General features: G+C 41.4%; 14 protein-coding genes, 3 non-coding genes and 1 pseudogene across 19 annotated transcripts in view; 12 read left to right on the top strand and 6 right to left on the bottom strand.

Moving 5' to 3' along the window:
* The window catches only part of nkap (NFKB activating protein), a 5,059-nt gene extending 2,757 nt beyond the window's left edge, over positions 1-2,302 (top strand). The window contains exons 4-8 of the mRNA XM_034181775.1: positions 48-140; positions 246-285; positions 362-550; positions 787-936; positions 1,840-2,302. Coding sequence (XP_034037666.1) covers positions 48-140; positions 246-285; positions 362-550; positions 787-936; positions 1,840-2,014 — 647 coding nt within the window. The 3' untranslated portion in view covers positions 2,015-2,302. The remainder of the gene's footprint in view (positions 1-47; positions 141-245; positions 286-361; positions 551-786; positions 937-1,839) is intronic.
* Positions 2,303-7,992: 5,690 nt separating this feature from the next.
* Positions 7,993-28,352, bottom strand: ndufa1 (NADH:ubiquinone oxidoreductase subunit A1). The gene is made up of 3 exons (XM_034181282.1): positions 28,109-28,352; positions 27,946-28,035; positions 7,993-8,073 (listed from the first exon to the last, which is right to left on the bottom strand). The coding sequence occupies exons 1-3, from the start codon at positions 28,208-28,210 to the stop codon at positions 8,053-8,055; spliced, it is 213 nt and encodes a 70-aa protein (XP_034037173.1). The 5' UTR covers positions 28,211-28,352; the 3' UTR covers positions 7,993-8,052.
* Positions 28,353-40,540: 12,188 nt separating this feature from the next.
* On the top strand, positions 40,541-47,133 carry LOC117520432 (regulator of nonsense transcripts 3B-like). The gene is given in 11 exon segments (XM_034181779.1): positions 40,541-40,776; positions 40,906-41,012; positions 42,396-42,502; positions 42,590-42,688; positions 43,769-43,879; positions 43,961-44,004; positions 44,087-44,275; positions 45,536-45,684; positions 45,762-45,958; positions 45,961-46,073; positions 46,161-47,133. Coding segments are annotated over 11 exon segments (1,368 nt in total). The 5' UTR covers positions 40,541-40,665; the 3' UTR covers positions 46,302-47,133.
* Positions 47,134-51,163: 4,030 nt separating this feature from the next.
* On the top strand, positions 51,164-60,117 carry rpl39 (ribosomal protein L39). The gene is made up of 3 exons (XM_034181856.1): positions 51,164-51,273; positions 51,549-51,652; positions 59,929-60,117. The coding sequence occupies exons 1-3, from the start codon at positions 51,271-51,273 to the stop codon at positions 59,975-59,977; spliced, it is 156 nt and encodes a 51-aa protein (XP_034037747.1). The 5' UTR covers positions 51,164-51,270; the 3' UTR covers positions 59,978-60,117.
* On the top strand, positions 57,787-57,918 carry LOC117521028. The gene has a single exon (XR_004563860.1). It is a non-coding gene; the product is annotated as a small nucleolar RNA SNORA69 (small nucleolar RNA).
* On the bottom strand, positions 59,755-61,389 carry LOC117519685 (annotated as a pseudogene).
* A 433-nt stretch (positions 61,390-61,822) lies between these two features.
* On the bottom strand, positions 61,823-65,776 carry LOC117520111 (securin-like). 2 transcript variants are annotated; one of them, XM_034181409.1, is made up of 5 exons: positions 65,695-65,776; positions 65,412-65,545; positions 65,244-65,325; positions 64,686-64,847; positions 61,823-61,965 (listed from the first exon to the last, which is right to left on the bottom strand). In XM_034181409.1, the coding sequence occupies exons 1-5, from the start codon at positions 65,774-65,776 to the stop codon at positions 61,883-61,885; spliced, it is 543 nt and encodes a 180-aa protein (XP_034037300.1). In that variant the 3' UTR covers positions 61,823-61,882. The 2 variants fall into 2 exon arrangements, with proteins under 2 accessions (XP_034037300.1, XP_034037301.1); XM_034181410.1 differs by having other exon boundaries at positions 65,418-65,545; positions 65,695-65,741.
* Positions 65,777-72,141: 6,365 nt separating this feature from the next.
* Positions 72,142-77,538, top strand: LOC117520569 (regulator of nonsense transcripts 3B-like). Its single transcript, XM_034181882.1, is given in 10 exon segments — positions 72,142-72,312; positions 72,441-72,547; positions 73,926-74,032; positions 74,120-74,218; positions 75,274-75,384; positions 75,465-75,508; positions 75,591-75,615; positions 75,618-75,777; positions 77,029-77,175; positions 77,251-77,538. Coding segments are annotated over 9 exon segments (870 nt in total). The 5' UTR covers positions 72,142-72,201; the 3' UTR covers positions 77,135-77,175; positions 77,251-77,538.
* Positions 77,539-82,677: 5,139 nt separating this feature from the next.
* On the top strand, positions 82,678-91,480 carry LOC117520570 (60S ribosomal protein L39). Its single transcript, XM_034181883.1, has 3 exons — positions 82,678-82,756; positions 83,032-83,135; positions 91,393-91,480. The coding sequence occupies exons 1-3, from the start codon at positions 82,754-82,756 to the stop codon at positions 91,439-91,441; spliced, it is 156 nt and encodes a 51-aa protein (XP_034037774.1). The 5' UTR covers positions 82,678-82,753; the 3' UTR covers positions 91,442-91,480.
* Positions 89,262-89,393, top strand: LOC117521030. Its single transcript, XR_004563861.1, has one exon. It is a non-coding gene; the product is annotated as a small nucleolar RNA SNORA69 (small nucleolar RNA).
* A 421-nt stretch (positions 91,481-91,901) lies between the features above and the next one.
* On the bottom strand, positions 91,902-93,239 carry LOC117519686 (ankyrin repeat domain-containing protein SOWAHC-like). Its single transcript, XM_034180949.1, is given in 5 exon segments — positions 91,902-92,227; positions 92,230-92,350; positions 92,352-92,408; positions 92,410-92,577; positions 92,580-93,239. Coding segments are annotated over 5 exon segments (921 nt in total). The 5' UTR covers positions 92,829-93,239.
* Positions 93,240-93,314: 75 nt separating this feature from the next.
* LOC117520435 (securin-like) lies at positions 93,315-98,866 on the bottom strand. The gene is made up of 6 exons (XM_034181781.1): positions 98,743-98,866; positions 97,161-97,253; positions 96,878-97,011; positions 96,710-96,791; positions 96,154-96,315; positions 93,315-93,433 (listed from the first exon to the last, which is right to left on the bottom strand). The coding sequence occupies exons 2-6, from the start codon at positions 97,246-97,248 to the stop codon at positions 93,351-93,353; spliced, it is 549 nt and encodes a 182-aa protein (XP_034037672.1). The 5' UTR covers positions 97,249-97,253; positions 98,743-98,866; the 3' UTR covers positions 93,315-93,350.
* Positions 98,737-134,908, top strand: sept6 (septin 6). Its single transcript, XM_034181780.1, is given in 13 exon segments — positions 98,737-98,838; positions 102,724-102,838; positions 106,617-106,754; positions 106,757-106,811; positions 112,552-112,570; positions 112,572-112,653; positions 112,656-112,738; positions 120,311-120,472; positions 122,201-122,297; positions 127,796-127,964; positions 129,554-129,686; positions 129,846-130,036; positions 134,633-134,908. Coding segments are annotated over 13 exon segments (1,284 nt in total). The 5' UTR covers positions 98,737-98,808; the 3' UTR covers positions 134,643-134,908.
* A 2,949-nt stretch (positions 134,909-137,857) lies between these two features.
* On the top strand, positions 137,858-152,061 carry LOC117520437 (NF-kappa-B-repressing factor-like). The gene is made up of 3 exons (XM_034181784.1): positions 137,858-138,155; positions 141,588-141,719; positions 149,749-152,061. The coding sequence occupies exons 2-3, from the start codon at positions 141,629-141,631 to the stop codon at positions 151,959-151,961; spliced, it is 2,304 nt and encodes a 767-aa protein (XP_034037675.1). The 5' UTR covers positions 137,858-138,155; positions 141,588-141,628; the 3' UTR covers positions 151,962-152,061.
* A 3,864-nt stretch (positions 152,062-155,925) lies between these two features.
* LOC117520436 (NF-kappa-B-repressing factor-like) lies at positions 155,926-160,908 on the top strand. 2 transcript variants are annotated; one of them, XM_034181782.1, is made up of 3 exons: positions 155,926-156,221; positions 157,293-157,424; positions 158,342-160,908. In XM_034181782.1, exons 2-3 carry the CDS (start codon positions 157,334-157,336, stop codon positions 160,555-160,557), a joined length of 2,307 nt encoding a protein of 768 aa, XP_034037673.1. In that variant the 5' UTR covers positions 155,926-156,221; positions 157,293-157,333; the 3' UTR covers positions 160,558-160,908. The 2 variants fall into 2 exon arrangements, with proteins under 2 accessions (XP_034037673.1, XP_034037674.1); XM_034181783.1 differs by having other exon boundaries at positions 155,926-156,039.
* Positions 160,909-170,215: 9,307 nt separating this feature from the next.
* Positions 170,216-180,521, bottom strand: LOC117520438 (ubiquitin-conjugating enzyme E2 A). The gene is made up of 6 exons (XM_034181785.1): positions 180,310-180,521; positions 177,956-178,036; positions 177,736-177,761; positions 176,831-176,920; positions 175,910-175,998; positions 170,216-170,817 (listed from the first exon to the last, which is right to left on the bottom strand). Exons 1-6 carry the CDS (start codon positions 180,351-180,353, stop codon positions 170,689-170,691), a joined length of 459 nt encoding a protein of 152 aa, XP_034037676.1. The 5' UTR covers positions 180,354-180,521; the 3' UTR covers positions 170,216-170,688.
* A 587-nt stretch (positions 180,522-181,108) lies between these two features.
* On the top strand, positions 181,109-181,180 carry trnae-uuc. Its single transcript has one exon. It is a non-coding gene; the product is annotated as a tRNA-Glu (tRNA).
* A 30,824-nt stretch (positions 181,181-212,004) lies between these two features.
* Positions 212,005-283,959, top strand: elf1 (E74-like ETS transcription factor 1). The gene is given in 10 exon segments (XM_034181786.1): positions 212,005-212,314; positions 256,658-257,003; positions 265,175-265,349; positions 274,957-275,078; positions 275,937-275,975; positions 275,977-276,112; positions 276,238-276,321; positions 277,001-277,193; positions 277,344-277,700; positions 281,124-283,959. Coding segments are annotated over 9 exon segments (1,989 nt in total). The 5' UTR covers positions 212,005-212,314; positions 256,658-256,931; the 3' UTR covers positions 281,935-283,959.
* The last annotated feature ends 4,203 nt before the right edge of the window (positions 283,960-288,162 follow it).

Consider the following 288,162-nt stretch of genomic DNA (forward strand, 5'->3'; position numbering starts at 1 on the left):
GTCATACTGTATCATTGAATTACAATGTATTTTTATCTGGAATTCAGAAGAAAAGAAGAAGAAAAAGAAGAAAAAGAAATCCAAGAAAAAGAGGAACAAAAAACTCTCAGAGGACAGCGAGTTAGAGTCAGACTCCAGTGGTAAAACAGTGATTCTTTACATTCTGTAAAACACACACACACATATCATCATGCTATAGAGTCTTTTCCTACAGGTTCACAGACTGAATTATGTTTTTGTTTCAGAGGAAGAAATAAAAAAGAAGAAGAAAAGGAAGAGTAAAAAGTAAGATTCAAGACACAATGAACAAGTTATTTTACACAGCACGTGTGATTATTAACACAATCTTGTTTCCTGCCAGGTCCAAGAAATCTAAGAAGAAGAAGAAAAAGATCCACAAGGAGTCCAGTGACTCCAGCAGTGGAGAGTCTGAGGAGGAAGAGGAGGACGTCAGTGGTGTGATGTGGGTGGAGAAAACCTGCGTAGATGAGAACCTGGTTGGCCCTGAGGCACCGCTGACCCATCTGTCCCAGGACGACAGGCCTTTGAAGTGAGCCACAGCATGTGCTTGCATGTGATTTTCTGTTACTCAGGCATATCTGAGACCATGCCCATTTTGTTATTGCATCAAGCTATTTCAGTTAAAAAAAAACTAGCAGTTCACCACTCAGATTTGTATCTGTTAGTATTCTCTGACTGGCATGTGTCACTTTTAATGGTATTTTGTTAGACATTGACCAGTGCTGAGTAAATGTATTTGAATGCTCTTTCTTTCCTCCCTTCCAGCTTCGGTCATGCGCTGTTGCCAGGTGAAGGTGCAGCTATGGCTGAGTATGTGAAAGCAGGGAAACGTATTCCCAGAAGAGGAGAGATTGGTCTCACCAGTGAGGAGATCGCAAACTTTGAGAAGTCTGGTTATGTGATGAGCGGCAGCAGGTACATGATGTTCAGCAAACTCTGACATTTGGTTTGTCTTATGTGCACAAGACATGTTGTTGTTAATAATAATAACAACAAAAGATGAGTGATATAAATGTAGCTGGTGGAGAAGGAGGAAACACAAGGGTTTATACCGTGTCCTTCTGCCAAGAAATTAAAAATGCTGGGTAGTAGTACCTGTGGGCATGAAGATGGTAAAGGCTACGGCAGTCTGGCATTTGACCCCAAAGACTTTGACTTCGCCCGATCTTGTCAGGCCAGTTCTTGAATCTAGAGTCTGTGTCACCAGTGATTGCCCTTCGGCAAATTTGACTTGACCTGTGCAGTCTCAGAACGTGTTGCCATATGTGTGTCAGGTTTTGTGCAAAAAATTTACAATTTTAACATTTGACCATAGTGATTGTTGACAGATTTGACGTCACTGGTCAATTCCACAATCCACCTCCATTTGTGTGCTACTTTTGGAGGACATCAAAGTGAATGATATCAATTTTGACCTTTGACGCCAGTTACCATAATCCCCAATGATTGGCCTTTGGTTTATTTAATGTCACCTGGTAAATTGCAGAACCCACCTAAATTTTGACCTTTGTCCCAAAGACCTTGACCTTTGCCAAAGTACACAATCTTAAATGAAATTCTGGGGCTGACCTTCATCCACATACCAAGATTAGCGGAATTTGGACAAAGTGCCTGGGAGGAGTAGAGGAGCAGGCAGATGTTGCTCAAATGATGGTATGACACAATGAAAATGACTAAATGCAAAAAATAATAAATATGTAGCAGAAAAGTAAATAACTAGTGGAAGAGTGCAGTGAGTTGAACGAGCTCAGGTGTCGTAATCTCTTGTATTGATGTCAGTGATCCGATTCCAACAAAATCACTTGTGTAACCCTTCAGACATCGACGAATGGAGGCTGTCCGTTTGAGAAAAGAGAACCAGATCTACAGTGCCGATGAGAAGAGAGCTCTGGCATCCTTCGGACAGGAAGAAAGGAGGAAAAGGGAAGCAAAGATCCTGTCAAGCTTCAGAGAAATGGTTTCGAGAAAAACAAAAGGCAAGGAAGAGAAGTAACAGGCACATTTCTACTGCATTTGGAATGTTGGAGATCTTTTGATCCGCATTTCCTTTTTTCACTCAGAGTATTTGCAGCTTTTGGATAGGTTTTATGCTTTAGAATTTTTGGGAAGAAATATTAAGTTGCTTGTGTAATGTTTTGAGGAATCGGTGTGTATCATTGTGTCAAATGTGTACATAAAGTTCTAATGACCACACAGTTTCTTTTAACTGTAAAAAGTTAACTGTATGAAGCACCTCACCTTGTCCTTTTAGTTTGAATTTGTTGTACATTTGAAAATTAAACATTACCAGGTGTTAAACATTACCAAGTGTTAATGAATTTTTTAGGAAGTCATTGTTTAATTGGGGGTGGGGTTGTGGGGGGTATTAACCTTCAATGGGACAGTGTCACAAAACCTTTTCCACTCTATACTTGGTTGGGACTCCTTTCCTATGAATTACTGCATCAGTGCAGCGTGGCAAGAAGGCGATCAGCCTGCAGCACTGCTGAGGTGTTATGAAGTCCAGATTGCTTTGATGGGGGGCCTTCAGCTTGTTTGTGTTGTTGAGTCTGGTCTCTCTTATCCTTCTCTTGACAGCACCCCATAGATTCTCTGGGGTTTAGGTCAAGTGAGTTGGCTAGCCAATCAAGTACACCAGTACTATGGTCAGCAAACCAGTTAATAGGTCTGGCACTGTGGGCAGATAGCAACACCAACAGATGACATGTCATGCCAAATAACCAGCGACACTGGAAATGTCACACCAGATGTCAAGCAACTTGGATTCTAGGCTTCTCATCTCTTTTTCCAGTCTGAGGGACCTGGATGTCCAAGTGAAATGCAAAATTTAATTTTATCTGAAAAGAGTACTGTAGACCACTGAGCAGCAGTCCAGTTCTTTTTCTCCTTCGTCCAGGTAGGACACTTCTGATATGGTTTCTGGTTCAGGAGTGGTGTGACATTAGGAATGCAATGCTTGGAACCCATTTCTTGGATGTGTCTATGCAGCTCTTGATGCACTGACTCCAGCCTTAGTCCACTCCTTGTGAAGCTCCCTGAAGTTCAGTCTTGTCAAAGCTGCAGCCTTCTGTTACTTGTGCATCTTTTCATGACCACACTTTCCCTTTCAGTCACCTTTGTGTGAATATGACTTGATACAACACTCAGAACAGTAAACCTTTTCAGCAATGACATTCTGTGGCTTACCCTTTTTGCACAGCCTTTTAACTGAAGTAAATCAAATCAATTTGAGATAGGACCAAGTCCATGCTCGGCAGAGGTCCCCACCTATTATGCTAATATGTACAGATAATTGTGGTCACTGAAAACATGAGTTTCTGTAGAATTATATTCCAGACAGAGGCAGTCGCAGTGAAGAGCACAAATCACTGCTGAAACTGAGGTGCATGTGTACTGTTAAGTGAAATTATTACTTCAGGCCAAAATGTATAAAAGTGAAATTAACCATTTCTGGAGTCAAACGGTGCCTTTTTTTCATGAATTGTCATGTTTGACCTTGAAGTCCAAGGTCAAATACAGTCATGTCAATGGAGTCAGTACGCATGATTTCCTATTGGTGTTCAATACAAGTGTACGAGGGGGGTTCATTAAAGATTTCCCCTGACCAACTTCCCGTGGACAGAAGAATGAAACTTGGCACGTTTATTAGTCTTTCTCTACATAGGTACCACCAAGGGTGACACACTTCTCCCATTGCTTTATGCAGCTCTGAAGGCCTCACCTGTCGGAGTCCCCAGATTGCGTCCAAAGCCACGACTTGACCTTGAAAATAAGCTTCTCATCACCTGAGAAGTGCTTTTCCTTCAAAAAGGACTTCATTGTTGGAAAGAGGTGAAAGTCCGATGGTGTGAGGTCAGGAGAGTAAGGTGGGTGAGGTAGGATTTCACAGCCGCAGGACACTGCGTTCTTCTGGGCAACATGCGAGTTGTGAACTGGGGCATTGTCTTGCAGGAGGTGGATTCCTTTGGTCAGCATGCCGCGCCTCTCGGTTTTGATGGCCACCTGCAGTTTCTGCAACAGCGAAGCATAGTATGCTCCGTTAATTGTGGTACCCCTTTCCAGGAAATCCATCATTACTACTCCGCGCTGGTCCCAAAAGACTGAGCATGATGTTGCCGGCCGAGGGTTGAACTTGTGCTTTCTTGGAGGTGGCGAGTCAAAATGCTTCCATTGCTTCGACTGGGCTTTAGTTTCTGGATCATAGTGATGGACCCATGTTTCATCTTGCGTGATTAGTCTGTTGAAGAAATCCTCCTGGTTGCTTTTACACGTCCAAAATGGCCTGGGAGCACTTGATGCGTTCCTGCACCTGGAAAGGTGTGAGCATCCTGGGAACCCACCGTGCAGACACCTTTTGCATGTGCAAATGGTCACCGACCCCACACTGATCTTGACATCTTGGGCTAATTGGTGAATGGTTGTGCGGTGATCCTCCAAAATGGTGGCCTCAACTTGCCGAATAGTGCCTTCATCAATGGCGGAATGTGGTCACCCGGGAATGGGAGCCGTTTCCACAGATGTCCGACCACACTTGACGATGCCAGTGTTTAACAGCATCATAAGATGGGGCATCCTGGCCATAAATTTCTTTCATCGAAAGTCTCTGTCGGTGTGCGGCCTTTTAAATACAAGAACCTGATGCCTGCCCTACACTCAACTCCATGATCTAACTTTGCTTTACTTGAGCACCTGCAGCAAAGGAACGAATGAGTTCTGAGCTGAAAATTGTCATGTGTCTGTGTACAATACAGTATGGGTGTGTACTATGTGCGTAAGAGGGAAATCTAGAACCCTCAAAATGTGACGGACAGATGTAGTCCATTCCAATGGTCCCTCTTATTTCATAGCAGGGGATAAAAACTTATGGTCATGGCAGTACATCTATATGTATGTGTGTTGAGTATGTGTGTGTGTGTGTGTATATATGTGTGTCCAGAATAATAGTAGTGCTATGTGACTGAAAAGATTAATCCAGGTTTTGAGTTTCTTATTGTTACATGGGAAACAAGGTACCAGTAGATTCAGTAGATTCTCACAAATCCAACAAGACCAAGCATTCATGATATGCACACTCTTAAGGCTATGAAATTGGGCTATTAGTAAAAAAAAAAGTAGAAAAGGGGGTGTTCACAATAATAGTAGCATCTGCTGTTGACGCTACAAACTCAAAACTATTATGTTTAAACTGCTTTTTTAGCAATCCTGTGAATCACTAAACTAGTATTTAGTTGTATAACCAGTTTTTCATGATTTCTTCACATCTGCGAGGCATTCATTTTGTTGGTTTGGAACCAAGATTTTGTTTATTTACTCGTGTGCTTGGGGTCATTGTCTTGTTGAAACACCCATTTCAAGGGCATGTCCTCTTCAGCATAAGGCAACATGACCTCTTCAAGTATTTTGACATATCCAAACTGATCCATGATACCTGGTATGCAATATATAGGCCCAACACCATAGTAGGAGAAACATGCCCATATCATGATGCTTGCACCACCATGCTTCACGGTCTTCACTGTGAACTGTGGCTTGAATTCAGAGTTTGGGGGTCATCTCACAAACTGTCTGCGGCCCTTGGACCCAAAAAGAACAATTTTACTTTCATCAGTCCACAAAATATTCCTCCATTTCTCTTTAGGCCAGTTGATGTGTTCTTTGGCAAATTGTAACCTCTTCTGCACGTCTTTTATTTAACAGAGGGACTTTGCGGGCGATTCTTGCAAATAAATTAGCTTCACACAGGCGTCTTCTGTCACAGCACTTACAGGTAACTCCAGACTGTCTTTGATCATCCTGGAGCTGATCAATGGGTGAGCCTTTGCCATTCTGGTTATTATTCTATCCATTATGATGGTTGTTTTCCATTTTCTTCCACGCGTCTCTGGGGTTTTTTGTGCATTTTAAAGCATTGGAGATCATTGTAGATGAACAGCCTATAATTTTTTGCACCTGCGTACGTTTTCCCCTCTCCAATAAACTTTTTAATCAAACTACGCTGTTCTTCTGTACAATGTCCTGACACCCTTGCTTGTGTGCCTGGAAGACGTCAAGGCTTGGTTGGCTCAAAATTTTTCTTAGCTTAAATGAGAACAAAACCGAGGTGATTGTGTTTGGGCCCAGTGTTGGTTCCACAGCTCGATTAGACCTGGGCCCTCTCAGTCAATACATGAAGCCCACAGCCACCAACCTTGGCGTCATTATGGACTCTGATCTTAAACTGGACAGGCAGGTCAAGGCGGTTGTTAAATCCAGCTTTTATCAGCTTCGCCTTTTAACCAAAATTAAATTAATTTTATCCTTTTCTGACTTGGAGTGCGTCATGCATGCTTTTATTTCTTCACGCCTGGACTACTGCAATTCACTTTTTTTGGAATGAATCAAAATACACTTCACAGGTTGCAGTTAGTCCAGAACGCTGCTGCACGCCTCTTAACTGGGAGCAAAAAACATGAACATATTACACCCATTCTTGCGTCTTTGCACTGGCTCCCTGTTAATTTTATTTGTTTTTAAAGCTTTAAATGGACTGGCCCCACAATATATTGTAGAACTCCTCCAAATTTACTCCCCAGCGTGTGCTCTGAGGTCTGAGGGCCAGCTCCAGCTTGTGGTGCCTAGGACGAGACTTAAGACCAGGGGGAACAGGGCCTTCACTGTGGCTGGGCCCAGACTCTGGAACGCTCTGCCTCTCCACGTTCGAACAGCCCCCACAGTGGAGTGTTTTAAGTCTCGTCTGAAGACCCACTTTTATTCTCTGGCTTTTAGCTCTGCATGAGTTGTATGGTCCTCTGTTGTCTTTGGCCCAGTGTTTTATTTATTTATTGTTTCTATGTTTATTTATTTATTAGTATCTGAGTGGGTTTATTGTTTTGTATAGTTGTTTAATCATTTTTATGTGCAGCACTTTGGAAACTGTTCTGTTTAAATGTGCTATATAAATAAAGTGGATTGGAATGTCTTGAACGTCCCATTTTCCTCAGGCTTTCAGAGAAAAGCATGTTCAACAGGCGCTGGCTTCATCCTTAAATAGGGGACACCTGATTCACACCTGTTTGTTACACAAAATTGACGAACTCACTGACTGAATGCCACACTACTATTATTGTGAACACCCCTTTTCTTTTTTTTTCTTTTTTTTACTAATAGCCCAATTTCATAGCCTTAAGTGTGCATATCATGAATGCTTGGTCTTGTTGGATTTGTGAGACTCGACTGAATCTACTGGTACCTTGCTTCCCATGTAACAATAAGAAATATACTCAAAACCTGGATTAATCTTTTTAGTCACATAGCACTACTATTATTCTGAACACTATTGTATGTATATATATATATATATATATATATATATATATATATATATATCCCTCTTCTGTCCAAACAGCACCTCGGAATTGAGCCAGACTTGGAGCACATATACTGACATACAAGGAGTGTGTATCAAAGTATAGCACTACTTGCTATTTGAGACTTTAGTAGCAGTTAAGGGGAGAGACACTTGTGTGCTGCATCATCATCAGCAAGCATGCTAAAAGGTCGGTGTCATCCTTTTCTATTCTCATTTTTCCTCTGAACTTTTTACCTCTTCATTTTTTAAAGTAGCGTAGTAGTAATAATAATAGCAGCAGCAGCTGTCTCTTCTTGAGGCTTTACTTGTACCCTAACAGTTTTCTGGGATAGGTGGGAGGTGATAGCTTTTTTTGGTGCAGATTAAAATTCATTTCAGTCTGTGAATCAAACCCACCCTGGGGCTGCTAACCTGCTAGTAGATAAATATTATGGTCAAACACTGCTTGTTACTTTAATTGGTGTAGATCAATTATAATATAGCCTGTACTCCAACAAGTTTTCAGAAATTCACTGAGACATATTGAGTAGTATCACACCAGACAAATATACAGACACGTTTACAACCACATCACCACAATATTTCCAGCAAGGTGTTGTAAATAACGACACAACTGCATGTTCAATGTAATCATTTATTATAGATAAAACAACTTTCTTTTTTAGAGAAGCTTCTGTATCCCATCAGCGGATGCTTTCCAGTCCCTGTGGGAAAAAATACAGAACATAGATTGTAATTTCTACTTCACCTCTTGACTCCCCCCATCCTATGAGCAGATCACTGACTTTTGGAATGAAAATGATCTGACATGGACATTAGTAGGCTTCCCTGACACAGCACAGCAGTGATAGTGCTACTGACTGAGCCACATCGTCCCATATGCCACCCCTACTGTTGCAACTTTTTCTACTCTGTCAGTTGACAAAAGAGTTACAACGAGAGCTAAGAAAACAATTACAACTGGAAAAGAAATGGGGCAATGCACCTGTGACCTCTACGTGGACTGACCATATACCATCTCTGACTTTCTGTTGATTTGCACACGTGCACAGCAGCGGCATTGTTCCAATACGAACAATGATATTTTAGTATTCATATTTTGACAACTTTATATTCTTTAGTGTTTATACAAATAAAAGCACACAATTTGGATGGATTGGTAGGTTTATCTCCAAATTCCCTTAATGATCATCAGCCTGATAAAGTATTTATTTATTTTTATTTTTTTTTGAAAATCTACCCTGTGGCCTACCAATGGACCTAACATTAAATAATCAAAAGGTACATTACTTAGATAATCAAGATTTTGGAGTAGTTGGGCCAAAAAGATCAAGGAAAACATGGTCTGAAGAAAAAAAAGCAAAGCTTTTTTTGTATATCACCACAACTAAGAAGCCTTGATGGATGATCTAAAGCATAAACTGATGAGCAAAATTTTTTGATTGATTGGTATGAATGAGGGCAATACAGTGGCTTAGTGGTTAGCACTGTTGCCTCACAGCCAGAAGGTCATGTGATGGATTTCCTACGTGGAGTTTGCATGTTCTGCCCGTGTTTGCGAACGTTCTCTCCGGGTGCTCTGGTTTCCTCCCACATCCAAAGACATGCAGGTTAGGTGAACTGTAAACTTTAAATTGTCTGTAGGTGTACGTGTGTGGGTATGAAGGCATTTGTTTATCTATATGTGGGCCTGCGACAGACTGGCGTCCTGTCCAGGGTGTACTCTGCTTCATACCCTATGACTGCTCGGACAGATTCCTGCAACTCACCCCGTGACCGTTAACTGGAGTAAGCGGTGGAAGATGAGTGAGTGGTATGAATGCCTTCATAATGAAGTCATACATAGTAAAAAAAGACTGTTGCAGACATATGTATATTTACGGTACTTGTACATTTCTGTTGCGTGTAGAAGATGCAGGGTATGCATTAATTCTCTGATGACTTTCATTTAGGATGGCGCATTAAGTGATAACGGTGTATTTCATCATCTCAGACATTACACGACTCTAGACATTTTATACTTGCCCAGTTCAATTTTTTGGGTGCCCAATTTAGTTTCCACACACCCTGCGATTTTGCAAGTTCTCCCACTTAGAAATCATGGAGGGGTCTGAAATTTTCATCTTAGGTGCATGTCCATTATGAGAGACATAATCTTAAAAAAAAAAAAAAAAAAAAAAAAAATCCGGAAATCACAATGTATGATTTTTTTTAATAATTTATTCATATGTTACTGCTGCAAATAAGTATTTGAACACCTGTGAAAATCAATGTTAATATTTGGTACAGTAGCCTTTGTTTGCAATTACAGAGGTCAAACGTTTTGTAGAAGAATTTTTAGGTCCATATTTGAACTGTGATGAACTATCAAGTGTCCTGATCCGAACTGTATGTCCACTGGTTGAACTAGCAGGTGTTCAACCCAAAAAAAGGGCTCTATTAGTCATTTAGTCTGTCAGGGGCTTTCCAAGGCCTTTTAGGTGCTTTCCCGCAGGCCACGTGCGGGGGCCTCAGGCCAGCTGCACGTGTGGCTGAGGCCACGTGCGGAGGGGGCCTCAGGCCAGCTGCACCTGTGGCTGAAGGTCTTTTAAAAAAATCAGTTGTAAATCCTTCATGTTTTAATGGGAGCATTTGTCACATTGAAATAATGGCCTAACACCTGCTTAGGGTTCACTAGAGGACGCTTCCAATAGAAAACCATGTCTTGGGAATGAAATAAATAAAAAAGTCGAAGGAGGAGCGATGCCCGCGGGTCTCCAATAAATAGATGAGCGCGGTTGTCATATTCAGTCTCTCTAGAGGACTCAGTTTGTCTAAGCTTTGTGTCGAAGGCTTAAATAAACTTAAAAACTCTGTGCATTTTATCTTGCTTAAGGCTGAATTATTCTAAAGTGTTGTGTCCTCTTTCTAGCATATCACTTGCAATTAGTTTGTGTTATCTAAAAGACGACATCCTGAGAAGACCAAAAAGACGAGCCGCGACAGAACTTGGCGAGCCAGCTTCAGGAGGGTCCAGGGGCATTCCGGCAGCCTGGGGCAGTCCAGCTCATCCCTCCAGACCGTAAATAACAGTGATCACGACTAAAAGGTAAGCAGAAACCTTTTATAATTTCTGCACGATCTGGAGGAGTGAGTCGGGATTTCCGCCCAAGTTGACAGGTGATATTTTTTAATTGCCTCTTACCCAAAAGAACCTGGACTAAGAAAATTGATAAGAGACTAAAAAAAGATAAGATTGAAAATTATCAGGCCTTGTAGATAAAATGCTCAGAAGGTGTGTGTGTTCCCGGGAAAAAGAATGTCTGTATGAGTGAAAGGTCAGGAATGTTCATGAACGCTGGTGCGGAAAAAGAGTGCGTGAAGAACTAACCTGAATGCTTGGAGAATAATTGGTGTTGAAATTTGTTACTAACGTGCCGGCTGATAGCATGCGCTGTAGGGGTTAATTTAGGGGAGTATACTGACAAATAGATACAAGGTAATACAAGGTTATTTAAAGAGTTTAACAGAGACTGAAGTGAAATAAGTGAGAAAAAAGAGTTTAACAAGAGAATACGTGCAGAGAAAGCACAAGATAAGCGCCTGAGGGGGCGCAGTAGAAATACCGTACATGATAAAGAGATTTAAAGAGGAAAGTGCAAAGTGGCACCGCTGACAGTAAGTAAAAGAGCTCAATAAAGGACGTCATTTTTTAAGAAAAGAGAAAAACTATAAAAAATTAATAAAATAAATAGAGTTAGTGCAGAATACATGAGAATTAATGAAGCAGAAAATAGTGCAGTAAGGCACCAAATACACGCTTGTGGGGCGTGGGAGAAGAATAAGTAATTAAGTACACAGTAATATGAGTTTTTTTATAAGAAAAGAAAAAGAGAATATTTTCAGTGCAAAGGCACATTAAGCTCACGAGGAGCTCAGTAAGTGAAAAAAGGTAGAAGAAAGTGCAGAAAGGCACAGGATACGCACGCGAGGCGCGGTAAGGCGTAGAAATAAATGAAATATTGTATGCTCAGAAAGGAGCTTGTGAAAATAATATATTAAGCACAGGATACGCACGCGAGGCGCGGTAAGGCGTAGAAGTAAATGAAATATTGTACGCTCAAAGAGGGCTTGAAAAAAGTAATATATGAAGTTGCTGACAGCGCCGGAGAAGCTGTCTAACGTGAAGAAGAGATACATGCTTAAACAGAACACATTGGTGTTAAGTGAATAAAAAGGTTGTTTAAAGCCGCGGAGTGAAAAGTGGCAGAAGTCTAGATAGAGATATATAGAAAGTTGTTTTTAATAATTTTTGTGTATAAAGCTTTTGAAGATTGGTGTGTGGGAGAGTGGAGAGTAATCTGTGTAAAGCTGTGAGAACTTGCAGGCTGGCTGACATACAAGATTAATGTGAAAGAGTACGAGGGGGAGGTATTTAGACCCAACAGGAGGACTTGGGAGGTGCATGACAGGCAGAGAGGAAAGTGTGAAACAGAGGCAGTGAAGAAAAAGACAGGAGAAGAGTGCTATGTAAATACAGAGAAGGTAGATATTATTTCAAAGAGAGAAAACTAATAAACAAACATAGCAGAAAAAGACGAGAAGCAGAAAGTAAAAAAAAAATAAAATAAAATAAAAATTAGAAGGGAAATAGAAAGTCGGGAGCAAAGACATTAGGAGGTGTTAGGGTTGTAAGAGGATTAAATAAATAAAGTTGGTTATAAATCAAAAGAGTTAAAGCTTAGATTATAGTGAAAAAGCTGACAGACTGATCAATGCTTGGGACAGTCTTTGATGGGAGACTTAAGTGATGATGAAATAATACTCCCAGAACATTACTTGACTGACGGAGACATCGAAACCCAGGGAATCAGGACACATTTTTGGCTGGAAAGGACCTATTTTGACAGGGTAGGAGCAGAACATTGGCAGGACGAACAAGAGATCAATCAGAAATTATGGCAGATTACTAAGGTAATCAATCTGAAGCAAAAGAAAGAACAATTCCCTCTAATTAATTGGGAGCTGCTGATAAGACGTCTGTGGCATCAGGGTTTAACCCCGTGGCTGGAGCTGCTTTGTGCTGACCCTAATAAAGAACTTAGCATACCATTAAATCATTTAGTAACACTACCAACCGATCCAGGTGAAGAACTGTTTCCTAGGTTGACTCTGACTGTGGTCCCAAGGAAGGTTCGGTGGGAAACAGGTAAATTTTCATATTTAGTTAAAGAAAAAGAAGACGGGCATAGCAGTTGGAAATTTAATCCTTTTAAGGGTTTAAAATACAAAACAGGTGTTACAGCCACCAAGTTATTGGTCTGGATCAGGACAGCCCCTGAGGGACTACCAGAACACCATAGAAACACCTCACATAGCGTTTGTCAGGGTTACATGGGTAACTCTCAAGGTCAAGGTCGGGAAAGTACCCCACTAGACTTAGTACTAAGAAAATATCCAGGAAAACGCACTAAGGCCAACCAATGTATGAGAAAGTGGCACAAAAGGTCACATGGGGGCAGGCAATGGCCTTTGGTGGGATCATTTGATCCGGTGATGTGTGAAGCAGTTGCGGTAGAAATACAGATAAAAGAAATTAAAGATCAGCAGAAGAACGTAAAAAACAACAAAAAACGCACTGAAGAAAAAGAAGTTTTGGCCTTGTTCAAGCAGGAAGCACAGAGGCTACAGCAGAAAAGAGAAAAAATGACAGAGGAAAGATCCAAAGAGACTAAAGCCAGTGCACCGAGCTGGGAATCAGAGCCACCCCCATATAAACGTCATGATATGGGAAAGACAGCTGGACAATTTGTATTAGGAACTCGTGAAGAGGACCAAGGCATGGATGTGGAGGGCAAATTCACACTGACACTAAAAGCTCGAGAGCCACAAGGGGACAGGTCCTCAGTCTGTCAAATGGATCATACAAGGTCTCCAAGTCCGAAAGTAAGTGGTCGCACACCACGACCAGCAGGGGGGGCCACAAATAACAGTGACACGGAGGCAGACGAGGATAAAGAGAGAGACCTGAAGGCTCCGCCTGCACATCGAGGTCCACTGAAAACCGTCCCCTCCCACCATAAGTCAGCCGACTGGACCTTCACAGGCTATAGAGGCTCCGAAGAGTGGCACAAGAGCTTCTGTGACACACTGGATCTGGCCAGAAGAGATAATGAAGAACTAGCTGAGCAACTTCGGCTAGCGAAGGAAAGAATACAAAGACATAGGGACACCGAGGAAAGAAGAATATTACAACAGTCGACGCCCAATCAAGGGAATCACATTATACAGCCACCCACCCTAAAGATTTCTGGTGAGATCATCATTGAGAGTGCAAAAGAGGCCCGACTCAGGCAAAGACAACGATGTGTAGCCAAAGACATAGCGGCTTTAGAACAGAATATAACCGACTGGATGGACTGCCTGGAACCAGTCAGTCGCACTCGATCTGGAAGACAGTATGGAGTCCGCACAGAAGAAGAGGAGGACGAAGACCTCATATGCCCATTGGTGGTTAGAAATGGTCATCATGTGTATACCCCATGGAGCTGGACAGACATGGTGGGGCTGGCCAACAGACTGCCAGACATCACCCAAGGAGCTGGGAGATGGATAACTGCCTTAGAAGAAGGCACTGCAGGGGTAACCTTGTCTTTAGGTGACATAAAAGCCTTGCTAATGCATGTCATGGGAAAACATGACACTGAAGAATTAGCAGGAAAGGTTGGACTAACACAAATGATGGGCACAAATCAACATGATGAAGTCCCCTTTAATCGCTATAGAAACTCCATGTGGGAAGGACTGAGAAGAAAGTACCCTGAGGAGTGGACACCTGAAGAGTGCCCAAAGAAGTTCCTGCACCGATTCCAGAAGAGATGGGCGGAGGAAACAGGAAATGCATGGAACCATTCTCCAGCAACTGAAATCCTGTTTAAAATAACTGTAAAAAAGGCTCTACCAGATGAGGTTCAGAAAGCCCTAGATGGAGTTGTGGGACTATCAAAAATGAATTGGGCTTTATACTCTGAGCATATTTGTCACCATCTTGAAATCTACAAGAAAGAAAAACAAAAAGAAGAAGATGCAGCAAAATCCCTGACGAAAAAATTGGTGCAGATGCAGTTGGGAGAGCTAACCAAAGTCAAGAAAGAAAAAAACAAAGACCCAGGCACCAATGATGACCCCTGTTCCTTCTGAGTCGGCAAGCACAGGCCCTACGGCAAACACTGCTGCCACCTTACAGGCACCTGTGGTAACAGCCACACAGAGCCCCCAAGGAGCAGCAGGGAGCACTGCTGCAGGAGAAGTCTCAGCACCAGTGGAGCATCACTATCACTACCATAGCACTGGCACACCCGGAAATGGACCCACCTACAGTCATGGGTGGAGAGGAGAGTCACGGAACTTTCAAGGTCAAAGAGGAGGGTGGCGAAGAGGATCTCGCCAACCTTCATTTGGAAGCAGATTCCAGAACTCAGCTCCCAGGAACAGTCAAGCGGGACCGCCTATGGGACCAACACCCCCAATAGGGGATCAACCCTCTAATGAGTGTTGGAGCTGTGGACAACCTGGACATCGAATGAGAAATTGTCCGGCCCGACCTTGGGTTGGACCCTCTGCCTATTGGCAATAGGGAGGCCTAGAGAAGACAGAGGGGGAAACGGTGGCATTGGCTATTTCGATGATACCTAAGGAAGAGCCAACCGTCACTGTTAATATACAAAACAGAGATTTCCCTTTCATGGTGGATACAGGGGCAACATACTCTTGCATAGGGAAAATGGGCGCTCATCTCCCCCTCTCTGGGTCTGTAATTAAGACCATCGGCTTCTCTGGGAAAACTCAAATAATACCTTTTACATGCCCACTTCCTGTAACGATTGCAGGAAAAACAATTGAAGCACCCCTGTTATACTCACAAAATACACCTGTGAATTTGCTGGGAAGAGACATTTTATGTAAGCTACAAACCCAGATAGTGTGTACCCATCAAGGACTGCAAATACACTTTCCTGACGAAGCACTCGCCAACATTATGGTGCTTATGGACATGGAAAACAAGGTCCGACCTGTGCAACCCATGGTATACTGGCTGAAGTTACAACCAGAAAATTCAAATCTTCAACTGCAATGGGAAAAATAGAAGCCCTGGGCCGAACAACACTATGAAGCAGTATATACACCTAGTTTACCTTTACATGTCACCCTGATGTTCGATGCCAAACAAGAACAAACTGACTATGCATGCTGCTGGGATGCATTGATGAATCAACGGCTGTTTCACATAACCACCACAGAAATTTATTTAGGCCCCCAAGGGGCCGCAGCTTCTGTCAAGCTAACTTCAGCTGAACAACAATGGTATCAAGTGCCGAATGCCATGTCTCATGTGACCCTTTTAGTCTCAGAAAAGTACGAATCCCATGACCTAGGTCCAATGGTAAAGACAGCCTCAGAAGTTGAAGAATGGCAAAACATGGAAAGTCCACAAGTACATCTGTCAAAAGACCAGCAGTTTATACGAATTAATTTAAAAGTAAATGATGAGGCTATAGCTCAAAAAGTGGAGCTCAATCCTAGACCAGAGGGACAGATGGTGTTATCGGCCCAACAAGAGAAATTGTTAGAGCAAATACCACCAGTGGTGTGGTCCAAAAGCAAAACGGATGTAGGACTAGTAAAAACAGCCTTACCAGTAAAAATAAAAGTAAAACCGGGAGCAAAACTGCCTCACCAAAGGCAGTATCCATTAAAACCTCAGGCTATTGAAGGCATAAAACCAGTAATCAAGGGACTAATGGCAGCTGGAGTTTTAATAAAAACTGCAAGCCCATGCAATACTCCTATCTACCCTATCCCTAAAAACAATACCAAAGAGTATCGGCTGGTACATGATCTGCGTCCTATCAATGCAATTATAGAAATGGATGCACCTATAGTACCTGATCCGCATACTATACTATCAAGCATCCCTGCTGGAGCAAAATGGTACACAGTAATCGATCTGTGTTCAGCCTATTTCAGTGTGCCTGTGCACCCAGACTCACAACATTTGTTTGCATTCACATTTCTGGGACAACAGCTAACGTATACACGGCTACCTCAGGGACTGAACCTGTCCCCAGCCATCTTTAACAAAGTCCTGGCTGAAGATTTACAACACCTTGACATACCCAGTACATTGGTGCAATATATGGATGATCTCCTTATTGCATCAGAGACTCAAGAACAGTGTGAAAAAGATTCATTAATTGTATTGCATGCATTGGCAGATGGAGGTCATAAAGTAAGTAAGGACAAATTGCAGTTCTGCAAACAACAAGTAGAATACTTGGGAAGACAGTTGTGTGGGACCACGCGATGTATAGCCCCAAGCCAAGTGGAGGCTATAATCAAGGCTCCCAAACCCCAAACAGTGGGACAGATGCTTTCATTCCTTGGGATGGCAGGGTACAGTCGGCCGTGGATTTGTGATTATGCTATAAAAACTGCACCTTTGCGTGCCATGATTAGAGCAGTGGGGCAAACAAGCAATGCAGCTCTCCTCGTCTGGACAGATGAGGCAACGGGAGCTTTTGAGGCCCTAAAAACAGACATGCAATCTGCTCCCGCGTTAGGTAACCCAGATTATGGGAAACCTTTCCATTTGTATGTTACTGAAAAAGCTGGTTATGCTTGTGCTGTACTAATGCAGGAAACAAATGAAGGAAAACAACCATTGGCCTATTATAGTACAAAGCTTGACAACATTGAAACAGGATTGCCACCATGCTATCAGGGTCTAGCAGCAGCTGCCTTTGCATTTCAAAAAGCATCATCCATAATCATGGGACATGCAGTAACGTTGTACACGTCGCATCAGTTACATGCCCTGCTAACCAGTCAACGTTTTGTCTTAACACAAGCTAGACGCACTGGATATGAAGTTGTGTTGTCCGCTCCAGAAATAACAATACAACGTTGTCACACGGTGAATCCCGCCACCAAATTGACCACACCGTTAGATGGTACTCCACATAACTGTGTGGCAGAGACAGAGAAATTTTTGAGAGCCAGAGAACATTTGTATAATCACGCCATAGATGCAGATCTAACCCTGTTCGTGGATGGCTCATGCTTTCGGGATGCCGCGGGATTGCATGCGGGTATGGGGATTGTTAAACTAAACACGGATGGCGAGACCTTTGAATTACTGGAGTCCCAAGGAATTGATCAGCCTTGTTCAGCCCAACTGGCAGAAATTAAAGCCTTAACTATGGCTTGCCAGATAGCTAAAGATCAACGTGTTAATATCTACACAGACTCAGCCTACGCTTATGGCGTATGTCATGTACATGCAAACATTTGGAAACAAAGGGGATTCCTGAGAGCAGATGGCACCCCTGTCACTCATGGAGAAGCGATTTCCCAACTGTTACAAGCTCTCCAATTACCGTCTGAGGTAGCCATCATTAAATGTGCAGGTCATCAAAAGAATAATAACATCATAGCTCAAGGTAACAACCTAGCAGATGACGCAGCGCGCAAAGGAGCACAAGGAGAAAATATGTTTCCCCTGCTAACCATCCAAGATTGTGCCCCACTGGTTTCACTTGACGCACTGATAGTGGCTCAAAGTAGGGCCAGTGGAGAAGAAAAACGAATGTGGGTTAAACGAGGCGCTATTGAGACACGCAGTCAGGGGCCAGCGGACAAGCTGTGGCGCAGTAGTCATGGACATTTTGTGTTACCCACCAATTTATTACGACATGCAATCATTTGGGCCCACGGACCCGATCATTGTTCGCGAGTCCAAATTATGAACAAACTAAAAGCTGTCTGGTGGTCACCATATATGGCAGCTACAGTGGACCGTTTGTTGAATGAGTGTGAGGTATGTGCACAGTACAATGTCCGGAAATCATTCACAGCCCCTTTAGCCCACATTCCGGTCCCTGATGGGCCATTCAGACATCTTATGATGGATTTCATAGACATGGGAGCTGAAAATCGAGTTAAACGAATGAGATATGTTTTGGTAGTGATATGCAGATTCAGCCGATGGATTGAGGCAGTAGCCTCTGCAAATCAAGACCATAAAACGGTAGCCAAATTCTTGTGCCGAGATGTCTTTCCAAGATTTGGCATTCCAGATACTATCTCATCTGACAACGGTAGGGCTTTTGTAGCCAAGGTTACACAAGAAACATTCAAACAATTGGGTATCAAACAGAAGTTTGGGTGTGTTTATCACCCTCAATCAAATGGGGCAGTGGAACGGGCTAATGGCATTTTAAAGAACAAACTAGCAAAAATCATAGCAGACAGCAATGGCAAACTAACCTGGCTGGATGCGTTGCCGCTTGCTTTATTGTCAATGCGCTCACAAACTAACCGACTAACCCATTTGACACCATTTGAAGCTCTTACAGGTCGGCCGATGCCTATTCCATACCTGAGAGGACCCTACGAAGGACCATCGCTGGAGCAGCTACAAGACGAATGGCATAATTATCTGAGACAGTTAACCCAAATACACAAAACTATCTTTTTGCAGGTCAAAGGTGCTACAGAAGACAGAGAAGCAGAGATTCCACTCGAAAATCAGAGCATCCAGCCTGGTGATCTGGTTTACGTCAAGGTGTTCAAAAAGAAGTGGGACAGGCCCCGCCGGGAAGGTCCTTTTAAAGTTATTCTTGCCTCACGTACAGCAGTCAAAGTAGACGGTAAGGACACTTGGTTTCATTTAAACCACTGCTGTAGGGTTGGTGGCCCAGCGCCCCTGCGGCCTCGGCAAGCTCGTCTTGGCAGAGCCGCCGGGCCAAGGGGGGAAGCAGGAGAAGCCAGAGACCCTACAGCAGCACCGAGGGACGGCCACGCCTCCCTGCAGCCAGAAGAAGCACCGAGGGAAGGCCACGCCTCCCTGCAGCCAGGCGAACACTGGCCAAGGCGCTCACAGAGACTGATTGAACAAAGACGACGCACAGCTTCAGAGAGTAGTGGATCCCTGCCAGATAGAGCAGCGACAGACTCAGATGCAGACTCAGAAACAACTGGAGACGCAGGCCAACAGACAGACAGAAATACAGACCGACAGATAGACAGGCCACAGGAGACATCAGACTCGGACAGCAACTCAGTAGATTTACCGACAGAAGAACCGCAGGAAGTACAACCCAGACAAAGCACAGATACACCACACATCCCTAGTGACAGCTCATCTAGTGACGGCTCACTTAGTAGCACATCTAGTAGCACATCTCAACAGTCATCAGAGCAATGATTAAGGAATTATTCAAGGGATTGACAATACTACTGGTGGTCAGTATGGGAGAAAATAGACATCCAAAACATACAACGGACTGTGCCGTGGCCATGGCCGCAATAGCAGCTAAACAAGGCATTCTAAACACAGGAAAAACATATAATTTGGTATACATTAAATCAAAAGCCTACAAGAACATAGGAATACAGGGAAAGCTGGGGGATTACATATTAGGCGAAGCCATTAGCATCAAATGTGAAGAGGAGGGAACACTCAACATAGAGGTAATTTGTGATAAAAGAGGATGCAGGGAAACCAAGCAAGACGTAACTGTTACAGTACATGAAGCCACAAAATGGGTAAAAATCAAACCAAGGAAAAAGAGGACAATTAGAAGCCTAGAAACAAGCAGTCACTTAGGGAGATGGGATCCCAGTACAGACCTAGCCTGCACACAAGGGTTGAAGACCAATTTATTTTACCAATGGTTGAAATTTTCGGCTAGGCAGATCAGTGAAAAGCCTTGCATAGCCTGTCACCGGAAAGGTGTGATACCTCAGGCTAAACCCCTACCTGATATCAACAACTGTTATAGGAGTCCCCAACATAACTCAGACCAAGCAGAATGCTATACACAATGTGTTATGAAAATGGCAGTAGGTGATGAAAAATATGCTGCCGACAGTAAACTTTGTCCAGTGCCCCTAAGTACAGAAGGAACCGTTCCACCTATGATTAAAATAGAGAAAGGGATGATACACCCACACATAAGCGATTGGCAGGTAGGGACGACCCAGCCAAAACACCACATACAGTGTATGCAAAAGCAGCAAGAATACAAACCGGCCAAAACAGCATGGAACATTACCGTCTGTCACACCCTGCTAGCAGCAGGCATACAGTGTGAACAAATAGTACCGGCCACAGGGGGGTCTGTAATTGGACTGAATCTCACCCATGCTTCATGGGTATCTACTCCAAATTTAGCTAAGGGAACGGTACCCTTAGCTGACATCTTTTGGATATGCGGACAAAAAAGGAAACTCCTGTCATCGCTGTCCCCGAATTGGAAAGGCCTTTGTGCTCCTGTGATGCTCACAGGAGCAATAACAGTAATTGAAATGCCGAACTCAATACAACCCATGCCACAGAAACTTCATAAGAAAAGAGGAATAATGACGTTTAAAACAGACTACAACATCACAGTAAGAAACGGGATACCAGAAGGGATACCCCGACAGTTAGAAGCCATAGACAGTAGCAGAGTTAAAGCAGATGAAGATGCGGATAAATGGGGATGGGCATTGGCTCTGTTCGGGGTTACTCCAAAAATCCGTTCTAGGTTCCAGGAGGTGCAGTGGATTAATTACTTGTGGTATAATCAGCAAAGATACCTGAACTGGACATTGGCAGCTGTAGGAGCCTTAACCGAACAACTGCACGCCACCTCGCTAATGACAATGCAAAATAGATTAGCTATTGAGATGATGATGGCTGATGAACAAGGAGTTTGTATTATGATCAAAGCCACCGAATGTTGCACAGCTATTCCCATGCGTACAGGGGAAGACGGAAATTTGACAGAGCTCTTAATCACACTTGAGGAGATGCAACAGGAACTGTTAAGTAACTCCATAGGAGGGAGAAATGAAACTGACGATTCTGGATACATTGTAGGGAATGGAATGAATATTGGCCCACTGTTTTCACTGTTTGGGACTCTAAGGAGAGGGTGGATATCATGGAAAGACTGGTTGTACCAGATAGGTGTAATCTTGGCACTAACAGGGGTGGCGGTCTTGCTGGTAATATGTTGTGGTATTCCCTTGATAAAATTTCTGGTCAATAAATTGATTTCATCCACAGTAGGACAGCTCCCACTGCTAGCCATCCAAGCCCTAGAAGAAAGCACAAACGAAACAGACAGAGAACCAGAATATATGGAAATGGATGAAATACCAATTATCCTCCCCGACAGCCCCCAGCTCCCTAATATTGTGGCGTACACCCCAGATAGGGAGGACTGGGATGGACCGTGCTTGGTGATATTGTAGACGAGGAAGAAGACATGCACGCACATTTACATTCACACACATGCACCCACAAAAATGAGGGATAGGATAGACAATATCTGAAAGAATGACATGGAGCTGTAATAATGAACGTATATGTATATTACTAGGACACAGGAGTATGGCTGAGAGACCAGACTCCCCTGATCAGGGACCTATGCCTGATCTGCCTCTATCAAGTCTGATTGGACTCTCAGAACTGTTTGGAGAAGAGGATATGCAGGAGGGATGGTCGAGACATGATTGGTCGCCACAGCCGCCTTCCATCCAGCAGCTAAACCAGTTGGCAACAGAAGGATCTTCATCGTTCCAGCACCTGGCGATGACGGCTTCACAGAATCTGCCTGCAGCAAGAGTCGGCCCGAGGACTCCACCATCACCTGAAGGACCCTTTGGACTCAGGAACACACCCCTTCCGCAGATGCCATGGAGACAGTCACATGTGCCAGGGGCAACGATACCCTCCAGGGGAGGCAGCCAAGGTCGGCCATATGCAGCAACCGCCCGAGTGCATCCTAGACCCAATTCACTGCTAGGACCTGTCCCCAGCTTTCCACCCCCAAGGCAGGAGAGATATTCTGATCAGCCCAGTACCTCTGGAGGAGGATCAGCAGGGGTAGACCTTAGCCAAACTCACCCACCAGGACAGAGGGGAGCTTTGTACAGGCTACTAAATGCCCAGAGTGTCCCAACCACTTGCCTGTGCGACATCAACAATACTCCCCCCACACACGAAATGCCTTCCCCCTTGTACTTCCTGTCCCCTGGACTGCACAACCTTAATCTGGTCATGGTCACCCCACAGGACATGGCAATCTTGGTTCGAGAGCTTCGTCTTCCACAAGAGTCTGTTCCAAAAACCTTGGAGCAGCTCCTGCCCCTCACAAATCACATTCCCCATGAGCTATTTGAGGAAATCATGCCACAACTAAGTCAGACAGCTGCATACCTGTTCAGGATACACCGTGACAATGCCAACATCTCTTGTGCTCAGGAGGGCCTCCATACTCAACTGTGTGGTCTTCAGTCTAGTATGGACATGCTAGCCTGCATGATGGAGCATATGGAAAGGGAACAGCTAGGGCTGGCCACCACCACCCTGAATGTGGGCAAGAATTCTCTGGGGGCCCTGTACAACCTGGCCAAGCAGCACAAGGAGCTGGAAAGATCCATCAGAGAACTGCACGACTGTCTGAAAGCCAGAATTCCTGATCCTTCCCCCACTACCCCTGAAAGGCCAACCTCCCCATGTTCCCCAACTTCTCCCAAAACTTCAGATGCTGAGTAAATGCTGAGGAGCGCGGACTGACGTAATGGCACTGAACACGGACTATGATCTTGGTTCTTGAGTTTGAATTGCGGACTGGTTTCAGAAATCTGAGTGTAAATAAAACAAAGAAGGATATATGTTAGTAACGAAGGTTGGGTAAATGTCTGTCCTTACCATCATCTGCGTAACACAGATAAAGCTAAATGCATACACATAGATATCACATTGCAAAGTTATAAAAAGGGGACCCTTACACGGCGTGTTTGTAGATTTAGTAGTAAAGATGCACCATAGGGACCCCTTTTTTCTTAAATTATAGCATGCCTCAAGAGACATGCATTGCCTAAATTTGGTGTCTGGCCAAAACGGGCATTAGAAAACAAGCTGAAAAAGAAGAAAAACAAAGTGGAGAATGTTGAGAAATGGCCTGTAATGAAAACCATTATATGATTGACTAAGGCAAATGACTTAAGGACGGACATGAAGGGAAACCATTTATTGTGTTTATCATTTAACTAGACATAGCTGCGCTAACCTTAGAATAGTTTCTTGATTGGTTGACTAAATAGTGGTAACGTAGGGGTTATTTGATGCATTTAAATAATAAATGTGTGACGCTTTAACAAAATAATATGTAGAACCAAGTATAATGGGTTGGAGCCTCTGGTTGAGTGAGTCAATAGATGCCAGAAGATGATTGGTTGCACTGATGTCAATGTAAAGCCTTTACTTTGCCATGATTAAGAAGTTGCTGTAACTTGTTTTATGTGGCCATTTTAAGTGCCTTGAATTACACCAAAACTCAATGTTTGAATGTCACCTTGTGTTGATATAATCCAGCTAATTGCTCACCTTGTGCCTTAGTATGTAGGTTCACCTGCACTGCAATATATTTACCGTGTGAAGTATCACTGATATTCATATCCGCACCAGAGTTATCAGTAAGTCGAGTGCTGTGTTTTTCTTTTTTATTGCAATGCACAAATGAGGATGTCTTGTCAGTAAACAACCCAAGAGTATAGTTGATGTAATGGGACTCTTTCGAGTCCCAGAGGAGGGACTGTAGAAGAATTTTTAGGTCCATATTTGAACTGTGATGAACTATCAAGTGTCCTGATCCGAACTGTATGTCCTCTGGTTGAACTAGCATGTGTTCAACCCAAAAAAAGGGCTCTATTAGTCATTTAGTCTGTCAGGGGCTTTCCAAGGCCTTTTAGGTGCTTTCCCGCAGGCCACGTGCGGGGGCCTCAGGCCAGCTGCACGTGTGGCTGAGGCCACGTGCGGAGGGGGCCTCAGGCCAGCTGCACCTGTGGCTGAAGGTCTTTTAAAAAAATCAGTTGTAAATCCTTCATGTTTTAATGGGAGCATTTGTCACATTGAAATAATGGCCTAACACCTGCTTAGGGTTCACTAGAGGACGCTTCCAATAGAAAACCATGTCTTGGGAATGAAATAAATAAAAAAGTCGAAGGAGGAGCGATGTCCGCGGGTCTCCAATAAATAGACGAGCGCGGTTGTCATATTCAGTCTCTCTAGAGGACTCAGTTTGTCTAAGCTTTGTGTCGAAGGCTTAAATAAACTTAAAAACTCTGTGCATTTTATCTTGCTTAAGGCTGAATTATTCTAAAGTGTTGTGTCCTCTTTCTAGCATATCACTTGCAATTAGTTTGTGTTATCTAAAAGACGACATCCTGAGAAGACCAAAAAGACGAGCCGCGACAGTTTCCTGTAGTTTTTCACCAGGTTTGCACACACTGCAGCAGGGATTTTGGTCCACTCATCCATACAGATCTTCTCCAAATCTTTCAGGTTTGGAGTTTCAGCTCCCTCCAAAGATTTTCTATTGCGTTCAGGTCTGGAGACTGGCCAGGCCACTCCAGGACCTTGAAATGCTTCTTACGGAGCCCCTCCTTAGTTGCCCTGGCTGTATGTTTGGGGTCATTGTCATTAATACAGGTAAAGAGTGCAGAATAAGAGAGCTTCTTAAAGAAAAATTAACAGGTCTGTGTGAACCAGAATTCTTGCTGGTTGGTAGGTGGTCAAATACTTATTTGCAGCAGTAACGTACAAATAAATTTTTTTTTTTTTTAAATCATACATTGTGATTATCTCTCACAGTGGACATGCACCTAAGATGAAAATTTCAGACCCCTCCATGATTTCTAAGTGGGAGAACTTGCAAAACCGCAGGGTGTTCAAATACGTATTTTCTTCACTGTGTGTGTCTGTGTGTATATATATATATATATATATACACACACACACACACACACACAGTGAAGAAAATAATTTAAATTGGAAGTGATGCATGTAAGGTAGTGGGTCATTCCATGTCAATTCAAAGAATATTTGAGGGGCCTCACGCACTTTGTCTCAGATTTTCTTTAAATTTTAATCAAATATTCCCAGACTATTCAGAACAACAAATCTGAAGTTTGAGGCCTGTAGGCCAAGCATACTCAACAAAAATATAAACGCAACACTTTTGGTTTTGCTCCCATTTTGTATGAGATGAACTCAAAGATCTAAAACTTTTTCCACATACACAATATCACCATTTCCCTCAAATGTTGTTCACAAACCAGTCTAAATCTGTGATAGTGAGCACTTCTCCTTTGCTGAGATAATCCATCCCACCTCACAGGTGTGCCATACCAAGATGCTGATTAGTGCACAGGTGTGCCTTAGACTGCCCACAATAAAAGGCCACTCTGAAAGGTGCAGTTTTGTTTTATTGGGGGGGATACCAGTCAGTATCTGGTGTGACCACCATTTGCCTCATGCAGTGCAACACATCTCCTTCGCATCATCCGTAAAGAGAACACCTCTCCAACGTGCCAAATGCCAGCGAATGTGAGCATTTGCCCACTCAAGTCGGTTACGACGACGAACTGGAGTCAGGTCGAGACCCCGATGAGGACGACGAGCATGCAGATGAGCTTCCCTGAGACGGTTTCTGACAGTTTGTGCAGAAATTCTTTGGTTATGCAAACCGATTGTTTCAGCAGCTGTCTGAGTGGCTGGTCTCAGACGATCTTGGAGGTGAACATGCTGGATGTGGAGGTCCTGGGCTGGTGTGGTTACACGTGGTCTGCGGTTGTGAGGGTGGTTGGATGTACTGCCAAATTCTCTGAAACGCCTTTGGAGACGGCTTATGGTAGAGAAATGAACATTCAATACACGAGCAACAGCTCTGGTTGACATTCCTGCTGTCAGCATGCCAATTGCACGCTCCCTCAAATCTTGCGACATCTGTGGCATTGTGCTGTGTGATAAAACTGCACCTTTCAGAGTGGCCTTTTATTGTGGACAGTCTAAGGCACACCTGTGCACTAATCATGGTGTCTAATCAGCATCTTGATATGGCACACCTGTGAGGTGGGATGGATTATCTCAGCAAAGGAGAAGTGCTCACTATCACAGATTTAGACTGGTTTGTGAACAATATTTGAGGGAAATGGTGATATTGTGTATGTGGAAAAAGTTTTAGATCTTTGAGTTCATCTCATACAAAATGGGAGCAAAACCAAAAGTGTTGCGTTTATATTTTTGTTGAGTGTAGTTTCTGAGATATGGCCAATTTAGTGTGCATGGGGTCTGCTGTTTTTTAGGCAAAAATGATGGCCATCATTTCTGGAGTCATGTTCAAGTCTGGGTGTCCATGACAACTGCCACAAAAAATTTCAGGCCTCTAAGTCCATTATTTGCTGAGATATTCTACCTTGAAAATGGCTCCAGAAATGACGGCCATAATTTTTGCCTAAAAAAAAAAAAAAAAAAAAAAAAAAAAAAAAAAGGCACACCCCATGCACACTAAATTGGCCATATCTCAGAAACTACTTGGCCTACAGGCCTCAAACTTCAGATTTGTTGTTCTGAATAGTCTGCGAATATTTGATTAAAATGCGAAGAAAATCTGAGACAAAGTGCGTGAGGCCCTCATTGAAATTGAATTGACATGGAATGACCCTAGTGTGTGTGTGTGTGTATATATATATATATATATATATATATCATTATCGGCCGATCACACCTTGATCGGTTTAATCGGTGATCAGCAAAATGCGCAGATCAAAAGGACCGATCACAACAGTGCAGGCAGTAGCGCAGGGAGTGTTTGGTCTTGTCCTGACACGCTTTCCTCTGTGACGTAAAGTCATTTTGACTTCTGATATGAGCTGGACGGACAAGGAGAGGAGAGCAGTCGCCATCATCTAATGTAGTCCATGTCTGTCCAGCTCATATCAGAAGTCAAAATGAGTCAAATGGCTCTGAGAGCTCTAAATAGACTGCTGTGTAATGAATGGAACCACACTGCCATCTAGTGGATATCCAGTGTGCATGAGTGTGTATTTGTGAATCAGTAGGCATTTTGATTTTGTTTATTTTTTCATATGAGTGTAGAGGTACAGAGAGTACAAAGAAGCATTGTTCATTTGATTTGCTTATATTGTGAACTGCCATGATACTGGAATTGACAACTCAGTTTGAAATAAATAAAAAAAATTGATTGAATTGACTGATTAATTTGTTTGTGGATCTGTGGATTTCGCGAAAAGAATGTCTCAAAATTACATCACAGAGGAAAGCAATAAATGCATGTAATTGGTGATCCACAAATGCTGAAACTCAATCAATTGATTGTTGTTTTCATCATAAAATAGTCCTATACATTAGACCTATATTCTTATTTTGGGCATGATCCAAATATGTACTTGATCGGTATCGGCAGATCAAAATTTCAGTGATCGGCCTAAAAAATCCTGATCGGTGCACCTCATATATATATATATATATATATATATATATATATATATATATATATATATATATATATATATATATATATATATATATACACACACACACACACACACACACACACACACACACACACACACACACACACACACACAGTAGGAGTAGGCAGAGAGAAAGACGAATGATTTACGGAAGGAAAACGCTAACAAAAGGTAACGGTCGGGAATTGAAGTTTTAACACACTCACCTTTGAATCATAGTACCTTCCAGTCCCTGACACTCTCTTGTCTCTCTCCTTCAAATACCAGTCCCAATGAACTTTCACTGCTCTCTTTTCCTAAATAGAAAAACACAGTAATAAGTATTTTAGAGTAACAGTACGGGCTAGCTCCCAGGCAGAACCTGCTCACCTTTCCGCCGTTCGTCCATCTATGTATCCGTGTCGTCGCCATGCCGGGAATCACCAAACACACCCACATGATGCCGATGGCTGGAAGTATTTCATACCACATAATGTCAGCGTTTAACAGCTGACGACCACAACAAACGTAGGAAATAAAAAGTGCTCGAAAACTACATCAGCCGATTTGTTTTGCTAGAAGGCTAACAAAATGTCGCCTGAAGTGACCTCTTCTTCTTCGTTACTGACCTTTGCCAAACAGCTTTTAGGTGCATTACCGCCACCTTCTGGATTCGACCGGAGAGAAAACTACAGAATGCATTTTATTTAAGTCAAAAATCGTACACCAGCCGGATGGATATATCAAACGTTATACGGGTGACACGTGGTGCACATGATATATAAATGATAACTTACACAAATTCAAAGTTGTATTTTAAAATGTTGAAAACTGATGGTAATAAACGACAGACTGCTTCATTGAAAATAGTCGTGACAATCCCTCCGTGGCGAGGAAGATTGTCTCTTGATCGATTCTCGGACAGGATGGTGGACGTGGAGGTGAGTGAGCAGGCCCAGTTTTGATGCACACTATTTCTGACAGACGCTGCATGCAATCCTGCCCCCGTCACTCTTTGCTGATCGCCGAAAGACTCGTGGGTGTGCAGCACAGCGTAGAAAATCTGAACACAGGGTCAATCTAATGACGCCTGTGTGTGGGTATGTTTAACGTAGGAATGACACGGCATGCCAACAAACACATCAATCAATTCAATCAATTTTATTTATATAGCGCCAAATCATACCAAACAGTTGCCCCACATGGTCCTTGATAGATCCTTAGCCTGGTCCAATGGCTGGGAAATCAAAGACGATCAAGGTCTGAGTTCCTACTGCAGCCTTCATCTGCCTTCACATTCGCTGGGTTACAAGTTGTCACCTCCTCCAGCTGATCCACCTTTGAGTACTTCTTGTTTCACCAGAGCCCTGTTAGCCATCTTGTGTTCAGGTTTCCTGTTGGGCCTTCATGGTTTCATAGTTTGACACAGAAATTCACATTGTACTACAGCATCAGAAACCACAATAACATGCAACACAATGACACTCAAAAGCATTTATGGATGTTGATAAAATGTTTTAACGTTCAATCTTGAATATTCTATTACACCTGTATTCAAGGTGCTTTAAATGGAGCTACATCTCCACCTGGTGGACATTTAGGATTAATGCAGGTACAATACAATTTTGCCAAGAGCTCCAGCTTAATATTTCTGTGTAGGCTCTCAGTTGTCCAGGTGGTTTCCATAGTAGAGAATTTTGAATCTTCGACTGGACTGGGTTGCTCGACGTGAGGATGTTTCGCTTCAAATCACAGAAGCGTCCTCAGCTAAAATTCTTGCTCTGGTAGTCTGACTTCTGTCTTGACTCTTGTAGAGAAGAATAAACCAGAAGCCAACAAAAGCTGGAGTTTTTAACATAACCAGACCCCTCCTACCGAGAGGCCGACTGCTATAGGCTAGTGACTAAACAATAGCTCTAATTAGCACCTATTGTGCTCTAGTTAGCACTCTCCTAATGATGGGATGGAAGCCTCCCCTGATGGCTCCCTTGACGACTCTCCTGATGACGTGAATGACTCATTACCATGAACAAAAGACTGAAACTGCTTTGACCTGAGTACCCCATTGTAAACAGGGGACAAAGCGTGTCTGAGACCCGCCCCCCAGTTAAGACTGGGTTTCAACTGTTTTACAAAGAATGCTTCCTTGACACCTCTCTCAAACCATTTCTAGAAATGGTTTGAGAGAGGTGTCAAGGAAGGATTTCTTCTCTAGAAGAAATGGTTTGAGAGAGGTGTCAAGGAAGGATTTCTTCTCTAGAAGAAATGGTTTGAGAGAGGTGTCAAGTAAGCATTCTTCTCTAGAAGAAATGGTTTGAGAGAGGTGTCAAGGAAGCATTCTTCTCTAGAAGAAATGGTTTGAGAGAGGTGTCAAGGAAGCATTCTTTGTAAAACAGTTGAAACCCAGCCTTAACCGGGGGGCGGGTCTCAGACATGTTTTGTCCCCTGTTTATAATGGGGTACTCAGGTCAAAGCAGTTTCAGTCTTTTGTTCATGGTAATGAGTCATTCACGTCATCAGGAGAGTTGTCAAGGGAGCCATCAGGGGAGGCTTCCATCCCATCATTAGGAGAGTGCTAACTAGAGCACAATAGGTGCTAATTAGAGTTATTGTTTAGTCACTAGCCTATAGCAGTCGGCCTCTCGGTAGAAGGGGTCTGGTTAGGTTAAAAACTCCAGCTTTTGTTGGCTTCTGGTTTATTCTTCTCTACAAGAGTCAAGACAGAAGTCAGACTACCAGAGCAAGAATTTTAGCTGAGGAAGCTTCTGTGATTTGAAGCGAAACGTCCTCACGTCGAGCAACCCAGTCCAGTCGAAGATTCAAACTTCTCTACTCCAGCTTAATACTAAGTCCCTTCAGCTGCTCCCTTGTTTGTATTCGGGGTCGCACCAGCAAATGTGAGGTTTATCTGCATGTTGAATTGGCAGAAGTTTTACACCGGATGCCCTTCCTGACACAACTCCACATAGGATGGAGAAATGTATCGGGGGGGGAGGGGAGGGGGCTTGAACTGGGAATCTTCCACACTGAAATCAAGTACACTAACCACTTGGTCACCACCCCTGCCAAGGGCTCTAGCTTTATATAACGCCAAAAATGATTTTTTATGAATGTACGATACGATATGATACACTTTATTATCCCCTTAGGGAAATTTGTCTTGGACTCATGCTAAGTGCCTTTACAAAAGGAAAACAAACAAATACAAATAGAAACACAGCCACATCTATAACAAATTAACATGACAGGAAATCAAGAGAAACACCATAAGTGTTGCACAATTCCAGTGTTAGACATTATTGTTTAGCATTTTAATAGACATGGGGACAAATGAGTTTTTGAGTCGATTCAGTCTGCTCCGAGGGACTCTATACCTTCTCCCAGAGGGAAGGAGAGTGTACTGTTGTTAAAGTGTAGTGACACGGACCCACAACAGGGGGCGCAAATGAACGGTCAATAGATGAGCCAAAAAGTAACAATTTAATGTTGTGAAGGTGCACAACGAATACACAGACAATCTCAGAATATGATTACAGTCAATCCACAAAGGTGACGTGTGGGCAGGCTCGAGGATAGAAGACGTCTGTCCTGAGAAGAGCCGGAACCACACGATTTCCGCCGCCACCGAACCTGGTGAATACTGGAGCCGCCAAGTCCCGAATTCCCAGGTGATCACCGTCCCCGACTGTCAGATCTGGTACTGCCGGCAAAGAACAAAGACAGTCAAGTGTGGGTGTGCGTACACCCAGTAACAACAACGGTGGGAATGCCACCTCCACCTCTCACTCAATATGCTGATGAGTTTGCACTGATCCCTCAGAGGAAAAGAGTGCCGTCCTGCACTCACTCAGTCTCCACAAAACAAGGGACCGGTACGCCTGCAAACACTCACAATGTACAGATTATAGGTAAACACAAATGGCTGAGGATATTACCTCCATTGAAGTACGATATCTCGGCGATGAGGTGGAGATGACGTCTGGGTTTTATGGAGTGACATGATGAAGAACGAGTGACAGCTGTCAGGAAATAATGAGCAACAGCTGTCACTCCCGGCTGTGTCCGTGGCGGCAGCGCCCTCTCGTGCCTGAAGCCCGCAATTCAGGCAGGGCGCCCTCTGGTGGTGGGCCAGCAGTACCTCCTCTTCTGGCGGCCCACACAACAGGACCCCCCCCCTCAACGGGCGCCTCCTGGTGCCCGACCAGGTTTATCGGGGTGTTGGCGGTAGAAATCGGCCAGGAGGGCCGGATCCAGGATGAAGCTCCTCTTCACCCAGGTTCTTCGGGTCCATACCCCTCCCAGTCCACCAGATATTGGAACCCCCGGCCCATTCGACGGACGTCCAGGAGCCGGCGCACTGTCCAAGCCGGCTCCCCGTCAATGATCCGGACAGGAGGCGGCGCCAGACCGGGAGCACAGAGGGGTGAGGTGTGGTACGGTTTGAGTTTGGAGACGTGGAACACCGAGTGGATCCGCAGTGAAGCTGGGAGCTGGAGCTTCACTGCGGCAAGGCTGAGGACCTTGAGGATACGAAATGGGCCGATGAACCTGTCCATCAGTTTTGGTGACTGTACTTGTAGTGGGATGTCCTTCGTCGACAACCACACCTCCTGCCCGGGCTGGTATGCAGGGGCCGGGGACCGCCGGTGGTCTGCATGGGTCTTGGCCCTCGTCCGGGCCTTCAACAAGGCAGAACGGGCGGTGTGCCACACCCGACGGCACCTCCGAAGGTGGGCCCGGACCGAGGGCACACTGACCTCTCCCTCCACCACGGGAAATAATGGGGGCTGGTACCCCAAACACACCTCAAATGGGGAGAGGCCGGTGGCAGAAGACACCTGGCTGTTATGCGCATACTCGATCCAGGCCAGATGGTTACTCCAGGCCATCGGGTGCGCGGATGTTACACAGCGGAGGGTCTGTTCCAGCTCCTGGTTGGCCCGCTCTGCCTGTCCGTTCGTCTGTGGATGGTACCCGGACGAGAGGCTCACGGTGGCCCCCAGTTCCCTGCAGAAACTCCTCCAGACGTGAGAGGAAAACTGGGGACCACGATCCGAGACTACGTCAGTGGGAATCCCATGCAGACGGACGACGTGGTGGACCAGGAGGTCCGCTGTCTCCTGGGCCGTTGGGAGCTTCGGGAGGGCCACGAAGTGGGCCGCCTTGGAGAATCGGTCCACTATCGTGAGGATGGTGGTGTTGCCCTGGGACGGTGGGAGACCCGTGACAAAATCCAGGCCGATGTGGGACCAGGGGCGATGAGGCACAGGAAGCGGTTGGAGCTGACCTTGGGACTTCCTATGGTCAGCCTTGCCCCTGGCACAGGTGGTACAGGCCTGGATGTACTCCCGGATGTCGGCCTCCACCAGAAGCGCTGCCGGACAACTGCCACGGTCCTTCGCACCCCTGGATGACAGGAGAGCTTGGAACCGTGACAGAAGTCAAGGACTGCAGCCCTGGCCTCTGGTGGGACGTATAGTTTGTCTTTTGGTCCAGTTCCCGGGTCCGGGCTTCGTGCCAGGGCCTCCCGGACAATCTTCTCCACGTCCCAGGTGAGGGTGGCCACGATAGTGGACTCAGGCAGGATGGGCTCCGGTGGATCCGACAGTGCAGTTTTGACCTCCTCTTCGTGTACCCGGGACAAGGCATCCGACCTCTGGTTCTTGGTCCTGGGGCGATAGGTGATCCGGAAGTCAAAACGCCCGAAGAACAGTGACCAGCGGGCTTGCCTGGGGTTCAGCCGCTTGGCGGTCCTGATATACTCCAGGTTCCGATGGTCAGTGAAAACCGTGAACGGCACAGACGCTCCCTCCAACAGGTGTCTCCACTCCTCAAGAGCCTCTTTCACCGCAAGGAGTTCTCGATTGCCGACGTCATAGTTCCGTTCAGCCTGGGTCATCCTGCGTGAAAAGTAGGCACACGGGTGAAGAACCTTATCAGTCTCTCCGCTCTGAGATAGCACGGCTCCTATCCCTGAGTCAGAGGCGTCCACTTCAACCACGAACTGGCGGCTAGGGTCGGGCTGCACCAAAACTGGCGCAGTAGAGAACCGTCGTTTCAACTCCTTGAACGCGGCTTCGCACCGATCCGACCAGGTGAAGGGGACTTTTGGAGAGGTCAGGGCTGTCAGGGGGCTAACTACCTGACTGTAGCCCTTAATGAACCTCCTATAGAAATTAGCAAAGCCGAGGAATTGTTGCAGCTTCCTACGGCTTGTTGGTTGGGGCCAATCTCTCACCGCCGCAACCTTGGCCGACGGAGTTAGAGGAGATAATAAACCCCAGGAAGGACAAAGACGTGCGGTGAAACTTGCACTTCTCGCCCTTCACAAACAGTCGGTTCTCTAACAACCACTGCAGGACCTGACGTACATGCTGGACATGGGTCTCAGGATCCGGAGAAAAGATGAGAATATCGTCCAGATATACGAAGACGAATCAGTGCAGGAAGTCCCGCAAGACGTCATTAACCAAGGCTTGGAACGTCGCGGGGGCGTTGGTGAGGCCGAACGGCATGACCAGGTACTCAAAGTGACCTAACGGGGTGTTAAATGCCGTCTTCCATTCGTCTCCCTTCCGGATCCGAACCAGGTGATACGCATTTCTAAGATCCAGCTTAGTAAAGATTTTGGCTCCATGCAGGGGGGTGAACACGGAATCCAACAACGGCAACGGGTATCGGTTGCGAACCGTAATCTCATTCAGCCCCCTGTAATCAATGCATGGACGGAGTCCGCCATCTTTCTTGCCCACAAAAAAGAAACCTGCCCCCATCGGGGAGGTGGAGTTCCGGATCAGCCCGGCAGCTAATGAGTCCCGGATGTAGGTCTCCATTGATTCGCGCTCAGGTCGTGAGAGGTTGTACAGCCTGCTGGACAGGAACTCAGCGCCTGGAACCAAATCAATGGCACAATCGTACGGACGGTGCGGGGGAAGGGTGAGTGCCAGATCCTTGCTGAAGACGTCAGATTGGGAGGGACTTTGACCTCCTCCTTAGCTTGTAAACCGGGAGGAACCGAGGATCCTAAACACACCCGATGGCAGGTTTCGCTCCACTGAACCACCACCCCAGACGGCCAATCAATCCGGGGATTGTGCTTCAACATCCATGGGAAGCCCAAAATCACGCGGGAGGTAGAAGGAGTTACAAAAAACTCAATCTCCTCCAGATGGTTTCCAGACACCACCAGAGTTACTGGTTGTGTCTTGTGTGTGATTAAAGGGAGGAGGGTGCCATCTAGTGCCCGCACCTGCAATGGCGAAGGAAGCGCCACCAGAGGGAGCCCTACCTCCCTTGCCCATCTGCTGTCTAGCAGATTCCCTTCTGACCCCGTGTCCACCAGTGCTGGGGCTTGAAGGGTTAAATCCCCACTCAGGATTGTAACTGGGAGTCGTGTGGCAATCTGTGTGTGTCCCACGTGAATGTTTTGACCCCCCCTTAGCCCAGTCTCTGAGGGTGGTTGTTGTTGTGGCCGTTTGGGGCAGTTTTTCTGTATGTGCTCCTTCGAGCTACAGAGAAAGCACTCCCCGTGGACCAGCCTCCTCATTTTGGCCCTGTGCATTTCCCTAACAATGTCAACAGGGGGAGCTGTTGCCCCACGGAGCGCTGCGGCTGTGGAGCGTGGGGAGGGCGGCCCCTTTTCGAACCCGGAAGGGAGAGGGACGGCGCGTATCCGGCCACGTCCTTCGCCTCGCTCCCGACGGCGTTCCTCCAACCAATTGTCTAACTGTATAACGAGATTGATAAGCCCATCTAAATCCCGAGGTTCCTCCTTAGCTACCAGATGCTCCTTCAGGACCGATGACAGTCTGTTTATGAAGGCGGCGTGGAGCGCAACGTCATTCCAGCCGGACCTCGCAGCCGCGATGCGGAAGTCGACTGCATATTCGGCTGCGCACCGGCGCCCCTGTCGCATTGACAGCAGCATTGTTGAAGCGGTCTCTCCTCTGTTAGGGTGATCAAATACTGTTCTGAACTCCCCCACAAACCCAGTGTATGCTGATAACAACCGTGAGTTCTGTTCCCAGAGTGCCGTAGCCCAGGCCCGTCCCTTACCCCGAAGCAAAGCAATAACATAAGCCACCTTGCTGGCGTCAGACGCGTACATCACGGGTCGTTGTGCAAAGACGAGCGAACACTGCATCAGAAAGTCCGCACACGTCTCCACACAACCCCCGTATGGCTCAGGGGGACTTATGTATGCTTCAGGGGATGGTGGGGGGGTTTGTTGAATGACCAGTGGAATGCTAATACCCGGCACCGGGTCGGCAGGAGGAGGAGCCGCAGCAGCGCTCTGATCGCGCGCTTCCACCTGTGCGTTGAGAGCCTCCATCCTGCGATTAAGGATGATGTTTTGCTCGGACATCAAATCCAGCCGAGCGGTAAAGGCGGTGAGGATTTGCTGCAACTCACCGAGCACGCCTCCTGCAGACGCCTGTGCACCCTGCTCTTCCATTGGCTGTCCAACAGATGGATGACGCCCCTCGGGATCCATGACGCTGGCCGAGATATCCTGTTGTGAAAGTGTAGTGACATGGACCCACAACAGGGGGCGCAAATGAACGGTCAATAGATGAGCCAAAAAGTAACAATTTAATGTTGTGAAGGTGCACAACGAATACACAGACAATCTCAGAATATGATTACAGTCAATCCACAAAGGTGACGTGTGGGCAGGCTCGAGGATAGAAGACGTCTGTCCTGAGAAGAGCCGGAACCACACGATTTCTGCCACCACCGAACCTGGTGAATACTGGAGCCACCAAGTCCCGAATTCCCAGGTGATCACCGTCCCCGACTGTCGGATCTGGTACTGCCGGCAAAGAACAAAGACAGTCAAGTGTGGGTGTGTGTACACCCAGTAACAACAACGGTGGGAATGCCACCTCCACCTCTCACTCAATATGCTGATGAGTTTGCAGTGATCCCTCAGAGGAAAAGAGTGCCGTCCTGCACTCACTCAGCCTCCACAAAACAAGGGACCGGTACGCCTGCAAACACTCACAATGTACAGATTATAGGTAAACACAAATGGCTGAGGATATTACCTCCATTGAAGTACGATATCTTGGCGATGAGGTGGAGATGACGTCTGGGTTTTATGGAGTGAGATGATGAAGAATGAGTGACAGCTGTCAGGAAATAATGAGTAACAGCTGTCACTCCCGGCTGTGTCCGTGGCAGCAGCGCCCTCCCGTGCCTGAAGCCCGCACTTCAGGCAGGGCGCCCTCTGGTGGTGGGCCAGCAGTACCTCCTCTTCTGGCGGCCCACACAACATGTACTCTGTATGGAGGACATGAGCTGAATCCGTCAGTATCCTCTGAGCTGCTTTCAGAACAGACTCTTCGTAGAGTGAACTGAGGGACTGATATTGTTTCTTTCCAATTATCTTCATTGCATTGTCAATTTGTCTGTTAAGTTTTGTTTTAAGTTGTACAGAGAGTTTGCCGTACCAGGCAGTCATGCCATATCTGACTAGGCTCTCTAGAACTGCCTGGTAAAACAACAACATTATTTTTTGATTGACTCCATACAAACAAAGTCTGCGGAGGAAGTAGAGTCTCTGATGGAGTCGAGAACACAGACTATCCACATGTACAGTCCAGCTGAGAGTGTTGTCTATGTGCAGCCCCAAGTACTTGTATGAGCTGACCTGGTCAATAGGAGTACCATGTATGACCACAGGAGTATGGTCCCCAACAGTCCTTGGATCCAGAACCATTTCCTTGGTTTTGTTAGCATTTAAAACCAAGCGGTTGTCATCACACCACTGCACAAAGTGTTTCACTTCAGAGAAATACTTTGTTGGACTTGAATCTTTGTGCAGTAGGCACAAAATGGCTGTGTCATCAGAAAATTTAAAAACAAAGTTATTACAATAGTTATTTGTACAGTTATTGGTATAGAGAGTGAAGAGGACAGGAGAACTAACACAGCCTTGTGGTACACCTGTGCTTGATGGTTTGAGTACCGAAAGAGTTCGGTTAACTCTGACTTGTTGTAATCTATTAGTTAAAAAAGAATGATACCATCTAATTAAAAATGGGTTGACATTCATTTTTTTTTAGCTTAGACAGCAACAGGTATGGTTGTAATGTATTAAAGGCTGAACTGAAATCAACCAGTAAAATCCGTGCATACGAGGTCTGTCCATAAAGTATAGGTCCTTTTTATTTTTTTCAAAAACTATATGGATTTCATTCATATGTTTTTACGTCAGACATGCTTGAACCCTCGTGCGCATGCGTGAGTTTTTCCACGCCTGTCGGTGACGTCATTCGCCTGTGAGCACTCCTTGTGGGAGGAGTCGTCCAGCCCCTCGTCGGAATTCCTTTGTCTGAGAAGTTGCTGAGAGACTGGCGCTTTGTTTGATCAAAATTTTTTCTAAACCTGTGAGACACATCGAAGTGGACATGGTTCGAAAAATTAAGCTGGTTTTCAGTGAAAATTTTAACAGCTGATGAGAGATTTTGAGGTGATTCTGTCGCTTTAAGGACTTTTCACGGTGCGAGACGTCGCGCAGCGCTCTCAGGCAGCGTCATCAGCCTGTTTCAAGCTTAAAACCTCCACATTTCAGGCTCTGTTGATCCAGGACGTCGTGAGAGAACAGAGAAGTTTCAGAAGAAGTCGGTTTCAGCATTTTATCCGGATATTCCACTGTTAAAGGAGATTTTTTTAATGAAAGACGTGCGGACGGATTGCAGCGTCAGCTCGCAGCCGCCGCGATGCTTCGTCACAGGAAAAACACCTCTGCTGGAAGCCTTAAGGACAATTTGGAACATGTCCAGCTGTTAAACAATTTCTCATATACTCACTCCACTGAAAGCCATCAAAAGCCAACTGGATTTTAACAAATGGTTATCAACACGGAGGTGTTTTTCCTGTGCCGCCGCGCCGCGTCGGCTGCGTCCCGACGCGCGGACCCGTCCGCACGTCTTTCATTAAAAAAAGCTCCTTCAACAGTGGAATATCCGGATAAAATGCTGAAACCGACTTCTTCTGAAACGTCTCTGTTCTCTCACGACGTCCTGGATCAATAGAGCCTGAAATGTGGAGGTTTTAAGCTTGAAACAGGCTGATGACGCTGCCTGAGAGCGCTGCACGACGTCTCACACCGTGAAAAGTCCTTAAAGCGACAGAATCACCTCAAAATCTCTCATCAGCTGTTAAAATTTTCACTGAAAACCAGCTTAATTTTTCGAACCATGTCCACTTCGATCTGTCTCACAGGTTTAGAAAAAATTTTGATCAAACAAAGCGCCAGTCTCTCAGCAACTTCTCAGACAAAGGAATTCCGACGAGGGGCTGGACGACTCCTCCCACAAGGAGTGCTCACAGACGAATGACGTCACTGACAGGCGTGGAATAACTCACGCATGCGCACGAGGGTTCAAGCATGTCTGACGTAAAAACATATGAATGAAATCCATATAGTTTTTGAAAAAAATAAAAAGGACCTATACTTTACGGACAGCCCTCGTATGCAGTAGGATCTTCCAAGTGCTTAAGTGGAACGTGGGTGAGAAGGTTCATTTAATCATTCCCAAAAGCTCGATTTGCTTTTGTTGTCTCTTAGCCTGTGTGTTCAGAAAATATCACATTGAAGGCTCTTTGTAAGAATTCACTGTACAAAAACACAGACATGAAGACATGAAGATATGTGAAACTGAATGGAACGAAGCATGTTTAAGAGCACAGAAACAAACAATAAATACAAGACTTAAACTACTTCAATACAAATGGCTAACAAGGACATATATAACTCCTGAAACACTTCACCATAAATTGTGGGAACCATATTTGAATATTATATCTATGAAATAGGAAATACAGAAGTCATCTCTACATTATTATTATTATGCATTTTCCTTTTTGTTACTGCTGAATAGTGATATTTGAGTGGATTGTGATAAATTGCGCAATGTAAGGTTTATATGTGCACAAGTATGGATGTGTATATGTGTGTGTGTGTGTGTGTGTGAAATGTACTGTTCTTCTTGTATATTGACATGTTTATATTGTCAATTATTCATATTGTTATATCTTTGCAAGAAAATTTAATAAAAATACTGGAAAAAAAAAAGTTGACACACAGACACAAACGTATTCACATTGTGCAGTTACTTTTCCACTTTCCATTTCAGGTAACTTGTATGTCCTTGGAAGTGAGAGGAAACAGGAGCACCTCCAGGGAACCCAACCCATGCAAACACCAGGATAACATGCAAACTCCACACAGAAAGGGCCAGGTCGAGTATCAACCCAGAACCTTCTGCTAACCACTAACTATTGCCAATATAATATATAATATAATATAGTCTGTCTATATGTGGCCCTGATAGACTGGCATCCTGTCCAGTGTGTACACCACCTCACGCCCTATGACTGCTGGGATAGACTCCAGCCCCCCGTGACCCTTATTTGGAGTAAGCGGGTATATAAATGGATGGATAATATAATATAATATAATATAATATAATATAAATTTACGCATTTTATGTACTTGTATCTTGGATCTGTCCCTCAGCAAATTTTGTTTTCTTTGTTGATCATTATATGCAATTGTTTGTTGTTTTTTTCCCCCTCTTTTTCTGGTATTTATATTTGTATTTACATTTTACAATTTGGTTTTCTTTCACTTTTGATACGTTTCTTACCCTGTGTGCTGCTATACAATGCTGCTGGAATTTCAATTTCCCTGAGGGAGTCTTCCCAACGGATTAATACAGTTCTATCTAATCCATTTTAATCTGATTTGATCTAATATAATTTAATAAAACCTGGGGGGTGGAGTTCAAAGTAGCCGTTAGCGCCCCGCCCTCTTCCGGATATGACGCGATGCTACAAAGGATGTTAGCCTTGGTTAGCTTGCTAACTTACTAAAAAGTAAACAAGTGTGGAAGAAAATGAGATGAAATTAATCCGCGCGGAAAACTAGCATTTCAGCTATGAAGGAAGATAAGGAAAACACTCGACCGAAGGAGAAAAGGATGGAAATAAAATGTGAAGATGGAGATAAGTCGGAAAAGTGCAAGGAAAAGAAAGAGGCCATGACAAAGGTGCTAGTTTGCTGTTTGCTTGCCTTTTACTTATTGACACTTGGTTTGCTTACAAGTGCAATAGAAGTGACTTCGCGGACCTTACTTTGTGTTTCACGCAGTGTTACTAACTGAAGTGTATTATTTTAGATTGTGATCAGACGTTTACCCCCCAGTCTAACCAAAGAAGAGCTGGAGGAGCAGCTACAGCCGCTTCCGGAAGTGGACTACCTGGAGTTTTTCTCCAACGACACCAGGTTTAGTTGGACTAAATTCCTTTTAGTCAGTGACTGTCAAAACAATCTTACAGAGCTCTGGTTTTCAGACGCTGGTTACTTAACGTCATACAGATTTAACGGAATAACGCTGTGCTGACAGCGCACAAACACGGCTTTCTAATCGCTTTGATTATGTTCATGGCATATTGGCACTTGGAACTTATTGTTAGTTGTAACCCCTGCAAATAAAAACTGGAAACTCGGAATCACCCTATCTGTGCATCCATCTGTTCATGAGTCTTGTAAGTGCAGATCCTCCTAATTTTCTCTGTGCTGTTTCCAAATCTTTATACTTTCCCTGCCAGCTAACTAATGTAATTCCCCAGATTTGTTATATTAACAACTAGATCATCTGTGTTATCACCATGGACCAATGTTGAAGTGTGCTGTTGGGAAATCTAAAAATCACAGTTACATAGTATACAAATAATGAATGTTTTTACATTCTTTCAATGGAACAAATATTTAAATCGACGAAAGCTGGAATGGAACATTCCATTCATTATTTGCTTTATGTAATGGCTAAAATAGATCCTTGTCATCTGATATTTTATTAATTTATAAACAACAAAAAGGGGAATTGCATTTTTGTGTGTATCACTGGTGCTTTGACATCAACAGTCCAACATGAACTTTAAGTAGGAGTCCAAAATAGTTCAGTCAATTTGGAAAAAAACAGTTAAAAAGTTCATAAATAATTCTGATGATGTAGTTTGTGATGCTGTGCACTGACTTTGTGTACTTACAAAAAAAAAAAAGAAGAAGACTTCAGTCGAAAAACCCCGTCAGAAATTTGTCCAACTCTTCATCCTAACTTCATCCTCTTCATCCTTACAGCTCTTCATGCCTCCACATGGCTTACGGCATAGTGGATTTGTTTTTTGTGTGTGTGTTAGAAGAATTAGTGCCGTCAATTAGCTCCTTCAAATTGTTGTCTGTCAGCAAAACAAACTCCGCCATGTTTAGCTAAACACCACCTCCACTAGTGGGCGGTGGTCGCAGCGTGCAATGGTACAAAATGTATGGCACCAAATTTGCACAGTAAATAGAACGGTAAATGCAATGCAACACAAATGGGCCGAATAATCCATGTCACATGACATACAAAGCAGCAATCAAATGACAAGGATCCACTTAGCCGTTATATAATATGGGTTTCCAGTGTTCTGACTTTTTAAAGTCAAATGAAATGTAGACAGTCAATAACTGATAATGTTAAACATAGCTGCATATACTAAGTGCATGAGAAGGATCTTGATGTTTCCCTGTTTCTGACGATCTGAGGCAGGCATTATAGGCAAACAAAAATGATATTGACATTTTGGTTTGAATATAATGTGCATTTTTATTCTATTCATTCAGCCTTTATCCCCATCTCTTCGCAAGGGCTTACATTAATTTTAAAAAGCAGGAGGATATCGTTCTCTTCAGAGATCGATTTGATGGATACGTATTCATTGACAACAGAGGTAAGAACAACATACATTTCCAGTTATGTTGACATACGGGTGGATTTTAAGCTTAATTTATGCTCACATGTTGATTTCCTTGAACAGGACAGGAATATCCTGCTATTGTTGAATTTGCGCCTTTTCAAAAGACTGCCAAGAAAAGAACTAAGAAAAAGGATGCAAAATGCGGCACAATTACTGAAGGTAAGAATATTTACTGACACAAATAAGTATGGCTGCAGTGAATAAATAGTATTATTGATCAGTGTGTTTATTTGATTTATTTTTATTCACATGTAATCAATTATATAGATATATATATATATATATATAGATATATATATATATATATATATATAGATAGATAGATAGATAGATAGATATGTGTGTGTATATATACAAAAAAGAAAAGCAACAAACAAAAAACATTTAATTTTGATCTCCTAAAGTTGTTTAATGCTTCAAATTGTTTTGTGTGTCCATCAGTCAAATTTGAAAATATACCCAATTTGCAATTATTTTTAAAAAAGAAATGCAAGGGAGCAAATGTTCATATTTAAAAGGTTAAAGTTTAGTGTTTCCCCTTGATGAATGCCTTCCAGCATTAATTATTAAATTATTTTTCTGTGAGTGGACTAATGTAATGTAGGTGTGTTTTGCTCAGTTACAATAAAGAAATTAAAGTTGTTTAACAGGACTTTTTTTTAACTGTTGTAAGTCTGTCACTCTTTACAGCAGTTGTTCTTGTTAATCTTGTGCCAGAAAACAACAGTTCTTATATTTATTAGGGGTGATACGTACATGTCTGTCATGGTTTTATACATATCCCAGTTTCAAAGTCACGGTATATTCAAATCACGGTACATTCCTGTCACATTTCTTTGTACATGTTTAGTGAAGTCGACTTGCACAAAATTAAAAACATGGAGAAAAAAAAAGTTACTTGAAATGTTCAACAATTGGCTTGAGGATCTATATTTTCCACATCCTGAACGTTATGGCGGAATGTTTTAAATCGGATTTTGCCCAGGCACATTCAGAACAAACATATGAACATGACAACATAATTCATATTCAATGTTGCAGATTGATGGTACACAGCCCATGGTTTGGTCCATGCAAATTATTGCACATATTGTAGTGAGGTTGTTTTTTTTTTTTTAACCACTAATATTGATTTTTTTTTTTTTTTTTTTTTTTGATAAATTAAAAAAATGTTGCTCCAATTAAGTGTAGTTTACATGAGATCTTCTATACACCCTATTTATGTTTGGCTTGTTTCAGATCCTGATTACAAAAAGTTCCTGGAATATTATAATGGAGATGAAGAAAAAATGGCCTCAACACCCGAGACAATGTTAGAAGAGATTGAGGCAAAATCTAAGGAATTTGTAGGTATGTAAATAGTACTTTGAGGTTAGAAAAATATTTGTAAAGTATTGAACAGAAGTTCAGACTTATTTTTCTTCACACAAGCCAAAAGAACAACTCCTCTGCTGGACTTCCTGAAGAATAAGCAGGTAAATGCATAGTGTGGAACAAATGATGGTCTGTGTTAAATACGCAAACACCAGCCTCATGTCCTGGTTTAACTTCATTCAGAGAATTAGGGAAGAAAAGAAAGAAGAGAGAAGAAGAAGGGAGTTGGAGCGGAAGCGTCTGCGCGATGAGGAGCGTCGCAAGTGGAGGGAGGAGGAACGACGCAAGCGTAAAGAGGCAGAGAGGCTGAAGAGACTTGAGAAGCCGCTGGAGAAAGAGAAGGACCAGGCTAAAGAAGAACCAAAAATTAAGGTGTGTAGTGTCACGGAGAGCAAGATTTTCATTGAGGATTTTCAACAAGTACCGGTGGCTTTAGTAGTTACCAGACCTTGGGCTTGGAAAATGGAAGACACCGATAAATGTAATTTTAGTCTCCATGTAATTTGAAAACTGCATGCATGTTGACAGAGATGGGAGAAAAAAGTGTCTACTTCAGCTACATTCACACACAGTCCTTTTTGCAGGGTTGTGTGGACATGTTATGCTACCTTCTCATGTTGACGGTAGACAAACAGTCATGGTTGTAGTTATAGCTGATTTCCAGTTGTCTGCAGCGGCAGGTGGTAATATAATTTTTCACTATTAAACGACACAGGCAGTTTACTTCTCTGAAACATACAACAGGTTTTTACCATTTTGCACAGTGTCACATTAAAACATGGAGCTGTGGCACTGATGGTTGCTTTAAAAGTTAATTTATTTTGAGGTTATGGATTCATTTCTCTGTGTAATATCACAATAAATAGTCCATCACTTGCTGCCCATCTTTTTTCCTTGTTAAAGATAAATTAACATCTAATTTGTCCATGTACTAGTGGCAGGTGTTGTGTTGTTACAGTGTTCACAGCCTGTGGTGGCAGAAATTTCTGTTATCCTCTTACTGAAAACAGTGGAACATCTGGTTTACCGTCTGTCACTTACACCTAACGTTCGTGTTTTGGAATGTAACAGCTGTTATTCAGAAAATATTTTATTTTTCTGATTTAGTACATTTCTGTGGTAAATCTCTCTCTGTCCCTCACTGATTCCATTCACTGTACCACGCTGGACCATCTCACTCACTTTATTTTTCTTTAGCACCTAATGTCATACAAAACCCTTTCTGCTGGGTTATTTGTTTGTTAGAACACAATTGTTGTGAAACTGTTGAGAAGCAGTGGTTGTCGCTCTGGCAACCATGCCGCCTCCTAATTTCCATCATCCATCCAACAGGTGGCAGATACTGTATGTCTGTGGGATATTACACAAGCAAAACAAAGTTGTTGTTATTTATTTATTTATTTTTAATATCTTGTGCTTCATGAGTTCATTTGAGTTGAGTGAGTTTATCCTCATTTCACGACTTTTTAATTTGGAGACATAAAAGATGACTGCATTTATTAATTCTGAGTTCTCATACTGAAAAACTGAAGCAATGGAATCATTTATCAATGTATTCACTGATGGCATTTTACAGGGAACATGTAAAACTTTTGCAGAGCCATGGATCATTTCATTACAATCATTTTACAGCTTCTTAGGAAGCCAGACAGGGCTGAAGATGCTGACTGTGAGAAACCCAAGGAAAAGGCCAAGAAACCAAATAAAGACGAGAGGTCCGTGGGCGGTGCTGACCTGAAGAGGCGTCAGAACAATGAAAATAAGGATGATCGAGGGCGGCGGTGAGACTAAACACTGTTTACTGTCTGTAGAAAGACTTGAACAGAATGCTTAAACGAGATTTGTGCCTGACATGCAGACCGGATGAAGACGGGCGGAAGGATTTCCGAGATCGCGACGGTGATCGCGACAGGGAGCGGGAAAAGGAGCGACGGCAGAGAGAGAAGGAGCGCCTCAGGCGACAGGATGAAGATCGGCGAAGAAGGAGAGAGCGGCAGGATGGAGAGAATGCCTGTAGGAAGCGGGAGGAGGAAGTGAAAAAAGAAAAGGAGCGAGTTTGGAGAAGAAAAAAGCAGAAAGCGCAGCCAACTCTGCTCACAGTGAGAAGACGGAGAAGCCCGCAAAAGAGAAAAAGGAGGAGAGCTTTAAAAGAGAGCGGCTTCGAAACAAGGTAATGAACCCCTGACCTTTAAATCAACAAATTGGTGTGTGCGATGTTTTTAGTGTCTGTGAACAGCATCATTTGTTTGTGCTTCAGGATCGTCCTGCAATTCAGCTGTACCAGCCAGGGGCCAGGAGCCGCAATCGAGCAACCGCAACAGGAGGCGATGAGTCCTGCGCCGCTGAAAAGAAAGCAAACGCCGAGACGACAAAAGTAGCTGACAAGGGAGAAGACTGAGCAGAGTTTCTCTACACAGCATTTTATGTTTGGCGAGGAGAAGAAGGTAACGACTGTGAGGTGCAGAGCGGCGGCGTCTCACAGGGTCAGCTCGCTGCTGAAGTGCAGCTGCGTTACCTCAGGCAGAGGTGGGATGCAACGTCACAACCTCTCAGTGCCTCAGTGGGACCAGTTTTAGCTGTTAGGACAGGGAAGGACAACATTTGTTCATGTTGTCAGAGTCTCATTGTTGGGCACGATAGGTGAAGTCGAAGCTCTGTTTTGTTCTTTTGGACCACAAATATCAAAAGTGACCTTATTTCCTGTGTTGTTATATCCACTGCATCTTTCAGTTTGTGACAGTCCTCCTGCATCATTGCACTGCCTTTGGTTTTCCTGCACTTGGAGTTTACAAAAAGAAATGTTTGTTGCCTTTTCACCTCATCTATGCAGAAATTTCTTGACTCTAGCTGCTAATCTCAGATGGTCCAAATTCAAGTTGCCTTTTACATACATAATGATTAAAACTGTTGTCTGTAACTAAAATAGTTGTAGTCTTGTCGACACAACTGTTGTGTTATGCCTGATTACCTGTGACCAGGCAATTGTGTGTGTTCATTCATTCACACATGCAGTCTGAGGAGAAACATCCTTTGCCGTCTGACTTCCATGTGACATTCACAGCTGCATCCAGGCTTCTGTCAATGATCAAACTGTGACCTTCTTTCCTCAGCACCAACACATCTCCCCTCAGAACTTTCTGATGCACTTAGCTGGATACAGTGTGAAAACCTCACTGTTGGTGATGCTAACATAGTTAATTTGGACTGTAAATAAAGTTTTTGGAAGTGTACATTTCTTTTTATCTCTGAAAATGTGCTCATGTTGGCCATCAGACAGATGTCAGCTTTGGAAATTAAAGAAACTGACAAGTTCATTTCAGCCTACATCTAACGTCAAAGTCACATGTATCTTAAGAGCAGATGTGTCCACATTCTTTCCTTGGAAGTGGCATCAATTAATGTAGAATAGGTCAAAAGTAAACATTAATTACATACAGTTTCAAGTAAATGCATTATATTTCTTAGAAAGTTAACATTCTAAATTCTTTAAGTAATTAAATATAGTACTGTTTAATCTGCTTAGCAGGGATCTATTAATTTGTGGAGAGTTTGTGTCAAAAACAAAGTGTCTGTCTACCTGACTGATGAGCACAGCTGCAGTTTTAATAAATCATTCATCCAGCATCCACTTATCGTCCTGCGGGTGGCAGACACGTCTATGGGATATTACTTAAGCCAAACAAAGCTGCTTTTCTGATTAATCTCGTGTATCATAACTGATCAGATGCAAAAGGGTTTGTTCTCATCCTGCAAGATGACAGCATCTGTTGTTTGCGACTCGTGCTTATTCCTTGCATTTATAGAAGTATATTATAGAAGTAATTCAATTATGTCCACAACATTGGTGCAATGGTTGGGTGTGGCCTAATATGAAAACTTAGATTTGGGGTATATCAGGAAAAAAATAGTGTGCCCCGAAAGTATTCACAGCTCTTCACTTTATCAACATTTTTTGTTACAGCCTTATTCCAGTATGGAGTAAGTTGTTATTTTTCCCCCTCAAAATTCTACTGGCAACACAATATAATGACCACATGAAAAAATATATATATTTTTTTTTTTAATTTTTGAACATTTATTAAAAATAAGAAACTAATAAATCACACGTACATAAGTATTCACACCCTTTTCTCATTACTTTGTTGATGCACCTTTGGCAACGATTACAGCCTCAACTCTTCTTGAATATGATGCCAGAAGCTTGGTGCACCTATCTTTGGGCAGTTTTGCCCATTCCTCTTTGCAGCACCTCTCAAACTCCATCAGGTTGGATGGGGAGCATTGGTGCACAGCCATTTTCAGATCTCTCCAGAGATGTTCAATCAGATTCAGGTCTGGGCTCTGGCTGGGCCACTCAAGGACATTCACAGAGTTGTCCTTAAGCCACTCCTTTGATATCTTGACTGGGTGCTGAGGGTCATTGTCCTTCTGAAAGATGAACCGTCACCCCAGTCTGAGGTCAAAAGAGCTCTGGAGCAGGTTTTCATCCAGGATGTCTCTGTACATTGCTGCATTCATCTTTCCCTCAATTCTGACTAGTCTCCCAGTTCCTGCCACTGAAAAACATCACCACAGCATGATGCTGCCACCACCATGCTTCACTGTAGGGATGGTGCCTGGTTTCCTCCAAAAATGATGCCTGGCATTTACACCAATGAGTTCAATCTTTGTCTCATCAGACCAGAAAATTTTGTTTCTCATGGTCTGAGAGAACGTCAGGTGCCTTTTGGCAAACTCCAGGCAGGCTGCCATGTGCCTTTTTTCTAAGGAGTGGCTTCCGTCTGGCACGCTACCATACAGGCCTGATTGGTGGATTGCTGCAGAGATGGTTGTCCTTCTGGAAGGTTCTCCTCTCTCCACAGAGGAATGCTGGAGCTCTGACAGAGTGACCATCACATTCTTGGTTACCTCCCTGACTAAGGTCTTTCTCTCCCGATTGCTCAGATTGGACTGGTGGTCAGCTCGAGGAAGAGTCAACTTCTTCCATTTATAGATGATGGAGGCCACAATGGGACCTTCAAAGCAGCAGAAATATTTCTGTACCCTTCCCCAGCTGATACTGCTCACACAGTAAACACTTCTTTGTTACCAAAGTCCGTTTTTATATATAAAAAAGTACATGTCCTGCAAGTTCGCTTTGTAAAAAGTTGCAATTTGAATTACTGGATTTATCCAACTTTGATTTGGGTTGATATTTGTTTATCTGTTTTACTTACGTTTCTGTCAAAAAGATCCATCTTACATTTTACAGTCTTTTGAGGATTATACAACTCCTGGCAAAAATTATGGAATCACTGGCCTCGGAGGATGTTCATTCAGTTGTTTAATTTTGTAGAAAAAAAGCAGATAACAGACATGACACAAAACTAAAGTCATTTCAAATGGCAACTTTCTGGCTTTAAGAAACACTATAAGAAATCAAGAAAAATAATTGTGGTAGTCAGTAACGGTTACTTTGTTAGACCAAGCAGAGGGAAAAAAATATGGAATCACTCAATTCTGAGGAATAAATTATGGAATCACCCTGTAAATTTTCATCCCCAAAACTAACACCTACATCAATCAGATCTGCTCGTTAGTCTGCATCTAAAAAGGAGTGATCACACCTTGGAGAGCTGTTGCACCAAGTGGACTGACATGAATCATGGCTCCAACACGAGAGATGTCAACTGAAACAAAGGAGAGGATTATCAAACTCTTAAAAGAGAGTAAATCATCACGCAATGTTGCAAAAGATGTTGGTTGTTCAGAGTCAGCTGTGTCTAAACTCTGGACCAAATACAAACAACATGGGAAGGTTGTTAAAGGCAAACGTACTGGTAGACCAAGGAAGACATCAAAGCGTCAAGACAGAAAACTTAAAGCAATATGTCTCAAAAATCGAAAAATGTACAACAAAACAAATGAGGAACGAATGGGAGGAAACTGGAGTCAACGTCTGTGACCGAACTGTAAGAAACCGCCTAAAGGAACTGGGATTTACATATAGAAAAGCTAAACAAAAGGCATCATTAACACCTAAACAGAAAAAAACAAGGTTACAATGGGCTAAGGAAAAGCAATTGTGGACTGTGGATGACTGGATGAAAGTCACATTCAGTGATGAATCTCGAATCTGCATTGGGCAAGATGATGATGCTGGAACTTTTGTTTGGTGCCTTTCCAGTGAGATTTATAAAGATGACTGCCTGAAGAGAACATGTAAATTTCCACAGTCATTGATGATATGGGGCTGCATGTCAGGTAAAGGCACTGGGGAGATGGCTGTCATTACATCATCAATAAATGCACAAGTTTATGTTGATATTTTGGACAATTGAAAGGATGTTTGGGGATGATGAAATCATTTTTCAAGATGATAATGCATCTTGCCATAGAGCAAAAACTGCAAAAACATTCCTTGCAAAAAGACACATAGGGTCAATGTCATGGCATAGGGTCAATGTCAATGAGCAGATCTGATTTGATGCAGGTGTTAATTTGGGGGATGAAAATTTACAGGGTGATAGGGTTAGGGTTAGTTTATGTTGATATTTTGGACACTTTTCTTATCCCATCAATTGAAAGGACGTTTGGGGATGATGAAATCATTTTTCAAGATGATAATGCATCTTGCCATAGAGCAAAAACTGTGAAAACATTCCTGGCAAAAAGACACATAGGGTCAATGTCATGGCCTGCAAATAGTCCGGATCTTAATCCAATTGAAAATCTTTGGTGGAAGTTGAAGAAAATGGTCCATGACAAGGCTCCAACCTGCAAAGCTGATCTGGCAACAGCAATCAGAGAAAGTTGGAGCCAGATTGATGAAGAGTACTGTTTGTCACTCATTAAGTCCATGCCTCAGAGACTGCAAGCTGTTATAAAAGCCAGAGGTGGTGCAACAAAATACTAGTGATGTGTTGGAGCGTTCTTTTGTTTTTCATGATTCCATAATTTTTTCCTCAGAATTGAGTCCATATTTTTTTCCCTTTGCTTGGTCTAAAAAAGTAACCGTTACTGACTGCCACAATTTTTTTTTCCTTGATTTCTTATAGTGTTTCTTAAAGCCAGAAAGTTGCCATTTGAAATGACTTTAGTTTTGTGTCATGTCTATGATCTGCTTTTTTTCTACAAAATTAAACAACTGAATGAACATCCTCTGAGGCCGGTGATTCCATAATTTTTGCCAGGGGTTGTATTGTTATAATGAGATTTTAAAAAACGTTCCTGACAGGTAATGATGGTAAAGCACAAAATCACCACTGGGTGGCACCATTTGCAGTCTGCAGAGCAGTTTGGTTTCACGCTCATTGGATAAAGTCTTTGACGTCACTTCCTTCTTTCTCTTGACCCACCGCCATAGTAGCGAGAGGACTGTGGATAAAATGGTAAATAGAAAATCCTTAACCATCTGAGTCACCAGCGTCTATTAACTTGTATTGACATGAGCGGTGTTAAGTAAACATATCAGCTGTACTTTATAATTAGGTATGATGTGTTACATGATGGATAAGAGAGAACATTAAAGCGCTGCTGCTAGTCCGTAATCCATCAGCAGGGCTGTGCGTTTTATTATCTTATTCCCCCCCCCCTCAGTCTGTGTGGCTGAAAACTCTTTCGTGGACAGAAATGTTATTATCTTAATGTGTTCTGTTGTTGCCAGTCGTCCCACAAGACTTTCAGGATCAAGCGTTTCCTCGCTAAGAAACAGAAACAGAACAGACCGATTCCTCAGTGGATCAGAATGAAGACTGGCAACAAGATCAGGTAATCTTATTTATTGATTTAAACGCTGACGTTTGTGTAAACTCTCCAGTGATGTTAATCGCTTCCTGTAAACATCTGCACACCTACAAAGTCTGTTTATGAAAAAGCTCTTTGCCTACGCTAACGTCACATACCCAGAATTTTGTGCACAGCACACGCGCCATAGTCTAAAAGGTGTCAACACCGCTGAAGGAATACTCAAATTTGCAGGTAGGGCAGTAGCTATCCATTATTTTATTCATTTATCGAGTAATCAGATATAAAGTACTTTTGTGTTTTTAAGTAGCAGTATCAATAGTGCAAAGGCTCTCCTGCAGTGATGGCACAATGTTGCTGTGTCATGGTGTTGATTTTCAAATTTGGAGTGGCTATACGCCCAACCATTGCTTTAATAATATAAATACGTGAGCATATACGCCCAACCACAACCGACCAATGAGCGCGCTTGTAAGTTCACTTCCAGCAGGGCTGTGAAAATTCTGCGGATTTCATCACGGGGAGGGGGGGGATAGTGTTTTATTCTGTAATCATGATTGTCACTGAGTTTTTAAAATGTCTATTGCAAAGTGTTCTTTTTTAAGACATCGTGCAAGTTTTATTGGTCTGCGGACGCTGATCTGTTTGTTACAGATACAAATCGGTGTCCACGAATCCACGGAGTTTCGAGGAGAAAAAAACCCCTCTCTCAAAGGCTGGCTATTGCAACAGTTGTCATTCTTCAAGCTTTAGCTGTGGTTTTTGAAATGCTTTAACAGTCTTTTCAGTTTTCATGAATTTCATGTTGTTTAATTGTTCTGAGTTAATGCATTATTTGGTTTACAATTAAAAGGAAAATCATTCCAGGTCTACTTCTACGTCATATTCTGTTATTTCAACATGATCATTGACTGTTCAAATGAAAGGTTGAATACAGGGTCATTTAAATATGTACTCATTTGAGATTTTTTGTTTCAGGAGATGCTGAAAATGTATCATTAGATAAAAAATGAATTTGGTTTCCTGGATCCCACGGGGCCCAAGACCCCGGCTCCTGGGGGCCTATGCCCCCAAGACCCCCTGCAAATTTTCCTCGGATTTCACAATTTTCATTTCACAGCCCTGTTCCGGTTTCAACGTGGGAGGAAAAAAGGCGGCTATTTTCTCGCCGGCTGCGGGGGGGGGGGGGGGGGTGTCGCCGCGGCCCGGGGAGAGGCTGTGATTTAAAGCGGTTCTGTTTTCCTCATCACACCCAGGGAGCAGTGTCAAACTAACACCATCTTACAGGCAACAAGAAGCATTTTGTTGAAAAACTGTTTTGTCGTTGTTAACAGGCTTCTGTTCAAAATGCTTATGAAGTTTGTCTGCTTTCACCCATTGCGGTGTTTCTTTTCGCAGTGATTAAAGACGGCACCGTTAAATGTGTCATCCGCACGTCGTTTTTCACGCCACAATAAAGCCTTAAAAAAAGTGGTGTAAAAATGTAGTTTAGATGCACAAAACATGTCAAATACACAGTCATGGTTGGGGAATAAGGTAAGACATTATATTTATCTGCCCAATGGTTGGGCGAATAGCCTTTGCCTTTCAAATTTAAGCTGGGCTTACACTGTGCGAGTTTTGGCCCTTTTTCAGCCAATTTTTCACTTGTGTAAGAATTTTTTAGATCGCACAGAGTTTCAGCTTAATTGTGCTGCGCCCTGCATCGTGTAGTATACATGGAGTAATGAGCTGCGTTTAACCTCTCATGACCACCTCCCGATCGGCAGTCGTATGGTCGGATGAAAATCAAACCTGTTTGATATTCTGGTCAGCCGTCGTGAGGGTTCTGCGCTGTTGAAGCAGTGCTACAAGCATCTCTCGCACTGTGCATGTGCAAACACCGGAGAGAGCATAAACTGATCATCTCTTTGGGAGAGCAGCTTCTGTTTCTTTTTTCCCCCATTATTCTTCAACTAATTTCTATTTTAATTTTTTAAACTTTGATGTCTCCCATCGAGTTTTTGTAAAAATAATAAATGTACATAATGTTTGAAAAAAAAAAAAGCTTCTGTTTACATTTTGCTTCTGGAGACACGAGTCTGACGTGTGGTTTTTGAACGTACAATGTGTTGTTTAGTCACTAGCCAATAGCAGTCTGCCTCTCAGTAGGAGGGGTCTGGTTAGGTTTTAAAACTCCACCTTTTGTGGCTTCTGTTTGTTCTTCTCTACAAGAGTCAAGACAGAAGTCAGACTACCAGAGCAAGAATTTTAGCTGAGGAAGCTTCTGCGATTTGAAGCGAAACCTCCTCGCGTCAGGCAACCCAGTCCAGTCGAAGATTCAAGCTTCTCTACTATACAGCGTACAATGTGAGCAGTCAGATCGCATCAGCGCATCGGGCCGTACAGTGTGAGAACATTAATCGTGCACTTTTACACCGGTTTTGTCGTACAGTTTGAGCTGGAGCTGAGTACAACGATTGAAAATATCACACAGTGTCTGCCCAGCTTTAGGGTGTTCCCTCTCTTTTTCCATGTAATTCTATATTTTTTTCACGTTGTTATGAGTTTTGGAGCTTTCCTGGACCCCAAGCTCAGGCGGTCAGCGAAATCTTCAGTCAGTGAACAGGCTGTGCATGAATGTGAAAGCAAGCTGTGAAAAAAAATCTGAGCTGTGGAGTGCAGCTTTTCTGCAGCAGTTGAATTTATAAATCCTCAGTTCACCCTGTTGGTGAAAACTGGGTGCATCAGATTCAAGCCTTTTTTTTTTTTTTTGGAATAATTAAACCTGATTTTCACAAACATGGTAACTTAAATAAAATAATAATAAAAAAAAACCTGACTGCGAGGCTTGCATGTTCAACTTCCAGCTGAGATGCATCTGCTGAATCGCAGAGAAGGGGATTTTAAAAAAAATCATGCGGGGAACCAGTCCACCAACTTAAAAAAAAGAAAAAAAAAAGGTTAAATTTTACAAGTTAGGGAAAAGAAAATACAGAAAGCCACCTTCCATCGTGATTTCAGCAAAGTGTCAAGAATTTGGCCCGACTTTGGCTGAGCTCCTGACACCCGGAAAGATCCAAAATTTGTAAAGACATGAAAAAATAATTACCCAGGAAAACAGAAAGGGATACATTAAATTTGACAATCAATAGAATACTAGATTACTAAAATAATTGATAGCTGCAGCCCTAATTCTAATTGTTGAGATAAGTGAGAGAAAGGTGGGTTTCTGTAGACCTTTGCAACACACGGTGGATTTCCAATGGTAAAATATATAAACTGACATCTATATCAACTCTACAAATTAATAAAGGGAACCTCGGGCTGCAAGAAACATTGATTTTTCATAATCGAGGGAAACTTTGAGTCAGGGTGAGGAGCTTGAATATCCAGGAGGGACTCTTGAGTAAAATCGGTAATCCTTCACATCTAAAGGAGCCTTTAACTTTTCATGATTTTGACAGAATTTATTATATATATCTTTTTTACAGCTTTCAGAAAGTGCAGCTGTGCTTTATTTTTTCATTTTTTTATAGTAGCATGGTAATTCAGCTGGTCATGTCTGTGAGGGAACACTGAAAACTGTCCTCAAACCCTGGAATTTGACTGTGATTTTCTCTTTACTGCACCCCTTTTGCTCGGAATCATCACAGTGGTCCACTGTGCTGCACTTCACTATGTGTAGTGGTAAATACAGGGATGAAAAATCTCCGCTTTTTGGCGGATTTCTGCTTTTTTTTGCCAGTTACCTGGGTCATTTTTGAGATTAGTGATCAGTAGGGAGCGTTCAGTACTGAATTCAGTTTTTTTTACATTGGGCAGCTGAAGGGCCCTCTGGGTTTTCGAGCTGTGAGCATGCTCCTCATTCTCTTAATTTTTCCCTGCTAAACCTTACGACGGCTGAGACCAAGCTTTACTCAATTATAAATAACTTTTAATGATATGAGCTAGAAACGTTTTTTTTTTTTTTTTTTTTTTTTTTGCTGAAAAGTTAACCCGTAGACTTTCGAGCCTGCCGTCAGCCATCTTTGTACTCCTAGAAGCTGTGTGATGATGTGCGCAATGTGGGTGTACAATTGGAATTGGTTTGCTGTCACATGGTTTTCCAAAATCCAGTCCTAGGGTAGATTTACCTCATGTGATAAACCAAAGATCGTTTTTAGCAGTGATGTGTTACTAGTTGGCCCGTTGAATAGCCATCTGGCTGCTTGCTCCAATGTGCCCTGCGCCGTTACACACAGTGATCAGTGAAAGTGAGCAGAGGGAGCAGATGGAGAGCCTCTGATGACAATCTCACGTGTTTTAGAGATGCTCCACTCCTCATTACCTGTGAATGTTATTGAATAAGCCTGTGGCAAGCTCTCTCCAAAATGAAAATGAAGCTGGCTTCTCCAAATGGGCTTTAGCATACCTCAAGCGACTCTGTTTGTGGCGTGTACGCAGAAAAGGCTACATCTGCATTACGGCATCATACAGCATCTCTGTGCAAAGTACGCTGTATAGTTGAATGATGCACAGAGACACTATCTGCAGTAAGATCACGTTGTAGGTCTTTGGAGCAGGTCTGTGGGTTGACTGTTCTCACCATCCTTCACTTCAGCTTATAAGATTTTTCTTGGCCTGCCACTTCGGCCTTAACTAGTACTGTGCCTGCTGTCTTCCATTTCCTCACTATGTTCCTCACAGTGGAAACTGACAGCTGAAATCTCTGAGATAGCTTTTTGTATCCTTCCCTTAAACCAGGGGTGGGCAACGAGGGCCGAGACACTGCATGTTTTCCTTGCAACCAATCACCTCAGCAGGTGGGTTGCTGATGAGCTTCTCCCTTGAACATAAACACCTGGTTGTCAATGAAATCACCTGCTGAAACACCTGAACATTAATGAAATCACCTGCTGAGATGATTGGTAGCAAGGAAAACCTGCAGTGCTTCAGCCCTTCATGGCACATGATTGCCCACCCCTGCCTTAAACCATGATGTTGAGCAATCTTTGTTTTCAGGCCATTTGAAAGTTGTTTCGAGTCTCCCATGTTTCCATTCAGCTGAAATCTGTGCAATAGCTTTTTGTATCCTTCCCTAGGCTTAAACCATGATGTTGAACAATCTTTGTTTTCAAGTAATTTGAGAGGTGTTCAGAGGCTCCCATGTTCCCACTCATTAGAAGAGATGCAAAGAGGGGAAACATTTGCAAATGGCCACCTTAAATACCCTTTTTCATGATTGGATTCACCTGTGTAAGGAGGCTAAAAGTCAGTGAGCTTACCAAACCAATTTTGTGTTCCAATAGTTAGTGCGAAATGTATTCAAATCAATAAAATGACAAGGGTGCCCAAATTTATGTACCAGCCTAATTTTGTTTAAATAATTACTGCACGCTTTCTGTAAATACTAGAAACTTCATTTCACTTCTCAAATATCAGTGTGTTCGTCTGCTGTATGATATATTTAACTGAAATTTCTGATCCAGACAACCAATGATTTATAAAGGAAAATCATGAAAATTATCAGGGGTGCCCAAACTTTTGCATACAACTCTGTGTGTGTGTGTCTATATATATATATATATATATATATATATATATATATATATATATATCATCTTCTGCTTCACCACATCGTCCGAAACATGCAGTCTGCACTTAAACACAACTTCCACTCCCAGTGTGAAGGAGACATCAACAAACTCATCAACCTGAAACTTCATGCGTCTAAAAAAGCGGAGACATATATCAGCCAATTGATCCCATAACTCCCTTCTATCAATTGTCAGTTATAACAAGCAATTTTAATGATTTACAGTGAATAATGTTCAAAAGTAACATTTTTTATTATCTAATGACTATCACTTCCATTCCAGTCCTATTTTTTTTGCTTTGAAGTTTTTTCTCTTTGTAGATTGACATATCTTAACAAAGGTTGCTAGTAGATTTGGGACTGTACAAAAATGCAAAAATGAAAAGTCGAAGACAGAAAATTTTGTCCTTTTTACTGACTATATTGTAATTGAATATAAGGGTTTACAAGGTTGTCAGCTCAATCCTTTGTTTTTTTTAACTTGAAACAGGTGGTTGTGAGTTTTATTTTCAAATGTTTTAATGGGTTGACTAATTTGGCATACAGGCGGTAGTGTGGAACTGCTTGATTCAGGAAGCAAACTGTCTTTCACATGTTGTGCAAAGCAGGTCTGCAATTGCAGCACTTCCTTTCTGTGGAGTGCTGTCATTAAGCCTGCTGAGAGCATCTGTCTGCTACAGAGCTTTCACTCCTCCTCTGTTTGTGATGAGGACGCTGTGTAGCTGGAACATATGTGGATCTGTTTTGTCTGGAACACATGATAGTGTTCACTACATTTACTCTTTCTGTGATATTTACTGGTACTGGATAGTCGTCTGCAAGTTTATTATTTCCATGTATCATGATGGAAAGTGAACAGCTCTGTCTGACTACCATGACATAATAGTTTTAAAAAAAATCAGTCAACCACATTGTCTTAAACATTTTTATTGTAATTAAAATAATTTTATTGAACAAATTGAGATTTGTGGGTTTAAATCATTGATTTGTGGTTCCTTAATTTAAAAATAATAAACAAGGTTAGTAAAGATTCATGGCCCCAATTGGACCGTTAAGAGATTCCATAATTCTGGCACAGTGTCCATAATTGCCGCAGTGGCATGCTGCCAGTCGAAAATGGTTATATCGTTTCTCCAAGAGGAGCACTTCAAAACTGCTGAAGCTTTTTGCAGTCACTTAAAAAAAAAAAAAAATCTGACATAGATTACTGTTCTTGGCAAAAGTACAGGAACATCAACTACCTCTTTATGCTTTCAAATGAACTCCCATATTCACCCATAATTTTACCCTTTTAAATATACCAGCCATTCTCAAAGTTTGAAATCTGAGAATCTTATGCACCTCACCAAAACATTTTGTTTGAATGACAAGAGAGACCAAGATAGAAAGATTGTGTGTTTCCATATGTTCACCAAGGTCAGATAAACAATAACATGTCATTTAAATCTTTTTGTTTTATTGCTTATTCCATTTTAAAAATAATCAAATACTTTGGGTAAGTTTTAAAAAAATGGAAAATCACTGGAATATATTATGGATGTGTGGGGAATGATTTAAGGTGCACTTTTTGAGATAAACATGCAAATCTGTTGAGTTAAGCAGAAAAAGCTTATACAAAATAGAAAAGCTGCATGCTTATTTGACTTGCACATGGTACAAGATGCTTATTTCAGTTTGCAACAGTATAAACTGGCTTTTGTCTAAATCAAATTTGTACTATGAGACTTCTCGAAATGTGCAAAGCCATTGTACAGTTTCAGAAGTATTGATGCAATTTCCAGTCACTTTATGCATTTCAGAGAGAACAAATCATGAAGCTAAATAATTTAAGAGGAAGGAATTTGCTTCATTGCTAAGTGGTTCAGATGTCTGCTTAGAGCAGGGGTGGGCAATCATGAGCCATGAAGGGCCGAAGCACTGCAGGTTTTCCTTGCTACCAATCATCTCAGCAGGTGATTTCATTAATGTTCAGGTGTTTCAGCAGGTGATTTCATTGACAACCAGGTGTTTATGTTCAAGGGAGAAGCTCATCAGCAACCCACCTGCTGAGGTGATTGGTTGCAAGGAAAACATGCAGTGTCTCGGCCCTCGTTGCCCACCCCTGGCTTAGAGTCTCATACTCAAACCAGAAATAAGTGCACAATGTCCTTTCAGAAGTGGTCAGTTTCAGGAGTGCAGAATCTTCACAGTTGTCCACATTTTCATATCAGAATGCATATAGAGTCAGAACTGTAGGAGTTTAAAGATATTTAACAAGAAATCCAACTTTGTGTAACTGTAAAAGGAAAAAAATTACATTGATTTTACATTTGTCTTATTGCTCAATGATTTAGATCTGTATCAAATTAGTTTCACTATGAGACACATGAGCTCATCTGAAATATGAATCCATTAGTTTGTTGGAGCTAATGTCATCTTCATGGTACCTTTAAGCAAACTGTCAAAAACCAGATATTCAGGTTACTTTTAATGATTGCAGTGTTTGATTAACCACTTGTAACGTACCTGATGAAAACCAAGCTTTGTGTATCCATCTAAAACGTGCGCGCACAAAAATCCATTTGATCTCGATTATTCTGAATGTCTCTCTGAAATTAGAGTCTGACAGCACAAGCATGTCACTTTATATACTGACAGCTGTCCTGTAGCATGTCTACACTTATTTTCTTAAATTATTTTAATGTAATTTCAGTTGGTATGACAAATATTGTAGTGTCTAATGCGCTGCCTCATTTACTTTCAGGTACAACTCTAAGAGGAGACACTGGCGTAGGACTAAGCTTGGCCTGTAAACATGAGGTGTTTGATCCCATCAACCAACATCTGCTGGGACCTGACCTGTGGCTGGAGCAGTTATCTAAAACACCAGTTTTTTTGTTTTTGTACAGATATTCTGCTTTGCTCACGTTTGACAATAAAAACTGATCAGACTGCATATACAGTTTTGTGTTCCTTTTGTGTTCCACTGTCTCCTTTACAAGGAAACCAGTTATTACACAATGCTGACGCAGCTCTGCAGAAAGTATCTGGAATCCATCAAGTTGCACATGTAAGATTGTGCAGTGACTTGGCTGGAACAGAGACCGGTTTGTGCCAAAGACACCACAGGGGTTCATGAAGTCAAATCCAGCAGAAAGATGTTTACTTATGTTGCTCAAACTGGAAAATCTGAACACATCAGCAATTACGTACAAAGCTGATAAAATATCTAAACACTTCAGAAAGTCTACATGACTACTTAAACTGGGTCACTCTTTAACAATCCAGTTTTTGTGTCCACGCAAAGACAGGGAGAAGAGTTTTCGAAAAGGCTCAAACCTCCAACTGCCACGCCCGACAGTCAAGTCTAAGGTCTCGCAATCCATATCCTCACTGTCCTCGTTTGTGGTCACACTCAGCGACCCTACACTGTTATTATTGGCGTTGGAATTTTGCGTAATAGCGCAGTTGTGCGCGTCATCGCCGAGGAGCTCCCTGAGCTCCGGCGGGGCGTCTCCCTTCAGATACTGCCAGGCTCTCCTCCCGTTATAATCCATGACGTCGACGTCTGCGCCGAAAGCGCCGACCAGCAGTTTGACCACCATGTACTGGCTGTGCATGCTGGCGACGTGCAGCGGCGTCAGGCCCCCGCTGCCCCGCGCGTTCACGTTGACCGGAATCCCCACGTTATCTGCGTAGCGCAGAACTTGAACCAAAGTTTCGTCATGTCCGCGCTTGGCCAGCCAGTGCAGAACCGAGTACCCGCTGATGAAGTCCTTCCTGCACAGCAGATGTGGATCCTCGGAGATGAACTCCAGGATGGTCTGGAAGTTCCCTTCCATCGACGATAACATCCACGCGTGCTCCATCGGATCCAAAGCCCAGTTAATTCCGGAGACGTCCTGCTCGTCTCGTGAGGACGACGCGCTGGAGAACACGCTGCTGGAAAAACCGCTGTTCGACGCGCTGAGTAGCAGCTCCTCAGGTAGAGTTTACGCACGGAGGCTGTGAGTGACGCCCTCAGCGGGGCACTCCCTCTCGCGGAGCCCGCTGGTACGCGTCTCCTGCTGCCTTTGCAGCCTTGACCCCGCTGAGAAGCGCTGCTGGGGGCGATCTGCGTGCCGTGGCGCGACGCTCGCTCCGCGGCACTGCGCGCCCTGCCGTGGGCGTCGGTCCCGCTGACAGCTGGTTGACATCCAGCGTCAGGCGGTCTGATGTCAGACATGCTGCTGGCTCACACACACCGGAGGACGTTAGCGACAAATCTTGGCAGTTTTCGCGGAAAGAATCGCAAACGCTAATGGATCAAGTTCCTCATTTGCCGATGCGCCGAACAGTCCTGGATCCTCCGTGCCAGTTACCTGTTCGCACCACATGCGCACAGAAGATCTCGCCTTTAAGGTGACACAGTAACCTGAAATAACGACATTACGTTCAAACTGTTCACGCCAAACAATCTTTACGTCAGAGTACAGCTTCCCCTTTTCTTGAGAGGAACAACAAGTTCATTAATCCTAAAACCAACGGCGGAGCCCTCACGTGACCACTGGTGGACTTCAGACAGAGCAGGAAGTCGCGCAGTCAACACCTCGCTGATAGTGTCACTGTACTTCAGATAAGTTACACCCGTAATCAGACTGACCCCAAAACACCACAGGCACCATTAAACAAACTTTATTTCAGCAAGGTAAAAGTTAACATTGTAATCCGAACCAGATTCAGTCTGTCTCTGATTCTGGAGGGAGCTCCACAGTCAGTTCACTTAATGTTTGAAGGAAGGCGTCCAGTTCCAGGCAATAATCTGGGGGGAACAAACAAAAAAACAAACAAAACAAAACTAATTTCAAGGTGTGTCAGATGAAATCCTCCAGTTTCAGTGAACATTTTGAATGGAAACTGTGCAACAAACTCAAAACAAGAAAATTTGTAACCAACGTGCAATACGCACTGCTTAACCTGTAATTGCTCAGCCATAACAATATGTCATAGACGACCCACTACAGAGTGCATATACATTGTTGAATTTGTCGTGTCCACGCGTGTATTCAGTTCTACATTTTCAGGATTTTTTTTATCCTGTATTGTAATTTCATAAAGCAAATTTGGGTCACTGACTACTATAATTATAGTCTGTATGTCCATTTGCAGATGGTTTTTACAGGCAATAAAATTTTGCAGAATTTCTGAATTAAAACCATATTACAGTGAATCTGACTCAATATGCTCAGTTGACTAAACTTTACATACCAAGGCCATGACTTAAGATGGCATGGCTCATGTGAGAGTCTTGTTTCCAATTTTGAGAAGTCACTACTGAGTTTGTTCCAGAAGTGTTGGTATGTGAGCATGTCTAGGATGCCATTTCCACATCAGTCCACCCGGAAAGTATTCAGTGCTTCACTTTCCACATTTTATGTTACAGCCTTATTCCAAAATGGATGAAATTCATTTTTCCCTCAAAATTCTACATGCAATACCCATATAATAACAATGGAAAAAATTAGATTTTTACAAATTCATAAAAAAAAGACCCCCACAACTAAAATCACATGCTCGTCCAGTATACACAGCTTTTGCACTGAAGCTCAAAAGTAAGCTCAGCTGCCTCCCATTTCCACTGCTCATCTTGAGATGTTTGTAGTTTAACTGGAATCCACCTGGAATAAATTTGTGTTGATTGGGACATGATTTGGAAAAGCATGCATGCATGTCAGAGCACAAACCAAGCATGAAGTTAAAAGATTTGTCTGTATACCTGAGACAGGATTGTCTTAAGGTACAAACCGCCCGTCTAAACTGAGCGACTGGGGTAGAAGGGCCTTAGTCTGGTTGGTGGACCAAGAACCCAACTGTCACCTCTGTTAGAGCTCCACCATTCCTCTGAAGAGAGGAGAACCTTCCAGAAGGACAACCATCTCTGCAGCAATTCACCAATCAGACATGTATGGTAGAGTGGTCAAATGGAAGTCACTCTTTCGTAAAGGGAACATGGCAGCCCACCTGAAGTTTGCCAAAAAGGCACCTGAAGGAGACAGACCATGAGAAACAAAATTCTCTGATCTGACGACAACTGAAGTCTTTGGTGTGAATGCCAGGTGTCATGTTTGGAGGAAACCAGCCACCATCCCTACAATAAACAATGTTTCATTGAAACATTGCGGCAGCATCATGCTATGGGGATGTTTTTCAGCGAGAGAACTGGGAGACCAGTCAGTATTGAGGGGAAAAAATGAATGCAGCAATGTACAGAGACATCCGGGATGAAAACTTGCCCCAGAGCGCTCTTGACCTCAGACTGGGGTGACGGGTCATCTTTCAGCAGGACAATGACCCTAAGCACACAGCCAAGATATCAAAGGAGTGGCTTCAGGACAACTCTGAATGTCCTTGAGTGGCCCAGCCAGAGTTCAGACCTGAATCCGTTTTGAACATCTCTGGAGAGATCTGAAAATGGCTGTGCACCAGACACTCCCCATCCAACCTAATGGAGCTGAGGTGTTGCAAGAGGAATGGGCAAAGCTGACAAAAAAAACTGGTGCACCAAGCTCAGACTGAGGCTGTATTTGCTGCCGAAGGTGCATCAACAAAGTAATGAGCAAAGGGTGTGAATACTTACGTACACGTGATTCCTCAGTTTTGTGTATTTCTATACACACACGTGGAGGAAAAAAAAAGTTTTCACGTTACGTGGTGTGTAAGTAGAATTGGGGAGGGGGGTGGAATTAATTTACTCCATTTTGGAATAAGGCTGTAACCATAGCATGTTGAAGTGAGGTCTGTGCTTCAACTTATCTAAATCTGGGATCCGTTAGGGAAGTTAGGGGTAGTGGTCAGCGATCACCTTAGTATTTTCTCTGCTTTCATGTTGATTTAATGTTAATGAATATACCTTAGGTGTGGTTTTTCTACCTGACGGAGTCTGCTTTTTTTCCCCTCATTGTCCGAGGTGCAGAGGGAAACTACGCAGGAATGGGCATCTGTGGACAGCGGGATGCTGGACTGATGTTTTAAATTAGTGCAGCTGAAGTTTTGGTTTATTTTTTTTTAATACAAACTTTATAAAAACCTGTAACTGTTAAAACGGCCTAAGCAGTGGGCCACCCCTTTAAGTCTGGCCTGCTTGAGGTTTCTTCCTCAAGCAGTTGTGATTTAGCACTATATAGATGTAAATGTAATAAGTGAAGCATTGAATACTTTCCAGATGCATTGTATGTGCCATCTTCAAATTTGTTGGAGAAGTGAAATTGAGACTTAGAAAGAACACAACAAAACATTAAGAAAACATTTTACATGGTGAAATAGTGGAGGCTGAAATATATACATATAAAACTCTTTAAAATGAGGTCTGCCCCAAGGAAATGAAAAGGACAGTAGTGTTCCAAAATGTACTTCCATAACATTGAACATTTATTAAGAAACTAACTCCAATTAGTAACTGAGAAACACTGTAAACTTTACTCATACAATGTGTGATTAGGAACAACAAAGTGACATTTTGAATACAGTCTTGAAAGTCAGTACCTGGATGTTTTGTCATCTTTACAGGTGATGGAAATGGCAGTGGACTGACCACTTCTAGGTCCTTCTCACCAAGACAGGGAAGTTGTGGAATACATGCCAGTCCTGGTAGACCAAGACTACCAAGACGAATCAAATCCTCAGGTATGCTGTATTTTTCGAACTCTAGAAAGATTCAAATCCATGACTTTTTTTTTTTTTAAAGAGACATCCTAGACTACATTTCTACAATAAATATTTGATGTGTAAGCCATCTTTCAGACATTTTTCTAGGTCTTGGGGATATAATTACTGGTTCACTTAATGCAAACAGAAGGCAATATGCAACAGCTTGTTTACAATACCCCAAAGGTTTAGTTGTACATATACCAGTGTTGGTACTATGGTATAAATTTAGACTTATGAATGGTTAAACAAATCCAGCTCCAACAGAGTACATATCTGTCTGTAATAAAGTCAAGACCACTGGGCTGTGTCCAAGTTGTTATTTATAAGCTCTAATATGGCTGCTCAGTTAGAAAAAAAAATAGGTGTTAACTGTTACTAAAAGTGATCTGGTACCTAGTGGGTCATAAGGTATAAACTTTTCAATATCTGGGTATTCCTCCACTTTCGTCTGAGGAGCACATTTGACTTTGGCTTCCTGTGGGAAAATAACAGTGTAAGTGTAACCTTATAAAATATAGTCCAGCAAAACAGAATGTCATTTTTCATTTGAATTATTCCAACCTGTACTTTTTGGAGTTTCTTCTCTTGTGCATTTGGAGCAGGGGTTGAAATTTTGTTGACAGTCCCTAAAACTTTACGACCAGATGGCAGTGGAGTATTGATGTTTTTGGTAGTTGGAGTTTTTAAGAGTTTATCTGGAGAAGAAAACAGATTATGTACAGAGATTTATACCACATATTTTATACAAGAGAGAAATATAAGATTTTCTTCCAGACATTCACATTATCTCAAGTAGTTAAAAATGTGCATCTATACCAGTGTGTATGTAAATGAATTTTCACACCTGGCGCAGACTGAAGACGTTGTCGCATCTTCAGTGAAGGTGTTTGGAGGAATTTTTCCTGCTCAAAGTTTACAGTTGACATTTTACCTGAGGGAACAAAACAGACAAGCTGAAATTTGGTACTATTGGTACGGTATCAGGTCAACTCATATCACCTTCCAACTCATAACACATGCTTGGTCAACTCATCAAATGGCTCTGTTACACTTCACTTTTATTTATATTTACCAACCTGCCAGCTAACTTTTGGAATCGCGTGCTAGTTGACCAAGTAGGTGCTACGAGTTGGTAGGTGATTCGAGTTGATTAAACCATAGTACACAGATCATGATACGCCATCTTTCTTGCCACAAAAAAGAAACCTGCCCCATCGGGGAGGTGGATTCCGGATCAGCCCCAGCTAATGAGTCCCGGTGGTCGCTCACATTGATTCGCGCTCAGGTCGTGAGAGGTGTACAGCCGCTGGACAGGAACTCAGCGCCTGGAACCAAATCAATGGCACATCGTACGGACGGTGCGGGGGAGTCCAATCCTTGCTGAAGACGTCGCAAGATCGTGGTACTCAGGCACTGCCGTCAGATTGGGAGGGACTTTGACCTCTCCTTAGCTTGTAAACCGGGAGGAACCGAGGATCCTAAACACACCCGATGGCAGGTTTCGCTCCACTGAACCACCACCCCAGACGGCCAATCAATCCGGGGATTGTGCTTCAACATCCATGGGAAGCCCAAAATCACGCGGGAGGTAGAAGGAGTTACAAAAACTCAATCTCCTCCAGATGGTTTCCAGACACCACCAGAGTTACTGGTTGTGTCTTGTGTGTGATTAAAGGGAGGAGGGTGCCATCTAGTGCCCCACCTGCAATGGCGAAGGAAGCGCCACCAGAGGGAGCCCTACCTCCCTTGCCCATCTGCTGTCTAGCAGATTCCCTTCTGACCCGTGTCCACCATGCTGGGGCTTGAAGGGTTAAATCCCCACTCAGGATTAACTGGGAGTCGTGTGGCAATCTGTGTGTGTCCCACGTGAATGTTTTGACCCCCCTTAGCCCAGTCTCTGAGGGTGGTTGTTGTTGTGGCCGTTTGGGGCAGTTTTTCTGTATGTGCTCCTTCGAGCTACAGAGAAAGCACTCCCGTGGACCAGCCTCCTCATTTTGGCCCTGTGCATTTCCCTAACAATGTCAACAGGGGGAGCTGTTGCCCACGGAGCGCTGCGGCTGTGGAGCGTGGGGAGGGCGGCCCCTTTTCGAACCCGGAAGGGAGAGGGACGGCGCGTATCCGGCCACGTCCTTCGCCTCGCTCCCGACGGCGTTCCTCCAACCAATTGTCTAACTGTATAACGAGATTGATAAGCCCATCTAAATCCCGAGGTTCCTCCTTAGCTACCAGATGCTCCTTCAGGACCGATGACAGTCTGTTTATGAAGGCGGCGTGGAGCGCAACGTCATTCCAGCCGGACCTCGCAGCCGCGATGCGGAAGTCGACTGCATATTCGGCTGCGCACCGGCGCCCCTGTCGCATTGACAGCAGCATTGTTGAAGCGGTCTCTCCTCTGTTAGGGTGATCAAATACTGTTCTGAACTCCCCCACAAACCCAGTGTATGCTGATAACAACCGTGAGTTCTGTTCCCAGAGTGCCGTAGCCCAGGCCCGTCCCTTACCCCGAAGCAAGCAATAACATAAGCCACCTTGCTGGCGTCAGACGCGTACATCACGGGTCGTTGTGCAAAGACGAGCGAACACTGCATCAGAAAGTCCGCACACGTCTCCACACAACCCCGTATGGCTCAGGGGGACTTATGTATGCTTCAGGGGATGGTGGGGGGTTTGTTGAATGACCAGTGGAATGCTAATACCCGGCACCGGGTCGGCAGGAGGAGGAGCCGCAGCAGCGCTCTGATCGCGCGCTTCCACCTGTGCGTTGAGAGCCTCCATCCTGCGATTAAGGATGATGTTTTGCTCGGACATCAAATCCAGCCGAGCGGTAAAGGCGGTGAGGATTTGCTGCAACTCACCGAGCACGCCTCCTGCAGACGCCTGTGCACCCTGCTCTTCCATTGGCTGTCCAACAGATGGATGACGCCCCTCGGGATCCATGACGCTGGCCGAGATATCCTGTTGTGAAAGTGTAGTGACATGGACCCACAACAGGGGGCGCAAATGAACGGTCAATAGATGAGCCAAAAAGTAACAATTTAATGTTGTGAAGGTGCACAACGAATACACAGACAATCTCAGAATATGATTACAGTCATCCACAAAGGTGACGTGTGGGCAGGCTCGAGGATAGAAGACGTCTGTCCTGAGAAGAGCCGGAACCACACGATTCTGCCACCACCGAACCTGTGAATCTGGAGCCCAAGTCCCGAATTCCCAGGTGATCACCGTCCCGACTGTCGGATCTGGTACTGGGCCGCAAAGAACAAAGACAGTCAAGTGTGGGTGTGTGTACACCCAGTAACAACAACGGTGGGGAATGCCACTCCACCTCTCCCAATATGCTGATGATTTGCAGTGATCCCTCGAGGAAAAGAGTGCCATCCTGCACTCACTCAGCCTCCACAAAACAAGGACCGGTACGCCTGCAAACAACTCACAATGTACAGATTATAGGTAAACACAAATGGCGAGGATATTACCTCCATTGAGTACGATATCTTGGCGATGAGTTGGAGATGACGTCTGGGTTTTATGGAGTGAGATGATGAGAAATGAGTGACAGCTGTCGGAAATAATGAGTAACAGCTCACTCCCGGCTGTGTCCTGGCAGCAGCGCCTCCCGTGCCTGAAGCCCGCACTTCAGGCAGGGCGCCCTCTGGTGTGGGCCAGCAGTACCTCCTCTTCTGGCGGCCCACACAACATGTCTCTGTATGGAGGACATGAGCTGAATCCGTCAGTATCCTCTGAGCTGCTTTCAGAACAGACTCTTCGTAGAGTGAACTGAGGGACGATATGTTTCTTTCCAATTATCTTCATTGCATTGTCCAATTTGTCTGTTAAGTTTTGTTTTAAGTTGTACAGAGATTTGCCGTCCAGGCAGTCATGCCATATCTGACTAGGCTCTCTAGAACTGCTGGTAAAACAACAACATTATTTTTGATTGACTCCATACAAACAAAGTCTGCGGAGGAAGTAGAGTCTCTGATGGAGTCGAGAACACAGACTATCCACTGTACAGTCCAGCTGAGAGTGTTGTCTATGTGCAGCCCCAGTACTTGTATGAGCTGACCTGGTCAATAGGAGTACCATGTATGACCACAGAGTATGGTCCCCAACAGTCCTTGGATCCAGAACCTTTCCTGGTTTTGTTAGCATTTAAAACCAAGCGGTTGTCATCACCCACTGCACAAAGTGTTTCACTTCAGAGAATACTTTGTTGGACTTGAATCTTTGTGCAGTAGGCACAAAATGGCTGTGTCATCAGAAATTTAAAAACAAAGTTATTACAATAGTTATTTGTACAGTTATTGGTATAGAGATGAAGAGGACAGGAGAACTAACACAGCCTTGTGGTACACCTGTGCTTGATGGTTTGAGTACCGAAAGAGTTCGGTTAACTCTGAATTGTTTTGTAACTATTAGTTAAAAAAGAATGATACCTCTAATTAAAATGGTTGACATTCATTTTTTTTAGCTTAGACACGCAACAGGTATGGTTGTAATGTATTAAAGGCTGAACTGAAATCAACCAGTAAATCCGTGCATACGAGGTCTGTCCATAAGTATAGGTCCTTTTTATTTTTTCAAAAACTATATGGATTTCATTCATATGTTTTTACGTCAGACATGCTTGAACCCTCGTGCGCATGCGTGAGTTTTTCCACGCCTGTCGTGACGTCATTCGCCTGTGAGCACTCCTTGTGGGAGGAGTCGTCCCCCCTCGTCGGAATTCCTTTGTCTGAGAAGTTGCTGAGAGACTGGCGCTTTGTTTGATCAAAATTTTTTCTAAACCTGTGAGACACATCGAAGTGGACAGGTTCGAAAAATTAAGCTGGTTTCAGTGAAAATTTTAACAGCTGATAGAGATTTGAGTGATTCTGTCGCTTTAAGGACTTTTCACGGTGCGAGACGTCGCCAGCGCTCTCAGGCAGCGTCATCAGCCTGTTTCAAGCTTAAACCTCCACATTTCAGGCTCTGTTGATCCAGGACGTCGTGAGAGAACAGAGAAGTTTCAGAAGAAGTCGGTTTCAGCATTTTCCGGATATTCCACTGTTAAAGGAGATTTTTTTAATGAAAGACGTGCGGACGGATTGCAGCGTCGCTCGCAGCCGCCGCGAGCTCCGCACAGGAAAAACACCTCTGCTTGGAAGCCTTAAGGACAAGTTGGAACATGTCCAGCTGTAAACAATTTCTCATATACTCACTCCACTGAAAGCCATCAAAAGCCAACTGGATTTTACAAATGGTTATCAACACGGAGGTGTTTTTCCTGTGCCGCCGCGCCGCTCGTGCGTCCCGACGCGCGGACCCGTCGCACGTCTTTCATTAAAAAAATCTCCTTTAACAGTGGAATATCCGGATAAAATGCTGAAACCGACTTCTTCTGAAACCTCTGTTCTCTCACGACGTCCTGGATCAATGAGCCTGAAATGTGGAGGTTTTCAAGCTTGAAACAGGCTGATGACGCTGCCTGAGAGCGCTGCACGACGTCTCACCGTGAAAAGTCCTTAAGCGACAGAATCACCTCAAAATCTCACCCCCCCCCCCCCCCAAACCCCCCCCCCCCCAAAAAAATCAGCTGTTAAAATTTTCACTGAAAACCAGCTTAATTTTTCGAACCATGTCCACTTCGATCTGTCTCACAGGTTTAGAAAAAATTTGATCAAACAAAGCGCCAGTCTCTCAGCAACTTCTCAGACAAAGGAATTCCGACGAGGGGCTGGACGACTCCTCCCACAAGGAGTGCTCACAGACGAATGACGTCACTGACAGGCGTGGAATAACTCACGCATGCGCACGAGGGTTCAAGCATGTCTGACGTAAAAACATATGAATGAAATCCATATAGTTTTTGAAAAAAATAAAAAGGACCTATACTTTACGGACAGCCCTCGTATGCAGTAGGATCTTCCAAGTGCTTAAGTGGAACGTGGGTGAGAAGGTTCATTTAATCATTCCCAAAAGCTCGATTTGCTTTTGTTGTCTCTTAGCCTGTGTGTTCAGAAAATATCACATTGAAGGCTCTTTGTAAGAATTCACTGTACAAAAACACAGACATGAAGACATGAAGATATGTGAAACTGAATGGAACGAAGCATGTTTAAGAGCACAGAAACAAACAATAATACAAGACTTAAACTACTTCAATACAAATGGCTAACAAGGACATATATAACTCCTGAAACACTTCACCATAAATTGTGGGAACCATATTTGAATATTATATCTATGAAATAGGAAATACAGAAGTCATCTCTACATTATTATTTATGCATTTTCCTTTTTGTTACTGCTGAATAGTGATATTTGAGTGGATTGTGATAAATTGCGCAATGTAAGGTTTATATGTGCACAAGTATGGATGTGTATATGTGTGTGTGTGTGTGTGTGTGAAATGTACTGTTCTTCTTGTATATTGACATGTTTATATTGTCAATTATTCATATTTATATCTTTGCAAGAAAATTTAATAAAAACTGGAAAAAAAAAGTTGACACACAGACACAAACGTATTCACATTGTGCAGTTACTTTTCCACTTTCCATTTCAGGTAACTTGTATGTCCTTGGAAGTGAGAGGAAACAGGAGCACCTCCAGGGAACCCAACCCATGCAAACACCAGGATAACATGCAAACTCCACACAGAAAGGGCCAGGTCGAGTATCAACCCAGAACCTTCTGCTAACCACTAACTATTGCCAATATAATATATAATATAATATAGTCTGTCTATATGTGGCCCTGATAGACTGGCATCCTGTCCAGTGTGTACACCACCTCACGCCCTATGACTGCTGGGATAGACTCCAGCCCCCCGTGACCCTTATTTGGAGTAAGCGGGTATATAAATGGATGGATAATATAATATAAAATATAATATAATATAATATAAATTTACGCATTTTATGTACTTGTATCTTGGATCTGTCCCTCAGCAAATTTGTTTTCTTTGTTGATCATTATATGCAATTGTTTGTTGTTTTTTCCCCCTCTTTTCTGGTATTTATATTGTATTTACATTTTACAATTTGGTTTTCTTTCACTTTTGATACGTTTCTTACCCTGTGTGCTGCTATACAATGCTGCTGGAATTTCAATTTCCCTGAGGGAGTCTTCCCAACGGATTAATACAGTTCTATCTAATCCATTTTAATCTGATTTGATCTAATATAATTTAATAAAACCTGGGGGGTGGAGTTCAAAGTAGCCGTTAGCGCCCCGCCCTCTTCCGGATATGACGCGATGCTACAAAGGATGTTAGCCTTGGTTAGCTTGCTAACTTACTAAAAGTAAACAAGTGTGGAAGAAAATGAGATGAAATTAATCCGCGCGGAAAACTAGCATTTCAGCTATGAAGGAAGATAAGGAAAACACTCGACCGAAGGAGAAAAGGATGGAAATAAAATGTGAAGATGGAGATAAGTCGGAAAAGTGCAAGGAAAAGAAAGAGGCCATGACAAAGGTGCTAGTTTGCTGTTTGCTTGCCTTTTACTTATTGACACTTGGTTTGCTTACAAGTGCAATAGAAGTGACTTCGCGGACCTTACTTTGTTTTCACGCAGTGTTACTAACTGAAGTGTATTATTTTAGATTGTGATCAGACGTTTACCCCCCAGTCTAACCAAAGAAGAGCTGGAGGAGCAGCTACAGCCGCTTCCGGAAGTGGACTACCTGGAGTTTTTCTCCAACGACACCAGGTTTAGTTGGACTAAATTCCTTTTAGTCAGTGACTGTCAAAACAATCTTACAGAGCTCTGGTTTTCAGACGCTGGTTACTTAACGTCATACAGATTTAACGGAATAACGCTGTGCTGACAGCGCACAAACACGGCTTTCTAATCGCTTTGATTATGTTCATGGCATATTGGCACTTGGAACTTATTGTTAGTTGTAACCCCTGCAAATAAAAACTGGAAACTCGGAATCACCCTATCTGTGCATCCATCTGTTCATGAGTCTTGTAAGTGCAGATCCTCCTAATTTTCTCTGTGCTGTTTCCAAATCTTTATACTTTCCCTGCCAGCTAACTAATGTAATTCCCCAGATTTGTTATATTAACAACTAGATCATCTGTGTTATCACCATGGACCAATGTTGAAGTGTGCTGTTGGGAAATCTAAAAATCACAGTTACATAGTATACAAATAATGAATGTTTTTACATTCTTTCAATGGAACAAATATTTAAATCGACGAAAGCTGGAATGGAACATTCCATTCATTATTTGCTTTATGTAATGGCTAAAATAGATCCTTGTCATCTGATATTTATTAATTTATAAACAACAAAAAGGGGAATTGCATTTTGTGTGTATCACTGGTGCTTTGACATCAACAGTCCAACATGAACTTTAAGTAGGAGTCCAAAATAGTTCAGTCAATTTGGAAAAAAACAGTTAAAAAGTTCATAAATAATTCTGATGATGTAGTTTGTGATGCTGTGCACTGACTTTGTGTACTTACAAAAAAAAAAAAGAAGACTTCAGTCGAAAAACCCCGTCAGAAATTTGTCCAACTCTTCATCCTAACTTCATCCTCTTCATCCTTACAGCTCTTCATGCCTCCACATGGCTTACGGCATAGTGGATTTGTTTTTTGTGTGTGTGTTAGAAGAATTAGTGCCGTCAATTAGCTCCTTCAAATTGTTGTCTGTCAGCAAAACAAACTCCGCCATGTTTAGCTAAACACCACCTCCACTAGTGGGCGGTGGTCGCAGCGTGCAATGGTACAAAATGTATGGCACCAAATTTGCACAGTAAATAGAACGGTAAATGCAATGCAACACAAATGGGCCGAATAATCCATGTCACATGACATACAAAGCAGCAATCAAATGACAAGGATCCACTTAGCCGTTATATAATATGGGTTTCCAGTGTTCTGACTTTTTAAAGTCAAATGAAATGTAGACAGTCAATAACTGATAATGTTAAACATAGCTGCATATACTAAGTGCATGAGAAGGATCTTGATGTTTCCCTGTTTCTGACGATCTGAGGCAGGCATTATAGGCAAACAAAAATGATATTGACATTTTGGTTTGAATATAATGTGCATTTTTATTCTATTCATTCAGCCTTTATCCCCATCTCTTCGCAAGGGCTTACATTAATTTTAAAAAGCAGGAGGATATCGTTCTCTTCAGAGATCGATTTGATGGATACGTATTCATTGACAACAGAGGTAAGAACAACATACATTTCCAGTTATGTTGACATACGGGTGGATTTTAAGCTTAATTTATGCTCACATGTTGATTTCCTTGAACAGGACAGGAATATCCTGCTATTGTTGAATTTGCGCCTTTTCAAAAGACTGCCAAGAAAAGAACTAAGAAAAAGGATGCAAAATGCGGCACAATTACTGAAGGTAAGAATATTTACTGACACAAATAAGTATGGCTGCAGTGAATAAATAGTATTATGATCAGTGTGTTTATTTGATTTATTTTTATTCACATGTAATCAATTATATAGATATATATATATATAGATATATATATATAGATATATAGATAGATAGATAGATATGATGTGTGTATATATACAAAAAAGAAAAGCAACAAACAAAAAACATTTAATTTTGATCTCCTAAAGTTGTTTAATGCTTCAAATTGTTTTGTGTGTCCATCAGTCAAATTTGAAAATATACCCAATTTGCAATTATTTTTAAAAAAGAATGCAAGGGAGCAAATGTTCATATTTAAAAGGTTAAAGTTTAGTGTTTCCCCTTGATGAATGCCTTCCAGCATTAATTATTAAATTATTTTTCTGTGAGTGGACTAATGTAATGTAGGTGTGTTTTGCTCAGTTACAATAAAGAAATTAAAGTTGTTTAACAGGACTTTTTTTTAACTGTTGTAAGTCTGTCACTCTTTACAGCAGTTGTTCTTGTTATCTTGTGCCAGAAAACAACAGTTCTTATATTTATTAGTGGTGATACGTACATGTCTGTCATGGTTTTATACATATCCCAGTTTCAAAGTCACGGTATATTCAAATCACGGTACATTCCTGTCACATTTCTTTGTACATGTTTAGTGAAGTCGACTTGCACAAATTAAAACATGGAGAAAAAAAAAGTTACTTGAAATGTTCAACAATTGGCTTGAGGATCTATATTTTCCACATCCTGAACGTTATGGCGGAATGTTTTAAATCGGATTTTGCCCAGGCACATTCAGAACAAACATATGAACATGACAACATAATTCATATTCAATGTTGCAGATTGATGGTACACAGCCCATGGTTTGGTCCATGCAAATTATTGCACATATTGTAGTGAGGTTGTTTTTTTTTTTTTAACCACTAATATTGATTTTTTTTTTTTTTTTTTTTTGATAAATTAAAAAAAGTTGCTCCAATTAAGTGTAGTTTACATGAGATCTTCTATACACCCTATTTATGTTTGGCTTGTTTCAGATCCTGATTACAAAAAGTTCCTGGAATATTATAATGGAGATGAAGAAAAAATGGCCTCAACACCCGAGACAATGTTAGAAGAGATTGAGGCAAAATCTAAGGAATTTGTAGGTATGTAAATAGTACTTTGAGGTTAGAAAATATTTGTAAAGTATTGAACAGAAGTTCAGACTTATTTTTCTTCACACAAGCCAAAAGAACAACTCCTCTGCTGGACTTCCTGAAGAATAAGCAGGTAAATGCATAGTGTGGAACAAATGATGGTCTGTGTTAAATACGCAAACACCAGCCTCATGTCCTGGTTTAACTTCATTCAGAGAATTAGGGAAGAAAAGAAAGAAGAGAGAGAAGAAGGGAGTTGGAGCGGAAGCGTCTGCGCGATGAGGAGCGTCGCAAGTGGAGGGAGGAGGAACGACGCAAGCGTAAAGAGGCAGAGAGGCTGAAGAGACTTGAGAAGCCGCTGGAGAAAGAGAAGGACCAGGCTAAAGAAAACCAAAAATTAAGGTGTAGTGTCACGGAGAGCAAGATTTTCATTGAGGATTTTCAACAAGTACCGGTGGCTTTAGTAGTTACCAGACCTTGGGCTTGGAAAATGGAAGACACCGATAAATGTAATTTTAGTCTCCATGTAATTTGAAAACTGCATGCATGTTGACAGAGATGGAGAAAAATGTCTACTTCAGCTACATTCACACACAGTCCTTTTTGCAGGGTTGTGTGGACATGTTATGCTACCTTCTCATGTTGACGGTAGACAAACAGTCATGGTTGTAGTTATAGCTGATTTCCAGTTGTCTGCAGCGGCAGGTGGTAATAAATTTTTCACTATTAAACGACACAGGCAGTTTACTTCTCTGAAACATACAACAGGTTTTTACCATTTTGCACAGTGTCACATTAAAACATGGAGCTGTGGCACTGATGGTTGCTTTAAAAGTTAATTTATTTTGAGGTTATGGATTCATTTCTCTGTGTAATATCACAATAAATAGTCCATCACTTGCTGCCCATCTTTTTTCCTTGTTAAAGATAAAAACATCTAATTTGTCCATGTACTAGTGGCAGGTGTTGTGTTGTTACAGTGTTCACAGCCTGTGGTGGCAGAAATTTCTGTTATCCTCTTACTGAAAACAGTGGAACATCTGGTTTACCGTCTGTCACTTACACCTAACGTTCGTGTTTTGGAATGTAACAGCTGTTATTCAGAAAATATTTTATTTTTCTGATTTAGTACATTTCTGTGGTAAATCTCTCTCTGTCCCTCACTGATTCCATTCACTGTACCACGCTGGACCATCTCACTCACTTTATTTTTCTTTAGCACCTAATGTCATACAAAACCCTTTCTGCTGGGTTATTTGTTGTTAGAACACAATTGTTGTGAAACTGTTGAGAAGCAGTGGTTGTCGCTCTGGCAACCATGCCGCCTCCTAATTTCCATCATCCATCCAACAGGTGGCAGATACTGTATGTCTGTGGGATATTACACAAGCAAAACAAAGTTGTTGTTATTTATTTATTTATTTTTAATATCTTGTGCTTCATGAGTTCATTTGAGTTGAGTGAGTTTATCCTCATTTCACGACTTTTTAATTTGGAGACATAAAAGATGACTGCATTTATTAATTCTGAGTTCTCATACTGAAAAACTGAAGCAATGGAATCATTTATCAATGTATTCACTGATGGCATTTTACAGGGAACATGTAAAACTTTTGCAGAGCCATGGATCATTTCATTACAATCATTTTACAGCTTCTTAGGAAGCCAGACAGGGCTGAAGATGCTGACTGTGAGAAACCCAAGGAAAAGGCCAAGAAACCAAATAAAGACGAGAGGTCCGTGGGCGGTGCTGACCTGAAGAGGCGTCAGAACAATGAAAATAAGGATGATCGAGGGCGGGTGAGACTAAACACTGTTTACTGTCTGTAGAAAGACTTGAACAGAATGCTTAAACGAGATTTGTGCCTGACATGCAGACCGGATGAAGACGGGCGGAAGGATTTCCGAGATCGCGACGGTGATCGCGACAGGGAGCGGGAAAAGGAGCGACGGCAGAGAGAGAAGGAGCGCCTCAGGCGACAGGATGAAAGATCGGCGAAGAAGGAGAGAGCGCAGGATGGAGAGATGCCTGTAGGAAGCGGGAGGAGGAAGTGAAAAAAGAAAAGGAGCGAGTTTTGGAGAAAAAAAAGCAGAAAGCGCAGCCAACTCTGCTCACAGTGAGAAGACGGAGAAGCCCGCAAAAGAGAAAAAGGAGGAGAGCTTTAAAGAGAGGCGGCTTCGAAACAAGGTAATGAACCCCTGACCTTAAATCAACAAATGGTGTGTGCGATGTTTTAGGTGGTCTGTGAACAGCATCATTTGTTTGTGCTCAGGATCGTCCTGCAATTCAGCTGTACCAGCCAGGGGCCCAGGAGCCGCAATCGAGCAACCGCCACGGAGGCGATGAGTCCTGCGCCGCTGAAAAGAAAGCAAACCGCCGAGACGCAAAAGTAGCTGACAAGGGAGAAGACTGAGCAGAGTTTCTCTACACAGCATTTATGTTTGGCGAGGAGAAGAAGGGTAACGACTGTGAGGTGCAGAGCGGCGGCGTCTCACAGGGTCAGCTCGCTGCTGAAGTGCAGCTGCGTTACCTCAGGCAGAGGGGGGATGCAACGTCACAACCTCTCAGTGCCTCAGTGGGACCAGTTTTAGCTGGTTAGGACAGGGAAGGACAACATTTGTTCATGTTGTCAGAGTCTCATTGTTGGGCACGATAGGTGAAGTCGAAGCTCTGTTTTGTTCTTTTGGACCACAAATATCAAAAGTGACCTTATTTCCTGTTTGTTATATCCACTGCAATCTTTCAGTTGTGACAGTCCTCCTGCATCATTGCACTGCCTTTGGTTTTCCCTGCACTTGGAGTTTACAAAAAGAAATGTTTGTTGCCTTTTCACCTCATCTATGCAGAAATTTCTTTTGACTCTAGCTGCTAATCTCAGATGGTCCAAATTCAAGTTGCCTTTTACATACATAATGATTAAAACTGTGTCTGTAACTAAAATAGTTGTAGTCTTGTCGACACAACTGTTGTGTTATGCCTGATTACCTGTGACCAGGCAATTGTGTGTGGTTCATTCATTCACACATGCGTCTGAGGAGAAACATCCTTTGCCGTCTGACTTCCATGTGACATTCACAGCTGCATCCAGGCTTCTGTCCAATGATCAAACTGTGACCTTCTTTCCTCAGCACCAACACATCTCCCCTCAGAACTTTCTGATGCACTTAGCTGGATACAGTGTGAAAAACCTCACTGTTGTGATGCTAACATAGTTAATTTGACTGTAAAATAAGTTTTTGGAAGTGTACATTTCTTTTTATCTCTGAAAATGTGCTCATGTTGGCCATCAGACAGATGTCAGCTTTGGAAATTAAAGAAACTGACAAGTTCATTTCAGCCTACATCAACGTCAAAGTCACATGTATCTTAAGAGCAGATGTGTCCACATTCTTTCCTTGGAAGTGGCATCAATTAATGTAGAATAGGTCAAAAGTAAACATTAATTACATACAGTTTCAGTAAATGCATTATATTTCTTAGAAAGTTAACATTCTAAATCTTTAAGTAAATTAAATATAGTACTGTTTAATCTGCTTAGGCAGGGATCTATTAATTTGTGGAGAGTTTGTGTCAAAAACAAAGTGTCTGTCTACCTGACGGATGAGCACAGCTGCAGTTTTAATAAATCATTCATCCAGCATCCACTTATCGTCCTGCGGGTGGCAGACACGTCTATGGAGATTACGTAAGCCAACAAAGCTGCTTTTCTGATTAATCTCGTGTATCATAACTGATCAGATGCAAAAGGTTTGTTCTCATCCTGCAAGATGACAGCATCTGTTGTTTGCGACTCGTGCTTATTCCTTGCATTTATAGAAGTATATTATAGAAGTAATTCATTATGTCCACAACATTGGTGCAATGGTTGGGTGTGGCCTAATATGAAAACTTAGATTGGGGTATATCAGGAAAAAAATAGTGTGCCCCGAAAGTATTCACAGCTCTTCACTTTATCAACATTTTTTGTTACAGCCTTATTCCAGTATGGAGTAGTTGTTATTTTTCCCCCTCAAAATTCTACTGGCAACACAATATAATGACCACATGAAAAAATATATATATTTTTTTTTTTAATTTTTGAACATTTATTAAAAATAAGAAAACTAATAAATCACACGTACATAAGATTCACACCCTTTTCCTCATTACTTTGTTGATGCACCTTTGGCAACGATTACAGCCTCAACTCTTCTTGAATATATGCCAGAAGCTTGGTGCACCTATCTTTGGGCAGTTTTGCCCATTCCTCTTTGCAGCCCCTCTCAAACTCCATCAGGTTGGATGGGGAGCATTGGTGCACAGCCATTTTCAGATCTCTCCAGAGATGTTCAATCAGATTCAGGTCTGGGCTCTGGCTGGGCCACTCAAGGACATTCACAGAGTTGTCCTTAAGGCCACTCCTTTGATATCTTGACTGGGTGCTGAGGGTCATTGTCCTTCTGAAAGATGAACCGTCACCCCAGTCTGAGGTCAAAAGAGCTCTGGAGCAGGTTTTCATCCAGGATGTCTCTGTACATTGCTGCATTCATCTTTCCCTCAATTCTGACTAGTCTCCCAGTTCCTGCCACTGAAAAAAACATCACCACAGCATGATGCTGCCACCACCATGCTTCACTGTAGGGATGGTGCCTGGTTTCCTCCAAAAATGATGCCTGGCATTTACACCAATGAGTTCAATCTTTGTCTCATCAGACCAGAAAATTTTGTTTCTCATGGTCTGAGAGAACGTCAGGTGCCTTTTGGCAAACTCCAGGCAGGCTGCCATGTGCCTTTTTTCTAAGGAGTGGCTTCCGTCTGGCACGCTACCATACAGGCCTGATTGGGTGGATGCTGCAGAGATGGTTGTCCTTCTGGAAGGTTTCTCCTCTCTCCACAGAGGAATGCTGGAGCTCTGACAGAGTGACCATCACATTCTTGGTTACCCTCCCTGACTAAGGTCTTTCTCTCCCGATTGCTCAGATTGGACTGGTGGTCAGCTCGAGGAGAGTCAACTTCTTCCATTTATAGATGATGGAGGCCACAATGGGACCTTCAAAGCAGCAGAAATATTTCTGTACCCTTCCCCAGCTGATACTGCTCACACAGTAAACACTTCTTTGTTACCAAAGTCCGTTTTTATATATAAAAAAGTACATGTCCTGCAAGGTTCGCTTTGGTAAAAAGTTGCAATTTGAATTACTGGATTTATCCAACTTTGATTGGGTTGATATTTGTTTATCTGTTTTACTTACGTTTCTGTCAAAAGATCCATCTTACATTTACAGTCTTTTGAGGATTATACAACTCCTGGCAAAAATTATGAATCACTGGCCTCGGAGGATGTTCATTCAGTTGTTTAATTTTGTAGAAAAAAAGCAATAACAGACTGACACAAAACTAAAGTCATTTCAAATGCAACTTTCTGGCTTTAAGAAACACTATAAGAAATCAAGAAAAATAATTGTGGTATCATAACGTTACTTTGTAGACCAAGCAGAGGTAAAAAAATATGGAATCACTCAATTCTGAGGAATAAATTATGGAATCACCCTGTAAATTTTCATCCCAAAACTAACACCTACATCAATCAGATCTGCTCGTTAGTCTGCATCTAAAAAAGGAGTGATCACACCTTGGAGAGCTGGGTGGCACCAAGTGGACTGACATGAATCATGGCTCCAACACGAGAGATGTCAACTGAAACAAGGAGAGGATTATCAAGACCTTAAAAGAGAGTAAATCAGCACGCAGATGTTGCAAAAGGATGTTGGTTGTTCAGAGTCAGCTGTGTCTAAACGCTGGACCAAATACAAACAACATGGGAAGGGTTGTTAAAGGGCAAACGTACTGGTAGACCAAGGAAGACATCAAAGCGTCAAGACAGAAAACTTAAAGTCAATAGTTCTCAAAAATCGAAAAATGTACAACAAAACAAATGAGGGAACTAATGGGAGGAAACTGGAGTCAACGTCTGTGACCGAACTGTAAGAAACCGCCTAAAGGAACTGGGATTTACATAGTAGAAAAGCTAAACAAAAGGCATCATTACACCTAAACAGAAAAAAACAAGTTACAATGGGCTAAGGGAAAAGCAATTGTGGACTGTGGATGACTGGATGAAAGTCACATTCAGTTGATGAATCTCGAATCTGCATTGGGCAAGAGGATGATGCTGAACTTTTGTTTGGGTGCCTTTCCAGTGAGATTGATAAAGATGACTGCCTGAAGAGAACATGTAAATTTGCCACAGTCAGTGATGATATGGGGCTGCTGTCAGGTAAAGGCACGGGGAGATGGCTGTCCATGTACATCATCAATAAATGCACAAGTTTATGTTGATATTTTGGACAATTGAAGGATGTTTGGGGATGATGAAATCATTTTTCAAGGATGATAATGCATCTTGCCATAGAGCAAAAACTGCAAAAACATTCCTTGCAAAAAGGACACATAGGGTCAATGGTCATGGCATAGGGGTCAATGTCAATGAGCAGATCTGATTTGATGCAGGTGTTAAGTTTGGGGGATGAAAATTTACAGGTGATAGGGTAGGGTTAGTTTATGTTGATATTTTGGACACTTTTCTTATCCCATCAATTGAAAGGACGTTGGTGATGATGAAATCATTTTCAAGATATATGCATCTTGCCATAAGGAGCAAAAAACTGTGAAAACATTCCTGGCAAAAAGACACATAGGGTCAATGTCATGGCACTGCAAATAGTCCGGATCTTAATCCAGTTGAAAATCTTTGGTGGAAGTGGAAGAAAAGTGTCCATGACAAGGCTCCAACCTGCAAAGCTGATCTGGCAACAGCAATCAGAGAAAGTTGGAGCCAGATTGATGAAGAGTACTGTTTGGCACTCATTAAGTCCATGCCTCAGAGACTGCAAGCTGTTATAAAGCCAGAGGTGGGGCAACAAAATACTAGTGATGTGTTGGAGCGTTCTTTTGTTTTTCAGATTCCATAATTTTTTTCCTCAGAATTGAGTCCATATTTTTTTCCCTTTGCTTGGTCTAAAAAAGTAACCGTACTGACTGCCACAATTTTTTTTTCCTTGATTTCTTATAGTGTTTCTTAAAGCCAGAAGTTGCCAGTTTGAAATGACTTTAGTTTTGTGTCATGTCTATGATCTGCTTTTTTCTACAAAAGTAAACAACTGAATGAACATCCTCTGAGGCCGTGATTCCATAATTTTTGCCAGGGGTTGTATTGTTGATAAGAGATTTTAAAAAACGTTCCTGACAGGTAATGATGGTAAAGCACAAAATCACCACTGGTGGCACCATTTGCAGTCTGCAGAGCATTTTGTTTCACGCTCATTGGATAAAGTCTTTGACGTCACTTCCTTCTTTCTCTTGACCCACCGCCATAGTAGCGAGAGGACTGTGGATAAAATGGTAAATAGAAAATCCTTAACCATCTGAGTCACCAGCGTCTATTAACTTGTATTGACATGAGCGGTGGTTAAGTAAACATATCAGCTGTACTTTATAATTAGGTAGATGTGTTACATGATGGATAGAGAGAGAACATTAAAGCGCTGCTGCTATCCGTAATCCATCAGCAGGGCTGTGCGTTTTATTATCTTATTCCCCCCCCCCCTCAGTCTGTGTGGCTGAAAACTCTTCGTGGACAGAAATGTTATTATCTTAATGTGTTCTGTTGTTGCCAGTCGTCCCACAAGACTTTCAGGATCAAGCGTTTCCTCGCTAAGAAACAGAAACAGAACAGACCGATTCCTCAGTGGATCAGAATGAAGACTGGCAACAAGATCAGGTAATCTTATTTATTGATTTAAACGCTGACGTTTGTGTAAACTCTCCAGTGATGTTAATCGCTTCCTGTAAACATCTGCACACCTACAAAGTCTGTTTATGAAAAGCTCTTTGCCTACGCTAACGTCACATACCCAGAATTTTGTGCACAGCACACGCGCCATAGTCTAAAAGGTGTCAACACCGCTGAAGGAATACTCAAATTTGCAGGTAGGGCAGTAGCTATCCATTATTTATTCATTTATCGAGTAATCAGATATAAAGTACTTTTGTGTTTTAAGTAGCAGTATCAATAGTGCAAAGGCTCTCCTGCAGTGATGGCACAATGTTGCTGTGTCATGGTGTTGATTTTCAAATTTGGAGTGGCTATACGCCCAACCATTGCTTTAATAATATAAATACGTGAGCATATACGCCCAACCACAACCGACCAATGAGCGCGCTTGTAAGTTCACTTCCAGCAGGGCTGTGAAAATTCTGCGGATTTCATCACGGGGGAGGGGGGGGATAGTGTTTTATTCTGTAATCATGATTGTCACTGAGTTTTTAAAATGTCTATTGCAAAGTGTTCTTTTTTAAGACATCGTGCAAGTTTTATTGGTCTGCGGACGCTGATCTGTTTGTTACAGATACAAATCGTGTCCACGAATCCACGGAGTTTCGAGGAGAAAAAAACCCCTCTCTCAAAGGCTGGCTATTGCAACAGTTGTCATTCTTCAAGCTTTAGCTGTGGTTTTTGAAATGCTTTAACAGTCTTTCAGTTTTCATGAATTTCATGTTGTTTAATTGTTCTGAGTTAATGCATTATTTGGTTTACAATTAAAAGGAAAATCATTCCAGGTCTACTTCTACGTCATATTCTGTTATTTCAACATGATCATTGACTGTTCAAATGAAAGGTTGAATACAGGGTCATTTAAATATGTACTCATTTTGAGATTTTTTGTTTCAGGAGATGCTGAAAATGTATCATTAGATAAAAAATGAATTTGGTTTCCTGGATCCCACGGGGCCCAAGACCCCGGCTCCTGGGGGCCTATGCCCCCAAGACCCCCTGCAAATTTTCCTCGGATTTCACAATTTTCATTTCACAGCCCTGTTCCGGTTTCAACGTGGGAGGAAAAAAGGCGGCTATTTTCTCGCCGGCTGCGGGGGGGGGGGGGGGGGGTGTCGCCGCGGCCCGGGGAGAGGCTGTGATTTAAAGCGGTTCTGTTTTCCTCATCACACCCAGGGAGCAGTGTCAAACTAACACCATCTTACAGGCACAAGAAGCATTTTGTTGAAAAACTGTTTTGTCGTTGTTAACAGGCTTCTGTTCAAAATGCTTATGAAGTTTGGTCTGCTTTCACCCATTGCGGTGTTTCTTTTCGCAGTGATTAAGACGGCACCGTTAAATGTGTCATCCGCACGTCGTTTTTCACGCCACAATAAAGCCTTAAAAAAAGTGGTGTAAAAATGTAGTTTAGATGCACAAAACATGTCAAATACACAGTCATGGTTGGGGAATAAGGTAAGACATTATATTTATCTGCCCAATGGTTGGGCGAATAGCCTTTGCCTTTCAAATTTAAGCTGGGCTTACACTGTGCGAGTTGTGGCCCTTTTCAGCCAATTTTTCACTTGTGTAAGAATTTTTTAGATCGCACAGAGTTTCAGCTTAATTGTGCTGCGCCCTGCATCGTGTAGTATACATGGAGTAATGAGCTGCGTTTAACCTCTCATGACCACCTCCCGATCGGCAGTCGTATGGTCGGATGAAAATCAAACCTGTTTGATATTCTGGTCAGCCGTCGTGAGGGTTCTGCGCTGTTGAAGCAGTGCTACAAGCATCTCGCGCACTGTGCATGTGCAAACACCGGAGAGAGCATAAACTGATCATCTCTTTGGGAGAGCAGCTTCTGTTTCTTTTTTCCCCCATTATTCTTCAACTAATTTCTATTTTAATTTTTTAAACTTTGATGTCTCCCATCGAGTTTTTGTAAAAATAATAAATGTACATAATGTTTGAAAAAAAAAAAAAGCTTCTGTTTACATTTTGCTTCTGGAGACACGAGTCTGACGTGTGGTTTTTGAAGCGTACAATGTGTTGTTTAGTCACTAGCCAATAGCAGTCTGCCTCTCAGTAGGAGGGGTCTGGTTAGGTTTAAAACTCCACCTTTTGTGGCTTCTGTTTGTTCTTCTCTACAAGAGTCAAGACAGAAGTCAGACTACCAGAGCAAGAATTTTAGCTGAGGAAGCTTCTGCGATTGAAGCGAAACCTCCTCGCGTCAGGCAACCCAGTCCAGTCGAAGAGTCAAGCTTCTCTACTATACAGCGTACAATGTGAGCAGTCAGATCGCATCAGCGCATCGGGCCGTACAGTGTGAGAACATTAATCGTGCACTTTTACACCGGTTTGTCGTACAGTTTGAGCTTGGAGCTGAGTACAACGATTGAAAATATCACACAGTGTCTGCCCAGCTTTAGGGTGTTCCTCTCTTTTCCATGTAATTCTATATTTTTTTCACGTTGTTATGAGTTTTGGAGCTTTCCTGGACCCCAAGCTCAGGCGGTCAGCGAAATCTTCAGTCAGTGAACAGGCTGTGCATGAATGTGAAAGCAAGCTGTGAAAAAAAAATCTGAGCTGTGGAGTGCAGCTTTTCTGCAGCAGTTGAATTTATAAATCCTCAGTTCACCCTGTTGGTGAAAACTGGGTGCATCAGATTCAAGCCTTTTTTTTTTTTTGGAATAATTAAACCTGATTTTCACAAACATGGTAACTTAAATAAAATAATAATAAAAAAAAAACCTGACTGCGAGGCTTGCATGTTCAACTTCCAGCTGAGATGCATCTGCTGAATCGCAGAGAAGGGGATTTTAAAAAAAATCATGCGGGGAACCAGTCCACCAACTTAAAAAAAAGAAAAAAAAAAGGTTAAATTTTACAAGTTAGGGAAAAGAAAATACAGAAAGCCACCTTCCATCGTGATTTCAGCAAAGTGTCAAGAATTTGGCCCGACTTTGGCTGAGCTCCTGACACCCGGAAAGATCCAAAATTTGTAAAGACATGAAAAAATAATTACCCAGGAAAACAGAAAGGGATACATTAAATTTGACAATCAATAGAATACTAGATTACTAAAATAATTGATAGCTGCAGCCCTAATTCTAATTGTTGAGATAAGTGAGAGAAAGGGTGGGTTTCTGTAGACCTTTGCAACACACGGTGGATTTCCAATGGTAAAATATATAAACTGACATCTATATCAACTCTACAAATTAATAAAGGGAACCTCGGGCTGCAAGAAACATTGATTTTTCATAATCGAGGGAAACTTTGAGTCAGGGTGAGGAGCTTGAATATCCAGGAGGGACTCTTGAGTAAAATCGGTAATCCTTCACATCTAAAGGAGCCTTTAACTTTTCATGATTTTGACAGAATTTATTATATATATCTTTTTTACAGCTTTCAGAAAGTGCAGCTGTGCTTTATTTTTTCTTCATTTTTTTATAGTAGCATGGTAATTCAGCTGGTCATGTCTGTGAGGGAACACTGAAAACTGTCCTCAAACCCTGGAATTTGACTGTGATTTTCTCTTTACTGCACCCCTTTTGCTCGGAATCATCACAGTGGTCCACTGTGCTGCACTTCACTATGTGTAGTGGTAAATACAGGGATGAAAAATCTCCGCTTTTTGGCGGATTTCTGCTTTTTTTGCCAGTTACCTGGGTCATTTTTGAGATTAGTGATCAGTAGGGAGCGTTCAGTACTGAATTCAGTTTTTTTTACATTGGGCAGCTGAAGGGCCCTCTGGGTTTTCGAGCTGTGAGCATGCTCCTCATTCTCTTAATTTTTCCCTGCTAAACCTTACGACGGCTGAGACCAAGCTTTACTAAATTATAAATAACTTTTTAATGATATGAGCTAGAAACGTTTTTTTTTTTTTTTTTTTTTTGCTGAAAAGTTAACCCCGTAGACTTTCGAGCCTGCCGTCAGCCATCTTTGTACTCCTAGAAGCTGTGTGATGATGTGCGCAATGTGGGTGTACAATTGGAATTGGTTTGCTGTCACATGGTTTTCCAAAATCCAGTCCTAGGGTAGATTTACCTCATGTGATAAACCAAAGATCGTTTTTAGCAGTGATGTGTTACTAGTTGGCCCGTTTGAATAGCCATCTGGCTGCTTGCTCCAATGTGCCCTGCGCCGTTACACACAGTGATCAGTGAAAGTGAGCAGAGGGAGCAGATGGAGAGCCTCTGATGACAATCTCACGTGTTTTAGAGATGCTCCACTCCTCATTACCTGTGAATGTTATTGAATAAGCCTGTGGCAAGCTCTCTCCAAAATGAAAATGAAGCTGGCTTCTCCCAAATGGGCTTTAGCATACCTCAAGCGACTCTGTTTGTGGCGTGTACGCAGAAAAGGCTACATCTGCATTACGGCATCATACAGCATCTCTGTGCAAAGTACGCTGTATAGTTGAATGATGCACAGAGACACTATCTGCAGTAAGATCACGTTGTAGGTCTTTGGAGCAGGTCTGTGGGTTGACTGTTCTCACCATCCTTCACTTCAGCTTATAAGATTTTTCTTGGCCTGCCACTTCGGCCTTAACTAGTACTGTGCCTGCTGTCTTCCATTTCCTCACTATGTTCCTCACAGTGGAAACTGACAGCTGAAATCTCTGAGATAGCTTTTTGTATCCTCCCTTAAAACCAGGGGTGGGCAACGAGGGCCGAGACACTGCATGTTTTCCTTGCAACCATCACCTAGCAGGTGGGTTGCTGATGAGCTTCTCCCTTGAACATAAACACCTGGTTGTCAATGAATCACTGCTGAAACCCACCCTGGAAATTAATGAAATCACCTGCTGAGATGAGTGGTAGCAAGGAAAACCTGCAGTGCTTCAGCCCTTCATTGGCACATGATTGCCCACCCTGCCTTAAACCATGATGTTGAGCAATCTTTGTTTCAGGCCATTTGAAATGTTTGTTTCGAGGTCTCCCATGTTTCCATTCCGCTGAAATCTGTGCAATAGCTTTTTTGTATCCTTCCTAGGCTTAAACCATGATGTTGAACAATCTTTGTTTTTCAAGTAATTTGAGAGGTGTTCAGAGGCTCCCATGTTCCCACTCCTGTAGAAGAGATGCAAAGAGGGGAAACATTTGCAAATGGCCACCTTAAATACCCTTTTTCATGCTTGGATTCACCTGTGTAAGGGGAGGCTAAAAGTCAGTGAGCTTACCAAACCAATTTTGTGTTCCAATAGTTAGTGCGAATGTATCAAATCAATAAAAGACAAGGGTGCCCAAATTTATGTACAGCCTAATTTTGTTTAAATAATTACTGCACGCTTTCTGTAAATACTAGAAACTTCATTTCACTTCTCAAATATCAGTGTGTTCGTCTGCTGTATGATATATTTAACTGAAATTCTGATCCAGACAACCAATGATTTATAAAGGAAAATCATGAAAATTATCAGGGGTTGCCCAAACTTTTGCATACAACTCTGTTGTGTGTGTCTATATATATATATATATATATATATATATATATATATATTATATCATCTTCTGCTTCACCACATCGTCCGAAACATGCAGTCTGCACTTAAACACAACTCCACTCCCAGTGTGAAGGAGACATCAACAAAACTCATCAACCTGAAACTTCATGCGTCTAAAAAAGCGGAGACATATATCAGCCAATTGATCCCATAACTCCCTTCTATCAATTGTCAGTTATAACAAGCAATTTTAATGATTTACAGTGAATAATGTTCAAAAGTAAACATTTTTTATTATCTAATGACTATCACTTCCATTCCAGTCCTATTTTTTTTGCTTTGAAGTTTTTTCTCTTTGTAGATTGACATATCTTACAAAGGTTGCTAGTAGATTTGGGACTGTACAAAAATGCAAAAATGAAAAGTCGAAGACAGAAAATTTTGTCCTTTTTACTGACTATATTGTAATTGAATATAAGGGTTTACAAGGTTGTAGCTCAATCCTTTTGTTTTTTTAAATTGAAACAGGTGGTTGTGAGTTTTATTTTCAAATGTTTTAATGGGTTGACTACTTTGCATACAGGCGGTAGTGGGGAACTGCTTGATTCAGGAAGCAAACTGTCTTTCACATGTTGTGCAAAGCAGGTCTGCAATTGCAGCACTTCCTTTCTGTGGAGTGCTGTCATTAAGCCTGCTGAGAGCATCTGTCTGCTACAGAGCTTTCACATCCTCCTCTGTTTGTGATGAGGAGCTGTGTAGCTGGAACATATGTGGATCTGTTTGTCTGGAACACATGATAGTGTTCACTACTTTACTCTTTCTGTGATATTTACTGGTACTGGATAGTCGTCTGCAAGTTATTATTTCCATGTATCATGAGGAAAGTGAACAGCTCTGTCTGACTACCATGACATAATAGTTTTAAAACAAATCAGTCAACCACATTGTCTTAAACATTTTTATTGTAATAAAATAATTTTATTGAACAAATTGAGATTTGTGGGTTTAAATCATTGATTGTGGTTCCTTAATTTAAAAATAATAAACAAGGTTAGTAAAGATTCATGGCCCCAATTGGACCGTTAAGAGATTCCATAATTCTGGCACAGTGTCCATAATTGCCGCAGTGGCATGCTGCCAGTCGAAAATGGTTATATCGTTTCTCCAAGAGGAGCACTTCAAAACTGCTGAAGCTTTTTGCAGTCACTTAAAAAAAAAAAAATCTGACATAGATTACTGTTCTTGGCAAAAGTACAGGAACATCAACTACCTCTTTATGCTTTCAAATGAACTCCCATATTCACCCATAATTTTACCCTTTTAAATATACCAGCCATTCTCAAAGTTTGAAATCTGAGAATCTTATGCACCTCACCAAAACATTTTGTTTTGAATGACAAGAGAGACCAAGATAGAAAGATTGTGTGTTTCCATATGTTCACCAAGGTCAGATAAACAATAACATGTCATTTAAATCTTTTTGTTTTATTGCTTATTCCATTTAAAAATAATCAAATACTTTTGGGTAAGTTTAAAAAATGGAAAATCACTGGAATATATTATGGATGTGTGGGGAATGATTTAAGGTGCACTTTTTGAGATAAACATGCAAATCTGTTGAGTTAAGCAGAAAAAGCTTATACAAAATAGAAAAGCTGCATGCTTATTTGACTTGCACATGGTACAAGATGCTTATTTTCAGTTTGCAACAAGTATAAACTGGCTTTTGTCTAAATCAAATTTGTACTATGAGACTTCTCGAAATGTGCAAAGCCATTGTACAGTTTCAGAAGTATTGATGCAATTTCCAGTCACTTATGCATTTCAGAGAGAACAAATCATGAAGCTAAATAATTTAAGAGGAGGAATTGCTTCATTGCTAAGTGGTTCAAGATGTCTGCTTAGAGCAGGGGTGGGCAAGCAGAGCCATGAAGGGCCGAAGCACTGCAGGTTTTCCATTGCTACCAATCATCTCAGCAGGTGATTTCATTAATGTTCAGGTGTTTCAGCAGGTGATTTCATTGACACCAGGTGTTTTATGTTCAAGGAGAAGAGCTCATCAGCAACCCACCTGCTGAGGTGATGGTTGCAAGGAAAACATGCAGTGTCTCGGCCCTCGTTGCCCACCCCTGGCTTAGAGTCTCATACTCAAACCAGAAATAAGTGCACAATGTCCTTTCAGAAGTGGTCAGTTTCAGGAGTGCGGAATCTTCACAGTTGTCCACCATTTCATATCAGAATGCATTATGAGTCAGAACTGTAGGAGTTTAAAGATATTTAACAAGAAATCCAACTTTGTGTAACTGTAAAAGGAAAAAAATTACATTGATTTTTACATTTGTCTTATTGCTCAATGATTGTAGATCTGTATAAATAGTTTCACTATGAGACACATGAGCTCATCTGAATATGAATCCCTTAGTTTGTTGGAGCTAATGTCATCTTCATGGTACCTTTAAGCAAACTGTCAAAAACCAGATATTCAGGTTACTTTTTAATGATTGCAGTGTTTGATTAACCACTGTAACGTACCTGATGAAAACCAAGCTTTGTGTATCCATCTAAAACGTGCGCGCACAAAAATCCATTTGATCTCGATTATTCTGAATGTCTCTCTGAATTAGAGTCTGACAGCACAAGCATGTCACTTGATATACTGACAGCTGTCTGTAGCATGTCTACACTTATTTTCTTAAAATTATTTAATGTAATTTTCAGTTGGTATGACAATATTGTAGTGTCTAATTGCGCTGCCTCATTTACTTTCAGGTACAACTCTAAGAGGAGACACTGGCGTAGGACTAAGCTTGGCCTGTAAACATGAGGTGTTTGATCCCATCAACCAACATCTGCTGGGGACCTGACCTGTGGCTGGAGCAGTTATCTAAAACACCAGTTTTTTTGTTTTGTACAGATATTCTGCTTTGCTCACGTTTGACAATAAAAAACTGATCAGACTGCATATACAGTTTTGTGTTCCTTTTGTGTTCCACTGTCTCCTTTTACAAGGAAAACCAGTTATTACACAATGCTGACGCAGCTCTGCAGAAAGTATCTGGAATCCATCAAGTTGCACATGTAAGATTGTGCAGTGACTTGGCTGGAACAGAGACCGGGTTTGTGCCAAAGAACACCACAGGGGTTCATGAAGTCAAATCCAGCAGAAAGATGTTTACTTATGTTGCTCAACTGGAAAATCTGAACACATCAGCAATTACGTACAAAGCTGATAAAATATCTAAACACTTCAGAAAGTCTACATGACTACTTAACCTGGGTCACTCTTTAACAATCCAGTTTTTGTGTCCACGCAAAGACAGGGAGAAGAGTTTTCGAAAAGGCTCAAACCTCCACTGCCACGCCCGACAGTCAAGGTCTAAGGTCTCGCAATCCATCTCCTCACTGTCCTCGTTTGTGGTCACACTCAGCGACCCTACACTGTTATTATTGGCGTTGGAATTTTGCGTAATAGCGCAGTTGTGCGCGTCATCGCCGAGGAGCTCCCTGAGCTCCGGCGGGGCGTCTCCCTTCAGATACTGCCAGGCTCTCCTCCCGTTATAATCCATGACGTCGACGTCTGCGCCGAAAGCGCCGACCAGCAGTTGACCACCATGTACTGGCTGTGCATGCTGGCGACGTGCAGCGGCGTCAGGCCCCCGCTGCCCCGCGCGTTCACGTTGACCGGAATCCCCACGTTATCTGCGTAGCGCAGAACTTGAACCAAAGTTTTCGTCATGTCCGCGCTTGGCCAGCCAGTGCAGAACCGAGTACCCGCTGATGAAGTCCCTTCCTGCACAGCAGATGTGGATCCTCGGAGATGAACTCCAGGATGGTCTGGAAGTTCCCTCCATCGACGATAACATCCACGCGTGCTTCCATCGGATCCAAAGCCCAGTTAATTCCGGAGACGTCCTGCTCGTCTCGTGAGGACGACGCGCTGGAGAACACGCTGCTGGAAAACCGCTGTTCGACGCGCTGAGTAGCAGCTCCTTCAGGTAGAGTTTACGCACGGAGGCTGTGAGTGACGCCCTCAGCGGGGCCTCCCTCTCGCGGAGCCCGCTGGTACGCGTCTCCTGCTGCCTTTGCAGCCTTGACCTCCGCTGAGAAGCGCTGCTGGGGCGATCTGCGTGCCGTGGCGCGACGCTCGCTCCGCGGCACTGCGCGCCCTGCCGTGGGCGTCGGTCCCGCTGACAGCTGGTTGACATCCAGCGTCAGGCGGTCTGATGTCAGACATGCTGCTGGCTCACACACCCGGAGGACGTTAGCGACAAATCTTGGCAGTTTTCGCGGAAAGAATCGCAAACGCTAATGGATCAAGTTCCTCATTTTGCCGATGCGCCGAAACAGTCCTGGATCCTCCGGTGCCAGTTACCTGTTCGCACCACATGCGCACAGAAGATCTCGCCTTTAAGGTGACACAGTAACCTGAAATAACGACATTACGTTCAAACTGTTCACGCCAAACAATCTTTACGTCAGAGTACAGCTTCCCCTTTTCTTGAGAGGAACAAAGTTCATTAATCCTAAAACCAACGGCGGAGCCCTCACGTGACCACTGGTGGACTTCAGACAGAGCAGGAAGTCGCGCAGTCAACACCTCGCTGATAGTGTCACTGTACTTCAGATAAGTTACACCCGTAATCAGACTGACCCCAAAACACCACAGGCACCATTAAAACAAACTTTATTTCAGCAAGTAAAAGTTAACATTGTAATCCGAACCAGATTCAGTCTGTCTCTGATTCTGGAGGGAGCTCCACAGTCAGTTCACTTAATGTTTGAAGGAAGGCGTCCAGTTCCAGGCAATAATCTGGGGGGAACAAACAAAAAAACAAACAAAACAAAACTAATTTCAAGGTGTGTCAGATGAAATCCTCCAGTTTCAGTGAACATTTTGAATGGAAACTGTGCAACAAACTCAAAACAAGAAAATTTGTAACCAACGTGCAATACGCACTGCTTAACCTGTAATTGCTCAGCCATAACAATATGTCATAGACGACCCACTACAGAGTGCATATACATTGTTGAATTGTCGTGTCCACGCGTGTATTCAGTTCTACATTTTCAGGATTTTTTTTATCCTGTATTTGTAATTTCATAAAGCAAATTTGGGTCACTGACTACTATAATTATAGTCTGTATGTCCATTTGCAGATGGGTTTTTACAGGCAATAAAATTTTGCAGAATTTCTGAATTAAAACCATATTACAGTGAATCTGACTCAATATGCTCAGTTGACTAAACTTTACATACCAAGGCCATGACTTAAGATGGCATGGCTCATGTGAGAGTCTTGTTTCCAATTTGAGAAGTCACTACTGAGTTTGTTTCCAGAAGTGTTGGTATGTGAGCATGTCTAGGATGCCATTTCCACATCAGTCCACCCGGAAAGTATTCAGTGCTTCACTTTCCACATTTTATGTTACAGCCTTATTCCAAAATGGATGAAATTCATTTTTCCCTCAAAATTCTACATGCAATACCCTATAATAACAATGGAAAAAATTAGATTTTTACAAATTCATAAAAAAAAGACCCCCACAACTAAAATCACATGCGCGTCCAGTATACACAGCTTTTGCCATGAAGCTCAAAAGTAAGCTCAGCTGCCTCCCATTTCCACTGCTCATCCTTGAGATGTTTGTAGTTTAACTGGAATCCACCTGGAATAAATTTGGTTGATTGGACATGATTTGGAAAAGCATGCATGCATGTCAGAGCACAAACCAAGCATGAAGTTAAAAGATTTGTCTGTATACCTGAGACAGGATTGTCTTAAGGTACAACCGCCCGTCTAAAACTGAGCGACTGGGGTAGAAGGGCCTTAGTCTGGTTGGTGACCAAGAACCCAACTGTCACTCTGTTAGAGCTCCACCATTCCTCTGAAGAGAGGAGAACCTTCCAGAAGGACAACCATCTCTGCAGCAATTCACCAATCAGAACATGTATGGTAGAGTGGTTCAAATGGAAGTCACTCTTTCGTAAAGGGAACATGGCAGCCCACCTGAAGTTGCCAAAAGGCACCTGAAGGAGACAGACCATGAGAAACAAAATTCTCTGATCTGACGACAACTGAAGTCTTTGGTGTGAAGCCAGGTGTCATGTTTGGACGGAAACCAGCCACCATCCCTAGCAATAAACAATGTTTCATTGAAACATTGCGGCAGCATCATGCTATGGGGATGTTTTTCAGCGAGAGAACTGGGAGACCAGTCAGTATTGAGGGGAAAAAATGAATGCAGCAATGTACAGAGACATCCGGGATGAAAACTTGCCCAGAGCGCTCTTGACCTCAGACTGGGGTGACGGGTCATCTTTCAGCAGGACAATGACCCTAAGCACACAGCCAAGATATCAAAGGAGTGGCTTCAGGACAACTCTGAATGTCCTTGAGTGGCCCAGCCAGAGTTCAGACCTGAATCCGTTTGAACATCTCTGGAGAGATCTGAAAATGGCTGTGCACAGACACTCCCCATCCAACCTAATGGAGCTTGAGGTGTTGCAAAGAGGAATGGGCAAAGCTGACAAAAAAAAAACTGGTGCACCAAGCTTCAGACTTGAGGCTGTATTTGCTGCCGAAGGTGCATCAACAAAGTAATGAGCAAAGGGTGTGAATACTTACGTACACGTGATTCCTCAGTTTTGTGTATTTCTATACACACACGTGGAGGAAAAAAAAAGTTTCACGTTACGTGGTGTTGTAAGTAGAATTTGGGAGGGGGGGTGGAATTAATTTACTCCATTTTGGAATAAGGCTGTAACATAGAATGTTGAAGTGAGGTCTGTGCTTCAACTTTATCTAAATCTGGGATCCGTTAGGGAAGTTAGGGGTAGTGGTCAGCGATCACCTTAGTATTTTCTCTGCTTTCATGTTGATTTAATGTTAATGAATTATACCTTAGGTGTGGTTTTCTACCTGACGGAGTCTGCTTTTTTTCCCCTCATTGTCCGAGGTGCAGAGGGAAATACGCAGGAATGGCATCTGTGGACAGCGGGATGCTGGACTGATGTTTTAAATTATTGCAGCTGAAGTTTTGTTTATTTTTTTTTTTAATACAAACTTTATAAAACCTTGTAACTGTTAAAACGGCCTAAGCAGTGGGCCACCCCTTTAAGTCTGGCCTGCTTGAGGTTTCTTCCTCAAGCAGTTGTGATTTAGCACTATATAGATGTAAATGTAATAAGTGAAGCATTGAATACTTTCCAGATGCATTGTATGTGCCATCTTCAAATTTGTTGGAGAGTGAAATTGAGACTTAGAAAGAACACAACAAAACATAAGAAAACCATTTTACCATGGTGAACTAGTGGAGGCTGAAATATATACATATAAAACTCTTTAAAATGAGGTCTGCCCCAAGGAAATGAAAAGGACAGTAGTGTTCCAAATGTACTTCCATAACATTGAACATTTATTAAGAAACTAACTCCAATTAGTAACTGAGAAACACTGTAAACTTTACTCATACAATGTGTGATTAGGAACAACAAAGTGACATTTTGAATACAGTCTTGAAAGTCAGTACCTGGATGTTTTGTCATCTTTACAGGTGATGGAAATGGCAGTGGACTGACCACTTCTAGGTCCCTCTCACCAAGACAGGGAAGTTGTGGAATACATGCCAGTCCTGGTAGACCAAGACTACCAAGACGAATCAAATCCTCAGGTATGCTGTATTTTTCGAACTCTAGAAAGATTCAAATCCATGACTTTTTTTTTTTTTTTAAAGAGACATCCTAGACTACATTTCTACAATAAATATTTGATGTGTAAGCCATCTTTCAGACATTTTTCTAGGTCTTGGGGATATAATTACTGGTTCACTTAATGCAACAGAAGGCAATATGCAACAGCTTGTTTACAATACCCCAAAGGTTTAGTTGTACATCTACCAGTGTGGTACTATGGTATAAATTTAGACTTATGAATGGTTAAACAAATCCAGCTCCACAGAGTACATATCTGTCTGTAATAAAGTCAAGACCACTGGGCTGTGTCCAAGTGTTATTTATAAGCTCTAATATGGCTGCTCAGTTAGAAAAAAAAAATAGGTGTTAACTGTTACTAAAGTGATCTGGTACCTATGGGGTCATAAGGTATAAACTTTTCAATATCTGGGTATTCCTCCACTTTCGTCTGAGGAGCACATTTGACTTTGGCTTCCTGTGGGAAAATAACAGTGTAAGTGTAACCTTATAAAATATAGTCCAGCAAAACAGAATGTCATTTTTCATTTGAATTATTCCAACCTGTACTTTTTGGAGTTTCTTCTCTTGTGCATTTGGAGCAGGGGTTGAAATTTTGTTGACAGTCCCTAAAACTTTACGACCAGATGGCAGTGGAGTATTGATGTTTTTGGTAGTTGGAGTTTTTAAGAGTTTATCTGGAGAAGAAAACAGATTATGTACAGAGATTTATACCACATATTTTATACAAGAGAGAAATATAAGATTTTCTTCCAGACATTCACATTATCTCAAGTAGTTAAAAATGTGCATCTATACCAGTGTGTATGTAAATGAATTTTCACACCTGGCGCAGACTGAAGACGTTGTCGCATCTTCAGTGAAGGTGTTTGGAGGAAAGTATTTTCCTGCTCTGCAAAGTTTACAGTTGACATTTTACCTGAGGGAACAAAAACAGACAAGCTGAAATTTGGTACTATTGGTACGGTATCAGGTCAACTCATATCACCTTCCAACTCATAACACATGCTTGGTCAACTCATCAAATGGACTCTGTTACACTTCACTTTTATTTATATTTACCAGACCTGCCAGCTAACTTTTGGAATCGCGTGCTAGTTGACCAAGTAGGTGCTACGAGTTGGTAGGTGATTCGAGTTGATTAAACCATAGGTACACAGATCATGATACCGTCACAGACTACATTTTTATGTAGTTTGGGCATTTCTAGAGTACATGCATGTATGGGTTAGGGTTTGGTCATTCTTTTTTCCAAATGCAAAGAGCATGTTTCCCTACTAATGCTTCCAAGTATATCTTAGTAGCATTCATAAAAAAAAAATTAATACTTTTGTCCATGTTTATTAGCTTCTTGAAATAACTTTCACAAGGCAGTTTGCCTTGGCAGTACAGTTGACCAGTCTGTCTAAAACATACAGGTAATTTCACTTATTTTTAGTTAGTATTAAGAATGAGCCCCAGTTTGTTCGGCAACATACATTTCAATTGGTATGTCCTGACATAAGACCGTCTTGCCTCGTGTTTAATATTGATTGTAACTTGTAAGAGATTTATGTTAAACTGTACAGCACATCGGTTTTCAGGCAGACGGCATAAGCGAGCCAGTCAATGACATAGCTAATACAAGCTAGTCGCTAGTTGTGGTTTTGACGAGCGTATAATTACTACAAACACTATTAACAGTAGTTTTTGATAATTAATATCAAATAAGCGTAAAAGAGCGCCCTTAACGTTACCTGAGCCTCAACAATTATCGTCGCTTAGGATCAGATCGCGGTTAGGATACAAAATGCTAACTGCTGTCGCGGCTGTTTTTAAATAATCTGCCTTCATCCTATTGGTCGACGTAGCACCGTGTGACTTGAATGGGCGTAACCAAGTTAACTGAGCACACATAATTTTACAGGACATATGTACATTTTTCCATGCATAAAAATAGGCTCCAGCCCCCCCCCCCCCGTGACCCGGGTATAGAAAATGGATGGATGGGTATGTACTTAAAAAAGAAAACGTCAAAACCCTGACAGCTTAAAAATAAATTTTAATTTTTAGTCAATAGAAGTGAGAAACATTTGTTCACAGATACAGTTCTAATTATTAAATCGATGTCCTACCAATCAAAAAACAAAAACACCAACAACAGAGCAGAAAAAAATCTATGGTTCCTGCCACAGAATATATGGTCCTTGGAGCGAAACGCTCTTTTTTTCAGTGGGCGAAACCATTTAGGCCGACCATGGGGTTAAGATGTGGGTAACGTTCCTTTTTTTAGTGTCAGTAATTTAAGAAACATACTAATATAAATGTCTGGTAATTTGTATTTTTTTCCTGCTAAATTTACAGTCCGTATGGATGGCGCAGTCGGCGTTCGTTAGTGAAAGTATCATTTTAAACAGAGTGGTACATGCCTGGTGGGCCCTCTTTCAGTGGGTGCAGCTGCAGCTCACGAGCAGCAGAGGTTTCCTCCTCGAGCGATGGCGTCAACTGAGATAGCACGGCAAGCGGTCAGTATTATTTATTCCTCCCCTGTGTATTTCTGTCACTATCACCACGTGCCTTTTGAAATGCGTATTGTCTATACAAAGTTTAAAAATTACACTTTATCTTCACGTTATTATGCAATTTATAATAAATTAGCGCCAACCAGTACCTGCTCTCCGGTGGCTAACGTTGCATTACACCCTAGCTAGCTCATAGTTAACGTAATTACGGTAATATGTGCGTATAATAACGCTTTTAAAAGAAGCGTTTATAAATTGACAGTTTTGCGACTGTTAGGCCTAAAGCTGCTCTGTTGGAATATAGCCCTTTGATTCAAATATTAAATTTTTTTTTTTTTTACCTCCGCCTGCATGAATGTGCTGTAACCTCGATAACGATAGCGCATTTGTGTAATTCACTGTTGTAAGCAGTGTACCAGACTCTGTTCAAGCTAAAATGATACACCAATAAGAATATGCAACCAAAGGTAGGCCATTTATTCTTACCTCCATTCTGCATAGTTCATTTCCGTTATATTGTTTCATATCAGTCCCGTTAACTTTCAGTCGGGCGTTGTCTCCAAAACATTTTCATAGAAAGTATGAAAATATAATCATGATTTGGTTAATGGGGATCATGTGGCCCTAAGGTTACATGTAGACATTTTCATCTGCAATTTGCAACGTGTACAAAGTTTACCTGCAGTCAAACCCATAAGTGGTTGAACAGTTACTTTTTTCAAATTTAGCTTTTGTACATGTTGAAATGAGATAATCAACGTAGTGTAAACTTTCTGCTTTAATTCAAGGGGTTTACAAAAAAGTATGTAAACAAAGTGGGGGCATGGGGGGGGGGGGGTTAGTGTTGGTGTTGGCGCTAGTGGGAAGGGAGAGTGACAAGGGAGGGTTAGGGGAAGGGGTAAATATGGTATGGTAAATATGCATTTATATAGCGAACGCTCAAAGCGCTTTTACAAATAATGCCCAGAAGTAAGGGTGCTACCATACAAGGTACTCACTACACACCGGGAGCATCTAGGGGATTAGGAACCTTGCTCAAGGGCCCATGGTGATTTTCCAGTCAGGTTAGGGTTAGATTTGAACCGATGATCCTCTGGTCTCAAGCCCAACGCTTTAACCACTAGACCATTACCTCCCCTAAAAGGGTAAGGTTAGAAACACCAAAAAAAAAAGAAAAAAAAAGAACAATGAGTCATGACAGTATTTAAAAAAAAACCTGCTAAAGGTGGTCATGTGATGATGTCCTCATGCTAGACTAATCACAGCGTATTCTGTACCAATCACAGCCAAAGAAAGTCCTCTTCTGGTCATGGAAGAATATCCACTGCCTATGGTAAATGTCAGTGACAATGCAAGAAGGAGACTAATGGGGGAAGCCACCAAGACACACATGACAACTCTGGAGGAGTTTCATGGCTTCTATAGCTGTGATTGGCAAAGGTCTACTTAGTGCAACCTTTGTCTATTCTATCACAAGACAGTGGAACAGAAGATTTTCTTCTAAAGATAACATGAGATTTCAGATACAGTTTGCCATAAGGCATTCGGGAGACCTTTAGCCTAGATTCAATCTTTCTTCTTGCATGAAGATATTTTCCTGTTCCACTCCACCATGACACCATTACTGGTGGTGTAACAGACAAAAGTTGTGCTGTGCAGAAGTTGTCGTAGGAGTATCATTGGTAGCTTTCCTCAGTAGTCTCTTGCTTGCATGGCCAGTCTTTGAGAACTGCTTACTCCAGACAAATTTAATATACAGTGCCATACTTTTTGGTTTCTTAATGATTTATGCAAATTAAGTCGAAGACATATTCAGTGTCTGGTCAGTGTTTGTTTATCCATCCCCTGACCTATCTAAGGGAAACTGGCTGTAAAAGTCATGATTTGTATTAGCAGTTATCCTCATATGTAGTTTGTCTAATTGCTCATGGTTTCTAAAAATGTTGGCACTGTACAAATGGCTGTAATTCCTGAACGACTAATATAATATTTTTGTTAAACCTCTTGAATTAAAGCCAGAATTGTACACTACAAGCACATCTTGATTGTCTTATTTCAGCTCCTTTGCTATGGTGTATCTAGGAAAAAAATACAAATTTTTTCACTGTCTAACTCCTTGTGGACCAGGCTGTATGCTCAGTTTCAGATCACAGGAAGAAATCAAACCCAGAGCAACTGCCCAGAATAGCAGTGTTTTGCAGCTTCATGTCCATTTGCAGTTCAGTGAATCCAAACCTCTCTAAGTTAAAAAAAAAAAAAATTGGGGGGGGGGGTTCAAGAATGTTACATTTGCTTCTGAAGAGTAACGGCCTCAATTTTCCAAATTCTCCTTCAGCTGTTTAAACCCAGTTTCAACTATTCAAATAATCCACAACTGTTTAGCACCCACAGCATCTCTGATTACTTTAAACTCTCTCTCAAATGGAAATGTTTTTTGCACAATGCTTCAAAACCTCCACTGGAAAACAGAGTTGTGTTATGTTAAGGCACATAATGGTCGGTTAGATGAGGTTTTCCTGGTTGAGGTTTGGCGTCGCTGTATAATCTAAATTCTTTGCTTTCCCATACCTCATAATATTGATGTGGGGCTGCAGAAATGGATTGGCTGATATGGAGATGCTCACCATCAGCCACACGCCCCCACACATATCTAACAACAGTGCTTTTACACTTTGGTGTGAAGTGATAGGCTGATCCAGAGAAATATGTATGAACAGTGCAATAGTTGAGTGAATGGAAATGCACCAGCGTATAACAAGAATTGTCATGATTTAGGCCACAGTGATATGATTTATTCACTGTTATCTTACAAATGGGCTGTTGTGTTTTTTAAGGAGCTTAGAACCTATGGTATCAGATATTTTTTTGCTTCATCTGGATGATTTTGTTGTGTGGGCCGCTGAAGAGGAGGTACCTGCTGGCCCACCACCACTAGAGGGCGCCCGGCCTGGAGTGGCGGGCTCCAGGCACCGGAGGGCGCTGCCGCCTTACAGGAGCAGCCAGGATGACAGATGTAACCCATCAACGGAGAAAGCTGATCCCAATCACTACGGAGGTATATCAGCAGGACGGGCATCTCCACCTCATTGCCGAGATATCGTTTCTACAGAGAGGTAACGTATCAAAGCAAATAGAGTGCATCTTTTGGATTGAGCTAGTTTTTTGGATTACTGTTCCAACGAGAGGTGGAGGTACCTTTCCTGCGTTCGGAGTCCTGGGTGCCATATGCGCCCCCCATCTAACTGTTCTTTGCTCCTCACCAGCAGTACCAGGTCGACACGCGGAGGCAGTGGCCACCTGGAGTTCGGGGACTTGGCGGGCTCCAGTATTCCCGGGGTCCTGTGCGGAGGAAGCCGTGTGGTTCGGTCTTACCTTGGAGAGGTGTCTCCTATCGTCGAGCCTGCCCACACGACACTTTTGTGAATTGACTGTTGTCCATTGCTGTGATTGGTTGTATTCGTCTTGTGCACCATTCACAACCGTATAAGCCGTTGTTACTTTTGACTTACTCCATTGTCCGTTCATTTGCGCCCCCTGTTGTGGGTCCGTGTTCCTACACTTTCCCAACAGATTTATTACAATTATTTTGGAATAAACATTGCTGCATTACCATATATGTACATTGTGGTTTCTCTTTCATCAGTGAGAAAGAATAAGCCCAGGAAACATGAAGTCAGTCATAGTTTACCTGAAACAGCTTTACAGTGTAACACAATTGATTTGCAATGATGCGTGTCATAGTCATACATAAAGACAAACAAACCTGTGCACTTTGACTGATGTGAGATATGTGGACTTTAACAAGGGAACTAAAACTATTTCACTGCATGAGATGTTCTGTGGTTAATAGTTATTTAATGTTTTCTGTTGATTTCTGTTAATGTTTAGGGAGAAGGCGCTCGCGCTGTCCCCCTGTCTGGCCATGTTGGCTTTGACAGTATGCCTGACCAGCTGGTCAATAAGTCTGTCAATCACGGATTTCTGCTCAACATCCTCTGTGTCGGTAAGTATATCTGTGAAAACTGTTTTTTCGAGACTTTCAGGACAAAAGATGACTTGCTTGCAATGTGGACTGCAGGAACATTTCCCTGAGCCAGTGATTATTTTTCTGATCTTAGGAACAGTGCTCATGATTCAGTGTTTGTATTTACCTCTTTTTCAATATTTATTAAAACATCAGTGTCACAACAGCCCAGACAGAGAGCACATCTTCACTATGGGAATAATGACCAACTGTTATTGACTTCACCTCCAACAAGAGGAGGGACTTTATCTTTGTCCTTTTAGACATCATAAAACATTCCAAGATTAAATTCACAACTTTGAAGGTGTGATGATATTATCGTGATGGTGTACTCTGACACAATTAAGTACCATCATGTGCAAGATTTATTAATTGGGTACTGTAGTCTCATTTGAGGGTGAGTACTAAAGAGGTTAAATGAAAGAGCATAATCCTACAACCCCTGGTAAAAATTATGGAATCACCGGCCTCGGAGGATGTTCATTCAGTTGTTTAATTTTGTAGAAAAAAAGCAGATCACAGACATGACACAAAACTAAAGTCATTTCAAATGGCAACTTTCTGGCTTTAAGAAACACTATAAGAAATCAAGAAAAAAGATTGTGGCAGTCAGTAATGGTTACTTTTTTAGACCAAGCAGAGGAAAAAAAATATGGAATCACTCAATTCTGAGGAAAAAATTATGGAATCACCCTGTAAATTTTCATCCCCAAAACTAACACCTGCATCATATCAGATCTGCTCGTTAGTCTGCATCTAAAAAGGAGTGAACACACCTTGGAGAGCTGTTGCACCAAGTGGACTGACATGAATCATGGCTCCAACACGAGATATGTCAATTGAAACAAAGGAGAGGATTATCAAACTCTTAAAAGAGAGTAAATCATCATGCAATGCTGCAAAAGATGTTGGTTGTTCACAGTCAGCTGTGTCTAAACTCTGGACCAAATACAAACAACATGAGAAGGTTGTTAAAGGCAAACATACTGGTAGACCAAGGAAGACATCAAAGCGTCAAGACAGAAAACTTAAAGCAATATGTCTCAAAAATCGAAAAATGCACAACAAAACAAATGAGGAACGAATGGGAGGAAACTGGAGTCAACGTCTGTGACCGAACTGTAAGAAACCGCCTAATGGAAATGGGATTTACATACAGAAAAGCTAAACGAAAGCCATCATTAACACCTAAACAGAAAAAAACAAGGTTACAATGGGCTAAGGAAAAGCAATCGTGGATTGTGGATGACTGGATGAAAGTCATATTCAGTGATGAATCTCGAATCTGCATTGGGCAAGGTGATGATGCTGGAACTTTTGTTTGGTGCCGTTCCAATGAGATTTGTAAAGATGACTGCCTGAAGAGAACATGTAAATTTCCACAGTCATTGATGATATGGGGCTGCATGTCAGGTAAAGGCACTGGGGAGATGGCTGTCATTACATTCATCAATAAATGCACCAAGTTTACGTTGATATTTTGGACAATTGAAAGGATGTTTGGGGATGATGAAATCATTTTTCAAGATGATAATGCATCTTGCCATAGAGCAAAAACTGCAAAAACATTCCTTGCAAGAAGACACGTAGGGTCAATGTCATGGCACAGGGTCAATGTCAACGAGCAGATCTGATTTGATGCAGGTGTTAGTTTTGAGGATGAAAATTTACAAGGTGATTCCATAATTTTTTCCTCAGAATTGAGTGATTCCGTATTTTTTTCCTCTGCTTGGTCTAAAAATGTAACCGTTACTGACTGCCATAATATTTTTTTCTTGATTTCTTATAGTGTTTCTTAAAGCCAGAAAGTTGCCATTTGAAATGACTTTAGTTTTGTGTCATGTCTGTGATCTGCTTTTTTCTACAAAATTAAACAACTGAATGAACATCCTCTGAGGCCGGTGATTCCATAATTTTTGCCAGGCGTTGTACTTCCGGGGACAGCCCTTGTCTGTCCCCATCAGAAACATGGAACTTTCTCTGAGTTTTTGAGCAAATTGCACCACAAACAAAGTGAAAATGCAAAGAAAAAGTGAAGATTTAGTGGAGCGCAGACATGTGTTGCAGTTTGTTTTGTGACCCGGCGCTCAAACATATCGAGGCAGTTGTGCAGGGGAGAGACCACAGCTACTCTGTCAAGGTGTGTAGGCTAAAACCTACTGACACAACCCTTCGCATTTGCCTTGTCTTCACTTCTCCACTGAGATCTGAAAAAAATCCTGTACTTTTCGTGACTGGTTCTGTGATTGCAGCTGAAACCAAACGATATTCCATTTTTCCGTAAGAAGTGATTGATTGATTGAATTTATTAGTAAAATAATGCACAAATACATAACGTAATTTGCCTATTAAAATACACAGATAGCACAAGAAAGTGAGAAACGCTTGTTTCCATTGTGGTCCAGCCACAAAGTGCTGCTGTGTATGTGCAGCCTGTCCCTGAAAGTAGTCAAATCCCGCGATATCACGCAGGGGTTCAAAGAGACTGCGGTTCACTATTGACAGCAATTGTCTGCTTCATCTTTTTTCAAGCATACATTAAATTTGCCAGAGTGCATTTAATTGGTGTAGCCAGGTTGGCTTGCAGGTTGTTTTTCCTCTTTTTTTTTTACCTCTTCCATGTAATTTCCTAAATTCATGCATAAAAAAATATGATGCACATGGCCATTTTTCACATTCACATGCAATGATGTGTGTTACAGTAACACACAAAGACAAAAAAAAGCCCTGTACGCTTGACTGATGTAGAGTTGCTTACTTTAACAAGGGAACTAAATCACAGTGCCTTGGTGTTACAACCGGAATGTCAGATTCATCAAACTGAATTGAAACTGAAATGGTTTTCACTGTATTCTATATTGCTATGCATTGCTATAAAAAGAAGCAAAAATGCTAAGGGTTTCTATTTCTTCTGCCGGGTGATGAAGTTGGCCAACATTTGTGCTGTATTTATTTCTGGTATGATATTTATGATTTCTGAAGGTTTTATTGGAATTCTTACTGTGAGCTGTATTGTCTTTGCCATTGTGGGTGGGGAGCCTTTGAAAACAAGCTGACAACTTGCCTTGAGCTTGACTCCATGCTGGGATAACCGAAAATAGAGCTTCTTACCCAGGGAGAGCAGCATAACTGAGTCATATGAGAAATTCTACCAGTAAATTGATATCAGATTACACCAGCAAATAAGCAGCTGTTTCTGCTGTTTCAGTGATTACAATATTTAAATGAGGTGTGCAGCAACTTCAGTTGACAAACTCTTTACAAAATAAAGTTTGTAGAATTAAAACCAATTAATTGTTATCAAAAACATGTGTTTTAATGTATTGTAGAAATAGCATAGGGCAAAATAAGTTTATACTTAAGCCTACTCCTTTTCAAACATGGCAATGTGAAGATATTATAAATATTGTGAATGTGGTTGACTTTTCTAATGACAGAACATATTTGAAATGAATGAATAAATTAATAATTAATCAGGACCTTGAGAAGAAATTATAAGGTTGGTAACAACTGGTAAAGTCAGTGTTAACCCATTTTTAAAAATTCCATGTAGTATGTAGCATAAGTAAAAAAAAAAAAACACAAAAAAAAAAAACAAAAACAAAGTGAGAGTGGAGGATACAGGATAGTATACACAAAAATAATTTATTTAAGGACTATAATACAAAGAAAGCAAAAGCTGTGTAAAAGTTGTGAAATTACAATACCATGTAACATGATCTGTCACTCCCTGATGCATTTTCTCTGTACTACCTAGGTGAGACGGGGCTGGGAAAATCCACCTTGATGGATACCTTGTTCAATACTAAGTTTGAGGGTGAGCCGACGCAGCACAACCAGCCAGGAGTAACGCTGAAGTCCAACACCTATGAACTCCAAGAGAGTAATGTGCGCCTCAACTCACTGTTGTCAACACTGTAGGGTTTGGAGATCAGATCAATAAAGAAGACAGGTAAATCTTACCCTCACTCTACAAAAGCATTTGATAGATTCACTACTTTTAATATTATCAAGAGTATTTCTTTAATGCCACGTTCCAACCGGGCGCGATGCGAGCAACGGCAGCTGACAGGTTGCCATGTAATCCCCTATGGAAGGACGCGTTGTGGTGCCACAAAAGTTGAAGCCACGCAGCTGCGACGTGATGTATGCGAGGAAGCGGCGCAAATGAAGCGATTTTGAGCGATTGGCGCACTTGTGGCGTGATATCGCGTTGCGTTGTCCTCCTCCCCAAGTTGAAAAATCAGAAATTTTTCATCTTGTCGCGTTGCGATGAGCAATCAGGGACTGGATATGTAGTGACATGGAGATGTCTGGAGTTTGGCTGAGTTGGATGTGAACATGTCCTGTCTCTGGTAGCCAGCCTGTGAGCAGGACTTATATCCCTTTTGTCCTTTATTTCACAATTATGACAGAGTTTTTGGGGGAAGAGCGAGCAGCAGCCCCGCAGCAGCGGCAGTGGACAGGTTTTTTTTTTTTTTTTTTTCATTGTGCGCGCGCGAGCAAATCGTCTGTGAAGATTATTTTATTTATTAACTACACAGATGTAAATAAAACAAATGGTGAATGGTTTATAAACACAATTATGACAGAATTTGGGGGAAGAGCGCAGCAGCAGCCCCGCAGCAGGGGCAGCGGACAGTTTTTTTTTTTTTTTTTAATTGTTTACATGTGCATGCGTGAACGGGACAGGAGGTCCTCAAACTGCGTCCTGCAGAGGCGGAAGGACCGCTGAAAGGCGGCCGTCATCAGACACAGCTCCTGCAGCAAATAATGAAACTCCCCATGAGGATGTTGTGAACCCAGGGGCGGCGCCGGCGACATTTGTCAGCTTTCCACAACAATTAAGAGCACAGCAACTCGCTCCATGTGATCAAGGTCCGTCATGTTAACTTGACTGACAACCGGAGCGGCAAGTGGAATGGATGCTCCTCCTATTTGATGACGCACTGGGGCGAATTTTCGCAGCAAAAGCAGAGCGACACACCGGGAGATGGTTTGTGGCGTCGCATTGCGCCTGTTGTGAATGCGGCGTTACAGTTGTATGCAAAGGTTTGGGCACCCCTGATAATTTTCATGATTTTACTTGGTTGTCTGGATCAGAAATTGCAGTTAAATATTATCATATAGCAGACAAAAACACTGATATTTGAGAAGTGAAATGTAGTTTCTAGTTTTACAGAAAGGTGCAGTAATTATTTAACAAAATTAGGCTGGTACATACATTTGGGCACCCTTGTCCTTTATTGATTTGAATACATTTAGCACTAATTATTGTAACACAAATTGGTTTGGTAAGCTCACTGACCCTTGACCTCCTTACAGAGGTAAATCCAGTCATGAAAGGCTATTAAAGGTGGCCATTTGCAAATGTTTCCCCTCTTTGCATCTCTTCTAATGAATGGAAACATGGGAGACTCGAAACAACTTTCAAATGGCCTGAAAACAAAGATTGCTCAACATCATAGTTTAAGGGAAAGATACAAAAAGCTATCTCAGAGATTTCAGCTGTCAGTTTCCACTGTGAGGAACATAGTGAGGAAATGGAAGACCGCAGACACAGTATTAGTTAAGGCCTGAAGTGGCAGGCCAAGAAAAATCTCAGATAAGCTGAAGCAAAGGATGGAGAGAACAGTCATAGTCAACCCACAGACCTGCTCCAAAGACCTACAACATCATCTTGCAGCAGATAGTATGTCTGTGCATCGTACAATTATACAGCGCACGTTGCACAAAGAGATGCTGTATGATGCTGTAATGCTGAGGAAGCCTTTTCTGTGTACACACCACAAACAGAGTCGGTTGAAGTATACGAAAGCACATTTGGACAAGCCAGCTTCATTTTGGAATAAGGTGCTGTGGACTGATGAAACTCAAATTGAGTTATTTGGACATAAGGGGCGGTATGCATGGCAGAAAAGAACACAGCATTCTAAGAAAAACACTTGCTACTACAGTAAAATTTGGAGGTAGTTCATCATGCTGTGGGGCTGTGTGGCCAGTGCAGGTACTGGGAATCTTGTTAAGTTGAGGGTCACATGGATTCCAGTCAATATCAGCAGATTCTTGAGAACAATGTTCAAGAATCAGTGACAGATTTGAAGTTGCGCTGGGGCTGGATCTTTCAACAAGATAACGACCCTAAACACTGCTCAAAATCTACTAAGGCATTCATGCAGAGGAACAAGTACAATGTTCTAGAATGGCCATCTCAGTCCCCAGACCTGAATATTATTGAAAATCTGTGGTGTGATTTTAAGTGGGCTGTCCATGCTCGGAAACAAACAAACTGAGATGTTTTGTAAGGAAGAATGGTCCAAAAAACCTTCAACAGAATCCAGACTCATTGGAAGCTATAGGTAGCGTTTAGAGGCTGTTATTTCTGCAAAAGGAGGATCTACTAAATATTGATGTATTTTTTTCTGTTGGGGTGCCCAAATTTATGCACCTGCCTAATTTTGTTTAAATAATTATTGCACACTTTCTGTAAATACTATAAACTTCATTTCACTTCTCAAATATCAGTGTGTTGTCTGCTATATGATATCGTAACTGAAATTTCTGATCCAAGACAAACAATGATTTATAAGGAAAATCACTGAAAATTATCAGGGGTGCCCAAACGTTTGCATTACAATTGTATGTGGTTCTTGTGCATTTACATTTTTGCATGTGGCAAAACTGATATATACATATAAAATTACATGTACTTGGGCAGCATGGTGGATTAGTGGTTAGCACTGTTGCCTCCAGCACGAAGGTCATGAGATTGATTCCTACCTGTGGCCTTTCCGTGTGGAGTTTGCATGTTCTCCCTGTGTTTGTGCGCATTCTCTCCAGGGTGCTCCGGCTTCTTTTCCATAGCCAAACACATGCGGAAAGTTGATAGGACAAATACTTTTTGGAGAAAATAGAAATAGATATTAGCTAACAGCAAGTGAACAATGAACATTGTGCTGAGTTCATAGTTTTGGATTTTAAATGTTGTTAGTTTAAGCCCCTTTCACAACGGGGCGCTTCGAGTGAAGACGCTCCCGACACAACTCGAAGCCCACGTGGAAGCAACCCAGTGCGGAGACGATGCAGCTCGATGCAACAACAGCGCAAGGGGCGCAAAGGACGAAGCAAATCGGACCCGAAAATTAAACATGTTTAATTTTTTTTTTTGCGTCCTGTGCTCGACGCAGAAAGGAAGTGGTTTCAGTACAAGTCAGGGCAACACAACGTTACTTGACGTGACTGGAAGGCGCACCCTCACAATACAACGTTACCCGATGCCAGTTTATGATTTCTGCTGTGTTCCATTGTTCCTGAAGTATAAATCACGCAGGATTGTTTTTATACCGTGTACACAATGCAGTGAAACTACACGCTCAAAAAGAGAAACAGAAAAAAATATGATGCTGTTGCAGCTCCTCACTCTTCTCTCACAAATGTGTTTAAATAAAGTCAATAAAAGTCCTGCTCACAGACTGATTGCCAGAGACAGGACATGTTCACATCAAGTATAACTCCAGACATCACATTTACTCACGGGCAGTTCGCGGTCAAAGGCAGAAGATAAACTATAACAGAACTCAGATAGCAGACCTGCAGCTCAGCACAAGAACAGATATAACTAGAAGAGAAATCAGAGTGCACAGTCAGACTGTGCACTCTGATTCCTCTGTGCAGAGAACCTGCAGGCTGTGTTCTCACCTCCTCTCTGCCCTCCTGCTGCGCGCACCTGACATGCACCTGACGCAGACATTCCTGCGTCGTCATGACGCACAGGAAACAACTGAAGCAGCCCCGGTGTGAAAGGGGCTTAACAATGTGTTAGTGTTATTGATTTATTACATTTTTGTAGTTCATTGGTTAGTCAGTTAACTTAAGTGTTGCCGTTACCATGAGTGAGAAGTGTAGTGTGTTTGATGCCTTCCGCCATGTCTGTCTTTGTGGTTGTGCAAAAATAAAAGCACCTGCTTGTGGTAGAATGCAGAAACGACAACGAGCTCTGCCTGTGTACATACATGCAACTCGGGCAAACTGGAGAAAGCTGAAATTTGCCATTTGGTATACTTATGTGTTTGGGTCAAGGATGAATGCTGCCAAAATGGAATGTTGATAGGACTAATATTTTGGTGGAAACTATGGATAATAGCAAACAACTTTGAACAATGGACATTGATAATTACATTCTGGACTCACTCCATTCCAGCAGGGAGTGGTAAATCATCTCTATATTAAAAGAATGTATGTTTAAAATACATGGATGACACAAGAAAGTGAAATGGTTATTTCCATTGTGGTCCATTTAAAAATCAAATGACAAAATAGAAGTAATAATAATACTGAAATTACATAATTAACAGGAAGTAAAAGGGTTGAGTTCTTCCTCTAAAAACTGTTGAGGTCTAAGGTTCTAAAAACATTCTGGACTCACACCATTAAAACCCTGTATAGAAACCTTTGCATAATTTATTACCACCCTTGATAAATGTGAGCTACCTATTTTATAACACTACCCAATCTAGAAGCCACAAATCTATCACTTAATATTTATTATGTCTTATTTTTAATTTGCTGAGTTACAACAGGCAGCATGGTGGTTTAGTGGTTAGCACTGTTGCCTACCGCAAGAAGGTCATAGGTTCAATTTCTGTGTGGAGTTTGCGTGTGTTCTCCCCGTGTGGTGCGTGGGTTTCCCTCCGGATGCTCGGTTTCCTCCCACATCCAAAGACATGCGGGTTATGTGGATTGGAATCTTTGAAATTGTCCACAGTGTGTGTCTGGGTGTGTCTGTGTTGTTTGTCTGTTTGTGGCCCTGCGACAGACTGGCGTCCTGTCCTGGGTGTACCCCGCCTTGCGCCCTATGACTGCTGGGATAGGTTCCAGCCCCCTGCGACCCGTAATTGGACTAAGCGGTATAAGGGAATGAATGAATGAATGAGTTACAAGATGATAGAATTTATGATTTCGAGTTAGTCTACACAGTCTAGCTGGGATGGACAAACTGATGATACATATTTGCTGACCAAGCTATTACCAGTGTAGGGAGTACTTTGAAGCGAGTACTATGTGTTCTACATAATTCCTGATTGGTACCAGTGCTTGTCCCTTCATTCCGAAGGGCGAAGCAGGTGAGAGTACTTAAAAATTATGAATTATTAAAAAAAAAATTATAAACTATAATCAGAATATATTTTAGTGTGCTATATTTGTTAATTTGGAGGGAGCAAATGTCTCCACCTGTGGTTTTAAGTGGATCTCAGGATGCATTGACTGAATACATGTACAGATTAAAAACTGCCCTAGAATCGAGGTTGCATCTTCCAAGGGATGAGACCTATGTGTAGCTTCAGTGAGTCCATCAAAAGTGAGAAGGTAACGTGGTCCTTATTAATGGGCAGATTTAATGTTTCATCAGCCATTGGCTCCAAAGGTTAAATGGGTACCAGCCTTAGCTGGGGAAGTAATCTCTGTGAAACTGGCACCCAGCGGAAGTCTTATTCACTATAGACTCTCATCCTGTATCAATGGGCCTCAGAATCTATACAGGACTTACTATTATGTATAAATGACAATAAATTATCTACTTTCTCTTTAAAATGTTTTCTTTATTACCTTGTACTGTATTGTTACCCAAACAAGACATTGTAGTTTGAAACAATTAGCCTCAGATTTTGTTCCTTTCTCTCACTTTTTGACAGCTACAAGTCCCTTGTGGAATTTTATTGATGCCCAGTTTGAAGCGTATCTGCAGGAGGAACTGAAAATCAAGCGCACGCTGCACAGCTACCATGATACCCGAATCCAGCGTGTCTATACTTCATTGCTCCCACTGGTCACTCACTCAAGTCCCTGGACTTGTAACCATGAAGAAACTTGATAGCCAAAGTAAGCTTTACTGTTGTTTCTACTGCTTAACAGACAGCATTTTGAATAAATGTATCCAGGTGAATGTTTGGGTTTCTTGTTGATTATAATCAATGCACTTTCTTTAGAGATGCAGTTTATTCTGATGATTTCTGATGTCTCAGTGGTTTAATGAGGCTTCTTAATCTGTAAACTCCTTGTCTATGTATGTATATTTCTGTGTAGATGTTTTTAGGTAATATTTTATAGACTGAGTTTGGGAGTTGCACATTATTCATTTCTAGCTGCACACTAAACCGCCGCACACTACAGTAAAATAAAGTTCTTTCCGACCACAAGCTGTTCTGCTGCTGTGTATCTGCCATGCACTGTTTTGTTGTTCCACGCTTTGACTTTGGCAACAGTATTTAAAACTCTGCTGCTATTGCAGCTGGTATATATGCATGACTTATAACCCAATTCCATTGAAGTTGGGATGTTGTGTAAAATATAAACCTAAAAAGAATACAATGATTTGCAAATCCTCTTCAACCTATATTCAATTGAATACACCACAAAGGACAAGATATTTAAGTTCAAACTGATAAACTTTATTGTTTTTGTGAAATATTTGCTCATTTTGAAAATGGATGCTGCAACACGTTTCAAAAAAGCTGGGATGGGGCCAAAATAATACTGGGAAAGTTGTATGAACGCTCAAAGAACATCTAATTGGAAACAGGTGAGTGTCATGATTGGGTATAAAAGGAGCATCCCCAAAAGTCTCAGCCATTCACAAGCAAAGATGGGGCGAGGATCACCACTTTGTGAACAACTGAGTGAAAAAAATAGTCCAAGAGTTTAAGAACAATGTTTCTCAACATTCAATTGCAAGAATTTAGGGATTCCATCAGCTACAGTCCATAATATAATCAGAAGATTCACAGAATCTGGAGAACTTTCTACACATAAGCGACAAGGCCGCAAACCAACATTGAATGCCTGTGACCTTCGATCCCTCAGGTGGCACTGCATTAAAAAGCAACATTGTGTAAAGGATCTTACCGCGTGGGCTCAGGAACACTTCAGAAATCCATTGTCAGTTAATGCAGTTCGTCGCTACATCTACAAGTGCAAGTTAAAACTCTACCATGCAAAGCGAAAGCCATAAATCAACAACATCAAGAAACGCCACCGCCTTCTCTGGGCCCGAGCTCATTTGAAATGGATAGACACAAAGTGGAAAAGTGTGGTGTGGTCTGATGACTCCACATTTCAAATTGTTTTTGGAAATCATGGATGTTGTGTGCTCCAGACATAAGAGGAAAAAGACCATCCACATTGTTACCAGCACAAAGTTCAAAAGCCAGCATCTATGATGGTATGGGGGTGTGTTAGTGCCCATGGCATGGACAACTTACACATCTGTGATGGCATCATCAATGCTGAAAGGCACATCCAGGTTTTGGAGCAACACATGCAGCCACCCAAGCAATGTTCTTTTCAGAGACGTCCCTACTTATTTCAGCAAGACAGTGCCAAGCCACATTCTGCATGTGTTACAACAGCGTGGCTTCATAGTGAAAGAGTGCAGGTACTAGACTGGCCTGCCTGCAGTCCAGACCTGTCGCCCATTGAAAATGTGTGGTGCATTATGAAGCATAAAATACGACAACGGAGATCCCGGATTGTTGACCAACTGAAGTTGTATATCAAGCAAGAATGGGAAAGAATTCCACCTACAAAGCTTCAACAATTAGTGCCCTCATTTCCCAAACACTTATTGAGTGTTGTTAGAAGGAAAGGTGATGTAACACAGTGGTAAACATACCACTGTCCAGCTTTTTTGAAACGTGTTGCAGGCATCCATTTCAAAATGAGCAAATATTTGCAAGAAAATAAAGTTTATGTTGGGAAGGTGTCGTAGCACGGACCCACAACAGGGGGCGCAAATGAACGGACAATGAGTAAGCCAAAAGGTAATTTAATGTTGTGATATTACACAACGAAACGTGTCTTAATCTCACAGTCAATAAACACCAGGTGAAGTGTGGGCAGGCTCGAAGATAGAAGACCCCCGACGAGAGAGAAGCCGCGTCCCACACGGCTTCCACCACCAACGGTCTGAAGAACACCGGAGCCGCCAAGTCCCGAGTCCCCAGGTGGCCTCTGTCTTCGACTGTCGACCCTGGTACTGCTGGCAGAAAGCAGAAATATGATGTGTGAGTGTGAGTCCGCACACTCAGTAATATATAGTCCAGATACCGTTAGGAGGGAGCACCTCCACCTCCAAATCACACACACTCGTGCAGCTCCTGTTTGTCCCTCTTCTGGGTCTTCACAGGATTACGGCTGCAAACAGACGTAAGTCACAGTTTAAATTCAGCAGAGAAATTACCTTGGTTCTGGTAGTCGATTTCTCGGCGGGGAGGTGGAGTTGCAGTCCGGCTTATATAGTAGTGTAGATGAGTGACAGCTGGAGTGATGAGTGACAGCTGTCACTTCCTCTGGGTCTGGCGCCCTCTCGTGCTTGGAGCCCGCACTCCAAGCAGGGCGCCCTCTGGTGGTAGTGGGCCAGCAGTACCTCCTCTTCAGCGGCCCACACAACAGTTTATCAGTTTCAACATTAAATATCTTGTCTTTGTGGTGTATTCAATTGAATATAGGTTGAAGAGGATTTGCAAATCATTGTATTCTGTTTTTATTTATATTGTCCCAACTTCATTGGAATTGGGGATGTACCATTTACAATGCACTATTTTACAGTGCCAGCCATCTACCCTAATTTAATTACCTACATAATTTTTTAAATAGTGGATACAATTTAAAACTTAAGTGGATTTTTTCACAAATGTGTCCCATTTATGGTAAGGATGTCACTGTGGTGTAAACTACTGAGGCAGTGATTGTAACCATTTGCTGTGTGCAAGCAGCATTATTATTATAGTGCAGTCACTTTCTGAAACATATCAGAGGGATGCATACATCTGTTGGCACTGTGCTGCTGTCTATATTTGAACTGTTTGCTATATTTGTGGCTTATGAAAGCTTTCCAGGCTCTTTGCTTGCATACAGATTAACTCCAGCCTTGCTACTCCATTGGTGTAGGTTAGCTGTGAAATGCAAACACTGCCTCATTTTGCTAGGTCTCTCTTCCCCAGCATCTTATTTGCATGGAACTCCTGGTTTTTGTACAAAGAGTCCGCTCAGTGTTTGCCAGTGCAGTTGTGGCTTCCAGGCACATGCCCACAGCAGCAGAAACGCAGCTAGTCCTGGGTCTTCTTGTATTTATACACTTGGCATGGGTATCTTCAAACGTCAGTCTGCCTTGAATTTCAACTTGAAGCTTGAGCTTTGGGGGCCCACAGTTGTAGAGGAAATAATTGCATGTGTACCAGTTCCTATTTTTCTCCTCTTTTTCCTGCATAGAAAGAGGGCCTCAATTCCTCTATTAGATTTTGGTTTTGTTCAGTTTTATTAACATCAAACAGGTGATAAGTATGTCGTTCTCACTGTGTTTTGTACAGTAACACTACCTCTAACCTTAGTGACATGAAATTTGGGGTTCCACAGGCGTCCGTCTTAGGCCCCTGCTTTTCTCCCTTTATATAGTACCCCTTGGGCACATATTACGGCGTTTTGGGATTACCTTTCACTGCTATGCTGATGATACTCAATAATACATGCCGGTAACTGCTGGTAATCTCGTTCACATAAAATCCTTAGAAGATTGCCTTGCATCAATGGGAAGTTGGCTGTCTAAAAATGTCCTACTTTTAAACTCTTATAAGACTGAAATGATGGTTCTTGGTCCAGTGAGACATTGTCATCAATTTGACCAGTTAATGCTCAGCCTAGGCTCGTGTGTCACACATCACACTGACAAAGTGAGGAACCTTGGGGTAATTTTTGATCCTATATTGCCCTTTGACCTCCACTTCAGAAATATTACGAGGACTGCTTTCTTCCACCTGTGAAATATAGCAAAGATTCATCCCGTCCTGTCTATGGCTGATGCTGAGAACCTGATCCATGCGTTTATCTCTTCTAGATTGGACTACTGCAATGTTCTATTTTCTGGTTTACCACAGTCTGGCATTAGGGGTCTCCAGTTGGTTCAGAATGCTGCAGCCAGACTTTTGACATGAAGCAGAAAGTTCAACCACATAACACCCATTTTGGCATCCCTTCACTGGCTTCCTGTCCCAGTGAGATCAGATTTTAAGGTTCTGCTACTAGTTTATAAAATTGTTCACAGACTGGCACCTCCCTACTTAGCTGACCTAATTAAACCTTACGTACCGGCCCGGGTTTTGCGTTTTCAGGGTGCAGGACTACTTTGTGTCCCTAGGGTGAATAAGAAGTCTGAAAGTCATAGCGCTTTCTCTTGTTTTGTGGAATGATCTCCCTGCATCAATAAAACAGTCAGATTCAAGTCCAGACTTAAGACACACTTATTTTCCCTTTCGTATGGCTAGCATACTGGCATAGTATAGTTCTGTGCTTTTCACTCTTAATTCATTTTATTAGGAAACAGGTGTTTTAGTGAAGCTTAGGGCTAGTGGCCCGCAGTCACCTTAGTATTTCCTGTTTTTCTTTCTGTTTAATGCCGAGAAATTATACTGTATTTCTTGTCTTTCTGATGCCTGATTCTGTTTTTTTCTCTCTGTTTAAAGCTGGAATATCAGCAATCTTCAGTGGATAAAATATAGTCTGACGTTTCATATATATAAAATTACATCATATTTAGAACCCATTAAAATTTTTGGGGAATTTTTATTTCGTGGGAACATAGATAATTTGAGGGAAATCCGTAGCGTATTTCACCCCAGCGAACGTCAAAACCTGCAGGTGAATTCAAGCCGGAAGTGCGTTAGAGACAAGTTATCTGGCATCTGAGAAAATAATCTCCAACGAACAGTCCCATTTCCCCACCCTTTTTATGTTCAGCGGCTGAAAAATCGTTGTTTTATAGACCTAGATATCAGATAATAGCCATAACTGTACACTGTCAGACACCAGTCACCAGGCAACTCACCTGTCCAGAAGCAGCGCTGCAAAATCCTCGTGAGTTCGATCGCCAGTCTTTTGTTGCAGTTGCTCCCAAAGATCTCTTTGGTTCCCAATGTTCCTGTCGTTGATGTTCTCTTTTTCTTTCGCGCCAAATGACGTCTTTTCTTTGCACTTTCTGTGTATATCGCTGGTCTTCCTGCTGTGAAACGGTGGACCCCCCCCCCCACGTGACCTGTGACGTCACCCCGATGGCGTCCTAGCTATAGAATTTTTGGCACGTGCCAATAATTCAGAATTTGCTTCGATACGGACGAGTTTTAACCACGTTCAGACTAATATTTTGGGAATCCTTTATAGTCACACTTACGAACAAAATTACTTTGGTCCCCATCAAAATTCTAACAATCGTCTCAATTTCAATATGCTTCCTGGCACTCCAGCTTGAAGGTGCAGCTCCATCCAGAAATGGGTGTGGTAGTTGTGCTGGCGACCCTCCTGTCCTGTGCACCAGCAGCATTTCCTGTATCAAGGAATCAAGGAAATTTTATTGTCATATGCACAGAACCCTGCACAATGAAATGTGGCTACTGCATTTAACCCATCCTATTTGCCAGTAGGAGCAGAGGTCGCCATAAAAGGCGCCCGGGGACCAGCTCCAGATGTACATCCCTGCCTTGGTCAACAGCAGGGCTGAGCAAACCAACACCGACCCATAACAAACAAACACACACAACACCACAACACAGAGGCCGGCCCGGAACAAAAAACATATATATGAAAGCAAAACACGAGGGAAAAGGAGAAGAAAAAAAAACCCCTCATAGCTGCTGCATTACACAGCGGCAATGAGGAAAAAAAAAATCCCATCAGCACAAAAAAACAATAATCACAGAGACAAAACAAGGACACAGGACGACTAACCGAGATTTGAAAGGACAGTTTATATCAGAACAACTCCGGAAGGCAGCCAGTTTGGCGCCGTCAACGGCCTTGTCTGACAGTCTGGGGGGGAAGGGAACAGCCCTGCGCAGTCTTGAGAAAGTCCTGGACAGTTCACAGATCACGTCAGAGCTGGAGAAGCTGAGGGGAGGGGGGAAGGAACCAGGGAGCGAGGCTTAAGTGTTGATCTTCTGAGGAGGTCTTATCACAGCGACCTTGAAGTGCAGCTGTATTTGGGGAAGCCAAATGAATATGCCAGATTAACAGAAGCCTGAAAGATTCCACAGTTCTGAGAACAGAGTGCTCTCAATGCGTCTGAATGTAGAATGTTGGTCTCACAGACAGTCATAGCGGGTTTCCAGGGCTGCGATCTTCCTCGAGATGTCATCCAACGCAGCGGTTAACCCCTCGCCGACTGCGCAGCCACTGCCTTCCCAATCGAATCAATCATATAGGGCAGCTTGGAACGACCAATCAAGCTGCTTCCACTTTCTTGATTTTCCGGTAAACCAGCAGAGTGCCCGCACCACACATCAGAAAGCCGGTCACCACCAAGCCGAATGTGTACACATCTTCGACGTCCTCCACAGAAAGCGTGTAAAGGCACATGACCTGCCATCTCCTCCACGAGTCCATCATGTGACCCATCACATGCGTCCCAGCAGGACAGGTCGGGTCCTCCGCTCCCGAATGTCTTGTAGAAAAAATAGTGTCAATTGCGTTCAGAGACCACTTTAACAGATCCATTTTTGTCATTTCCAGAAGAGCAAAGCTGCAGCCTCACAGACAACACGCCACAAAAGCAGGAAAGATAAGGAGGGAGGGAGAAGAGAAAAATGCGTCCGTCTCGGTCGAGTGCAAGCTGGCAAAAATTATATATATTCGTTTTGTGAATTGTTCTGTAATTTGTGTCTGTAGCATGGCCCAAGCAGAGGGTCACCCCTTTGAGTCTGGTCTGCTGCTTGAGGTTTCTTCCTCAGAGGGAGTTTTTCCTTACCACTGTTGCTCTGGGGGTTAGTAAGGTTAGACCTTACTTGTGTGAAGCACCTTGAGGCAACTCTGTTGTGATTTGGCACTATTTAAATGAAAATAAATAAAGTAAAATAAATAGTCTGTGTAAGCATACGATTCGACTATTTTAACAGCATTGTGTGGAGAGTTTTAAAGAGCTGTAGAGCTAAATGATGGAAGGCTGCTGCTCTCTTTGTGTTCTGTTTTAGCTCTGTGCTGAACAACTGTTACTGCTTGTTAATACACAAATGTTTCACTAGCAGAAATGAAAGAGCTCCAGAAGTGATATGTTTTACAAAGCCTTGGGTTTTGCACACTTTCTTTCTTTTTAAAAAATATTTCATATTACCACTACGACCCTGGGCTAACTGTCATGTATAGTGTTAGGTTGCTTATCCTACATGTGATGCAGTATAATTATGATGCTGAATGATTTCTAGTAATAAAATTCTGCTATTTGATTTGTAATGTTTAACCTTACAGTCATTTTAAAAAATGCATCATTTATTTGCCAAGTTAGACTTCACAAAGCAAAAGCTGTCACTGGCAGATATCTAGAAGATGCTCTGTATTTAGCTGTATGTTTTTGAAGTATTGTTTACACCTTTCTGATGAGACAGCTTACATAAGATCTCTTTTCCTCAACTACAGGTCAACATCATTCCAATCATTGCCAAGTCTGATGCCATCTCCAAAAGTGAGTTGACCAAGTTCAAAATCAAGATTACCAGTGAGCTGGTGAGCAACGGAGTGCAGATCTACCAGTTCCCCACTGATGACGAGTCTGTGGCAGAGATCAACTCCACAATGAATGTAGGACTCACCAGTTATTTCTGTGAAAACTACCCTCAAATCACTTCTTAGTGCACTAAAATATTGCTTAGCTCATAATACAAATGAAGGGTTTCACATTGCTTAGATTTACTTCTTGTTTTATTTTTAAATAATGAATGCAGTACAACAGTTTCTTTAAAACAACATTTGCGGTACAGGTGAGTCAGGACCGGAGCTGTCTGTGTGCTCAGGTTGTCAGGATATCATATCATGCAGAGAGGACTGTGTTCTGAGCAGCAGTAGAATTATCCAGGTCATCCTGCAAGGAATCAGCAGTTTGAAAAGGGCCTGCAACTGGACACATTGAAGGAGCTTGTATACTCTGCAATGTTTGCCATTTCCAAATGAGGTTTCTCTCTCATGATCAAATCTTTCAGTATGACTGGTTGGAAGATGTCTCGCTGACCCACAAATTCATAGGTCACAGCCTTACTTGGACCAGACTAGTTAGACATGGTGAGGTGGGAGAAACTATTTCTAAACAGAGCTCATCAGTGATTTTATACAGTCCAAATGTGCCCTTTTAGTCATTTTTACTGAGTCTGCATTCATGTGTCTGTAAAGAGTCCAGCAGCTATTACCTTCTGTAAAATAATCCGTAGAAATGACCTCAGGTTATATTAATCCCATACGAATACAGACATCAGAAATATTATCTGGAAAAGGTGTTTTCCACCAATTATCTCAATATAGAAAGAGATCTATATTATTAAAGAGGCAACATCATCTTGCCTTAAAGAGGCAAGATGATCACTGAATGTACAGCAGAGATTTTACATTCACACAAGTTTTATTCACAGAATTTCTGTTAGTCTTTTCACACATCACAGCTCTGAAATCATGTGATCATGTTCATGTCAGCATCTCACCTCTGTATGTTCCCTCACTGTGCATCTTTGGACCACTTGATCTGCTTTTGGTGCAGAGCACATTGTGAACAGGCTGCGCACCTCTGCATGCAGATTAAAAACACCAGAAAGTCCATGGGATGGCACACTTTTGTGTTTGTATGAGAGGTGCTTCACTGCTTTAGTACATAAGGTGCACGCTGCTACACAGTGTTCACCTCTGCACAGCCAAGACAACAGGCAGGGAGTGAACCTGATAGGTAACCAGACAGAAGCTAGATGATAGAAAAACCATAACCATAGAGATGAATCCAGTCTATTTAGTGTATTTATTTATTTATTTTGGAGAAGGATGGTCATGTGTCAGGCCTGTATAGCCCAATCCATCTCTGTCATTTAATAAGCTCTCTTGTACAAATTTGTCATAAATTTGTGAACATCCTATGGTAAAATGACATTCCTTGTTTCCCCATATAAAATGAATCCCATCCAAATAGTGTAGTTAACCCTGCATTGCATTCCTAATCAAGATAGCTTTGATTAACCTTTTGATTAATCTTTTTTGCAAATATTCAATTCAGCGAATTTTTATAGTGAAAAATCAAAACAAGTTGCACCAAGGCGCTTCACAAGGGTAATGCCTAATGTTACCCACCCCCTGAGCAAGCATGCAGGCCATAGTGATAAGCAAAGCTCTCTCAGCATTTTTTATTTTATTTTTATCTTTTATTGTAGGGAGAAACCTCAAGCAGACCAGACTCAAAACTAACAAATCAAAGTTCAGTGAGCAACCTGTATGTAATCTGCAATCTTCTGTTGTTGGCAACATACTAATTATGCTGTAATTTTTCATTCACAGAGCCATTTACCATTTGCAGTGGTGGGTAGCACGGAAGAGGTGAAGATTGGGAACAAAATGGTGAAGGCCCGGCAGTACCCCTGGGGGACAGTGCAGGGTAAGCATGGGTCATATCCTGCACAGGAAATGAGGGCAAGCTGTTCCAGTTATTTCATTCCCTCATATTCATTTTCTGTTCCAGCAGCTGTAGCAGAAATACACTCAACAAAAATATAAACGCAACACTTTTGGTTTTGCTCCCATTTTGTATGAGATGAACTCAAAGATCTAAAACTTTTTCCACATACACAATATCACCATTTCCCTCAAATATTGTTCACAAACCAGTCGAAATCTGTGATAGTGAGCACTTCTCCTTTGCTGAGATAATCCATCCCACCTCACAGGTGTGCCATATCAAGATGCTGATTAGACACCATGATTAGTGCACAGGTGTGCCTTAGACTGTCCACAATAAAAGGCCACTCTGACAGGTGCAGTTTTATCACACAGCACAATGCCACAGATGTCGCAAGATTTGAGGGAGCGTGCAATTGGCATGCTGACAGCAGGAATGTCAACCAGAGCTGTTGCTCGTGTATTGAATGTTCATGTCTCTACCATAAGCCGTCTCCAAAGGCGTTTCAGAGAATTTGGCAGTACATCCAACCAGCCTCACAACCGCAGACCACGTGTAACCACACCAGCCCAGGACCTCCACATCCAGCATGTTCACCTCCAAGATCGTCTGAGACCAGCCACTCAGACAGCAGCTGGAACAATTGGTTTGCATAACCAAAGAATTTCTGCACAAACTGTCAGAAAGCGTCTCAGGGAAGCTCATCTGCATGCTCGTCGTCCTCATCGGGGTCTCGACCTGACTCCAGTTCGCCGTTGTAACCGACTTGAGTGGGCAAATGCTCACATTCGCTGGCGTTTGGCACGTTGGAGAGGTGTTCTCTTCATGGATGATGCGAAGGAGATGTGTTGCACTGCATGAGGCAAATGGTGGTCACACCAGATACTGACTGGTATCTCCCCCCCCCAATAAAACAAAACTACACCTTTTGTTTTTGCAACATCCACAGACACATGTTCTATCTAGGGATGCACTGATCCACAATTTTTCACTTCCAATCTGATCCCGATACCTGAATTTGGACATACCAATACTTTTCCAATCCGATACCAGGGCCCGGTTTCATAAAGCAACCTAATCTTTTAGTCTACTAAACTTTCTTAGTGGGCTCCAGTTAGTCACCCAACATTATCCGTCTGATCACATTTTACATTGATGGCTAAACTTGTCGATTAGCTGTCTTACCTTAGTCGACTGTTTTCACAGGCATAATGGCCTCGCACGTGCCGTTGCCGAGAGACGGCTCCATGCGCAACAGTTTTACTTACTTCCGGGTTGGTCATTGTCATGAACTAACGAACGATTGTTTCATTAACTGGCTTTATTAACAGTTACGGACCCATACGAACTGCAGAACAACGTGCTTAGCACTTAAGGTGCACTGACGCGAGCATGCCTTTGACTCACGCGCTAGCACGAACTGTGTCGTGCTGGAGTGTAAACTCGTCATTAACGGGTGCAGACAGGATGCCAGAGGGGCGACGGTGCGTGCTATTGTGCACAGAGAATTTTGAAATGTTAAAAAAATCTTTGACGCACAAATGTCGTGCTATGTGCCGCAATTTAATCTCCAACACTATGTGTAGCTCGTCAAGTGGAGTAAAGAAAAACTGAACAGAGCGAGTGGTGACGTCAGCGGAGCGCATCAGAGCGCAGCGTGCCTGAAGTATTCTAACAAGAAGTTAAATCTGTTATAAACATACTTTAACAGCTGCACACAAGAAGGAAAGAACACGCAACTGTTTTATCAAGCCATGAAAATGTAAACATGACAAATAATTACCTTTTTAGACGGGTCAAAATGCTTTCTGCAGATAGTTAGGCGCGCATGTGCGTGCGAACGGCTCTGGCTGCAGCCTCCTTTTTGATTCAGGATGCGATTAGAGCTGTTTTCAATGGTCAGTTTGCAGAAAAAATGATTAATCAGCCACGAAAAAATTATTTTATATACGCAGCGTCCAGTGCAGAGCACATGGCATCCGGTAGAACAAAGAACAGCGTCCAGCTGTGAACACAGCGGGTGGGATCGTCGCAACGACGTTCATGCTATTGCGTGAGTCACAGGCATGCTCATGTCAGTGCATCTGTAGCCTAGCAGTTTCACTCTTCAGTTTCTTCTTCTACACTTTTGTCAACCTTTTTGTGCACACGTTGCTCAGCGTAACAGCGACGCCCGGTGGCTCATGTGAGAACTGTCACAAATACATCTTAGTCGTCTTCTGCAACCACGTCCAAAAACAGACGAAGTTCATCTTTTGAAGGAATACAAACGATGTAGGGGTGCTTTTGAGTATTCCTTCAAGTGGTGGTACATGGTAGCTGGCCTTTTTTGAGGTTGTGCATTGAAGTTGATTAAAATAATATTAGCCTCCTCTGTGCCAGGCTAAAAAGTTTAGTCTGGTAACATGAAACTTCAGCCGACTAAGTGTTTGTGCAACAACTAACGTAAAAAAAAGTTGTCAACTAAGTGAGTTTATTCAACTAAACAAGATTACGTTGCTTTATGAAACCGGGGCCAGTGATCTGTTTGCTTTAATATTATTAGTATCATTATTGTTTATTTTACGAGGTCTGTTAGAAAACTATCCGACCTTTTTATTTTTTGCAAAAACTATATGGATTTGAATCATGTGTGATTGCATCAGCCAAGCTTGAATCTTCGTGCGCATGTGTGAGTTTTTTCACGCCTGTCGGTTGCATCATTCGCCTGTGAGCACACCTTGTGGGAGGAGTGGTCCAGCCCCCTCGGTGGATTTTCATTTTCAGGAAATTGGCTGATCGACTGTCGCTTTGCTTCATCAAAATTTTTTCAGAAAGTGTGAGAGACAGCCAGGTGGAAACCATTTGGAAAATTCATATGACTTTTGGTGAAGATCTTATAGGGATCACACAGATTAAGGACAATTACAACTGGATTAAAGACGGCCCACAGCGGCGGATGGCGGGCTGCGCACCGAGCGGCAATCGACAGGCTCAAACGACCAGATCATTTCCAAAGTGAACGCTTTGTTGATCCGGGACGTCGTCTGACTACCAGAGAAATGGCAAGACAGCTGGACATAGCACTTTTTCGGCACATTCCACTGTTACAGGAGTTTTTGTAATGGAAAGAGGAGCGGAGAAATTCGCCACGGAGCCGCTCATGGCGCGGGACGAAAGCACCTCCGTGTTGGTCTCACAGGACAAGCCCTAACATGCCCAGCTCTTGTACCATTCGGAAAATTCAGACGGCTTTCGGTGGCTTTTGAGTCGTGTGACTGTCTGAGAAATTGTGGACGAGCTGGACATGCCACAACATGTCCTGTGGGGCTTCATCACGGCGTTGCTTTTTGTTCTGTGCCCTGCGTCTCCGTCCCGACGCGCGAAGTCCTCCACACGTCTTTTCATGCCGAAAAAGTGCTGATGTCAAACTCTTCTGCCATTTCTGTGGTAGTCAGACGACGTCCCGGATCAACAAAGCGTTTACTTTGGAAATGATCTGGTTGTTTGAGCCTGTCGATCGCCGCTCGGTGCACGGCGCGCCATCCGCCGCTGTGGGCCGTCTTTAATCCAGTTCTAATTGTCCTTAATCTGTGTGATCCCCATAAGATCTTCACCGAAAGCCATCTGAATTTTCCAAATGGTTTCCACTTGGCTGTCTCTCACACTTTCTGAAAAAAGTTTGATGAAGCAAAGCGGCAGTCGATCAGCCAATTTCCTGACAATGAAAATCCGACGAGGGGGCTGGATCACTCCTCCCACAAGGTGTGCTCACAGGCAAATGACGCAACCGACAGGCGTGAAAAAACTCAAGCATGTGTACGAAGGTTCAAGCTTGGCTGATGCAATCACACATGATTCAAATCCATATAGTTTTTGCAAAAAATAAAAAGGTCGGATAGTTTTCTAACAGACCTCGTATATGAGGATTTCTTAAAAAGGAGACCTGGAAGATCAGCTACAATTTGCCAGAAGGTGTATCTAAGATGAAAGCCTAGATTCGATGTTTTGGTGAAAGAATTAGTACTTATATTTTTTATAGACTTAAAGAGAAAAGACAGCACTATCTCTCTGTCTGTCTGTCTGTCTCTCTCTCTTCTTCTCAATTTTCAATTTCAGTGGAGCTTTATTGATATGGGAGACATATGTTTACAGTGTCAAAGCAAGAGATAAAAGTAAAAATTAAGTTCTCTCTTCCTGTCTTGTTTGCTCTCTCTCTTTCTCTCGTTCATTTCCCCTCTTTCTCTCGTTTGCGCTCTCTCTCTCGCTCACTTTCTCTCTTGCTGTTTTCGTGCTGCGCAAACTTCGAACTTTTTGGAAACGCAAAGCCTTTCAACTGTAAAATCAACCATAAATTTCTAAATGTATCATCAGTGACGCTCACGCGCAGGACTTTGGTCTCAACCTTAGTTCTATCTCGTCTCAAATTCCATTTTTTTAATTTCCCATGCTGCTATATATTTCATTTCAAACTTGCCCACTTACTTGGCGCCATGTTTCTCCCTCAATTTGGGAGCTTAACTCCACTTGTTAACGGATGCTAACGTGAGAGGTAGAGCAGGCATGTTGATGGAATAATACAAATCAAAGTTGCTTTTGGGATTTATTTCATCAAAGTTCATCACACTCTAGTCACTTCTTCCTCGTTTAGCATCATTTTAATTTGGCAAAATACAAGATGATCACATTTATTGTTTTTGAGTTGTTGTGTACACAAGCTGGCTGTGATGGAGTAACTCACTCAACCACTCATTTACATTTTTCTCTACAAACCTCTGTTATCATCACAGAGAATGGGCTTGAGACGTTATATGACATTTGGTGTGGACACCAAATGATATCATACGGCCTGTTGATGAATGTTGCTTTTCTCAGGGAGGTATTAAAATATCTACTGGAACAGAAATCACAGACAATATCAATGTATAAACCATGGGCATGAAATCTGGTACTGATTCGATCACATTTGCTGACTTGAGAAATTATTCTCTAATGTGCTGCTGGTACCAGGTCATAGGTAGTAATGTAATGCATTCTGTCACCATTGTGCTTGGTATACTTGTTGCATCTCATATGATCTTTAATATATCTATCTGTAATATAATTTTAAGATTATCAGACCTTGCCTTTGGACTGACCGACTGGTGAAAAGTCCGGTGACTGTAGGGAAAGACCCAAGCCGTGATCCTTTCGGGGGCACGTAAGACAAACGGGTCATTTCTGAGCTTGGGCAGTGTCTGGGGTGGCATGTAATTTTTTTTTTTTCACAGCACTGCTCGCACTGTGTTCCTGCGTGCACAAAACCGTTGCAGCGGCATCATACATGCCTGCCAGTCGGCTCGATGTTTTCATGGTTCGCTCATACGAGCTGTTCTGCCGTGATTCACCCTGAGTTGTACTTACTCATACTATGTGTGAAGGAGCCCTAAGAGTCGTGCAGGGCTGCTGGATATGATCTATAATGGTATCACATACAACGCTGATGTTTTTCCTTGTAGTGGAAAATGAGAATCACTGTGACTTTGTCAAACTGCGAGAAATGCTGATCAGAGTGAACATGGAAGATCTGCGAGAGCAAACCCACACACGCCATTATGAGCTGTACCGCCGCTGCAAACTGGAGGAGATGGGCTTTAAGGACACAGACCCTGACAGCAAACCCTTCAGGTAAGAAATTCAAGTCTGCTTACATACAGCGAGAATTTTTTTTTCTTTTGTTTTTACCACTTGAGATATACCATCTCTTTTTCCAGTGAGGGTTTTTTATGCTTTTCTTTCTTGGGAAGTGGTAATCTATAGGTTATAAAAGCAGCCTTGTGACGAGTGTGTTACGTTTCTCTGCTTGACTGGATGATAAAGTCTGGGCAGGCAGGGTGACAAAACAGCACTTGTTTCATTATTACCAATAAAGTGATCTTGAGCAAGGCCAATAATTTCCCTCTGCTGAGCTGCCTTGTATGGCAGTTCCTGATGGATGAAAGTGTGAAACATCTCTGTAAAGCACCTTTTAGCATCTTATCCAGTTGTAGATGAAAAGTCAAGTCAAAGTCAACTTTATTGTCAAATATGCTGTACATGCTCGACATACAGCACAGATGGAATTTCAGTCCTCTCAGACACCATGGTGCAGAGTATGGAATAAAAACTACTACTATGCTAAGTAGAAAAACTTGCCTTAAATACTACTGATTTACAAAATAAAAATAACAGTATAAACAGTGTAAGCAGTGTAAGTATAAGTAAGTAAAACAAAAACAAAATTACATAAAACTACAGTGCAACCATTTAACAGTGCCTGATGGTAAACCGTAATGTAATATGACTGGTATTATTAGTATTAATAACTTGTGCCATCTGTGTGAATAAATCCACTGTAATCTGTATGAAATTCCCCCAAATAAAAATACTTTAAATATATATTTTAGTATGTTTATTAAATCATATTAATGAAGTATATAAAATATCCAAAGAAAAACAGCTAATTATTTTAATAGGTTCTTTAGTCATGGTATTTGTGAAATATGAGCTTGTCAATAAAATATACTTTATTTTGATTACAGCCAATAAATTTGGCTGTAATCTGTAGAATCAGCAGTCTTTTCTTCATGCAATTATTGGGGAAATACCAAGAAACATGTTCCACGGTTTTTCCAAATTACCTATTTGACCCAGTTGCAGTTGATAATCAGTAAATGTTGTCATTGTGTTTCAGTACTGTTTCAGTACTGTTTCCTTATTTTTGTAAATTTACTATTCTTATATGTTGTATAATTGGCTTGACAGTAGCTTTGCATTAGGTGTGATGTTACGGCAGCGCCGTAACACCTAATGTTATCAGTAACTGGATTTATAATGTGCTCAAAAAATACATACATACTTTCGTGCTAACATAAATACATTCATGCTAACAATGGTAACGGGATAATGTTTACCATGAAAACTCTCTAACTTGCTGTAGGTAGTATTAAAACTTGCTAGCATAACATGTTGTTATAGATGCTACAGATAACATCACAACTCACTAGCATTATAAAATGCAGTGCTAACAGACTACCGTTAGCGTTAAAGAACATAGTTACAATCTTGCTTAAACAAATGTTTTTGCACATCTTTCGGTAATTGTACATGTTCCCTGAAAAAATGATGAACTATGTGCTGTTTTGGTGATTTTGCCTGACAGACTAATGTATAACAGACACAGATTTGGCCTGTTACAGTTATGGTATAAATAGCATAAACTGTCTTTTTGTTCTCAGTCTGCAGGAGACATATGAAGCTAAGAGGAATGAGTTCATGGGTGAGTTGCAGAAGAAGGAAGAGGAAATGAGGCAAATGTTTGTCCAGAGAGTAAAAGAGAAAGAAGCTGAGCTCAAAGAAGCAGAAAAAGAGGTGAGCATTGTTATTGGTTCTGTCCTTGTCCCAAATGTCTCTTATGGATCAAGTTTTTCCTCTCAGTGCAACTACCCTTGGTTAAATAGAGTTTTAAAAAGTAGGTGTTTCTGTAATTTAACCTAAATATTTTTTAATTTATTCTTCACTGCCCCATAGCTGCATGAGAAATTTGACCGTTTGAAGAAGCTTCACCAGGATGAGAAAAAGAAACTGGAAGAAAAGAAGAAGACCCTGGATGACGAGCTCAACATGTTCAAGCAGAAGAAGACTGCTGCAGAGCTCTTGCAGAACCAAGCTCAACAAGCAGGGGGCTCCACCACACTGAAGAGGGACAAAGAGAGGAAAAAGTAAGTATTTGTTCTCTTCCTTTAACTTGTTTTCCTCATATCAGTGGTGCAAAAGAGGTAATCAGTTTGGAGATAAAAACCCTGGCTATTGTGAATCTGAGACGAACAAGAACACAACATGATGATTACATAGGTTGGTGTCTGTCTGATGCCAGATTATTGTCTGAGCCCTGTTAAAAGAAAAAAGTGTATTCATAGGTGCTTGGATATAGTTTTCAATATATCTAAAGGTGCGAATGCTTTGAAGAATTTATATTTAGAGTCTTTATCAAATCTTATGTTTATGGAGATGAGTTCTAATAAATGTGTGTTTTCTGGAGTATAAGTCACACCTGTCAAAAAATGCCTCTTGAAGTGGACCAAATATACAATGGGCGATTGCAAAGATTTGAGCCTAACCCAGAAAAAGTAGAGTGTGGTACTCCAGTGTTTGCATTCTAAGAAACCAACATTTCTCAACATTACACCCAATGAGTTAACACTTCACACATTCTTGAGAAATGTGGTATTTGAAGCGTAGTATTGGAGGTTTGTGTTAAAAATAGCACTATTAAAAAACACTAAAAGCTCTTCTAAGTGAACAATTTCAGTAACATGAAAAGAAAACAATGAATGCCATTTTCAGATCACATCATGGAAACTTTCACAATGTACGACTTAATTAATCCATTCTGTATCACACTGGTAATACTGTTCCTTCAACAGCATATGTAATGAATTTTGCAGTGTAAAATATGTGTTTGACAATGTTCTGCTCTAAAGGTTTTGTGCTTATAGTGGAAGTGTTCTTTAGTTATAGATCCACCATGGTGTTTACATTATCGATCCCTGTCTGTGGCTAATTAACTACTGGTTGTGTGTTAAAGCTGAAGTCACTACTTGCCTCATAGAAAAGGAGGAAGATACTTGCCCTGAGAAGGTCCTTTTTTGTGCTTGTTTCTTGCCTCTTCATGTTCTTCAGTTTTTTCTCTTTAGGCCTTGAAAATGCTCTTCCGTGCAGTTTGGGTTTTTGTGCTCTTTTTTTTTTCCAGGAAGTGAAACAGTTTACAGTGTGGCATCAGAAGTGTAATATTCATTAGCTAGTTTCATTTAACCTTCTAGCCAGATTGAGAAAGTTGTTAGTTATTGCATGTTGTGTAACACGTGAATCTGCCCTGTGAGTGCACGTGTCACCTATGTTGCATCCATAATGTTTTCCAGTTAACTCCTCCCACACTTGCTGCATGCTGCATGAGGCATCTGTCCTGGTAAGGCTTCCTCTTCCAATTACACAACCTCCGAGCAAAAAATAGATTCTGAAAATTATGATCATGTATCACTGATTCACAAGACAACAAAAAGGTAACTTGGATTTCAACTGTGTCTTAATCAAATTAATCCGTATGGGTTTTCAGTTTCTCATTTTTACAGCACAGTTCAAAAATTGGTTATATGATTTTTGATTATAAATTTTAAAAAGTATTTTGTTTTAGTTGAAGAAATTTCTGTGCTTTGGAAAAGCCAAAGCACGTCCCCTGTAAAATGCAGTGGGTGAACACTTAAATGAGTTCCTCCCTTCCAGTTTAACACTGTAACTCAAAAACAGTAAATGCTGTTGTGTTGTAAGACTCCAGTTTAAAAGACCACACAATGAGTTAATGATAAACTGGTTAAACATTGGCTAACTTTGAAGCTGATGAATATAAAAAGCTGCTATGTTTGCATGTGTGCCACCTGCTGGACAAGTCTGGGCTGTTTCAGGGAAATGTGGAGCCATTGTGATTGGAAGTTACATGCAGCTTGAAATGAACCTGTTTGCCATCTTCTTTCATTTGCAAAGCCACCAAGGCCACCGTTGCTTATGGGTACAGTAATTGTAATATTTAAGTTTTCAGGATTACAAGATACCAACATAACAATATAAGAACATACAGCATAACAACAGTCATCTGCATGATATCCTTGAACTGGCAGCATTTACCATCCTGGTGCCAGCTCACTAAATCATCCAGTTTATCAAACCCTGCTGAACCTACACAGCCATTTGTTCTGCTGTCCCATCTGCCTCTAAATCCACAACAGTCCCCTTTTTGTAGCCCTCGCAGGTCCTCCTCCACCCGGCCCTGCTGTTGCACAAAGGGCCATTCAAGGCACGACTGGAACTAAAGGTCACTCCAGACCAGCAAACAGCCTAAGGGCCCATGTCTGAATATAGAGATGACATGTTTTAGTGCTCTTGCATCCATATGATAACCCCCCTTGCAGGACGCTTCAGTAGACACAAAAGTCACATCCACAGAGGGAGAAGCTGCTGAGACTGAGCTACTGGAGAGGGTAGAAGTGAAAGAAGACATCTGTTAAACCACCTGTAGATGCTTCAAGCAGCTGCAGGCTGTAAAATAAATAAAAGACACGCACACACACAGAAACGTATTCAGCTTGAATGTAATATGGTTCAAATGTGCAGTTCTTGATGACATACCTACACCTCTGTATGCAGACCATTTAGTTTCCTTGACAGCATGTCCTTGATTTACCTTCTGCTCGCTGATATTTATGTGATGTCATTGACATTACACAGTGTGCATACTGATGACAGTTTAATTCAAAGAAATCAATAACAGCCCTTCTCTCTCTCTCACAGTTTAGGATTCCTGTAGAAAAAGTGCTCCCTTGTGGCCATCCTGCTGTGAATGAGTTTCCACCCAACCGTCCTTACAGTACACCCCCCCCTTCCCCCCAGCACGCACATGCCTCCACTCTGTGGAAGACTCGGGCATAGCTGTCAGTTTTTTACATTGTTTTGCTGAATGATGCTTGTGTTTTGGGGGTTTTTGTACAAGCAATCATTCAGGCTTCTTTTATATATACAAATAAAAGCATTCCACATTTGGTTGTTTACTAATGCTTTGCATGACCATGAGTGCATTGTTTTTATTTATTTCTTTATTAACGTGACAGCTAATGTGATGGGCTGAAATGTGTCAAGCCTCAAATGAAACATGCACCAAATGGTGGGACTTGCTTGAGCTTATGTACATGTGCACATTTAATCTTTGATGTAAAATGTATCAAAGAGAAGAATTTACAAAGGCAGCTCTTCATTTAACTGACATGAAGGTGGTTTTCTCTGAGATAAAAGGCTAGCCATAAGCCTAAATTCAGTTAAAGTCAGGTTAACGGGAACAGCCGAAAGACAAAGAAGAAGAAGAAGATTCTACTTAAATTGAAAATATGCTCAAATTTTAAGTAACTAGCCAGGAATTTGGTTTTCTTTTTATTTGTAGACATTTCAGGAAATATTGACTTTGGTAACTACATAAGTTTTACATGAAAGTTTTGGCTGATAATTTCATTTTTGTGTTGTCATACTTTTGTCCTGTTGCAGTTTCATTTCAGCCTTGTGCATGACTTGATATGAGCCTAATCTCTTTGCCACTTCAACCAATGCTGTGTTCTGTGTATTAGCTTTCACATCGGCACTTTTATACCAAAATGTGATTTTTTTTTTTTCTTTTTAATCTATATATGTTGCCAGTGCAAATGTGACCTTGGTTTACTTTTCTTGTTATGAAAACACATTTTAAAGTAATTCAGAATGTTAATTGTCCTGCAGGGACTAGTGTTTTTTCTACCATTGTTATGCATAAACACGCTATCTTAAAAAAATAAATAAATGCCAATTTTCACCAAATATTACAACTGTGGCCAGGTTTATTGTGTATGACCAATATTGATGTAAATGAGGATGCTTCAAGCTAGCTGATGTTAATGTGTAATATTTGTAGACGTAAATTTCTGTAACTCTTACATCTGTACTGCAAGAGAGGGCAAAGTAGTTTTCAGCAGACATATATATGTGTGTGTTACAGCTTCCAGAGTGAAATACATTTGTTGTTAATTGAACCTTTGTTATATTTGAGCGTCAGTTTAGTTATGACTTTTTGTTTAACCACACAGTAGCAGCAGCAGAGGGATGTGTCAGAAAAAAAGCCTTTCTGTCCTGATCTTCAGCTTATTGGACTGTTTATTCACTTATCTTTGCAGTAATCCTTGGCTCTGCACTGACTAGGTCAACCCCGAGCTTTGCTAAGGGACCAGCCTTTTCTGAGCACCTCAGTTGTGACCAGAGTCTTTGTGGACCCCGTCCTTCTGGGCTTTTAATCATTACCTGCTCTGCGTAAACGGTTTAATGTGTGATTAGTTTCCCTGCTGATTTTTTTTTTGTTGTTTTAACCTCTTCTGCTCTCTAATTCTTGCTTTGTTGCTGCTCTCTGTGTGTTCACTTGTTTTTGCTTTGTGGTCCCTATGATTAATGACACCATTTCCTTTGATTTTCACAAACTTGTTAATTTGCAGTTTGGGGTGAATATTTACAGGAACTCTTATGTTCAGACAATCGCATGTAGATGCAACATATTCCACAAATTGCATTCACTGTTGAGAAGAAATTACTGAACACAGTCAGTGTGCATGTGATCATCCTTATAATATGTGATACTTTGTTGTACGTTATAATCAGGGATGTTCTTCCCTGATTTTGTATTTATGATAAATGCACATTTGTTTTTTGCTTGCTGCAACTGCTAACTGCTACGTTTTTCTCTTTCTCTCTAGCTTCTTTTAATCTGTCTTGACAACCTGAAGAGGGGATTGCAGCTTCCACAAGAACTAAGCAACCAATACCTCTTCCTTTCTTGCTGTATCAACCCCTTTTTTATTATTTCATTGCTTCGCTCTTTTTTTTAATGGCCTTATATGTGGACTCACATGGTATTTTTTGACCACCTGTTATAGCCAGACAGGTTCAGAAATGGGCACATGTAAATCTATGTCTTAATGTATATAATCTCCCATAGATAAAAGATTAAAAGTTAATGTCAATCAGTAGATATTGTCAGGGGGATCCACCCTTTTAAATACTTGGTTCTTATTTAAAAGAACTTGCAGTGACCTCCACTATGAACTTGTCTTTTCAGTGGGAAAGCTGATTTGTAGTACAAAACACTGAATAAATATAAAATCATTGAAGACAGATGCACATAGTGCAATCATGGATCAATACACAGTTGTATATTTTTTCTTTCAGTTTAAATTTGAAATTACCCTCCTTGGTGATAGAACCACTATCCAGACAATAGTTGCAAATTATATTAAATAGGAGCATCAATCAAAAGCCAAAGCCATTTGATAAACAACGGCGCCCATGTTTACACGTCACTGTTAAATGCCATGAAGGTCACATGCAAAAGGCCTGTACACATTGTGCTTTAATATTCACCAGCCTATTCTATATTTTGCATGCATCTTTTAATTTCATTACCACTATGATACTGGCTTTTGATCCACTTGCTTTTAATCTCCTTTGAATTCAGTTTTGCAGTCTGTTTCATCTTCATTGCTGTTTTCTTCTGATTGTGCATTTACTTGATGTATATTTGCTCTGTTCTATGATTTCAGCTCCCATTTTGCCAAAAATCAGTATAAGATGGAGTTGAAGTAAAATCCCAGATAGGAGTATTAAAGAATACTCATGCATTTATATAATTTATAAGGATCTATTTTGTGTATTGAAGTGGAGACTTGTTTATTACCTATGATCTGAGTGTAAAGTGACATTTTGGTGTGTGAAATGCCATACATTTTTCTAGTACTGCCATCCTCCTGTAGTCAAAACCTCTCCCACAGTACAAATGATTCAAATATTCTACTTCAGTTTGATTCCATTGATGTACATTTTCAATAAAAATATGATGCAAGCTTATCATATGTTTGGCTTTTATTTCCAGAGCGCTCTCTCTCTCTCTCTCTCTCTCTCTCTCTCTCTCTCTCTCTCTCTCTCTCTCTCTCTCTCTCTCTCTCTCTCTCATTCACATATATATATATATATATATATATGTATATATATATATATATATATATATGTGTGTGTGTGTGAGGAAAATAAGTTATCTTAGGTGCATGGCCACATAATGTTAAAAAAAAAATATCCAGAAATCACAATGTATGATTTTTTTTTAATCATTTATTTGTATGTTACTGCTGCAAATAAGTATTTGACCACCTACCAACCAGCAAGAATTCTGGCTCACACAGACCTGTTAATTTTTCTTTAAGAAGCCCTCTTATTCTGCACTCTTTACCTGTATTAATTGCACCTGTTTGAACTTGTTACCTGTATAAAAGACACCTGTTCACACAACCAACCTGTCCACCATAGCAAAGACCAAAGACCTGTCTAAGGACACCAGCGACAAAACTGTAGACTTGCACAAGGCTGGGATGGACTACAGGACAACAGGCAAGCAGCTTGGTAGAAGACAACAACTGTTAAGATTATTAGAAAGTGGCAGAAACACAAGATGACTGTCAATCTCCCTTGGTCTGGGATTCCATGCAAGATCTCATTTTTTGGGCTAAGGATGATTCTGAGAAAGCTCAGAACTACACAGGAGGACCTGATCAATGACCTGAAGAGAGCTGGGACCACAGTCACAAAGATTACATTAGTAACACATGATGCTGTCATGGTTTAAAATCCTGCAGGGCAGCAAGGTCCCCCTGCTCAAGCCAGCACATGTCCAGGCCCATTTGAAGTTCACCAGTGATCATCTGGATGATCCAGAGGAGGCATGAGAGAAGGTCATGTGGTCAGATGAGACAAGAATAAAGCTTTTTGGAATCAACTCCACTTACCATGTTTAGAAGATGAGAACAACCCCAAGAAAACCATCCCAACCGTGAAGCATGGGGGTGGAAACATCATACTCTGGGGGTGCTCTTCTGCAAAGGGGACAAGATGACTGCACCGTATTGAAGGGAGGATGGATGGGGTCATGTATTGCGAGATTTTGGCAAACAACCTCCTTCCCTCAGTAAGAGCATTGAAGATGGGTCATGGCTGGGTCTTCAAGCATGACAATGACCCCAAACACACAGCCAGGTCAACTAAGGAGGGGCTCCGTAAGAAGCATTTCAAGGTCCTGGAGTTGCCTGGCCAGTCTTCAGACCTGAACTCAATAGAAGATCTTTGGAGGAGCTGAAACTCCAAACCTGAAAGATCTAGAGAAGATCTGTATGGAGGAGTGGACCAAAATCCCAGCTGCAGTGTGTGAAAACCTGGTGAAAAACTACAGGAAACGTTTGACCTCTGTAATTGCAAACAAAGGCTACTGTACCAAATATTAACATTGATTTTCACAGGTGTTCAAATACTTATTTGCAGCAGTAACATACAAATCAAATTATTCAAAAAAATCATACATTGTGATTTCTGGATTTTTTTTTTTTAGATTATGTCTCTCACAGTGGACATGCACCTAAGATGAAAATTTCAGACCCCTCCATGATTTCTAAGTGAAAATGTGTTTAAAAAAAAAAAAAAAAAGATTAGAATTTTGCCTGGGCTGAAGAGAATTATTTTTTTCGGCATTTTAGTAAGTAAAACTATATATAATACAATATGCGACAAACATGGAAATTGAAGGGGTCTGAGTACTTCCTGGATGTCGTATCGTTTTTTTTGGGGGGGGGGGGGGGGTCGGTGACGTCAATATAAACGTTAATACGATATTTTCACAGCTTTATATTATTTTTCAGATCATGTTCCGTTATGTGTTCGTTGGTACTGTACTGCTTGAGAATTTTTAAGAGTAACAAAAAGTGAAGGGGTATGAGTACTTCCTGGATGCCTTGTTTTTCTTATTTAATGACGTGTCCTTTTGCGTGTAGGAACTAGTTAGTTCTTTCACATTATGTGGTTTTATTTACATGTCTGAAAAGTTTTTATATATATTTTTTTTCCTGTAGTGTTTCTTTTAGAGCGCAAAGCATTGTGGGACAGCACATTGACAGACGCCATGATTTTTCTTGAGTCTGGAGCAGAAAATGGATGCTGCTTTGTACAAGTTTCCCGGAGGAATATTTTTCATCTGTTAGTTTTAAAACTTCTCGATAAGGAATAAAACGTCCATATTGGTTTCGTCTTAATTAGAAGCAGTAGAAAAGTGTACAACAATCCTGTATCTAGCTACCTAACAGTAGTAGCCGAGGAGCTAAGCGAGGCTATAAGCTAAAATATTTCCACAGTCGCCTTTTTCATCTGAATTACAGACGAATTGGAATAAAGTAACACATTAAGGTAACATGCTCGTTTAATTTTCCCGTGTAAACGCTTCTAAATTGAATATTTAGTATGTTGACTAATTTCTGGCAGTCCCCACTTGGGCTGTCGGTTTAATGCGTCACTGTCAAGGCCACGTTTTCAATCACCTGTTTCTTTCCTCCTTTTTTTAACCTTCAAGACATTACCAGGAAATATGGTAGTATGGCAGATTGTTCAGGGGAGCTGTTTTATTTTACTATTTTTATTTTTGTTGTTGCTGTAATGCTTGGAGAGTGTTGCCAGATTTCTTGATTAAAACAAGCGACCATGTCTGTATGGTTAATTACAGGGGAAAAAAAAAAACGTATTAAAAAGAAGCCCAAATAAGTGGCCAGTAGCTAATCTGGTGCATGCAGATACTCTGGTCATGTCTGGGAGAATGCACAGATGCCATGTATGGCCACATCAATCACTCTCTGGAACTGCCTTGGGTCCTGGATGCCTACCACTCAAGCAGACAATTGGTCCACCCAAACTTCTTGAGTAGGGATGGATATTGATAAGATTTTATAGATATTGATCCGATTCCTTATCAATTCCCTTATCAATACTTCTTGTGAATTTTCTGTGTACTAAAAGTAGGCTTCACAGGTTTTCTATGTCAACATAATTTATTGTCTTAAAGAAAATAAATATGAAATTGGTTCCTGGATCCTTTATTTTTTTTAAATAACTTTTATTTTCAAATGCAGGTCACAGACTTAAGGTACAAAAACACAATTTTTATTTATTTATTTATAACGCAGCCGATCTGCTCTGTGTAAGCCTGATCCCAGTGACTAACCTGGTTAGTACGTGGATGGGAGACCTCTTTGGAACACCAGCGGCTGTGTATTTCTCCAGGTAACACTGGAGTTGCATCAGGAAGGGCATCCGGCGTAAAACCTGTGCCAAATATCAATGTGGATCTGGTTGTATCCTCTGTGGCGACCTAGAACACAAAACTGGAGCAGCCAAATGGACAACCAACCATTTATTTATAACAAGAACCAAACAGAACCTCTCTCCTCCCCAACCCATGATCCTCTATTCTGTATAAGTAATTCAAAAGTTAAATGAAAATCGAATCTAAAACAAGTGACAACCAGAAGTCAGAATGTCATGAGTTACAAATTCAGCTGAACTAAAATATAGAAATAAAGATAAAATATAAACTCCATTAAATCAAGCTGCTGAAAGTAGAGCGTTTACTTATTTAACTGTATTACTGTAGCCGTTCACTCTGTAGTAAATCAGAATGACATTGTGTTTAAGACCGCAAAATTCACTCCATTCTGGAGGGGGGTGTCTGCTGCCGGCAGACGGGCCCAGGTGAACAAGTTCGGAGGCAACCACCACAACAAACTTATCTGTTCACAGGGAGATTTCTTGAGCTAGTAGTCCCTCAAAGTAAGCAAGCAAAGGTCTCCAGTGTGTATAAAACTTTTCTGATGAGCCTCTAAGTGAGAATTTGATCTTCTCCAGCTTTAAAAGACCCATGATGTCATATAACCAAACTTTAATTAAAGGAGGTTGGGAAGATTTCCAGAGCAAGAGAATTCTCTTACGTGCAATGAGAGAGATAAATGCTATAACGTTACTTTGAACAGTTGTGGTACGGAGGTTGTCTGGAGGTTTACCAAAAATTGCAATATGTGGGGATGGAATTAGGTTCACGTGTAATAACCCTGAAATGATTTCAAAAAACTGCCACCAGCAATCAGACAGCTTGGGGCACACCCAAATCATCTGTGTGAGGTTGCATGGAGTCTGTTGACATCTATTACACTTATCATTAAATTTGGGAAAAGTTTAGAAAATTTTTCTTTACTGTAGTGTAGACAGTGGATTACTTCGAACTGAATTAATGAGAGTCTGGCACAACTGGATTAAGAGTTAACTGCCAGGTTCCTGGATCTTTTATCTCTGGACGTAAATAAACTCTACATGGTGGATCCTTGATCTCTGGACATAAATAAAAATAAACAAAATCTGTAGTTTTTGTCAAAAGCATTTCCTTTGACATTAATGGCAGAGATGTAACTTTATACATAGCCTCTGAGCTGAGCTCAGCTGGCTGTGCTGTTTGTCAACATCAATGTAATTCTTAAAGAACACAGGGCGTCTCATTTTGGGAGGAAAAAATGTTTTAGTTGATTGGAGTTTTGGCTGACTCTACTGCAGTGATGTAATCTACTGTCGGTATATGTTTAGGGGTCACGTCAAGCAACCCAGTCCAGTCGAAGATTCAAGCTTCTCGACTATTGATTGGAGTTTGTTTGTATTAAAATGTTTGGAAACAGGTGTCATTTGATTTAAAATGGTGATTTGCTTTGAAGTTAATAATTCTGGTCGGACTCTAATTTGACTCGGCAGATAGCGGTGCAGCGATTGGAGCTGTGTGAATGTAATGGAGGACAATTCTCGTTTCTTGCCTGCAACAAGATAAGAGTCACAGTAACTTTAATTGCACAAAAGTGACTTATGATTGACATCTTTAAATGGCTTTGAGAGGGGTTAAGAAGTGGACTTGCCACTTCTGAAAGCAGCGAAGCAGAGAATCAATGAAGCAGCCAGTTGGAGCACTGTTTCATTGGTTCAAGCTTCAAAGCGGAGCCATTATGGAAGTGGTTGATTACAGACCTGCTGCAGGGTCTGCAATCAATGTAGAGAAAAGATCATTTTCCATTTCACCCTCACAAACAACGGGCACTCTGAAGGACCAATAAGGGAATCGTTAAGCAAAAAAGTTATTGATGTTGGTGGATCGAATCGTTTCTTAACGATTCGCAAAAAGAACTGGTTCTCGATACCCAAACCTATTCTTGAGAGTAGTCTGTCTGCTGCAGCTTGGTGAAATGTGAACATTCTCTTGGTCGTTTCCACCCACTGGGGTCCTCGGCTCTTAGTTTGTTTCATGTTGGGTCATCCCCAGAGAAATGTGCTACACGGCCAACATGCTGTAGCTGACATTGCATCACAGTGCAAAGTAACATGCCTTACCTCACGCTCTCTAAGTAACTGTTCAGATGCTACAATGTAATTCCATCTGTACACAAGGATCCTCAGAAGAGACCTAGTACCAAAGACATCCCATCATTACTTTAGGTTACTGGTTGGCATCCAACTCTCATAACCATACAGTAAGATCAGACTATCAAGACCATAAGTATTTTGACCTTAGTTCTCCTGCACACGTAATACTATCATCAGACATCTCTGTCCAGCGATATTATGACTCCATAAACTTGTCCAAGGTGTGTCTATCTCAAAGGTTGAGAACCTAGTGATGTAAATGCCATTGCAGAGATGCATTTAGAACACATATTTATGATTTGCTTTAGACTCACAATATGTTCTGATGTACAACCAAAATCAATGTCCAGATCTTCTGAATACGTTTCAGCCCTTCTCTTTTGCTGTCTTCAGAAAGCAGGTATGGCCTGGATTTGACTTGGACTTTGCTGGTGATGGCAGAAGGATCTTATGGTGGTGAAATGCCCTTCTTTGACCCAAGTTCTAGTTTTGAAGGAAGGAAAAGACCACATTTTTTTGATGAAGGTAAGTGTCCTGCATTCAGTTGTATTTTGTTTCTGCATAGGTGTCAGTAATTCACGAAAGGGTCAAGAGGGTGCAGGTTTTCTTTTTAACCACCAACTCCACCAGGTCATTAACATCACTTTGATCAGATGGAATGGGTTCATCATTGAAATCACTTGGTGGAGTGGGTGGTTGCAAAGAAAACCTGCACCCTCTTGATCCTTTAAATGCTGTAGATCTAAAACTGTTGATTTGTTGGCATATTCCCAATCCCCCCCTCCCCAACCAAAAAAAGCTGTACACAAAAGATAAAATATGAAAATCACTGGTAACTCTGAGAAAAATTGTAAACTAACTGAAAATGAAAAAAAAATGTTCCTTGTAGCCCTGACGTTCTTATTTCAAATAAATTAAAATAACTGCTGTTTGATTTGCGGTTGTTATCATCTCTATTTCTTTGTCCATCCAGCCTTCATCTATAACTAGGGCTGCAGCTATTGAATATTTTTGGAATAGAGTATTCTATTGATTATCTTATCAATTAAACAAGTAATTGGATAAAAATACCTTTGTGTTTTTAAACAATATCAGTAGTGGTAAGGCACTCCCTAAAGCCCTGGTTACACAGCACTAACGAAGGACACTAAAGCCAAAACACAACAAGAAATCTGGACTTTTAACCAACATCCAGCTTTGTCAGAATTTTCAAACCTTTGAAAAATGTAAACGAATCCCGACAACAACCTCAATTCATCCATATTCCTTTTTGCTTTTTGTGTTGATGTTCCTCATTGTTTTTGCAGTTCCCGTATCGTCAGCATTTCGTTTGATTGTTGTCCAACCTCCCAAGTCCGACGTCTTGCACGAACGTTTACGATATCTGAACGGATCAATATCTAAAGCTCAGACGAGCTGAACATGACTTGTCCATGTGTGGGACGAAAAGCAACACAGCAAGGATGTTTTATCAACTACAACTATTTATGCATGTTGCAGCCATTTGTGGCTGGAACGTGCATGTGCCCACACGTTGTTGTAGTGAAGACAAACCTGTTGTCAAGACAACCAGATTTTGCAGCTGCAGGTACTGTGGAGAGCACATGTTTGCTGCAGAAATGATCACAGGCTGGCGCTTGGTCTGATACCCGCTGTCAAGTCATGTCATCATGAATGTTTTGTTTTGATGTTGTTTAAAGTGTCAAGGTTGCAGTTCGTTTCATTTTTCTTTTGTTAGTTTTGTTTTTGTTTCTTTCTTTTATGTGCTCTGGACTTGCAAGCTTTTCGGTGATGGGAGAAGTACAGGCTCATTTGTCCACTTTTTCTCAACGATTTGTGACTTTTTTCCCTTCATTCAGCTATCGTAGTGTGCTGTGTGACCGGGCAGATTTTTAAGCTTTGGGTGTTCCCTTTCTGTCTGTTTGTCAAAAGCATTTCCTTTCAGACATTATTGGCATGAGTGTCTTTCCATACGTCTGAGCTGAGCTCTTGCAGCTGGCTGTGCTGAGCGTCAGGATGTAATTTATAAAGAATGCAGCACATCTCATTTTGGGATGAAAAACATTTTAGTCGATTGTAGTTTCTTGTCTGTATTAAAACGTTTGTAAAGAGGTGTCATTTTATTTAAAGCGGCAATTCGTTTTGAAGTTATTAATTCCGACTGGACTCTGTCTCGGCAAAGAGCTGCACAGCATTTGGAGCTGTGCCAATGGAACGGAGGACGATTCTTGTTTCTTGACTGCAACAAGACAAGAGTCCCAGTTAGTGACTTTAATCCACAAAAAAGTGAGTCATGATATTTTAATGGCTTTGAGAGGGGTTAAGAAGCGGACTTGCCACTTCTGAATAGCAGGGAATCAAAGAACCAACAAGCCAGTGGTTTGAAGCACCGCTTCATTGGTTCACACTTCAAAGTGTAGTCACTCCGCAGAAATGGTTGATTACATACCCGCTGCAGGGTCTGTAATCAGTGTAGCGGAATGATCATTTTCCCGACAAACACCCTCAAAAACAATGGCCGCTCTGAAAGACCAATAAGGGAATCGTTAAGTACAAAGGCTATTGATATAGGTGGATTGAATCATTTCTTAACGATACTCAGAAAGAACTGGTTCTCGATGCCCAATCCTAGTCAGGAAGGTAGATCTCGAGGACCGAACTTGGGCACCCCTGCTCTATAGTCATCTTCTCCGTTTTTTGTGGGAGCGTTACAGTGCCACATACAGGCCTGGCGTATGTATGCTTTGAACAAAGCCTGAGTAGAGATGATTCTCTTTGCACCAAATATGGGTAAGATTTGTATCTCACAGCTGTGGTGTCCTTGTTTCACTCTCATTGCAAGCTATCTGTGCAGCAGGGCTGTGAAAACACTGCGGGATTTCGCGGATTTCATCATGGGCGGGGTAGGGGGTGGGGGTGTTAGTGTTGTACTCTTTAATCGTGATCATTACTGAGTTTTTACGACATCATGCAAGTTTTATAAGTCCACAGACACTGATCTGTGTGTTACAGATTAGGGCTGCAGCTATCGATTATTTTAGTAATCGAGTATTCTTTCGATTATTCTGGCGAATAATCAGATAAAAAGTACTTTGCGTTTTAAAACATTAACAGTCCAGGGCTCTCTCCAAGTAATGTCACTGCATCATCACGGAGATCATCAAATTTAGTGTATCCCTTTCTGTTTTCCTGGGTAATTATTTATTTATTCACATCTTTACAAGTTTTGGATCTTTCCTAGTGTCAGGAGCTCAGTTTTGACATTTTGCTGAAATGGCGATGGGTTGTGGCTTTCTGTTTTTGTTTTCCCCAACTTGTAAAATTTAACCATTTTTATTTATTTATTTATTTATTTATTTATTAAGGTGGTGGACTGGGTCCCTGCATGAATTTCTTTTTAACACTCTCTCTGTGATTCAGCCAGTGCATTTAATTTTCAGCTGGAGGTTGAACATGCAGCCTCGCAGTCACTGTTTTTTTTATTATTATTATTATTATTATTTTATATGAGTTCCTGTGTTTGTGAAGCATTGTGTGTTGCCCAAAAAAGCGAAAATTAAAAAGCGAAACACTCATTGCAAGTCACACAGAAGATAGAGTGGACTTCTTCCAGAGACTGTCTGTGACAGGTGTCGTGCCAAAGTAGGTAGGGTGTAATACCAGCTATAAAGATAGGGGATACAAATTCTGGCAGGCTGACAGATGGTGGCTGCCAGAAAATGTATCCCCTATGCAACGCTACTAAATAAAGACAAAACTTCCTCAAATTTACTGTAGGAATTGTGGATGAGCTAAAGTATAAATGAAGATAAAACACCTGATGGTAGGTTGCAATTCCAGCTATAAAGATAGGGGATACAAATTCTGGCAGGCTGACAGATGGTGGCTGCCAGAAAATGTATCCCCTATGCATCTCCAATAAATAAAGACAAAACTTCCTGAAATTTCCTGTAGTACTTGTGGATGAGCTAAAGTATAAATGAAGATAAAACACCTGATGCTAAGGTGCAATTCCAGCTATAAAGATAGGGGATACAAATTCTGGCAGGCTGACAGATGGTGGCTGCCAGAAAATGTATCCCCTATGCAACTCTACTAAATAAAGACAAAACTTCCTAAACCGGCTGTAACACTCCTTAATTTGTGTGATCCCCCTAAAATCGTCCCTGAAAGCCATCTGAATTTTCCGAATGGTGTCCACCTGGCTGTCTCTCACAGTTTCTGGAAAAATTTGATGCAGCAAAGCTCCAAATTGTTCAGACATTTTACTCGCAATAAAAATATGACGAGGGGGGTGGACCACTGCTCACACAAAGCCTGCTCACAGGCAAATGACACAACCGCCAGGCGTGAAAAAACTCACGCATGCGCACAAAGGTTCAAGCTTGGCTGATGCAATCACACGTGATTCAAATCCATATGGTTTTTGCAAAAAATAAAAAGGTCGGATAGTTTTCTAACAGACCTCATATATGAAGTTGAAATATCTGATGGTAGGGTGCAATTTTAATTTAACAGGTTAGTCCCATTGAGATCAAGTTCTCTTTTGTAAGGGAGACCTGAACATGTATGTAGTTTCCAATTCACCTAAATTGCATGTCTTTAAATATGGGAGGAAATTGAAGCACCCGGAGGAAACCCACACAAACATGGGGAGAACATGCAAACCCCACACAGAAAGGCCACAGGTGGGATTTGAAGCAATGACTTTCTTGCTCTGAGGCAACATGCGCTAACCACAAAGCTACTGTGCTTATTAATCTATAAGATACAGACAGATATCAGGGGTAGTGGCCAAGTGTTTAGTGCACTTGGTTTCAGTAACAAAGGTTCCTGGTTCGAACCCCACCCCTGCCACATTTCACTGCAATGTGACGTTGTAACAGGAAGGGCATCTGGTGTACAGCTTGTGCCAAATCAACATGCAGCCCCTCCTTGCATCTGCTGTGGTGACCCTGAGTGAAATTATGGGAGCAGCCAAAGGGACTTAATATATTTGTGAATTTTACCAAAAAAAAAAAAAGGCTTAATATCAGCATGGCCATGCCAATTCAACATGAAAAAGATTGTCAAAATTACAGATTATTTTTAATTACAGGTTTAAACTGTAAAATTTACATAAATATGTTCAAACGATTTACATTTTCATTGTAACTTTGACAGAATTCCCCTGACAACCACAGCTGACAGACTTTTTCTGTATAAACAACTGGATTTTTTTACAGTGTAAAAGCTGAATTTTATTTCTTGTAATCCAAAACCCACGTTTATCTGCTTATCTTTTATTTAAAACAGAAAAAGTCACAGACAAGTACAAGTGTACAGTTTATAACTGTTCATATTTTAATCTCGAATGAACGAACTGAACTAAAGAGTGAAAATCATTGAATTATCTTGACGGTGGTGTGACCATAAACGTTTTAAAGTGTGTGGTTTTTCTTACATGTATAAACGGGTTACAGCGTTTTCGTTTTTAAATTAACGTCTTACAGCGTTTTCTTTTTTTTTTTAAATAAACGTCTTTTTTTCTTTTTTTTGGACACCGTTTCTGTGTCTGCGTGTAATCGACGTGAAGATATACATGTATTAAACGTCGTCAAAAGATTACGAAACTTATTTTTTTAATGTCATGTATTGAACAACCAACATGCTGTTATTTTTCTCTGGGAGCAGCGGGAGATCGTTTGTAAGAGCTGCAGAACGTCTGGAAGCGCTGCACTGAGTGAACGCGCGCTCCCGCGCCAAGGGATACAAATTCTGACGGTGATAAGTACTTTGGCACGACACCGGGACAGAGCTGTGTGAGGGCAGTGCTGAGCCGCTCACACCGGGCAGAGAGAGGCAACAGCCGGTGTCCCGTTGACGAAACTGTGTTTAAAACAAAAACAAAAACACTGCTTTGCTTTAAATGCACAGTAAGCTATTTCAGATGATCAGCGTGGATCGCCTTTTTCCTAAAAGGCTTTGTTTCCCTCTGTCGCGTTGGAAAGCTGTAGCTTTTGTGCTAATTTGATTAGCGCTTCTTCTTCTGTTTGTTTTCCTGGGGAAATTACAGCGCCACACACAGGCCTGGCATATGTACTACAACGTTAAAGCTTCGAGGCACAGAATTTCCCTCGAACATTTTTTGTAATCGAATTATTTGAATTACTCGACTAATCGTTTCAGCCCTATTACAGATACATATCAGTTTCCTCTGATCCGCGGAGATTCGTGGAGGAAAAAATGCCACTCAAAGCGTTGTCGTAGCTGTTACGACAGTTGTCGTAAAGCAGGACTGGTTGGTTGCTGCGGTGACACTGTGGCTCCTGTGCGAAGCTTAGCTAAACGTAGCATGTGGACATCACACACTTTTAGAACTTTTTTAAGTTTTTAAAAGAAGAATTTTGCAGCATGTCTGTGTCACGGAGCGACATCAGACAGGGAAGATGGCGAGAAAGACGGTTTGGAAAAAGTGTGATAAGGACAAGAATCCGTGGAATTGTTGCTGGTTTCATGAACACACCTGAAAGATGAACGGTAAAAGCGAACTGGTAAGAATTTTTTTCTCTCTGGAAAATAAACATTGTGCTGTTGAAACAGGATTTCAGAAAAGATTATGTGCCTTTTTTCTTTCATTAATCTAGACTTTCTTTCATTGAAAAAAAAGACATTGTGGCTTTGAATGAATTTAGGCTACATGAATTTACACAACATTGTAAATTAGTTTTTATTGTAGACTTTTTTCATGGTAAAAAAGACACTGTGGCTTTGAGTGGATTTACAGGAATTTACACAAGAATGTGTGGCTTTTTTACTATATGGTATGTTATTGATATTTTACCCTGATTTTTAAAATATTCTACAATCTTTAGCTGTGGTTTTTGACATGGTTTAACAGTCTTTTCAGTCTTCATGAATTTCATGTAGTTTAATTGTTCTGAGTTAATGCATAATTTGGTGTACAATTAAAAGGAAAATCATTCCAGGTTCTACTTCCACATCGTATTCTGTTATTTCAACATCATCATTGATGGTTCAAATGAAAGGTTGAATCTAGGATCATTTAAATATGCACTAATTTTGAGATTTGTTCTTCCAGGAGATGTTGAAAATGTATCAGTAGATGAAAATTTAATTTGGTTTCTGGGGCCCCACGACCCCGGCTCCTGCGTAGCTGCGCCCCCCAGACCCCCTGCGAATTATCCTAGAATTTTACAATTTTCATTTCACAGCCCTGGTGCAGTCATTGTGCCCTCAAAGGTGGAGATGCTGCAGGTGTTTTTTTTTTGCACTGTGACCTTTTTATCTCCTCGGTATGAAATGCGGGGATATAGCAATTGGCATATCAGTCTGTCCATCCTTTTTATTCTTGTTAGTATGATATCTCTAGAACCAGTTAACCAATTTCATTCATATTTATTATAAGGGTATATTTGGGTGATCCCCAGACCCCAGTCGATTACAGTGATCTTGGGTTCAATTTCAAGGTCACAGTGAGATATTTAAGATATTGTCATTGCAACCCTTGTTACTGCTATATCTCAAGAACCAGTTGACAATTTCATTCATATTTAGCATAAGGGTGTACTTGGGTGATTCCCGACACTTTGTACAACCCCAATTCCAATGAAGTTGGGACGTTGTGTAAAATGCAAATAAAACAGAGCAGAATATGATTTACCCTCTTCAGCCTATATTCAATTGAATACACCACAAAGACAAGATATTTAATATTCAAACTGATACACTTTTTTTTGTTTTTGTGCAAATATTTGCTCATTTTGAAATGTATGCCTGTAACACATTTCAAAAGTCTGAGTTTGAACATGAAATATCTTGTCTTTGTAGTTTTTTCAATTGAACATAGGTTGAGGAGGATTTGCAAATCATTGTATTCTGTTTTTATTTACATTTCACACAACATCCTAACTTTATTGGAATTGGGGTTGTATATTCTGATTTGTGGGGACTGGGGATATAGGTCATCTTCTGATGACCTTTGGTCAAATAGCAATAAAATTAAGTGTTTATTTGCTAAAATTATGTCTGCTCATAGTTGGTTTTCAGAATAACTATCCAGTGGAATATTTAATTTAGGTGTGCAGTTGACTGTGCATCTCAAGATCAAAATTTACATTCTGTCTCATTGAAAAATGAAGTTATGACATTTGAAATCCCGTGATGAATTTGCAGTGATTTGTGAGTGAGAAAAAGTGCCAAAACTTAAAACCACCTTGGAATTGTCCACTGAAAGTTCAGGCGTTTTCCTTACACACTTTTTATTTTTTAAAGGTTTGACCAGAATTGAGCTGGCCACCTGTGAACGTTTGATATTACTTGATTTGGCATGTTGCGACCTATTATGATACCAAGCAAAAAATAAATTATCTAATACTATATTCACTTGGCAGAAAAGAAGAGAATGGCAATAAATGTGAAAAATGTGTTATTTGGACATTTAACAAAATAATACGGTCTTCTTCTCTTATGTGTGATAATATCTCTATGCCCTTACCTTACCTATCTTACTTTTTTTTAATCTCATCTGTTTACATGCATTATGTTGTTGCAGGAGACGGGCCCATGAGGAAAATGCCTGTGACAAGATTGGGTTTCAGACCACAATTTGAACCTGTACACTTTGTCAGTGGAGGAACTGGTGGAGGACCAAGTGCTGCTGAGAAGGAGAATGAAAAGGAGCGTTGGAGGAGTGAGTCACATGGTGGAGGACAGTGGGACTCTGAATACGCTGGCTCCAGCAACAGTATATCACAGAGTCCCTTCTTCATGAGACCGATTTATAATGCACCACCATCATTCGGTTCTGACTCTTGGGGTTTACATAGAAATGGAGACAGGCAGATATCTTCAGGCGGTGTGAGTGGGTTGGGCTATGGAGGTCAGGGATCCAACTTAAACTTTCTGGCACAAACACAGCAGGACTATACAGCCAAGTATGAAGCACACAACTCCAGAAATTTAGACTCTTATTCTCAGCCCCACACATACAATGGATATGGTGGGGGGAACAGATTTTCAGGACGTCAAGGTTTGGGTTACAGCCATCGAGCTCGGCCATCAAGGAGTAGGCCTTTCAACAGAGCCTTTACCTGCCCGGGTGCAAGCAGTCTCAACACTTCTCAGTCAAATTTTTTATTGCCGTCTCTTCCTGTATCAAAATCAACAATGAATGACAATGAGCTGATTGCAAATGTGACATCTGCGCTGGCTTCTTCTTTTAAAGACCCCATATCCATGACTGGAACTGAAGCCCCAAGCTATAATTTCATGTTGAGCCGCAGCATCCAGGCTTGTAAAACTAATCCTGAGTATATCTATGTCAACCTTAAGGACATTCCTCAGACTGACATACCGAAGAACAGGAAAGTACCAACCGATGGCTATGCCTGTGAGCTTAGATGTCAGGGTGTATATCTTGCTACTGCATACTCGGGCAGCAAAAATGGAGCGAGAGACCGTGCCTCTGAACAGGCTGTTAAACTCTTGCTGAAACCAGTAGAGGTTCGTGTTGTGCAGCGCCGTTACAAACACTCAACTCTCAATGACAAGGTTGTGTGCCAGATCAACAGCCCTACCCCGGAATTTGTCCCTGCACTACATAACCCAGAGGATAAAGCAACACCGACCTACATTGGTCAACATGAGATTGACAAACGGAAACACTGGACTGAGTTTGTTATTGTGGATAATGCTCACGATGCCATTTGCATTCTCAATAATTCTGCTGCAGCTAATCACATGAAAATTGAATATAAATTCAATGAGCTGCCAAACAGCAATGCTTGGCTGTGTAGCGTCTTTCTACAGGATGAGATGGTGGCACAAGCAACGGGCAATAAAAAGAGCTCAAAGCATGCGGCAGCTCAAGAGGCATTAAAGAAGCTTCGTGCAAACCAGGCTAAACAGCAGCAGCATCAGTTAGGCTATTTCAGAGATGGCAACAACAAATCAGAGGTTTCCGCTGGATTCTTTGGGCAGCAGGGGAGCAGGAAGAAGCATCTGAGTGAGTTGGTTATCCTGGAAAACTCAGACAATGCCATTTGTATCATTAATGACACTGCACAGTTTAACAAAGTGACCGCTGATTACAAGTTCATGGTTTTGCCTGATCATAACTGGAGGTGTGAAGTGTACTTGGAAGGACAGTTTGTAGCAGCAGGTGTGGGCCCCAAGAAAACAGTCAAACACATTGCAGCAGAACAGGCTCTAGCTACCTTGAAGCAGACACAGGCTGTGGTGAAATCCAACATAAGAATGGAGGGTCAAAGTGACGCACTATCACGGTCCCAGATCCTGGCTCGCTCTGGTGACGAGGCTTTAAATCAGGAAATAAAAGAAGACAACATCGGAAACCAGCTGCTACGCAAGATGGGCTGGAAGGGTGGTGGTTTGGGGCGAGAAGGTGATGGGATAGCTGAACCAATCAGGGTCAAGGAGCAGTTCTCCAGAGAAGGATTGGGTATGGACACAGACAGAATGAAGAAACAGCTCACCAAGCATGATATTGAGGACATAATTCATAATTATGCCTGTTCAGAACGTCAGGATGATCTCCGGTTCGCCACTGAACTCACCATTGACGAGCGCAAACAAATCCACCTTGTATCTCGGAAATATGGACTACGAAGCAAATCTTATGGTCAGGGAAGGGAAAGGTTCCTTGTTGTTAGTCACAAAGTACACAAGGACCAGCTGATCGGTCAGCTTTTACAAGAGGGACAGGTGGGACGATATGAGCTTGTCAAACCTCAAGCCGCTGATTGATTTACTTGGACTTGAAAAGAAGTGATACTCAAGATTACGTATGTTTATTTGTACTATGAACACACTGAAAATTTCTCTGCAAAAACAAACAAAAAAAGCAGTAGTTTCTGTATTCCATTACAGTAAAAGACAATTTACCCTTAGCAGGGACTTCTATTCAAGATTGGAAATGTCCTTATCCATTCCACATTTTCTGCTTTGATAATTGCACAAGCTTGTGAGCTTGTGCAAATGCTTTGTGGTGTTGCACGTATGTTTTATCATTTGTCAGCAATATTCACATTTTGTTTTGTGGCTCAATACCTTTTCAACCCTTTTTGAAGATTTTGCATTATATATATATATATATATATATATATATATATATATAACAAAAATGATGGCTTTGTGAAACATACTGTACCTAAAACACATTAAATATGATGTTATCAAATGGAATATTGTTTTTCCACATCCAGTAGAGGAAAATGGGATAGCCTTGGATTTTGCATTTCTAAAAGAAATATTGGCACATCTTTAAAAAAAAAATAAAAAAAAGTAGTGCAAATTGAACCTGGTTAATTGACTGGAAATGTGTTACCAACAATGTCGAAACAGTAGAAAGGGTCCCAAAGCTCCCCCAAGAATGACCTCCAACACCGAATACAGCAAAAATAATACTGTTTATTGCTGGCCAGATGTGGCAAGAATTTGTTGCAAGCATGAACAACATGAGAAGGGTACAAAAGGAAAATGTGCAGTTCGACCACATCAACAGAAATGGTAATAATAATAAAAAGAAATAAACTGTGATACTGTGTGGCAAATCTGCTTAGAGTTGACAATATGCATGAAGTAGATTAGTGAGGGAAACCACCAATGCTTTGTTCAGACTCCCAGTAAAATAAGGTTTATATGCATATCTGATTTGATTTTCATACCATGTTGCAATAAATTCAGTTTTTCCAAAATCTGTTAGAAGCTGCATTCGTGGGTGGTTTGAAATGTAATTCAAATCACATTTTTTACAAAACCGAATGCTGGGATTGGATTCTTTTTTTTGTTTGTTTTTCTTTTTCTTTTTTACTGTCTGATTTTCATGTAAAATTTGGCAGAGCTCCACCGGTCCCATTCACTGCAGATTGCTCTGCTCAGTATTGCTCCCCACACCCTTCAGATTCATCGTGCTCTAATAAAATTGCTTGTTTATAGCTCCAAAAAAGAACCAAATGTTAGATATAAGGTGTGCTTACAAAAATGTGCTGTCAGGTGAAAGCTGTTGTTTAGCTAATGGGGGTGGGGGCAGGCACACATGCACAAAATCCCAAACTAACCTGTTTTAAGTCAAATCCACAGAAAGTGGATGGGATTGTAGAGCCTCTGCGTAAGTGCCACAGCACATGGTACACATCTTTTTGGCTTCTCCCTTTATGCTCGGGGTAGAAAGAAATTACAAAGCGGGAGTGACGGGATTTGGAATATTCATTACAACAAAAATGGTAGAAATAAAGAGAAAGCATCAAATTTGTTAGCAATTTATATACTTGAGATGGTGGTAGTTATTGAAATCAGTCGACCCAAATGTTAGTGTATACAGATTCACTTTCCATTTTTGGAAATATGGTATTTGGTCAAACAGACAGTCACCATAACACTAGGTTTAGTTGATTACAGTGATGTAGCAGAATGCTTTTTAGGTTCCTGCACACATTGGATGAAAGGGGAATGAGTGGTGATGCTCTGGAAAAAAGATGCTTTGAAACAAGTACTGACTTGATAATTGCTTTTAAGTGTTCAGTTTGGGAGAAAACATCACATAGTAAATAAGATAGGATGGATATAGTTTTTTTTTATTTTTTTACACCAAATTAAAAAGTGTGAAAACAAACAGGTCAGGATGAGAGGAAGAAACAATTGTGAGTGAAGCATTTTTAATAAAACATTATCCTGAAAGTAACCAGGAAACATCCAACAAGTGTGAAAAAGGTCTGGATGAGGAGTCTTATTTTGAGCTGCACTGAGGGCTATGTTGATGGAAGGTACAGACACAGAAATTCAGTTTATATACAGTAAAACACACCTAAACCATTATTGTATAAACCGGATATTAAGTTTCACACATATTCCTGGGTGTGGTGAACCAAAGACAGACGCGTTAGATTTGAGCTCTCTGTGTAGCTATGAAACCTCCTTATAGCCTGATACTCACCTGCTGAATGTCAGAGACCGCAAGGGCTGTGATTTGTCACTTTTACGTTTTCCATCCTTCCTCTCCCGTCAAATTGTAAAAGTCTTTGCAGTGCACCCGTTGATTACAGTTTGATTTGGATCAAATGTGTTTGTGAGAAAAGTCCGCAAATATGACCAACTTTATAACACAAAGTTGGAGAAAAGACTCAAATGACCTGCAATTCATGGAGGGAAATTGCATGTACTGTACAACTGGTTTGGAGGTTGATGATTATATAAAGTGGAGGTGGTTGAGGGACAAATTGATCCAGAAAAAGCCACTGTTCCTGCTGTTAATTGCATTAAGACGCTCACCAAAATGACGGAGAACTTTAAAAGAGTCATGCGTATGTTGTCATTGCACGGTCACAGAGTTATGGAGTTGCAGAAGCATAAATCGGGCTTTAGGATTTTAAGGTACCACTCTGCAGCGGACTTAGAAAAAAAGAATGACTCGACCAAATGTAATCTTTTTAATGCACATAATGCCCAGTGCTTATTTAAGGCAGGCATTTCCCCCCCCCCCCCCCCCAAATGAAGTTTTGACCTGACCATTAAATGAAGTAGGCCCCTATTCAAGGTCAGGCATTTAATCAAGGAAATACGTAAGCTTAATTGGTGCTGAGGATTCCCTGTAGATCGTTCAGCGCCTCCTGACTGTAATTAATCCGTTACATACATATAAGGGATTTTGTCTGTTTTATACATATAGCGTATTTTGATTATAATGGACAAAATTCGCTGGTCCACTTCAGTCCATTCATTCTATGTGAGTTTTACTGTGCCAAATCAAACAGAGCTGCCTCAAGGTGCTTCACATGGGTAAGGTCTAAATTCACCAACGCCCCATATCAAGCACATAGTGACAGTGGTTAGAAAACACTCCCTCTGGTGTTTTTGAGGACGAAACCTCAAGCATACCAGATTTTTGTTTGAAGGATATTGTCTGATCCACACTCCGGAGCAGAATGTACTAATAATCTACCGTTAAACTGGATGACAGCCACTTTAACAGAAGAAGGTGGAGAAGTTTTCTGGACTGATACAGACAGCATGTTTTCATTGTATGACACCTGAGCAACCAGGTAATGAATGCCATCTTCACCATAGGAAAAAAAAAAGTATATTACGGAGCAATCAAATAGTTCATGCAGGTTTATGTCCTTGCAGGTGACCTAAGCAGCAATCTGGTGGGTTCTTTACTCTGGACAGATTTGCACTCTTGCAGTACAGTAGCTGGTCTAGCTGGCTGCTGTGTTGGTTGATAGACGTGAAAAGGAAAGGTAAGAAAATAAAATGCACTGTAGGGCTTAATCTTATAAACTAGTGTTAATGACTTTCAGGATCCCCAGGTATAATTAACACATCGTCCGACGCAATGCCCTGTTGCTGATGTTGAAATAATTAATTTACAATAAACAAAATATCCATTAGCACTACACTGGTATGGGTACAATGTGAATTATGAGTAGTGCCTCAATCATACCTCTTTCTTACTTTTAGCACTGCTTATACAACAACTTTTTGGGGGGGAAGTGCTGTAACAAAATACCACTAACCTTACTTTGGAGGCCTCCTGAACGCTTTGTTTACCCTTTCTGTTGGTTGCTATGGAGCGCATTGCATTGTGGGAGAGTTTACCATCATGAAAGTTACTTCACTCGAATGTAATTTGTGAATGTTTTTTTTTTTTTTTTTAACATTTATAAATATTTGGAAAAAGCATTCAGCAGGCTGTCGCTTTGCAGATGCAAAGCATTCTGGGACACGACAGACGTCATGGTTTCCAGCGGCTGCAGCAGAAAATGGAAGAGTCATGTTTGTTACGTGTTATTTGCTTTATAGCGTCTCTGTGGGGATATTTTTAACGATACGTATCAAATTCTCCAATAAGGAATAAAACGTACTTAGCGGCTCCGTCTTGAATGGATGCAGGGGTGTAAAAAACGCGCGCAACAATTCTTTTAGCTAGCTACTTACCATTAGTAAGCTAAACGAGGCTAGCTTTCAACTGAACGACAGAAACACACTGATTAGAAGAAGGCACTTGAGGTAAGAACGAGACTGAGATTCCCATTTACCAATGTAATGGCCGGACTGTTGACCATAATTTGTAGAACCCACTATTTGTACATGATTTCGGGCGCGCGTGCGCATCTCGGCGAGTCTCAGAACGTTTTCATTGCAAAACGACTGTCATTAGTGACAGAGTACACAAGCAGAGTGTCACTGTTTTTCCTGCATTGAATGAATGAATCAACGAATGAATGGAGTTTATTGCTGTACTATAAACAGGCGTTATGCAAATTCAAGGCAAGAAAAACACATTCAGCAAACACCTAGTAAACGTAAATAACATAATAATAATAAATTTTATTTATAACGCACTTTACATTTACAAAAAATATCAGTTCTACAGCATAAAAGTGAACAGAAACATTAAAATTACACATTAAAAACCTTTCTAAATGGGGAGGTGATGGTCTAGTGGTTAAGGTGTTGGGCTTGAGTCCAGAAGATCATGGGTTCAAATCACCACCTGACTGGAAAATCACTAAGGGCCCTTGGGCAAGGCCTTTAATTACCTACTGCTCCCGGTGTGTAGTGAGTGCCTTGTATGGCAGCAGCCTGACATCGGGGTGAATGTGAGGCATAATTGTAAAGTGCTTTGAGCGTCTGATGCAGATGGAAAAGCGCTATATAAATGCAGTCCATTTACCATTTCTAAATAAAAAAAATTTAAGCTGATTTTTAAGACTCCACAGATTGCAAGCAACAATTCTCTACCTTAACTATAACAGTTCTGCAGAAAATGCATTGAAATTTATTTCAGCTCCAGGAGGATAGCCATCCGCTTCAGTGACAGCAGAGTGCAACCTGTGGCGAGGGCTACAATCACAGTCTCTGTCACAATCTCTGTCTCTATCTCTCTGACCATGTGGAATTGGACAATTTAATGTTGTTTTATAGATGTAAATAGTCTAATATTGCTGACTGCCTTAATTTTGAGCTCATGTTTCTTACTGACTTCCAACTCCAATGTGCTCTGATAGCCAGCCAAAATAACAGAAATTTAAAGAACATGTGCTATATGATGTGTCTCTCTCTTGTATCTGTCTTCAGTAAAAGGGTATGGCTTGGATTTGATTGGGACCTTGCTGGGAATGATAGACGGTTCTGATGGTGTGGAAATGCCCTCCTTTGACCCAAGTCTGAATTGTCAACCAAAGAAGAGACTGAATTTTTGTGATGACAGTAAGTATTTTGCTTGTAATTGTATGGCCTCTGCCTATGTCTGAAGGTTTTAGCGAATGTTGCAGAGCTGAAACATAGCTATTCATTTAGCTATTCTGAATTTTTCACTGGTTACAGGTTCTGAACTGCTGGGTTATTTTCTGTGATATTGTTTTCATCACTTGGTATCTGACTATGTAAACTGGATTGTGTGTGTGTGTGTGTGTGTGGGGGGGGGGGGGGTTCAGCTCAATTCAATTAAACTGAAGATGTACATAAAATATCTGATGTGTACTGTTCATATTCAGTTCAATTTATACAATGCCAATCAAACACAGGTTACCAGTACCTGAGGAATTACACAAGCGATATTGTATATATTGTTTTGTGTGTGTGTGTGTGTGTGTGTGTGTGTATATATATATATACACACACACACACATTAAGTTTGCCTTTATTTCTTTTTATTTTTCTCTGACAGTAAACTGAGTATCTTTGGATTCTGTACAAAATAAGATATTTGAGGATATCATGTTGGACTCTTTGGATTGACACTGATTGACATATTTTACCATTTTCTGGCATTCTGTGGACTAAAGATGATCAGTTATTGTTAAAATAATGGATAGATTGATAATTAAAATAAGCATTTGTTCCAACCCAAGATACTATCTTCTTTCCTTTGGCTGCTCCCATGAATCTGCATGTTGATCTGGCACAGGTTTTACACAGAATGCCCTTCCTACCTCTAACTGCAGATCCACATGGAGAAAGGGGCTGGGGGTTACTTTGAATTGTGGATCTTGTTGTCGGGAGGCACGAGTGCAACCAGTATGCCCCTTGTTTGATATGCCCTTTGATTTTTTTTTTGGGGGGGTGGCATTTTACACAACCATGTCTTGCTGCAGGTTCATAACTATTTATGTTTGTCGTTGTAGGAAATGAACCCATGAGGAAAATGCCTGTGACAAGACTTGGTTTCAGACCACAATTCGAGGCTGTTCATTTTGTCCGTGGAGGTTGCAGTGGAAGACCTTGTGCTGCTGAGAAGGAGAATGACAAGGAACACAGGAGGCGTGAGACGGATAGTGTGAGACAGTGGGACTCTGAACACCCTGCCTACAGCAGGAGTAAAAGACAAAGTTCCTTCATGAGGTCCTGTTATGACAGAGTGCCATCACAGAGTTCTGGTTCTTGGGGTTTGCACAGAGACGGACAGGTATCTTCAGGTGGTGTGAGTGGGTTGGGTTATGGAGTTTGCAGAGCTAACTCAAACTTTTTGGCAAAAACGCAGCATGACTATAAAACTAAATATGAAGCACACAACTCCAGAAGTTTAGATTCATATCATCAGCCCCATATGTACAATGCATATGGTGGGGGCAACAGATCAGACTGGGTTTCAGGACGTCGGGGTTTGGGCTATAGGAATCAAGCTCGGCCATTAAAGAGCCGGCCTTTCAGCAGAGCCTTTAGCCGCCCAGGCAGGAACACTCCTGCCACTTTCCAGACAGATCCTTCAATGGGATCTCTAAGTTTTTCTAAATCAACATTGGATGGGAAAAAACAGCTCATTGCAAATGTGGCGTCTATGTTGGCTTCTTCTTTTAAAGACCCCATGTCTGTGACTGGTACTGAGGCCCCAAGCTATAATTTCATGTTGAGCCGCAGCATCCAGGCTTGTAAAACTAATCCTGAGTATATCTATGTCAACCTTAAGGACATTCCTCAGACTGACCTACCGAGGAACAGGAAAGTACCAACCGATGGCTATGCCTGTGAGCTTAGATGTCAGGGTGTATATCTTGCTACTGCATACTCGGGCAGCAAAAACGGAGCGAGAGACCGTGCCTCTGAACAGGCTGTTAAACTCTTGCTGAAACCAGTGGAAGTTCATGTTGTGCAGCGCCGTTACAAACACTCAGTTATTAATGACATGGTTGTGTGCCAGATCACCAACCCTAACCCAGAATTCGTCCCTGCACTATGTAACCCAGAGGATAAAGTGACACAGAGTTCTAATGGTCAGTATGAGATTGACAAAAGGAAACACTGGACTGAGTTTGTTATTGTGGATAATGCTCATGATGCCATTTGCATTCTCAATAATTCTGCTGCAGTGAATCACATGAAAATTGAATATGAATTCAACGAGCAGCCAAACAGCAATGCTTGGCTGTGTAGCGTCTTTCTGCAGGATGAGATGGTGGCACAAGCAACGGGCAATAAAAAGAGCTCAAAGCATGCGGCAGCTCAAGAGGCGCTAAAGAAGCTTCGTGCAAACCAGGCTAAACAGCAGCAGCATCAGTTAGGCTATTTCAGAGATGGCAACAACAAATCAGAGGTTTCCGCTGGATTCTTTGGGCAGCAGGGGAGCAGGAAGAAGCATCTGAGTGAGTTGGTTATCCTGGAAAACTCAGACAATGCCATTTGTATCATTAATGACACTGCTCAGTTTAACAAAGTGACCGCTGATTACAAGTTCATGGTTTTGCCTGATCATAACTGGAGGTGTGAAGTGTACTTGGAAGGACAGTTTGTAGCAGCAGGTGTGGGCCCCAAGAAAACAGTCAAACACATTGCAGCAGAACAGGCTCTAGCTACCTTGAAGCAGACACAGGCTGTGGTGAAATCCAACTTAAGAATGGAGGGTCAAAGTGACGCAATATCACGGTCCCAGATCCTGGCTCGCTCTGGGGACGAGGCTTTAAATCAGGAAATAAAGGAAGACAACATCGGAAACCAGCTGCTACGCAAGATGGGCTGGAAGGGTGGTGGTTTGGGCCGAGAAGGTGATGGGATAGCTGAACCAATCAGAGTCAAGGAACAGTGTTCCAGAAAAGGATTGGGTATGGACACAGACAAAATGGGGAAACAGCTCACCAAGCATGATATTGAGGACATAATTCATAATTATGCCTGTTCAGAAAGTCAGAATGATCTCCGGTTCTCTACTGATCTCACTGATGACGAACGCAAACAGATCCACCTAATATCTCGGCGATACGGTCTACGAAGCAAGTCTTATGGTCAGGGAAGGAAAGTGTTCCTTATTGTTCGTCGCAAAGTACACAAGGACCAGCTGATCGGTCAGCTTTTACAAGAGGGACAGGTGGGACGATATGAGCTTGTCAAACCTCAAGCCACTGATTGATTTCCTTGGACTTGGGAACAAATTGCACTGAAGTGTAACTGATGTAGACGTGAGTTATAAATACATTTGGAATCCTGGCAAAAATGGTGTCATCTTCTGCCATTTCTCAATTTCCCTTGGTTTTGGAGTTGCACTAGTTCATGTTAAATGTTTTGTGGTGTTGCGCTGGTATTATGCTGACGTTAAGATTAGGCTTTTGTCAGTGTTCTTCACATATAGTATTTTGCAGCATTTCATTTAATATCTGAAACATTGACACATGAAATAAGAAGGGCAATACTTACCCTATTCTGCAACGCCAAGCATCAAACCTGTCTGAAGTCTAAGTAAAGTATCATTGAGTATGTACAAGTACATTTCAAAAAGTTAGAAAATTGTGAAAGTGCATTAATCTTTGTCAGGTATTTCAGAAAGTGAACATTTTAAATACTGTAAAACTCGCCTAAACCGTCATCATATAAACCGGATATTCGCGCTCAACGAACAAAAGGGAAAGTCCCAGTGCTTTTGTATGGTTTTCCATGTAATAAACAACATAAATAATGGATTTTGTATAATGGATTTTCCCTCACATCGGACAAAACGTCCTGTCTGATCGCATTGCATTTTAATTGAAAACCTCCTCTCGTACTGGACAGAGCAGTCTGGATGTGCCCAGTAACAGAGGTATGAAGTGAAGTTCAGCAGATTCTAAGATTTACTTAATTAAAAGAACGGGCATTTATTTTTTTCAAACCGTGCTCAGACACGGGACCTAAACAAGGTTGAGGATTATTAACAAAATGCCGGTGAAGTTTCACACACATCCCTGGGTGTGATGAACCAAACCACTTTAGATCAGAGCCTTCTACAGGGCTGCAAACCCGCACAATCCTTCCACTCCCATCATATTTTAACAGTTTTTGCAGTGTGCACACTGATTACATTTCGATCATGGATCAAATACGTTTGGCAGAAAAATCCGCACATACGACCAACTTTACAACACTGAGTCGTAAAAGACACTCAAATGACCCACCATTCATGGAGTAAATTGTACGTATTGTACCTTTGGTTCAGAGGTTGATTATTGTATAAAGAAGTGGAGCTTGAGGGACAAATTAATCCAGAAAAAGCCCAAAATATTGAAGTTTTTCAAGATAACCTAATTTTCTGAGATTCACCTGTAGTTCCGCATCAATACATGATGGCTGTATGTATGTACTCAGTCTGTTAGGAACCTACTGACAACCATTACTGTAGTACAGCACATACTAGAAGTAAGCGAGTGAGTAGAGGGGACACAATTTGGACACACTATGCCGCCACAGTCTTAACTGTCCATTGACCTGGGTGTTTAGAGATAACGTAGTTCCTGATGTACAGTGAGGAAAATAAGTATTTGAACACCCTGCAATTTTGCAAGTTCTCCCACTTAGAAATCATGGAGGGGTCTGAGATTTTCATCTTAGGTGCATGTCCACTGTGAGAGACATAATCTTAAAAAAAAAAAAAAAAAAAAAAAAAAAAAATCCGGAAATCACAATGTATAGTAAGTCCCTTCGGCTGCTCCCTTGTTTGCACTCGGGGTCGCTACAGCAAATCTAAGGTGGATCTGCATGTTGAATTGGCACAGGTTTTACACCGGATGCCCTTCCTGATGCAACTCCACATTACATGGAGAAATGTGGCAGGGGTGGGATTTGAACCTGGAACCTTCTGCACTGAAACCAAGCGCATTAACCACTTGGCCACCACCCCTGCCGGAAATCACAGTGTGATTTTTTTAAAATAATTTATTTGTATGTTACTGCTGCAAATAAGTATTTGAACACCTGTGAAAATCAATGCTAATATTTGGTACAGTAGCCTTTGTTTGCAATTACAGAGGTCAAACATTTCCTGTAGTTTTTCACCAGGTTTGCACACACTGCAGCAGGGATTTTGGTCCACTCCTCCTTCAGATCTTCTCCAAATCTTTCAGGTTTGGAGTTTCAGCTCCCTTCAAAGACTTTCTATCAAGGGCGTAGGTTTGGTCTCAGCTTTGGTAGGGACAATACCACACACCCCACCCGGCCCCCCTGCTCACAACCATCACCCCCTAACCCACTCATACCATTAGACGCACAAGTACAGCATAATACACAACATATGATGACATAATGCTGAATAATTTAACACTTTATTTACAATATTAAGTGTGTAGGCAAACAAACAAATAGCTTAAATAACAAAATTGCACCCAAAATCACGAATCTATTCTATAGGCCTACACCTGAGAGAACAAGACAACAAAAAAAAAATACTTGTGGAGCTAACAAAAAAAAAAGATTTTGCAAACAAGATGTATAATCTATTCTCTTCATCAATAATGCAGTTGTAGGTATCTGGCAACCTAATTTGCCAAAAAAAAAAAAAAAAGGGATTTCCAATGATATGTATGGTGTATTACGGTAAACGTAAGCCTGTGATGTCATAATGCAGAGGAAAAACACGGAAGTTTCACACTAGTGCGCCGCTGATTCTCATTACCGTAAGTTCTCATGTAAGCCCTCACTGAAAAATTTCAACACTGACAGCAAGCCAAGAACCTGTGCTTTCCAACAGTGTGCTATATGTTGCATATATTACGGTAAAGCGCGTTCGGTGACTTTTGAAACGAGGGAAAAGTATGAAAAAGAGCGCAAAAGTGACAGAAAAGTACAGAGACAGACAGCAAACATAAATGTAGTATTTTTTGAGGAAAAGGCAGGGTGTTAGTGTCATTTGTGAAGGTATGTTTGTGTGGGTGTGCAGTTTATTTTAAGTGTGGCGCACAGCATTGTTCGCAACCCCCGCCCTTCTTGTTTTTCTGCACCGGAGCAGTGTTGCCAGATATGAAATATGAAACTATCGTACCAAAACCTCAAAATTATCGTATTTTGGGAGAAATTATCGTACACAAACAAAACGCATACAACGTAGCTATTTTCGCGGTTTTTTTTTAATTTACAAAGAATTTTATGTCACATTTTTAAACAGTAATTATAGTAATGGGGAAACTATGGCACAGAAAGAACACAAATGCACAACCAGACTGTGAAGTAACACAAACATGTTAATTACCAGACTAGAAAGAGTCGAATTCAACCTCGAGGTCGCTTGTCATCATCCGATGCCATGGCCACTTGTGCAGATTTTGTTGAACACAGAAAAAATGTTGACACCTCCATAAGGAACTTGAACTTTTTTTTTATTTTTCTTGTATATCTCTTTGCTCTTGTATTTTGTTCGTTTGTTATTGCATTTGTTGAAATACAGTTTTGAAAAAAAAAAAGAAAAAAAAGATGATGTTGGTTGGGGAATCTTCCTGTCCTGTCCTGCAGAGATTGGATGGGAACTCATTCAAATGACTGTCCTGGCAGCCCAAAGCCAGCAGCAGCCCTGTGTGTGGTGTGTCTTTGATGCCGCCTGAGTGCAACGCCTGCAAAATGATTCTTGGGTGTCAGAGAGAGATGCGTGTTTGGGCAACCAACAGAAATTATCGTACATATTTGGGTTTTTTTTCCCATTATTGATCGTACAGAGGGCAAAACTATCGTACAAATACGATAATTATCAATCAATCAATTTTTTTATATAGCGCCAAATCACAACAAACAGTTGCCCCAAGGCGCTTTATATTGTAAGGCAAGGCCATACAATAATTATGTAAAACCCCAACGGTCAAAACGACCCCCTGTGAGCAAGCACTTGGCTACAGTGGGAAGGAAAAACTCCCTTTTAACAGGAAGAAACCTCCAGCAGAACCAGGCTCAGGGAGGGGCAGTCTTCTGCTGGGACTGGTTGGGGCTGAGGGAGAGAACCAGGAAAAAGACATGCTGTGGAGGGGAGCAGAGATCGATCACTAATGATTAAATGCAGAGTGGTGCATACAGAGCAAAAAGAGAAAGAAACAGTGCATCATGGGAACCCCCCAGCAGTCTACGTCTATAGCAGCATAACTAAGGGATGGTTTAGGGTCACCTGATCCAGCCCTAACTATAAGCTTTAGCAAAAAGGAAAGTTTTAAGCCTAATCTTAAAAGTAGAGAGGGTGTCTGTCTCCCTGATCTGAATTGGGAGCTGGTTCCACAGGAGAGGAGCCTGAAAGCTGAAGGCTCTGCCTCCCATTCTACTCTTACAAACCCTAGGAACTACAAGTAAGCCTGCAGTCTGAAAGCGAAGCGCTCTATTGGGGTGATATGGTACTACGAGGTCCCTAAGATAAGATGGGACCTGATTATTCAAAACCTTATAAGTAAGAAGAAGAATTTTAAATTCTATTCTAGAATTAACAGGAAGCCAATGAAGAGAGGCCAATATGGGTGAGATATGCTCTCTCCTTCTAGTCCCCGTCAGTACTCTAGCTGCAGCATTTTGAATTAACTGAAGGCTTTTTAGGGAACTTTTAGGACAACCCGATAATAATGAATTACAATAGTCCAGCCTAGAGGAAATAAATGTATGAATTAGTTTTTCAGCATCACTCTGAGACAAGACCTTTCTGATTTTAGAGATATTGCGTAAATGCAAAAAAGCAGTCCTACATATTTGTTTAATATGCGCTTTGAAATTTAAGCAATACCGTCTAATAATACTGCCTAAGGGAAGCATGTATAAAGTGAATAAAATTGGTCCTAGCACAGAACCTTGTGGAACTCCATAATTAACTTTAGTCTGTGAAGAAGATTCCCCATTTACATGAACAAATTGTAATCTATTAGACAAATATGATTCAAACCACCGCAGCGCAGTGCCTTTAATACCTATGGCATTAGGTATTATCGTACATCTGGCAACACTGCACCAGAGCCACCCATCCTCTGCGCTCCGGGACCTCCCACTTTACAAATGAAGCACTGCCTGCCACGAGATGCGCTTTGTTTACGTCCATGTGAGAAGAACGTGAGCCAATGAAATTGCAACATGGGTAACCCTGTCATTCTGGCACGTCGAAAACACAAAACGTGACGACTAAAATTATAGTATCGAGTTCGAAAAAAAATAGTGAATGATTTTGTTATATAAACAAAAATGCTAAATATTGGTAGGGACTATTTTGCCATCCCAAAATATTGGTTGTGACTTGTCCCTATGGTCCATATGCAAACCTACGCCCCTGCTTTCTATTGAGTTCAGGTGTGGAGACTGGCCAGGCCACTCCAGGACCTTGACATGCTTCTTACGGAGCCCCTCCTTCGTTGACCTGGCTGTGTGTTTGGGGTCATTGTCATGCTGGAAGACCCAGCCATGACCCATCTTCAATGCTCTTACTGAGGGAAGGAGGTTGTTTGCCAAAATCTTGCAGTACATGACCCCATCCATCCTCCCTTCAATACATTGCAGTCGTCCTGTCCCGTTTGCAGAAGAGCACCCCCAGAGTATGATGTTTCCATCCCCCATGCTTCACGGTTGGGATGGTTTTCTTGGGGTTGTTCTCATCCTCTAAACATGGTAAGTGGAGTTGATTCCAGAAAGCTCTATTCTGGTCTCATCTGACCACATGACCTTCTCCCATGCCTCCTCTGGATCTTCTAGATGGTCACTGGTGAACTTCAAATGGGCCTGGACATGTGCTGGCTTGAGCAGGGGGACCTTGCTGCCCTGCAGGATTTTAAACCATGACAGCATCATGTGTTACTAATGTAATCTTTGTGACTGTGGTCCCAGCTCTCTTCAGGTCATTATCCAGGTCCTCCTATGTAGTTCTGAGCTTTCTCAGAATCATCCTTACCCCACAAAGTGAGATCTTGCATGGAATCCCAGACTGAGGGAGATTGACAGTCATCTTGTGTTTCTTCCACTTTCTAATAAATAATCTTAACAGTTGTCTTCTACCAAGCTGCTTGCCTGTTGTCCTGTAGTCCATCCCAGCCTTGTGCAGGTCTACAGTTTTGTCCCTGGTGTCCTTAGACAGCTCTTTGGTCTTGGCTATGGTGGACAGGTTGGAGTGTGATTGTGTGAACAGGTGTCTTTTATACAGCTAACAAATTGAAACAGGTGCAATTAATACAGGTAAAGAGTGCAGAATACGAGGGCTTCTTAAAGAAAAATTAACAGGTCTGTGTGAGCCAGAATTCTTGCTGGTTGGGAGGTGTTCAAATACTTATTTTTCTCTGTATATTTGTATAATGCCACAGCCCCTTGGACAGTGCTACCACTTTCATATGTGGCAGCTATCTTCAGTTTTCCCTGGAGGTTTTTTGGTTAGCAGGCTCCAGGTGCCTCATGGGATATCACAATGTGGTCCATTTGTACACTATGGCGGTAGTAGATCATTCGGGTACTGTTTGTCTACTACTAAATGCCTGCTGAGTATTATGATACCCTATGGATTGTCGTGTATTGCTTAGGTCTTTGTCAAGGTATCATGTACACAAGGTTTCACATACACTTTCCCCTGGTATCCACCCTCAAAACTGAAACACATTTAAAGTCAGGCTTGCCCAAGACCTAAGGCAGTACTCAGACTAGACATCGTGGACCATGTCTGAGCATGTTTAGCCCCAAAGTCCAGTTTGTTTGAATCATGCTAGCGCTCTGTCTTGCTGCACTTTTCTGTCCCTTACCTGACTCGGCGAGGTGGTCCGGAGTGCGTTCCAGTTGGACTTGGGTGTAGTATGCATGCCGTGTAATCGTGAACGGTGCCAGAGCATGGAACTCGAATGTCATGTTGCTTGCTGGGTTTCCATTCCAGATTTGCTCAGTTTGTGACATTTTCAGAATGCTGTCAAAATACTATGTAGAGAAACAACAGCCTTTCCATTGAGAAATAGAGTGCAACTGCTAGGTTTTGTCGTCTTGTGATAGTTGTCATTCCAGTGTGGTTCTTGTAAGAACTGTAATTCCAACAGTCATGGTGACAGAAGGGTAAGTCCCGGTAAATATTACCATTTCATTTTTTTTTTTTTTTTTTGTAATTCCATATGGCTGTAACATTATCTCTTATAAAGTGTAACAAGCTTTCTGTCTCGCCTGCTGTCCACACATACCGCTCCCTGTATTTTAGAATGGCATCATGTGACCTGAAGTAGTGGAAGACGTGTTGTTTCCATTGCAGTTTTGTGAAATGTGGCTTTTTCAAACTGACTGAAAAACCATTTCATGAGTATGATTTTTTTTTTTCTTAAAATATATTTTTTGTCTTGTTTTTTTTTTTTGGAAATGCATGTTTCTGTCAAACGTATTTTCAATTTTCTACTTAAAATTGAGCAGTTTGGAGGGTAATGAAAATCCCCCTACTGACACAGCTATTACCAGTTACTACTAATATAATATTTCTGCTAAGATAATAGTCTTCATTCAACATTTGGGTTGATTCTCATCTTAGTGATGAACGTGAATGACGGTCAGTGAGAAAAGCTGCAAAATACTTTATCATCTCCTGCTGCCTTCGAAGAAATCTTGTCATGTGCGCAGTATGATTGATGAATCCTGTGATGGTGTAAAGTAATTATTCCAAGTGGTCCTCTTTTTTTTTTTTTTTCCCCTCTTCTTTCTTTCATGTCAAAACGTGCCGTTTCCGTCATTTACATGCTGCACTCACTGGTGTCAACAAAGATCCAGGCACCATTTACTTTATGTAATACGATCCATATAAATTACCTCGTTATATTAATCCTGTGTTAGTGCATGCGTCACTAATGCTGTGTGGAATGTTTTTTTTTGGCCGTTTATCTCAAGGATACACACCTAGATGCATTTGAGAGGGGCATGGCTCCAGCAGCAGAGATTTGACATTCACACAATCAGTTTGTTCACACCTATAACAGCTAATGTCTGAAACTGCGATCACATTCATGTCAGCCCCCTACTTATGTGTTCCCCCACTTGTATTTGGAACACCTGCTTTGGCATGCTGTGTGCACACTGCACGGAGTGTGCACACAGCATGCACAGCACACATTTGATTTGTGCCTGTATGAGGCCTTCACACCACCTGCTTTTTACTTGGAGTGGACACTGTTGCGCACCTCTGCACAGCATACTGCAAAAACAAGTGAATTCAAGAGGCAAAGCAAAGTTATGATAGGTGACTGAAGAGACAAATCCATTGACATTGCTGAGCTGTTAATGGAGTAGCCATTCCTATCTCGATCTTATATATTGAGTATTATCCTGTGTTTTTCATACCCTTAATACATTTCTCCACCTCCACGTATCAAACGAATCTCAGCTGAATAGGGCTAAACTTGGTAATCTTTCAGTGATATACTTGATAATTGTGTTGTATGTAGGAGTGTTCTCTCTGGAAAATTAAATGTACATCACATTGTACTAACAGATGTTCTCCAGCCTGAAATGTGTAGTGCAGCGTGAGGAGGCCTTATGTGAGGTGACCTTAGGCCCATTTTCAATGTCTGCCCTGAACCCTCACAGACATAAATCACGACTGGAGATGTTGACGGTCTAGAAGTGTTAAGCACTGCCCATTTATCATTTATTTATGACTATATCTTCTCATTCTTAATGATTAATTTATGCTTGACTGACATAAACCTCACATTAAATTTCAACTTAAAATACACAAATCTTCATAGTTTATTTTTTTTTATTTTCATGTGGGTTTGGAACCTTTTTTTTTTTGCGTACAAGGTGTTTGAAAACAAATGCCTGACTTGAACATATCCATGCATTTTTAATCATTCTCAATGATTCTTTATTCCAGGTTTTCTTCTTTTTGTTACAGGCGTTTACTTTTTCCACCATTTGTCAGATATACATATAAAAATGGACACTTCCAGAAAGTGGGAATAAACAGCTTAAAATGTCTGCACAAACCCTCATACACTTGATTTGACAGCGGGACAGCCCTCAACCTTCATGTACTTACCAGTAATGCACTTCAGTCTGTGGAGGCAGACATTGGGATTGGATCAAAGTTTCACCTCAGTAATCTTTTTATCAAGTTGAGTACACAAGATTTCGGACACTCTGACCCTTGATGGTCACATTTAGAAGTGAAATGTGCCTAACATGACTAAGGTCTTAATGGTGATGTTGTTAATAAAGTTTCACATTGACAGACAGACTGTTGAGATGGTCAGTTACAGTGTGGAGAATGACAAACTTGTCCGAGGTCTCAGTGAGGTGACCTTGTTTACCAAGAGCTCCAAAATTACAGTGTTCTTTATGTCGAAACTGTCAGTCTGTTAAATGTTGGCGTGTGCAGTTAAACTGTTAATTTGTTTCTAAAACTGTAATACCTCAATAAATCAGTACTGACAACAACAGGTTGTTCAAGTATTAATTTATCCCAACCACTTTTGAGCATATTTATTTTATTTACAAGAAAATGTACAGTTTGTTACATGGGTTACCAGTGCAAAACTTTATAATATGAAAACAGACACCATTCTTTTGAACCAGTAAAATCAGCTTATGACAGCTGATATGCAAGATTGTAAAACAGCATACAAATGTTCTCACTGGCTTAAATGTCAGCATTATGAAATTCTGTGCATGGAACCTATGTGTTCTGGAAGGGTATGATGTTTTGTTTCTCTGAGGGATACATGTTATCTGCCCCAGACAAAAGGCAGGAGAGCAAATGAACCCCCCAAAGGCAGAACTTGAGTGACCATGTTAGAGATGTGAAAGTCTATGCCAGGTGAAAGTTCTGTTAGTGATCCCTCTGAAAGGCTTTCTCAAAAATGAAGAAAAAAAAAAGAAAAAAAAGAGGCAGAAACAAAACCAAAAGCTGTGAGCCCACTGAAAGAGAAACACCCACATAAAACTTGTGTTTTTGTAAATAGTAACTGTTGGCATTTACACGGCAAACCACACAGCAAGCACATCGAGTTAACTGTCACCACCATCCAGCCAGATTACTTCATGTGAAAAAAAGTGACAGAATGGCTATTACCTTTTAAGAACAGAGTTGGGGCATGTTTGCAAGTAACCCAGAGATAACAGTACACTAGCTTTTAACAAACATAAGCTTTTGTCCAACAACAGCATTCGGCTTGACGAATGCCTCAACACAACGGCATACAAACTCAGCGACAGTTATGGGACAAATATACGGGGGAATACTTAAAAATGTGTCTTTATTTCTGTGAGATCTGGTTACTTAAGCGGTGCTTTCTTGATTCTGGGCTGGACATGGTTCATACCTGAAGAATAACACGGGTCAACAGTCACGCCAGCTCTGTTCAACAATAGCAGAAACCCTCTTCTCATACTCTCGCTTGTTTTCCTGGTAGAGCTGGGCTGCTTGGCTGTTTGCTGGACTGTTCGGGTTTGGCTCATCCAGTAAAGACTGAAAACAATGCAAATTATATCAGTGAGTAAAATTTGATAAGTACTTGAAAAATATCATATGCCAGTACTGTGGGCTGTTGCTCAGTCACATTAGCTGAAGTTTTAAAGGCTTAAAAAATGTTAAAGCTAATTCCAACAGCTGTTTATTAGTTGATGGATCAACAGTATAACCCTCAAGTAAATATCGGTAGCTTACAAAGTAATATTCGGGTAAAGAAATGCCAACCACAAAGTGACCTCGACTGCAAACTTGATAGACTTTCTGCAGTTGGATTATATTGTAAGGTTTTCTGACAATGTGGTACACGGCAGAAAATTTGTTCACAGCCAATTTCTGGTTAAACTGCTTCCTGTGATCTTTGACCCACAAATCAATATGATTCCAACCTATCCTACACAGCTTGAGAATTCTGAGATCATATTTTAGATCTTGTTCTGACTTATGGTATGGAAATAGAAGACTTAACAGTATTCCCTGAAAACTCCCTTCTGTCTGATCATTTTTAATATCATTTACATTTACCCTGATGGACTACCCTGCAGTGGGGAATAAGTTTCATTACACTAGAAGACTTTCAGAAAGCGCTGTAACTAGGTTTAAGGATATGATTCCTTCTTTATGTTCTCTTTATGTTCTCTAATGTCATATACCAACACAGAGCAGAGTAGCTACCTAAACTCTGTAAGGGAGTTAGAGTATCTCGTCAATAGTTTTACATCCTCATTGAAGACAACTTTGGATGCTGTAGCTCCTCTGAAAAAGAGAGCTTTAAATCAGAAGTGTCTGACTCCGTGGTATAACTCACAAACTCGTAGCTTAAAGCAGATAACCCGTAAGTTGGAGAGGAAATGGCGTCTCACTAATTTAGAAGATCTTCACTTAGCCTGGAAAAAGAGTTTGTTGCTCTATAAAAAAGCCCTCCGTAAAGCTAGGACATCTTTCTACTCATCACTAATTGAAGAAAATAAGAACAACCCCAGGTTTCTTTTCAGCACTGTAGCCAGGCTGACAAAGAGTCAGAGCTCTATTGAGCTGAGTATTCCATTAACTTTAACTAGTAATGACTTCATGACTTTCTTTGCTAACAAAATTTTGACTATTAGAGAAAAAATTACTCATAACCATCCCAAAGATGTATCATTATCTTTGGCTGCTTTCAGTGATGCCGGTATTTGGTTAGACTCTTTCTCTCCGATTGTTCTGTCTGAGTTATTTTCATTAGTTACTTCATCCAAACCATCAACATGCTTATTAGACCCCATTCCTGCCAGGCTGCTCAAGGAAGTCCTACCATTATTTAATGCTTCAATCTTAAATATGATCAATCTATCTTTGTTAGTTGGTTATGTACCACAGGCCTTTAAGGTGGCAGTAATTAAACCATTACTTAAAAAGCCATCACTTGACCCAGCTATCTTAGCTAATTATAGGCCAATCTCCAACCTTCCTTTTCTCTCAAAGATTCTTGAGAGGGTAGTTGTAAAACAGCTAACTGATCACCTGCAGAGGAATGGTCTATTTGAAGAGTTTCAGTCAGGTTTTAGAATTCATCATAGTACAGAAACAGCATTAGTGAAGGTTACAAATGATCTTCTTATGGCTTCGGACAGTGGACTTATCTCTGTGCTTGTTCTGTTGGACCTCAGTGCTGCTTTTGATACTGTTGACCATAAAATTTTATTACAGAGATTAGAGCATGTCATAGGTATTAAAGGCACTGCGCTGCGGTGGTTTGAATCATATTTGTCTAATAGATTACAGTTTGTTCATGTAAATGGGGAATCTTCTTCACAGACTAAAGTTAATTATGGAGTTCCACAAGGTTCTGTGCTAGGACCAATTTTATTCACTTTATACATGCTTCCCTTAGGCAGTATTATTAGACGGTATTGCTTAAATTTTCATTGTTACGCAGATGATACCCAGCTTCATCTATCCATGAAGCCAGAGGATACACACCAATTAGCTAAACTGCAGGATTGTCTTACAGACAAAGACATGGATGACCTCTAATTTCCTGCTTTTAAACTCAGATAAAACTGAAGTTATTGTACTTGGCCCCACAAATCTTAGAAGCATGGTGTCTAACCAGATCGTTACTCTGGATGGCATTTCCCTGATCTCTAGTAATACTGTGAGAAATCTTGGAGTCATTTTTGATCAGGATATGTCATTCAAAGCGCATATTAAACAAATATGTAGGACTGCCTTTTTGCATTTACGCAATATCTCTAAAATCAGAAAGGTCTTGTCTCAGAGTGATGCTGAAAAACTAATTCATGCACTTATTTCCTCTAGGCTGGACTATTGTAATTCATTATTATCAGGTTGTCCTAAAAGTTCCCTAAAAAGCCTTCAGTTGGTTCAGAATGCTGCAGCTAGAGTACTGACGGGGACTAGCAGGAGAGAGCATATCTCACCCGTGTTGGCCTCTCTTCATTGGCTTCCTGTTAATTCTAGAATAGAATTTAAAATTCTTCTTCTTACTTATAAGGTTTTGAATAATCAGGTCCCATCTTATCTTAGGGACCTCGTAGTACCATATTACCCCATTAGAGCGCTTCGCTCTCAGACTGCGGGCTTACTTGTAGTTCCTAGGGTTTGTAAGAGTAGAATGGGAGGCAGAGCCTTCAGCTTTCAGGCTCCTCTCCTGTGGAACCAGCTCCCAATTCAGATCAGGGAGACAGATACCCTCTCTACTTTTAAGATTAGGCTTAAAACTTTCCTTTTCGCTAAGGCTTATAGTTAGGGCTGGATCGGGTGACCCTGGACCATCCCTTGGTTATGCTGCTTTAGACGTAGACTGTGGGGGGGTTCCCATGATGCACTGTTTCTTTCTCTTTTTGCTCCGTATGCATCACTCTGCATTTAATCATTAGTGATCGATCTCTGCCCCCCTTCACGGCATGTCTTTTTCCTGGTTCTTTCCCTCAGCCCCAACCAGTCTCAGCAGAAGACTGCCCCTCCCTGAGCCTGGTTCTGCTGGAGGTTTCTTCCTGTTAAAAGGGAGTTTTTCCTTCCCACTGTGGCCAAGTGCTTGCTCATAGGGGGTCGTTTTGACCGTTGGGGTTTTTCATAATTATTGTATGGCCTTGCCTTACAATATGGAGCGCCTTGGGGCAACTGTTTGTTGTGATTTGGCGCTATATAAGAAAAAAGTTGATTGATTGATTGATTAACCAGTTTTCCTTCAAGTGTGTGAAAAGCAAATGTTGGACTAAGTATGTTAGATATATTGACCCCCAAAAAACATTGAATTTGAGGTCAAAGTCACTGGAGCATACTTTTTAAAAATCTTATGTGCATATTATTTCCTAATTGCCTGATAATCACCAAACTGTTGATTTTGGGAACAAAGGTCAAAATCACTGAAGTGTATTTGGTAAAAGCCTTCTACAGAAAAGTCTCACTTGTCAGTGGTAAGCTTATTGATGTTTGGCCAGGGTGGCATGGGCTAAGTGCAGACGTTTGACCTTGTTTTCACTAATAGAGATGTAGAACTCTATTGTCCCTTTAATTAACCTACGTATCAGACTTAAAATGTTAAGATCATTAGGTTTAACTTTAACCTTAGAGATAAAACTTGATGAATTTGATGTTAATTCTTAACGAAGACAACCTTAAGACAATCTGGCGATGAGGTTTGAATTCAGGTGATCGGAAATGATTTAGAAAGGCACACACCTGTCTACATATAAGGTCCCACGGTTGACAGTGCATGTCAGAGCGCAAATGAAGCATGAAGTCAAAGGAATTGTCTCAAGGCACAAATCTGGGAAAGGGGAAAGAAACATATCTACTTTGAAGGTCCCAATGAGCACAGCGACCTCCATCTGTAAATGAAAAAAGTTCAGATCCACCAGGACTCTTCCTAGAGTTGGCTGCCCGTCTAAACTGAGCGATCGGGGAGGGGAGGGGAGGGGGGGGGGTCTTACTCAGGGAGGTAACCAAGAACCCGATGGTCACTCTGTCAGAATTCCAGCATTCCTCTGTGGAGAGAGAATCTTCCAGAAGGACAACCACCTCTGTAGCAATCCACCAATCAGGCCTGTATATGGTTGTATGGCCAGAAGGAAGCCACTCCAGTTGGGCACATGGCAGCCCAACTGGAGTTTGTCAAAAGGCATCTGAAGGACTCTCACACCATGAGAAACAAAATTCTCTGGTCTGATGGGACAAAGATTGAACTCTTTTGCGTGAATGCCAGGCGTCATATTTGCAGGAATTCAGGCACCATCTCTACAGTGAAACGTGGTGGCAGCATCATGCTGTGGGGATGTTTTTCAGTGGGAGACTAGTAAGGATGGGGAGGAGATGAATGCAGAAATGTACAGAGACATCCTGGGTGAAAACCTCCAGAGCGCCCTTGAACTCAGACTGGGGCAAGGGTTCATCTTTCAACAGGACAATAACCCTAAGCAGACAGCCAAAATGGCAAAGAAGTGGCTTCAGGATAATTCTGTGAATGTCCTTGAGTGGCCCAGGCAGAGCCCAGACTTGAATCCGATTGAACATCTCTGGAGAGATCTGAAAATGGCTGTGCACCGATACTCCCCATCCAACCTGATGGACCTTGAGAAGTGCTGCAAAGAGGAATATGCAAAACTTCCCAAAGATAGGTGCACCAAGCTTTTGGCATCATATTCAAGAAGACTTGAGGCTGTAATCGCTGCGAAAGGTGCATCAACAAGTATTAAGCAAAGGTCTGAATACTTATGTACATGTGATTTCTTAGTTTTTATTTATTTTTAATACATTTGCAAAAAAACAAAACACTTTCATGTTGTCATTAGGTGGTGGTGTGAGTGAAATTTTTGGGGGGAGGAGAGAAATTTTATTTACTCCATTTTGGAATAAGGCTGTAACAACAGTGGATAAAGTGAAGCGCTGTGAAAACTTTCCAGATGCACTGTAAATGACAGCAACAGCCTCTTACTGACTGGAAAGTTATGTATTTTACGAGTAGTCATTATTGTAGCTGTTACCATTTTTACACAGAAAACAGTAAAGGATTTATATTTACAAAAGTGAAGCTTCTTATAAGTAAATCAACAAAGTTTTTAATCTGCTCAAACTAGTCTTCAGTTACCTGTATTGAAGTTAAGATTGAAGAGACATCATAAGTTGGACTCCAACGATTCTGAAGTATATCTAAGCATATGCTCCCATCTGCGTACACTGCAAAAGAACACAATCACCGAGTAAAAAGAGCTATTTAACAAGTGAAAAAAACATCAGTTTACACCTCAGGTCTTATGTAGTTTTGACTATCATTCTTAATTACAAAAGTCTGAAGTGTTTCATTTGTGAGAGGAAAAAAAAAAGTCAAATATTATCTGTAATCCTTCTGTGTACAGAAGAGGGAAATGTGTGCTGCTGCAGTACTTGGTCTCTCAGGACACTCCTCGAGTCCTGCTGAAAATGATTTTGTCAAATAAACAGTTGAGAGACAGATGATGGAAATTATGTGCATCACGAGGGGTGTCCACTGTGTTACTATAGCTGTGTGGTGCATTTTCACCCCCAGCCATGATCCAGCACACAGGTGTCTCATTATTGAGGACCCCAGTGGGTGGACCAGGCCAAGTAAAGATGGACATCGGGTCTGTCTGGAAAGATGCCAGTCAGGACACAAAGCAGTTGTGAGACATGGTGGATGTGGCAATGCTGAGCACAAGTGCATGGTTTCCTGACCACAAAAAGTAGGATCAGGAATTTTACCAGTGGAAGAAACCAAGTGATGCTTCCAACAAATTAATTCTCTTATAAGTAAGTGTGGCTAAAAGCACAAATACGTACAATGTTGAAATGTAAGTTATATTACTTGCAATAGTCTGACCACCTCAGTCCCTGGCGACTGTCTTACGACAAACTTTGAAATAGGTAAAAATAATAATCCTGTTGAGTAAACCTTTATAACAACAAGAAGAATGATGGTCAAAAGAACAAAAAGAAGAGGCTGAACTTTATTATTATCAATATTAAAAGCTACAGGCAGTGAAGCACATACCATTTGGATGAAACATTTTGGAAACAAATCGCACTGTTGGAGGTTTATTTGGATATTCCTCTGTGAATTCAATGGTTAGTTTGAAGGTACCTATGAGTAAGAAATAAGTGCATAATTAATTGAAATGCAAACATTACAAACCACAGAGAGACAATGTTAAAATCAGAGGATAACAATGACAGATTTGCTGTTGTGAGAAAGTCTGGAACCTTGTCACAACCTTGTTGAGTGCACCAAAGAAGCTATTACAGTGACCTGAACTTCTGGAAATGTATCTTCAATACCCGGCTCATTGTTCAGTTGATGGTGCCACTTAATACACAGTTTTCAGTTGCACATATATGTTATATATAAAAAGTTGGCTTTGTAATGACAATGTGCCCAAAAAGAAAAAGCTCAAAAAAGGATTTTCATGGATGGCAAAATATTACAGAAGGCAAAAAGGGACAGCTCTTGACATGTACATAAGATGGAACCCCATTCATATTCCAGTGAATATATATTTCTAAATACAAGACAAGACAAACTTATCTGTTAGATGACTATCAGAAAAGTTGGAAAGATAAAGTTGAAAATTACAGCAGATTGACAAAGAATTGTCCCTTTTTAGAACTTTAATGAAAACCTGCATGAGATTCTCAAAACAATCAACAAATTCAAATGGAAATGGGCAGATCGTGTTATCAGACAACTGCCGGGCAACGCAACACTCCCTCAGACCACAAAGGGATGCAACGCACAACCTGGACCCAAAGGGTTTTAAAAGGAACCACTAACGCCAAAAAACGAATTGGCAAGATGATCAAAAAGTTGAGAAAAAGTGGCACTGAACTCTGTAGCAACAAAAAGATGGGAAGGCCTACATCCAACTAGACTTTTAAAGGCCGAACAGGATTAAAACTTACCATCTTCAAAAGGTGTTCCCTCTGGTCTAAAAAGACAAATACATAAATTGGTAAAGAAACCTGCAAACTGTTCAACTTTTCATTAAATATATAAGTCTCACAAAACCAGCTGTATTACTTATTTTCTCCTTCAAATTAAGCAGGTAATTCTTCACTAAATGTTTTCTAAAATGCCGTTCTTCTCGTTTTACTTTTTCTTAAGTTAATAAAGCAAACTTACCCAAAAATGACAGCATTCCATACCATGATATTGTTTTCTGATGGGGCCCCACTAACTCCAGCTGGAGGATCTTCTTGCAGCCTAACAAAGTTCAGTAATACAGAGGAAAAAGTAAAGATACATTATCAGTCACACCTCTTGTCATTACAGTGTTACTTACATATAACCTCACAACATGTAATACTCATCACTGAACGACATCTCCAGTCCCCAGTGACTATGTGGTTGCTACCCCCCCTCCCCCCCAAAAAAAGTATTTACAAGTTTAAAAATGACAGTGACTGAAACAATAAATGTCCAAAAAGAGCATGCTGAATATGAAAAATCAAGCATTTTAATACCCCTTGCTAAGATTTGAGATAGTAGGTGTCTTCTGTAATATCAATTATGCTGTAACTGCCATGGATATTAGGACTGTGCACAGAAGCTAAGTGGTGTATCAATGTAATAAGTAGTGTATCAAAGTAATAATGATGTAATGATGTTCTAACTGTAATTATATTAGGCCTACAACAAGCAAGGTTAGAATCAAATTATTTTCAATTCCTTCAAGTCACAACTACCGGTATATAAAAACATATACTCCAATTAAAATTCCATTACTACAACAACTACATTATAACAATACTATAAATATATTAATCCACAAGCAGTGTGCACTCATTTTACTTAACTTGTTAAAGTCAAAAGCAAACATTTGTGCAGAGAACACAACTGATCACTTTCAGACTTTTTACAAACTTAACCTGAGATTATACCTGATTTGCATAAAGGCTTGCAAAAATTAGTTTAACAGGTGTGTTGAAATGAAGAAATCCTACTCAGACTGGTGCTCATCCCTGCACACAGCAAGGCTCACGAACCCTGCTCCTGGAGATCACCTGTCCTGTATGTTTTTCTTGTGTATCTGCTAAAATCGGGCATGTTCCATCTCTTGATTGTTTAAGCATTCCCAACTTAGCTAAGTATCAGTGGGTGGTGCAGGGAGAGTTGAAAAACATGCAGGGCAGATGGCGACACCTGTCATAGTGCGATGATGATCGCAGCCATTTACAGCTGGGTGGACTGGGAGAATGCAGATCAAGTGTTTTGTCCAAGAACATGGACAGGTAGTCTGAAGCACACATCCGCAGTCTACACAGTGCTACCTGCTCTGCTTAATTCTGCTGGAATTGACACCAACACTCTTGTGGGATATAAAAGTGGAAAAACAAATAGATTGGTGTTTTTACTTGATAGTTACCTTAAAAGGATTTTAATGATTACCACAATAGCAGGTGGTTATGCATTATTTTAGGCCATTGCTATGGTACCACTCATAAACCATGACTTTCTAGTGCAGCACCCAGTTATTTAAAAAAAAATACCCAACATCATGGTTAATTCACAACCCTAACCTTAATCCTAAATTACAATCTTGAAATTTGTCACTTGCCCTCTGTACACGCTTGACACCATGATGTTCCACTTTAACTTGTGATAACCAAAACAGTTTCTTATTTGATGCCATATAATCATGGCGGTTTGTTATTGGATGAAGTACAAAGTAGCAGAATATGGTACCCTATTAATTGCCACTTCATTATTTTTATTTTTTGGTGAGTGACTGATCAATTTATTCCATCTGCAAAAAAGCTCTATGGGTTAGTTACACCACTAGTTTTTAAACTGGGTGCATACCAAATAAACACATGAGACAGTCAAAATGTTGTAATATTTAATCCAGAGAAACCACAATCAATGACTCGTTTTTTTTTTTCCTTTTCTTAGCTGGAAAAGAAAAGAAAAGCTCACTGAAGATCAGGCATGAAAGCTGTGTGTTGGGCAGATGGCTGCTTATCCCCAGGCTTAGATAGTCATGTGTTTAGACCTGGAGATATGAAATTCCCCGATCACTGTGCATTTGGATGGTATATCTACCCAAAGACCATTTCTCCCCATGCCGGGGGCATCTCACTGGTTACTGCCGGTAACATTTTCATAGAACATTCGCGATTACGTGACTGCATCAACGTTGCCTCACAATTAGCAGCTGCATGCGATCCCAACACTGAAACATGACCATAAATTTCATAATATCCACCGAACACCTCCTAGTTGACACCTCAACACAAACCTTAGCGACTTATCACACCCGTCAATAGCCGGTCACTCAACTCATTAGCCCGTTTGTAGCGCCCCGATAAACACATGAAATATATATATTTTAAATTCTAATTTCAAAGCCGGGGTTCTGATTTGTCTGTTGTTTTGTGGCTTTGTGATTATGTTGTTTACAATTCCGGGTCCGGCTAATGCTAACAAGCTAATCCAACAATGCTAACGTTAGCGGCTCCTATTTTCCACTCGCTTACCTTTTAAAATCTCTCATTAAACGTCGCCTCGCTGGTGTTGACATCTCGTTCACGCGAAAATCTAATCCCTTGGCGTACACGTGCAAGGCCCGATTGTTACAAAATATATATTTTCTACGTGTATTACTTCAACACCTAACTAGCTAGCTAACTACCGAATGCAACTTTGTCAAATAGTGGCCGTCTCTCCGTCAAGGACGATACCATTTAGACTGGAGAGAGGGGTGATCATGGTTATACGTTCGAGACGGCTGCAGTCACAGAAACGCAAACACTTTCACTTTCTAAATTGCTCTAAAATGTACCAGGTTAATTATGCAACCCGTTTCCCGCTATATCTACAGCAGTACAGTCCTACAGCAGGACACCCCCTGCTGTGTTTGATCTTGTATCATTCCAGGGAAAATTACGTCATCTGTTTAGCGTCCATATTTACCACAGTGTTAGAAACAAAAGTCGTAGGTACGGTTCCCCCGTTATATAATTAATTTTACTGTCATTTCAGAAAATTATTAATATCATTTACTATAGGTACACTCAGTGAGCGCTAACCCGTGGTGCTAAATACTAGTTCACACCAGGGTTATTATTATCGGTTACATCTAATGAACTCTAGATGGCGGCGAGGTCAAATTTACTAAAATACACGTTTTTCAATCCCTGAAGTTGGGTCAGTAACACGTTCGTTTCGCTGCAACTACGGTTTAATAGGTGTAAAACATATGTTTGGAAAATATACTTAATTCACCTTATTACTGATATTTCTTATAACAAATATTTGAGGTTGTTTTTTTGTATGTCCCATATGGTCTAGCGGTTAGGATTCCTGGTTTTCACCCAGGCGGCCCGGGTTCGACTCCCGGTATGGGAATAATATTTTTAATCTTCTGATTTATCCTCCTCACGAGAAAGAATTTATTATATGCACTATCACCACTCCACTATTGACACAATTTGTAAGATAGCCGGATGTGTTTTGTAGCAGTTTTGGCTGGACCCGCCTGTTCAGGAGTCGGATGGAGGATCGGACTATCCAGGTGTTTGGGATAAGTTCTAAACCCACAATCATTTTTCGTTCGACGCTTGGAAAAAAGTGATCGCTTCAGTGACGCTGTCCTTTTCCTGGCTCCTCCGCTCTCGCTCGCTTACGGCTCGGCTACAGCTAAACTTTGATACCGGGCCAATCATTTCCCAGGAAAATGTGACTGCTAGGAATTCCCCACGCACGAGAAAGCTGCAACCTTGTGTCAGGACGGCAGCACGGAAAGCGACAGAATGGTTTAAAAATGACCAGTGGCTGTCGGACACAGCGGGATTATCCTCCCATAATGTTGTTTTTTACTGTTTTCCATGAGGACCGACACTAACTGTTCACGTAAATGCCAAGGAATGCTGCGAGAATGACAACTTTACGTTATAACACAGTAAGTACGCTACTTTTTGTTACCATAAGTACCATTTTCTCCTATATTCGAATTTGACTGAATTGTGTGTTTTTTTAACTGAATGAAATATTAATTTGTACCTGGGCTGGGTCTTATTGGCTAGAAAACAATATCGTTATAATATATACTTTTTTTTTTAGAAACCATTAAAGGGGCCATATTGTGGGAAGTTATGATTTTTTTTTCTCTTTGCAACATGCCCACTTAGAAAGTGTGTACTCTGTGTGGTTCACCCAGATAGTATATGACAGAGCTGCACATTGTTTAGCAGTAACAATGCACCCATTTCTAGGCCTATCCCAGTCAATACTATATTGTCTATAGATGTCCTGAGTCTTTCAGTTGCAGCCCTGATGAAGGTATTTTTTTGACATGAGTCTGAGTTGGAGCCACTGCTCTATTAATGCTTTCTGTTTGTTCATCAGCAGTACTGTGGCACACATTTCACACACATATTTATGCTCTGTTTCACTTCAAATTCATAATTAAATACATAAATAAATTTTTGCTGGATGATTAAATTTCAATTTATTTTCATTTATATAATGCCAAATCACAAGGTTGCCTCAAGGCGCTTCACACAAGTAAGGTCTAACCTTACCAACCCCCAGAGCAACAGTGTTAAGGAAAAACTCCCTCTGAGGAAGAAACCTCAAGCAGACCAGACTCAAAGGGGTGACCCTCTGCTTTGGCCATGCTACAGACACAAATTACAAAACAATTCACAGAACAAGCATACAGGAAATGTTGCAAGTGCGCAGGATGGTTTCTGGAACAGATACCACACCCATCTCTGGATGGAGCTGCACCTCAAACAGAGAGAAAAGAAAAAAAAATCTGAATCAAGCATCAGGAAGATAACAAATACAGTGTTTATTCATTTTTTAGTGTCTGTTAGCAGGATTATATCAAAAGTACTGCACATATTTTGAGAAAATTTTCACCACAGATAGATATTAGCTAGGGCATGGAAGACTCTACTGAATTTTGGAGGTTATCCGGATCCGGATTGGTGGATATCAGAATTCTCAGATTGCTCTTGTTTAACCTTGTTTTTGTTTTGCTTTCAAAAATTATTTATTTTTAAAGACACTGTAGAATGTGGACATGTCAGTGTGCTATAAAAGAACAAAAAAAAAAAAAAAAAAATTGGAAGTGAGATAAACAATTTATGCAGTAGACCTCTTACCAGCCAATCAGGTAGCACTTTTCACATGGATACACAAGTTTTTCTCATCACGTCTTGTCTGTGTTGTGCTCCTGCAGACAGGCACTATACAGGCCAAGGGGACCCAAGACCCCAGCCCGCCAACACACACACGCACACACACACACACACACACACACACACACACACACACACACACACACACACACACACACACACACACACACACACACACACACACACTCACAGACTTTTGGGTGAAGGTCCATTTTTTGAAATGTTTTTTATTTTAATATTTCAAAGCCATTTTTGCATATACTACTACTACTACTACTGCAAGTGCTGCTAGTAAAAACACAGCCACCAGTCTTTTATTAATGTCCTTCAATTATTACTCTGAGTGTTCTAGCTTTACTACAACAATACTGCATTAAGTGGCATTGATGAGCCATTAAAAAAATCTGTTTGTTTACTTTATTTTATAAAAATGCAGCCAGTCTGCTCTGTGTGTGCCTTTTCCTGTCAGCTCTCAGATACTAAGCAGAGTGGGTTTTGGTTAGTGTTTGGATGGAAGACCTGGGGCTGTATGTATTCCAAACACGTAAAACTTGAGATCCATCAGCAAGAGCATCCGGCGTAAAAATTGTGCCAAATCCCAATGTGGTTCTGTTCTGGGTCCACTGTGGCGGCTCTGAACAAAAATCGGAATGGCCACATTGCAAACAGCAACTTTATTTAATAAGATGAAGGTAATTTTTTCTGAGTGCATTTCGCAGCTGTTCAATTGTCATGTATATACCCTGGAATGACTTTAATGTGCTGGCAGTCTACTATGTGCGGGTGTAATGTCTAGAAAAATAAAAGTATCAGATTGGGACTCTTAATGTTTCACATTATATTAAATTACTTAGATCAGAATTGAGGCAAAAAACTTGATTGGGATATCCCTAAAATCAATCGATTGTACAATATACGGATGTGTTCTAGATATGTTTTGCTGAGCTTGATATAGAATGTTTGTGTACATCAGAATGTCACCAGTATTTTCTAAAAAAAATATGTAAAATTTCAGCTGCAGTTTGCCAGAAGGCACATGGAAGAATTGAGCCTAGATATATTTGATTTCTTGCATGAAAACCCTTCACTTCTTTGGCCCTTCATTTTTTGAAAGCCCCTACACTACAATCACATCTTGATTGCTTCATTTCAGTTCCAATGTGGTGGTGTTCAGAGGTAAAATTTCTTTACGACTATAATGTCAATGTAGTTTCTTGGGGCCTTGAAAACATTAACTCTGGTTACTAGTTATCCAGGATGAGGTGAGAATGGTTTCATCTTAGCTGTACTTAGAGCAGATAATGATATACAAACACTGTTATTGTGACAGTTCAACAGTAGCACACTGGTGGCTTTCAGTGCAGTTTTCCAATATAAAAAAGACTCCTCAGTAGTTTATCTTTTTTTACCTGACAGTGCGTGACTGAACTCGTCCTCAGTGATCTTCAATTTGTATAAGACTCTGAATATGAAAAAACAAAAGACTCAGGTGGTACTTGCGGCTTTAAGATGAGTTTCAGTGCTATTGAATATGAAACCTTGTACCATATTCTTGTAGCCCCATTGTTATTTACAGAAGTCCGACTATGAGAAATTGGCAGTTGTAATTTTCAGTTTTTGAACTATGTGCCAGCAGTGCTTGACAAAATTGTGTTTTTCAACCCCAATCTGTGGTGAGTCTAAATGTTTGCCAGATGTTTACATTTTTTGAACCTAAGATGCTTGTATCATGGGACAGATAAACATGATCTCATTGGTTGAGTGTGTAGTCGCTCTCTTCAGAGAAAGCAGTTGTGACGCAGAGAGAATGGGAGAGTTACAAGCTTTTGATTGTCATTCCCAGTAGAGGCATGTCCAGCTAGACCCATCTGCATTTCACCTCTTCCCTAAAATCTTCCAATGGTGGGAACACTGGCAGAGGCTCACAGATAATTGGAAACTTTAGTCCACTGAAACCAATTATCTGGAACAAGACTTTCCAAATATACTTGCCTTGTAATGTTCAGACTTGTTTGTTTCGAGCATCTGCCTGTATATTGGAAACATCCTTCTATGCCCACATGTTCCACTTCTATTACGCTCCCTTTCTCTATGCCTTAATAGTAAGCCACTCGGCATTTAACAGTAGTGTGTGCTACAGTTTTTCACAATATAATGATTTGGAAATGGTAGTGGCTACAGGTAAAAGACTTGTATCCCAAATGGGAGTGGCTACAGATACGAGAGTGGTAGTACAGAGCATGAGGCGCTCCAATGCACTATAACAGTGCATACTGTGATTAACAATGTATTGCAGTACTATGACTTTATGAGATATAAAAAAGTCCCTAAGAATTTAAAATTGTTGATATTCTTGTGGAACTTGTGTTGCCATTTCAAATTTTGCTGGATGTTGCATGAGATCTTTAGTGTCATAGACACAGAAAATGAAAATGTGGATATGATATGGAAAATCACCATATGGCACTCCTGGGGTTAGTAGTAGTAGTACTGCAATACATTAACAATACATTGCTAATATTACTAGGTTCTGTTGTAGGCATTGAGTGTTAAAGTGCCATACTCAGTACTAGCACTGGGCATTTGTGAAAATGTCTCACACCTGTAGCTAGTGATGGTCACCTGAGGCCTCATGAAGCTTTAGCTGTTTTTTCTGAAGTCACTAGATGGTGGCCTGTTTTCATAAAAGGTTTCAAAGCACACTGCACTTCATTTTCCTATTAACCATTTTTTGTAAATAAACACCGCCATCTAGTGGGCTCAGAAAAACAGCAGATGCTTCATTAGGCCTCATTTGGCCATGAGTATCAGTACATTACATGTTTTGTACCTGTAGCCATGACCTTTGAAAATATGGATAATCAATGTTAAAATGTATCAAAATCAATACAAATAGAATAAGAGAAAGCAATAATTATACTATATATAGCCCACTTATCATTACTATATTGAATTACATATCATATGGTCTCAGGAGCTGATGGTGTTATTTTTGTTTGGAGCAGAATTATTGTACAACAATAGTAACAATAAAAATAGTAATAATGAAATCAACAACAACATTTTGGGGCACAAGTTTTAATTTTGATATTAGCAAAGGGTCAAAATTCTAGATATTGAAAGTTACAAAATGCCTGTTTAACTATTCAGGTCCTCTTGACTCGTTCTTAGTGATCGTGATTGACCTCAGCTGATAAATTTTCTGTTCCAGCATAAAAAAATGATTTGTTTTGGATCCAGTGGATTGACCAAGATGCCTGACAATTCTCTGCGCAGGTCTGAAACACAGATGTGGACAGAAGTCCAGATTGTAAATTATTGGGGTTTGGCAGAAGCGTGTGACCTGAGAGCCGTAGCTACTGTATTTGTTCATTGTAATCGTGCACAGGCACTGACTGATGTGGTGGATTGTTGGAGTTGATTTGTCTTTTTGCACACTGGGGATAGAGGACTGTGTGAGTGACGCTGTTATAAGCTTTGCAGCTTCTTCAGTATTAGCATTACTGCTTCAGCAGTCTGAGGTCTGTGATGTTGTTGACCGAGGACAGCAGTGGGAAGTTGCACTGTACTCTGATCCCTCAGACATCAGACACCTCTTTCTGTCCGAGCTCTGCCCGCCTGCTTTAATGGGCTTCTGGATATTGATTTGAATCCACAAGAAGGACTGAGCTTTTATGTTATTTAGAAAATAACACTCCAGTTCCACAGTGCTCTTACGAGGCAAAAAGCAGCATAAAAGTTTTCCTTTTGCATGTTGCCATGTTGGGTTAATAGGTTAAAACATAGGCTAATAGCTATGTGGCAATGTTCAAATATATGTGTGATTCCTCACATAATATGAAATCAGTATTAAAGCTGTCTGACTAAAGTAAACAGTGAATATTATGAAAAGCTTCTGGTCATCTGCATTGATGTGATGCACTTCCAAGAAACTCTGAGACAAAGTTATGACTGTGAAATGCTTTTTTTTTTTCTTCAAAAATGTAACATCTCTCTCTCTCTTCAAATTGAAAATTAGTGGAAGTTGAAAATTAGTGGAAGACTGTGCTTTAGAAATAACCACAAGATGGCAATGTTCATATGCCTTGACTAAATAAACATTTGTGCGCCACTGACTTGCACAAATGAAGGAACTGACTCGAGAAATGAGAAACAAAACTGTTGAACTTCCCTTTTTATAAGTACAAAAGTACACTGGCCAGTTTCTGTTGAGGGCTAACAGGGGAACTGCTGTTTGGAAAGTTCCTGTATGCTGCCGTTTCACCGCCCCAGGCTTTTGACACCTGAGTATCACCTTGTCAGACATATTGGATTGTTATGCAAGAGCACTGAATTGCTGCCACTGGACATGATGTCAGACAGAAAGGAGAGATGAGGGAAATTCCACCTGTAACCTCATGCTGCGCCTCATGCACCCTCGCACTGTGAAGCATGTGACTTGGATGAGTCATTGTGCCCGAGTTTTTCCATGAATATGTGCATTGCAATGACATAATTAAAGTAGTAAAGGTTCTGTGAACTGACCCATATTCTTTTCATGCATAAATCATCCAGGGGTGGGGCAATGTGTTATGATTTAAAGGACAAGTTCAATGTTTTACAGCCTTAGACATAGTCAATCTTTCAGCAGCACAATGACCCTAAGCACACAGCCAAGATATCAAAGGAGTGGCTTCAGGACAACTCTGTGAATGTCCTTGAGTGGAGCCCAGACCTGAATCCGATTGAACATCTCTGGAGTGATCTGAAAATGGCTGTGCACCGACGCTCCCCATCCAACCTGATGGATCTTGAGGGTGCTGCAAAGAGGAATGGGACAAAACTGCCCAAAGATAGGTGCACCAAGTTTGTAGAATCATATTCAAGAAAACTTGAGGATGTAATTGCTGCCAAAGGTGCATGAACAAAGTACTGAGCAAAGGGTGTGAATACTTACATACATGTGATTTCGTAGTTTTTTATTTTTAATAAATTTGCAAAAATTTCAAAGAACTTTTTTCATGTTCTCATTAGGAAGTGTTGTGTGTAGAAGTTTGAGGGGAAACATTTACATTTTGGAATAATGCTGTAACATAACAAAATGTGGAAAAAGTGAAGTGCTGTGAATACCTTCCAGATGCACTGTACATGGGTGTCAATATGGCCAATACTATGGTGAAAATGGTGAACCTGTCAAACGTGTGAAGACATTTACTTATCTTGACAGTGCCATTCATGACTCTGAGACTTTGGGCTCCCAGTAATGGGGTCGCTGGACAGAGAATCACCCAAATGGCCCAGATCAACTGGCCTTGAATGTTTGGCCAGTTGAATCACCCAGGTTTACTTGAATATTATGGTAAAGTTTCCACACCTGTGACCTGTTTGATTGTAATTAGTGCCTGTGTATAAATAGTCAATGAGTTTTACAGCTCTTGTGAGACCTCTCAATCAGGGTGGCACTGACTTTGCCCTTTCCTGAGTCAAGGGGAATGCAAAAGAGCTGTCAAAAGTGAGAAAAGGTATTTGAACTATTTAAATTTAGGAAAAGGATATAAAAAGATATCCAAAGATTTGAAAATTTCGATCAGTAGTCTTCAAAGTTTGATAAAGAAGTAGAGAATTAGTGGTTTTGTTGATCCAAGCCACGGCGACTTAGACCAGCAAGCATTTCACTCTCACCTCCCAGGAAAATTTATTGGGATGCATCAAAAAGCCCTCACATTACTTCACTGCAAGAAAGTGGTGCGACTCTTTATAGAGCTGCAATAAGGAGGCACTTGAACAAAAATGGGCTGCATGGCCAGGTTGTCAGAAAAAGCCATTACTCCACCAATCCCACAAAACAGCACAATTACAATATGCCAAAGCACTCTGAGACAAGCCTCAGAGCTTCTGGAACAAAGTCATTTGGAGTGATGAGTCCAAAATGGAACTTTATGGTCGCAACCCTAAATGCTATGTTTAGAAAGAAGTCAACAAGGCCTTTGATGAAACATGTACCATTGTCATTGTCATTTTGGGGGTGTGTGAGCTACAGAGACACAGGGAATTTGGTCAAAATTGATGGCAAGATCAATGCTACATATTGTGAAAAATATGGGATTACAATTTACCCCTCATCAGCCTGAAAGCTGCACATGAGACACACTTGGACTTTCCAACATGACAATCATTCAAAGTACAATAGTGCAGCAGATAACTGAAACAATCGTGCAAATGGTGATACAAGCACCAAAGTTGGCACAAATACTCACATTACTCTTTTGAAAAAACTGACTGGCCACTTGAATTTTCAATAGGTGGCCAAGTAGGGGTCAATTGAAGAATTACACAGGGGTCAAAATTAAAAATGCTCAAATTATTTTGAAAACTACACCACATTATTTGTGTGATCGTAAAGATTCCAAAAAGGTATAGTTTGGACTATCTATGACTGAATGATCAGGAGTTATGGGGTAAAAACAGCACAAATGGTGACAAAGGTCAGTTTCAGTTTGTACAGGGGTCAAAAGTTAAAGTTCCTTCTATTTTGATAAAAAGTGATGCAAATTATTGGTTGAGCTAATAGGATTAATAAATGGAATAGTTTTGATTGTGTTGAATGTTTGGTCTCCAAAGTAAAGGTCAAACAAGGTCAACGTCCATTGGATTCTAAGACATGTGACATATGTTACCCCATAACATGATAAGTAAGCATGATACATGATCCAAACTATTCATTTTTAAAACCCTGTTAACTCAACTAATAACTCCGATTTCTTATCAGTTCCCTTATCGATTCTCTTATCGATACCTCTTGTGAATTTTCTGTGTACTAAAAGTAGACTTTACAGGTTTTCTATGTCAACAACAGTTTGTTGAGTCTTAAAGTAAATAAATATGAAATTTGTCACTGGATCCTTGATCTCGAGACATAAATAAACTCTACATGGTGGATCCTTGATCTGTGGACAAAAACAGAAATAAACAAAATCTGTAGTTTTTGTCAAAAGCATTTCCTTTCAGATATTTTGGCATGAATGTCACTCCATACCCCTGAGCTGCACATCAGCGCAGGACGTCTCATTTTGGGAGGAAAAAAATGTTTTTATCAGTTGCAGTTTATTGGTTGTATTACAACGTTTTGAAAGAGGGTGATTCTCTCTGAATTCCAACTGGACTTCATCTTCCTCACGTGACTCGGCATAGAGCCGCGCAGTGTTTGGAGCTGTGTGACCGGAACGGAGAACAATTCTCGTTTCTTTCTCGCAATAAGACAGGAGTCACAGTTAGTGACTTTAATCTGCACAAAAATGACTCACGATTGACATATTTTAATGGCTTTGAGAGGGGTTAAGAAGCAGATTTGTCGCTTCTGAAAAGCAGGCGCAGCGAAGCAAAGAACCAGTGAAGCAGAGGGTCGGAGCACTGCTTCATTGCTTCAAGCTTCAAAGCGGAGCCGTTACAGAAGTGGTTGATTACAGACCCGCTGCAGGGTTTGCAATCAATGTAGAGAAATTATCATTTTCCTGACAAACACCCTCAAAAACAACCGCCGCTCTGAAGGACAGATAAGGGAAACGGATCAGATCATTTCTTAATGGTTCTCGAAAAGAACTGATTCCCAATACCCAACCCTAGTTTTACCTGATCACTGGTGTTTAAAGAAAAAAAACTGGTACATATTCTGGCAGGATATGTAAATTTATGAGCACAACTACACATATAGTAAGTTCATTCGACGTCTCCTTTCTTGCTCGATATGGATCTGCTTGTTGATTTGCCGAACGTTTTACGTTAGATGCCCTTCTACAACCCCTGGCAAAAATTATGGAATCACTGGCCTCGGATGATGTTCATTCAGTTGTTTAATTTTGTAGAAAAAAAGCAGATCACAGACATGACACAAAACTAAAGTCATTTCAAATGGCAACTTTCTGGCTTTAAGAAACACTATAAGAAATCAAGAAAAAAAGATTGTGACAGTCAGTAACGGTTACTTTTTTAGACCAAGCAGAGGAAAAAAATATGGAATCACTCAATTCTGAGGAATAAATTATGGAATCACCCTGTAAATTTTCATCCCCCAAACTAACACCTGCATCAAATCAGATCTGCTCGTTGACATTGACCCTATGTGTCTTTTTGCAAGGAATGTTTTCACAGTTTTTGCTCTATGGCAAGATGCATTATCATCTTGAAAAATGATTTAATCATCCCCAAACATCCTTTCAATTGTCCAAAATATCAACGTAAACTTGTGCATTTATTGATGATGCAATGACAGCCATCTCCCCAGTGCCTTTACCTGACATGCAGCCCCATATCATCAATGACTGTGGAAATTTACATGTTCTCTTCAGGCAGTCATCTTTATAAATCTCATTGGAACGGCACCAAACAAAAGTTCCAGCATCATCACCTTGCCCAATGCAGATTCGAGATTCATCACTGAATATGACTTTCATCCAGTCATCCACAGTCCACGATTGCTTTTCCTTAGCCCATTGTAACCTTGTTTTTTTTCTGTTTAGGTGTTAGTGATGGCTTTTGTTTAGCTTTTCTGTATGTAAATCCCATTTCCTTTAGGCGGTTTCTTACAGTTCGGTCACAGACGTTGACTCCAGTTTCCTCCCATTCGTTCCTCATTTGTTTTGTTGTGCATTTTTCGATTTTTGAGACATATTGCTTTAAGTTTTCTGTCTTGACGCTTTGATGTCTTCCTTGGTCTACCAGTATGTTTGCCTTTAACAACCTTCCCATGTTGTTTGTATTTGGTCCAGAGTTTAGACACAGCTGACTGTGAACAACCAACATCTTTTGCAACATTGCGTGATGATTTACCCTCTTTTAAGAGTTTGATAATCCTCTCCTTTGTTTCAATTGACATCTCTCGTGTTGGAGCCATGATTCATGTCAGTCCACTTGGTGCAACAGCTCTCCAAGGTGTGATCACTCCTTTTTAGATGCAGACTAACGAGCAGATCTGATATGATGCAGGTGTTAGTTTTGGGGATGAAAATTTACAGGGTGATTCCATAATTTTTTCCTCAGAATTGAGTGATTCCATATTTTTTTCCTCTGCTTGGTCTAAAAAAGTAACCGTTACTGACTGCCACAATCTTTTTTCTTGATTTCTTATAGTGTTTCTTAAAGCCAGAAAGTTGCCATTTGAAATGACTTTAGTTTTGTGTCATGTCTGTGATCTGCTTTTTTTTCTACAAAATTAAACAACTGAATGAACATCCTCCGAGGCCGGTGATTCCATAATTTTTGCCAGGGGTTGTAGATGCAACTACACATTACATGGAGAATGAATGAGTACTTTTGATTAGTAAATACTGACCACTTCATCATCACATCGCCAAACCAGATCTTTTGCACCACTAATATATTCATGATTGCAAAGAATGTTGCCCACTTCATTTACTTATTATTTTGTGTATAAGGTAGATTTTCGGCTGCCAAGTGGCTGCTCCATTGATTTTCATTCATTCCTTCTTAAATTAAATGATCAACTAGTGCGGTCTCTAGACTGGGCAGTGTTTATAAAACAGGCAGCTGACATTTTTCAAGGGTGGTAATTAATTATGCAAAGTTTCTATAATGAGTTGGAAAGCGTGTGAGTCCAGAATTTTTTTAGAACCTTAAACCTTAACAGTTTTTAGAAGAAATCAACCCTTTTATTTCCTGTTAATTATGCACGAACATCTAACACCGCTCGCATGGCACTTAGAAAATGTGTGGCCAGTCACACAATTGGCATAACGAGAGACTGCAGACAATCACTGTCTGCAATTTCACAGCAGCCGGCTGTGTCTAGGTTCCCCACGAGTGTGACTTTGCATACACACACACTGACACGTGGGTGTGTGCGCCCCACTCACTGAACGCGTGGCTTCCGACAGAAGCAGCTGTGGTGATCTGTCATTCTGGACATTCCAGCTGGACAACACCTACTGTGTTTGGACAGCTGTGGACTAACAACTGTCTACTGTGAGGCGCGTGTGTCTGATTGCTGTATTTACGTGGACATAAATAAAAACATATATCGCCGTGGTGCCGACAAGCTGCAGCAAGCGAGCGCGCACACAGAGCGGACATTGGTTGAAACGGACCGCCAGATCAGAACACACAGCGGGTGTTCTGACCCTCACGTCACCCACGTGAACTCTGTTCCACATGACGTGGTGTCTGTGCTGTGGCACGCCGTCCACAAGATGCGTGTCAGGCAGAACACGTGCGTGGCTGACTGGATGCACCTGACTAGTAGATGTGGACATGATCAGAGCACACTGCTTCTCATTCATGTCATTTCATGACTGTATGTCTGTGACCATGGGTCATCACCAGAGGAACAGACAGATTGTATTTGTATTGCTCGCATGATAAATGCGGTGTCTTTATATGGTGTGGGATTTAAACATTTTTTTGGTAATACTTCCATGCCCTTCCTGATATGAGGCAGCTTCCTGCAACTTTGAAAGAACACCTCTGTAGCTTAGTGGTAAAGTCTCTGAATGCGGATCAGAGGTTTTGAAAGCCACGAGTTTGCATCCCGGGTGGTGTGTTTTATATTTCTTTTAATAATTATTCCACATAAGTGGCGCGATGTGGTCCCACAGGTAATGGCTGATTTTTATTTTATTATTTATTCCACATAAGCGACGTGATGTGGTTCCACACTTACCAGCTGGTTTTCATTTCTTCCACACAAGCAGCACCATGTGGTGCACCTGGCACAGTTCCTGCTTGACAAGAACTGTGCCAGGTGCACGAACTCTCGCACCGGCTTGGTCCACGCGCGATGTTTCGTGCGCGATGTTTCGTGCGCAATGTTTCATGCACGATGTTTCGTGCACTACTTTTTTGAACTGTTTCGCCATTTTCGTCCAAACGTCGTTCAAACTTCACACTATGTGTGAAGGGGCCAGTAGAAATACATGTTTCTGTAGTACGAACATATTGTGAAGGTCCAAGCCAGGTTAGGCCCAACAATTCTGAAAAAAGTGCAGGACTGCTACACAGGTGTGACAGTCTGTTTTCTCAGTGACTCATATTTACAGTCAGTTCCATAAGTGATTATAATTTTGTCTTGGCACACCAAATGACACCATCAAGATGTGCTTGTAGTGTAGACTTCCAGTTTCACTTGAAGGGGTTTAACAAAAATATTTCATTAATCATCAGTTTGTAGAAGACACGTGGGAGACTTGAGCCTTGATTTGATCTGTTTTATTTGTATGCATGTATGTACTGCTTTGGCTGTAAGCAGTACAAAATAAACTCAAATGCTAAACCAACAACTCCAGCGAATGGAGCCACGTTGTGCCCACTGTGGAAACACATCGACTTGATGGGAGTAGTTAATCACATTACTTAAATGTATGTGTGATTACTGCTGAAGTCCATCTCAACACAACGTATCACTGATGTACATTTAATTCAATTTGGAAGGAGCTAATTTTGTAATGCTTGGTCTTAATATATTGACCGTATCATTCCACACAAAAATAGAAGCTCCCTGAGCATGCAACTTCAGGTTATATTGATATTTAACTATGGCACCTTTCATGTCTGTTAGAGATAATGAGGTTTTGATGGGCTCAAAGAGGACAGTCATGAGTTAGCTTAGCTTTAGTTGATGTACAATGTCGAGTACCAGTCAAATGCAATAAAATTTGATTGATGTCAAAGTGAGACCAGGCAGATTCCTCTGGAAGGCAGTTTTCTGATGTTCAGTCGATGTTTTTCTTTTTTTAATGTTAATTTCAGAGAGACAAACGGCCCTGGGGCTTATTGAATTATTTATTAATCATTTATCCTATATTGTGTTATCCATGTATCAACACACTCACCTCTCTATGTTCATATTGATGTTGCACAATAAACTCAATCAATCAATCAGTCAATCATAAACAATATTTTATTTACATTTTAACGGTGTCTGCAGGAGGGCGTGTGTGTGCGCATACATGAGCTTTTGACAATAGTGGAAGTTAGCTTTGCCTTAGCGGAAGTTAACACGCAAGCTGACATCCGTGAGATGTCTTGTAAATCACTCCAGAGGTGTTATCAGATTACAAAAAAAGAGCATTTTCAGTTTTAGAAGTGCTTATTTCTCCTTTACCAACATGAGACTTAAAGGAGACCTGCATTGAAAAAAATGCAGTCAGATTTTTTGAACAAAAAATGACTTACATTTACACATGAGATCCTTCTGAATGTAGTAAAGTAAATCTGCAAGCCCAGATCTGTCATTCAACAGAGAAATCTTCATTTGAAAATGACAAATTTACAGCTAACATTTAGCCCTCCGCAAATTGTCCCTCTCATCATGGACGCTGCCGAGACGTCACGGACAAGACCCTCTCTCCCAGCATGCATTGCGCCAGTTGTAATTTGTGGATTTACGTCAGTTTGCATCTGAACCTTTTTCTTGTCTTATACGGAAGGATCTACTTTTTTTAAAACTTCATATTGTCTTGCGGCACGTTTGGTGAGTACACATTTCTTTTATTTGTGCTTGAAAATTATTTTGGGGGACTTTTTCATACGCCCATTTGATTGAGTGGTGTCGCAATGAAAATCTACTGTCTTTCGCCTCCGGAACCATCGCGGGATATGGAGGTGAAACCCGCAAAGAATCCCAGTCATTAAAAATATATAAACCTCTCTCAGCGTCCATGGAGTTCTGGGGCTCCTATTGCCGAGACGTGCGGTGCTGTGGATTTTGCCGCAAGAAGTCTGTCCTTGCAGCAACAGGTGTACCGGGCGCTTCGCATTAAAACAGCGAGCGTAATCTCAGGACTTGTGCCAAGTGTGCTGCAGCTCCATTCAGTAGACAGAGAGGTGATGCCGGTGTTGTGCGCTGAATCTAGCACAACACCAGCTGCAAAGCAGACATGGGCGGTGTGAGTGGCCCGCGTCGGTGGTTAACGAGCTTGCTAACGAGCCCGCAGACGTAATAAGCGCAGCGGAGGCAGAGAGCGGGAGAGGAAGAACGGCGCCCGCTGTTGATGTCGTTGCTGATCTGAGCACACAGATCTGTATCTCACATTCATTGCAGCTTACTTTTGGATGATGAAACCAGGACGTGTATAAGTAACATTAGTAACAGATAAAATCAGTTTCAATGCGGGATCGGACTGAAGGCGGGAGCGCGTCATCTTGTCCCTGACGTCATGGAAATGATACGGCTGTACAAACTGTTTTCACAGAGGGCTAAATTTTAGCTGCAAATTTGTCATTTTTAAATGAAGATTTCTCCGCTGAATTACAAATTTGGGCTTACAGATTTACTTTACTGCATTCACAAGGGTCTTATAAATACATATCAGCTATTTCTTTCTGAAATCTGACCACATTTATTTCAATGCAGGTCTACTTTAATTCACTCATGGTAAGAGCAACATGAGACTTAACTTTGTGCACAGTGATTTTTGGACTGCTTGATTGCATTTAAAAAGAGATGCATCGATATATGTGGGAGTTTCATAACTTTGTATAGTCCAGCAACTTCAGGTGTCTTTGTCAGTGAGGAAAGGTTCATTGACATTGACTTTGTGGACAGTGCTATGATTGCTGTTGAAACAATGGATGCCCTGATTGCAGCAATTGGTCCACAGTTCATAATTGTCCTGGGAGAAGATTCAGGGTTCCAATTATTTCCTGGTGTCAGCCAGCAAAAATGTATCTATATGTGGTGAAAGTATGTGGGTGTCTATTATTCTCCAATATGCTCAATTTGAAGTGGTGAATTGAAGATATACTTGGACCCCGTTCAGACTGGGGATGGTAAACCAGTTAGGTTTTTCTGAATCTGAACAGTGCTATTTGGACAGATAAATCAGATAAGATTATTTTCTATCCTGCTCAAGTGGGTTGAGCTGGTGGGTTAAACTAAGCTAATTGGCTAACCTTGGTTCGAGTGCTAATTAAATCATATTTCTGGGGACTGGGTGTGGTTTTCATAACAGTTAATTAAAAATTATGACCCCTTATTTTCTCAGTAATTGTCCATTAATTGGACCCAATGCCAACGCCGGTAGTATCCAAAATGAAATCTTGCAGTCATTTCTTTAATGGGAATACTGGAGCACAGACATCATAGATGATCTGTTCTGACAATTAACCACATAACAAGCCATATTATTCCAGATATTTGTAATAAAATGCTTAAAAAAGACAGAGACTGTTCTCCAAACAGCTAGCAGCCGCGGCTAGCAACATTGTAAGTTCTTGGCTCAGCGACAACACGCTATGTGTCACTCAAAGTGACCACACCGCCCAACTACTTTAAATGTCTTAAAGTAACAAATAAATTCAAAAATAAGTAACAAATAAATTCTTAAACCACCCTCTCTGCCCTACCATTGTTATGGAGGGGGAACTAGCTATGAAGACTTAATTTTTTTTTTTCTCTACATTTGGACATTTTAACATGGACTTGAATGAACCTGCTACTTTCTGGAGTCAGCCTCAAGTAGCTAGTTGAGGAATTGCAACCTTTTCTTGTTTTCCGGGTGTGCCTTATTTGGGACTGTCAAAGTTTCCTGCAGTGGCATTCAATCACTCAGTGGAAATGCTGCCATTGCTGAACTTGTAGAGGCAGTCAGGAAGAGCTTGTGGTCTCTGGTTAGAGGTGTTTGGAGATGCCAATATCTCTGCAGATGATCCAAGTGTTAAATGGTTGTGAGACCTGGGTACTAACTGGTGACCTAAGGCAATGGCTGAATGTCTTTGGGTAGAAACCACCCAGGACCAAAGGTGGAATGTGGTGAAAGCAGAGAGGTGTAGCCTCAGCACATGCTTCAAGACCTGACTTGATCTGGCATTGATGTGGTCAAAACATAATGGAAAAGTAATCACATTTTGATCCTTCAATATTGTGATGTGGAGACCAGGTAGGTCAGTGTGAAAATATTTGGACTACCAACATGTACGCAGACCTCAGTTTGATTCCTTTACTATTTACCTGTCTGTGTCCTTGGACATGACTCTGTATTGTCATAGTTCACCCAGCTGGAAATGGTTACTGGCCTTGTTGTTGTGTGGGCCGCTGAAGAGGAGGTACTGCTGGCCCACCACCACCAGAGGGCGCCCTGCCTGGAGTGCGGGCTCCAGGCACCAGAGGGCGCCGCCGCCTCACGTGAGCAGCTACGATGACAGCTGTCACCCATCACCTGAGACAGCTGACGGCAATCATCTGTGGGGTATATCAGCAGGACGGCACCTCCACCTCATTGCCGAGATATCGTTTCTACCTACGAGGTAACGTATCAAAGCTGACAGAGTGTATCCTTTTGGATTAGTGTATAGCTTGTGGATTACTGTTCCAGCGAGAGGTGGAGGTAACTTCCCTGCTGTTCGGAGTCTTGGGTGCAAACGCGCCCCCATCTAACTGTTCTTTGTTCCTCGCCAGCAGTACCAGGTCCGACACGCGGAGGCAGTGGCCACCTGGGAGTTCGGGACTTGGCGGCTCCAGTATTTCCGGGGTCCTGTGGCGGAGGAAGCCGTGTGGTTCGGGTCTTACCTTGGAGAGGCGTCTCCTATCTTCGAGCCTGCCCACACAACACTTTTGTGAATTGACTGTTGTCCATTTCGTGATTGGTTGTATTCGTTGTGCACGTTCACAACAGTAAAGCCTTGTTATTTGACTTTCTCCATTGTCCGTTCATTTGCGCCCCCTGTTGTGGGTCCGTGTACTGACACTTTCCCAACACTTGTCTTGGGAAGTAATCTGCACTGGACTGACTTCCCATCCAGGAGAAGTCTCACAGTCTGAATAGGACTTACTTAATAACCTGATACTTGGATCAGGTTGACTATTAGTAAATCTTTTACAAAAAAGTAGCTCTTTTCAAAACATTTTAGTGCCAGAAAAACTGATGTCATCTTGAGAACTGTTACTTAATCAAGTCCAGCTACCATCACGTATAAAGACGATTTCAGCACATCATTCTGTAGTTTTGCATCACAGATGAGTCTGAGTAAAGCACATTGTTCTGCATTCAGTGCATCATTCTGTCACATGGCATAGGCTGAGCCATTGTGCATGGAATGCTTTGTATGGCTGTACACCTACACAGCACTTTGTTGGGTCTGTCTGCCTGCAGTCACTCTCAGGCAGCCCAGTGAATCATCTTAATGTCCCAGATCAAATTCAGATGGTCACTGGCCGGGAATGATGACGTTTATGCAATCCTGTGAGCTGTGTAGCCTCAGCTGTCCTCAGCTAATTCAGGATCTAATTAATCCAACAACATTATCAGATCGTCTAGTCTGAAACCAGCTTGAAATGTTAATGAGAAGAACTGTGATTTTTGATGTTTTCAGGCTTTCACTACAGCCCCAATATCACAGAGGATTTTTGAGTTTTTATTTTAATGCAGTAGTCTTGTTGTATATGGTGACAAGGACAAGCAGGTCCTGGGATCACGTTCCAGGTGGTCCTTTCTGTGTGGAGTTTGCACATTCTCCCCATGTTTGGGTGAGTTCCCTCCGGTTCCTCTGGCTTCCTCTCACTTCCAAAGACATGCAAGTTAGGGGAACTGTAAACTTTAATTGACCATAGGTGTGTTTGTCTATTTGTGGCTCTCCGATGGACTGGTGTCCTGTCCAGGGTGGACCCCAGCTATCACCCATTGATTACTGAGATAGGCTCCAGTAAAGCACTTAAAAAGAAGTATTGATTCTGAAAGTGGTATATCAGGTCAGGTTGACGCAAAGCCATTCCAGTGGTATCCAAGGATCTTTGAAGACGCTTGTTACCAAAGACATCTCATTGTCACCTTTGATCACTGGTTAAACAGGAAGCACCAGGACCTTCAAAACTTGAACCTTTGTTCACCCACAGAGATATTGGCATCTCCAGACATGTCTGTCATGATTCCTTGAAGTGTTCCAAGGTTTTCCCAATTCACAAAAACAGAGGACACAGACACATGGCCGTCACTGCTGAGACAAGCAAACAAGATTAGATTAGATTAGATAGAACTTTATTGATCCCTTGAGAAGACTCCCTCAGGGAAGTTGAGGATCCAGCAGCATTGTACAGCAGCACACAGGGTAAGAAGCACACAGTGTATTAAAAGTGAAAGAAAAAAAACAACAACACAGTTTGCAAATATAAATATATGAAAGGGAAAAAAACAACACAGTTTGCAAATATAAATATAAATACACAATATAAATACCAGACATTCTGATCAGTACTGGTGAATGTCTCTACAAGTTGAACACTTTTCACTGGAGACAGAACACACTTCTGATTGTTGAGCCCAGGAAGTCAGTGAAGGCCCGGATCTTATTTTTGATTCAGGACATTTATGCTATTTAGCAAAAATTCTTCTTATTATAAAAACATTTTTTATCCATCTCCGTGTGGTTAATTCAAATTTCTTGCTGCCCATTTCTTTACATAATGTCCCATGTGGGTGAGGTTGTGGCCTGTTAGTTGGCTGCTGTTTAAAGCATACCTTTTGTTAGTAGTTAGCGCAGACATCAGGTGACCTCCAAGCAATGCCAATAATTCTGTTTCTCCTCTAAAGGCTCCCATATCTCAACATGTAAAGGACTTTCAAAATATGTGTCAGGTTTTATGAGTCCACAGACTTCAAACATAACTCTGAACTGAATAATCCACATTTTCTGAGTGACTTCACGCCGAGTTTGTTTGTTGGCTCCAAATTGATAGCACATGCTCACATGGTGTGTGTCACATGGTTCAAGTTGAATTAGGAAGTAAAGCAAAGGCAAAACATGAACTGCATTGAACATCACATGTGAAGGGTTACTGAATAAAGTCTGTCTCTTAATTGATGGATTCACACCTAAATTAGCCTTTATTTTCAGTTATGGTTGAAATACTGCACAAGATTGAATATGGGTGTGAGACATTAACATTTTCTTTTGTGCTGCAGTTGAAAATACACTGCGTACTTTATGCCGTTTGAAGCCGGTGTGCTGCGACTTTAATGGAGACATACCACAGAAAAATGGCTTTGTAGCTTTATTGTTCATGTTGTGTTTGGACTCTGTTGTACTGAACCAGCGTATTAATCAGTGGCACATTTTTTATTCTTAGACTGTAAAGGAAAGGTGTGTCCCTGAGTTTGTCAGATCTGTCACACAACTCTGCGGGAATCACAGTTCAAGGCTTTTTATTGCTTCAGCCAAAACAGCAGGAATAGAAAACATGCAGTGTGAGAAAATCTTATTTTAAATTCGCTGTGAGAAGAACTCGATTCCAGTCGCTGAAAACCAGTAACTTAAATATCTTGATATTTATTTCTTATTGTGAATTGTGAAGTTCTTTTTCAAATCTGCATGAATTAATGTTGCATACTACAATAATAATAATCATCATAATCATAATAATTATAAAATGTAAAAATAATTGGAAGGCTTGTGAGGTCTGTGGTTTGCAAATATTCATATGAATTTTGAGGTGTTATGCTTAGTTCTGGGGTGGGCAACAATGTGCCATGAAGGGTCAAGACGGTGCAGGTTTTCCTGGCAATTGATTGTTTCAGCAGGAGGTTTTACTGATGAGCTGCTCCCCTCAAGTCCTGAGCAAGCAGCAGCCTCCTGTGCTGACAAATGAAGCCAAAGCATAAGTGCCAAAGCCTTCAATTCCTTGAATGACCACTTGAGACTGGCTCCAAATGCAAGTCAGTCCCATAGACTGTATATATTCTGGACAAACCCTCAATGACGTCACCTCTAGGTTTTCTATAGAGACCTGGAAGAGCTGATATGAATCCATAAATTGTTGCTCTGGGGGTGTTGCCATGTTTGCAGCGTTTAATCTGCCTACGTCACCCTACGTCACAACCAGTCCATAAATGGATAATGAGGTGGAGCATGGGTGACACAGCATATGACCTGGGACGAATAAAGCCCAAAAACGCAGCTGTCTTTGAGTCTGCACCAGCTAAGCTATTATTATTAGATAATCCATTAGGAGAAGTAACCACACAACAAGCCATATTATTATGTATATTTGTAAGAAAGTGCTCAAAGCGACAGACACAGTGCCCCAGAACAGCTGAAAGCTGCAGCCAATGGCCTCTGAGTGAGCGATGTTATGAACACGGCTCGCGGCACACTAGTGGCTGCTGAAAGTGGTCATGGTCCTAATGTGCATAACTTTAATGCTTGAAACATCTTAAACTAAGGAGTTATAAAAAAAACACCCCCTGTACAGTGTTCATGGAGGTAGAATCTAGCCATCGAGACCATAACCATTTTTTGTAACAGGCTGTAAACATACAACCCCTGGCAAAAATTATGGAATCACCGGCCTCGGAGGATGTTCATTCAGTTGTTTAATTTTGTAGAAAAAAAGCAGATCACAGACATGACACAAAACTAAAGTCATTTCAAATGGCAACTTTCTGGCTTTAAGAAACACTATAAGAAATCAGGAAAAAAATTGTGGCAGTCAGTAACGGTTACTTTTTTAGACCAAGCAGAGGGAAAAAAATATGGAATCACTCAGTTCTGAGGAAAAAATGATGGATTCATGAAAAACAAAAGAATGCTCCAACACATCACTTGTATTTTGTTGCACCACCTCTGGCTTTTATAACAGCTTGCAGTCTCTGAGGCATGGACTTAATGAGTGACAAACAGTACTCTTCATCAATCTGGCTCCAACTTTCTCTGATTGCTGTTGCCAGATCAGCTTTGCAGGTTGGAGCCTTGTCATGGACCATTTTCTTCAACTTCCACCAAAGATTTTCAATTGGATTAAGATCCGGACTATTTGCAGGCCATGACATTGACCCTATGTGTCTTTTTGCAAGGAATGTTTTCACAGTTTTTGCTCTATGGCAAGATGCATTATCATCTTACGGCCTCTACTGGTGGTTGGCTCTCACTGTGGTATTGTATCACTTCCTGTTCTGGAGCACAGCGGTGTTTTGCTGTATCTGTTAGCTGTTTAATCTGTGCAGTTAGATTGATCTAGTTACCTAGATAACGATTTGTTTCACAGTGTAATCTTCACGTGCCTTAACTAAAGCACTCCCTCTACTGAATCACCTCTAAGTTATTTACACATTATTCACTTTGTGTGTTTTTAGGAATCCGCTAGCTTAGCGCAGCTACTAGCTCTTAGCCGGTTTAGCATGGCGGCTTCTCCTGTCTCTCCCGCACTTTTCTGCTCTGGGTGTGAAATGTTTAGTTATTCCTCGGCGTCCTTTAGCAGTAATGGTACTTGTAATAAGTGTAGCTTATTCGTAGCTTTGGAGGCCAGGCTGGGCAAATTGGAGACTCGGCTCCGCACCGTGGAAAATTCTACAGCTAGCCAGGCCCCTGTAGTCGGTGCGGACCAAGGTAGCTTAGCCGCCGTTAGTTTCCCTCTAGCAGATCCCGAGCAGCCGGGAAAGCAGGCCGACTGGGTGACTGTGAGGAGGAAGTGTAGCCCGAAACAGAAGCCCCGTGTACACCGCCAACCCGTTCACATTTCTAACCGTTTTTCCCCACTCGGCGACACACCCGCCGAGGATCAAACTCTGGTTATTGGCGACTCTGTTTTGAGAAATGTGAAGTTAGCGACACCAGCAACCATAGTCAATTGTCTTCCGGGGGCCAGAGCAGGCGACATTGAAGGAAATTTGAAACTGCTGGCTAAGGCTAAGCGTAAATTTGGTAAGATTGTAATTCACGTCGGCAGTAATGACACCCGGTTACGCCAATCGGAGGTCACTAAAATTAACATTGAATCGGTGTGTAACTTTGCAAAAACAATGTCGGACTCTGTAGTTTTCTCTGGGCCCCTACCGGGAGTGACATGTTTAGCCGCATGTTCTCCTTGAATTGCTGGCTGTCTGAGTGGTGTCCAAAAAATGAGGTGGGCTTCATAGATAATTGGCAAAGCTTCTGGGGAAAACCTGGTCTTGTTAGGAGAGACGGCATCCATCCCACTTTGGATGGAGCAGCTCTCATTTCTAGAAATCTGGCCAATTTTCTTAAATCCTCCAAACCGTGACTATCCAGGGTTGGGACCAGGAAGCAGAGTTGTAGTCTTACACACCTCTCTGCAGCTTCTCTCCCCCTGCCATCCCCTCATTACCCCATCCCCGTAGAGACGGTGCCTGCTCCCAGACCACCAATAACCAGCAAAAATCTATTTAAGCATAAAAATTCAAAAAGAAAAAATAATATAGCACCTTCAACTGCACCACAGACTAAAACAGTTAAATGTGGTCTATTAAACATTAGGTCTCTCTCTTCTAAGTCCCTGTTAGTAAATTATATAATAATTGATCAACATATTGATTTATTCTGCCTTACAGAAACCTGGTTACAGCAGGATGAATATGTTAGTTTAAATGAGTCAACACCCCCGAGTCACACTAACTGCCAGAACGCTCGTAGCACGGCCGGAGGCGGAGGATTAGCAGCAATCTTCCATTCCAGCTTATTAATTAATCAAAAACCCAGACAGAGCTTTAATTCATTTGAAAGCTTGACTCTTAGTCTTGTCCATCCAAATTGGAAGTCCCAAAAACCAGTTTTATTTGTTGTTATCTATTGTCCTCCTGGTCGTTACTGTGAGTTTCTCTGTGAATTTTCAGAACTTTTGTCTGACTTAGTGCTTAGCTCAGAGAAGATAATTATAGTGGGCGATTTTAACATCCACACAGATGCTGAGAATGACAGCCTCAACACTGCATTTAATCTATTATTAGACTCAATTGGCTTTGCTCAAAATGTAAATGAGTCCACCCACCACTTTAATCATATCTTAGATCTTGTTCTGACTTATGGTATGGAACCATAAACAGTTTATGCCTTGGGGCAACTGTTTGTTGTGATTTGGCGCTATATAAGAAAAAAGAAGAAGAAGAAGAAAGAAAATTGAAGACTTAACAGTATTCCCTGAAAACTCCCTTCTGTCTGATCTTTTCTTAATAACATTTACATTTACTCTGATGGACTACCCAGCAGTGGGGAATAAGTTTCATTACACTAGAAGTCTTTCAGAAAGCGCTGTAACTAGGTTTAAGGATATGATTCTTTCTTTATGTTCTCTAATGCCATATACCAACACAGTGCAGAGTAGCTACCTAAACTCTGTAAGTGAGATAGAGTATCTCATCAATAGTTTTATATCCTCATTGAAGACAACTTTGGATGCTGTAGCTCCTCTGAAAAAGAGAGCTTTAAATCAGAAGTGCCTGACTCCGTGGTATAACTCACAAACTCGCAGCTTAAAGCAGATAACCCGTAAGTTGGAGAGGAAATGGCATCTCACTAATTTAGAAGATCTTCACTTAGGCTGGAAAAAGAGTCTGTTGCTCTATAAAAAAGCCCTCCGTAAAGCTAGGACATCTTACTACTCATCACTAATTGAAGAAAATAAGAACAACCCCAGGTTTCTTTTCAGCACTGTAGCCAGGCTGACAAAGAGTCAGAGCTCTATTGAGCCGAGTATTCCTTTAACTTTAACTAGTAATGACTTCATGACTTTCTTTGCTAATAAAATTTTAACTATTAGAGAAAAAATTACTCATAACCATCCCAAAGACGTATCGTTATCTTTGGCTGCTTTCAGTGATGCCGGTATTTGGTTAGACTCTTTCTCTCAGATTGTTCTGTCTGAGTTATTTTCATTAGTTACTTCATCCAAATCATCAACATGTCTATTAGACCCCATTCCTACCAGGCTGCTCAAGGAAGCCCTACCATTATTTAATGCTTCGATCTTAAATATGATCAATCTATCTTTATTAGTTGGCTATGTACCACAGGCTTTTAAGGTGGCAGTAATTAAACCATTACTTAAAAAGCCATCACTTGACCCAGCTATCTTAGCTAATTATAGGCCAATCTCCAACCTTCCTTTTCTCTCAAATTCTTGAAAGGGTAGTTGTAAAACAGCTAACTGATCATCTGCAGAGGAATGGTCTATTTGAAGAGTTTCAGTCAGGTTTAAGAATTCATCATAGTACAGAAACAGCATTAGTGAAGGTTACAAATGATCTTCTTATGGCCTCAGACAGTGGACTCATCTCTGTGCTTGTTCTGTTAGACCTCAGTGCTGCTTTTGATACTGTTGACCATAAAATTTTATTACAGAGATTAGAGCATGCCATAGGTATTAAAGGCACTGTGCTGCGGTGGTTTGAATCATATTTATCTAATAGATTACAATTTGTTCATGTAAATGGGGAATCTTCTTCACAGACTAAGGTTAATTATGGAGTTCCACAAGGTTCTGTGCTAGGACCAATTTTATTCACTTTATACATGCTTCCCTTAGGCAGTATTATTAGACGGCATTGCTTAAATTTTCATTGTTACGCAGATGATACCCAGCTTTATCCATCCATGAAGCCAGAGGACACACACCAATTAGCTAAACTGCAGGATTGTCTTACAGACATAAGGACATGGATGACCTCTAATTTCCTGCTTTTAAACTCAGATAAAACTGAAGTTATTGTACTTGGCCCCACAAATCTTAGAAACATGGTGTCTAACCAGATCCTTACTCTGGATGGCATTACCCTGACCTCTAGTAATACTGTGAGAAATCTTGGAGTCATTTTTGATCAGGATATGTCATTCAAAGCGCATATTAAACAAATATGTAGGACTTCTTTTTTGCATTTACGCAATATCTCTAAAATTAGAAAGGTCTTGTCTCAGAGTGATGCTGAAAAATTAATTCATGCATTTATTTCCTCTAGGCTGGACTATTGTAATTCATTAATATCAGGTTGTCCTAAAAGTTCCCTGAAAAGCCTTCAGTTAATTCAAAATGCTGCAGCTAGAGTACTAACGGGGACTAGAAGGAGAGAGCATATCTCACCCATATTGGCCTCTCTTCATTGGCTTCCTGTTAATTCTAGAATAGAATTTAAAATTCTTCTTCTTACTTATAAGGTTTTGAATAATCAGGTCCCATCTTATCTTAGGGACCTCATAGTACCATATCACCCCAATAGAGCGCTTCGCTCTCAGACTGCAGGCTTACTTGTAGTTCCTAGGGTTTGTAAGAGAAGAATGGGAGGCAGAGCCTTCAGCTTTCAGGCTCCTCTCCTGTGGAACCAGCTCCCAATTCAGATCAGGGAGACAGACACCCTTTCTACTTTTAAGATTAGGCTTAAAACTTTCCTTTTTGCTAAAGCTTATAGTTAGGGCTGGATCGGGTGACCCTGAACCATCCCTTAGTTATGCTGCTATAGACTTAGACTGCTGGGGGGTTCCCATGATGCACTGTTTCTTTCTCTTTTTGCTCTGTATGCACCACTCTGCATTTAATCATTAGTGATTGATCTCTGCTCCCCTCCACAGCATGTCTTTTTCCTGGTTCTCTCCCTCAGCCCCAACCAGTCCCAGCAGAAGACTGCCCCTCCCTGAGCCTGGTTCTGCTGGAGGTTTCTTCCTGTTAAAAGGGAGTTTTTCCTTCCCACTGTCGCCAAGTGCTTGCTCACAGGGGGTCGTTTTGACCATTGGGGTTTTTACGTAATTATTGTATTGCCTTGCCTTACAATATAAAACGTCTTGGGGCAACTGTTTGTTGTGATTTGGCGCTATATAAATAAAATTGATTGAAATTGATTGATTGATCTTGAATAATGATTTCATCATCCCCAAACATCCTTTCAATTGATGGGATAAGAACAGTGTCCAAAATATCAACATAAACTTGTGCATTTATTGATGATGTAATGACAGCCATCTCCCCAGTGCCTTTACCTGACATGCAGTCCCATATCATCAATGACTGTGGAAATTTACATGTTCTCTTCAGGCAGTCATCTTTATAAATCTCATTGGAAGGGCACCAAACAAAAGTTCCAGCATCATCACCTTGCCCAATGCAGATTCGAGATTCATCACTGAATATGACTTTCATCCAGTCATCCACAGTCCACGATTGCTTTTCCTTAGCCCATTATAACCTTGTTTTTTTCTGTTTAGATGTTAATGAATGATGGCTTTCATTTAGCTTTTCTGTATGTAAATCCCATTTCCTTTAGGCGGTTTCTTACAGTTCGGTCACAGACGTTGACTCCAGTTTCCTCCCATTCGTTCCTCATTTGTTTTGTTGTGCATTTTTGATTTTTGAGACATATTGCTTTAAGTTTTCTGTCTTGACGCTTTGATGTCTTCCTTGGTCTACCAGTATGTTTGCCTTTAACAACCTTCACATGTTGTTTGTATTTGGTCCAGAGTTTAGTGTTTCTTAAAGCCAGAAAGTTGCCATTTGAAATGACTTTAGTTTTGTGTCATGTCTGTGATCTGCTTTTTTCTACAAAATTAAACAACTGAATGAACATCCTCCGAGGCCGGTGGTTCCATAATTTTTGCCAGGGGTTGTATTTATTTATGCTCTAAATTTGGACATTTTAACATGGGCTTCAGTGGGAATCTGTTCACTTTTAGACTCAGCCTCAAGTGGCCAGTCAAGGAACTGCAACTTTTTCTAGTTTCGGGTGTGCTTTGTTTGGTACCATCAAAGGTTACTACTTGAGCAATCCCTGGAAAGACTCATGTTAAATTGGCCAGCTTTCCAGCTGAAATAAATACATTTACAGCCTAAAAAGAAATGGTTTTGGGCTGTATAGTTAGTTCCCCTATGTTACTTTCCCTGGGTCTTACGGCAATGCTTTCCCTCACAAAGTACAAACTCAAACTATTTCGCACTTTTAAATGCATTGAAAGTCACAGTGGAAATCAGACCTGGATTTTGAAGAACTTCTCTCATGCAGGAGATCCATCCTTTCAGAACCCTGAACAATAGACACAGTTTTTATAAAGGGCAACATGGGCGTAACAAAGGTGGACTTTATTTCGCAAAATCAATTTCAATTCAATTTCAATTTTTCAATTTATTTTCATTTATATAGCACCAAATCACAAGAAAGTTGCCTCAAGACGCTTCACACAAGTAAGGTCTAACCTTACTAACCCCCAGAGCAACAGTGGTAAGGAAAAACTCCCTGTGAGGAAGAAACCTCAAGCAGACCAGACTCAAAGGGGTGACCCTCTGCTTTCCCTTTTTGGTCCCCATGGGCAAATGACTTGCGCGATAATGGGACATATGATTTATAATGTAACCTGAATCTCTTTGTTTGGTTAAATTCAGTTTGACATGCACATTCCAACAAATAACAGACTATAAGTATATGAAACCAAGAATACAATCCTTAAGTAAAATAATTACTTAATACCAAAACAAATAAAGAAAACAAAATAACCAAAACAATAGTTAAATATACAAATATATCTCACACCTGTTTATTACAATTGTATGGTGGGATGAATTGTATATAACTCAGGGGGTTTAAGCTATTTATAGCCATAAAATTACAAATAATTAGGGGTGTGGTTGCTTTGAGTGACAGCTTTTGTGCGCCAGGCCGATGTGGCTATAGCTAGTAGATGGCCGACTGCTACCGTGAACCCAATTAAGTTTGTCTTTTCTGAGCATTTTATTACAAATATCTGAGCTAATATGTCTTCCTGTGAGGTTAACTGTACCACCAGACCATCTAGGAAGTCTGCGCTCTAGTATTTCCATTGAGTGAAATTTAAAAAAATATTTCATTTTGTGTGTTAGCACCACTAGCACTAAGGTATTGTTAGCTTGCTAATGTAAGCTACACTATTAGTGCCATGGTTACTAAGGCTGTATGCCTGTCACAGTTTTTAATACCGGAACCCAAACCAACTGCAGTGTTACCATTTGTTGAACTTTCACGAGAAAATTCCATCAGATTAATAAGGTGATATCCAGAAATGCTATCTAATCAGTCGTTGAGTAGCTGTGGTGATGCGTGCCATTCAGGTCTGGGTGATTTTGGATAACTGTCTAAACATGTTCATACTTGTCACTATAGTGATAGAACTCTTGTCACTGTGGCTCCCTGAAGCAGAATCTACAACGGCACAGCTCTCTTACTAACCAGCAGAAGATACTGGTGCTACTCCTTTGTTTTTAGCTGAAGTGTTTTTGATGCCAGTCATACCTTCTCGTCCCTGTATTTGCAGATTGCAGTTATACTTTCTTGTGGCTACACTGTTGATTACCCACAATTAACAGATCACAGATGTGTGGCACAGTTTCCTCTGAGTTTCTTGCAAGATCCAGTTTGGTCAGTTTAAGTTTTCATTGTTTTGATACTTTCTTTGGGTTTATATCTTTTTTTAAATGAATACATGCATATAAAATGTTACTATCCAGTTTGTAAGGTTAAAATTCCTGCTGCAAAACCATGCAGTACAGAGTAAAAGTGAGATGACCTTATTTTAGAAACACTCTACACTAATTTGGAGATACACCCAAGACAGCAATATGCAAATGTCAGCCACCTGTCCTTGTCGTTTAAACTGCTATTCTTGATATGTTGATTTTATAACATCCACCAAGAACGTAATAAAATCATTGCCATTTATTTATTTATTTGTCTGTCAGTCTGTTTGTTAGCAGGATTACGTCAACAGTACTGCACAGATTTTAACGAAATTTTCACTACAGATAGATATTAGGCCATGGAAGAATCCATTAAATTTTGGAGGTGAACTGGATCAAGTTTCATTTTATAGGCTTTGTAGGATTACATCAAAACTACTTCATGGATTCTCCCCAAATTTGCAACACAGATACATATCAGGCCATGGAAGACTCCACTGTATTTTGGAGGTGATCCCGTGTCGCAGACTGAATGCTCCCCCCAAAAAAATCAAGTCCACCTGCCTTCACTGCGCATGCATCATTTGGGACCACAGCCAGTCGTCTGAGACAGAGTCTCTTAACCCAAAGGGATCAAATGGATTAACGTGATTATTAACCATCAGATGACAAGGTAAAACCTCTTAAATCATTCTAAAGTCAGTTTTAAGCAGAAACGAGGCGATGCTTTGTGACGCTTTGAAATGACCGACGCGCAGTGAATGCGGCTACACACAAGCTCGTGTAGCCGCAGCGCTCTGATCGCTTCATCTGTCTTTTATGATGAACTAATGCTGAATTTATGTGGAAATGATTGTTGTACAAAAGCTTCATATATCTGTCACTGAGATAGATGATGACTGGAGTGCAGTTTGAAGCAGAAACGAGGTGATAATCTGTGAACCGCGCCTGATGACGCATGTGCAGTGAAGGCAGGGTGGACAGATTTTTTAGGGGGGCCGTTCAGTTGGTGACACCCCCTCTGTTACTGAAACAACAAAACACAAGTGAATGAACAGTTAAGGTCACCGCGAGCACGTACTTTGCTTATTATTTATTTTTCCAACCACATTCTACTTTAAAGTCTGATTTTAAAAAAGGGGATGGGGAAGAAGCATTTAACTTTTTTTCTGTAAAAGATAAGAATCAGGGGGTTTATGGAAAATGCAACTAGGCTGGTGTGAGAACTCACCACAGTCCACCGCTTCCTGTTGCTTTTAGTTTCATTTATGACAAAAAAAACTAATATAAGTGCAGGCAGGGCAAACACTGTTGGTGTCTGTAAACGTTTGTACGTATTGTCTCTGAAATCAGGAAATTGCAGTAATAAATTTGTACAAACCGGGGCCTCGACACATGCTTCACTTTCATTCTAAATCTAAAGTGATCTCGATAATTTCATTTCTTTTCGCCTCCTGCAGTTAGCAGTTGTTTTTTGTGCCTTTCAGCCCGCAGAGGGAGCAGCTCCTCCACATGCTTGCATCTCAACAGGCTCGCCGACATCGCTGACAGACTCATGTTCCATTGCAAACATCTAATTCCGCACAAAGTGATGTGAATTTTACATCTGAGCTGGTGCAACGTGTTGAATCACGATGGCTGGGTGGCGCCATATTGTTTGGTCAAAGTCTAATGTAAGTGCATACCTGTCTAGCTGTTTACTGACACCTCCTCCACTGCAGGACAAACCCGTCTATCGTCTTTCATGCTGCTTAAGGTGTGGCCCACTGGTTGGATGGCTGCGCTCTTCCCTCCCCCACTGCAGTCCCCATCCAATCCGTACCAGCAGCAGAACTTACCTGAAGGGATTTGCATGTGTGGCAGATGCTGATAGCTCATTGGCCAGGTGTTTGCAGTCTGCCTCAGGGCTCCCCTACCAATGGCGACAGTGCTGCGTGACTCTTAGGGAGAGGACAAGTTGCTTCACTACACTTCTCCTTTTTCTGTGTCACACAGCAGCAGCCATTGCGTAGTCTTTTTTTTTCCTCCCAGTTTTGTTTCTTTGCCTCCAGAAAGGTGTGGGGGCTGGCGAGTGGTCCACACCTTCAGACACACTTTGGATTATTCTCCATTTTGCCTTTGGTGTGCATTTTACTGTTGATTTCCATTGGTTGTCGACACCTACCCTTTACTCGCTCGCTACTATGGACCGTGTCACCCGAATCCCGTGTCTTTGAGGTTAGTGATGATTGGTGTCCTACCTTCTCACGCTGTCATTTCATTTATTTTGTCAGTTATGTGAGCAGACGCAAGCTGCTTGAAATGTTTTCATGCAAACTTTCGTCACTTCCTAAATCGATATACCTAGATTAAGATAATACCATGTACAAGTATTGCATCGATAAATAATAACAGAAGGAGCCATTTGTAGAAATGCTGAAGTAACTAGGTGTAGTTAGGGAACTATAATGCACATTTTTGTTTTTGTCATTCTAGCGTTTTCGTACTAGTTTGTCACTTTCTTAGGACGTGTCCAAAAGCTGTAATAAGCCATGCTCGTTAAATTCATATGAAAGCAAATGTTTTCCCACATGGATGTTTTCTAGCTGATTCCACCAAATATGTATTTATTGCGCTAAAGATCCAGCAGTTGGCAATATGGAGGTTTTGTGTCAAAATCTGTGTGCAGTTTGTATGGCGTACGGCGTATGAAATGTGTTGGTCAAATCTTCCAAATGATCCAATGAGATGTTGGATTATTGCTTTACTTTTATGATTTGTTGCCTTATATGGCGTGCTGCAGTGAGGGCGGGAACAAGTCCCTTGACCAAGCCCACATGTGTTTTTTTGTAGTGTAGCAATCATGGTAATAACGCAGCACATCATTTTGAATTTGCGTCTCTTTTTAGACATATTTCTAGGATTATTGAAGTCCCTCCAGACGTCTTATTAAAGAGGTTAAAACGCTGCATTGTTTGCCAAACTGCTGCTGGGGCTTTGAAATTGTTGCTGGACGCATGGCCAGTCAATAATCTTTATGTTGCTCATCTTTCAGTGAAGAGCGCCAGAAGCTCGTCATTGTAGGTTGCTGAGAATTTTGAATCACAGTATTTTGCTTCCCCTTTTAGCCCGCCTTAAGTACTTGTAGCCAGTTTTTTTGTTCTTACCCTTTATGTTGTTTTTTGCTTCATGTTGGGGAGTATCAGTTTCTAAAAGTTGCACGCTGTAGCAAAGATAAAAGCTTGCTTCCTGTTTCACGAGAAATCTTCTCTGCAGCAACAAACTTGCGGTCTACACGTCATGCACATATATGTGCACATACTGCACCGCCAAATGAATACAGGCACATTTGAGCAAGACCAAGAATTCACATCCACTTCGTATGCACGCATGGTGTGAGGTAGTGCAGTTGTCCCAAATAAATCCACATCAAGAACAGGCTGAACCCTTTTTTTTAAATCCAGTTTTGGTCCTTTTTATCTAGTTATGTGCAAAATGCCAAATCTTGTGATTGTTTCATATCTTTGGCATTCAGAATTCATTTTAGTGATCTAATGCCTGACGTAACTTGCAGTTGGAGCCCAAGGAGAGCAGATTACTTCAGGGATGCCAAGTAAACAGCTTCATAGTTTAGGCTTGCTATTATTGGGTTTGGATCTGTTTAAGTTGCACTGCACCGACCTGTTTTTTTTTGTTGTTTTTTTATATTTATTATCACCGCATGACTCAAACATGAATAAGGCCTGTTGTGTTTAGCAGCTACAGGTTTGCATTTGACTTGGATTGTAAACGAGGCCCTGGTGCGTCAGAGGAACACACACTGCTGGTGCTGTTCAGTGAGGCTTTGTGAGGACACAGAAACTGATGAAGGGCTGGACAGTCGTGTCCACTAGGCTCGTCTTTCAACACAAAGTCAAGAAGTCTTAGCCTGTAATTAGATCATTAGCCTTGGACGACAGAGCTGCAAGAGGAAGGCACAAGGAGGAGGTAGAAGTTTATTGCTGCAGCCCTTTCATGCTGAGATATATAAGAATTACAGCATTTATTCATTGCTGTTGTCATGTTACACATGCATATATTAAATAGAATAAAGACAGCCAACTTCAGTTTAATGTTATCATTAAAATCATTAAATTGAATAAATACATTGTGTATTTATCTTCTTAACACATCCCACATCATCTTATTAGCACCCAGGGAAGTATTTAGCTGTACTTTCTCGCAGTATGCATATGATTTAGGCTTGATACTTTTTATGATGGAGCATTTACATTCAGTCCATACAGGGCAATCTGATACAGTTTTTTGTTTGATATATGTTTATTTTCCGTTATAATTTAGAATAAAAGTGCCGTTGCTTACCTTCAGATATACACATATTTCATTAAAGTTTCATTTCATTTCATTTCATTTTAAAAGCAGCTAAAGTCACTTTTATGCAGACAAGCTGTCACTTACACTTGTCGTTTTTATGTTGTTTTCTATTTTTATGGTGTTTTATATCATTTGATATGTTCTGATTTTATTTCTACTGGGTTTTTTTTTGTGAAGCACTTTGTGATTGTAATCTGTTATAAGTGCTATATTAAGCAACAACAACAATAACTTACCTACTAGGAACCTTCTTCAGGTTTTTACTACTGTGATGCAACATGTGGGCACTGCCGCTGCTCGCCTTTTTTCACCAATAGGGGCAGCACCACATACAGCAGAAGAAACAGTTGCATAGAAGAAGCTAGTTGTTTTTAACTGGTTAGCATAGTATAATATAATATTCCCGTTCTCACTTAGTTCGAGCTTGGTAAAGTTCAAAGCAATATATTTAGCTATTATCCCGCCTGCCACTTTTGGACGTTTTGTTACCCGAGGCCAAAATTGCGAAGACCTTGCGTCCATCTGTCTGTCTGTGCTCAGCATAAGTCCAGTTCTTCCTATTGCTGCTAGGGTCTTCAGATTCACAGACACCATTCTTGGGACACATACCTTGGACATGTTCAAAGATGGTTAACCTTGACCTGTTTTAAGAGGTCAAAAGGTCACATTCTGTTTCCTATTTTTATGCTCATACAGCTGAGGGTATTTTAGCATTGCGTTATATTTGTAACCTTGCAAAGTTAAACCTTTGTGTGGCTAGTTGTACGAGAACCTTGTGTTGACCTTTGAAGTTTTACAAAGAGTGTGAAAAGGCAGAAGTAACAATAAAACACAACCGATGATCATAATGTTAAACTCGGTTAGATGGATTCAGGTGTCTGTTTATCAATGTAGTCACATCTTTTAATGTAAAATTGATTTCTGAATTGTATTTGTAAATTGTTACACAGGTCTCATGTCAGGGATGTTTGCTGCATTTTCAGTACTTCTTACTTACAGTTAAAAGGTGGAGTAAGTTAACTTGGCACCATCTCTTAAGGCTGTGGTGGATTTATGCTAACAAATTTGCATGAAACATTGTGTTTGTTAAAAAGATGTGCTGCCTGACAGCTGTTTCTTCCAGTTTTCTCTTCTCCCACACTATTTTGTTTTGTAGCATCATGCTTCCCTGTCAGTTTCCCCATTTCTTCTTTGCCATGTTCATTTTTCCAGCGCACTCTGTTTCTAGAGTGGATGGAACAGTAGAGCTAAAGAAATACACTCCTGTCACTGGAAGTTGAAACTACTGTCACCAGATGGGAAAATCTGGTTGGAGAAAGTTAAAGAGTATACTATAATATAATATAATACTATAATAGCTACAGTTCAGCTGAGGTTCCACTAGGCAAGGCGCATACAGGATTTCTAGGTGTTGAGACGGTCAGCAGTTCCACACTGTGTGTGTATCAGCATTCATCTGTTACAGATACACTCAGGACACCCGCCTTGAATAAATAATAAAAAAAGAAATCAATTGAGCAACTACCTCTCAATGTTGCAACTGTTTCTTAAGAAGAACATGCCGGGACTGGAAGCCTGGAGTTCTGAAGCACTGTGATCACCGTGTCTGAATGCAGAGCCCAGAAAACGGTAAAACTCTGCAGGTATTCAGGTTGTCATTATCTCAGAGTGCAGCACCTGTGTCTAACATGTCTAACTCTGTGATTCTATGGGGATTTGGCATTTGATCAATTCGGTCCATGTTTGAATCATGTTATTCCTAAATAGAAGCGCCTTCCACTGTGTTTACTCCATATTCACTCCAAATACAACCCCTGGCAAAAATTATGGAATCACCGGCCTCGGAGGATGTTCATTCAGTTGTTTAATTTTGTAGAAAAAAAGCAGATCACAGACATGACACAAAACTAAAGTAATTTCAAATGGCAACTTTCTGGCTTTAAGAAACACTATAAGAAATCAAGAAAAAAAGATTGTGGCAGTCAGTAACGGTTACTTTTTTAGACCAAGCAGAGGAAAAAAAATATGGAATCACTCAATTCTGAGGAAAGAATTATGGAATCACCCTGTAAATTTTCATCCCCAAAACTAACACCATTTGCCCGTTTTCTGGGCTCTGCATTGCCATTTGAAATTACTTTAGTTTTGTGTCATGTCTGTGATCTGCTTTTTTTCTACAAAATTAAACAACTGAATGAACATCCTCTGAGGCCGTGATTCCATAATTTTTGCCAGGGGTTGTAGTATGAGTTAAACAATTATGACCTTTCAAGGTCAAACAAGGTCCAAGATTGTGTCACTGATATTAAGGTGATATATGAGTTCACAGTATTGTTTAAGATGGATCTATTTCTCGCCAGTTCAGGGGGAAAAAAATCATTCTACACTGCACTGGGAACAGTGTAGCCCCTCTGATTTGGAAACCAATTAAAACTCAAGTGAATCAACTGCTACACTCTGCACTGGGCCTGTATGTGCACCAGTGCATCCATTGCTTGTACACTGTGCCATAATTTTAACCTTGACCAGTGACGTTGACTTTCATTTGATTTTTCTTAAAAACAAATCATGTTGTCCTTGGCTGGCCCTCAGACATTCCACCAAATTAGGTCCAAATCAGATCAAAACTCAAGGTCATTTGTTTACACATGGGTAGATGCACACACAGGACTCAAAACAACAGTTCTGTTGCATATGGCTGTAAAAATGTTCTTTATTTTTTGATTTGTATCAGAGGAGCAGTGATGCTTGATTGCTCCCCCACCCACAATGTTTTTCTGATGTTGTTTTAGAGACCTTCAGAGATAATGTTTTTACCCATAATGCTTTGTGATCTGGAAAGGCATTCTTTTTTAAACACATATATGATATTCTCCAGAGTTACCTGCAGTTTTTTTTTTTTATTTAAATTCATTAGTCATATAGATGATTGTCTTAAATCCACTATAATTTGTCAATTAATGACATGAACCATCTTTACTTATCTCCAAATGTTTCATCAGTCAGTATGTGCTACCGCTGGTCTGAGAATGGGTGAAAGGCAAAAGAAAGTGAGGGAGAAATATTATACTGACTATGCTAGATTATGCAACATATCACGATTGTAAAGACATTGTGTCTTCGAGCCTGCCCACACGTCACCTTGTGTATAATTGACAATCCACAGTATTGTTATTGTCTGTATTTCGTTGTGCGATTCACAACATTAAATTGTTATTTTTGGCTTATCCATTGTCCGTTCATTAACGCCCCCTGTTGTGGGTCCGTGTCACGACACCTTCCCAACAGACATACATGATCTGTTAGATAAAACCTTGAAAATGAATGTTATTAATGGTAAAAAAGAACTTTCAAATACGCCAATGCTTGTATAAACCCAATTATTTTAACTATTTTTTAACTGGAATTGCATGATGTGATGGTTGATGAAAGTGCACCTCCTGAATTTTAAGAAAAACAAAACAAAACATGGCTAAAATTCAACAGCAAACAATTCTCAGTAAATTGAAATGGTGAAGTAGGTTAACAGTATTAAGATTGTTTTTTAAATGACAGTCCTTTTGCACCATCAAATGTCCAGTAGTAACTTTATCTCCCATTTTACAGGAATGACATGTTATAAAACCTCACCGTGGACATTATGTGTCAGAGTTTATACATTTGTACTGTGGGTGGAAGATGGTTTGAGGTTTATTCCAGATAACAACAGCAGATATAAAAGTTTCCATTACAGGCTGTAGGGTGGTTCTGGAGGAATCCACCTGTTTGAAGCAGTATAATTTGAAACCATTTGTTCATTTGTAACTATGGATATGCTATACGTATACCCACTGCAACAGCTAGATGATTGCTGACATAGTAGTAGTACTATATCATGCAGTGATCCACCCTGTATGATGTAGTATCATAACTGTGGTGTACGTATATACTGAGCATACTTCAGCTGTAATTTAGTGCTACATAGTGCAAAAGGGGCACGTTCAGCCAGGCACAGAATACAACAGATTTCTAGCATAGTTTTTTTAGATTTTCATCCCAGATGCCCAACTGCAATGGTGTTTGTGGCGTAAGAAAGACGAGGGATATCTTAAGCAGGACTCAGGGCACAGGGACTCATTATCAGCAGATACTGAGTATTAAATAACTGGGATCGAGATCAGGGGCTAAAACCTTGATTGGGACATCTCTGAGTAAAATTGTTGTTAAATCCAAAACTCATTGTGTTTCATTGTGCATGAAGCTACAGAGACCACTTCAAGTTAATTTTCCTTCATTTATCTGTTGTTCTATTTCATTTTACTTGAAACTTTGCCTTCATGCTATGCAATGTACAGTGGTCCCCCTCTATTAAGGCCACTTGAACTGCAGACTAAAAGTGGCCACTTCAGAGGGGTGGCCTTTGTTGAGGGGTACACAAAATCCAGCATGTGTACAGTACAGTACTCGATAACGTATTGGTACAAGCATGAAATATAGGGAAAAACATCACAGATTTGTTGACTACTGTCCAATCAGAGACAAACCATGTCTTCCACTCAATCTCAGTTCAAAACATCACAGCACAAGAACTGTATCCTTTAAAGTCACGATATGATGTAAAATCAAAACAAGATCAGTCCAAAAAACAGTTAAGCACATAAAATCTTTAACTTGCCTGATGCCTTGGAAATGTCATGCATATTACCATCAGGGCATGATGCAAGAGTTTCTTCATGTAGCGCATCTTCAGTGTTTGTATGAATGTTGTTGATCTGCGTTTTACCAACACTAAAATCAACAGCAAACTTTCGGGAACCCTCTCCTTTCTCATTGAAACGAATGGCTTTCACCTTTTCTTCTCACGTTAAAGCTTTTCTTTTACGAGATGCGGAGGTATTGCCAACAGAGTCATTTTTCTTTGTTCTTTTGTTTACTGGAGTAATCTCACAAGCTCATGTTTGCGGGAGAGTTTTGACGCGACTTCTGTGGGAAAATCCGGTTGGGAATTTCCACGGAATGGCCGCTGTTGAGGAGATTTTCATCCTTTTGAGTGCGCTGCTGGCCACATTTGAGGGGTGGCCTATCTTGAGAGGTGAAATCAATAGAAAAACACTTGTTGCAGTAGAAATGTGGCCATATGTGAGGGGGACCACTGTACACATGAAATTAAGGGGTACACTGACCTACCGTGATCTTCAACATGACAGTAATTAAGACATATTTCTGACACAAAGCAGGTGTTTTGGGATGGTTGGCTCATCTTCTGACTACACAAAGGACATGTCAAAGACATAAGAAGCGGGTTGTTTAAAAATTAATACTACATGCGCATGTCTCCCTGTGTTGCTTGGATTTGAACAGAGGTCGTGCGGTGGTCATATAGTTTCAATATGGTCACAAATATAGCTACACAGACACGGACCTATTTCAGTCTCAAGTTCATGGTGGGACAAGGTACTTTCATTTTCTTGGAGTTGTGGAGATCATGTGTGTTGACCTTGTCTGTTGTAAAACATTCACTCACACTAATTATGAGAAAGAGGATGCAGGAAAAAAGAGCCCTGTGGTGCTGAAATTTAGCCCATTGAACTCCATGTGAAAAAACACGAATTTTCGTTCACAAAATAGGTGAGCCAAAGATGCACAGTATTCTTTCCAAATGCATCATGTACCTCCATGGCTGAGATAAATGGCAGAAAACTCCTTTCACACAGATGCTTGTGTTCACACAAGAGTTAAATATAATTAGTTATAATCTGAGGTAATTTCTTTGAATTGTTTTACAGAATGTAAAAGGTGCACATTGCACGGATGAGCACAGTCATTGGCACATTCTGATGAAGCAAAATAGGATGAGGATTTCTGATAATAATTACTACACCCCACTTCCCCATATAAAATCATATAAAGCCATTCCTGCCGAAATAAATTATGCAGTTTCGGGGATTTATCAGTGATCATACCGCACACATGACATGATGTTTATCGAGGCAGAGGAGGAACTGTTTTGTGACGGGGGAGGTGATGGTCTAGTGATTAAGCATTGAGACCAGAGGATCCTCTGTTCAAACCTCAGCCTGACCAGAAAATCGCGAAGGGTCCTTGGGCAAGGTCCTTAATCCTTAATGCTGCGTTTACACATAACAACGACAAGTCATGAATGCCACGAAGTACACATTTTTGGCCGCTGATCACGAATGTGATGATTCGGGGCAGAGGCATCAGGTGTCCTCAGGAACTGCTGCAACCTGTTACCACACGTTACGATTAATGGCACATGTTGCTGGAGAATTATCAGGAACCATTACGCACGGTCAACAATAGTGTTCCGCGTTGTTACGCGCTATCGTGCACTATTGCGCGTAACAGCGCATCGTTAAGTTCTGTCACATTGTGAACGAGGTGAATTGTCTCCACACACACACCCATATTCATCCAACCGAATTCAGATCGCTCCAGTTTTTCAGAAGAACTTTGTGACTGCATGCGTAGTTGGGCCTCTGTGCCATGGAGTGGCGCAGAAAGGAGGAGGAGGACAGCGCCAGATGTGTGGCTTCATGCGGCTGTCGTCTCGTGCATTTTCCCAAACATGCATGCAACAGGTGGAACACCTGCAGGAGCGCGCTGAAGAGCACTGAAATTTGACTTTTAGCCGACTTGGTGTCAGCAATCAAACTGAATGCGGTATAGCAGGGTTTAATTGTGTGCGCGATTCTTCCTCCGCCGGACTGGAGGAGGTGCAGAGATGTCTGGCTGCACGTGAGTCTCCTCTCGCTCCTCTGGCTCGGACTCGTTCTCCCGCTCATCGGTTACAACAGCAGGTGGAACACCTGCAGGAGCATCCTGAGGAGCTTCAGCAGGAACTGTGGAACGACATTTGGAGCCGAGTTTAATTGTGCGCACGTGACAAAAAACCGATTCGTCGTGGCGCGCAGTGAAATGTGACGCCGCGTTACAAGTCATGTCAAAACTTGACAGTTTCCGTGTCACTTCGTAATAACACGTGACAGTTTGGGCTCCAAGAACCATCACAGGAACCACTACGAATGTTGTCACGTTCTATTAAGGATCAATACTCATCAAGACGGATCAATACGCTCAGTTGCGACCTCCACGACGTGAGACGAAATGAGGGTGGTGTGTGACATTCGTGGAAGATTTTTTGACAGGCAAAAACATGCTCCATGATTATCAAGAATATCACGCACCAACACGCACCATTAAGAAACATATTCAGATGCGTTAAGTCACATTAAGAATGTCAGGAATGTGTCACGAATGACAGAAAAATGACATTCGTAATGCGTCTTGCTTATGTGTAAACGCACTTTAAGTTGCTCCCGGTGTATAGTGAGCGCCTTGCATGGCAGCACCCTGACATTGGTGTGTGAGTGTGTTTGTGTGAATGGGGTCAATGTGAGGCATAATTGTAAAGCATTTTGAGTGTCTGATGTAGATGGAAAAGTGCTATATAAATACAGTCCATTACTTTGTGCGCTGACCAAGATTCATGTTCATCAATACGGTGAGAAACCAGATGTGTTTTTCACCCAAATGTTTTTGAATGAACTGAAGAATGTATTGCGCAAGTAGTAATAATAAGAAGAAGCAAAAATAAATTCAGTAATAATTGTAAATTAAGTTGTCATGTCAGTGATGATTGGTCAGTGCTCCTGTGTTATTTGCGCTCACACTACATGTGGCTGCAGCCGATTCAATTGGACTGAGCCACAGAAACATTTTTTGAAATATGCCAATTCAGAAGCTTTTAAAACATCCTTTTACTCAGTAGCAAGTAAGCATTAACTCCATAGAAAACTGGACTTGTCAGTATTTTATCATTTTTCCACTTGGTCAGCAAGTCGGACAGACCTGCGCCAGCATGCTGGCCCTGGTTAGGGCCCAGAGCACTCACCAAACTCTAGCAAACTGCAATTTGCGGGTGCAACATGCTCGGGTGCAGCCCAGACTACATAGTGGCAGTTCACCTAAATTAGCAATTTCACTGCTGCAAATTTTACTGTGGAGAAAAAAAAAAGATGAATCCCACGCTTCTGGGCACTGTAGTGCCCTCTGTCATGACCTCCTTTACTATTCGTTGTGTGCTTTTTAAACTTCTGACACTTGGTCACCTAATTACAGCACACGTCTTTGAGACAAATATGTCGGGGTGCATCATGGAATAACCTGTCGCAGGGTGTGTCTGGGTGTAGAGTAAAATGTGGGCTGTTGTAAAATCAGTTGTCACTGACACATGATCTATGTGGTGGATGCAACATTTTCGCATGTTGCTGCACAACAGGTTTGACATATGAATACATATGAATCTAATAAAAGAAGTAGCTAAATAGAATTCTCACCCCATATTGAATTAATTGTATTTGTTTTTATTCAAAATTTACAGTTTTCTAGATGAAGAGATGTTTGAATATTATCTTGAATCTTTGGGTTATAAGAGAGTCATTCTGTGTATAAGCCTTTGAATGAGGTCCTACACCCAATTTTATGCCTAATCTTAAAAAAATAAATAAAATAAAATAAAATGTCCCTTCACTAATGCTTAGCATTCATTGTTTTGTTTTTTTTCTTGCCGCTCATCTGGGTCCGGGTCATGGTGCGACTAGACCAAGCAGCTCACACCACACTTCCCTATCCTTGGCAAAGTTCTGTAACTTGTTCTGGGGGATCCAGAAGCATTCCCAAGCCAGCTGGGAAATATAACTCCTCCAACATGTCCTGGGTCTTCCCCGGGGTCTCCTCCCAGTTGTACATGGCTGGAAGACCTCCCGAGGGAGACAACCAGGGGGCATTCTCACCACATGCCAGAAGGGGTCAGACGCCCTGAGGTTGATTCCTGACAGTTATTATCACCAGATACCATATCATGAATCCCTATGTATTGGATACCAGTCCATTGCAGGTTACTTACCCAGCAAAGGCCAGTACCCATTTACAGCGGGGTGTACTGGAACAGTACAGATGACGTGTCTTGTTCAAGGACACAAACAGGTAGGGTGACCAGGAATTGAACTGGGGTCAGCATATTGGTAGCCCACCACTGAGTTACTTGCTTTTGGGTTTAAAAATGTTTGAAACCTACTGTACTTTGCCATACAAAACAAAACAGAAATTTCACTTCACATTTTAATCATAGTCACTAAAGACATCTGGGATCATCTTGCTGGGACATGACTATGCAACATTGCCGGTAGTGGGTGTTGTAGTAGTAGTAGTAGTAGTAGTAGTAGTAGTAGTAGTAGTAGTAGTAGTAGTAGTAGTAGCATTAGTAGAAAATAGACATCCTTCAGTTTCTCAGTGACGCAGGATCGTTGTGCAAAAATATACAAATGATACATGCCATTTATTTGATTGTACACAATAACAGCATTTTCCTACAAAATATTTGTAGACATTTGAAAATGGATTCAGGTGTGTTTTTGCTTGTCAGGCTTGACATTGGACATGTGCACTCGTGAGTCTTTGCTGGGGTGAAGGAGGCCCACCTGCTCTTTCGTTCTTGTAAAACACAGCCTACTTTACAAGCCCTCTCCCTTCGCCTGTTCCTAAGCAACAGCCACTCCTTGTTTACCTAGTATGAGTTTTTGCATTGTGATTCTCATCAGTACAACATAACCTCAGTCCCTCTGGGACGTCACTGTCGGGCCTCTTCATTCAAAGTGATGCAAATATTATCATATTCACACACGACTGTCAGATACGTTGCCTGTAATGAACACAGTAATAATGTTTTTGTCCCATTTGGTTCGTGGAATGTTTATGTTGATCGTATATGCTTGGATTTTTCTAAAACATTGCAGATCTCAAACACGGTTAAATGTTGACACCATCCCTACATATTAATTAAACCTGTCTCTTGCTTTAACCAGGTAGTTTTTTTGTGCTTGCCTCCTGCAGTGAAGCTGCTCCTTCGTCATTGCCTGACTATCATAAATAAGTGCTGTGTTTCATAAGGCCTCCTCAAATATTGACCAGGCAGTTCTACTTCCTGCACGGCCGTAAATCGGATTGAAGTTCAGAGCTGCTGAAATTAATTAACTAAATAAAATAGGTTGTCTTTATTGTGTGTGGTGGAAGTAGATGTATTTGAAATTACATTAAAAGTAGTGTTACACAGCTCACAAATCAGTTGGAGTCTCTGTTCCCTCCCATAGCAGCAGAAAACAACCCATCAAGAAGACAAGTTGACATGTGTTTCAATAATGCAGTCATACTTAAAGTATGCAGCATAAAATGGTTGTCATCACTTCATGAAGTGTGGTTCATGATAGTTCAGTCACATACCTGTAGCTTACCAGTTTTCCCCCCATCCTTATTTGAAGTTTGTACCTGCCAAAGTGAAGTGCAGTAACGGTGCACACCTATCCTTATTTGCAGGAATGGGGCGCATTGTTATTGCTTTCACGATTACATGGGAACATCGTTTAGTGGTACTCGATGCCACACTGACCTAGTATCTAATTGTGTGAAATATCAGATAAGTTTTGTCAAAGGAGCTAAGCTGTTTCAGCATGACTGGTCCCATTTGCGTGGCTTTCAAGGGGATCAGATATGAAAAGGTGATTTAGTTGTCATTAGCTGTTAAGACAACATAATCTGGAGAAATCGCAAAGGTCCTACAAGTGACATTTTAAACATTAATATAGCGGCCAGCAATTATTTTCTGTGTAAGGACACAGTGGGGTAATGGTGTCCTGCACTCCTGTGTGTGTTGTAATCTGAGCTTTTCTGTTATGTGCTTTCATAGACTGACTGGCTGTGCATACACATTTGAGTCCCATCCTGTGATGCCCCTCCACATATTTGACATATTGTCTGCACATGTAGGATGGTGCATGCTTAATGGTAGAATGTAGGGGCAGAAGTAACTCGAGGGGGGTTCAACTTTGGAGTTCCATTAAACCTGTTCCCGTCTTCTTGAATGTCTGGAGTTGCATCAGGAAGGCCATCCAGTGTAAAACCTGTGTCAAATCAACATGTGGATCAATCCAGTTTATTATTGTCAGAGGGAAGTCATTGTTTTGGTGTGACGTGCCGGTGCTGTGGTGCTTTGGTGGGCCATCAAACACCTGGTCCTTTATCTGACCTTTACTTATTTTGTTATGCACCATGACATGAGCAGAAAATAAATTATTGCAGTGGTGCACGACTAAATTATCAAAAACATATTGAAAGACTTGTTTTGAAACTTTACTATTTGTATTATGAACCTGAGATAAGGCTGCAATGTTGGACTGGAGCTGAAGATAATCAAGTGAAGATACAAGAAAGCGAGCAGCTCTCTGATTGTTGTTGATTGTTTACCATCTTATATAAGCCCCCCTGCCCTGAGCCAGCACTGAAGACCAACCTGGTGAAATCACCTGCATCAAATACAGTACAGCTTACTGGTATTCCGTGACAGTTGGAATACTAAATCCACCCCACCAATCTATATCCAAAGTGGGGCTGCGGCAACAACACATATATGCTCCTGGGCTACTCCGAGTTAACTATCTCATTTGGCTTGTGGCCCTGATCTAAAGTTGACAAGGGCCATATGTAGCCGCTGGGCTGTGAGTTTGAAATATGTAAATAAATGCAAGAGTTTTGTTTTCCTTAAAACAGTATTTGTTGCATGTAAAAACCAGCCTAAAGCTAAAGAGTATGAGGAGATAATGAGATGATATCTGCTGCCTCTGTGGGCGTGTTGTTTGTTACATATTGCTGCATGCCTAACTGTGGGTGGACACATCATCCTGCGTGTGTCCAGACCTGTTTGGTATGCAGCTTCCTCTTGCACACAGTTGGGTCCCCTGTTTCCAGACTCCACTCTGACTCGGAGCCCGAAGATCTCGCTGTTAAATCTTAACACGTAGCTTGTACTGTATAGACTCCCTGCTTAGTCATATAATCTATACATACACAACAGATTATCATGTCATTTTACTGGTTCTACACACACACACACACACACACACACACACACACACACACACACACACACACACACACACACACACACACACACACACACACACACACACACAGTAATGTCAGTATGCTGCTAAACCAACATTTCTCAACATTGCAGCCAGTGAGTGAAAACTTCACACACTTGAGAAATGTTGGTTTTTCAGAATGCAAAAGATGGAGAACTGCACTCTACTTTGTCTGGGTCGGGCTCAAAACTTGTCTATCAGTCCTTATATGTACATACATGCAGTACATACATGAATTAATTCATGTATGTATGTATTTTTACAATAATTTTATTACTAAGTGTTTTATACATACATACATACATATGTGTGTGTATATATATATATATATATATATATATATATATATATATATATATATACGAGGTCTATTAGAAAAGTATCCGACCTTATTATTTTTTTATTATTATTATTTTTTATTATTATTATTTTATTTATTTTATTTTATTTTATTTATTATTATTTTTTTCAAAAATCATATGGATTTGAATCACGTGTGATTACATCAGACATGCTTGAACCCTCGTGGGCATGCGAGAGTTTTTTCACGCCTGTCGGTTACGTCATTCGCCTGTGGGCAGTCTTTGAGTGAGGAGTCGCCCACCCTCTCGTCGATTTTTTCATTGTTTAGGAATGGCTCAGAGACTGCTGCTTTGTTTGATCAAAATTTTTCAAAACTGTAAGGCACAACTGAGTGGACACCATTTGATAAATTCAGCTGGTTTTCAGTAAAAATTTTAACGGCTGATGAGAGATTTTGGTCTGGTAGTGTCGCCGTAAGGATGGCCCACGGCGCCTGACGGCGATCTGCGCTTCGACGCGGCAGCGTCTCGCCGTTTCAAGTTGAAAACTTCCACATTTCAGGCTCTGTTGACCCAGTAAGTCGTCAGAGAACAGAGAACTTTCAGAAGAAGTCGGCATGAGGAGTTTATTCGGACATTCCATTGTTAACGGACATTTTGTAATGAAAGAACGTGCGGGCAGAGTCGCATGTCGGGCCGGACCCAACCGCGGGGGGTCGCGACAGGAAAAACACCTCTGTTGGAAACCTTAACGGGCAAGTTGGAACATGCCCAAGCTGTTAAACAGTTTCTCAGTTACTCACTTGTTGAAAGCCATCAAAAGCCGCCTGAATTTTACAAATGGCTTTCAACACGGAGGTGTTTTTCCTGTCGCGGCGCACACAGATTTGCCGAGTCGTCACGGAAATGACTCGGCGAATTTGCGCGCACGTCTTTCATTAAAAAATGTCCTTAAACAGTGGAATGTCCGCATAAAGTCCTCATGCCGGCCTCTTCTGAATCTTCTCTGTTCTCTCACGACCTCCTGGGTGAATTAAGCCTTAAATTAGGATGTTTTCAGGTCGAAACAGGCCGACGACGGCACCTGGAAGCGCTGCACGACACCCAGCTCCGTGGGAACTCCTTACACCGACAGAATCACCCCATAATCTCTCATCAGCCGTTAAACTTTTCACCGAAAGCCAGCTTAATTTCTCGAATAGTGTCCACTCGGATATTCCTCACAGGTCCAGAAAGAATTTTGATAAAGCAACGCGCGCCGTCTCGAGCAGCGTGTGAAACAAAGGAATTCAGCCAAGAGGGCGGGACCACATCTCACTCAAGGCCTGCCCACAGGGAAATGACATCACCGACACGCGTGAAAAAACTCACGCATGCGCACGAGGGTTCAAGCATGATTGGTGTAATCGCACGTCATTCAAATCCATATAGTTAAAAAAAATAAAAGGGTTGGTTTATTATCTAATAGACCTTGTATACCTTTTTTATTTTTTGCAAAAACCATATGGATTTGCATCACGGAGCCGCATGGCGCAAAGCACCGCCGTGATGAAGCCTCACAGGACATGTTGGGGCATGTCCAGCTCATGCACAATTTCTCGGATACTCACACGACTGAAAAGCAACCGGAAGCCATCTGAAAGCCACCTGAAAGCCGTCCTGTGAGACCAACATGGAGGTGGTTTTGTGCTGCGCCATGCGCGGCATGGTGGCGCAATCCTCCGCTTCTCTTTCCATGAAAAAAACTCCTGTAACAATAGAATGTGCCGAAAAAGTGTTGATGTCCACGCCTTCTGCCTTTTTTGTGAAAGTTAGACGACGTCCCGGATCAACAAAGCCTTCACCTTGGAAATGATCTGGTTGTTTGAGCGGGGTCTGAGCCTGTCGATCAGCGCTCGGAGTGTGCCGCGCTCTCAGACGCTGTGGGCGGTCTTTAAACCGGCTGGAGCACTCCTTAATCTGTGTAATCCCCATAAAATCGTCGCTGAAAGCCATCTAAATTTTCCGAATGGTGTCCACCTGGAGGTCTCTCACAGTTTCTGGAAAAATTTGATGCAGCAAAGCTCCAAATCGTTCAGACATTTATTCGCAATAAAAATCCGACGAGGGGGGTGGACCACTGCTCACTCAAAGCCTGCTCACAGGCGAATGACGCAACCGACAGGCGTGAAAAAACCCACACATGCGCACAAAGGTTCAAGCTTGGCTGATGCAATCACACGTGATTCAAATCCATATGGTTTTTGCAAAAAATAAAAAGGTCTGATACTTTTTGGACAGACCTCGTATATATATATATATATATATATATATATATATATATATATATATATATATATATATATATATATATATGTGTGTGTGTGTGTGTGTGTGTGTGTGTGTGTGTGTATGTGTGTGTGTATGCCTGATTGCTTTTTTCTAAATGTGCTGCCTGCTACATATAAATACAAAGACAGTTGCACATGATTACACAGTTATAAAATGATTATTCTGGAAAGCAGTTGTTGTAAAATTGTGGAATTAATTAATTAATTAATTAATTAATTAATACTACTACTACTACTACTACTACTACTACTACTAATAATAATAATAATTATGTCAAATCTTGTATGAATATACCCTGATTTTTTTGTTTGTTTGTTTGTTTGTTTGTTTTTCTGGTGACTGCCAGCACAAAATCAAGTAGGCTACATTAATCTTCAGAAATGTGGTCACACATTTTTTTTAATTTTGCATTTATTTGTAGTTGTTTTTACCATAGTATATAATATATAAAGTTTAAATTAGCTGTTTGGAAAACCAGTCAACATAGTTCATGTATGACATAATTAACAACAACAACAAATAAAAGAACTTTGTACTTTGGAAAGTATCAGGAACATCATTTGTGTTTTCTTCATTCAGAGTATATTTCTGTGTTGAGCTGGTATTTATCTGGTTATGTTCTTCTCTGTCAGGTTGCGTGTGTTGTGACATGTCAGTATTAGTATGTGAGTAAAGTTGAAACACTTTTTCAGCAGCTGGTTTATGCACTCAGACACCAGTTTGTATATTTCAGCAGAGAAATTTGGAATGTTTTTCATATTTTTCATGCGACATTGAGGAGATTCTGTGCACTCGCTTCATGACATGTCTGTGTGTTGTTGACATATCTGATGTGTCTTCTTCATATCGGCTCAGAGGGAGACTTGTGTCCTCTATAAAATGGAGGGAATTGAGCTTTTCCAGTCTCATCATGCATCACATTGCTTCCATACAGCAGCCAAAACAACAGCAGAGTCAGAATGAAGCATTTCAAATATGTCTGCAAGAAAGGAATCAGCAGGGCAGCATGAAACAACCGACACACACGCACAGACTTGCATGTATTTTTATCCTTACCGTTTGCCAGTATTAAAAAGGAAACCCTTTAGAATCTCTTTTATTTTTAAATTGAGAAACCAGGAGAAAGAAATCAAACTATCTGGCAGGTTTATGCTATAGATCACATTAAACATACTTCTTACAAAAAATAATCTTAATTTTAGAGTTGGATTTATCAGATTCTTCAAGTTGTCTTTGAGCCAGACAAATTTGCACACCCCAGCAGATTTCAGTGAACATGTTCTTGCTGGATACTTCAAATTACAGCTCGTAGAGCGGTTTGCACTAGTGTCTTATTTCCAAAGCATTCTTCCACAGTTCGTGTTGAAGGCAAAAACCTGCATCTTGTACAGTGTAAATGGTGTCAACATTTTGCAACTACTGATTGCTGTCTGCTGTGTCCTAACCTCATGTTCTGTGGCAAGAAATTCAAAAGCAGAAACAAAGTGGATGCACAATGAATTTTAATACAGCCATTTTGTTTTATCTTCAAAATCAACTTGAAATGTCTAAAACTTCAGCATCGGGTATGCTTGCACACACACCTACCTGCACATTTTTTGTGGCACAATCCGGCAAACCCCTGAAATTTTGCATAAGCACACACTCTGATCTACACCTCAGACTGGGAATTGGAAGGTCAGACTTGAGGCTATGTCATCAAATTGTTCTTTCTTCTCCTTCTCCGCATTGGTAACCCATCTGCACAGTGACAGTGCCCAGATGCTTCAGTAAACCCTTATGAAGGAGCTCTATGGTATGCAGGATGTCAAACTGTGATATCTGTGGGTGCAGATGTCTCTTTGAAAATTAAGCTGCAATTTCCTGCACTATTTTCACAACTTGAGAATTTCTGTCTGTGGTACTGGTCTGTTGCCACATAAGAGCAACGGCAGTCTGCTTGGGATACGTTTAATAAAGTTTCTCTAAAACATCTCCTTGAAAAAAAATCTAGATTTGGTGGCTATAAAGTGGTAAAATACTCAAGAAAATGAAATATAATGGGAATGTATAAGAAGATACAGTCAGGTCCAGAATTATTTGGACAATGACCCCATTTTGATGATTTTGTCTCCATACACCACCACAATGTAGTTTATATGAAATCATGGAGATTTGCATATAATGTAGAATTACAGCTTTAATTTAACAAAAAAAAAACAACCCAAAACAAACAAGGATTTTCAACCAACATGCATTTCCACAAAAAGAAGGTGTGAAAATTTAGCTACAGCTCGCAACAAGTCACAAAGGAGAATCAAGCCTAGATTTTAACAAATTTCTTGTCTTAAAATCTTTCTGTTTCAAACTCCAGCATGAAGCTGTGGCTGGTGATGCAACAGAGGGAAGTTGCACGATGCAAAGTTTCGCCAATCACAGAACATTCTAATTCCTTCAGAGTTGCCTTGGTGGCTTCCCTCAGGACTCTCATGTTTTTTTTTTAGAATTGCCTATTCCAGACAGATGTACCATACAGTTTTTGTATTTTTCATGACTGATGTAAATGAAGTCCAAGACATATTCAGCAACATGGAAATGTTCATGTATTCATTATGAGCTTTGAAATAGTCAACACAACAGTGGCATTTTGGTTGTTTCATTTCAACTCCACTGTAGTGGTGTACAGAGCCAAAAGTACAAAAGAAAATAAAAAAATTTCACTGTTCAATAACTTCTGGACTTAACGGTAAAATTACGTTTTTAAAAAACTGATAATGAATGACTTATATTGCTTTAGGGTAAATGTTCTCAGTGGGTTGTGAGATGTTCTACGTCTGTCTTACATGCATGAGAATGCTGTGTGACAGGAACTTCATAATCTATTCTGAGAATTTATGTCAAACCCGAGCAAGGCCACACACTGCGTCCATGTCTTGGTTTGAGGAAGGGGTTAGTCAGGTCATCGATGTTTGCACGCATTGTGTCAGCACTGTGGGGAAGAGATGTGTGCAACTGGCATGTGTGGCTTTGACAGTCTTTTGGTACACTTCATGTTTTCACCCATATTGTCACTGAAGTACTTATATAGACGTATACTGTCATCTCAGCTCGTAATATTTAAAAAAAAAAGAATCCAAGTACTTCCTCTCTCTCTCTCTCTCTCTCTCTCTCTCTCTCTCTCTCTCTCTCTCTCTCTCTCTCTCTCATGCATATATACCAGACAGTCATCGTGAAAAAAGAGGTGAGCCAAAAGATGAGGCTGAGGCTGATTGGTCATGTGTTTTGGATAGTATCTCAAAGAACAAGGTTGTGGATACAAGTTGTGGAAATGAGGTTCTTTTACTGGATGTCTGAGCTTAAACTCACTCAGCAAATTATTTCGTTCCTACCAAGATGAAACAAACAAGCTTTAGAAGTGTAAGATAATTTATCTTGCTTTAAAGGGTCATTTCTTATTTTAAGTATTCTACATGCTTATTTCTACATTTCACTCACTCACTCATCTTCAATCGCTTATCCGGGATCGGGTTGCAGGGGCAACAGCTCCAGCAGGGGACACATTGACCACCTCTGACTGGGGGATACCAAGGCGTTCCCAGGCCAGTGTGGAGGTATAATCTCTCCACCTAGTCCTGCGTCTTCCCCAGGTCTCCTCCCAGATGGATGTGCCTGGAACACCTCAGCTGGCTCCTTTCAACGTGAAGGAGCAGCAGCTTTACTCCGAGCTCCCCACGGATGACTGAGCTTCTCACCTTATCTCTGAGGGAGACACCAGCCGCCTTCCTGAGGAAACCCATTTCTGCCCCCTGTACCTGTGATCTAGTTCTTTATGACCCAACCCTCATGACCATAGGCGAGAGTAGGAACGAAGATTGACCAGTAAATCGAGAGCTTCGCCTTTTGGCTCAGCTCTGTTTTCGTCACAACAGTACGGTAGAGCGAATGCAACACCGCCCCTGCTGCACTGGTTCTCCAGCAATCTCTCCTCTCCATTGTCCCCTCACTTGTGATCAAGACCCTGAGGTACTTGAACTCTTTCACTTAGGGCAAGACCATATTCCCTACCTGGAGTAAGCAATCCATTGGTTTCCTGCTGAGAGGTGTTTAATTCTAGATTTAACAATCTTCAAGACATCTTGTCAAGTGAAATTATCTGTCCATGCAGCAAGATCATTTCCCACAGATTTAGTGGTTTTATCTTGTTTTTAGACACCCGTTTGTTGCAGTGCAGGGAAAGGGTGAGAAGCCCGAATATCCGGGAGGGAATCAGAGTAAAGTTGCTGCTGATTTGCATTGAAAAAGAGCCAGCTGAGGTGGTTCAGGCATCTGGTGAGGATGCCCCCTGGTTGATTTCCTTGGGAGGAGTCTTCCAGGAATGTCCAACTAGGAGGAGACCCTGTGGGAAGACTCAGGACATACTGGAGGGATTATATTTCCCAGCTGATTTGGGAATCTCTCTGAATCCCCCAGTAAGAATTAGAGGACTTGGCTGAGAATAGGAAAGTGTAGCCTGAGTTGATGCCACCAGGACTGAAGAAGCGGTAGAAAATGAATGAAAATTCTTTGAAATACAGTTTCCCTGATTATGTTTCGTCAGATTAGATGTCCTCTTTTCTTAGGAAACACCCGCATGAAGTGTCCTAACTTGTAAAACAAAAAAATCTCCAGCTTTCCCTATTATTGAAAACATTTTTTAAACATGGGCACAGAGCCCACCACTCACACTGCAACATCCAAATTAGCGTCCGCCTGCTGGCCCGTCCATTCCTCCAGCATGTTGTCATGACAGATGTGTTTAATGTTGTGCGTTTTATATATTTTGTTTGCCATAAGTAAAAGAGCGCTACCTTGTTTTGCTTCTGATGCTAGCTGTGTTTTTGTAGAATTGTGCAGAGAAGCAAGCTGTCCCATTACATCCGGAGGTTGCAGTGACATGATGAAGAGTTAATGTAGACAAAGTGGGATGTGTAGATTTTCGGTCAGCTGTTCACAGGCAGTTCATGACTAAACTTCTAAAGAAACTGCTTAACCCTAAATTTTCCTCAGCAGAAACTAATTCAATCATTTTTACCCAGGTGCAGTTCTCTAAATTTGGTCAGCATGGCCATTTCCTGTTTCTAGGACCAGATCTATAGAGGATACTGCACCTGTTTGAAGGATGAGGTGCATATCTCCTTTTGCAGGAAAAATGCCCAACATTTAAAAAAAAAAAAAAAAGAAGAAGCTCCATTTGCCAAACTGTGGCTTATTTTTGCAAGAAAGCAGGTCAGGTCTAGTGGTCTGTACTGGTGAGGCACATTGCTGCATCCACCACACCATGGAACCACACTGGGTCCTGGATGCCAGCTAGGCAGACAACCGGCCTATCCCCTAAGAAAGCAAACAGTCACAATTTATATGTGATTAATAATCTGCAGCTGCATGGCCTTTCAAAATTCAGGCTGAATTAATTATGTTTCACTTTACAGTAGTGTTCAGAATAATAGTAGTGCTATGTGACTAAAAAGATTAATCCAGGTTTTGAGTATATTTCTTATTGTTACATGGGAAACAAGGTACCAGTAGATTCAGTAGATTCTCACAAATCCAACAAGACCAAGCATTCATGATATGCACACTCTTAAGGCTATGAAATTGGGCTATTAGTAAAAAAGTAGAAAAGGGGGTGTTCACAATAATAGTAGTGTGGCATTCAGTCAGTGAATTCGTCAATTTTGTGGAACAAACAGGTGTGAATCAGGTGTCCCCTATTTAAGGATGAAGCCAGCACCTGTTGACATGCTTTTCTCTTTGAAAGCCTGAGGAAAATGGGACGTTCAAGACATTGTTCAGAAGAACAGCGTAGTTTGATTAAAAAGTTGACTGGAGAGGGGAAAACTTATTCGCAGTGCAAAAAATTATAGGCTGTTCATCTACAATGATCTCCAGTGCTTTATATTGGACAAAAAAAAAAAAAAAAAACAGAGACGCGTGGAAGAAAACAGAAAACAACCATCAAAATGGATAGAAGAATAACCAGAATGGAAAAGGCTCACCCATTGATCAGCTCCAGGATGATCAAAGACAGTCTGGAGTTACCTGTAAGTGCTGTGACAGTTAGAAGATGCCCGTGTGAAGCTAATTTATTTGCAAGAATCCCCCGCAAAGTCCCTCTGTTAAATAAAAGACGTGCAGAAGAGGTTGCAATTTGCCAAAGAATACATCAACTGGCCTAAAGAGAAATGGAGGAATAGTTTGTGGACTGATGAGAGTAAAATTGTTCTTTTTGGGTCCAAGGGCCGCAGACAGTTTGTGAGATGACCCCCAAACTCTGAATTCAAGCCACAGTTCACAGTGAAGACAGTGAAGCATGGTGGTGCAAGCATCATGATATGGGCATGTTTCTCCTACTATGGTGTTGGGCCTATATATCGCATACCAGGTATCATGGATCAGTTTGGATATGTCAAAATACTTGAAGAGGTCATGTTGCCTTATGCTGAAGAGGACATGCCCTTGAAATGGGTGTTTCAACAAGACAGTGACCCCAAGCACACTAGTAAATGAGCAAAATCTTGGTTCCAAACCAACAAAAGTAATGCCTCGCAGATGTGAAGAAACCATGAAATACTGTGGTTATACAACTAAATACTAGTTTAGTGATTCACAGGATTGCTAAAAAAGCAGTTTGAACATAATAGTTTTGAGTTTGTAGCCTCAACAGCAGATGCTACTATTATTGTGAACACCCCCTTTTCTACTTTTTTTTACTAATAGCCCAATTTCATAGCCTTAAGAGTGTGCATATCATGAATACTTGGTCTTGTTGTATTTGTGAGAATCTACTGAATCTACTGGTACCTTGTTTCCCATGGAACAATAAGAAATATACTCAAAATCTGGATTAGTCTTTTTAGTCACATAGCACTACTATTATTCTGAACACTACTGTACATGCCATATTACAATGGCAGTTAAGTGGTGGGGGGCTGGTTCCCCGAACAGTGTGTGAGATTGTGCCTCTTTAGTACTTAAACATATAAATCAAACACTCTCACTCATCTTCAACCACTTACTCCAATTAAGGGTCACGAGGGGCTGGAGCCTGTCCCAGCCACAATATAGACAAACAAACACATTCACACCCCCACGAACAGCTATGGACAATTTAAATTTTCTAATCCACCGAACCTGCATGTCTTTGGATGTAAGAGGAAGCTGAAACCCACGCAAACTGCACACAGAAAGGCCCCAAGTGGGGATCGAGCCTATGACCTTCTTGCTGTGAGGCAACAGTGCTAACCACTAAGCCACTGTGCTGTAAATCAAACACACTGGGTGTAATTTACTGAGATCCCCATATAACGACTGCTAAGTTGTGCACACATTCCAAACTTTTGCACGTTGGATGGAGGACATTTTGCAGGTGATTTACTTTGAATAATTGTGCACACGACAGCAGGTGGTAACAGGAGTATGTAAATGAGGATTTTGTTTGTTTTAATGACCGTAAGCACAAAATAAAATTCACTGAGGCACTTACAGGTGTGCACATTCTGCTGCTCCATTACACAAGAACTCTGCCACATAACTGAGCATATTCATGCACTGACAGTTAAAAAAGAAAAGTGTTATTTCATAGAACTGTTTTTGTGCGCTTTATGCACACAAAATGGATCTGTCAGCCATGATTATAGTGATTATAGATTATAGTGCAGATGTGCGAGTGTGTTTTTGCGTGTGTTTGTGGACAAAGTGTGACATGGGGTGAGCACAAAATTAATTATTTGGAATTTGATTTTGGGTTTCTTTTTGTTCCGTGCACCACAAAGCTATAATATGGCTCATAATTAGAGAAACACTTTTTTTTTTTTTTTTTTTACATTTTCAGGAAATTTCTTGCAGCCTTTATGTGGAAGTGCCTTTAAAGTACAGCAGAGACAGTAATGATCAAGAGTCACACTAAAATGTAGTTTGTGCTCAGCACAGAAAAACACTGAACTAAGTTCCAGCTTTTATACTTGGAGATGTTTGTTCTTAACGAAACAAGCATAACATCAGCTCTTTAATTATGCTCAGTGTTTCCGATGAACAATTTTTTGTATTTTGGCTATGAGGAAGTGATGGCATTTTGGCTGCTGAAACAGTCTGTCAAGCACAATTTGTTAACGCCCAGGTTTAGTTTCCTCACCTATTTGCATATTCAACATCTGGTGGTGGCCAATTGGTTAGTTAGTTGGCTTGGTTTCAGTGCTGAAGGTTCCCAGTTCAAACCCCACCCCTGCCACATTTCTCCATATAGTGTGGAGTTGCGTCAGGAAAGGTATCCAGTGTAAAACTTGTGCCAAATCAACAGGCGGATCCTCATTGGATCTGCTGTGATGACCCTGAATGAAAACAAGGGAACAGCCTTGACTTGCTGTTTGTAAATTCAGCACCCAAAGTTTTGTGCGCTTGGGTGGACACACCCCAAAATTGCATATTCCTGAAGGCAAACTTATGAAATTAACAGTTGCATCGGAAAGGTGCAATCTTCAGTGGGTACCATTAGCAAATTAGCATGCCCATTTTTTTGGGAACAATGGTGCTTGTGCACATTTTTTTCACACGCAAACCTTTAGTAAATCTGTCCGATTGCGTTTTCCGTCACTCCCATTATTGACGTAAACAGAGTAAATAGGGTCATCACTGAGTCTTATCAAAGAAAGCAAATGCTTGTTGTTGTTGGAGAAGGAAGGATGAGGATGAGTTGAGAACTTTCCACTCTTACACAGAGGAAGAATTTAGTTGTGAATGTGGTTTAACAGACAGGAAGCAGCAGAAACCCACTGCTCAGTGATGCTGTTCCTGTCATACGTGATTCACAGGTCAGTTTGTGGGCAGGTTTTCTATCTACATCACTGCTGTTTCTGGCCGTCATTAGTTTTCTTTGCTTACCCAACAAATAAAACTCACATTCTGGAGCATAATATAGTCTGTCTTAGAAGAGAATACACATAGAAGGTCAAAGTTGATGTCTCAGATGGAAAACGTGTCATTTACAGAATCAATGGATGATTTTAGCAAAACATAACTGGAATCTAGAGATGCAACTACAGATTGTGTTCATTTATGTTCTTAATCAAGTATTTAAAGGTTCTCGGAATGACTAATTGAGCATTCAAATGGAATGTACATTCAAGAACCTAAACAGTATTTTACAATGAAACAAGAGCAATTCGAGATTTCTGACATCCACCAGTCCGGATCTGGATCACCTCCAAAATTTAATGGAGTCTTCCATGTCCTAATATCTGTCTGTGGTGAAAATTTCATAAAAAATCTGTGCAGTGGTTTTGACGTAATCCTGCTAACAGACAAATAAATAAATAAATAAACACCAATGATTTTATTATGTCCTTGTCGGACGTAATTAGTTTTGTGGTTTAATATGAGATTATTTCTGAAATAAACTCCAGCCTATATTCGATTAATTAATAGCTTGTCTTATTTATGTATTTAAAAGAAAAAAAAATCACATAAAATGATGCAGTATGACTTTTTTTGAAATGCAGAGTTTGTAAACATGAAGTCATGACAAGATGAGGTGCTGGAGATGACATTTCAGAACTTGTAGGTGGTAATTATTCAAACTTTCATAATCCAACTGAAAGACTCAACAGCTATCTGTCATTTAGCAAACAACCGATTGTCATGTGATGTCCAAAATCATTGATGGAGAAAAGTCACCACTCTACTGTTTTTTTTTTTTTTTGCCTCTTTTGAAATGATAAAATGGGACTGCATGCCATTTGTTCCCCCTAAACCCACCTTTAGATGAACACCATGAATTTTGTGGAGAAATATAGACTTTCTTGCACACACCTGACCCTATCAGATCTCAGACGTTAGTAGGTCCTGATTAGTAGCATATCATGGGAGCATGTGTTTCTCTGTGTACGGCTGGAGCTGTGTCAAGAAGGGCATCTGGTGTTAAAACCTGTGCCAAATGCTGATCTCTGACAGTTTTGCTATGATGACCCCAAGCGACTGGGAGCAGCTGAAAAAAAAAGAAGAAAAAAAAAAGAAAAAGACTACAGTGAGCACATATGGTCCCACTTCAAATCGTGTTATATCACTTCTCTCATAGTACAAAGTAACTGAGTTGATCAGATGAGTTTAACAGTATGAAAGAGTTCATTATATGCCCCACAAACAAAGGTTTGCAGGATATATTGGGTTAACCCTGTCGGTCCATCCCTCCGTCCATGAGTCTTGAAAGCTCAAGTTTTCTGAAGCTGATTGGTGGAATTCAGTTAAACTTAATACAGTGGGAACAGACCTTATGAAGACCTGCAAAATAATTATTTCCTAACTCCTTCCAGGGGAGATAATTGGACTTTTGTGTTTATTTGGTGCATGGCATAATATGGATGTCATAAACACAACTCCTACTAAACCAGTTTATGAATTTCGGTGAAGCTTCATTGAAGCTTCCTTTGATGAAAGGAAGCTTCTATCTGCATCCACCTTTTTCCAAAATTGATACTTTGTCTGAAATATGGCAGAACACACAATCCTGCTTTTGTTCTCCTGCAGCGTGGACAAAATCAAGGCTGGAATGATTATTCTATTAATTAGTGGGGAGAGGTGATGGTCTAGTGGTTAAGCGTTGGGCTTGAGACCATGAGGATACTTGGTTCAAATCCCAGCCTGGCCAGAAAATCACTAAGGGCCCTTGGGCAAGGTCCTTATCCCCTAGTTGCTCCCGGTGTTTAGTGGGCGCCTTATATGGCAGCACCATGACATCGGGGTGAATGTGAGGCATTATTGTAAAGCGCTTTGAGCGTCTGATGCAGATGGAAAAGTGCTATATAAATGCAGTCCATTTAATTAATTAATTAGTCAAATGACAAAAAATACTGTTCAACTGTTTTTCTAATCACTTATGGCTTGGATAATCTTTTTGGTTAAAATGCTAAAACATTTGTGGTTGCAGCGTCACCCAAGGTGAGGACATGCTGTTTAAAATCACTGTAAACTGGTTATCTTTAGTTTTTGGACTGTTTGTCAGACTAAACTTGACATTTGACAATGTCACCTTTGGTTCTGAGAAACTGCATTCATTATTTTTGCACGAAGTCTACAGCAGATAGATGATGAAATGGGGTGGGGAGGGTTGGGGCGCAGCACAAGATAGAGACAACAATGGAAATCAGTTTTGTACTCTTTGTTTCATCCTCAAAATGTTCCATTTATGAATGTGAATTGTGTGCTTTACATTATTTCGACATACTGCACTTCTAAAATTAATCAAATTTGAATGAAAACATTTTGACTGGAGTGCACGTCTTGTTTCAGCCTGCACACAGCTCGAGACGGCCACATCTGAAGGCGGGTTTTCAGCCACTCTCCAGATTGTGCAATTTGAAGTAGTGAATTGAAAATTCACTTAATGGAAGCACATGTATTTAAAAAAAACTCTCTAAAAATATTTACGCTAACATGAGGTGGTTTTTCAGGCAATTCGAAAAAGCTTTATATAGAAAAACTGCAGTGAAATCACTTTTTACTCTCTTTCAGGTCACATGAAATAAAAAGGATTCACATGTCATTTTAAAATGCAAGACGAAGTAAGAGACGGACAGCTTGTCAAAGGTTATGAGAGATAACGTTACGACACTGTTGGAAAAAAAAATGCTAAATGCTATAATACCCTTGGCTGTATGAGCATAAAAATTAGAAACAGCATGTGACCTTTTGACCTCTTAAAATAGGTCAAGGTTAGCCATCTTTGAATTTGTCCAAGGTCTGTGTCCCAAGAATGGTCCCTGTGAATTTGAAGACCCTAGATGTAGTAGGACTGGACTTATATTGAGCACAGACAGACAGAAAGACAGATGGGCGCCAAGTCTTTGCAATACCTGATGGACATATTTTGGCCTCTGGTAAAAACAGAATAAAATGACAATATTTAGCGGGACTTTGTGATCTGTCACCATGACTGTTGTGATTACAGTTCTTTGCGAGAGTCTTGCAAGAATGACCATTCTCGTGAGAGGACAACATACAGCAGTGGCATTCAATCTTTAAAGGAAACGCTGTCAATTCACAACTATTTTTTATAGACATTCTGCAAATATCTATAAACTTTTGCACAAATCTGTGATGGAAACCCAGATGCTGTTTCGACAGAAGAACTCTTTGTGATACCGCTGACTTACTTTTTTTTCTGTGTGTGGTGTGAAAATTGGATATTTCATTGTACGCTGAGCAGCACAATATCTCCCTGCGGGTTAGTTTGCCTGGAGCAGTGTTCGGCTCATTTCCACCAGCACACACTCATGGACTGTTTGGCTTGTTTTAGCCCGTGCATGCCTCACGGACTGGCCGCCACAATCGCAGTACTTCTCATCCATTTCACTTAGAAATAATGTCTCGCTGGCATCCTTCATTTGTGCACACTCTGGATGAAATTCCTTAAAGTACATATTCCAAGTGAGCAAATATATTTACATAGTAGCAGGGACAATGAAAATAATGTGTTGCAGGGTGGGGTGGGGGATGCGTGGGCTCATGATGTTGGCTCTACACAGTGGTGGGCACAGATAACCAAAAAATTAACTTCGATAACAGATAATCAGATAACTGAAAAGTTATCTTCAATAAAGATAAAACAATAAACCACCCAAAAAAGGGTTGGAAGTTACAGATAACATAAATTCTGATATTACCTCTGACACACCTACAACTACTAATAAAACTAATTTAATATACTTACAATAATATTAAATGTAACAACAGACCCAAACAATGATACCACACTTTTCTTTCAATATTCAGTCCCTGCTGGAAGCTATTGTTAACTACAGCACTCCCAAAAAAAGAGACACATTGAGAACAACCATAAAGCCAGCTCTCTGTCAATGACAATGCTCCGGTCAGGCGCAGGTCTTGAAAAATAAAGTCATGCTGAGTTATGGTTTTGATTTATAAATAACATTAATACCGATAGAATAACTCCATTAATGTCAGTTATGTCATTTGTACAAAGTTAAAATATAACATATATCTTTTAATGTTGAATAATGCACTAATTCTGAGGTTTTGTAACAAACAGACAGATCGCAAAGGATTCTGGGTAAAAGTGCCTGAGTCTCAGTTCAAACCCCTCTGTTTGGAGGGGTAGGCGGAGCTTACTGCTGTCTCTGAAAAAATAAACATGGCGCCAAAAGAGCCGCACAAATGAAGCGGCTTTCATTACAAATTACGCTGTTTAGAAAGTTATAACTTGCCAAAAAACTTTACAGGCAGTTGTCTATGACAGCAACATGTATGCTGCTGGAGGCATGTTGCGTATGTTGTCGTTCTGAAGAATATCGTAACGTCGCTCGTGCGCTGCGTTATAATGCATATACACACGAACGATACGATAAGACACTTTAATATCTCACAACGGAGAAAATCATGATAAAGGATAAGCACGTTAATTTGTATGTTCATAAATCTTTGGATAATATAAATCCCTGCTGTTGGATTTCAAGGTCTGTAACGTGTGTGTATTTTGTAAACAAACAACACACTCACCTAATAAGCTTTCAAGCAGAAAATGAGAAGTTTCATCAATGGGAATAAGTTGGAAAATATCTACACACACATGTATATGTGTAACACATAACCTGACGTCCTAACAGACTGATATTATTTGTCAAGGAAATTTGTAAAGGAAATAAGGCTGGATGCAAAAAATGGGAGAATTTGAAAAAGAAATAAGGTTGTAGTTCCATTAAAAAAGTGAAACTTGTATAACACTACTGGCCAGTAGATGGCAGTAGAGGCCTTGAAAACAGAATTCCAGATACGGTAATCCCTGTCTGCTACATTTAAAATGCATGGAATTTAACAAACGCAAATAAAACCAACATCTATAAACGTAGAGAATATATTCAAGAGAGTTTTAGGCACTAGAGTTTAATGCTGTTGTCCTGGTAGCCTGAACAGAGTGTCTGAAATGCATTTGTCCTTTCGTGATGTACTGAGATTACATCATCTTTCCCATAATGCACTGCTGGTCACAGCATGTGCTCACAAAACCTTAAAAATTAGCACATTACATTAAAACTAAAACATATATCTGATATTTTCACTTAATAAAACTTCAGACATGACAGTAATTTTACATAACTTGTCCAAAATTAGTTTGGTTAAAATTTGAACCATAAGTTAAAAATGTATGCCTCTGAATGACTTATGTGATATCGCCAGCATAGCCGTATGGTTTTAAAGGATATGGTTCCCCCTTCCTTTTGGGGTTGTTTCTTCTTTGTCTGCAGAGGATTGAGATGCTTTTTATACAAGCAGTTCTCTTCTGTTTGCAAAGGTTATAGCTGTGTGTCTGTTACAAAACTTTTAACAGGTGATTGCTAAATTTTAAAAATGGTTGTTGCTGTTCAGCTTTTATTTTTTTATTAGTTTAAAAGTTATCAGACAGAGATTAATCGGAAGATAGTTGGTCCGATAATGGTTTTTAAAGTTATCTAAAAAGATAATCCGATAAAGAAAACATTATCTTCGATAATTATCTGTTATCGGATTATCGGAAGTGTGCCCACCACCTCTGTCAGCCATTAGCAGTGGATGATGGAATCGTTTAAGTGCCCAACCCTAAATCATTAGTTGCTGATCTATTCATGTGTCAGTGAATTACGTCTAGGGTTAGGTATCGAGAACCGGTTCTTTTCGAGTATCGTTAAGAAATTATTTGATCCACCGCTATCAATAGCCTTTTTACTTAACGATTCCCTTATCGGGCCTTCAGAGCAGCCGTTGTTTTTGAGGGTGTTTGTCGGGAAAATGATTACTACGTTGATTACAGACCCTGTAGCGGGTCTGTAATCAACCGTTTCTGCAGCGCAACACCACTTTGAAGTGTGAACCAATGAAACAATGCTTCGATCTACTAGCTCATTGGTTCTCTGATTCGCTGCTCTTCAGAAACGGCAAGTCCGCTTCTTAACCCCTCTCAAAGCCATTATAATATCGTGAGTCACTTTTGTGTGGATTAAAGTCACAAACTGGGACTCTTGTCTTGTTGCAGTCAAGAAACGAGAATCGGCCTCCGTTCCGTTGGCACAACTTCAAACGCTGCGCGGCTCTCTGCTGAGTCCGGTTGGAATTAATAGCTTCAAAATGAATCACCGCTTTAAATAAAATGACACTTCTTGCAAACGTTGTAAGACAGACAAGAAACTACAATAGACTAAAACGTTTTTTTCTCCCAAAATGAAACGTCCTGCATTCTTTATGAATTACATACTGACGTGCTGCAAGAGCTCAGCTCAGATGTATGGAAAGACATTCATGCCAATAATGTCTGAAAGAAAATGCTTTTGACAAAAACTACAGATTTTGTTTATTTCTATTTATGTCCAGAGATCAAGGATCCACTATGTAGAGTTTATTACGTCCAAAGTTTAAGGATCCAGTAACAATTTCATATTTATTTACTTTAAGACTCAATAAAATGTTGTTCAATTTCAATTCAATTTCAATTTAATCGGCTTATAAAGTGTCAAATCACAACAAAAGCCATCTCATGGCGCCTCACATAGAAGAGTTCAACATAAAAAAAATTAAATAAATAAATAATAAAAAAAATGAAAATACATAATTAAAAACAGAAGTAAGTAAGTCCCTTCGGCTGCTCCCTTGTTTGCACTTGGGGTCACCACAGCAAATCCAAGGTGGATCTGCATGTTGAATTGGCACAAGTTTTACGCCGGATGCCCTTCCTGACACAACTCCACATTACATGGAGAAATGTGGCAGGGGTGGGATTTGAACCCAGAACCTTCTGAACTGAAACCAAGCGCATTAACCACTTGGCCACCACCCCCAGAAGTAAAAAAAATAAAACAGATTAAAAAACACTATTCATAAGAAAGAGAATAAAAATAGGCTTTAAGTCTTGACTTAAAAATGTCCACGGACTCCGACTGCCTCACAGTCGCAGGAAGACCGTTCCACAGAGTGGGTGCACGATAAGAAAAAGCTCTTTGACTCACTGACAAGGTTGGGTAGGATTACTTTGAAAGAATACATGTGGATTACATGTATGTATGTACATACATTTGGATTACTTGTAATCTGATTACTTTTGGATTACATTTCAAAGTAATCCTACCCAACCTTGCTCGCTGACATAGAAAACCTGTAAAGCCTACTTTTAGTACATACAAGAGGTATCGATAAGGGAATCGATAAGGAATCGGATCGATAAGCGGAATCGATAATGGTATCGATATCGATAAAATCTTATCGATACCCATCCCTAATTATTGCAAGAACTCTGGTGACCAAAAGCTTCATTGCAGCCGAAAGTTGGCATTGAGGAGTTTTGTTACTCAGATTCTCACTTCCCTCAAGGATGTTTCAAACATTATGGAATTTTGTCTCGGGGGACATTTACCTCTGGGATGATTGGTGTAATTTGGTGTAATCTTTCATCTTATCAATTGGTCCATTCATTAAAGGCCATAAAGTTATTGCTCGTAGTTGGTCGAGCTGTCATAGGATGCCGTGTGTCTACCAGAACCAGAATGGAAAAGTACAAGGCTTGCAAGAGATGAGATTAAATTCCATTCTCTCTCAGAAAGCTTGTGCTGGAGGTGACGGTTTGCTTTCAGTCTTCATTTGGCCCGAGCACAGCAGAGACTAATGCTGAGCACTAGACAGGCAGTGGGCTTCAGCTCGGAAGCCGTACCCTGGTGTCTGCGATTGAGGCTGTGTGTTCCAGGTGCGCTGCAGCTGGGTGCTATTAACCGACGTCTGAGGCTACCTCTGTGTGCATGCCCTGAAAACAGGATTTTATACAGCTGAATAACGCTGAGTTGGGAACATGGTGAGACATGCTATATTGTGCAACACTGAACACACAGTAAATACTGTACACAGAAGAGTTTGATGCTGCTGACGCTGAAGTCTGCTCTGTGGTAGTGGTGAAAAGAAAAAAACCCCACCTCTGGGTGTTTTTTTTCATCTGGTGTTGATGCAACTCCAAATCGCTCTTGAAGTACGCTGTTGAATTAGCAAACACTTTGTATAATTCACAGCCAACCGCACGGCTGTGTTTTACATGCTCTTTTACAGGCGTGTTCACTTGACTTTTTGATTCGCCGAACTATTGTTGAGCTCATCTGCAAAGATTTTGTCACAAAGTGTTATGATGGGTTGTTGTTATCTGTGACCATCCATCCATTCATTTTATGAACCCGCTTATTCCAGTTAATGGTCACAGGGGGCTGGAGCCTATCCCAGCAGTCATTGGGTGCGAGGTGGGATACACCCTGGATAGGCTGCCGGTATGTCTCAGGGACAACACATAGAGACAGACAAACACATTCAGATCTATGGACAACTTAGAGCAAAGGTCTCAAACCGGTTCCAGAAAGGGCCGAGAGGGTGCAGGCTTTCTGTGCAACCACCCACTCCAGCAGGTGATTTCACTGATTAACATCACTTTGAGCAGGTGAAATCAGTTAATTAATGAAATCACCTGCTGGAGTGGGTGGTTGCACAGAAAGCCTGCACCCTCTCGGCCCTTTTTGGAACCGGTTTGAGACCTCTGACTTAGAGAAACCAGTTTAACTAAAGGCCCGGTCACACAGCACACGGCGATCGCTGACCAAAGGAAAAAAAGTCACAAAGTCACAAATTGTCGAGAAAAAGTGGACGAATGAGCCTGCACTTCTCCCATCACCGAAAAGCCTGCAAGTCCAGAGTGCATAAAAGAATGAAACAAAACCAAAACTAACAAAACAAAAACAAAGCGAACAGTGACCTTGACACTTTCAAATGAAATCAAAACGAAACGTTTATGATAACATGACTTGACACCGGGTATCAGACCAAGCGCAAGCCTGTGATCATTTCTGCAGCAAGAATGTGCTCGCCACAGCACCTGAAGCTGGAGATTTGGTTGTCTTGACAACAGGTTTGTCTTTACTGCTGGAACGTGCGTGCACACACGCACATGCCAACCAGAGACAGCTACAACGTGCGTAAACAGTTAAAGTAGTTGATCAAATGTTCTTGCCGCTATTGTTTCTGTATGAAAAGGTTGCTTTTCGTCCTACACATGGATGAGTCACGTTTAGCTTGTCTGAGCTTTAGTTATTGATCCATTCAGATATCGTCAATGTTCATGCAAGATGTCGGATTTGGGAGGTTGGACAAAGTTGGACAACAATCAACAATCTGACCGTACGGGAACTACACAAACATTGAGGAACCGTCACGACAGAAAGCAGAACGGAATACAGACGAAGTGAGGTTGTCATCGGGATTCATTCACATTTTTCAACAGTTTGAAAATTCTGAAGAAGCGCCAGCTACAGGACCGAAGCTGGACAACGGTTAAAAGATGTCTCTGAAAGTCAGCATAAGTCTAGATTTCTTGTTTTGTTTTGGCTTCCGTGTCCTTTGTTAGTGCCGTGTGACCGGGGCTTAACCTGCATATCTTTGGAAGTGGGAGGAAGCCCGCACCCAGAGTGAACTCACATAAACATGATGAGAATATGCAAACTCCACACTGGAAGAACCAGGTAGGAAAAAAATCCAGAACCTTCTCCCTTTGAAGCAACAACTGTATAAGCCACAGTGTTACTTCCATTGGTAGCCATGTGCGCTAAAACCAGAGATTGTATTGGACAGACCCTCTGTGACGTCACCCATAGGTTCCCTGAAGGACAGGACTGAAGCTCAAATGGGAACGACTGTAAATGTTGCCATCTTGACAGTGTATGACTCCGCCTAACTCTCGACCAACACATAAATGGGTGAAGAGGTGGAACGTGGGCATGATGGTGCATGAATTTAGTCCAGACATACCCCCCTACCCACCCCCAAAATCTCGTAGTTACCAAACAAGGTAAGGTTAAAAGGCTAACCACTTTGGGTGTTTGATTAAGGCATATTTTTGCAGCTTGGGCTGTGGTTTTCAAGTGGTTTGGGTGTGAGTATTAAAAATTATGACCGCGATATTGCTTCACCAACCACAGAAACATCAGTGGCACTACCATTTCCAAGCTATCAATGACTGCTAATTAGTGCTAACTGTACAACCTAGCCTACAAATTAAATAATGCTAGAATTCCACTTCACAGGTTTCTGTTGCGCTGACTTCTTAGATGGTCTGTAATTGTTATTGGCAGTCCAGCAAGCCATATTATTTCAAATAATAAAATGTAATAAAATGCACCAGCGCACTAGCTATCACTCAAAGTGATAATGCCCTTAATTATTTGTATGACTTAAAATACCTTAAAGTGATGATTTATGCTATTTTTACCCATAAAAATACAGCCTGGTACGAAAATACCTAACTTTGACCTTTGTAGATAGTTTCTCCATTTGCGATGACTGTACACAGTATTTTACTGAGTAAAATTTACTCTGCTGGGATAACATTTGATCCCAGTCTAAATAGAGTAAAACACACTCTATTGTAGAGTGAAATCAGCTCTACCGGTGTAGCTGACTGAACGGTCCTCCACCCCCCCACCCCCCGCCTCCATTGAGCATGCGTCATTTCAGAGCTCAGACACTCTGTGAACGGACTCTCATCACCCAAAGTGATCCAATGGATTAATGGGATTATTCAAACCATCAGATGACAAGGTAAAACCTCTTAAATCCTTCTAAAGTTAGTTTTAAGCAGAAACGAGGCCATTTTAAGCAGGAATGAGGCATTAATTCGTGAAGCTTTGAAATGACGGATGGTCAGTGAACGCAACAGCTACGTACACCCATGTAGCTGCGGTGCTGTGATCGCTTCCTTCACCTTTTCTGATGAAATAGTGCTGAATTTATGTGGAAATAATTGTTGCACAAACGCTTCAGATATCTGTCGCTGAGACCGCAGCTGATGACGCATGCGCAGTGAAGGCAGGGTGGACTGATTTTTAGGGGGGGACCGTTCGGTCTGCGACACCGTCTAGTCAATGCAAGTGGTTTTACTCCAATAAGAGTTGATTTTACACTTTGTTGAGTTGATTTAGACCCGTGGTAGAGTTTATTAAACTCTATATACACTGGGATCAAATGTTATCCCAGCAGAGTAAATTTTCCTCAGCAAAATTTCCTGTGTACGAAGAAATAAGGTATAGGGATCAAAAATGTATTATTATTATTTTTGTACCAGGCTGTAACATGTTTGTTTCTGCTGTAAAGTTGGGTATTATAACAAGCACATCTATGGAGAGTGACTCACTTTTTGTAGCCAGCCACAAGTGGCCATTCATGGAAGTGCAAGAATTACCACTTCCGCCTTGGCTTCATTTTCCAGCATTGGACATTGCTGCTTGGTGAAAATATGCCCAGGGATCCTCTGATGCACATATGTGCTATCGCTGGTCTCCAGGACGTCACTTGTATCACTGAGTCATTTCCTTTCCAGGAAGAGAAGCCTGCAAAAGCAGCATGTCTGAGCTGACAAACATAAAAAAAAAACCACTAAAAGAGTGATACACCTACATGGCTTCTGCTGTCTTGCATGGTGGAACACACAGCTAACTAAACGTTTGTAAAAAGAAAAATAACTATGTGTTAGTGTGTTTATGAAGCCGTGAGAGACAAAGATGCACCAGACATTCTCAGCCCATACGACTCATGTCTGCTTGCCAACACACTTGTGTCACCTGAGGAAAGCATACTTGTAACCTGAGCTAAACAGGGCTGATAAGTAAAGTTTGTTCTGGTACTTTTTTGTGGATCTGAAAATGTTTGCCCTCACCACATACAGGGTGACTCATTGCATAGTCATTCATTTGGCTTAAATTACCTCCTTTCATGGTTAACAATGAGCTCGGCTGAAGAGACCAAGCAGGGGAAATAGGTCCTTCTGGGAACGCTCCATTTGTTCATGAATCCTGACTCTAATTGGTTGTTATTGCGACTGGTAGTCACCATGCTGTAAGGGTGGAGTCCGGCAGCATTTATTTCATACTCTTCCTCAGTCTGCTGCATGCTGTATATAACAGACAGTCATAATTGCCAGAGGGGAGCAGATTAATGAAGAACTCACACGCTGTCGTCATCACATGTTAGGCACCACGGTGTCAGCTGATTATCTTCAAGGCTCCAAACAAGATTGTTTGTGTTAATCATCTTTTGATTTTGCTTTGTGATAGATGAAAAAAAAACATTAAAAGCATGCAAACTCCCATAAATCAAAGTGTTTTCTTTTTAAAAAGCTCATTTTGCGACATTCTGCACTCACTACAACCATTCGCTCACTTGTATTTTATTCTGTTTAAACACTAGACCACAAGTCAAGTACAGTTGGTGATGCAGTAAGGCCCCTTTTATCAAAGCTCGTGATGTCGACCTTTTGATACAGACTCTGGAGTAATCTTCTGAAACACGGGTGTTGCAGAAGTGTCAAAATGGTACAAAATAGTGTTTCAAGTTTACCATCATGTATTTGCAGAAATATTTTGGCACCATCCATAGCCAAAGGTTCTATCCATTCCTATTTCTAGTTTTACATTCTGGTTCTGGTGCATATTTTGTCTCCACTCTGGGCGTTGTGTTTTTTTCCCGTGTTTGCAACAAGCACTCAATGTGAAGAATCCTCAACAGGTGACAGACTAAATATGTGGAAGTTCAGCCACAACTGCTCTGAATTTTCCATCATCCATCCAGAGCAGGTCGCTCAGTTGGAATAGTTGCTGGTTTTACCAAATATATACACCTGGCTTTGAAATGTGGTCATGCTATCTGTCTGGGTCCTTGGCCAAGATGCTTCATCTACTGTACATTGTTCCAGTCCACCTAGCTGTAAATGGGTACCAGCCTTGACTGTTTGAAGTAACCTGCAATGGACTGATATGTTATCCAGAAGGAGTCACAGCATCCAATATCTATTCAGCGGCTGGTAGGCACATCTGCAGGATTTCACATCTATAGGTTAATGTTACTTTTTTCCCTCTCTGGGTGCCAGCCTCCTATTTCAGTGGCTCTAGCAGAGAGTGAAGTGTATGTTTTTTTGTGCAGCCACTCTGAGAGCATTTAAGTTGAAAATGTGTGAGCATTTCAGAAAGATGTGAGGACATCACTGCAGTGCCTTTTCAGACAACTGGGAGGAAAAGAATATGTCTATTGATTTGTTCCCTCAAAATTGATCACAATAGGGACCAAAAAAACTCATCTGTGATAATAGATTGGACAGATGCTTGGTTCTTGCTGAGGGTGAGTACTTTTTAAGACTGTACATTTTGAGATAATCATGAGATGTTTATTGTTGTCATAGAAAAAAATCCCACACACAGGCTCTTTTTTTTCAGTGAAAATACTGAAATCGCCAGAATGAAGTGTTGGTGGTTCATCCCTTTCAGTGCTTTTTCACGATATGGACATGGAGTTTTATATGCTTTTTTAACTTGGTCAGTTTCACAGTTTATGTCTCTGACTTTTGCATTGCCAGCGCCGCCTGGTTACAACAGCAAAATGCTGCAGCCTGTCAAGCAAGGCCCCACCCAGAGCGACTCACAGACGGTCTGTTTGCTCCGCAGACTATTATGCATTGACTAACACCAACAAAGCCCCTCCCTTTGCTCATCTCCTCCTCTTCTGATGTAGTAAGTGTAGTTTCAGTCCTGCCCCTGTGCTGGGACAAGGCAGCTCTTGTCATGTCCTTGGGAATAATGTGCAGGCTATACATCTGACCAATGGCTGGCTCTGTCCTATCCCTCCCTGCTGTTAGCGCCATGCCAACGAGGCCATCCAGATCAATGGAGCACTGACAAGAGGGGTTATAGAAAATGTGTGCACATGCACACTGTAACACTGCATGACGCACTGTAGTGTTGCATAAATATTATGGTTATCTCATCTTTTACTCACAGTAATGTAACTGTATGATACTGTGTTTTTCCCTCCTCTCATATGGAGTATCTTGGACCAGGTTGACTGAGGGCAGATGAGGGCATCTGTAACATGTTTGTGTGGTTTATGTGGTTTTATGTGAAACAGCAAGTAGAGAATTGCTTTGCAAGTGGCAACCTCCAGTGCTGAAAAATGAAGACAGCGCAGAGGTGCCAAATCTTGTAGTTGGTTGATTGCCACTTGAGGCTGGCTTCAAAAGCAAGTCAGTCCCCATAAACACCCATGTAAAAATGTCCAGCTTTACAGCAGAAATAAACATGATTACCACCTGGTATACAAATGCTTTTTGCCTCTTTGTTCTGGTGCTATATTTTAATGCTTAGCCAATGTGGCAAAATTATGTATTTTCCCTTTAGCCACAATTAGTTTCTTTGAGCCACACAATGTGTCCGTGATTGATACCAATAACATTAGCTGTGAAACTCACTTACCAAAGGTGTCATTAAACATATCTGGCTAGATAGTTGCCATGATAATTGTGTAACTCGTATGAACTATGTATGACAATGAAAAAGGTTCTCGTGTGGCTAAAAGCATCCAAATTATTTTAGCCATCTGGCATTTGTCTTTGCATTTGGCTATGTGGCTAATGGGTAGCAATACCCCAGGCCTTTCATGACAACTGTGCCAGGGTGAATGTTTATATAACTAATTATTTTAAGCCATGATTTTATGAACCATTAAGTGTGTGGTCGCTTTCAGTGACAGAATGTACTGAGCAGCCGCTGCTAGCTGTTCTGGACTCAATCGTGGTTGTCCTTTCTGAGCACTTTATTACAGCTATTTGAGGTAATTTGGCTTTCTGTGTAGTTAATTATACTAATGGACCATCTAAGAAGTCTGTGCTCCAGTATTTCTGTTGGTTGAATTTTTATTATTGTTCATTTGTGTTTATGTTAGTATAGTTGGCAATAGTTGATAGCTTGGTATTGTTAGCTACACTGGGAGTGCCACAGCTACTGAGGCTGGTTTTTAACACCTGCACTCAAGCCAACAATTAGAATCACTGATAAGATGAGATAAGATCTACATTAAACAAGCCCCTGAAACCAGGTTACCTAACCTGTTAGTCTTAGCTAGCTTGGTCACATTTGGGATTCATTCATCCCATCCAGGTTACACCTATCCTGCAGACACTCCACCCCTTTACCCATTTATGGATTTCTAAATTAGGCGGAGTCAGGCAATGTCAAGATGGCGACATCCAAAAACAGCCTTCTTGAGCTTCAAACCTGTTCTGCAGAAAACCTGTTGGTAGCATCAAAGAGGGTTTGTCCAAATGAAACACATGGCTTCAGATTGGTTTTCCCAAACTTTCTTCTATCTGCACTGCCTGAGCTTTACAGACTTTTTCTTTCTGGATGCTTTGCAGACAGACTTAATTGGCAAATGTAGCTTGTTAACACTGCAAGTTATTCTCACCTTCTTTTCGCAGATGTGCGCTTAAAAATACAACTGGGCCCATGATGCAACATCATCAGGCACACATGCATTTCAAAGAAAATAAGTTGCACTCTGCAAGAAAAGGAAATGAGGCATGCTGTATGCGAATATGAGAAGGGATGTTATAAACACTGAGATCCCTTAATTCTCTACTGCTGCCAGATATTTGCTTTCTGATGAAGGAGAGGGTGGCGTGTGAGGCTCTGGATTCTCCTCTTCAATTTATTCTTAAACCCATGATGTGGCTCCAGACCAAGATTTTTTTGTGGTAAGGTTATAACTTGATCGTCGGAAACACCCTGGAATGACTTATGTTGTGATTTGGCGTTATAGAAATTAATTAAATTAAATTTGCATTTGAAAGTGTGCGCCCACTAGTATTCCTGTCTCCCACTGCCTGTGAACACAGTATCTCCCTGAGGGTGAGGACAGTTCAGAGCATCTTCCGAGGACCGATCCCGCCTGTGTGTTTGTGTTATGGGAGGGTTTGTTTAAGGCTTCTCCACCTCAGCACCCACTCATGTGATTACAATCTCATCTAGCCTCATGATCTTTGGTGGCGTGGTGGATATATGTGACGTAAGGGTGTTTAAAGACACAGATTTATTGAGACTGAATTCTATTTTGAGGTCTTTCAGAGAATCACATGCTGCTCTGCTGCTGTTTCCGCTTCAAGAATTAGTTTCATATCTATTGTATTACTTTGCTTATTTAATTCCACGGGCCTCAAATTCCTTGGATTTCTAGGTTGATCGTTTCTTTTTTTTCTTTCTTGCTTTAGACTTTATTTATCAGTGATCGTATTGAGCATAGTTAGTGATCTGAGTGTCAGCTGAAAACTGAAGCGTTTTTACCATTACAGGTCACAACTAGACACAATCCAGCAGCTCATTTCAATACACTAGTTAGGTTATATTACCGTCAATGCAGGCTTCTCCAGCCTTCAGACATGACGGTCTACCAGGGTGTGTGTTACATAAATTTTGCCATCTACTTTCATTAATGGGTGTGCCTTACATTTTGATATTGCATGCTGTAATCTTCAATGGGATCCACCCTAAAATCCACCCTTGGAAATCCCAGTGAAACCGAGTCCTTATCAAGTAATTTTCAAAACAAACCCAACCCAAATGGGACCTGACCTAAAGTAGCATAATTATGCTGGCTGTATACTTCCAGCCTCTACACGTAAGGTGGAAACAACAAGAGAAAATGAATCACAGTGACAAGAAACTCAAAGAAATACTTCCACTAGCAGTGTCAAATAATATGAATCTGGTTTGGTTCATGACTAGAAGAATACTCACAGAATATTTACATCGCTTTAGCGGAACCCTAACCCTACTTCACAAATTTGATGCTTGATTTAATAGTACTTACTGGAAACAAATTGATTCATAGTTTCAGCATTTATATTGACTGTAATGCAGGAGCTGTGCTTCTACGTTCCCCTACATTTTGTAGATGCTCCTATGCATAGTAGTAATATATATTACAGCAGAGAGAGAGAGATGAAGTTGCCAATTCTAATTGGTTGACTCTTTTTATCTTAGACCTAGAACCTCAACACAGAGAACCACAAGATAGTAGGTAAAACTTTACTGTCCACAGGCACTGAATGACAACAGTTTGCTTGCAGCAGCCGTTTTGTGAGTGGCAGACTTAAGGCGTAGTTGGTAACACCTCCAGAGGTCAGGAACAAGTGTGATCAGTCCAACATGCAACAATCTTTAGGATAGTGCCGGAGAAGAGTTCTCCAAAAATACAAGCAGAGGTTCAATGCACAGTCATCTGTTGTACCAGGCAGCCAAATCCAGAAGTGTCAGGCAAAACTCAGGAAGCACAGAATGGCAGCATAGGTCTGTAACACATAGGCAAACACTAGGAGAAAATGCGAAAGAGCCAGTATGAACCTAGGCAATCTGGCAAGGAAGTAGCGCATTGTGAGAGGTGATAAAGGTCAGCAAACAACCGACGGTGGAAGTGCCGTGGCACATGAAACAGGAAACTCATAACAGGATGTAAATATGAGCGGAAAAACACCAAAGACAGCCTAAGAGAACAGAGAATATTTAATTCAAGGAAGAATAAACACCAGAGAACATGAAGAGATCTGACTTGTACGAAATTCAAGAACAGATAATAATAACAATAATAATAATAATAATAATAATAACATGCGGGAGATGATACTGGGACTACAATAACAGAGATCAGAATCAAACACCAAAAATGTGACCCATGACATACATGCCAGACATATCTTGAATTGGGTGATACCCTCAATCTCCTTTTGATTTGATTCAGCTTAAAATCAAATAAAATAAAGGGAGATAAATATAAATATAACTTTGCATTCGATTCATTAAAGAACTTAAATAACTATGAAAACACATAAACATTACCCATGGTTCTGATGTTTAAATAATATTGTAAAATAAAATAGAACACCCTCTCGCTCAGTACTGAAGTACCAGTCACACATAAATGCACAACTCCTTTCCCAAAACTTTAATTTCACTGCAACTTTGCATTGAGATTTATACAATTATTACTTTAAAAACAGGACACTGTGACACTAAATCATTTCTCACAAAATGACTTAAACTTTGCAATTAATCAGTGGTTCATGTGCATGCTAAACTATAGTCTGTTACACCACTAGATCCCTTTATAAATCATCAGGAAATATTGTTGAAATTATGAACATAGCATTCCTTTGACGGTTATCATTTTCTGTTACCTAATTTTAACCCTGACACGTCAGGTCAGATCTGAGAGTGTGTGTCAGTTTCACAGCACCCAGCCCACTATGGAACCGCCTGGATGAGATCCACTAGTTTTTTCCCGTTCTTGAGATCCTCAGCACTGAGGTACTTATGTGCTGGATGAAGCCCAGAGAAACACACTACATGGCCAAATATGTCGCTGACATTCCCTCACAACCATTCACGTGATCTAAAACTACAGTAAGAACAAACTCATTTTGATGGAATGTCAGGTTTGGATTCTTAGGATGGAAGCTGACATGCAGTAGGTGTCTACAAGTATGCCAGCTGTGCATGTAGTAGAAAATAATATGGGTGCTTTGTTTGAAGAGAGGATGTGTGCAAGCGTCGAATGAGCTTGACCAACAAACATAGAAATTGCAGTCATGTTTGTCTACTTCTGTTCGCCTCTTTCCAACTGTCATGTCCTCATTGCTATCTCTTTATCTTCTCTCTTAGTGAAATGAAACGGTCATCTTAGTTTCCATCTCTTGTCTTGTCCAGGTGTAGATGCTCCAGGTGCAGCAGGACCCAGCCTCTGCGTCAGAGAGGGACCCAGCTGGGCTACAGCGCGCCTCTACAACTCAGCTTTGTGGCCACTCTCTCCGAGGCATCCCGCTCTGCAAGAAGGCCGCGGAGATCTGAGACGCCTGGGACGACATTTTGCAAAGCTAAGCCAAGTTACAGCCACTGTTGGCGGCTCCCGTCTGTGCAGACAAGCCAGAGTCATAACTGGGATATTTATTAGTCTGCCCTGTGCCCCCTGAACCCCACCGCCATGACGACTGCCGTTCAGCCCAGTGAACTGATGTTTGAATTTGCCAGCAATGGAATGGACGAAATCAATCAGGTACTATTTAGCGCAGAAGAACTGGCATGATTTTAAAATCTTATCGCGATGTTTTATTCAGAAGCCGCTCTCCCGTGTTTTTCCTTTACTGACGTTTGCGGGTGAAGTAATTACAAGACCATCTATCTTTTACAAGCAGAAATATCAAAGCTGGTGGTGATCTTTTTGATAAGTGTGCGACTTTTCATAACAGAATAAACAAACCCGGGCACTGGGGTTGGATTCGCTCTGGCTCCAAGCCTGTGATCTTTGACTCTAACAACATGGCGAGGGAGGAGGAGTTTGGGAAGAAAATGTGGGCTGGTGGGAGATGGAAAAAGTGAAAAACCTGTTGTGACGTTAGGGTGTGTGGGAGGAAAGGGCAGGGCTTGCCCATGAATGTGTTTATTGCACAAAGGTTGTGTATTTGTACAGAGTGAACATGTACCTATGTGTTTTTGTTCATTGCCTGGTCAGGTGTGCAGTTATCTCATCTCCACACCCACGTCTGAATCCTGTGGAGCAGGCTTGTTTGTAAGTCAGGACAAACCAAACGTGTGTGTGTTTCTGTATACTCGTACCTGTATGTGTGTGTGTCTAAAGTGATGAGCTGTCACCAGATCCTTGAATAACTCTCATCAGGTCCAACCTGACAGACCAGTTCCAAGGTTGCTTGGAAGGGATGGGATAATTTGACTGAAAGCTCTTTCATTGCTGCAGCGCTTCAGTTTTCTTTGCTGCACCCACTTAGCCTGTTAGGTGAGCATTGTGTCCCGATTTACCAATCTTGGAGACACCTCCCGTAAATGTAGCAACGCACAAGATAAAAAAATCTAATGCAATGCTAAAATACCCTCGGCGGTATGAGCATTGTCTTGTTTATAATTTGCAGTTGTTTAATTGGTATCCCCTTGCAAAGTAAAAATAAATATATATATATACAATTAATCAATTATAAACAATATTTTATTTACATTTTAACGGCGTCTGCAAGAGAGTGTGCGTGTGTGCATACATGAGCTTTTGACAAGAGTGAAGTTAGCTCCGAGTTAGCATACATGCTGACGTCTATGAAATGTCTTGTAATTCACTCTAGAGGTATTATCAGGTTACCAAAACAGCATTTTCAGTTTTAGAAGTGTTTATTTCTCACTAGCTTTTATGTAATGTATGAGAAACATGTTATATTTACACATAAATGAACCGGTTTTGGAGCACTAGAGAGAGACCAGCCAGTGACGTTATGGTGCTGCTCTACTCTGACTGGCTGTCACCCCCGCCCCTCAAAAAAAACAAAAACAAAAAAACAAACAGTCAAGACAAAACAGATTTCCATGGTTCAGAGCATAAAAATAGGAACAGAATGTGACTATTTAACCTTTTACAATACCTCTTAAAATAGGTCAAGGTTAGCCATCTTTGAACTTGTCCAAGGTTTGTGTCCCAGGAATATTCCCTGTGAATTTGAAGACCCTGGCAGTAATAGGACTGGACTTATGCTGAGCACAGACAGACGGATGGACGCAAAGCCTTCGCAATACCCAATGGCCATATTTGATGGCCTCGGGTAAAAAAAATATATATATATATAACGCAATGCTTAAAATACCCTCAGTTGTATGAGCAATGTGCTCTTTATAATTTGCAGTTGTTTAATTAATTATTAGATCCTATTGTCTCACGTACAATTTGTACATGTTCAATAAAGCCCCTCTATCAATCAATCAATCAGTCAATCAGTCAATCAAAAACAATATTTACGTTTTAACGGTGCCTGTAGGAGGCCTTGCGTGTGTGTTTACATGAGCTTTTGTCAGGAGCGGAAGTTGTACAAATCAGTGAATATTTGTCGATCACCCTCTGTGCATTTGCTGGCATTAATGAGACAAATTTAACTCCATAGGAAGTTAGCTTTGAGTTAGTGGAAGTTAGCGTGCACACTAATGTCCACAAAATGTGTTGTAAATGACTCCAGAGGTGTTATCAGGTTACAAAAACAGTGTTTTCAGTTTTTCTTGCTAGCTTTTACATAATATATAACAACTCTGAGAACCACCGCCCAGTCCACAAAAATATGACTGAATAAACACCCAAACTTAGGTTACCTTGTTAGCTGAGCTTATCTGTTGAATTCTTAAGTTGGGGGCGTGTTCAGGCTTCATTTGTCCTGCGCCATGCTCCACCGATTTACCCATATATGGTTTCATCCTGCGGATACACACACACACACACACACACACACACACACACACACACACACACACACACACACACACACACACACACACACACACACACACACACACACACACACACACACACACACAGAAACACAGACGTTAGGCAGTTGTTATATAGGATTATTATTATTGTTATCATTATTATGGTTGTTGTAGACTTTAATTTGCGTGATGTGACAGATGTGAGAACAGTCCAATTGGAATGCATGTGTTATTTGTTTATTTTTAATGCCTTACTCCTCTGCACTTGTGCTGAACACTGATGCCGTCATTCAGCGTCAGCGTTCACACAAAACACTGACGGAGCTCATTTGCTAAATATGCAACACTGTGCTAATGCATCCTCATGTTTCTGAATGAATGTAGTTTTTAGTGTTGTTTTCCCCTCAATTTGTATGTTAGTAACATATCAATTTTTAAATATCTAAATGTTTACTTATGGGCAGCACGGTGGATTAGTGGTTAGCACTGTTGCCTCACAAGAAGAAGGTCATGGGTTCGATTTCCACCTGTGGCCTTTCTCTGTGGAGTTTGTGTGTTCTCCCCATGTTTATGTGGGTTCTCTCCGGCTTCCTCTCACATCCAAAGACATGCAGGTTAGGTGCATTGGAAACTTTAAATTGTCCAGGGTGTACCCCGCCTTGCCCCCTATGACTGCTGGGATAGGCTAAGTGGTTGAAGGCGAGTGTGTGTGTGTGTGTTTGTGTGTGTAAATGCTCACTCACTCACTCATCTTCAAACGCTTACTCCAATTAAGGGTCACAGGGGTGGAGCCTATCCCAGCAGTCATAGGGTGTGAGGCAGGGTACACCCCGGACAGGATGCCAGTCTCTCGCAGGGCCGTATCTAAATGTTAATTTAAAAATTAAAGTTATTAAGTTAAGTAGTAAGGCAGCACGGTGGGTTTGAGGTTAGTACAGTTGCCTCACAGCAAGAAGGTTATGGGATCGATTCCCACCTGTGGCCTTTCTGTGAGGAGTCTGCATGTTCTCCCCGTGTTTGCGTGGGTTCTCTCTGGGTGCTCCAGCTTCCTCCCTCAAACCAAACACATGCAGGTTAGGTGAATTGGAAACTTTATATTGTTTGTGCGGGAGTGAATGTTTGTCTGTCTTGGACCTATGACCTTGAAAATTTAATCAGTTCTTGCCTGTCAAGATATGAATCTTCAGTAAACATTCATAACGATATTTGAAAAATTGTGGGCTCCAGACTGTTCACAAACAAACACAGGTGAAAACATAACCTCCTCCAACTTTGTTGGTGGATGTAACAAAAAAAACCAAGTATTTTTGCAGTGTCTAATGTGAACATAGTCTTAGATACTTGCTGTCATTGTACTTGTTATATTGTGAGCGTGCATTGACTGTTGGCAGAGCAGGTAAAGCAGAAGAGACTTTGGGGGAACAGTTTGCACAAAGCATTTTCTTTAAAAATTCGAATGGGGAACTCAGAAATGCAAATTGTTCTGATTCTTATCACTTATTTCCCTACCAGAAGCACTATTAAAGCCCATAAAGAGGAAGAAGCAGTTTAAACCTTTATGATGTTTGTCAAACTGTCACATGTCCACTGTCTAATGAGTCTCGCTCTTACAACTTTATTTATTCTTGTATTTATTCTGTTTATTAAGACAAATAATGATTTAAGATGTTTTACTTGGTCATGTGATGGTTAATAATCACACTATTCCCTTTGATCGCTTTGGGTGTAGAGTCAGATTCAGAGAGTCAGATTCAGATGTGCTGCTGTCGTGCTTTGACTGGTCCAGTGTATTTTATGATTAAATAATGCTGACTTTATGTGGAACTGTGATTGTTGTACAAAAGCTTCATATATCTGTTGCTGAGACAGATGATGACTGGATTGCAGTTTTAAGCAGAAACGAGGCGATAACTGGTGAATTGCTGCTGACGCTGTGAAATAATGCATGCGCAGTGAAGGTAAGGGGACTGATTTTTAGGGGGGACCGTTCTGTTGGCCAAACAGGATTACAGATTTTGTGGCCATTTAAATTTAACATTGAAACCCCCATTTAATGTGTATTTTACATTATATCTTAATCAAACGTGCCCCAGTCACTCTCATATTTGAAAGTGAGGTGCAGACTGACAATATCACCTGACAAATTTTCTTCTGGATCTGATTCAGATTGTGGATTTTGTGAACATTTGAATTTAATATTGAAAAGCCCATTTGGTGTATATTTTGCATTATATCTCAATCAAAAGTGCCTCAGTCACTCTCATTGTTCTGTTATGGATTTACTTACGCCACCAAAATTAGATGTAGGGGCCAATATTATACCCGTTTGTCTTCTAGTTATCAGTCAGAAACCAAGTGCCACAAAGCAATGACAAATTGTGTACAGCAGAGATAACCAATGTTCTGTGAAAAAGACTTGAAAAAGAATTCAGAAATGGAAAAAGTTGCAAAAAACAAAACAAAAACCTGACATCACCCAAAAAAAACCAACAAAAAAAAAAAAACTTTGATTCAAGTGCATGAACTAAATATATACTCTTGACATTTGGTCACATCTAATTTAGCGTATGAAAAACCACTTCTAACAGAACTTTGACCTTGAAATTTTTTTCCAAGGTAAAAATTAGTGGAATTGGAAACTTGTGTTGGCGGAAGTTTCCGCTCTACTAGCTTGGTGCTCTAGTTTTAGTATTTTATTCTTGTTTTTAGTTGTTCTTATTTAATAGACTTTTAATCTGGAATGTATTTAAAATGTTCTGCTCTCTGTCTTGCCTGTCTGCATATCAGCTTTATTTCTCTAATATACCATACATACTCCTCTGATACTTGAGAATTCTTTTATTTTGTATGAATGTGTGTGGGTAGCCAGTGGACTGTAGAACCTTAATTGCCCTTCTGGGATTAATAACGTTTTCTGCATCTGTATCATCCTGAAACAAGAGTAGTACCCTTTGTCCAAATTATCACCTGGTTTTCATGATGGGAAAAGAGCCGTTTTAAATGTTTCCACAGCATCATCTGCACCCAGTTCCCACCAAAACACCAGCAGAGACAAAAATGTCAGACGTGTCCTGCTCAGTCAGCAAAAACCATGTTTGTGGGATTCATACTTCTGGCTGTTTGAGCTTCTGCTTCAGCTCAGCAGACCAATCGTCAAAATGTCTGTCTGCCCTCAAGTCAGTCTCATTCAAGGACAGCAAGCATCACAAGGGGAGATTTGGTGCCTTCACCGTCTTGGTATCTGATAACACGTCTCCTCAGCATTCACGGCATTCAGTATATATCAGTAAGACACTGATAGTGTCTGTAGTCAAAGCAAAACTCAGGGTTTTCTTGGTTCCAAGAGGTTGCCATTTTGCTGAGATGACACAAGCAATTTGACAGATGTCTTCTGTAGATCTGTCACTCTGGTTTCACAGACACCTACTGAATGCACCATCCATATGATGTCTTAGTAAAACCGCCCTTTGGTAATTACTGTGGCTGCTGCTGCTTTGCAGGTGTGACAATTTAAACGGTGTTCACATAATGAGCCACTCTGTTAGTTTCCTGGTTAAACTGTAGCTGAAATATGAGTTCAGCCATTGACTCATTTGCCCGCCTCCGTGACCCTTATGGCTTCAGGCTGAGACACCTGGTATGAGCCAGAGGGCCAAATCAACAATGGGCATTTGTGTGAAGAGAGAAAGATAAGTCTTTATTGGTGCTGGTGATGTGCACCTACCCAAATTTTTTCTGTTTTGTTTTTTCTCCCTGTTTAATCAGCTTACGGCTGCAAACATGCACGTGTGACCCTCCACACACCTTCATATAGTCAGTATAATCACATCCACAAATCCATCTTCACATGGATGTATGGACCAGTATCATAATGTGATTCTGCTGTATGCACTAGCCTTATACTGCAAGAAACAGCGGCCTCTAGTGGGCATCAGGCTCCTCCATTTAATGCTACACGTTCACTGCTGGCCCATCAGGGTTGATCTGTCTGTCTTTATTTTAGGTTGTTGTCATTTTGTATGTTTAAAGATGGCAACAAGGCACAAAATATGAGGTTCACTGGATGTCAAGTGTATCTGCCAGAATACAAAATTTAATCAGGAGTTCTTACGGAGTTACTGACTGACATTTTACGGCTCCACTCACTCGCTCACTCACTCACTCACTGACTTCTTTAATCCTGCATATTTCACTTTGTTGCATCTATCGATTACTGTTTCTGATCGGGTTTCTTAAATTGATCTAAACTGTAGTTATGTTTTAGTCATATACCCAACTCATTTCAACAAACTGGGTACAGTTACACTCTTACTCTCGCATCTGAGTAAATCTTTTTGTAAAATTTAAATTTACTCACAATTCATAACATTCCAAATATTCTGAAAACAATTTCTCGAACTTGGAGGTAGGGTTGGGAGCAAGACCACCTATATTTAGTCCAAGTTAACACCAAGACCTTAAAGAGTTGAATGTGAGTCAAGACCAAGACTTTGGGATTTTGACGTGACCGAGTCAAGATCGAGCCTTTAGATGATTCCAGCCAGAGACCTAAAAAAACAAGTCTGTTATCAAGATCATGAATTTAAGTAGAATTAACAACACACCTGTTAATATTCAAAAGTGAGATTTCTGTTGGGGAGACAGCAGCTCAGTTGGGGTCATCCTGAATACAGTATTAATAGGTCTTCTTGACACTGGTTTCGAGACCAAGGCCAGGCTCAAGTACTCCAATACAACCTGGAGGTAGACCTTCATTTGCATTACATTCTATTGTGAAGTCTTAAATGCAGCTACTGCAAATCATAGAATGTTATAATAGATGTATTCATGAAGAAATAATTGGTGTGTTCATTACCAGATGATACGTTTGTGTACCTGAGGGGCAAAGGTCAACTCCAAACCGTTTTTTTTTTTTCTTTCTTTCTTTCTTTTGGCCACTCCCATTCATTCAGGGTTATGTTACTTTAAGTAGATCATCAGTCTCCAGTACTGAACTAAAATTTCTGTGATTTCAGTCACAGTTACAGTTTAGCAAAGAACTGACAACGTGTTTACCCGTTTATACACACATACTGTTTTAGTTGTTCCAAACCCTTCTTGGTACTGACTAGAATACTCATAGGCAAAACATTTTAAAGTGTAGTATGCTGCCATCTGCTGGTAGATAGGTGACTTTGACGTATTTATTTATGTATTTTTTATATCTCCCACTATACCAAGGATGCCTTATTAATTTAAACCTAAACATATTCCTTCTTTGGATCCTCCTCATTTTGACAGCTTCTGACTTGTAAGTGTTTTAAAGGGACACGAGCATTATGTTAGTTCCTACGTCACCTTTCATTGTCACAAAACAAACGGTGCATGTTCTGGAGCTCTTAGATTTTTTTGGATTTCACAGTCACGAGTGGTTCCCCCACCCTTCCTTCACCTCTCGGCTCCTTCATGCTTTCCGTTGAGCACTGCCTGAAGTGAGGAAAACAAAGCTGGAATCCCCTCCAAGCATGTTTTGGACACCATCAGCAGGGTGCTTGTCTGAAATTTTAGATTCATCTCTCACCATTCATTTGGGTGTGTATAATTTCTGAGGATAAAATAATGATCTCAGGAGAAGTAGGCCGTATTGAGCAGCTGGGTCTTGTCGTCTTCAGCGGGTCCCTGTGCGTCGCTGCAACACCACATTAATGAGCACTTCTCCATGCTGTGTGGTTCCACATTAGCTGTACTTGAGCTTGAACCTACAAGGCAATAAAATAAGAGGCCAAATCAGATTATAGCATTAAGTTGCTCTCACCTGTTGGTTTTTTATTGAATAAATGAAATGCAGTGGAGAAATTATTGCTGTTTTTACACAGAGGAGTGCATACCTTTTGCAAATGAATTCCACCAAGTCAGCTGCCACCCAGTGACAGAGTTGATGCTGGACAAGATCTCATAACCTTCTCTGTGCCTGTGCCTGTCTATGTTCAGCTGGATGACCCGTCCGTGTTCCCAGCGGTCATCGTTGAGCAAGTACCTGCGGCCGATCTGATGCAGGTCTATTCAGGCCTGGAGTCCGACGAGGTAACCAATGGCATCATGGTGGACAGCACTCTGGATGTGGTGGAGGAGCCGTCCATCTTGGTGGGAGGTGTGGATCTCACAGGTGAGGATGGAATATTTACCACATATACGCGTATTTTAATGCACTAGTTTGCAATCAACTTATCCATGTTGATTCAACACTTTTCTTTTAAAGTACGTCCTTTTATTTGATGAACAACGTTTCCTGAGTAACTGTTTGTCGGAGTGTAGAGCAGGTAGATCAGAGTTGAGCGACTGATTTCCTTCCAGTCCACTCAGCTGTAAATAGGTACCAGCCTTTGCTGGGGAGGTGGTGAAGTGGTGGAGAGTTGCAGACTTTCAGTCGCTTCACGCTGTAGAATGTAGAGATATGCACCAGCACCAATGGCCATCAGGGCCTGGATAGTTATTGTCCTGCATGTTGGCAAAGTGGTGATAGTAGGTTATTGTTTTTACAGGCTTGCTCAAAGGGTAAGGAACATGTTCCAAAAAAATATTTTTTTTATCTCAACAACCAAGAATCCTAGATGGATGATCTAAAGCATATATTGATCAGCACAATATCTGTGATTGAGTGGTATGAATGACTTCATCATGAAGTCACACAGAAGCCATATGATGAAGTCAGAACAACAACAAAACAACTCGCTCATCTCACTCATCTTCAACCTCTTCTCCGGGATCGGACCACAGGGGCAACAGCTCCATTAGGGGACCCCAAACTTCCCTTTCTCGGGCCACATTTACCACCTCTGACTGGTGGAACCCCAGCGGCCTATCCCCACCAGTGTGGAGATTATATCTCAACCAGTGTGGACATATAATCTCTCCTCCTAGTCCTGGGTCTTCCCAGGGGTCTCCTCCTAGCTGGACATCCCTGAAACACCTCCTTAGGGAGGCACCCAGGAGGTATCCTTACCAGATGCCCGAACCACCTCAGCTGGCTCCTCTCAATGTAAAGTAGCAGCAACTCCACTCCAAGCTTTTCACAAATGATTGAACTTCTCACCCTGTCCCTAAGGGAGAGACCCCAGCCACCCTTCTGAGGAAAACCATTTCGGCCGCTTGGGCCACCGATCTAGTTTTGTTCATGACTCAACCCTCATGACCATAGGTGAGAGTAGGAACAAAGACTGACCAGTAGATTGAGAGCTTCACCTTTCGGCTTAACTCCCTTTTCGTCACAACAGTACAGTAAAGCAAATGCAAGACTGTCCCTGTTGCGCCGATTCTCCAGCAATCTCACGCTCCATTGTGCCCTCACTTGTGAGCAAGATGCCGAGGTACTTGAACTCCTTCACTTGAGGCAAGACTTCATTCCCTGCCCGGAGTAGGCAGTTTATCGGTTTCCTGCTGAGAACCATGGCCTCAGATTTAGAGGTGATTTTCCTTATCCCAGCAGCTCCACACTCGATCCAGTGAGTGCTGGAGGTCAAAGGCCGATGATGCTAACAGGACCACATCATCTGCAAAAAGCAGTGATGAGACCCTGAGCCCACCAAACTGAAGAACCTCCTTCCTATGCCTCAATATCCTGTCCATGAATATCACAAACAGGATTGTTAACAAGGCACAGTCCTGGCGGAGGCCAACCCCCACCAGAAACGAGTCCGACTTACCAATGAACACAGCTTTCGCTTTGTGAGTACAGAGATTGGATGGCTCTGAGAAGGGACCCCCTCACTCCATACTCCCGCAGCACCTCTCACAGCATCTCCTGGGGTACCTGATCATACACCTTCTCCATGTCCACAAAAGACATGTAGACTGGATATGCATACTCCCGTCCCCCACCAGGATCCTTGTGAAAAGGTGGTTAGTTGTTTCCAGTGGTGGGCACAGCTAACCAAAAAGTTAGCTTCGAAAACTGTTAATCCGTTAACTGAAACATTATTTTTTATGAAGCTAAACCGATAAAACCCTAAAAAATTTAGCAGAAGTTACAGATAAAAGCTAAACTGATAACTTTCAGTGTTGATTTCCGTACACTAGCAGCTACTGACACAACAACGAGCCAGCGCTTCCGTGTCAGATTAGCTTTCTCTCAGCAAAAGAGACCTAGTGACTGAGGAGGGGGAGTAAATATAAAGACAATTTCTCTTTACACCATAATGACTTGCTGGCATATCACGCAAGTCATCAACAGGCATACAGTTTTAACTTATGGTTAAAATTTTAACCAAACTAATTCCAGACAAATTATTTGACTTAACATCACATCTGGGTTTTATAAAGTGAAAATATCAGCTATACGTTTTAGTTTTAAAGTAATGGACTAAATTTGAAGGTTTTAGTGTTTGGACCACACATGCTGCAGTGCATTATGGGTAAAGTTTTGTGACAGGAGAAATGCATTGAGACACTCTGATGAGGCTGCACTTTAACCACACGGACAACAATATGAAACTAAAGTAGGTGGCAGTGTTCATGGCATTATTTGCCATGGTATTGGCCCTACTGAGATATCCTATAACCCTTTGCACACCAGAGAGTTGCAGCCTCTTATTAATGTGATGAAAAGTATAAAAATGTACATTTTGGTTGTATAATGTTCATTTACAGTTGTCATCTTGTGGATTCTCTGTGCTGTTTAGACTGCAGCAACTGGCCAGTACTGCCATCTACTGGCCAGTAGATGGCAAAAATCTTAGACTTCTGAGTTGACAAATATTTTTAACTGTTAAGCTTTATTTGCTATGCCTGCAAAAATAGGTTAGAGGTAAAAAAATGATCAGACCTAAATTTATCGGAAGCTAATTGGCCCGCTTATGGTTTATATGAAAAGCTAATCTATTAATGAAAACGTTAGCTTCGATAATTAGCAGTTAGCGGATTAGTAGAACTGTGCCCACTACTGGTTGTTTCCCAGCAAGGATGGAACCCGCGTTGTTCCTGTTCAGTCTGAGATTTGACTATTGGCCGAACGCTCCTTTCCAGCACCCTGGAGTAGACTTTACCAGGGTGGCTGAGTAGTGTGATGCCCCTGTAGTTGGCACACACTCTCTGGTCCCCCTTTTTAAATATGGGGACCACCACCCCAGTTTGCCATTTCTTTGGCACTGTCCCAGACCTCCATGCAATGTTGAAGAGACATCTCATCCAACCACACACCTCCAACCACCTTTAACATTTCTGGATGGATCTCATCAACCCCCGGGGCTTTGCCACTGCAGAGTTGTTTGACTACCTCAGTGAGTTCCACCAGGGAAAATTGATGGTGATCCCCCATCAGCCTCCAATTCTGCCTTCACTATAGAGTGCACTAGTCTGATGTAGGAGTTCCTCAGAGAGCTCCGTCCCGCAACTGATTACCTCTTCAGTTGAGGTCAACAGAGTCCCATCTCTACTGTATACAGCTTGAATGGTTACCCGTTTTCCTCTCCTGAGGTGCCACATGGTCCTCCAGAAGCACCTTGGTGCCAACTGAAAGTCCTTCTCCATGGTTACTCTGAACTCCCACATGCACTGCTTTGCCACCACCACAAAAGAGGATGCCACCCTTCGGGTCTGTTGGTACCTTGCAACTACCTCCGGAGTCCTCCATGATAATATATCCTGGAAAGACTCCTTCCTTAGTCAGACGGCTTCCCTGATACTGGTGTCCACCACGGTGCTTGAAAGTTACCACCCCATAAGGTACCTTAGATCTTCAGTCCACAGCTCCTGCTACAGCTTCAGCAGTGGAAGCTTTGAACATTGCCCATTCTGGTTCAATGCCCCCATCCTCGACAGGGATGCCAGAAAAGCTCTGCCAGAGGTGTGAGTTAAAGATCTCTCGGACAGTGGTCTTCACCAGATGTTCCCAGTTCACCCGCACTATCCGTCTGGGCTTAGCAGGTCTATCCAAAGTCCCCCCCACCCTCTGATCCAACTCACCACCAGATAATGATCAGTTGACAGCTCTGCCCCTCTCTTCATCTGAGTGTCCAGAACATGTGACATCAGATCAGATTATACGATCACCTAGGGTGCCTAGGGTGATATGGTACCATGTACACTTATGAACAAACTTATTTTCCAACATGGTGTTTGTTATGGACAGTCCATGACTAGCACAGAAGCCCAATAAGAAGCAGGGAGAAGATTAGGGATCCCGTTCCTCCCAATCACGCCTCTCCATATGTCTCTGTCATTGGCCAAGTGTGCATTGAAGTCCCTCAGCAGAGCAACAAATTCCCCCACTGGAGCCCCATGCAGGACTACAGGGACTTCAAGAAGGCTAAATGCTCAGTGCATACACACAATAGCTACAGCCCCCCCCCAATATCCAAAGGTGCAGGGAGACTACCCTCAGACTACCCTCTCATGTTCTGGGGTAAACTCCAACACGGCGGCTCTCAGCTGGAGGATTGTGAGTATCCCAACATCCACCCAGTGCCTACACACTGGGCAACTCCAGAGAAGAATAAGGTCCAACCCCTATCAAGGAAAGTGGTTCTGGAGTCGAAGTTGTGCATGGAGATGAGGCCCACCAGATCTAACTGGTAGTGCTCTACCTCCTGCACAAGCTCCCCCACAGTGAAGTGACGTTCCATGTCCCCAGAGCTAGCTTGTGCTGCCCGTGTCTGGTCTGTCGATGCCCTTGACTTTCAAGGCCACCTATGGGACAGTGTACCTGACGCCAGCGGTTCCCCATGCGGAACCCACAGGGTGGAGATAGAAAGTCCACGTTGCTTCTATAGGCTGAGCCCAGCCGGGCTCCATGGCAAGCCCAGCCACCAGGCAGATGCTGATGGGCCCTCTGTACAGGTCTGGCTCCAGACGGGGCCCCGGGCTTCCTCCGGGCTGGGTCATATTCCCTCTGCCCCGTTTGTCCATGGAGTCTTTTTGAACCATTCTTAGTCTGGCCGCTTGCCTGAGACCAATTTGCTGTGGGAAACCCTACCAGAACCACCAAGGCTCCAGACAACACAGCTCTTAAGTTCATAGGGACATACAAACATCTCCACCAATGATAAGGTGATGGTTCCCATTGATTGGTATGAATGACTTCATCATGAAGTCACACAGAAGTCATATGATAAAGTCATAACAACAACAACGACAACAACAAAAAACCTACCATGACAAATGTATGTATATTTATTTGTACATTTATATTGTGGTGTGTAGACCATGTAGGGTATGCATCTGCCCTCTGTTACCTTTCATTTCTTCTGTTTTCATAGCTTAGGCCTGCATAAGTGCGCTCTCGTGTCTTGTTGCTGATAAAAATCACGTGCACCGGTGAGCCTTCAAATCTGCACTTTGATTTGTGCCAAGATCACTGAGTACATTTAAAAACGAAGGATAGGAGTCTTTGTAGTATTCTTCTAATGTATTCCAACTGTATGCGGTTGAAGTGGATACAACGTGTTCAACATTGAATTTGAAATGAAGTGAGAATGGTTTCTCCTTCTGCAACAAGGTTGTGGTGGCAGCTCAATGCAACTCCTTCACTTTCTGTAAGTGGGTGCTTTGACAAATACGATCGAACAGATGAAAAATAGTTTTGTGATACATAATCCAGCACTCTCATTGCACACCTCAGGGTTGTAGTCTACTCGCATTCCCTATCTTCCAAGTCAAATTCCTGTTCCAACTCAAAACATCAATAGGAGGCGCGAAGGTATACATCGGCAAAAAATAAAGTCCCTTTGTTTCTAGAGACTTAATTAGTGTTAACTGGAAAGAGCAGCTTCTCAGAAACAACATAAAACCACATGTGCACACTGCACACAAAGACAAACTTTACTTGTTGAACTCTATGAAAAAGCAGTTGACTTGGCACAAAAGATGCATACAGTGATACTATCCAAGTATTCATAAATTAATCTTAACAGAACAGACCAGGGCCCGTATGCACGAAGCATCTCAAAATCCTCTCAAAGAGCTCCTAACTTAGCCTAAAATTTCCTGGCAAGGAATCCTAGCCTAAGAGGGAGAGAGAGAGACAGAGAGAGAGAGAGAGAGAAAGAAAGGAGAGAGAGAGAAAGGAGAGAGAGAGAGAGAGAGAGAGAGAGAGGAGAGAGAGAGAGTGACCGACCTGCTGTTTCTGTTCTGTTCTGAGTTGAGGTTCGATTCCCTGTTCTGATCACACACGTGTCCATCAGCTGTTCTGATCACACAGAGGCACTGCAGCTGCATGATCCTCTTCTCCAGCTGATTCCTCTGCATTGACGCACTCAGTTTTTGGTTGTGTACAGGAGTGCCGTGTTGCACAGACTTGCACGCAGTAACGCTGCTTAAACTGTGTCCAGCGCTCTACACCAAAGAAAATTAAACATGTTTAATTTCTTCCATCCTATGCGCGTAGCCCTCAACATACTGCTGCGTAGGGAGAAAAACTCGACATAAAGCTGCTAAAAGTGGGCGTAGAGCTGCTCAACTCAGCGTAGACGATATGCCACAATAAGCAGCTCGACGAATATGCCAGTGTGAAAGGGGCTTTACCAAGGGAAAATTCTAAGAAATGTCTAAGAGAAATTCTAAGATTATTCTTAGAATAACATCACTAGGAGCTATTTTTAGCCTTAGGTTGCTTCGTGCATACGGGCCCAGACCTACAAGAAAGGTTTTGCTGAATATCTCACCTTAACATCACAGCAAAGTGTATCGTGGTCAAATACTATCCTGGGATCAATATCTTAAAAATTGTTGTCACAAAGAATCAAATAATCTTGCAAAAAATATGACCAACCTTTGCGTGAGCAGCTTGCTCTTGCCACAACATGGGAGAATGAAGGATTATTAACCAAACAAGAGAGGTTAATAATTTGTTTATTATATGGCTATCTACATTATAATAGCCAAATGGCATCTGTGTGTGTGTATGTGTATGACTTCGATCACGCAAAAACTGGGGCGAGCTGGCATTTTGCTGTTTGGCATGCTTATGTATTTTGGGTCAAGGATGAATGCTGATAGGGCAAATATTTCTGGAAAAATTAGCAATTTTAGTTAACCAATAAACAATGGATGCTGTGATGCAAAGCACCATGGGAGTTTGAGGTTTTAAATGTTGTTATTGTGGTTTATGTTAGTTTAACAGTGTTGTTATGCTGCGTTCACACCGGACGACACGTGAGTGACGGCGGCAACAGGTTGCCATGTAATCCCTATGGAAGCACGTGTTGTGGCGCCACAAAAGTCCAAGCCATGCAATGCGACGCGATGATTGCGAATGAAGCAATTTTGAGCGATTGGCGCATTTGTGGCGCGATAGTTGAAACTGACTTTTTGTCTTGTGCATCACGATGACCAATCAGGGACTGGATATGTAGTGACGTGGAGGTATCTGGAGTTAATACCTGATGTGGACATGTCCTGTCTCTGGCTGCCAGCCTGTGAGCAGGACTTATGTCCCTTTTGTTCTTTATTTCACAATTATGACAGAGTTGGAGGTGAGAGCGAGCAGAAGCACCACAGCAGCAGCAGTAGCCAGTCTTTTTTTCCATGTGTGTGCGCGAACGAATCGTTCATGAAGATCATTTTATTTATTAACTACATAATACAAAACTACATATAACACAATTATGACAGAGTTTGAGGGGAGAGCGAGCAGCAGGACTGCAGCGGCAGCCAGTTTTTTTTACGTGCGCATGCGAACGAATCATCCATGAAGATAATTTTATTAACTACACAGATGTATAATAAAACAAATGGTGACTGGCTTATAACACAATTATGACAGAGTTTGAGGGGAGAGCAAGCAGCAGCACCGCAGCAGCAGTGCAGCCAGATTTTTTTTTAATTGTTCACATGTGCATGCGTGAACGGGACAGGAGGTCCTCAAACTGGGTCCTGGAGAGGCGGAACTACCGCTGAAAGTGGCAGTCATCCAGACGCAGCTCCTGCAGCAAATAATGAAACTCCCCGAATTGGGAACATCTCATGAGGATGTTGTGAACCCAGGGATGGCGCCACTGCTGACGTTTGTCAGCTTTCCACAATAAATAGAGCACAGCAACTCGCTCTGTGTGTTCAAGGTCCGCCATGTTGACTTGATTGACAACCGGAGCCAGTGAGAGGAATGGAAGCTCCTCCTATTTAATCACACATTGGGGTGAATTTTTGCAGCGAAATCAGAGCGACACACTGGGTGATGGTGGCGCGTCCATCACCAAGCGAGGGAAGCAAATTTGTGGCGTCGCGTGTCGTTTGGTGTGAACGCGGCATTAGTGTTACTGATTTATTGTGTTTTTGTAGCTCAGCTGGTTTAGTCAGTTTAGATAAGTCTTATGTTGCTATTACCATGCATGCCTTAAGTTTTCATGTTGGTACCATGAGTGAAATGTTTAGTAGTTTTAATGTCTTCAGCCACTGTCAAATTAAAACCACCTGCTTACAGCAGGAACTCAAGTTCCTTTTTTGAAACATTTCCCACAATATCTTGACACTATACTGGAATAAAGTATGTTGGGTCTCAGGAGTGCTAGCACCATCCTAATGGACTCATCCCACCCTGGCAACTCCCTGTTTGAGCTACTGCCATCAGGCAGACAGTACAGGACCATTAGAGCAAGTACAAATAGACTGAAAAATAGTTTCTACTGCTGTTAGAGCTTTGAATTTCCCTGGAACCTAATAGCCAGGTCACATGCCACACTTAAAATGAGTGCAATATTTGTTTTTGTGCAGTATCCACTGCCACTGAAATATCCACAGTTTTGTACATACTTTTCTCTTTTTTGCTACTGCTACTACGTACTTATTTTTTGCTCCTAACATACCTTTTTCATTGTCAAATTTATGTTTCTTTTCTTTTCTTTCCCAGACCTTTCAAGTCTGTGCGTGGTTTACTCAGGTTTATATTTGCACCTTACCTTTCGTTGTACCCTTTACAACAGTGGGTCTCCAAACTATTCCAGATAATAGTTAACATCCCTAGTTTAACAGATATATAGTTAACAGATTAACATCCCTTTGAACAGGTGGGATGAGTTCATCAATCAATCAATCAATCAATCAATTTTTTTTATATAGCGCCAAATCACAACAAACAGTTGCCCCAAGGCGCTTTATATTGTAAGGCAAGGCCATACAATAAGTGAAATCACCTGCTGGAGTCAGTGGCTGCAAAGAAAACCTGCACCCTCTCGGCCCTTTCTGGAATAGTTTGGAGACCACTGCTTTACAATGACATTAAAGAATCTGTATCTGTATATATAAAGAGGTTTTGAGTCCAGGTTGGGATTTGTGTCTAATCACTAGCAGGGTTGTACGTACATATGTCTACATCAATCAGAGTTGAACTAGAGATGCCTGTGCGTGGGTTTGTTTAACATGGGAATGTCATTGCACCGCAACAAACACACATTCTTTGACAGATCCTCATCCTGGTGCGATTGCTGGGAAATTCCAGACAATTGGGGTCTGAGGACTTGCTGCAGCCTTCATCTGCCTTCACAACCATTGGGTTACAAGCCATCACCTCCTATGCCTGATCTGCCGTAGAAGACTCATTTTCAGGGTTCTTATTGGGCCTTCATGGTTATGTCTGGTTATGATAAAGGGTACCATAAACCTTACATGTCTCTAGAATTAAAAGGTCACAACCTGAGCTCAAGGCCTTTTATTGGAACACACAAGTACTAATGTTGTCTTTCAGCGCAATGATAAGATTCTACCCAATAATAAACAATTGGTACAGTGGAAATGCCATGCAATTATTGCATTTGTATTTTTTATATTTATTTTTGTGTCTGTAGAAACCACAGTCTCGGGCACAGAGGACAGCATAGAGACAAATGAAGCTGCTGCGGCTCTTCTTAACATGGAGTCTCCAAACAACATTCTGGATGAGAAACGTATGAGTAAGTTATTTTTCTTGGTTAATGTTGTACTTCTTCTAAAGTTGTGAAGTATATTGTTGTTTTAATCCATGGACATAGGGTGACACTGGTTTTAAAATAAACAGTTTGATTGTGGGGTAGCACGGTGGCTCAGTGGTTATCACTGTTGCCTCACAGCAAGAAGCTCATGGGATCAATTCCCACCTGTGGCTTTTCAGTGTGGAGTTTGTATGTTCCCCCGTGTTTATGTGGGTTCTCTCCGGCTTCCTCCAACATCCAAAGACATGCAGGTTAGGTTGATTGGAAACTTTAAATTGTCCATAGTTGTGCGTGCAGATGTGAATGTGTTTGTTTCTGTATATGTGGCCCTGCGACCGACTGGTGTACTGTCCAGGGTGTACCCCACATCATGCCCTATAACTGCTGGGATAGGCTCCAGCCCCCCGTGTCCCGTAATTGGAGTAAGCGGTTGAAGATGAGTGAGTGCGAGTGAGTGAGTTTGATTGTGAAACTGGAATTGCAACTTGTAATTTTGTTTCTGACACATGAAATATGTGGGTTACAATTTGCACAGACATTTCTGAGTAGAATAGATATAAAAATAAAAATGCCTAATAACACCAACACCTTTCAGTTATTCAACTTAATTAGCCTTGTAGAGTCCATAGGAAAATCAATATACGAACTTTCTTTACTAAATGCTTTGCTAAACTTGAGTTAGTCTCACTGTAAAGTCTATACCATGTATACAGTAATGGCTGAGTTGGAATTACTTAAAAAGATCATGCAAATTTTAGCTTTCATTTTTTTTAAGATGAGCAGTGCATTCTTTTTTGAGTGTATAGTTATTACTGCATAATATTTAGTAATATATGTATATCTTTTCCTCTGCATAGTTGCACCATTATGGCGCTCTGCTGGAATCTGACTTGACCTTACACCCCATTGAGGCCTGACCACATAGAGAAAAGCGGCCTCGACATGTCCCTCGATGAGGATACCTCATCCATGGATGAGATTTCCCAAAAGTGTCCCCTCAAACCCCAGAAAAAAAAACAAAGGTAAAACTTTTGTACTTCTTTTCTTTGCAGGTATGGTTCAGACAATGGGGGATTAGCCTCTGCAGAAAAACTGTAGATAATTGGCTGTTTTCATGACATTCTTTCACCTTAAAGTACCTCTAAATTTGCATTATAGTGCGAAAGCCTCGAGCGGTGCGTCCCTGCTCCCCCATCACCACCCCTAACCTGCCACTCAAGAAGAAGAGCAAGGAGGGCAAAGGTAAGCCTTGCTAACTAGCATTTTTTCTTTCTATGTAATGAGCCAATAAAAATCAAGGTCGCAGGTCCTCTTGTGTACGCTCTGTTTCCTCGTATGGAGGATTCCAAACAGCAGTCTTCAACCCCTGCAGTCTGGCAGGGTTGAATCTGGGCAAGTTAATGGATGAAGGCATCTTGGAGTGCGGTGTTTCACTGGGAAAGAGAAGTGATTGCAGGCTGGAGGGCACATTGATGTTCTGGCGCTGCTCGATGTGAGCCTTCGTACAGTGTGACACAAAGACGAGGGAGGGCTGTGGATGGCAGATTCAGCCGCAAATATATATATCACCCTGTCATGGTGTCTGGGATTTAAGTGACTATGGGGAACATTGCTGCTGCGACCACTTCTGGCCAAAACGCTTCACACAAATTAGAGTCATCTACTTTCAAGCCTACTATAATTAATTCCCCTTCTAGACACTTGTAAACACATATAGAAATAAATTACACAAAAAGGATTACAGGAGTGAGCGTAGTTTCTACTATGATTGCACAGCTACCATTTAATATGCTAAGTAAGGCTCTTAACAATTATTAAATGAATTCTAGATGCCTGTAGTGCAGCTCTAAGGCCTCACCATGGATATCTGATGGGCTTGAATGTTAAAAACCCAAGTTAATATATTCTCCCCAATTTGTAGGCAACACCATCTACCTTTGGGAATTCCTTCTGGCTTTACTGCAGGATAAAAACACCTGTCCCAAATACATAAAATGGACACAGCGGGAAAAAGGCATCTTTAAACTGGTCGATTCCAAGGCCGTTTCAAAGCTGTGGGGCAAACACAAGAACAAGCCAGACATGAATTACGAGACTATGGGAAGAGCTCTCAGGTAAGACAAACATATCAGTGAGGTTAATCTCGCTCAAGGGGTTTTCCCCATGTGACTATTTAGTTCTGCAAACATACACAGATATGTTAATAATAACACACCGATGATCCTATCTGCTACTGTTAACATCTGATTTGTTGCATCCTTTAGGTACTACTACCAGAGAGGCATTCTAGCTAAAGTGGAGGGTCAGCGGCTGGTCTACCAGTTCAAGGAGATGCCGGCTGACCTTGTGGTGATTGAGGATGAAGACGCGGGATCTGATGCTAATATTGTCTATGGGAACCAGCGGTCTACCAGCAATGGGCGGTCTGTGGTACGAGGAGGATCCAAAGGGCATGGAAGGGCTCACAGCCAACATTCAGTGAAACATGTGAAGAAAGAGCCCACAGATGACCATTTGTACCAGGAAGCTAATGGTGGAGAGGCTGAGCATCTCCTTCAGTCTGTCCATGTGCTGCACCCGAGCCAGGGTCTGGCTGTTCAGGATCCAACACAGGCTATGAGGTTAGCAACTGACTCAATGGACGCATTTACCTACAGCGGCCACATTTGCAACCATTTCAGTAAGCTAATCTAAATCGCCACCAATTATCTTAAAAATTGATTTGAAAGTTTTTAGCTAAAAATCCCACATAAAAATGAGTGTTTATCTGACAAAAACCCAACTTTCAAGTCTGTACAAAATAACCTGATTCTGTGCCTGTTGCAGTCAATAGAAAGCACATGCTCCTTGACATGCCCCTACAAAAAGAAAGAAAATATGTTGAGCTAATCACATTTCTTCACACATTATGTACCACTAACATATAGTCGATTTTTTAAAAAAAGTATCATGTTCACGTTACTTAATTGTTTTTTTGTTTTTTTTTTGTCATATAGTCGATTTTTAACTCCCGGACATCTGCTTTACTGACGGTCATGGATTAAGCTCCAAAATAATTTGAATAAAATTTTCTTATAAACAGAGTCAGAGGCAAGCAGGGCACTCAATTTTCCAATAAGTTTTTTTTTTTGATATGTTTAGGGCTATAGAAAATGAGAATATGTCCTTTAAAAATTAGGTAGGCACAGTCTGGTTTACACATTTTGTTCTACACAAGTTTCACAGTATGGACAAGCAGCACAAATTAGTGGCCACCAGGATCCTGCGATAACAGGCCGTGGCCAGCTCCCCCCCCCCGCTTGATTTCGAATGACATCCAACCCATGATGTGATTACATGTCAACCACGGTCCTCTGTCAAACACATAACTGTAGTGGTTGTGAGCGCATATGATCATGTCAATACGGACATCACATCACCGATGAGTGACATACCCACCTGTCCGGAGTAGCAAAGCGCTCACATGAATGAGGTCACGGCTCCAGGATGTGGGGAAAATGAGCTGTCCACACAGATCTGTTGGTCAGGCTGCTGTGCTGGTGCTGTGACATGCAGCTGGAGCAGCTGGGTTTTTATTTTTATCTCTGTTGTGCTGCTGTGGGAATGGTGGGTGTTCCACAGCTGTCAGCTGTTCCATCATGGACATGACAGCTGTACAGATGTGTGCGCTGCACTGGACAGTGATCACACTGCACTGCGGCTACTGTTCGAGGTTTTCGCCACCTCAGCTGCACCTCGACAATGTAGGATCATTGGGGTTGGGGAGTGATGACACACTATTGCTTTGGGGGACAGGGGGACGACACACTCACACGCCATTTGTGTTGGATGTTTGTGGGTGGCACCTGGACTCGGGCTGAGAGTGGGTCGAATGGGTACTCGCATGCCATTCGCCATCATTCGGCCACTGGTGTGAAGGCTGCCTCGATCGCGCCATTCGGCCAGGGTTCAACGTGGCTGATGATTTCGTGCAGCCCCTCTGCCACGGCACAATATGTACGACCTGCGTTCGACATGCCACGGGAATGTTGCGAGCACGATCAGATGGCAGTGCCACCTCATCTTGCCCAAGGTTCGACTGGGTTTCCGGCACGAGCGACATGCGAATATAGAGTGCATGTGCTTTGGTGGAATGGTTCTGGCGACTGCTGTACGAGGCATTTGAGGTGGCTCTGATTTTTCACGAGTGGCATTCAAATCCTCCTTTGTGCACCATTCGACCTCAATTAGGGTAATTTGGTTAGTTTCTGTTCATTATGATTTAAAAAGTGTAAACACAGTTGTTTGACAATAAATGGCTTCACCCAACTACTTACCATGAGTGAAAAAAATTCATATTCTCTGAAAAATGGCCAAAACATCAAAACGTATATACATATACATGAGTATGTGTCAATGGGTGTTTGCAGTAGTATGGACCAGGACATGAAGCTGTTTGTCAGCCTGCTGGTGTGGGACTTTGTTGACCTGTAGCATCTCCCGGAGGGCAACAGGTCAAACAGTGGGTAGGCAGGGTGTGAAGGCTGTCCTGTGATGGCCTTGGTTCTCCTCAGGCAGCAGGATGTGGTGATGTTTTCCAGGCTGGGCAGAGGGTAACCGATGATCTTTAGGGCAGTGTTTATGACCCTCTGAACCACCTTTCTGTTCTCGACTGTGGAGCCTGCGTACCACACACCCAGACACTATGTCAGTACGCTCTCCACCGAGGAGTGACAGAAGGCCATCAGCAGCTTCGTGCCAAGGTTGTTCTTCCTGAAGGCACACAGGAAGTGCAGTTACTGCTGAGCCTTCTTAAGCAGAGCCCTGATGTTGGAGTTTCATGTGTGGTCTGTGGAGATGTGGGTGCCCAGAAACCTGAAGGTGGTGACAATTTCCACCCATTCTCCATTTATTTGGTGGTCCTGTCTGTTCTTCCTGAAGTCCAAGATTGAGTTCTTTTGTTTTATGAACATTCAGGGTCAGGTTGTTCTCTGAGCACCAGAGAATCATGTTAAAATGTGCCAAAAATGTCCTGGAATAGGAGCTTCACAGGCCCCGAACTGTAGCATTACTGAGAGAAATTTTGTGGACTCACTCACTCATTGGCTCACTCTGTCTCTTCTTTCCCTGCTTATCACAGGGATTAGTTTTTTTCTCAGTTATATAATTTTCTGACATCATATTTTCTTTCTTTTTTGATGGACTATAACAAGTAAAAACCTAATGAAGCAATTTGTAATGATTAATAGCATTAAAAAGTCACACTTGACCTGACATGAAATCCTCTATATTCTGCGGTGGACTTGGGATAAACAAGTGGAAATGTTTTCTTAAATGATTTCATGAGATCTGGAATTTTGGCCTTGGTATTGGTCAGTGAGTGACTGTGACAGATGATCACATCCAGTCAGAATTTTCTTAGTATTTGAAAACCAGTTTATGTTTGTGTCACAGAAACCTGTCCTCACATGCTGTATAATGTGAATAACTCTGGACTGTCAAAATGTTATTAATGGCTGCTTTTTTTTTTTTTAACAAAGGAGATTCCATTCCCATCTTGCAAAATGAGTATCTGCAGAGTCAGGTTTTCAGAAATTAGAATAAACTGCCTGATTTTTCTGGACACATTGACACAATATAATCCATTCCAATCCTGCAGCCCACTGAAGGATATTACACTTGTGTGCCCTAATTTCCAATTTTGTATTAAAGGTTTTGAAGTATTGCTGGTTTGCATTGCGTTGTAAAGGTTTGTGCCTGTTTTCTGTGGAGCCTAACTCTTATAGTTTCTTCAACTATTCAACAAAGAGGAAATCATTTTCTGCACTGCGACAGAAAACACAGATTCTTGCTCAATTAAGAGCATTAATTCTGCTCTTTGATATCATAGCTGTGCATTAGGTAAACATTGTGTGCAGAATTCAATAGCATTCCATTAAAAATTCATCTTTATCTTCATTTGCAAAGATATAAACTAATTTGCAGGCGCACGGAGCGAACATGAAGAGGAATGAATACATGCTTTGTTCAGCTGTTCTCTAAGCACTTCATTTTGTCTTTTTAAGGACCATCAGCGCTCCTGTTTCGTTGCCTATGATCCTCTCGCCTCCTGGCTCACTTCAGTCTATGCCTCTCACCACTGTTCTGGCCAACGGGGACTCCAGCCACTCCTCCCCACCTCGGGTGATACTCCACACTGTTCCCTCTTCCACAGCAGGTGGAAAGGACATGCTCACTATCCAGACAGCCTCTCTGACAGGAGGAGGAACTACCAGCCTGCAGGACGGCCTTCCCCAGCAGCTCCTGGTCACCAGCTTAGGCTCTTCCACCGTCGCATCCTCCATTGCCTGCACCTCTGCACCAGGAATCATTAGTTCTGCAGCTTCCAATCTCAACAGTCTTCCCCGTCTGGTCACCATCAACACCAGCTGCGGGCAGACCATGGTGGCGCAACAACCCGGCACCGTCATTGCCACAGTGCTCAAGTCCAGTGACCTCCCTGGGCTGCAGATCAAAGAGGAGATGCTGGACTCCAGCTACTTCCAGTCGATAGTGAACGGAGATCCCTCACTGGTGGCAAACACATTCGACAGGGAGGAGATGGAGCTAGGAGAAGCAGAGCTGCATTATAGGACCGTGATCATCGATACCAGTCAAAGCCATGTCCAGGAGGGTGGAAGTGAAACAATAATGAATGGACATTACTCCCATAGCAGCAGCCCGAGTGAAGGCCTGACCCCTGTGGAGGAGCTGGAAGTGCGCGGGGAGATGTCCCTGCAACCTGAGCAGGGAATCAAAAGCCTGCAGGAGCTGCCAATCTCAGTCCAACTGCCTGCAAACTTTATCCACATAAAGACAGAGCCTGCAGAGGCTTAGAGCTGCAGGACTCTCCCAAACCAGCTCAACCAAAAACAACAAACCACTCCAGTTTTTGGCTGCAGACTCCCAGGTTTTCCCTTTTCTCTCAGCGACGATCTGATCGGAGGGATTTTACATGCTCTTAAAGCTGGATCGTTTGGGATTGTTTACTCACATACATCATGACCATGTGCCTAATTTTAAAATTTTGGACTTTTTATTTTCCCCTTGTGGAATTCTCTTCTGTCGACACGATTTCAAATCCACACAGGCGCAAAGAGAAACTTCCCATGATAGGAGAACAGCCATTTGATAAACCAGTGACCCCTGTCTACCAAATGTGCCACTTATTAGACTTTTTTATTCTTTAACTTGTACATCTCATTGGACACGTGTGTGTGTTTGCTATGAACACGAGAATACAAGAAACCAAAATAAAAAAAGGGGGAGGGGGGCGGGGCGGAGAGAGAGACTGTTTTGCCAAATGGTGCAATGAAATCAGACTCTTGATAACATGTATTTATAAAAACAAACAAAAAAGAAACAATCCAAAAAAAAAATCCTGTTCCCATGATTGAGTGATGGAACGCTGTGATGTCCAATCCAGAGACACAAACACCACATCTCAGAGTTTAAGTAAAGAGTGCCTTACGGGATGCACAAGCAGCTCAGCACTCATATATACGGACCAGATACTTGTTTATTTTCATATAAACAAAACAATATGCATTCTCTCTGTCACTCGTAGCCTTAAAACGCTGTGTTACTACGGCATGGGCATTTTATTATCTGTCCACCAAGGACAGTCCAACATCATACGGGTTTGCACAGAGCTGCAGACACGGCAACACGCAAGGAGGCACAAACGGAGAGGAAAAATATGCAGAATTTAAAAATATATATATTTTATCCTTTTACTTCTGAGGATTATACTATCCACATGGTTCAAATCCTGTTTATATAAAACTAAAAAATAGATATATAGATATATATATATATGATAATATACAATTGAGTTTCAGTTAAAGGCCATATTCATTTTTTTATTTATTTTGTGAATTTCTAAATTCTGTGTTAAATATGGCAAATATGTCTTCTATTTACATGAGGGAATGACAGAATATGAACATCACACCAGGAAAATTTTTTTTTATTTTTTTTATGACAAATATTTTTCACGTGTAAAGCATTCCATGTAATCAGCTTTGGCATTTTTACAATTTTAAATTGTTGATGCAACATTGTTATTTCAGTCGGCATCTTCTGATTTAAACATGCTGAATTTGCTTTTGGTTTCTCCATTTTTCAGTGGATGTATCTCTGTCCTTTTCTTTTACCAACACTTTAGAAAGTCTAGGCCATCAGAAATATTCTTTTGATGCATAAACCTGTCAGTCTGCATGTCTTTGAAATCTTAACTCCACTGCCTTTTGTTGTTTAGTTATTTGGTACTTGTCCTCTGTGCCTACTCTATTTGCTGTCCCACTTTGTTAAGGCCAGCCGTACGATTGGCCCCTCAGTCCTGGCGGGACGAAGCCGTATTGATCTCGGGTGGGATCACAGCTTAAATTGGTTGCATTTTGTGGCAGACTGTAGCTGCAGAGCGAGGACACTCAGACACGCTGACCTCCATCTGCTCGAGCACCTGAGGACAAACGCTGCTTTACGACCTTCGCCAAAGGCTGCTGCATCTGCAGAGACAATCTGAATGTATACTTAATGTTTAAGTTCACAGTTACGCAAAATTTTTGAGAATCAATAGCTACTCTGGGTTTTTAACTGCATTTTTTTTTGACAGCGTGTTAGTCTCTCATTTGGACTGATGCTGCTTGTCTCTGTCTTTGCTCATGCTTGTTTTGTATATAATCCTGTTTATGCTTAGCAGTGCTGTCTGTGAGATTTTTGAGGTATGTCCACTGTTTGTTTTGTGTTTTTGTTGCTTCTCTTGTCTTGGGTTGTCTATGGCCTCCCTACTGCTGAATATAAAATAGATTTTTAAGAAAAAGTCTGTGTACTAATTAAATGAAAATCTTCCTCACTGAATATCCCTTTTTATTTAATTTGTCACCGTGAAAGACTAAAGCGCTTTTTGAAAAGGCAAGGCGCAGTCGGTACACGCAAATGTCAGGAGACGCTTTTGAAAAATTAAACGCCACATAACAAAATTCAACTTGGGAACAAATAACTTGCATGGGGTTACAAAGTCAATTAATTTTCTGCTGTTCAGATAATGAAATAGATTTTTTTTCCTTTGCTGTTTTGCCTTGAATATTTTAAACCGTGTTGTTGACTCGTGCTTCAGGGAATGTTCGACCACATGGCATTTAAAAAAAAGTGAGAAATGCTGCTGTAGGAAAGTGGATCGGCGCCATTAGCGGGTCAGAGACTGATTGGACTGTACTTAAGAGCACCGCTGCTCCAGTTGCTGTGGGTTGATGAATACATTAGCATGTGACGTGCCCGGAGCTGAAGACAGACGAATCCGTCACCCCAGCTTGCTGAGTGAGGGATGTGTGTGTGTGAGTGGTGTCTGTGGCGGGTGAACGGGGAAGGTTAAGGTGATTTGGAACAACTTTTGCAGTGTGCGTTTCTGTGTGGAGCTTTGCTGGCGAGGATGGACTGTGTTTGCATCCATGTTGACGGTCAGAGGAAGGGCGGTGTTGAAGGAGCTGTCTGGCAGCAGGGTTTGCCTCCTGTGCCTCACTCGCCGGCTCTTGCTCTCACTCCCTCTCTACTCCCACATGCACAGCTGTGCACTGCACAGTCCAAACTTGCCACAGGGGTAACACACATAGTGTAGAAAAACATGGCCAGAAGTTCAGCCATCACTGCAACCTTTCTCCACTCTTCCCCGGGCCTTTGCAAATTACAAAACTGAATTTAAAAATCTGAATCTAAGAACCTCCTCTCACATCCAAAATGTTTCCGCTCAGCAGTTCATTGACTGTCTGCCATATGGTAAGCAGCGTGTTTTATGGATTACTAAAATAATGAAAGGCTAGTAACTGCTGCGCGCGTCCCATTCCTTGGTTAGTGACTCAGAGACCCTGAAGATGGAACGAGGGCTCGGTCCTGGGAGACGAGGACTATTTCTGTGTAGCCTGCAGCCACTGACACAGTGCGAATGTTTACTGCTGTGCCATGCTGCCTCTCACAGTGGGAGCATTTGAAGGATGATGGCTGACATTATTGTGCCTGCAGCCTGTAGCAGAAACAGTACAGGGAGAGCTTATTTAACCATCAGGTCAGCAGACTGACGGCAACGTTACACACAAAAGGAATCCACGGCTGCAGCCTCGTGGTTATTTGAAGCTCGGTTAAAGTTGGCATGCAGCAAAGTTACATTTAAGGCAAAAAACAAACACACACAAAAACAGAACAACCACCAGGTTTCTCCTAGATGGGGCAAAAATTCTTAATTGCAGGGTGGATGTAGAGAATTTTTTTAAATTCAACAAAAAAAAAACATGGAAGAGATAGACAGAATAATACCATCTGGAAACAATACAGCTCTGTGACCACAGGATGGCAGTGGTGAACCATGCCTGTTGAGCTACAGTCTGCTGCTGTGTGGAGAGAAATGTTCCTTCAGGACACAAATCTAAATCCAGACACTCCTCATACATTGGTTTTCGCTCCCCCCCGCTCCACAATAGCAACTCATAGATCTAAACCAATGGCCGATATTTGAAATGAAAATAAGCTGCTGGAAGTAAAGTTTCTCTGCTTTGTTGTTGATTTTTTTTTTTTTTTTTTTATGAGTGACAAAAGGAATTATTCACTTGTGAACCTTTTCTGATAGTAGTCATTCCTCAGGCCAGGTTGGAAAAAATCCATTGAACCGAGTCGACCTGGCCGACGACGCCCGATGTTTGTCCTGCAGGAGAGTCCATCTTGTTTCCACTTCTTATCAACAAAAGGTGCCAAAGGGTGACATTTCCTAGATGCTGTATGAAATGCATGAGAAAACTGAAGAGCTTCATTTTAAAATGGATTTTCTTGTGGACTTATATTTTTGTCTGGAGGATTTCAATCTCACAGGCTTAAGGCTCATTTATGCTCCACTTACGTACGTAAATCTATCCGTATGTTTCAAATGGTGTAACCGTCACTGCTCACATACTTCCACGCATCCTTTATCCACTGGAAAGCACTGCAGACCATCGGCGGTTGAAGAAGTCGTAATAATGTTTCTACTGTAAAGTAAACAAAAGTGTAAGCAGCAGCGTAAATGGAGATGGTCTATATGGCTATTAAAGACTTCACGACAACGTTCTATATGGGCAGCTCCATGAGGCTGTCACATCTGTTACCACTTTCAGTGGTACTGCTGTGATCTCGCCATCCCAGAGACTTCTTATTGTCAATAAAATGAAGAAATAATGGACAAACCATAATTCTCTGGGACAGCTAGATCACAGCAGGACCATTGAAAGTGGTAATAGACATGACAGTCTCATGGAATTGTCCATATATACATCTCTCAATGCTCTTTTGCTTTTGCTTGAACTTTGGTGCTTTACAGGTTTGATTCAAACAAAATGTGTATAACAACAAATGGGTTATAGTTTTAAAAACATAAGGCCTGTGTTGGTCTCTCGTAGAAGAAACAGCGACTGGGGTTTACCTCTCGGTAGGCTTGCTTTAGAATCTTTTGCTATATCTCATTTTGCTTGGGGTCATCAGTATGGATCTACTGTATGGTTTTATTACGGATGCCCTTGCTGCTGAATGGAGCCATTGAACTGGAGACCTTACATTTGGGTTGAAATTGCATTAACTGCTGGTGCTAAATTATTCTCCTTGTCAGGGGTGCTGAAAAGAGGAGAATAAAGAGAAGGATTCTAGGGGCCATGATTGACAGGGGCCCAGAGAGGCCCCTAATACAATTATAATACTGACAAAAATAATATGGGGGGTGGCCCAGTAAAATTTATTTTCTTGGGGCCCAAAATCACTGGTGGCACCCCTGCACCTTGTACATTTGTAGTTGATTTGCCAGGGGTGTTGGCCAAGTGGTTAAGTATGTCTGTTTCCAGTGCAGAATGTTCCTGGTGCAAGGCTGCCCATTCCCATGTAATGTGACATGGGCCAGACGCTGACATGCACTGTCAACTGTGGGGCCTTATATGTAGATAGTTGTGTGCCTTTCCAAATCATGTCCAGTCAACTGAATTTACTCCAGGATTACTCCAGTTAAGAAACATCTCAAGGGTGATCAGTGGAAACAGGATGCACCTGAGTTCTGTTTTGAGCTTCATGGCAAAGTTGTGAATACGTACGTATATGTGATTTCTTAATTTTTTTCATTTTTAATAAATTTGCACAAATCTGAAACAACGAAAAAAAAAATTTACATTGTCATTATGGGGTATTGTGTGTAGAATTTTGAGGAAAAAAAAATAATCCATTTAGCAATTAGACATAACAAAATATGGAAAAAGTGAAGCGCTGTGACTACTTTCCAGATGCACTGTATGACATCCACCAGCACTAGAGGAGGGTGGAGGTTATGTGGTCACCACTGTCTCTCTGTTTGGACACAAGATATCACAAAAATTTGACAGATGAAGGTTAACTTCGAGATAAAATCCTTACCACAAGGTTGAGTTGATTAAATTTTGAGGCGAGTCCAGTTATGCATTAAATATTTTGCCTTTTATCCTTTTCTTGAACACTGACATGGCACTTTTCAAGAATCTGAAATTTCAAATTGTATAGCTGTCAAATATTGGATTAACAGTCATGCTGTTGGGCTTCAACTTTCACTTTGGATTAACATCTCACTGCAAAATTCAACAGTGAGCGTAAATGAACTGAAAGGATGATTTAAAATTTTTATAGCCCTCATATTGTTTGTAATGAAGCCCTGAGTCTGATGCATACATTTGATGATTGCTTCTTTTGAAAGAAGTCTATCAGTAGAGATACAATGATATCAATGTATATTTTTTCCTTATGTATCAGTTTATATCAACCCTGCATCAGTTTAAGAAGATCATTTTTCCTAAGTTTGTTTATCACAGGTGTCATGCAGGCAAACAGCCTATATAGAAACTGCATCATCCACTGAAAGTGCCACTAATAACCATATAATTTATTTTCAGGCCCCGTTTTCTCTCGCTTTTTTTGGGTTGTGTCCCTCCAGTTCTCTATGTTTCCAAAGTGATAATTCAACTCACAATTTCAAGTCAGAACTGCAGGTTCTGAATTGAAATTACACTTTTGATAGTGTTAAATAAGTAA

Source organism: Thalassophryne amazonica, chromosome 11 (assembly GCF_902500255.1).
Source record: "Thalassophryne amazonica chromosome 11, fThaAma1.1, whole genome shotgun sequence".
Taxonomy (NCBI): domain Eukaryota; kingdom Metazoa; phylum Chordata; class Actinopteri; order Batrachoidiformes; family Batrachoididae; genus Thalassophryne; species Thalassophryne amazonica.

Coding starts and splice junctions, on each gene's coding strand:
- ndufa1 (XM_034181282.1), bottom strand. CDS start 28,210: ATGTGGTATGAAATACTTCCAGCCATCGGCATCATGTGGGTGTGTTTG. Junction 28,036..28,108: donor GATGGACGAACGGCGGAAAG/GTGAGCAGGTTC, acceptor TTTTCTATTTAG/GAAAAGAGAGCAGTGAAAGT. Junction 8,074..27,945: donor GAAGGTACTATGATTCAAAG/GTGAGTGTGTTA, acceptor TTTTTCCCACAG/GGACTGGAAAGCATCCGCTG.
- rpl39 (XM_034181856.1), top strand. Junction 51,653..59,928: donor AAGACTGGCAACAAGATCAG/GTAATCTTATTT, acceptor ATTTACTTTCAG/GTACAACTCTAAGAGGAGAC.
- LOC117520435 (XM_034181781.1), bottom strand. CDS start 97,248: ATGTCAACTGTAAACTTTGCAGAGCAGGAAAATACTTTCCTCCAAACA. Junction 96,792..96,877: donor AGAAACTCCAAAAAGTACAG/GTTGGAATAATT, acceptor ATTTTCCCACAG/GAAGCCAAAGTCAAATGTGC. Junction 96,316..96,709: donor TATACCTTATGACCCCATAG/GTACCAGATCAC, acceptor GAATCTTTCTAG/AGTTCGAAAAATACAGCATA.
- LOC117520111 (XM_034181409.1), bottom strand. CDS start 65,776: ATGTCAACTGTAAACTTTGAGCAGGAAAAATTCCTCCAAACACCTTCA. Junction 65,326..65,411: donor AGAAACTCCAAAAAGTACAG/GTTGGAATAATT, acceptor ATTTTCCCACAG/GAAGCCAAAGTCAAATGTGC. Junction 64,848..65,243: donor TATACCTTATGACCCACTAG/GTACCAGATCAC, acceptor GAATCTTTCTAG/AGTTCGAAAAATACAGCATA.
- LOC117520437 (XM_034181784.1), top strand. CDS start 141,629: ATGGCAGAAGGATCTTATGGTGGTGAAATGCCCTTCTTTGACCCAAGT. Junction 141,720..149,748: donor ACCACATTTTTTTGATGAAG/GTAAGTGTCCTG, acceptor ATGTTGTTGCAG/GAGACGGGCCCATGAGGAAA.
- LOC117520436 (XM_034181782.1), top strand. CDS start 157,334: ATGATAGACGGTTCTGATGGTGTGGAAATGCCCTCCTTTGACCCAAGT. Junction 157,425..158,341: donor ACTGAATTTTTGTGATGACA/GTAAGTATTTTG, acceptor TTGTCGTTGTAG/GAAATGAACCCATGAGGAAA.
- LOC117520438 (XM_034181785.1), bottom strand. CDS start 180,353: ATGTCAACACCAGCGAGGCGACGTTTAATGAGAGATTTTAAAAG. Junction 175,999..176,830: donor CAAAATGTTTCATCCAAATG/GTATGTGCTTCA, acceptor GTTCTTTTGCAG/TGTACGCAGATGGGAGCATA. Junction 170,818..175,909: donor CAATCTTAACTTCAATACAG/GTAACTGAAGAC, acceptor CATTGTTTTCAG/TCTTTACTGGATGAGCCAAA.
- LOC117520570 (XM_034181883.1), top strand. Junction 83,136..91,392: donor AAGACTGGCAACAAGATCAG/GTAATCTTATTT, acceptor ATTTACTTTCAG/GTACAACTCTAAGAGGAGAC.